The sequence below is a fragment of the Lycorma delicatula genome, chromosome 11 (genome assembly GCF_047948215.1).
Source record: "Lycorma delicatula isolate Av1 chromosome 11, ASM4794821v1, whole genome shotgun sequence".
In the NCBI taxonomy this organism is placed as follows: domain Eukaryota; kingdom Metazoa; phylum Arthropoda; class Insecta; order Hemiptera; family Fulgoridae; genus Lycorma; species Lycorma delicatula.
The window spans coordinates 49,580,981-49,805,308 of NC_134465.1; the positions used below are offsets into that span (position 1 = coordinate 49,580,981).

The 224,328-nt window shown below is 31.5% G+C and overlaps 1 protein-coding gene across 4 annotated transcripts; it reads right to left on the reverse strand.

The window, feature by feature from the left end:
• Positions 1-4,672: 4,672 nt before the first annotated feature.
• LOC142332010 (multidrug resistance protein homolog 49-like) lies at positions 4,673-124,075 on the reverse strand. Of its 4 annotated transcripts, none has more exons than XM_075378069.1 (26): positions 123,858-124,075; positions 89,223-89,325; positions 81,986-82,051; positions 77,357-77,429; positions 71,668-71,855; positions 66,808-66,952; positions 62,801-62,904; positions 59,977-60,145; positions 59,205-59,329; positions 57,732-57,921; positions 56,194-56,418; positions 50,876-51,001; positions 50,350-50,550; positions 48,173-48,521; positions 45,354-45,478; positions 41,693-41,830; positions 38,865-38,969; positions 34,039-34,200; positions 31,391-31,594; positions 28,105-28,346; positions 27,254-27,410; positions 25,091-25,282; positions 18,598-18,804; positions 11,038-11,184; positions 5,902-6,124; positions 4,673-5,569 (listed from the first exon to the last, which is right to left on the reverse strand). In XM_075378069.1, exons 2-25 carry the CDS (start codon positions 89,288-89,290, stop codon positions 5,933-5,935), a joined length of 3,900 nt encoding a protein of 1,299 aa, XP_075234184.1. In that variant the 5' UTR covers positions 89,291-89,325; positions 123,858-124,075; the 3' UTR covers positions 4,673-5,569; positions 5,902-5,932. The 4 variants fall into 4 exon arrangements, with proteins under 4 accessions (XP_075234184.1, XP_075234185.1, XP_075234182.1 ...); XM_075378070.1 differs by adding an exon at positions 83,017-83,057 and having other exon boundaries at positions 4,673-6,124; XM_075378067.1 differs by having other exon boundaries at positions 4,673-6,124.
• Between the last annotated feature and the right edge of the window lie 100,253 nt (positions 124,076-224,328).

The window sequence follows — 224,328 nt, forward strand, 5'->3', positions numbered from 1 at the left end:
AGCATCTTTACATCTGCATAGTTCAAGTGTTCGAAGAATGTTAGTGAAGGACTTCCATAGAATACCATCCATACAAGTTGTCGATCGTCCAGGAACTGAAACCGAACGATGAAGTTGTGCGAGCACAATTCTGTAATGTAATGCTTCAGAAGATAAATGATAACGAAGAGTTTGATCACGAACTGTGGATGTCAGACGAAGCGCATTTCCACCTTAGTGGATTTGTTAACAAGCAAAATTTCAGATACTGGGCACAAGAAAATCCTACGCAGCTACACCAGCGTCTGTTGCACAGCCAGAAAGTGACCGTGTGGTGAGCTATGTCATCTTACGGTGTTATAGGCCCTTTTTTTTTTGAGGATGACAACGGTCTTGCAATTACAGTGACGTCGGCTCGTTACGTAGCCATGCTTGAAACCTTTGTAGTGGAACAATCAAAGAGATTTCCACCGATTCTTAACACAGCCTGGTTTCAACAAGACTGAGCAACGTCACATACTACACGAATATCGATGGCAGCTGTACGCTGATTGTTTGGACAACGTGTTATTTCACGAAATGGTAACATTAGATGGCCTCCCAGATCGCCTGATTTCTCAGCCTGTGATTACTTTTTGTGGGGGTCAACTTAAAAGCAAAGCGTTCCACAGTAGACCTGCTACAACGGAAGAACTGAAGGCAAAGATCCGAGAAGCAATTGCGGAAATTCCTGTTGAGATGTTACGTCAAACCATGAACAATTTAACGAAGAGACTTCGTGAGTTTACGTAGAAGAGGAGGTCACCTGCAAGATGTCATCTTTAAAAAATAAACTAAAATGTATGTATCCTAAAATGGCAACATTTTACAATTACATGAAATAAAATTCATTTTCTAAAAAAAATTTTTCATTAACGTTATTTAATTTTTTAAATTTCCCGTTTCTTTGAATCACAATATATTTAGATTTGTTGAAATGCACATTTAAAAATGTTTATAATTTATCTACATAAAATATTTGAGTCTAAAGAAATAAGTAGTCACAATGGTGGATTCTAGAGCGAGCCTCAGATACAATTTCCGGCAAGGAAATGGCATTTTTTTATAATTTCATCCAAATTATACTCCTCATTAAATTCGAGTATAATACATACAAGTAAGCTATGCTAAAATAAAAGAAATGATAGATTAACCACAAAAATGCTCGTTTGCAGTTATAATTATCAGTCATTTCCATCATCTGAAACGCTCTTTTTTAGCCACCAGATTACAAATCTGAATTTAAGATACGAGGGTCATTCAAATATAAGCCGGAATTTTGCCGCGAGGACCGAGGAAGATCAGTGAATGTGAGGGCGCTGCCGGTAGTTGGATGTGTATCGAAGGTAGCTACTGTCACGTTCTCACAACAGAGCAGACTGACTCAGTATGAGATAACGCCATCCGTTGCTCAACGAATTAAAATACGTTTTCTCACCAACGAAGATCTCAAATCGTCTAAAATTTCAACTCGACTCGAGGCATAGTTCGGAGATATTCCCTAATCAAACTCAAGCGTTTGATTAGGTCAACAAATTTTGAAGTGGCCGTGATCTACCGAAGACCGAAAGTCACAAACGTCGTCCGCACACCAGCATCAATGATGAAAACATTCAGGCCGTTCGTGATGTTGTGGAAGGAGACCGCCGCTGAAATTGCATCAGAGATGGGCAACTCTTGGTTGTAGCACTTTGTAACAAAAAAGTGTAAGCGAGGTGGGTTCCACATCTTCTCACTGAGCTACAAAGAAATGTTTGGACATATGTGAGTGGCTTTTGAATAGCTTTGAGGAAGAAGGAGAGGCAATTTTGAACCATATTATGACCTGCGACGAAATTTGAGCGTTCCACTACATCTCACAAAGCAAGAAAATAAGTATTAAGTGGTGGGAAAGAGTGGGGAGGGAGCTCCGATCAAAGCCAAGAAATTTTGTCAGCTGGAAAAGTTCTGGCAATTGTGTTTTGGGACTCTGGTGATGATTTCCTGCATGAAAAAAGGACGATAAATGTGGCATACAACTGCCAGTTGTTAGATAACGTAAGGGCTGCTTATCGCAACAAAAGATGCCGACAACTGATTCACAATGTCCTCCTCCACAACTTATTGCCATATACAGCAGCTCAGAATTGCAAAAAACTTGCAAAAATTCACTGGATACCTCCTCACTGGAACACATACCGTACATGTCACGTTGCGATTTCCACATGTTTGGTTTGTTGAAAGACACTTTAGTTGGGGAAAGATTCGAAGACAATGCCATAGTCGAACATTATGTGCACAATTGGTTGTTAGGCCAGCAATTTTGTTTTTTTTTAATGAGGGTGTCAGGAAGCTTATCTATCTATTAGAGAAAATGTATTTCTGTTGATGGAAACCATGTAGAAAAATAAAGTAATTTATTTGTAATTTTATGTATTATCAATCAAGCTATGTAAACAAATTCCAGGTTGTATTTCAATAAACCATGTAAATTACACCTACAATAATATTTTCTTGGGATCCCACATCATCAATTTGTATCTTTCAGTGTTGTATTATCAAAGCCTGTAGACTAAAAACTATAAAATATTAGGAAATGCTTTTATACAAATAATATACAGAAAATCATCTATACACACTCTGATGGTTAATTCCACCTTTTTTATATTTATATAGAGACAGCACATGTTTAAATTATGTTTGTTCATATTTAATTATTTTTTATTGTATCCTTTGTTGTTTATAAGTAAGATTTTCTTGTTGTTCACATGCAAGTTGTTTCAATAAAGTAGTTTACAAAAGTAGTTCCTGTAGTGGAGTGTAAAACTTTTATATGTTCTTTGTATTGCTATGAAAAGCAGTACTCTGTTTGTCCTATATAGAGCTTGTTTTTAGCAAGAGCAGGCTAGTTTGTATACCAAAGATGAATAAAATTTACTGAATTATTTGTGTGAATGTTTTACTGTTACATTTTTTTGTGGTTCTGCATGCTATACTGAAACCTGCTGAAGTTTAATTTATTTTTTTTCAATTTTGTTGTTAATGTAACTGAATATTATGAATTTGTATTTATTTCATTTTTTCTTAAATTTGTTCATTGTGTGTTATGTTCTATCTATTTGCTTCAGCTGTTACATTATTGCATCCTTTGTGTAAGGAGAGGATGAGGAGGAGGAGGAGGAGAGTTGCATCCTTTGTTGATCAACATCTAATGAATTTTAATTTGTACGGTATAGTATTTTTTTAAAGAAAATTGTTGTGTAGTCTTTTGGCATGTAATTAAATGCTGAAAGTTCATGTTGCATGAGGTGATTATAAGTCATTGAGGTGATTACATATGAATGTCAGTTGTGGTTGTTATGTAGACCGTTATCAACATGTTTTGCAATTGTGAGATTCAAGATTATGTTTTCAGTTTTTTTTTTTTTTGTACTTCAGACATCATTGCAAATAGTGGAATCCATGAATGATTCATTGTTAAATTGTAATATTTTATTGAACAGTATTGTTTATGTCAATGCGTAAAGCAGTTTTAATTCAACTTGATATTTAACTTATTTTCATCTAAAATTTAACAGCATTTCAATTAAAATGAAAATTTCAACTATAAATAAGAAATTTTTCATACACTGGGATTTATGTATTCCATTCAACATATATATTTATATATGCTCAGCTGATGTTTTCATTTATGCCTTCTGTACTGATTATTTCTTTAAGATATTTATTATTTCATGTGTTTATATCTTAAATGGTAATAAGAAGAAATTTTAATTAAAATAAAAGAAAATCATTTTTTAGATTGTTTTATTGTTTTCTTTTCACATTTTTAAACCATGTTTTTCTCTTGACACTTCAATCTTATGTATAAGACACTACACAGTGTAAAAACTCTCTTGTTACGTTCTCTCTAAAATTAAGTTTTGTAGTTAAAAAATTCTATGTTTCAATTAATTATGAAGTATCTTATGTTATGTTTTAATACTCATGAATCTTTATTGTGTGAACTTTGCTAATATTCTGTCATGTTATAATCCGTATGAATCTTTGTAATATTCTCTGTTATAATACGTGAATCTAAGTTGTATGTCAATATTATGTTTGTGATTTTTCTTCTTTATAATTGTATGCTTAATAAAAATCAAAGGAATTCATGTCAACGTATATAAAATTCACGATTGTGAGATTACATTCTGTGCAAGTTAACAGCAAAATGTTTTTCATCCTACAGTAATTGTATGTTACTGTAATTGTACAAAATTTAAACATATTATACAGAATAGCTGTAAGTTACTCTACATAATCGATAAAATAATGAAAATAAATAATTTAAATTAAAAAAAAATTGCTTTCTAAATATCTGAAATGTGTTTAAAAAAATAAATACTTTTAGTGCTACTATGTAGCTATTTTGTCAGTGGCTTTGGTTAATAGTGCTTCCCTAACAGCATAGACTGCAATACCACTGATGGAGTTGCATAATAATTCCAAAAGAGCTGGAAGCAAATTTTTACTTACAAAAACAAATTTTATATTTTAAATCTGTTTTAAGGTTTAGCCATATTTTGTCACACTAATCAACAAATTAATACTGTAATATCTTATTTTTAAAATGTTTTAAATAAAGGAAAGACTAAAAAATAAACTTTTATTTTTATTATATATATTTATTTTATTGTAATAATTAATCTTTAAGACTTAAATAATAACTACATTTATGTGAACTAGTAATACTATGGTAATAATGTCCATATTAGCTAATACTTAAGAGCTAATTTTAATTTAACGATTGATGTATTAATAAATAACAAGAGTATAATGCTTACTAAATATGAAAAATGAATTAAAATACACAGCCTAAATAAGTCAATTCAAACTCTTCAAATATCAATTGAGAAACTTGAAATAACATTTATATTAGTGTAGTGTACAATTTTGATTTTGCAAGTTACATCATAATTGTACTTTCAAAGGTTCAAATTAAATTTAAATTACATAAATATTCACTAAGTGTTACTCTTATTTTTGGGAGTCATTGAAAAAAAAGTAAGCTTAGTACAAAGCCCTTTATTTTTTAGTTAATACTAATGTAAAATTTTGTTCTGATTTCTGTTGTTTCAAAAGCAAAATTCTTGAAATACAAATTATTAATGAAAAATTTTCATTTTTCATTTGATTTTTTCAAATTTTTCAAATTTGAATTATTTTAGATAAGTCTTAGAACTGTATTTTTCATAATTTATAAAAAAAAATGTAAAGGTAAATATTGTAAACACTGTAAATATCAAAATATAAATTTCTATTAAATTTAATTGTAAAACAATTTTTGTAAGTAAAGTTAATTGGAAGAAATACAAGATTATGATGTTTAAATTTTACCTAAACAAAATAGATCCAAACAAGGTAGAAAATATTATAATTTTAAATCAATCCAAAATTTAACAATGTTTAAAGTACAGCCAAATAAAAATAAAAAAATTGACATAAAGACAGCAATTAAAATATCTCCTTGGAATTTATTAGAGTAGATGTAGAACTGCGCGAATCATGTTTGTACAATTATTACACGTGTCTGTGAAAAACAAAAAAGATTTTTTATTTAGAAAAGAAATTCTAAATGGTGGTATCTATAATGAATAAGGATAAATAATTTACGTTATTAATTCATTATAAGATAACACAATAAGTATATATATATATATATATATTTAAGTTATAAGTACATTTTTAATAAAAAGGATAACTGAAAAATTGCCGGGAAAAGAAAAAACTATAAAACTGATTTTTTAAAGGCACTTCAGCTGGTAAAAAAACCTGATATAAAGAAGGTGCTGGACTGAATCCTCAATATCATATTGTAATTTCTAATTTATCTTTTACATTAAAATAAATATGTACACTTGCCATTAAAGTAAAAAGAAAAAAAAAGGTTAAATTAAGATTGTTGTCTGACTAATTGAGCATAATAATTATTCAGTTTTAATAACTCAGAATGGGTTCCACGTTCAACAACCTCTCCGTTACTCATAACATATATAATATTACATCTTGCAACAGTACTCATCCTATGTGCAATCATAATACAAGTTCTACCATGTATAGCTCCTTCAAGTGCTTCTTGTACGATCTAAAACAAAATAAAAAATAATAATTCCAAATAAAAAATAAGTGTGTGATTTATTAAATCATTTAGAATTAAATTGTAATATTAATAAAAAAGATGTAATTAATGCTATTTACGAGAGATGGCTAAAATAGTGTACAGTTGCTCATAACTCACAAATGAAAAGAGATAATCAAACAAAACTAATATGGCATAAAAGTTCATTTTATTTGCTACAAAACTTTATTTTTCCATATAATCACAATTTACAGTTCCAGTTTTCTCCTTCCATTTATAAAGAATTCTGTTGGTCTTTCCTTGTTTCACAACCACACTCTGTTCTCCATGTTTATCTATAGTGAAATGAACACTCTCTTTAACATCCCTTTATTTGATATCTCTCTTTAATTGTGGTAAGAAGTGAAAAACACAGGGAACCAAATCTGGTGGTTACGGAAAGTGTGGAATAGGTTGAAATTTTTTACTTGGCTGAGAGATCATCATATTGTTGCAGAATTATCAGCTCTGTGGATATATCTCCTAAGGTGTTCTAATGTTTCTATGTCGCACAATATTTACAGTTCACCTGGCTTCGAGGTAGTTATTATCAGTCATGTGTTCATGTTTGAAATCCCACAATACTAACACAATTTTTTTGCAAGGTTTGTTTTGAAATTTTTTGATTGTGGTAAACCGTACTTCCAGTACTGCATTCTCTGCCATTTTTCTTCTGAGTTGTAATAACCTAAGTTTTTTCTCTCATCAATATTGAAAAGGAAGTCATAACATGTCATATTACCTTGTCGTAACATCTCAAAAGCTGTTCACAACATTCCTTTCATTGTTGTTAATACTTTTCAGTGAGTTTGCAAATGTTCCCAATTTGAGATGCCTATTTGATAGCGATGCATTTTTATGTACTGCAACAGTCATTTTGAATCTATTCATTCACCGCCCCTCTGGTGCTTCTCATTAGTTAATGAGAGGACATGGATCAACAAATTTTGCAATGTTTTAAAATGAAACTACACAATGGCAACACATGTCGCTTTGTGCAACATTTTGTTTTCTGTTTTGATTCCAAAATTTCAGTTGCTCTTTGTAAACAAATTAAACCAGATGGACTGATATGGAATAACATTCACTTTTTTAAATTCTGTTAATCTTTTGAATTTATTTACTCTGAATAAGTATTTTTCCTACTGTTTGGAAACATCTTTTGTTAACTTTTTAAAATTGGAGACACAATGTCAAGATTATAACCCTATTCATAAATTTGATAATATTACAACAGATAAATTATTTGAGGTTGTAAAAGAAAACATTTTTACAAAATAAATTCATTGTTAATATTTCCAAATATTGTGACTACTGCTAAATCTTTTGGTAATTTATATCAAATAATTATTGTTTAAAACAATTTTTCAAAGTATTAATCATTCTACACTTTCATGAATGATGATAAAACTAATTAATTATTATTCATGATGATAAATTAATTAGTATTACTCAAGTAACAGATTTCAAATTGTAAAGCTTTATGAATTAGAATCTAAAAAAAATTATTATCTCATACAGTGTTCTACATTATCATAATTATGCCCTATATTATTTGTATCAATGATTTAATTTTTTTTTTTTTTTTAACCTCCGGGTCCATCGTTAGGCATGTTTCAGAGGGCGAGATGAATGATTTGAAGCATGTGTGAATATGCCATGCCTGAACGGGATTCGAATCCGGAACCTCTGGATGAAAGGCCAAGATGCTACCACTTGCGCCACAGAGGCCGGCATCAATGATTTAGTTACAAGGTTTTTTATATTTAAAATGAAGTTTATTAAACCCATATGTGCAGTTTTAATCAAACACCTTTTGTCATTTTTGAGGTAAAATCATAATCCTGTCGCTGTGGAAGTTCTATGTTTCCTGGGCGGAAAACTATGATAATTGATTTTCACAGGCCTCTTTTGAAAGGCAACTTTATGTTATAAGAGAGTTATGTAGAGACCGAAACAAATGGTATTCTGACTGTGTGCGTGTGGTGAGTACTTCAAAACTTTGCAGTTAAACTGTCTTAAGTTTTGATGGGTTACCAAAGATGGATGGGATTTGTTGGAAATCAATACCTTTCTTATCGATAAATTCTGGACGCTTTATCCCAATTACTTGTAATCTTTTCAGTTGTTAACAGTAGAAGTAAGAATAACTGTTTGACTAGAGAGCAGCAGCTCACTGAACAATTCCTTTCCCTTCCTACTATAAACACAGAATCACTTTTCTTGGCGTCAATCCTGGCTTTTCCACCATTTGTAGATCACCACCACCACCTTGCTTCAACTGTGATCTTTTCTGAACATTATTATCATACGTGATCCATTTTTCATCGGTTGTAATGCACTGTTTAAAAAATGAATCGATTTTTTCCATTTTAGGAATGATAGTAGGTGGAAAGTCTATCCATTAAATTTTCCATTGTTAAATCATGTAGCACCCAAATATTGAGATTTTTTTACATCCAGCCTTCTTCTAATTGTTTAAACTGCTTTGTGATTGATGTTTAATATATTACTGATATCACAAATGTCAATCTTAGTTAATTTTTCACCGATTTTATATACTTTTTCAGTCATTAGCCAACCACAGTGAGGTGCTTCATTGAAATCAAAATTTCCAATTTGAAAACACTTAAACCAGTTTTGTGCAACACGTATTGATACTGTATCATTTCCATAAACATCATTTCTTTTAGCAGCCTGAGTTGCAGCATTCTTCCCTTTTTTGTAATAACATTTGTAAAGTTATCAAATTTCTTCTTCCTTTTTCACTCATTTTCAAGACAAAATAACTGAAATAAATACATTAATATAATCATAATCATTCTAAAAATACTCAAGTGATAAAGCCACCTTTCAAAAGTATGCAGTGTTGACAGATTTGATTAATGTTACCAGAGTTATAGCATCTACCAGGAAACCGGAAACAAAATGTTTTCCCTAAAGACAATGCATAATTATTTGTTATACCATTCCCTAGTGACAGCACAGATTATAGAATGAGTCAAAAGTTAAAATGAGATCTAATTCTCTAATTTCTTAAACCTACAAATACGTAATTTACCTCTGATTGTGGGTAATCATTACAGTTATCAGCCCTGAGGCAGGTCTCTTAAACTACATCTATCTCCATTCTCAGTTTAGCTTTTAAGTTTCTATTAGCACTAATTTCCTTCTACACTGTCTATATTTATTCTTTTTTCCTTCCTCTTTTTCGCACCTACAACTGATTCTTCTAGCACTGTTTTATTTTTCCTTTTGTTAAATGTCCTGTCCAGTTACTTTTTATACTTTGAATTGTTTTGATTAAGCTTGCTGGCTACAACATGACGGTGCGACATCGCACTACGCAGGTTCAACTTCTGATTTTGTCGAGGAATTCTTCGGTATCGTGCCTATTTTCCTTTACTCTCCTCATTACTTTCACTTATCATTTTCACTTTATCCATTTAATTTTCTCCAGTCTGCTCTGTTTCCAGTTTTTCAGCCATTTTTCTTTTTTTCTTCTATGTTTCACATCCAAAGAGAAAATACATTCCAAACACAACCCTTCACAAAATATTTCTTCAAGTCTTAACTCCAATTACTACATAATTGTTTTTCTCTTAAATTCTTACTTAGTCATTATGTTTATTTTGTTTTCACTTTTGCAACCTTGTATTAACACTTACACTTGTTCAATTCTTTAGTGCAGATATTCATTGACTTATTGTCTCCTACTTTGATTACTTTTGTTTTCATCCTATACTTTGTTGAAGCCAGCCCTAATGTTAAGGATAGATGCTTCTGTGAAGTACTTCTTAGTATAGCTAGTAACACTCAACTTCTTTGGAGGCTCTAATAGCAGCTAATCTACCACTAACATAGCTCTCAGGATTATTGGAGCACCCTGTCACCGACATCAAGATCCTGTACTCTATATGCAAGGATCTAAAGTATCAACGTGATAAGGTCATAATTTTTCCATGATCTTTGTGACCCTACATATGCAGATTATTTCAAAATTTATGTAATTAATCCTTCTGTCGATGCTGTGAATTTTAACATGATCTTGACTAAATTTCTAAATGGTTTGAGTGTAATTAATTTGCTAATTTAACTAATTATAAAATCACAGCTAAAAAAAAGGGGAAAATGATATTAATTAATATTATGTAAATATTGAATGGAAATCAATCTGCCAAGAAAGGCTTGGATATAATTCTTAATGATAATTTTAATCATTTTTTTCAGCAATGATTTAAAATTATGTTATTATTAATAAAATGTCATTTTTCACATAACTCCTTTAAAAGTAAAATATTTTAAAGATTTGATTATTATGACCTTAGACATGCTTTTTCATGTGTTTTAATTCCATGAATAAAATTCCAATTGAAAAAATATCAGACTTAAAAGATCAGATGACCAAGAAGCTAATCTTCTAATCAGTTGATGTACTGACACCGATAGATATATTAATCTACATTTATTACAAATGTCTTAACTTTTGCATTATCTGAATACTAAATACTACACAAGAAAATCGATTAATACTTGATATAGTATCAATTTTTAACGTTTAGTTCTTACAAGAAAGGCAGACCGATGACAATATTTGATCATACTTACAGCATAATATCTCACAAGATTAATCACTGTACATTGAAATCATATCATCACAATATGTTTGTTTTTTTATTTTTAATATACTTAACTGGACATTTTATTCTCCTGAAATTTAAATTTTAAGAAGCTCAAAGATGAAATATCACATTTAAATTATGTAGACATAAAAATATTTAATAATGATGCTAAGTCTAATGTCTGATTAAACCACCTCAAAGAGAAACAATATGGTTAAACAAAGAATAAAAAACATATTAAAAAGTAAAAAAAATTACCTTTTCATTTTGTGTATCAAGAGCTGATGTAGCTTCATCGAGTATAAGTATAGAAGGGTTACGTATTAATGCTCTTGCAATAGCAATCCTTTGTTTTTGACCTCCTGATAATTGCATACCTCTACTTCCTAATCTAGTATCATATCCCTGTAATGATATAAAATAATCAAACTAATATAATGAGCAAAACTCTTACATATATATATATAATATATCTAATTTTAATCATGGAGCAGATGAATATATTATAAATGTAGTGCTTATAATAGACAACTTAATACATATAGAAGTAAATTATTTCTATACAAACTCTGTATCTGCTAAATGTAAAGTTTAAGCATAAGTGGTCATTATAAAGGAGGGAATCTGAATTTGTTCTTAGAATTCCACACCCTTCCCTTCTATGAACTAAATGTGTTGGCGTTTATCACAACTATAGAATATCATGTTGATGACCACAAATTGGCAATAAACTATAGACTGATTACAGCGCATTCAGTTGTACACATGGTCTTCATTCCACAACACAGAAATAAACAGGGTTATCACTTTGTCATCAACAGCAGGACTTAAAATAAATTTCCAAGGTCGTTTGAAAATGATCTGTCTCCTTATTTCTGTTTTTATGGTTGCAATAATGAATGTTTAGAAAAACCAAAATTAATCGGTAAAAAGTTGGTCATTTTGATTACACCAAATATGAGTCAAAATTATAAATTTATAATTATTACTTAATTTCTTTCTAAAGTCTAGTATTAAGTTAATGCTTTTTTAATCAGAGATATTTATATTTTAAGATTTTATTTATGTTTGATAAATTATTTGTGTTTACTGCTCTTATGGGAGCACATCATAAAATAAAGATCATTTTGCTATAAATTTATATAATTATTTTTAACTATAAAAATATGTATGATTAAAACAATAATTAAACATATTTATCTGGTAATAACAACTCTCTTTATTTTTTACTACGAGATCTGAAAATAACTAAACTTTATTTTTTTAATCTTTATTATTAATTTTAGATTCTTGTTCCCTTCAAAGTACTCCCCTCCCTTAATCACACACTTTTCTTAGCAGTTTCCACTTCTCAAGCAATCCTGGATAGCTTCATTTGAAATGGCCTTTAAGCTCCTTGGCGAATTTGCTTTAATGTCATCAATAGTCTCAAAACGGTGTCCTTTCATCACCGATTTTAATTTCGCAAATAAGAAAAAATCACAAGGAGTCAGGTTTGGTGAGTAGGAGACCATGGGAAGAGGATGCTCATCTGATTTTTGACAAAAAACTGACAAAGCTGACTGAACAAGTGCATTGTTGTGGTGAAGGAACCATGAGGTGTCTCGCCATAACTGCAGTCTCTTTTTTGCGGTTTTTTCATGAAACTGTTGTAAAACGCCTTGGTAATAAGCTTGGTTCACTGTTTCACATTGGGAAAGAATTCAAAATGCATGATTTCATTAAAATTGAAAAAACAGAGAGCATCACTTTGACATTGGATAGAGACTGATGTGCTTTCTTGGGGTGTGGAGATCCTTTGCTGAACTATTATGATGATTGAAATTTTGTTTCGATGTCATAGCCATAAACCTGGCTTTCGTTTTCCATTATGATCCTTTGCATGAATGTTTCATCATTATTGGCTTGTTCAAGAAGTTGCCAACAAATGTCCACTTGAAGTTCTTTTCTGTGTTTGGCCATAGAACGAGGAACAAACTGCGTTGTGACTCGATGGATGTTCAATTTTTCAGTCAAAATGTCATGGCATGATCTAATTTAGATGCTAACTCTTCTGCAAGTTCTCTGACAGCCGATTGGCAATTTGCATGCACCAGACAGTTAATTTTGTGAAAGTGGGTGTCATCAGTTGAAGTAGTAGGCCTTCCTAGTCGAGGGTCATCTTCTATTGACTGACGACTGTTTTTAAATTGTGAAAACCATTTGTAACATTGCATTCGATCCAGAGCATCATCACTGTAAGTTTGTTTCAAAAATTGAAATCTTTTCCCCAGTTTCATGCAAAATTTTACATTGTATCGTTGCTCCTGAAAATCGCACATTACAAAAATCATTATAAACACAAACAAGTTGCACTCAAATAATAACACGAAAACTAAACGAGATATCAACAATCCACGAACATGTGATTACAGAAGAGGTTATATGGAACACAATGCTGACAACCGCATGTCACTAAATATCTCTGATGGCGCATAATTAAAAATGTACAGTTATTTTCTGAACAGACCTCGTACATAGTTAGTTATCAACTCCCAACCCTGTAAGGAGAAGACACCCACCCACCTTGTGAAGTTACTGGTCGCCACACCACCCGCTCCATTCCAAGCCTTGAGAAGCTTTATCGGAGGTCGTCTTTAGACCCTCTAACTGATTGCATCTCACAATCATTACCAGGCCTCAGTCAGGATGCCACCGATGTAAATACCTCGGCAGACATTTGCATCAGTAAAATACCTATCAAATTTCACCTTCACATAGGCCTCAAATGGACATCTTCACATCCACCCTAACATGATTCTATCAAACTAACTGACCGAAAACACGGAAGCGTGAACCCTGTGCGTTAGTTATCAACTGCATATGAACTCTAATTAATTATATGCACAAAAATCTATCATGAATTTTGCTAGCTTTTGTGAGTTTTATTAATACTTCTAAAATACTGCTATCTAAAAATTCTTTTAGCTTCAAAAACAAAAGAAAATCACTCGTGGTCACATCAGAACAATATGGAAGGGCTTAGTGATTGCCCAACAGTCTAGACAAATGTGTAAAAAAAAAATGAGAAAAAAAAATCACTAGTCAGAAAAACAGTCATTGCAATGGCAACATTTATCATCTATGTAAGCAAAGTTTAAATTAACCTTTTTCTGTCTCAAAAATCATGACTGTTCTTTTGGTATAAGAAAGGCAATTTTTTAATTGATTTTTCAGGAATGGAATGACTGATTATCTGTTGATGTATCTATTATATGTATTAACTGTATAAACCTGCTGAAACTTAGATGTGCTATTTAAAATAAACAACACAATATATTATTCTGTAGGGTTGTGGTTTTACAAAAGAGCGCCTGATCTCAAACAGTTCCAAATGGAAAGGTTTGATTGGGAAATTTTTACCACCTTTCTTATAGCTTCAGTCTTACACTGAGCAATAGCCATTTATTCATTCATTAAAAGAAATGGCTCAGTTGCAGCAATTAAAAAATGACAGTGAACCAAATTATGGGATTATTGTCTAACTACAGAGATAAATAAACTTTTATTCTGATCATACATAATAATCTATATGTATAAATAAAAATATTTGGTGTTCGTTTATCTTTGATACAGATCTAGTTTTATTTCATACTAACAGTTTCCAAACAAGAGAAAAATTGTTATCTATAAATATTTCAATTTGAAAAAACACCTCCACCCCTTTGTTCACTCACTCAGTGTATTCTCTAATCAACCTCAAATTCTGCGATTAGTTAACAAAAATGAAGCAACAATGTAGAGTCATCACTATGGAACTATTGGAAATACTTATGATGTTGGAAATAATATGATTATTGAAAAAATTATTTTCAAAGATTAGGACAATTAGAAGTGGGAAAATAAATATGTTGGAAAAAGGAATTTGCAAAATTGACAATTTTAGAAATTTTGCTTTGAAACTTTTAGACAATTACAACTGAAGATCGAATTTTAGAAAATCACAAAAATTACAACTTGCACTGAGAGCTGTGCCTTCCTTTCTTTTCCCTGTTTAGCCTCCGGTAACTACCGTTTAGATAATTCTTCAAAGGATGAATGAGGATGATATGTATGAGTGTAAATGAAGTGTAGTCTTGTACATTCTCAGTTCGACCATTCCTGAGATGTGTGGTTAATTGAAACCCAACCATCAAAGAACACCAGTATCCACGATCTAGTATTCAAATCCATGTAAAAATAACTGGCTTTACTAGGACTTGGAACGCTGTAACTCTTGACTTCCAAATCAGCTGATTTGGGAAGACGCGTTAAACATGCGTTAGACAATAAAAGCGGTGGGTTACTGAGAGCTGTGCGAAAGGAAAATTTTTAACTCCCAAAAATGACAGCGTTAAAATGTTAATGAACTCAAACAGGATATGTTTCCTGGCAACTCTACTATTTATTCATCTATTAATACAATAATGGATATTAAACAAGCTGTTTATTATCGTATTGAATTCTTCAATTCTCTGGAACCCCAGGAATGCTGCCACACAAATTGACTTTAAAAAAAGGATCCATTATCATTCTATTATTTAACATCGACCCACCCAAAACTGTACAATGGAACAAGATTTATTGTAAAGAATCTGTTGTCCAACATAATAGAAATCATAATCATGGGAAATGACACAGAAGATGGATTTATTAATTTCTATTAATATACATACATAATTATACATATTATGCTTTATTATCTATTAATATACATTTCTAATATACATTCTATTGATACTCAGTGACACAGATATGCCTTTTGAGTTCAAATGATTGAATGATTGCAGTTTATCATCTGGCTTACATCTGCTATGAGTATCAATAAGGCACAAAGGCAATCACTTTATGTGACATACGTTAACTAGGTAAATCCATGTTTTTTTCATGGCCAGTTATATATAGCTTGCTGAAGAGTTGGCATGCCTAATAATTTACTTATTTGTGTTCCAGATGGACAAACAAAAAACATAGTGTAGTGTCAAATTTTACAATAAAAGTTTTGAGATAAATAAAACTGTTGTTGGTATGCCAACATCCCTCTTCTCAGATACTCAAATACACACAAAAAATTTGAATAAATCCTCTTTACTGTACTTTGCGCAAAACCCAGGAAATGCCGGGCAACCGAGCTAGTTCATTGTGTAGATCACATCAATATAAGATAAACTATAATTTAAAAAAATTATAAGATAAGAATATATATGTGATTAAAGTCCATATTAATTATTTACACTTGTGTAGTCTGGTTTAGTATAGGTGGATATTAGTATAATTTTTTAAAGAATATATGACTATTCTTTTTAACAAACATTGTATATTCTTAAATATAAACACAATGATAAATTTATAAATATTTAATTTTTTAAATATTGGTCTCTACGATTCATACTTATGGACACCAGATAATGATCTGTCAGCCCATTTTTGTATTACAAAAACTCATTCAGACTTTTTATAAGAGATGACATTATATGTTAGACAAAAATATACTTTAAATATAATAAATATTTAATAATGATGTCAAACTTAGCGTTTTATTAAGGTGTTTCAAAGCAAAATAGTACGGTTTGATTTTATATTTTGCTTTTTTCAAAGCAAAATATAAAATTGATTTCATTTGTTACAAATGAAATCAATTTTAATGCCTTATGAGAACTTAAATTTTATCTGTAGAACAACACAACAAACAGAATATTATTGTTCAGAACCGAACATTATTATAAACCAGATAAATCGATTACAAACCACTTAATTATCTAGTTTACTGATTATAAACCACATAAATAGTGAACTTGATAATACCGTTCAGTGAATTCCCTCAATTCCATCCAATTATGAGAGATTTGTGAATGCGGTTAAAGTTAATGCCAGGAGATGTATTCCATGTGGGTTTTGGAAGGAGTACATCCCTGGATAGTCTCAAGAGTCCGATGATTATATGCTGAATATCAGGAATCTCACAATGACACAACAGCTGATGACCTCTTGAGAGCTCTCAATAAGAACAAGAGAGAAAACTGGCAGGAATCAACTTTTTACGCATTCTATTAGAAAGGCCTGGGACCTTATAAGGAAGCTTGGTACAGATCCAAGGTTGTCAAGTACAGTCACACGTGTGAATGCCATTGATGTTGCATCCAGACTAATGAAGATTTCGAAAACTAAAATAGACAAGGCGCACACACAAACCGTGAAAAATGAATTGTACATAAAGAGGCCCAATCTGAAACCGCATCCATACTACTTACGTGACTTCTGCATTGAGGAGCTTGATATAGCCTTGAATATGCTAAAGGTAAATAAAGCTGTTGGCTTTTGATGGCGTATATCTGGAGTTTCTTAAGGCCATTGGATCTAAAACTAGATTGTGGCACATTGAATTTTTCAATGAGATTCTGAGAACCGGAAGATTACTGAAACTTTTCAAACAGTCTAAGGTAATTGCCATCCTGAAATCAGGCAAAGACGAAACTGATGCTTCTCACTACCGAACAGTACCACTACTCAGCATGACCTTAAGCTAGTATAAAGTCTTATTCTAAATTGCATTCAAAAGACCATTGAGAAAGCATCGAAGCTGCTGTGACCAGGTATTAAAATTGACAACTCTAGTGTAGGCTGGATTTCAGTGAGGTCTCAAATCGGCTGCAGTTTTTGTTGATCTTACGGTAGCTTATGACACTGCATGGAAGGAGGAAATGATGTCAAAGTTTATTGAGGTCATTCCATGTCAAAGACTGGTGTTTCTAGTGAGCAACATGCTCTCTGACAGATGCTTTAAGGTGTCCCTGAATAGATAAGCTAGTAGATGGAGGACTCTGAATAATGGGCTATCTCAGGAATCAGTTCTGGACCCCCTGTTTAACCGGTATATCCATGCCATGCCAGACATGGACTCCATGAAAATCCAGTATGCACATAATCTAGCAGTGGTCTTTCAGAGTATGGATCTTACGTACTGTGGGAGTGTGTGTGCTGACAGGTGATCTGACGAAATTGAATGATTACTTCCATAAATGGAGACTTCAGCCTAACCCAAATAAGGCTGAGGTTACTGCATTTCATTAAATAATAAAGAAGTCTTAAGTAAGCTACATGTGACTTTTGATGGAATCGAAGTGGCCCATAATTACAATCCAATATGTCTGGGAATCATTCTGGATCAGTCCTTGACATTCAAACAACAGTGCAACAGGTTATCTAAGAAACTTGGCTCAAGAGTGAATTTACTTCGCAAGATTGCCAGAAGCAGTTGAGGTGCAGACGCCAATACTCTACGCTCTGCTGCACTTGTTCTTGTGTATTTGGTTGGTGAATATTGCACCCCTGTATGGGAAAACAGCACCCACACAACAAAGATTGATGTGCAGCTCAACAAAGCCATGAGGATTGTCACTGGTACTGTTATATTTCTCCCATCTATTTCTACATCTACTTTGTACAAAGAAGGCTGAGGAATTCCAACTACCATGCTAAACCTGGTCGAGGCTGAACTGCATTAGGATCAAGGGAGGTGTGGTTATACCTTGAAGAGGTGGGGTTTTTGCCCATCTGCTGACTGCGTCTGTGACTACGGAGCGGAGGAGCAGACAATAGAACATATTGTTATGGAGTATCCAGTTTGACCATTTGACGGTGATCTGGGGTTACATCAAGTGACTCTGAATTCTCTGGACTGGTTGTCAAATTTAGACATTTCCATCTGATCATGAATACATTCGTGTGGTTGTAAAACCATACAATATATATATATATAAAACTGTAAACTAAATATATAAACCATAATTTCTTCCTTACTGCTGGCAATGAGGATATAAATTCATGCACATTAGCTTTTTTAGCGGCTTCAATAATATCTGCCAATGGTATATCACGTGAATTGTCACCATAAGCAATATTTTCAGCAATAGTACGATCAAACAATACTGGTTCTTGTGATACTATGCCAAATTCTGCTCTTAAACGATGTAACGGAACTTGTAAAATATCATTATCACCAATACTCTGAAATTTAAATAAAAAGAATTATAATTATTAATCATATAAGTATACTTGATAAAAATATAATTATCAGTTTTAATAAGTAATAATCCACAAAATGTTTTTAGAAGATTTGTCAATGTACTACTATTTTGCTATTTATAATAAAAAATATCTTCTTTCTATTTACTTTATTATAATATCATTGTTTCTTTCCTTCCACTCTCATACATAAGCAAACCAACTACTGATCACTTAAATACATGTATTTTTCTCTATTTCATTTGATGTCTAGCTAATTATTAACGTATTGCATTTATGTATAATACACAACAGTTTGTTTATCTGTATTTTTTTTTTTTTTTTTACTAGGAAGATTCTTAAACAATCAGTCAGCAAAAGTGAAACATCTCCCAGATATGTGGCTGACAACATAATACTGTCAGAAGTATTGGATCTGTTTAATAAATCCATGTTTGTACCAAAATTATGAATAATATGTTTTAATGTTTGTGCATTAATAAGATAAGATTTTCAAAAATTTTAATTACAAAAATAAAATAAATCAATTTAACCATCTGGAGCATAATAAAAAATAAATGTACAATCTGTTCAATTCATTAGGTGAAAGTATTAGACTTATCAGTTTTAAGACAGATTTTCTATATTTTTCATCCTAGTTATCAAAAAAAATTATGATAAATTGCATCACATGAAAAGTAGTGATGTTATTCACAATAAGAGAGAAAAAAAAGTTAAATTACAATAAGTAAAAATGAAATAAAAATCTATTTTTAAAATCACTAGAGATTAAAGTATTCTCTTTCAAATTAATGGATTTCTTTCTTTTAAAGCTGATTATTAATTCCTTCTCAGATGGAATATCAAATAATACTGTTGATAACAGTGGCTGTCCTAGAAGAAAGCTTAAAAAAAACCATAAGTATGTAAACAAATAATGTAGTCTATCTATGTTGTGTTTGTTCGTTTAATATATATTGCTTTGTTAAAATCTGTGTGTAAATATCTTATTTTTCAAATAAGATCTTGGTTATTATACGATTATGTGTGTCATGTTTCTATGGAATGATTTGAAGTTTTGTTTCTCTTGTATGTAACAATTGTCTATCTACTTTCCTTCTGTCTGTGGTTGAATATGTAAACAGTATATCCAACATAGTATTTAGTGCAATCACTACAATTTAATGCATGCAGTTGTGAATTGATGTGTTTATAGGTGTATGTTTTATTGGTTTTTGGTTTTGAAAACAAAACAGCAATATTATTTTCTAAAAACGTTGGCAATTTTATATGGAATTTGATGATTGCTATCATGATACATTTTCAGTCACTAGGTGTATTTATTTTATTTTAATTATATATTTTATGTAGACATATTTATTTTTGTAACCCCAGTTCCACATATTTGTGTTCGTTAATGATTATTCAGTATTCTTAGCCAAACATGGATATTTTCTATCAGGATCAGTAAATTACCACACAGTTATACACGAATGTTTATACACAAATATTTAAAGATAAACTAAAACATTCATTAATTCATGTATGGAGTCAGGTTAATTATAGGTAGATGGCCATTAACTTGCACACTGGATATTTTATTATTAAGAATAACAGAGATTGTCCATTAGGCAATGTAACTTTTACAAAAGATGCTGTGTGATGTGGTTAATCACTTATCCACAACACATTCATAATCCGTATAATATATTAACAAAATGGAAACAACCCTATATCTATAAAACTATATCAGTATGTGGTATAAATGAACATAAAACAGTTCTTGCAGCAATATTAACACTTAGCGGACTTAAGGGCAGTCACACTGGCCACCATAATTCCCTTCTACTCATATTGTTTCATACATACAACACTGTCGTGTCAGGTCTTATTGGACTATCACACTGTCCACTATGTTTTGTTCTCGCCAATCTACAGCCATCTTGTCTTATCGGCCCAGCTATGTCTGAGTTGTTTTCGGGAACAGCTTGTCTTAGTTTTAAGTTAATCCCCTGTTATTTTAAATCCCCTATATCATTTTAAGGAGCTTAAAATAAAAAATACAAAATATCATTATTGAAAAATATTTTATTACAATTTATAGAATTTAAAACCATTGTGATTAATGTGTATTAAATAAAAATATAGTAAAATTGCAGCTACTGTTTTGTTTTATTTATTATCTTCCGCTATATGAAACTTCTTAAACTAAATAAAAAACATCAAATGTGATTATCGTTTAAAATATAGTCCTTCCTTTTACAATTTCATACAACTTAAAACACTGTGATTACTGTATATTTAATAAAATATGCAATAATCTTAAAGCTATTTTTTTGTTACTTTACATGAGAAAATTTCTTTTGTTTCATTTAAAATTTTGTACTATATGAAACTTCTCAAAACAGTATCCAATATGAACTCCAGGATGGCTCTTGCAAGTTTTGTAATAAGTATTTGTCCTTTTCCATTGTCTTTTGTTACCTTTACTGATGCAAACAACACAATCTTTTGTTCTCCCTTTTTCCAGAGGAGAAATGTGATGCAACTTTCCATCCAGATGGTTACTTTCGTCAACATTTCATCTGCTTTGTTTAGGCACATTTCTGATATTTTCTACCAGTTTCCACATTATTAATTCCCTTCTAAATTTTCTTTGGCAAGCTTTTGTTTGTTCTTGAGGGATATTTTGTCTGAACAAGATAAATGCATTGACAATTGCTGTCTTAAGCAATCAGAAAAAACTTTTCTCCACCATTTAATTGATTTCCTAGTAGAACTATAAGATGATGTTTATTGATCGGAAATATATATGCCTCCCATAGTTGTACTTACAAACCACTACAGGTTTGGAAACACCTTCGACACAATCTTTTTTATCATGCTTGACATTTTGTGTCATCATATAGACTACAGAGCATTGTACGAGGTCTGTAAATAAAGTAATGAGACTAGTTCAGAAAAACTTTTTATTTTCAATTGTACATGGACTCTGTCATCTTAGAAATAGTTCCCTTGGGAAGCCATGCGATGCTTCAAATGGTTTTTCCACTCTTCATACCAGTATTGGAACTCAGAAATCGGAATATCCTTCAGATGGTTGGTTACATTTTTTTAATGTTTTCTACTGTTTCAAAATAGTGTCCTCTGAGGTGTTTTTTTAGTCAGGAATAGGAAAAAATCACAGGGACTCAAGTCAGGGGAATAAGGTGGTTGAGGAATTACAGGAATGTTTTTCTTTGTCAAAAACTCATTAATTGAGAGTGCAGTGTGACAAGGTGCATTGTCATGATGCAGCATCCAGTTGTCTTTGATGGCTGGTCTCACGTGGGCAACTGTATTCTGCAGTCTTATAAGAATTTCTCAGTAAGCATATTGATTTACAGTCTGTCCTGTAGGCAAAAGCTCCTTATAGACAATGCCATTGCTACCAAAGAAACAAATTAGCATGATTTTTATTTGCTTATTTTTGCCTTTTTAGGATGTGGTGAGTTTGAAGTGTGACACTCCTTGCTCTGACACTTTGTTTCTGGGTCATGTTCAAATACCCAAGATTCATCACTAGTAATAACATTTTTCAGAAAAACAGGATGAGTTTTAATTGCCCTAGAAGATCGCCGCACACTTCCATCCTATTGTTTTTCTGTTCAACAGTGAAGTATTTTGGAACTAGAAATGTTTCTCATATCCAATTCATTTATCAAAATTTGATGGATTATGGTATGGTTCAAATTCAATTGTTCTGCAATCATTCTGACAGTTAATCGCCAGTCATACTGTATCAAGTCTCTGATTCGCTCAACACTGTCGTCACTTTTTGACGTTAATGGTCTTCCAGAGTGTGGATCATCTGTAACTGATTCCCAACCATCTGGAAATACTTTAAACCACCTAAAAACTTGGGCTCATGACAGAGCATCATCTCCATACACCCTTTTCAATTTTGAAAAAGTTTCAGTAGCATTCTCGCCCAGTTCCATCCCACACAAAACTTGATTGCACAACGTTGGTCATAATTAGTATCACTCATTTTTGTAACACACAACAAAAGCTCATTTCACTAGACTAAAAATATTAATACCTAATAGAAGTCAGCTGTTCATATAATCATATGCTCACTAGGAACTTACAGTGTTGCCACTTTGGCTGCCAAAAAAAATTAGTCGCATTACTTTATTTACAGAACTTTTAGCTTCATTTTTGTTTCTCCACAACAGAAGAGAATCTGCATTTTTCTATAACATTTCATTTCCACTTTTTTCAATCTAATTTGAATAACTTCTTTTTATTTTTACTTTTCCTCACATGCCTTACTTCTTTTGGCAAACCTTTCCAGTTTCTCATTATTGTACCTATGAGATGAAATTTCATGTCTAACAGAGCTGATGCTACATCTAAGTTTGTATAATAGTGGTCGGTAAAAATATGAAAATATGCATACTTTCAATGTTACCATTATCTTGTTTGAGCTTATATACTAAGTGTAAGATAACTCGACTCGTTATTCCAAGATCAAGTGCACTATATTGTTTGCTGTTCCTTTGCCTAAGTATGGCTCCAAAGCACAAATACAACCAGTAGATGATTCTGAAGCAACAAAAATCTTTATTCCCCATTTTGTGGGTTTATCCTTATTATGTACCTTAAAAATTACTTTCATTTTAAGCCCTATTGTGCTTTTGTTAGTGCTTATCTTGTGTGTGGGAATATAATATTTTCTATATTTTTTGTCAAAAAATTGCACTAAGTTTCTAAGTTTAGTAGAGCGAGATAATGATCCTACAATACTTCTAGGTGATGGGGATTTTAAATGCAAGCACCAAAACATTTATTTGAATCGCTCTTTTGAAAAAATAGTTTTAAAAAAAGGCTGGCAATCAATCCAATCACTAGTGAAATAGTCATCAATTTTGAGCTTATCATGAAGGCCCATATTTATTAAAACACCCAAAAATGCTTTAAACTCTTGAAGAGTGATATCTTTTCCAGACCATCAAAATGAACTTTTCAGTAATAACATGTTTTTTTTTAATTCTTTCTACTGTATACCTGCTGGATTCCTTAACTATTTCCTCTAATAATTGATCGGTAAAAAACAGTTGAAAAAATTCAATTTCTTATTGGGGCTTGTACTCTGGTGGAGTTTATAACCACTGTTATTTGACCCATAAATATTAGAAAAACTTACGTCATTTTCATTCCATTCCTTCCAATCATTCTCATTCTTTGCTCATCAGCATTGTCTGCATCATTTTCTAGTAATCCTTCCCCCAAATTTTCTTCATACTGTATATTTTAACTTCCTTCAGATTCATACACATTTTCAATTATTTCATTCAAAATAATATTGTTAATCTTTTCAACTAATTTGTAATGAATATCACTGTCATGATCAGATTCATTAATTACTTCTTGGTCACTGTCATCTAAAATAGCACGCAATTCATCTAAACTTAGCTTAACACTCTTTCATATCTTTTTAATAAGCCTAGCCATATTTAATAATAAATTTTTGGTGGTATATCAAACCAAAATTAAAGGAAAACACATAAACATGAACATCAACAAAATATGACCAGAAAACACACAAAAGATGTTTTTTCATAACCTCATAAAAGCGTAATTATTTGCCAAACTAAGGACATTGTTGAACCTGAACTTACAGAGCACGTAGTTCAAAAATTTATCTATAGACGGCAGCACTTCACAAGCATAAGTAGTGATGAATTCTACTTTTATTGGCTAATGAAGTCTCGTGGTCAGTGTTACTGACCTAAAAGTGTTCAAGCGCATCATTGGTGAGCAGTGAAACTGACCTACCATACCCAAGAGAAAGTATCACAGCAAAACATTGGAAATTCTCAGGTCGATCAATCCTGAGATGTGTGGTTAATTGAAACCCAACCACCAAAGAACACTGGTATCCATGATGTAGTATTCAAATCTGTATAAAGCTAGGTATTAGAAGGATTTGAACTTTAGATAGTGACACTACTCAAGTTTGAAATCAGCTGATTTGTGATGATGAGTTCACCACTAGGCCAATGCGATGGGTTACATGAAGAGGTCACAAACACTATTAAAAAAAAATGAGTTATGCATAACAGCTAAAATGTGTTTTTTCTTGACAAAAAAACACATGGTATACATTATCCTATAACCTTTTATTCCACATTAACCAAACCGATGTTATAACTTCACATCTCATCAACATTACATACTAATAAATGATTTCAACGGGATTCAATATTTTAATATACAACTAAGTAAGAGAAAATTAAAAACTTACAATGGTACCAGAAACAGGATCATAAAACCTTTGTAAAAGTTGTATACACGTTGATTTACCGCTTCCACTTAATCCAACTAATGCAATTGTTTGTCCTTTTAAAATATTTAAATCTAAATTTTTTAATACAATTGTGTCAAGACGTTTAGGGTAAGCAAATGATACTTGTGAAAATGTAACATCACCTGAGTCCTAAAATCAAATAAAAAAATTATTACTTATTAATAATTATAATTCTTAATTAAAATTAAGTAGTATGCAAAATAATCTATTAATTAATCCATTTTTGAGAGAAAAAATTATCTATTAATTATTCCATTCTTTGACTACCGCCCACAGATTTTCGTTTGAGTTTAAGTCTGGGAAGTTGCCTGGTTACAGAAGCCCTTTAATGTTTTGTTCTTCAAAAAATTTTGTCCACTTCTTTGGCAGTATGGCATGGTGCCAAATCTTGTTGGAACACTCTATTACCTTGTGGGAATTTGTGTCACAACCCTTTCCTTCAGAATCTTGATATATCAATCAATTTTCAACGTACCATCTACTGGAAATAATGAAAAAAGGCCTTCAAATGTGAAACAACACCAAAATATTTTTTTCTGGGGATGTTTAACTGATTGTTGGATATGAGCCAGTGATGTAGTTTCATCTGATGTTTCCTAACACATGGGAACCTTTTGCCCATGGACATAAAAATGTGACTTGTCAGAAAACATATCATTTTTTCAGTGTTCTATGATTCAATTAGCATGTGCTTTGGCCCACAAGAGCCTTTTTGCACATTGCTGGTCTTAAAAGCTACTTTTTAGCTGGCTGACAAGCTTTCTGTGTAGCTGTAAAAAGTTGGTGTTGAAAGTTGTCAAATGCAAATTTGTTCCAATGGTTGCTATTTTTTTATTTAAGTCCACAGTAGATAATTTTGGATCAAGTTTTATTTTTCTTACTAATAACTGATCCTATGTTGAAGTAGTTTTCCTTTTACAGCCACACTTGCCTTTTGTTTGAGATGAAAAGGAAGCAGTTTCCTTAAATTGTTTTAAAATACCATTCACTGCCCCTAGTCCAACTACTCAGAAAATATTTCTCTTGTCATAGAGGTATGCTCAGAAATAAAAACAATTTTTAAATGCTTTCTTGGAGTTATGTCCATTATTATATATTCAAGACGCACAAAACACAAATACAAAAATATGATTTTGTAACAAAAAATGAAATAAACTTTCTCAAAACACTATTGATAACATGCAAATTTCTAAATAGTCAAAGAGCAACACCACATGAAACATTTTATTTTAATTTTTTGGCTACATATTTTCATAATATGTAACAATTTTAATGTTTTTGAAAAGTTTCTATTAACTGATGATGAAGGAAACCCTTGAAAGGGCTCTTAAAATGGAAAAACAATAAGAATAAGGTAAGAGGCATTATTGAATATTGTACTGTTGGTGGAAAACTGTGCTATACTTTTGTCTTTGACATAATTGGTATAGAAACAATAACAACTGGTACAACTGTAATAACAATTGTATTGGTACAGATAAAATAGCAAAAAAAGAATTGATTTTGCTAAATCATTACACACACACACCCACACCCACGATTCGTAGTCACCATAAAAAATTACATTTGAGTCCTGCTGTTCATTAAATGAAAAAAAAAAAAGAAAAAGCTATCTAACAAAATTCGAGGTATTTTTTGAAAGTATTCTTTATTACAAATCTAACTGAACTGAAACATAATGTTTTCATGCTAATTTTTTTATTTTTTTCTCATTTTCATTTCACTTTTAGGTTAGGTCATGTTCAGAACTGTAAAGATAGTTCGTTGACTTCATCACCCGTCCAGTTCTGTGAATTCTTACCATCAAAGTTCTAATGAATCGTGATAACTTTATTCATCTGGAGCAATAAGAGGGTAATAAGCATGATAACAACATGCATGAGGGTAAGCATGTGGGTAATAAGCATGAAAACAACTATAATTACTGAAGTAACAGTATGTGGTTGCAAATGACAGTTCATTCACAGCTATAATAACAGTTGACTGTCAATAATGCTAAACCAATCTAATCAATAGATTAAATAACAATTTTAAAAGTCTAATTTAGGTTTTCAAAAACAAAAACCTAACTTTGAATGAAAATACTGTTAATTTACATACCACTTTTCCAGTATCATGTGGTGCATTATACAACTGTGGTTTTCTGTCAATTATACTAAATAAACGACCGGCAGCCTCCCGACCAGCGGAAATGTTCGGTGCAAATGATAAAAGCTGACACACCAACCAACAGCCAAATAGTATAGTTTCTGCAACTCTGAAACATTATAACAATAATAATTTATAAATGATATCAATTAATTGCATTATACATGACATATACCATTCTGGTAGTTTAGATAATACATTACTTCAAACTTTGATACTTTAAGATGCATTTATCTTCATGAATTTCAATTTCAAAATGTGGTAGCTTCTTAAAATTAAATAATATTTTTCAAATCTCTCAAAATCTATGGTAGTATTATAATAATCACAATTGTACTCATTTTATACTCAGAGTACACATTTGTACTCAGAGACCTAAAAGGTTTTCACAAAGGTCAAAAACACAAAAAAAATTTGTTGATACTAGAAACTTATACCTAAGATTTATTTTGTTTAATATTGTATAAAAATAAATGTGAAATTTTATAAAAATATAAGTAGAATAATATTGCATAGAAATATTGATAAATATTTCTATGCAATATCCAAAGAAAGATAAAATACTTGAAATTACTGCTATTGTTATATTATACTTAAAGCATTTAAAGTAAAGGACTATGTATTATGAACGGAAATCTTAATTTTAGAGAAAAGTGTTTTAGCAAAGTTAAGTAACGTGGAAATTATTTATCATTAAGAACAACAATTGGTCAGTAATAATATGCAATAAATAGTTTAGAGATAAAGAATGAACAACATATTTCTACAAATAAAAATAGCAACAGTTTTCAACATATACTAACATGATAGTGTTTTGAAATGGTACACCCTCTTTTGTTATTAAGTGAATACTATATAATATTGCGAATGAGTATGCAGTATTCAAAGCAGAATAACCTAATGCAAGAACAACACCTCTTAATTTGTAAACAAATGATTGTGATTTTTCTGATATGCTTAACGCTTTATTATATCTTTCTAACATGAGCGATTCCTGACCAAGACTTGCAACAGTTCTAATATGTGTTATACTTTCTAATGCAACCTGAAAACAAACAGAAAAAATCTATTAGTTGTAATAAATATTATATATTTGTTTAATTATAATAACCATTTATTGGTGAAAAATCAGTTTTTTATCAATAATAGTCTACTACAGAAAAAAAGGTAAACCTTTAGACCTTACAAACTGAAATTAAAAAAACAAAAGTAGGCAATATATCTTATATTTTCTTGATTTTTCAAAATCATCTTAAATAAAAAAAAAATAAATAAACCATCAGACAGTATTTAAAAAAACTGATGTTGACACCACATGACTTCCTTGAATGTCTATTAAATTACATTACACATTTTGTTAAAATGAAAAGCACATAAAAATGTTATTTCATTAATAACTTCTGATATTTTTTCATTTTTTTTTTATTGTTATTATTGAATATTTATTTTAATTTTTTTTTACAATCAGATGTTAACAATTACTAATAAATCAATATATTTAAATTTAAAAAAAAGTTAAAAAAGGAAATGAAGTCTGATTTGAACCGATGTGCTTTCCCTTGTAAGTCCAAATATTTCATTAATTAAAATTTTATTTGGCTATAACTCTGGAACCAATGAAAATAAGTACCACTTATGATATATCGTTGAAAAGCTCTCAATGAGGGGTTATTACTGAAGTTAAGAAAAAGTTCAAAATCCAAATAGTTTTGGTTTTGGGCTTACGCACGTACAGGCGTCACGCCAAAACTAGTCAAAATGGGTTCAGGGATAGTCAAAATGGATATTTCCGTTGAGATCTAAAAACTGAAATTTTTCGCGATCACAATATTTTCTTTACTTCGTACAAGGAAGTAAAAAGTGTCTGTACATTTGCTAAAAGTTAGAAAAAAAGGTGAATATTATACAGAACTATCTTACTTTAGGCTTTAGTTTTAACATATGAGATAGTATCAGAATGTACTATCATTGTTAATTGTATTAGTATTTGTTTAATTTGTTAATTATTTGTTGTTAATTGTTGGATTGTATTAGTATTGGAAATCACTACTTCTAAATAAAATCATATGTGTGCATATGTTCAGTCAGTAAACATATGATCTCATAATCTCATGACACTTTCAGTTTATGATAGCAGATAAATTAAAACTTTTTGTCTGGATCAAATTTTAGGTGAACATAAATTGGCTACAGAGACTTCTGAAATGCTTTGTCACTTTTAAAAACATTCTTTAAATTGAACATAGGTTGCTGAGAGGCATGCACTTCTAAAGTCTAGTGCAGTCAGTTAATGGCAATTGCTCAAGGTGGCCAACAAGCCTGTAAAAATGTGAAAATATTTGGGTATTCATCCATGAGGCATGAATACTACGATTTCTGGCATTTTATGAATAATAGTATACATTAAACTTATGTATATAGTTGGGCTTGAAAAGCCCAACAACTCGTATATACATAAATAATATTGGAAAGAATGATTAATAATTGCTAATGATTTTAATATTAGCAAGTTTTGTGGTGTGAAATACAACTCAATTTTTTTTTTTAACAAAGAACAAACTTTAATTATATATTACATATTTTCAATCAATTACATATCAATTGATATATCAATATACATCATTTTTTTATCAATTATATATTATCCATTCTGTCCAATCATCTTTTGCCATGTTTTGGCAACTTCATAATTCTGCACTCATACAACTTCTGTTCCTTATGAGCAAAAATCTGAACAAGTGCGATTTCTGGTCATCATCAATAGTGAACATTTTTTTAGCATACAAAGAGATTTGTAAAATTTAAAATAAATGAAAATCTGATGGTGCAATATCAGGGCTATATGTCTGATTGGGGGATGAGACATCACTTCCCAACCAAGCTCCAATAACAGTTTTCTACAAGTTACCAAAAATGCGCGAGGCTTTGCAATTATCTTTGTGGAACACAATTTCTTTGTGATTTGCCAATTTTGGCCATTTTTCTTTGATTGCTTCCTCCAGTTTCATTCGTTATTGACAGAAAACATTTGAATTGATCGTTTGGTTCCTTGAAAGTAGCTCAAAATGCACAACACCTTTGTAATCCACCAAATTGACAGTATGATGTTTTCTTGATGCAATTCAGCTTCCAATGTGGCTAGTCCTGTTTCATCATGCTTTTATCATAATTGTTTTTGATCAATTGATCAATGTTATTGAAGATGATCCACTTTTATCAACACTGAAGGTTCATTTCAAAATAGGGTCGACTTCATTACATTTCAGATGCATTTCGCATGTATCAATTCATTGTGTTAAGCTAATCTCTTTCAATTCATGCAAAACCCAAATCCTGTGCTTCTTAACAAGTCCAACACATTTGATATGAATTTCAATCATTGTGTGTGATACATTTAACCTCTCTCCAAGCTTTGCAGAATCAGTGGGTATATATGGGTACAAATTAGTTATATCAAAGCTAATCATTTTAGTTTTATTATTAATTTATTAATAAATTCATAACTGTTTTTTATATTATATTAAATTTATCTTTGATCTAATTACTTTATGAATAATTTTGGTAATTATATAACTTGGGGCTGTTCTGAAATTGATTAATGGTCTCATAGGGATACCTTCTTTATGTAATTTTGGGAGACCTGTTAGTTTTGGACAAGGATATAATATATATTTATAAAATAAAATGCAACAACTGTGACAATTGTTTTACCAGTAAAGGTAAGAGTGTTCTCTAATTCTGTACTTTGCGGAGGCTGAAAAAATATTATATTATGTATAATTATTTAACGTACAGAGGAAAAAGAAAAAATGGACTATAAAAAATCTAATCTAAATATATATATATATATATAAAATTGTGTATAAAATTACTCAACAATTCTTTACATTTAGATTTTTTACCCTAAAGAATCTTAAACAATAATTTTCATTAACTCACTTCACTTTAGAAGAAAAAGTAAAGGAATAAGTTGATCAAAAACATTGACAATTGAACTATCAAATTAAATTATCATTGAACATTAAAAAAAAAAAAAAAAAAAAAAGAAAAAAAACAGTAATTAGAAAGTAGAAAAAAAGATTAACTTACTTTGGTACTTTGTTCTACATATTGTCTTGTTTTAACATTTGCTTTTCTTGTTAAAACTGACTCAATCACTAATGAACTGGCTACCACTGGTACACCTAAGAAACAAACACACGTCATTTTCCATGAATAGAATAATGACATCACTGCTCCAATGATTAGCGTGCCTACAGCTTGCATCAGTGCACCAAGTTTACTACCTGTTGCCTGCAAAAAGTAAAAACAAATAAAAAATACTGAACATCAATACTACTAATCTGTAATTTAGTCATTATTGAAGACAGAAATGACTATAATCCAAAAGAAATGGTTTACTCAAAACTACTTGTAATTTACTTTACATTCTACTTGAACGTAGAATGGGGGCTAAAATGTTTCAGAGAGTAACAACTAAGGAGAAGAAAGTACAGATAAAATGTTAACAGCTGAAGAAGCCATGTTTAAACAAACCATTTTCTATATTTCACGGATGTTAAATAATAGTGCATATTAAGTAATATATAATGCATTTATTAATGGCTATTGTCCATGGAACTCAATACCGCTTAAGATCTGTATAAAACAATGATCACAATTAAATAATTAATTTATTACTAAAACTTAGAATGATAAAAATTAACCAACTTAAAAAAGTAGGTTCTCAATTTAACCATATGTTTTTTTATTCTTTATTTAAGTATAAAGAAAGTATGATTGGTTTAAGTGTCTTCATCAAAAGAACTGATTTAAATTATCTTGTTATTCTTCAGAGAAGGTTTCAATGATGGTCACATTATAATTATATCAATGCAATGTTTTAAAAATAATTACACTGTCTAAGATGATTTGATTTTTATGTTGATTTTAAGATGTTTGATTTTTATTTTATTTTTATGTTGTAATCATTACTTGAGTTGACTTATTATAGTGTAATTATATTCATATATATATATCTTAAAAGAATCCACTTTTCATGTGTATATGTAAGGGCTAATTTTTAGGTAAGGTGTGATTAGCTGTAGCTATGCAAATTTTATGTAGCTGTCAAAATGCGTATGCGCCCCAGCTCCCAGCATGCTTTGCACAAATGCAGATGCCATTTTCAGTCATAGGGTCACAATGTAAACCATACATTGTGAAGTTGAAACGTTTCAAATAATTGAGCGGCCCACCGATTGTGAAATATGTTCTGTGATTCGATTTTTGACCACAAGCAATGTGTCAACAGAACCTAGCCTCTGCAGATTTTCTTCCCACTACACACAGAGCTACAGAACACTTTACACTCACCATACACTTACACAATGGCAAGAACACTACACAAATTACGATATATACCTTACGCAATTACACAACATTCTACACTATTTTTTCTTGCACTTAGAAGAAAAAATTGTTGGTGTTGTGACACCTTACAAAATGCAGCCATAACCGAAGGTGGAAACTATCATGCTGATCTGTGGATGGCTCTATGTAGTGAGTTTTTAATGATGTCCTCTGGGCACCTGGGCAAACCCAGTTGTATGCAACTCTAGCTCCAGTATGCATGTGCTCTGCTGGAGTGGTCTGTTATATATTGCCAATAAACATGGGAACCATCTGAAAATTCCTAATAAACCCCAAGAAACTATAATGGTTGATGGCCCATCTGAAAAAAACCACCACCTGAAGTCAAGTGAAAAGACCTCATTCAGTGCTGTCTGATAAGGATAGAAGTGCTGTGGATGAGAACAAGTTAGCTGTTGATGTATCCCGTCCACAGTATAAGAACATATGATTTGTTGTTCTTTAACACAATCAGGAAGTAGGTTTCCCTTAAAAAGTCTCACCTTTCCTGACCATTAAAGTTATTACAGGCTCAAGTGGTTGACCTAAAAATGTCAGAAAATTGAGGAGTGGCATGATATTTGTTGAGACAATTTGTGTGTGTGTGTATGTGTTTAGGCTGATGTCATTCTGATATTCAAAATATTTTCATGCAAAAGTTCAAGAAAATTATAATTAAAAACTTAGAGTAATAAAATACATACACACACATATATATATTTAAACTCTACCAATTAAACTACCTAGTCTAGAATACAAAAACTTAAAATTTAAAGAAAAATTGAGAAACATTATGTTTTACTTTTTATGCAGGTTTTTCTAGATTGTTTTGTTATTTTTAAAATTTATTTTATTTTTGAAATGGTAAATATTCAAGTCATTTATATATTTTTACTACAGAAAAATTTCTATCCACTGTTAACTCTTGAAAAGTAAACCTAACAGTTTACATCCGTCAGTAAAAATATTTATTATTTATTTTATTATTATTTATAAAATATTTATTTCCCCCTGGCCAATTCATGTATTTTAATAATAATAAGAAAATGTTAACCATTTAATCTGTTAATAGAAACTGAAACCAGAAAGTTTCTTCTCATAAACTGACTGAAGAAAAATACAGTAATAATGATCGTTTGGTAAACTGACCTTTCTTACAAACATGTATACTTTAAATAATATGCAAGCCAGTCAAACTGTCAAATTACTCTATTATAGATACAAAACTTATGTCAAAATTTTTTAATTAAATATAAAACTGATGAAGGATACACAGTTTCTATTTGTCTATACAATAACAAAATTATAATGTCATAATTAGTTTATGAATAAATAAAATAACTTACATCTTGTACAGTATTTGTGTCGGCTGATAATCTTGTAGTTAATACACTAACACCATTTTGGTCATCATCAAACCATGAAATTTCTTGTTTCAGTATAACACTAAATAACGTTATACGTAATCGGTTTGTTAATCTTGTTCCAGCAATACCCAAGAAGGAAAACTGTAATTTTAAAATAAATCTATTAATTTAAAAGAAAATTTCAATGTTAAATCAAAATTGGTAAGTTTTTATTGATTACTAGCAGACCTGGTAATGCTTTGCTATTGCTAGATTTGAGTATATATATATCCCCTATTTCTCTGTTTCCTTGTTCCCTATTTCTTTTCCAGTTTCCCACTTTCCATATTTCCCTTTCCCCCTTTTCTCTTTTCCCCTTATAGGAATATATTATGGATATAGTATTTGCAAATTTTTTTTTTTCACGTAACTAATATATATTCTGAATATGAGCCAAATTGGTCTATAAATACAATTTTTCTAAATATCTCAACACCAAGGCCACCTAGCCAGTCCAAACTAACTCAGAAACCTTCACGGGTATGCACATAACAACTCGCCAAAGTTTCATCACAATCGGATGAATAGTATAAGAACACATAGGGACAAACAAACATTAATTTATATTTATATAATATATATATATATATATATATATATATATATATATATATATATATATATATATTTATATAATATATATATATATATATAAGATGAAAAAAGTAGTTTCTTACTTTGACCTATAAAACCATTCATTCTTTTATCCTAACTACTTAGTATTACATTATTATGACATAATATTATTGCCTGATGTTATTTTGATCCTTTAAGTATTTTTATATAAAAATTCAAGAAAATTAACTGGAAAACTTGATGTAAAAAATATATACATTCATAGTTAAATTTATTGACCTGTGTTTATGAGCAGTACCTTTATATCATTTCTTTGCATTTCTTTTTTTATTTCTCAAGGTACAAATTTCTTGTATTTTTATTTCTTGCAAACACTTTTTTTATACTGGCAAAAGTTTTTTTTTTGAATTTTGATTTAAAAAATAAGACTAATGTAACTAACTAAAAAATAATATTTATAAAATTTTTCTTAAATTTTCACTTTTTGAAGTCTGTATCAAATAAAGGATTAATAAGTTATTAAGCCATTTTTAATCAGTTTCTAAAAGTCAAATTTGAAGCAACTGAAAAGTATTTTTTGTAGTTTTTTAAACTGGTTTAATTATTTATTAATTTGTACAATATACTGTATTGCATAAGCTAAAGCTGCAAGTGACGTTCTTAACATAATCTAAAAAAAAAAAAAACATTTAAATCTATATCTTTACGATAAAATAATTTAAGATTTTTATCCTATTATAAAGGTTTATAATACAAGGTTTATTATATTACTGGTTTAACCACAGTTTTGTGGTTAATTACTTACACGAGGGAGACTTTATTTAGATTAAATCAGAAAAATAGGACTGAACCTTTGCTTAAAGTTGAACGCAGGATTCTTAGAACCTGCATAAACAAAAAATATAAACACGAAAATCAGTACAGATTATTGCCTAATAAATTTCTGTACGAAAACTTGGAATCCTTAATTGATACCATGAAAAAGAAGTGAATTTCTTTCTGTGCACATTTGTAAAGATTACCACAGGATACTAAGAGAATTATCGATCAATTTTGGTCTTTAAAAAATCCGCCATTATGGATCAAAGAAATTAAAGATCACACGCAAGAATTAAATTTGACTTACGAAGATTTACTTAATAAATCCGGAAAATTAAAATTTGTTATTAAAGATCCGAATACAAACTTTAAAGTAAGAACTTTTAATTATACAAAAAGGGTTTATTCAGAAGAGGATTGTATAGCAAGAGCATTAAGAATGACAAAATATTGGGAGAAAGTAAAAGCTAAGAACTTAAAGGCAAAAAGATCGGAAAAAAAGACTTGAATTATTCTGACTAAAGTGGTCGTTTGCGGCCTTAAAAGTAAAAAAAAGAAAAGTTTATAAAACTTCTTGATATTTTAAAAAACTTGGGAGCTACCTATCAGTCCCACATTAAATTATTTTAGTGACTATTGTTTAACAAAATGTATTTGAACATTAAAAAGTTTGAAATTGCAAAAATTTTTTTTTGCGTTTAGAAGGCTCCTATACTCAAGAGGAAGCTTAATTTTAATGTCTGTAAAACTGAATTAATTTAAAATAAAAGTTTTTAAGAAAATAATCCCTAAGTGGTGATAATAAATTTTTAAAATTGTTTAAAAAATATAAAGATATAGCCATAATTAATAAATAAAGTTGTAATTTTATAGGAAGGGGGTAAACATTTTTGGATAATCTTTTTTCAAGTAATACTAATAGTAAGGACCACAAGGAAATAAAGATTTTGTACATTTTAAATGCAATGAGTAACCTGCAAGATGAATTTAAATCTAAAAGAAATTAAATCTTTTTTTGTAATTGTTGGAGTAGAATGAGCCAAACAAAAATTTACATTTCAAATTATTTATATAGTAGTCTGAAGGCCTATTGATGTAGAAAATATAGATCCTAAAAACTCCTATTAATTCCTATTCTGAAAAAAAGATATAACTAAAAAAAGAAAAATATAAAATAATTTTTTTTGGAGGTGTAAATAAAAATAAATGTTTGGTCATAAAAAAGGCTTCAACTTTTGAGTGCTTAAGTAAAGGTTTGAAATTTTATTTCAGCCAAAACATCTGCACCCTTCTTGCAATTTCTGCAAATTTAATAAATTCTTTCTACTTCAAAGATAGTTCCTCGTTACCATGTTAGAGGAAAATTGATCAACAGGGTTAAGAGTTATAAGACCAAATACAGGTCTCCACTATATACACTACATAAATATACACAAACGTCTGTCTGACAAAAATAGATTTTTTGCACTTAGAATAAAAAACCTTTATTACAAATTATTTACAATTCATTTAAATCTATTATTCTTTTGTTAAAATATCTTATTTTAACATCTCCTTAAGGCACAAAACTTAGAAACAACAAATTTTTTATACTTTTTTTTAATGATCTATATACTTTACTGTTTTGCTACAGCCAGGAAAGTAATAATACAAGAATATTTAGATAATTAGATAATCTATTTTTTTTTTGTTTTTTTTTAAGATGATGTTTAATCATTAATTTACATACCAGCAGAAAAAAGATGAAAGTGGTGTAGACTACACTCTGATATGATAATTTGGAATGTTCTCAACGCAAAGTTTCAGGCTTAAATTGCACAAAAAAATTCTATAAAAAATCTATTTTAGGTGAAGTTGACAAACATTTATTCTAAATTTAAAAAAATAAATTTTGTTATTTTCATAAAAATTAATCATTTCTTTGAAAATGAAGTGATAATACTTCAGTTAGTTTTGATTTTTTCTCAGACTTCTATATTAAACAAAAAACTTAAAATATCTTACGCTCTATTACCTTTTACAGATTAGCAACTTTTTATCTATAATTGTGGGTTGAAAATTAAATTTATTAGAAATATTTACAAATTTAAATCATATTTATGTTAAAAGTAGGTTGATAATTTCACAGTACTTCATTTCAAACAACTTAACCTGCAAAGGTTAAGAAACATAATTTTCTTCTCAAGTATCCATTTGTGATAAATAGATGGAGCAAACTATTTCTCTCTACATATCACTTTTTCTCCGGTTGAATTCTGTAATTATATATTTTATATAAATATATCTGAAAATTTTATTCTACATAGAAGTGTGAAACATGTTTTAACATTTTATTATTAATTCTTAGATTATAAATGTGATGTTTTGTAATAAACAGTAGATACACAACTCAACTGCATGAAATGTAAGTATATCTCGGTAATAGGATGTTGAAAATTTAAAGATGGAAGGCATAAAATGATTTTCCATTAAAAAACCTACAAGAAATGTAAATAGTATATCTTTTGTTTATTTTTCAAATTATCACCATATTTTTTTAGACAGTTTTATATATATTATATATATATATATATATATATATATATATGATAATGTCCCATGAAGAAACTTTCAAGATATGTTTTACTGGTGAAAATAATGAAAAAAGTTCATATAAAAATAGGCCTGGAAACACTTTGTTTTCGAGTTACGGCTAGTGAAAGATTTCACCTGAATTTCAGCTCTTCTAATAAAAAGAATCCCAATTATAATAAAAAACTACAGTAATAAAAAGAAGTGCTTTATTTTTTGTTTTGTTATATTAAGACTAATGTTTATTAGGTACAGAAAAAATATTATGATTCTGCCTATTTTTCATCTGCTTTTCTTCAATAAAAAACTGGTTTTTAACCCTTCTATTTACTTTTTATTGACTGTATTTATATTAATGGCCTCAGAATTAAATTCTCTACAAGTTTTGTTACTGAATCTTCTACATTTATTAGTCATTTAACAAAAGTATGTACTACAAACCTAAAAAAAACTTGTTTTTGACACTGCATTTTGTGTTTTATGTCGGATATCTTAAAAAATACGGGTGTTAGAGTACTGGGACCTGTTTTATACTACTCCATTCAAATTACTTAAGAAACCGCCAACTTTACTCCTTAATTTGGGTCCCAAAAATTACAGTAGGTCTTCTTTTTATGAAACAGCTGAAATCCAGTCGAAATCTTTCATTAGCTGTAACTCAAAAACAAAGTTTTTACATACCTATATTTATATGAATTTTTTTCATTATTTTCACCAATGGAACATATCCTGAAAGTTTCTTTGTTTCTTTGTGGGACCCCCCATGTGTATATATATAAAATAGTAATAATAATACTAACCTGTATGAATATAGCCAAAAAAGTTATAACAGCAACAAACACAAAACAGAATGAATACCAGTTAGCCATCTTTATGACATAGTCTTTATCTTCATTAGCTAATACCTGCCAATAAAAAAATTTGAGATAAATAAATCACATTTTTTCAAATTAACTCAATATAATAAGCATTCCATGTTAGGCTTTTAACTATTTGTAGCTCATTTTCAGAAATCCTAACAGTGGTATGTTTAAAATGAACATTATGTAATTACATTGAAAAAATGTAATATTTGTATTTTATTTGATTATTTAGGGCAAAATTTGAAATACAAATTAAATTCCTTGATTTATAACAAAAAAAATAAATAAAAATAAATTTGTAACCTTTAAAAAATGAACAAAAAGCTTTAGAAAAGTAACTATTGAAGAGGCTGGTTCAGTTATAGAAAAATTTCTTCTGTTACAGAATATTTGTTTGAAATCTAAATCTTTGATTATGAAGTCTGAGAAATGGCTTACGCTGAGAAACCAATAACACTGCCAACTTATTATTAATATCACTCTCATCTCTAGAAAATTAATGTTAATACAATTACATTTTACAAGTTAAAATTACAAATAATACACAGTTATTACTCCAGTACATATAAAATGAACAGCTGTCAATATTGATAACAGTTACCTTTACACAAAAGAGTAAACATTTTTGTTTATTATAGCTAAAATCTATAGATATTATATAATATTTAAATCATAAAGATTATTCTTACAATTTCCATGTATGTTCTTGATTGGTTTGCTTTTTAAACTACATAAAATAACTAAAACGCTGGGAGTTCTAGTTACCAAGGACAACCTTCGACAACTAATAGTTAGAAGAAAAATTAAATAGAATATTAAAGTATGTAAGAATGCAAGTAAAGAATTTTATAAGAAAAATTGCGCTAATGTTTTAACAAAATGTTAAGATACAGGATCATAATGACTGTTACTTCCCTTTTCTTGAACAATTGTAATCAAAACTAAGTAGCATCAATTATTCATATTTAGAAATAACCAAATAAAATTTCATGAAAATCAATTAATCCAATCATATCATATCAAGTAAAATGATAGCCGATGAAAAATATTAGGCTTATTATCTCCCAACTCTGAATGAAATAGTCTAAATGTATAGGCAAAGATAAATAATTAGATGAATAATCTAATTTGAACAAAAATATGATTAAACCAATAATTAGATGAATAATCTAATTTGAACAAAAATATGATTAAACCAAAAATAACAAAACAGAAAACTATGGATTTTTTGCCCTATTCTGTTTTGAGTTTGAGTATGTCATGAACATTATGTAAAAAAATTTACCTATCCTTCAAGTAAAATTCTGAGGTATGGGACCAGTAATTTTCATAATTCTTGATTAAAATTAAACATCATCAATACCCCCATATAAAGAAATCATCATGCTGAATTTCATCCCAACTTCAGGTTTCATTCAAGGTTTAGAGGTATCAAGTAAAAAACAGGTCAACATATGAGGATCGGCTGATAAGTCTCCGGCTTGACATAGAGATTGGGCCAACAGGTCTAATATCTTACTGGCATTCTATAGTACTAACCTTCACTAGCTTATAAATATAATTTCAGGTCAATATCTTGCCTATTATAGATTACAGAATTTGGAGCGAGGTGCCTTAGTTATTCTCACAAAAATGAAAAAATAGGAAAACACGCGGTTATAAATTACTTCCATTTGAAAGGTTTAACGCAGTTTCAAATCAAACAAGAAATGGACTCAATACTAAAAGATTCTTCTCCATCATATTCAAAGCTAAAACGTGGGTTTCTGAATTTAAAACAAGTCATAAGAGCACTGAGCATGAACCACGCTGTAGATGCCCAGCTCAGGTGACAATTCCCAAAATGATAGAAAAGATCCATAAAAGTTTTCATGAAGACCACAGATTAAATAGCTTAAAAAAATGACCGCATCTAGTGAAAAAAAATCTTGTTTCACCATGACAATGCAGCGGCACATTTGTCAGTCATCACAATGGTTAAAATCAACAAACTAAAGTTCAAATTTCTTATTCATCCAACTTATTTGCCAGATTTAGCATCCAGCGACTACCAACTATTTCCTAACCTCAAAATTGGCTTGGTGGACAATGATTTAATATCAACAAGGAAGTTATTGATGCTGTAAATGGGTATTTTGAGGAGCTTGATGAATGGCATTATAAAAAATGGTAACTAAATTAGAGCACGAGTATGAAAAATGTATTGATCTTTGTGGAGATTATACTGAAAAATATCACCAAAAAATCCCCCAAAACTGTTGTTCCATTTATCAGGCTGGAAACTTATCAGCCCATCCTTGTACATACCTGTATGTGTGTACATATATCCTGGAATTTTTCAATGATAAAATTTTGTTTTTTTGTTATAGGGGGTCATGAAACATCAAAATCTGCAAAAAATCTCGACCTGCAAAATGTGATCTGATTAGCATACTTTCCCTTATTCAATATACTGTATAGTATAAAACAAGGCAACTATAATAATAATTTAAAAAACTATTGGACTATAATTATAACTATATATGTGATCAAATTATTACATCTAAATATCAATATTAACACTTCAGAACAAATAAATAAGTTGAAAAAAATCAACAATTACTACTTCAAAAGCAAAAAAAAACATTTAATAATAATCAGTAAGTAATTAAACAGCACTGTCGATTGTTTGTTAACATTCATTAAATAAATAATCTGTAATTATAAACAATGGTAAATAAATTACTGGTTACTGAACAATTTAATAAATTAAAATTCTAACTTACACCATTGTAACCTCCATATAATACAGAAGATACAGGTGATGATATACCAACCAACAGAGCACAGATTGAACCAATTATAACATAACCTAATTCTGGTTTATTCAGTTTCACTAATCTTGTCCAAGAAGGTCTGTGATCCTGACAAAAAAAAAAATTATTTACAAAATATATCAAATTAACTACAAATATATCTCAAATATATGCTTAAAAGACTAAACTTATGTTTTAATGAGTGGAATATACAGAATGATTTAGGGAAACAGGAAAGTTTGAAATTTGTGTTGGTAGTCCTGAAAAAGTGTCAGCACTGAATAAGCCTAATAAAAGCTACTTCATGTCATCTTCCTATTTAGTTAGTATGGATTCTTGAAGTAGTGCGCAATGTTCTTTTGCTATCAAAACTTTTTATAAAAATAAAATAAATGCAATTATTTTATTTTATAAAACAAAATAATTGCGGAGGCTGCGCGTAGATAATTTCATCAGCAAATTAATTTAGGATGCCATAATTGTATATTTTAAGCACATGCAATAAACATATAGATATATAACTTTGAGAAAACAGGTTAAACAATGAAAAAAAACCTTTCTGGTGGTGTTTGTATGTTAGAGAGTATCAAAACTGTTCAAACTGCAGTCATAAGAAACCCCACACTGTTTAGTTTGTTGTCATGCAATTGCATAGTTCAAATGTTCAAAGAATACTGTTGCAGAACCTACTTTACCATCTGTAGAACTTGCAGATTGTCCGAGAACTGGACAAACGAACATATAATGTGCCATCAATTCTGTGAACAAATGGTTGTAAAGACAAACAAGGGCAATGATTGTTAACCAACTATGAATGTTGGATGAAGCCTTTTTTCAACTTAATGGATTTGTTAATAAAAAAATGTTTGTTTCTGGGCACAAGAGAATTCCACATAGCTTCACCAGCAACCGCTACACAGCAACAAAATTACAATGTGTAGTGTTGTGTCATCATATGGTATAATATATAGGCCCTTATTTTTTTTGAAAACAAGAATGGCTTCAATATTGTTCACTGAACAACAGTATAGTTTAATGATTAAAATCTGAATAAAATTAAAACACAAGCCAATCATTTTCAATATATCACAAAAGCATTACCAAATTAGCCTGCAATTTAAGGGGTGATATACAAGTAATCCTGTTAATGTCTACAATTTTAAGTTTAAAAAAAATCCGGCAGAATAACATTTATCCAGTATTCTGATTTTTAAAGATTATGATTTATTACTCTTTATGAAATAACTTTTTTTTTAATATTTGAATACGGCTATTTCTAAAGAAATATTATTTTCGCAAGCTTTAGACAATTTGACTTAGTGTGCTTGTATTTGACTTTATAAATCATCTTCCTAATAACGCAAAATCTAAATTAGATTATAAACAATTTCTTTAAAATAAAGTTGTCAAAATTTATGACGGAGGATCAATTTTCCATTGAGGAACTCTTCACTGTGAAACCTAACTGTTCAACTGTTACTTCATCATACAAGTATTTCTATTAAATATCTTTCTTCTGTTCAAATGTAAAAACATCAGTAAATTATCAAAACAGAAATTAAAAAATTTTATTTAATTATCTAATATTTATCTTAAATGTTTTTTGACAAACGCATCATCAGAGACTTAAATTACTATATTAAATATCAAATTTAATCAAATATCTTAATGTACAAAGTTCATTTGTTAAGAACTGTTTTAATAATGGCAAGGAGAACAGAAGTTTTCGACAAAAGAAGTATATCTCATATCTTGAAGTAGATCTGTATGGCAACTTATAACATTTCAATGGAGTTCTTCAACCTATTCTATTACATCAGCATTTGTTATTTCTAGAATCTAAATTACTTAATAAACTTGTCTTAGAAGTAAAAATTAATAATCTTATCAATTACTATAATAATTCTCTTTGTTTTATAGTTCACAACCCTTTTCGGTAGATTAAAAAGGGAATCTAAATTTATTTATAGAAACTATCAGAAATACTTTTACCGTTGAATTTTATCTTTTACACAGTTGGATTTCAAAATATAAGACTATGAAATCTATTCCTATTGGTTATTGGGAAGGGGATAAGGAAGCCTGGTTTAACTGATAGGCACTTCAGTCAGTCCTTAGAAACCAAGGATGCACTGCCTTTTCAGTCCTATTTTTCTCAGCATGTAGATACTAGAATAATCACACTTGCACCTAAAAAACTGATGAAGAAAAAGAGTAAAAAGGAAGTAGATACTATAAAAGGGCAATCTAATCATTAAATTAGATCAAGTCATTAAATCCACTCTTAATCCAGCTCCACTATTTTTAGGGGTGGTTAAATGGTAACATCTGTGATGTGTTTTTTTTTTTTTGTTTTACCTCCAGGACTAATGTTAGGTATTGTTTCAGAGGATGAGATGAATGATTTGTAGTGTGTGTGAAAATGCCATGTCTCAGCGGGATTCAAACCCAGGACTTCCGGATGAAAGGCCAAGACGCTACCACTCGCGCCATGGAGGCCAGCATGTGTTAAAGAAATTTAGAAGTACCAACTACATAAAATTTTAAACTTCTACCTTGCTATCTTTCTGTATTCTTAGATTAATATGAATCACTTTTCACACTCATATGGATGAATGAGAAACAAAATCGCTTGAGTTTCCAAATCTTTTCATCTTAGAATTCCTTTTTAATTTATTAATTAAGTGGTTAACTGATTATATTTTACGAGATTAATATATATCTATGAGAAACCAAATCCAAAACTTAAATGATACAAATACACAAGATGTAATACACAAGTTGTAAAATTACCTTGAATAAATATTGTAAAAATTAATAAATATGATTAACTAGGAAAAAATATGATTAATGAAATCATATCACTCTAGCAATCTCTGTGTCAGAGTAATATTTTCTCAGCCTTTCATCCAGAGTTCCGGGGTTCGAACCCCATAAGGGATGCCATTTTTCATACACTATAAAATTTCATATTCATATTCCCATGCACAAGCTTCTTTGTAAGTTACTGTGGTGAATTAATTCATTATTAAAAAAAATTAATATATAATATGTATATATAAATTAATATATACAATCAAAAATTAATTTAAATGTCAGGAAAATATTTTTGAAAGTATATGTTTGGAGCTTTATATGGATGTGAAACTTGGATGATCGGAGTACCTGAGAAGAAAAGATTAGAAGCTTTTGAAATGTGGTAGTACAGGAGAATGTTAAAAATCAGATGGGTGGATAAAGTGACAAATGAAGAGGTGTTGCGGCAAATAGATGAAGAAAGAAGCATTTGGAAAAATATAGCTAAAAGAAGAGACAGACTTATAGCCTACATATTAAGGCATCCTGGAATAGTTGCTTTAATATTGGAGGGACAGGTAGAAGGAAAAAATTATGTAGGCAGGCAACGTTTGGAATATGTAAAACAAATTGTTGGGGATGTAGGATGTAGGGGGTATACCGAAATGAAGCAACTAACACTAGATAGGGAATCTTGGAGAGCTGCATAAAACCAGTCAAATGACTGGACAAAAAAAAAATTAAAGAAAAAAAAATCAAATGAGATAAAATTAATAATATGACAACTTAACTTAAAAGTTATAAATGATAATAGTAATAATAAAATTTTGCTTACTGTAGAGTTAAATGTGACCTCTTCATTATTATTTTCATTGGTATTTGGTTCTAGTAGTACATCAGCAGGATCTTTAATATCATTATTATTACAAGTGATACCATTTACTACCTTATTTTTTAAATCTGAAAACAAAATGTAGATTAAAAAATATATCATTAATTTTTTAAATGCCGAATGAGTAGTATAAATTATCATCTCCTCTTTTGGATGCAATTTTTACACACATTCTACTTCTGATCTCTGATGTTTTATTATATACTTATATATATATTTCATCAACATACTAACCACTGTGCTAATTAAATTCAATTAACTGAAACTTAACCACCAAAACAAAGTAAACAAATAAGGGGACTTAATAAATTAACATCAATAATCGATTTTCACGATTTTTTGTTTATTGTGTTTTGGTGGTTAAGTTTCAGTAAAATGAATGTATATTAATTCATTAATATATATTGACAACTGTGTTAATACAATTTAATATTAAATGAAATATAAATTACCAAAACAGAGTAAATAGATAAAATAAACTTACGACATTAATTCCAAGAATCAATTTTCAGGGATCCCACATCTTCAGTTGTTACTAAATTATATAATTTTATTAAAACATTTATTTATGAGTTTTTAATTTGACAAAATTGTTTTTGAAGATTTTGACATTTATTACGGACAAATATACAAATTAACATCCCATGTAATCACATATTGGAATTAATATGGTAAGTTTAACTTAACCATTTACTGTGTTTTGGTGGTTTATATTTAATTTAATATTTTATATACATAATAAAAATCTGAGAAAATACCTGTATAAAATGAAATTCACTATTATTCTGAAAATTAAGTTTTAAATATAATATGAATTCTTGGAATTAGTATTTTTTTAGTAAATATATATATATATATTTTGTTAGTAAATATTTACTTAGGCATTATAATTTAATGAATGTAATATACTATAAGGATAATTAATTTGTATAATAGTAAATGGAGGAACCAAGAAATCTGTACAAAAGTTTTTATTGAAACTGTTCTGTATGGAATTGAATTTCTATTATTCATTTACATTCAGGAGGTATACTATTATTTCAAGAAATGCTTTTAAACATATCATGAAATACTTGTAGGGAAAAATAATGAGTATTTTTCACATGGAAAGCACGTGTACAAGACATTTTCTAACATTCAGGGCATACAGCATTTTGTACAACATTTAGGGTGACACAGCATGTATCAGATGAAGAATTTTTTTGTAGTCAGGTTGTTGACATTTTGTAATTTTTTTACTTTATAATTGAAAAAAAGAATTTATAAAATAATTGAACATTCCTTTTCCTCAGGGAGAAGGAATTTCCTTATCGTTCCTTATCATATATGTTAGGTATAAATTAGAGGATTAAATTTAAGTTTTGGATTGCCCTAAATAAAGTAATCACCAGGTTATGATATTAAAAAAATATTTCAATCCTTTGCACAGGCCTAACAATATATATGCACTTACTTGTGATAGCTAAGGAGAAAGATGAGAGATATGCTACTTGTTAACAATTCAGTATATTTAATAGCTGTGCTGTAGTAAGTTTGATTAATTGTATTTTATTTATAGCTCAGTGAGTAGTTTTAATGTATAAATGCATTAATGTTGCAGTGAGTTAACATCACTTTTGTAAGATGCCAACAAAAAATACTAGTTGAACCACAGTGTACAAATTCATTGTAATTTACTTTATGGAACAAAATGAAAATCTAGTAACTGAATTTTTAGTCAATGACACACAAGGATAAATAAATATTTTATTCTGATTGGTATATAACAATGTATTATATAGATCACATCAGGAATGAGTAGATATGTTACTCCATGGTTAAAAAAAATTGTCTCAGCATTTACCTGGATGGATGAAGGGAAACTGTGATAAAACCTTGATCATAAAAGTATCAAAATAAAAGTTAATTACAAAATAAAAAATTGATTCAATCAAATTCTATATTAATTATTTAAAATAAAAACATATGAAATAATATTAAGGTAGATAATTATTAAGATCCTAAAAATAAAAATATAACTTAAAACAAAAAATAATTCACAATTCAGAAGACATTAATGAAAATTATTTAAGTACATATTTATGTGCTTAAACAAGTTGTTCATGTTGAACAAGATGTAGAAAATTCAGAGATTTAAAAAAAATTATTATTATTATAAAATTCACTGACAGAGTAATAATGTTCAGTAAAAATAAATCTTTTAATACTACATTTTAACCCCTTACCGGTTTTTGACGAGATAAGTTGTCAAAATGTTGATAAAAATTGCCCTTGACAAAGTAACTTGTCATCCACTTTTTTGCTGAAAAGAGGCTCTGACAAAATAATTCGTCATTATGAATTAACTTGTTTTATTCTGTTTTTTGAAGAATTACTGCAATATATGTGAGTCTAGTTCCATTTTTACTCTAATTTAAAATATTAAATTATTATTTAATAATAATAATTTAACAGACAAACAGCTTTCTGAACAGACGTCGTATATATGGATTTGTTGTCTTTTGAACTTATTTTTATAATATAGATATTATCATCATTAAATAGAAATGCTTATCATGAAAAGACTGAGTCAATTAATAAAATTACTCTGAAATTATTATGGTATACATCTTTCTGGATGGATCCAACAACCCAAACTATTTAAAGAAAAAAATTATCATTTTTGTCAAGATAAAATGTTACTAATCAGATTTCAAATTTTGATTAATTATATTAAAAAGTAAGATTACTTAAAAGAGAAAAATTAAAAAACAAATCCTTACTGTGTTGAAGTGTAGCATCAGCAGAGACAAGATTATAATATTTTCCCTCTTTTTCCATTAACTGATCATGCGTACCCTGTTCAATAACATATCCTTTATCAATTACAACAATTCTATCGACATTTTGTATGCTTGACAAACGATGAGCAATAATTAAAGTAGTACGACCTTTACTCGCTATATCTAATGCGTTTTGTACTATAGCTTCACTTGCCACATCTAAAGCTGATGTCGCTTCGTCTAATAACAATATTGATGGGTTTCTTACTAATGCACGGGCAATGGCTATACGTTGTTTCTGTCCGCCAGAAAATCTTGACCCACTTTCGCCAACGACAGTATCATATCCCTATAATAGAAAAAAAATAAAACAAAATAACCGATCCAACATTCATATAATTAATTATTCATTAAAAATTCAAATCTCACAGACTTGATTAAAAATATTCATACCTTTACTATATGCATATTACCAGAATATCACTTCTATACCTCAACATATCTTCATTAAAAACCTTAAGTACATTACGTTTTAATACAAAAGCAAAAACAAAATTCAGCAATCCATGAAGTACAGAATCAAATAAGAGCTCTTAACTTATTTTGTCATTTTTATTATTCTACCTTAAGTATCAATAGCACTTTCGAGGAATTCCTCATCATCAGTTGATTAAAATTTCACATTAAAATACCAAGTTATTATGTGTATAAAATATGTGGTCAAATAATTAAAATTTTTTAACATCTTTGTGCCTAGCCACTACACTATAAATTTAATATTGCCAAAAGTGCTGCTATCTATAGCTTTGATAGTAGCATCATTATCAAACTCTGTCTGCAGATTGATTAGGCAAAATTTTTCTTTATATTTATAAATATGGTATTTTTCAAAGATGCCCAATTTTTCAATTATTACTTTCTTTTTTAATTTCAATTATTTTCAAGTTAGTTTCTAAGACAGTAATAGAGTGTTTATTTATTATTAGATGGTCTGCAACACTAGAAAAACCTAATTTATTAAATAGGTTATGATTGCCATGAACTCGTGTTCATAATCTATAGTAAATTAGTAAATGATATATAGTAAATTATAAAGGAAATAATTATAGAACGATAGTTTCCTTTTTCATAAAACAAACTTTGTTTTAACCATGGTTAAATTCAAAGTAATTAATTCTGGACTAGAAGTACAATTTTTTTATTATTATTGTGTGTGAAAGAAAGGAAATAATTCATTTTTAGATAACAAAACTCGCACAACTTTAAAATGATCACAAATTCAACTTTGAATTAATAATGGGTCTAGTATAATAATAATGGGTCCTGTGTACTGTTTCTAAATAAAATTCAAATTTTTCTAACTTTTCTTTATTTTATCCAAATTAACTTATACAATTTTGTTTGGAATTAGATTTTCTACTTGTTTTATTTAAAAGTTTTATGTGTTTATTATCCATTTAACAAAGTAGCTGTATGTCAAACATAAACACATGGGTTTTTACCCCAATTTATTGGTTTTCATCCCACATTTTTCAAAAGTAGATACAGTTCTGGGACCTATTTTATTTGATTTTTCAGGTCAACATAAGAAATCACTAATTGTGGCCTTACATAACATCCTAAAAATTTCAGTGCGACCTCATTTCACCTGAATGAACAAAAATCTGAAATTAAAGTTGAAATCCAAGTGAAATTTTTCACTAGCTGTTACTCACAAATGAAGCATTTTGTGACGTATGTTATATGAACTTTTTCCATTATTTTTATGAGGTATGAAAGTCCCAAGAGAATTTTGTGATACATTCTCTCTCTCTTTCTCTCTCTCTCTCTCTCTCTCTATATATATATATATATATTGCTTAACGGTTTTTGATATATTAGGGACCACTATTGAATGTGCGTCATTATCAGTGATAATAATATAATAAAGAAGTCTTTTTGGTTAAAATAAATCAGCTTTTTGCAGATTAATAAATTTTACTTTCAACGTAACTCTTGAATAAACATTCTTAATCCTACAAATTATTGTTTAGACCAAACTTGGTCACTCCTTTTTTGAGTTAAAAAAGCTACAGGACTTAAACATAAAAATATTCAGATTAAAACTTAATATCTGTCTACTAAAAAAAAAAAAACAAAAAGAAACACATGTAAAAGATTGATTAGCATAAATTTACCTCTGGAAGTGAACAAATGAAATCGTGAACATTAGCATCTTGCGCTGCTTTAACCATATCTTCATGAGAAATGTTTAAATCACCACAGATATTTTTAGCAATAGTCGTATTAAATAATACTGGTTCTTGACCAACTAAACCTATTTGTTGCCTTAACCAACTTATATGTAAGTCTCTTATATCAACACCTTCAAGTAATACCTACAAAACAGTAAATAAAAAAATTCATTAAAAAGAATTAACATTAATAAATCATGTTGCAAACAATCTGTGCTCTTATTTTTATGACAACACATTCGCCAAAACTACCTGAACCAATACAAATCATGAACAACAATGTTGAAAAGAAAAAAGTAAATAAGAATTACAAACTACATAATTTGTACATAAGTGCATGTAGATGTTAGATGTACATAGTCAAACATCTTATTGAATTATTCTGTCATTGTATTGCATAGGATGGTGTACATGTAATTTTTTATTAAAATCAATTGACAAGAATAAATAAAATATAATTATGTCTTACCGAACCACTATTAGGATCATAAAATCTTTCCAGTAACTGAATAGTTGTTGATTTACCACTTCCTGATGATCCGACCAAAGCAATACATTCACCCTGATTAATTTTCAAATCAAAACCTTGTAATACCTAGAAAAAAATCTAAATATAGATTCACAAAGAAAAATATATAAATATATAATTAATCTACTTTACTTCTTTTCAATATTTTTTATTAGTATGCTCATAGCACTTTTATTACAGTTGCTACAGCATCAGATGAGTTGTATATTAATTAAAAAATATTAACTTTAAAATACAGGAAACTGACATTTGTATTTCACCACTTGATAAAATTGATTACCTATTGTTAATACTGCAGCTGTTTTAGTGATAAACCTTAAAATAATTACTTTACTAAATTTATAATATCTTTGATGCAATTATCAATAAAATATAATTGCTCATTTGTTAAGTTATTTTTCAATAATAAGACATTTAAATTTGTAATCACTAACTTTTAATACTGCTATTCTCCCATTTAAAAAAGTATTTTCATTTTTTTAATATGAACTTCAAACTTAGATTTTTGTTTATTTTACCTAAAACGCTCCCAAAAATATTTTTTGAAGTTCTATTGCTCATACATACACAAATGTTTTTTTCCACATTTCTATTTTACATCGACCTGCTTTAATATAATTATTATTTGTTTGTGTATTATTATTAAAAAAATAATTTCAATATTATTCTACAGATAGGATGCTTGATAATAATTTAATAATAATAAATTAAAAAATTGGAGTAAATGAATTTATGAAAGCAATTGAAAACATTAAATACGAGGGTTGTTATTTTATTCAAGATCCGATGGTCGTGAAATAAAAACCTGCACAAAAATCGGATGAACCTTTGCGCATATGTGTTGCGCAGCATCTCTAGTACGGCCTTCAATCACGCCGTGTCACTTCATTTAGTTCTGAACACACAGCTAGCACGTAAACATGTCTACAACAATAGCATCTCCTGCCAAGTGTGAAGTGCGTGCGGTAATTAGATTTCTTCAGGCTGAGGGGTGTAATACAGCTGAAATTCATCAACAAATAAGTAACGTGTACGGTGAAACATCAATGAGTGACAGCAAAGTGCAACAATGGTGCAAGAACTTTAAAGCAGGACGTACAGATGTTCATGATGCAGGCGGTCAGGGAAGGAAGCAAGTGTCAACCGAACGTGGCACGACCATCACTGCAGCCTCATACTGCATGACTCTTCAACGTCTACGAAGGGCAATTCAGAATAAGCGGAGAGGAATATTGTCATCAGGCATTGTCTTTCTCCATGACAATGCTCGGCCGCACACTGCAGCTGTAACAAAGAAGCTTCTGCAGCGTTTTCGTTGGGAAGTGTTTGATCACCCACCATACAGTCCAGACTTGGCTTCATCCGATTTTCACCTCTGATCACATGAAACGCTGGCTAGGTGGACAACATTTTGGCACAGACATCAAGCTGCAGACCAGCGTAGAAACATGGCTGAAAACACAGGCAGCTCCATTCTATGACGAGGGTATTGGAAAGTTGGTACCACGCTACGACAAATGTCTAAATTGGAGTGGCGACTATGTAGAGAAATATCATAACTATGTAAGTACTTGTTACAAATAAAAAATTTTTTATTTTCACTGCGGTTTGAATTTTGTGACCGATCGTACCTTGAAAAAAAAGTAACCCTTGTAAATTCATTTAAATAGTCAATAAAATACATCTAAAAGTAAATGATTTCCAAATATATATATTTAAATTATCAAAATTTTTACTAAATATTTTTATATTTGTAAGGTAAACACGCAGATGTTCCACTGGTATTTTATTTATCAATTAATCTGAAATTTTTCCATGATGACTTTCCCTCAATTGATTATGCTACATTTTATGAAAATATTTTTATACAAATTAACAAAATTATAGTAAACTTATTATATTTCAATAAATAACAAATATTCAAAAATATGCTCGGTGGATATAACCTAAATCATACAATGTACATCCAGAAAGTAAGTTCAGTTTCTAAATATTGGCATTATAGCACAACTATCAGGAGTTTATACTCCTGATAGTGACACAACATACTGTGTCCCTGATCTCTTAAGAAGCGATTGATAGCATTCATAATCAGTTGTCTAGCCTGTACGCTTCTTAATTTTTTTATTATATTTAAAAAAAAAACAAGACATCCAATGTGTGTGAACTTTGGTTCGTGAATCGTTTCTTGAATGCAAGGACTTTATTCAACATTAAAACGGTTGAAATTCAATGTCAGATCTGCAATGTTTATGTTGAAATGTAATGGGTGATTCCATGGTATGGAGATGAATGTAACTGTTTAATGAAGGGCACGATTTGGTGCATGATGAATGGAACAGGCGACCGTCTTTGATTACCAACAATTTGGTGCATCCAACTAATGACAGGAATAAAGAGAATAAATGATTAAAAATCTCTCATATTTTCATCCATTTTCCAGAAATTTCATTCTGCTTCTACAGGAAATTGGGTCTAAGAAATCAAATTATTAGAAATTTTTCCCACACTAGAAAACTACAACATTAAACAGCAGAGAATGATTTCTTGCACTGTAAAGTCACCGGAAACAACATAAGAATGTCATATGAATTACCAAAAAAGAAACAACAACTATGAAATGGCAACACTCTTCATCGTTCAGAAAGACAAAATGCAAGTCGATGTTTTTCATTATGATAATCATGTGTGCAGTGGAACATAAAAGGAATTTTGATTGTCTACTTTTTGCCTACAGGCTGCTCAATCGATAGTGATATCTGCTGCAAAACGCTGAAAAAATTTGTATAATGTGATTGAGAACAAACAAGGATACCTGTTGATTCATGACAACGCTTGACCACATGCTGCTGCCACAATGCAACATCTTTGCATAACCTTTGACTGGGACTGTTGATCATCCCCTGTATAGCCCAGACCTTGCACCAAGTGAATATCACTGGCCGACAGTTCCACGAAGATGACAAGGTCAAATAAGTTATTGTGTAGCTTGCACTGCAGATGGTATCATTCTAAGACAAAGGGATGAAACTTCTGATGTCCTTCTATAAATGCCTAAACAATGGTGGGAAATATGTAGAAAAATAGAGTACAATTCATTCTTCAAGGAGAAAAAACTTTTAAGACAGTACATTCTAGATCTTTTTTAATAGACCTTTGGAACTTATTTTCTGGATAACCCCATGAAATTGACATCTTAACAAAATCAGATGAGTTCAAGTAATGAAAATATTTGATAACTGAAGTGTCTGAAAACTGACTGGTATTTATGGTATATATCTGAGTTGTTATAACATAAATGAAAGAATTCATCCAAATTGGCTGGTAAATTAAAAAACCATTGCCAATCACACTGTTAACCTCTTCATGGGCAGACTACAAATTTTATTTTTCTTTAAGTTTGTTTATCTAGATAAATAAGTACTAAAAACCAGTGCTTTCAGTAGCATAATTAGTTTCAATTGAAATCTTTACAGATTTTTAGGATATTGATGGACTCAAAATAATTTCTTTACCGTGATTTAAAATATGACTTTTTCACTTATTATTTTGTTTTAATATTTTTTCTGTTAATTTACAACCATAGAGTCTTCAGTCAATCATCATCAGTCACTTTTACTTTTACATCATCAGAGAACTTTTACTTTTATCATACTAACAGAAATATAATGAAGTGAAAGGATCATTTTTTTTTTAATCCCCATTAGGAATAGTGTGATAATTCTAATTGAAAATAATGACCAAAGCCTCTACGAGACAAATCTGCAAATGTTATTAAAATTTGTAAAGTAGTTTTTGCATGATGGACGCTTAGGGATGACTCTAGTTATAACTTTTATTATATGTATAGATGACATTCAATTTTATCATTCACTGAATAATATTTTCAAATTATTTCAAGAATTGGTTATTATACGTAAAAAACAAACAAATGAAACCTTATTTTATGCATTAATGAAAATACAGTGTCCCATTTTATATGCCCTATTTTTATTTAACTTTATCTCCAAAAATATTACATATATTGACATGAAAAAAATTAAATTCAAGCTTGTCTTATCAAGTTATAATAAAAATTACAATACATCATATCACTTACACATGTGTCCCACCAGTCATACGAAGAATATCCAGCTGGTAGGCGATTTCTTGCCATGTTTGTTGAAACATTTCTGGTGTCATGGTTGAAATGGCATTCTGATTGCTCTCACGCAGCTCTTGGATGTTTGCTACTTTTGTCATATACATCCTGCCTTTGACATAACCCCAGAAGTCTAGAAGAATTATGACTGGTGATCTGGATGGCCACGGAATTGGAACACCTCTTCCAATCCACCTACCACGAATATTGACATGGTGGAGCAGTTTGCATTCCCACAAATTGAGCGTAGCATCCTAATATCCTCTTCCAGCAAGATGGAGCTCCCCCTCCACTGGCTCCTTGAGATAAGAGAAAGGCTTGATGAAATTTTTCCTGGTAGATAGATTGGAAGAGTTGGTTCAATTCCCTAGTCCCCAGACATACCCAGATCACCAGACATAACCCCTCTGGACTACTTCTTCTGGGATTATGTCAAAGATAGGGTGTGTATGACAAAAGCAGCAAACATCCAGGAGTTGCATAAGAGCAAAAGGAATGACATTTCAACCGTTACACCAGAAATGCTTCAACAAACATGGCAAGAAAGATGGGGCACATGTGGAAATGATGTGATGTAGTGTGATTTTTTTTGTTATAAGTTGATAAGACAGGCTTTAATTTAATTTTTGTTAATGTCAATATGTTTAATATTTTTGGGGGTATAATTAAATAAAAATAGAGCATTTCAAATGGGATACTCTATATACTACATTCAATCCCCATGTAGATACTACATGATGTAGGTAGCACTTGAGAAAACACAAATACTGGGCTTCAAGCAATAAACAGATCAAACAAATGGGCATAATATCTTCTTTTCTTTGAGAGTTATGTTCAATGAAAATATGTTTAAAAATTTTTTTTTTATTTATTGCAGGGAGAAATTCCTCACTCTTACAACTGCATTATTCGGTGGATAAAATAAGTAAAGAATTCAAAAGCAAACCTACAATTGAATAAATAGATTAACTGAAACAGAATCAAAAAAAGAACTTTTAAAAACAGTATAAAAGAAGACAACTTGATTAAGTTATCTGAATAATTACTAATAATTATAATTATTAGCTGCACTTATATAATAACATAATAAAAAAAAGAAAAGCATAAATTTACTTACTTTGACATCAGGTCTTGTTGGATAATTAAAGTAAACATTTTTAAACTCTATGGTGCCAACTTTACCATTAATAATTTTACCAGAATTAGAAAATGGATTGATTTCAGATCTTCTTTTTAGTATTCTATGAGCATTATTTGCCGCTACTCTTCCTTTGATAATGGATTCTATAAATGGACCAATGATTCCAATATTTAATTCACCCATGGCAATACAGAATAAAATCTGTAAATAGAAACACAAACAAATAAAAATCTTCAAAATAAAAATAAGGTAAAACTTAATGATCAGTCCAATAAATGTTGTTATTTTTTTTTTTTTTTAAAGCAAAATAACAATATGCCCTACTTTTTATGAACATTCCTAGATTTACTAAAAACAAAGTTTACAATTTTCTTGATGCCACTATACACCTACTCAGCATATTAAATAGGTATGGGAATTCTACAAAATATGACAGAACACAACCTGGAATATTACCTTGCACAATATGATGTTACAATATGTTTTGTAAACACCATATTTAATGTTATTGTTTGTGATCAATGTTTACATTTTTTTAACCGATGATTTAATATAATTGATAATATCGTTAATTACTCATTTTACAACCCGATCTAATAATTCTGTGGATTTTACTTCAAAAATTAGTAATTAAAAAATCATCGTAATGTATTGTACATGTATTTTCAGTAATTATGCTATTAAATTTTAAAAAAAATTATATAAAGCAAATAACAAAATCATTCATCTTTAATCTCAATTTCATAAAAGTATAAAAAAATACTGAAATTTATCTTCATGTATGCTTATTAGTGGATTTTTTTAAACTGTATGTCCTGTTTTACTTATGCAAATTCCAACATGTGGAAAAATCTCTGGAATTTAACTATTTCATAAGTGAAGGATCTACAATAGTGTTGTTTTTGGTAATGCTTTATAACCATGACTAAAATCTTTTTTTCGTCAATTTTTGAATTTTTAAAAGTAGGGAGTACCTTACATTCCTGACTCCCTATAATATGAAATACTGGGTTAACTGTTTATTAACTCTGATTTCATACGTAAATGGCAAACATGGAACATACCATCCGCATTTATGATAGGATGATCTGCCATATACATAAGCCTGCTCATACAAAATCAGGTGTTTATTTTTTTAACACCACTGCCTCAGTTAAATCTGCATACCTACTCAACATTAAATTCAACCTAACTGAGAATCAAATTCCAAGATGATTTATAAAAATAAAGATTTTCCCACAAACTGAACCAAGCTGCATAACAAATTAAATCAGATATGTATAAACAAATATCTTAACCATTATTATAAACCATTGTCATAGCCACAGTAAACCACAACACACCAAGATGAGTTGAAATCTACAAATAAAAAAATTTTATTACATAACTTAATCCAGTTTGTCATTACAATGGCAAAGGTTAATATTTTTAAATCAGTATCTGACCAATATTAATAAAAACATACCAAAAATTCCAAGATATTGAAACTATTATTAATTAAGTATTTAACTTACACCTGCAATAACTCCTGGAGAATATTCTTTTACTTCATTTGGTCTATCATCAAGTATAAGAGGTGTTCCATACCAAAAACAGATTGAATAAGAGAAAAACATCATCATCCAAGATATTCCAGTGCCTAAACCATTATATATGGAACTGAGAACTGATAATTTTTGAGCTACAGACAATTGATCTTTAAACCTGCAATATTAATAACAACCAATATTTTTAATCATTAAATATATTTTTATAAAACATATTAATACTTTTTTCAATTTAATTTATTGGTAAATTTTTAAGGCAACTACAAAACAACAGAAGCAACAGTAGGTTTCAGTACTTTTTTTCAAATGTAGGAGTACTGTCATCGCACAGGATTGAAGAGAAATAATTTTATGATGTCGCTGGATCATTTAAGGTTTCAATATACAATAACCCCTGGTTTATGAACCAATGAATTTTCCATGATATAGCCTATACAAGAAATAAACCAATAACTTTCATTTGAAAAAGTTTCTTGTATCATATTCAGCCATTAAGTAAAATTCCACTGCACAGTTTAATTTTAGATCGATACCATAAATTTAAATCCAGTGATGGTGTTGTCAATGAAAATAAAAAAAAAATAAAAAATAAAAAATTAAAGATGGCAAAAAATATTGAGAGTGAAGCAAAAATAACTGAAATCTCTCAATAATCAGCAATTATGTAAAATCATTGAACTACCAGATAAAACTGTGTGTAGAATTTTCAAAATGTTTTTATGAGAATAGATTTTTGCAACTTTTCAACTATTGTTGAAAGAGAATCCTGAATTTGTTAATAATTTGTTTATGTTGGATGAGGTATTTCATTTATCAGACGATGTCAATAAAAAAAATTATTATTTCCAGGCTCAAAAGCAACTCAGAAAAATTCTTACAATATGTCTGGACAGTGATAAAAAAAAAACTTGTGTGGTGTTTCAGCATTTGGCATCACTGGTTGATTATCTTTTGAAGAAAATGCAGTCACTTTCTGTACATGCATCAGTGTGATTTTCATAGATTATGTTGAAATACTCAACAACGTTTTGTCTATTGAATTATTAAAACATTTAGGAGTACCAGTACCAAAAGTTGTGGTCCAAACAAGATGCTGCTACTAGCACAGATTTCTTTTTGTGAAAATGTATTACCGATTAAACTTCACATTTTGTAGGATTTTAGATCAATGCTGAATTTTTAAAAAAAAATGTCAAAATGAACTACTCGAATAAAGTTTATTCTCTTTCTGAAATGCAATCAACAATGACTAGTAATAAAATATTACCCACACCAACAAAAAATAATTTTTTCACAATATAAGCGCAATATTTTATACTTTTCAGAAACACCTCTTACTATGTTTGATCTCGTTAACAGTTGAATGAAGTAGTCTGATTGGTTTTTAGAAAAATTGTTTCTAACTATTTTATTAATATGTTTATATAATAACTTGAATACCTTTTAACTTCTTTTTCTTCTCCATTAAATGCTGCTACAGTACGTATAGATGATATCACCTCTTGAGCTACAGCTGATGCATTCTTGCAACTTTCATTTTCTTTAATAAACATAGTATTCTTTTTCTGTTAAAAAAAAAGAAATAAATATCACACAATATATACATATTAATTTATTGGAGAAGGATTGGTAGGAATACTTGAATATCTAAGATATTAATACAAAGAATTAAATCAAATTAAAAATGAATGTGAAAATTACATCAGAATCTATCACTATCTCTACAAATTAGTTTATAATTCTAACAACTGGTCTATAGATATAGACATAGTTAAATTATATCTTGTGTGTAGGTATGAGTGAAAATATATCACCATTCATGTAATATAACCATTACCATTATGTAGTTACTTTTGTAATATTTAAACGCAATCAAACTTAAGTTGGTAACAACTCTTCTAGCATAGAATCCTGGGCAATCTTAATAATATTTGGAAAGATATATCTAGAAAACTGTAACATATTTTAACTATAAATATCAAATTATACAAAAAAGTTTTCAATCTAATTTCATATAAAACATAGAAAAATTTAGTTTAAATGTTTTAAAGGTAAATTTTGTTCATGAATTTATTTTTTAAATTGAATTTTTATATTTAATCAGATAAGAATACTTATATATTTTAATAAATACAGTTTTCTACTTAAAAGAGGTGAACATTGAGAGTGTTCAATATTAAAAAAAAAAAAAATTAAACATTTAATCACTTACCTTGTTAACAAGGGCAGCGCCACCTACAAATACAGGTGCTACAGAAAGTAATATAAGCGTTAACTTCCAACCAAGACAAAAACCAACAGTAAGATTTGCTATGAATGATGAAATTAAGAATACAGCCATTCCTAAATTTTCATTTAAACTATCCGGTAATTTATCAAGCCTGAAAAAATAATAAAGATGATACTTTTACTAAATATATACATATTTCCTCCTCAACTAAACAGGTGTTTCTCAGAAAAAAATTTACTTGAGAGTTCAGTTAATGAGATAAACAGTGAATGATAAAAAAACAAGCCCAAACCAACAATTGAACCTGAGACTCTCATTTAAACAATAGTTGGCTTTACCAACAAAACCATCAAGATGACTCTAAAAGTCATGATTTAAAAAAAAAATCTTGTACAAAATATTCAAGCCATTTTTTGTTAATTAGAAATTCCTGTGAAAATTTAGTTTTAAAGGTAGAATTACAAATGTACTCATAAAACAATAGAGAATAATTTTATTATTAATCGGTGCTTCATATTTTTGTTTTATATTCTTATACATTAAAAATATTGATTTATGCACTTTTATAACAATTAACATATAAAATTTAATTGAAATGATTCCTGATTTTTTTTTATCATTATTTTAACTTTGTTTTATATTTATCAATTTATAGCTTATAACTGTGTGATTAGAGTAAAGTTAATATTGTATTTCTAGTCCTAAAAATAAACTTGTTTAAGGGATGTAATTGTTTCTAATTTTGGACCTGTATGAGGTTTGCTCAGGAATAACTGAACTTTATTTTTTTAATCTTTATTATTAATTTTACAGATTATTAGTCTTTGTTTCCTTCAGAGTACTCACTTCCTTCCCCTATTCATACACATTAAAGCAGAAATTTTTGCAAATGTGAATGAATGTGTTTAAACTTACAAGGCTGAAGAACATGTGAAAAGTTTTTGTAATCATTGAAAATCATTTAGCCATGCTGGCAAAGAATTTTAAAAAGTATTTTCTTGCTGATAACAACTTGTTAGTAATTTACAAGTGGGTTAGAGATCCATTTCAAAATACTCCAGAAGGGCTGCCAGTTGAGACTGGCAAAGAAGAAATTTTCATTGACTTCACAGCAAGTGGCGAAATTAAAAGACAATTTAATAATAAATCACTCTTTGAATTTTGGGCAGGAGTGGATGATGAGTTTTTGTATTGAAAATAGGAACATTTCATATACTACTATCATTTTCAACATCCTACCTTTGCAAAACCGGATTTTCTGCGGTGCTGTTTTGAGTACAAAATAAAAATCTCGGCTAAATATAGAAAATGAACTCAAGAGTGTCTATTTGTAATATTTAACCTTCCTTTGAAAAACCCATTGTTAGTGTTATCATGCCCCTTTAGGGAAGCGTACCCCGCAGGTTGAGAAAGACTGCTCTAATCAATTTACCCTTAATTAAAAACTGTGAAACATCTACACTAATTACATGCTTTTCTTTAGCTCACTTCTGTTCCACGGTTATCGGTTAATGAATAATAAACATGCGCACAAGATGGAGAGGAGCAGTATACATGTGCAGAATATGGAGAGTAGTACCCAAGCACAATAGGTTTTTGGGATGAACATCAATGTAATATACAACATTATACAATACATCAAACAATGTAATGCTTTGAACACCCTTGTATGAGATATTGAAAACTCCAATAAACATTTAAACATTGTACTTATAAAAAGTATAAAATAAAAAATATTTTTAAAAACATGCTTTTAAACAAATTTAAAAAATGGATTACCCAGTAAATATAAATAGAAAATAATTTTCTTTTTAATAAAATAATATGCATAAATTTATATGTTGTATCTTTTTATATGTTGTTTTTGCAAAACAACAATGAAAAGCATGGGGCGCACTTTCATATTCAATATCTACATAAATTCTTTAAATATGACAAAGATTTTGATTCAAAATGGAAATGATAGCTTCAATAAACAATATCTAGTAAATCTCTTTGGATAAATAGTTAATGTGCAAAATAGAACTGAGGTCGCACCCCAATCTTTTCATTGTGGTTTGTGAAAATAGACAACTTTATACATATTATTTTGTTGAAAACAAAATTATCTTTTATTTATGTTTACTGAGTAATTTTTAAATTACTCAAACAATTTTTTAAAATTTGTTTAAAAGAATGTTTTTAATTTTTTTTTATTTAACTGTACATATATATATATACTATTATCTACACAAGAAATAAGCTAGCGATGTTTATTATGCAGTATGTACACATTTGTCTAATTTTTCTGGTTATCAATGACTATGTAAAATTGTAAATTATATGTAAATTGTTGAATTAACATATTTTATTAGAGCACATTAAATTATACACAAAACATAATAAAATGAACTCAAAGAGAATGTGAAAAGAACAAAAGTATTAATTGAAGGATCACACATAGTGTTAATGAAAGTATAACAGTACATGAAAGATATGCAACATTTTAAGACCAGTAGTAGTTACAGAGCAATTTTATTTTATGAATATAAAATTAAAAATCAGCTAGATATTGCATTACATATACAGACATTATTATTTACAAACTTTCCTTTTTCACTTAAAAATTATACTATAAAAATTAAAAATAAAATAAACATATAAAACAACAATAAAGAAATTTTAAATATTTGAAAATGCATGGAAAACAGGACATATATATGAGGAATACAGAACCTTGCAACATGCTGATTTTAAAATAAAGGTACTTGATTGAGATTTAATCTAAATATAAAAAATCTAATAAATTATATTTAAAAAAACATACTCAGTCATCTTAGCAGATAAACCTGTTCCAGAATTTTGCATGTCATGCCATGTCATATCTTGCTGAAGTAAAGATTTCAAAAAATATCGTCTCATTCTACCCACCTATAATAAAAATAGCTAATATGTTATTATTATTATATAAAATATTACAATTATAAATAGTTTGGCTAAGTATAACAATACATACAGGTAAAACATTGATTGATATTGCCATAAATATGTTTTTATAGTATACTAAAAATCATGATGAATTTCCAGTGATATAAATAATTATTACTTATTCACTAAATCTGGCAGTTGTTTATACAAAGGTTATTTCAAAACTGGCAATTAAAAAAAAGAAAAGAATTTTATATATGTTACATATATAATTACATTACTTCTTTATACATCACTATCAAAATTCACAGATTCATTGTACTTCTTCATCATCTTTTGCAGGGCCTTATTGAAGAGCTCTAAAACCAGATTACCCACAATTTATATTCATGAGCAACCTCTCACGTGTTTCAAAATGCTGGTTAGAAACCAGAGACTTTCATCTTAGTGGAAAAATGGTATATTTTCTCATCACCAATTTTAGATTGTAAGGGAAATGGTTGAAAATCTCCTATTTGTATATGCTACTTGTTTTAGATTGATCTTTGTAGCTTCTTCTTCAGAGTTTCACAATAAACTTCTAAAATGATTGTGATCCCAGATTCCACAAATTATCTGAATAAAATTTTCAAGTTTAGGAAGTATAACAGTGTGGTCATCATTTTCTGGCTTAATAGTCTGTACTTGATTTTTCCCCTCTCATCATACGCATCAAAACTTCCCTTCCATTAAAACTTTTGACATCAGTCATTCACAATGCAGTAACTTGTAATAATATTACCATAAACATGGCACAATCATCGATGATGCTTTACTAGTACTTAAAAGAATGAATCTAATTTAGTATGATAGATTGCTGGTGATTACTACTCAATCTATTTTAAACAGCTAATTGGAAGAGAGCAGTTTTACATAAGCTCTCACAAAACGAACCTGAGTATTTTTTTGTAGTACCATAATAACTTTTTAAATAACATCTAAAACAAAGATATTATTTTATTAACCCAAAACTTATTCTTTTAAAAAATTAATATACATGTAATTTTTACAAACATCATCTTAGTTAGTAAGGTTAAATGGCTTACAGATAAATACTGTGAACCCCTTACTGAAGAATATATCAAAATGATTTATAAAACATAATCAATCTGTGATCCTAATGCAAAGAGGTTTTCATATCCTCTTTATAATCAATCAATATGCTGCTGTTATGAATTCTAGAACCATATTGCTACAGGATGAGGGTATAAAATCGGTGTTAAAAAGAAAAGCATTTGGAATACCTTAGAACAATAATATCTAAAAAAATTTCCAAATTGTGACAATCCATTTTGAAATCTGTCAAACATTCCAACCAAAAACACAGTTCTTCTTTGGAGTTGTCTGATTAAAATTACAGAAAAATTTTTACAAAAACTTGTACAAACTCATGTATAAAAAACTGATATTTTTTCAGGAACTTATGATCATGACTAGGAAAACTGCATTGCATGTTGTGAGTATATCCTTCAAAGTTTTCTTGGAAAAATTATTCACCTTGTGAATGAAAAAGCTCATTTTCATTTATCTTTCTTTTTTTGTTTAGCCTCCGAAACCACCATAAGGTATTAATTACTTCAGAGTATGAATGAGGGTGATATGTTTGAATGTAAGTGAAGTGTAGTCTTGTACAATCTCAGGTCGACCATTACTGAGATGTGTGGTTAATTGAAACCCAACCACCAAAGAACACCGGTATCCACAATCTAGTACCCAAATTCTGTTTAAAAGTAACTGCCTTTATTAGGATTTGAACCTTAGAACTCTCAACTTCAAAATCAACTGATTTGTGATGACGAGTTTACCATTCTACCAACCTGGTGGGTTCATTTGTCTGACACTAAAAAGCAAAGTTTCATTACTAACTAAAGAGGTCTTCAATAGATCCATAAAACATCTATACATGCCAAATATGTCACTGTTTGATGTACCGTTGCAGGTTTTGGTGTTTTTTGTCTCTTTTTTTGAGAATGAAGACCAAATAATCACTTCCAGTCAATTCGTGTACATGCTACAGAACCAAAACTTCCCAGACTTGGAAATCTACTTGTGTAAGTTCTAACTTCACACATGTATAGAGCTAAACTCATCCCACTTTCAATGGGAATTGATTATTTCTCACACAGAAAAAAGTCCAACAGAAGTTCTGTCAGGAATGTTCCCAGGATAATTGATCTCGTAAAGCAGTGAGGTTTGGTGGCCTACATCTAATTTTGCCCCTTGCGATTTTTTGTCTGAGGCTAGTTGAGAAATGAGGTCAACAGATAATTTATTCCAAGAACTCTTAATCTACTTAGAACTATTATATGCCAAGAAACTGCAAATAGTACCAGAAATAACCCGTTTAGTAATGTAAAACTTTAGAAACTGACTAAAATAAATGTGTGTACAAATAAATAAATATCTGTGAACAATATAATTTTTAAAAAAATGTGAAAACGAACTGTACTCTATGTACTTTTAGATAAAAGTTTGAATAAAATTTATTGTGCCTTTTTGTCAACATTTAACAAAGTTGGAATGAACAGAATTCTTTTTGCAATTTCCTAAATACACACACATATGTTAGATATTTACACCCCACAATATAATTCATAAGCTGGTTGAAAGCACCTTGTGAGCGAATGCAAGCATAGTTCAAACTACAACATTAGCCTTGGCCTACTCTGCATCTGTGTACTATGCATCTTATGGTTGAATAGCTGCCATACTGATAAGCGGAATATTGAGTTAAATAAAATCATGAGAACAATTACTGGTATAGTCTCAGTCTACTTTGCCCTAATTATATGGCTTCCAGTATCAGCTAATATACCTCCATCGCATCTCAGGTGCCAGAATGTTCTTGTACATTACTCTGTTAAAATATTATGATTGCAGCAACACCAATCAACATGACCATCAGTGGAATAACTAATCGACATTTGAAAGCCCGAAAACCTGCTTGGGAACTGGTCTAAAAGCTTACATAAGAGGATTTTAATATCAAACAAATTGTTGTTGCATTGGACAGATCTCAAGGGACAAAAACTAAGGGTGCCAGTGGATACAGATGGTGCATGTACAAGTTCCGGGCTTTAGTCAACCAAACGGTTGTGGTGAAGACTTAATTGTAGAAGAACTGGTCATGGTAGATGTAATTACTTCATGAAAATGAGACGTGTTATCTATTATTGGTTGTGAGTGTGGTGACTTAAACTGTTGAACAACTAATCCAGTACTCACCACAGTGTGGATACAAGGGAGACTCACTAGATATTTATATGCTACCTACACTTGAAATTCAACATCTAAAAAACTGGATAATTTGCAGCTGAACTGAAATTTGTAATTACACCTTCTTCTTTCTTTTTCCTGTTTAGCCTCTGGGAAATACCGTTCAGGTATTACTTCAGAGGATGAATGAGGATGATATGTATGAGTGTAAATGAAGTGTAGTCTTGTACAGTCTCAGTTTGACCATTCCTGAGATGGTTAATTGAAACCCAACCACCAAAGAACATCTGTATCCATGATCTGGTATTCAAATCTGTATAAAAGTAATTGCCTTTACAAGTTATAATTACACCTATGAAATATTATATATACATTTGCTATTATAATTGTTTGAGTGCTTATTTTTAATATTTTGGACACAGTACATCTATATACCATACAATAAATAAGATAAATACACGCCATAATGAAATTTAGATGTCTTGATATATAACACCAATCACTCCAAAAATGTTACCAACATTCTCAGGAGTAGCAATCAAGTCATATTTGGCTCAGACTTTTAAATATTAAACAAAAAAAAAAAAAACATTTAACTTAAAATAATTAAAAATATGATATATATCATATTTTCATCATATAAATACTTAACTTCTTTAACGCACAATAACTAAGCAATACAACCATACTGAAGCACACTAGGAACTGAAATATAGCAATGGCAATGGTGATAATAAAATATGCATGAGAATCTTTTATCAAAAACTCCATTTGTTCTTTCTCTGTTGCATTCGGCCTGCACAATAATTAACCAATTAGCTATTAGTAACAGAAATCAAAATTAAATACAGAATTGATTTATTTATAGTATATACATTTTAAAATATTAATATTACATTTTAATATTAAATATTAATATTAATATGGTATATACATTTTTATTTTTGATTAACCTTGTAACTGGTAGCTGAAATATGTTGAACAATTAGTTATTTTGTGTGCAGTCGATTGCCTTTAAAAGGGAGGGTGCACAACTGGATATAACAGTCCTACATCCAAAATTTCAACATTCTACGACATCGTTTTTGAGTTAGGTGAGATACGTATGTACATACATACATACATACATATATATTGGGATGGTCAAAATGGATATTTCCATCGAAATCTGAAAACCAAAATTTTTGCAATTACAATACTTTCTGGTTCCTTCATACACAGAAGTAAAAAGCCCCACTGACACTTGGTCTTCAACATTTTTAAAAATTCTGAAAAATTTTTTATTTTTTTTACGTTTATAAAAATAATTTTGGCAAATATTAGCATTATTAAAAATCTTTTTAATATGAAAAAATTGTGCGAGAACATAATGACTTTTTAAGGTAATTTTATTTTACAACTTTGAAATTTTTAAAAAATTATTTTAGTTTTTTTTTAAATTTGTAAAATTTTTTATTTTACACTTTATTATGATTTTTTACAACTTTGCAATAATACTTTTTTATAAATTTGTAGAATTTTTTATAACATTTCTTTTTAACCAGTTTAGCCGGCAAAGTCATGCAACACTGTCAGCTCTTTTTTTTTTGTTTTCAATATATTAGTTCTTCTGTTGCAGCTAATCTCTTGTGATCTAATAAAACATTTCACGATAAAGTTATGATTCAAATATAGCATTTAAAGAAAATGTTTAATGGGTGTTTATTAAAGTGGCGATAGATTTGTGAAGCAGAGTTTGGTGAAACTGAGACTGCAACAACGGAATTTTAAATAAAAAATGAACAAGCTGTTTAATAGATCAAATTAACTCATTTACTATAATGATTTTTCCATTTAATTCAATCCACTACATTAAATAATTTTTTTCATGATCGAAATACTGAGTTGAAAAAAAAAATTGAAAAAAATTTTTAAATGCTCTTTAGAACAAACTTAAAAAAAAACATTATTAAATTAATTTGATTTATCCTCTTCAATAATCCAGTAGTTTTATCATCCATACAAGCTTGGGACACAAGGGTAGGTATGGTCTTCATGTATTTTACTAATGTGAAAAAAGGAAAAAATATTTTATTGCAACAGTAAAATAAATACCGATTAATTTTAAATAATCTAAGTCAAAAATATCTGTTCAAACAGTTAATGAAACTGATCAGTCTTTATGCAACAATTTTTCTAATTTAAGAGCGTAAGGTTATTTGATTGGACAATATATTTGATCTAAATACATTGTTATAATTCCTAATACAACATAATATAACAATATATTATATGTTTTGTCTGTGTTGTGTCTTTGTTTTGGGTGCAATCTTTATATTATGAGATATGTTTATAAAATTACCAAAATTTAATAATAGCGTACCAACCAGTGCATGGAATATGTTCCATCAAGTGACACTGGTTAGTGGTGAACTTTTTGAAACCAAATGGTATTTGATGTGTCACGCTATCACTGGTAGTGTTTAAGCTACAACAGTTGGAGTAAACACTGTACTAACCTCTTGCTTCTTTTTTTAACAAAATGTCTTTTAAAAATCTTAAAAGACAATGTATTTTTTTAAACTTTTCTTCACAATGTAAAACTTTCACAGAGACACATTCAAAATGCTTCAGCAAGAACTTGGGGAATACAATAGGGCAGATTGCAGTGCTAAAAATAGTTCAATCATTTTAAAATTGGGAAGAGCATCAAATTGACTTCAATGTTCGTCAACCGTCCACATCAATAAAAAATAATAATATTGATGAAGTTCATCAAGATCACTGCTTAACTGTTGAAGAGAATACTGAGGAGGTGAACATCAGTATATATGATCAAGCTACACAATCATAATGGTAAAACTTAACGTGCATCACATCTCTACAACCTTTGTGCAAATTTGCTAACCAATGATCAAAAAGTGAATCGGGCTAAAATCACCTTTATAATTGCACCATGCCGACCAAAATCTTTTGAAAACATAATAAAAGGTAAAGTTTTAGTTTATGGCTACAAAGTGGAAACCAAGATGCAATTATCACTCGGGTGGAAAAGAATCAACCTGGCCCAAAAAAGCCTGCTTAAGTAAATAAAACATGAAAATGATGTTAATGATTTTGTTTTACTTTTCCAACTACAGCGATATATGCTGCTCTGGCAGTTATAGCTTTAACAGGAAAGTACATGGATCAGTAAAAAAAATTCTAAAAATAATTGGTCGTTTTAAAAAAGAAAATTACCTAAAGGAGACATTTAAAAAATAAATAGATTTAAATAAATTGTAAATAATCTGTTAAAAATGTTTTATTCCAATGTTCCAAAAAATCTCTTTTAGTAACATGCTCATACATTTGTATGTATGTTGGTCTCTGTTTGGTCGTATAACTCTGGACCCCATACATTGATTTTCTTCAAACTTGCTAAACAGGTACTATCTTCAGGAGGAAAGAATGTATTAAATTTTTATAAAAATTGGAAAAAGGGGTAGGGGAGTTTTTAGCTGAAATAAAATTTCAAATCCTTCCTTGTATACTTTAACAAAACATTTTTCTTACAAAAACTGCAGTTTTTTCTATCGAGATCACAAATTATAAAAAATGTTAGTTAATTAACCATCTCCCCAAAAAATGACTGTATTTTTATTTTTTCAGCTATATTTTGCTTCAGAAAAGGACTTAATGGGAGTTTTTAGCTTCTACATTTATTACATCAATAGCCCTTCAAACCACTATAAAAAGTTTTTACCCAACCGATTTTAAAGGTCTGTGGTAACCAAAAATATTTTTTTAACTTTTAAAAAATTGTTTAAAATGTATTCTAATTTTAAATGCATCTCGCAAGTTACCCATTCCATTTAAAGAGAAAAGATTTTAATTTTTTGATAGCCCTTATTCTTTAGTTTAGCTTGAAAAAAAAAATTAATAAAAATTTTCACCTCTTCTAAGAAAATTACAAACTTGTTTTTTTTCAGAATAACAGCTATATCTTAGTATTTTTTAAACAAATTTAAAAAGTTATTTTTTTATAAATTTATTATCAGCGTTTAGGGATGTTTTTCTTAAAAATTAATTTTACCCTTCCCTAGAGTATGGGAGCTAACAAAATGGAAATTTTTTTTGGGAATTTCAAATTTTTAATGCTCATAATGGATTTTGTTAAACATTAAAATAACTAAAATAATTTAATACCCCTCTCCTGATGGGAAGCTTCTAAATTTAAAAAATAAAAAATTGAAAAATATTTTTTTAAATTTTGATTTTAATGAATTGTATAACTTGACTGGCATAGCTGGAAAATTTACCCAATGAATTGCATAATTTTTTTTTACTGGACATTATAAATTTATTCCATGTAATCAGATAGTAAACGAAGACTTCTAAAAAGATTGAAGACTATAAAAAAGAAGTTTTACTGTGTTTGAGGAATGCTGTATGGAGAAATTGGCTTAGGCAGCGGGAAAACCAGAGTTGAATATTCCACTATGACAATGGATCAGCTCATGCAGTACCAGTTCATCCAGTAAACGTTCCAAAAATGGAACAAACATTATGAACAATGTTTTGCCAGCATCATGAATTACTCTGAAAGGGAGACAAAGCTATATGGAGTTCTAAATATATTATAAAAAACTGTAATTACACAAATTTTTATGTTTTTTTAATACACCTTGTTCTTGAATGTGGTAATTTCATGACTTTGATGTGCTAAATATATTTTTGCATGTAGTGGGTAATGTATGTAAGTAAATATTGTTTTCATAATATGGTTTGTAAAAAATAATTGTTTTTTTACACACTTGTATATGCTATTTACATCCGTGGCTAAATTTGCATCCTACTTTCCCAACAGACTAAATAGTGCAACCACTGCAATTTAATTTACGAACTGATGAACAAAACTTCTTTGATATTATTCATATCTATGAATAAATTTGCCACTCATCTGTCTAAGTTATATTTGTTTTAGTCATTGCAATTCAATCTAAATAAGCCTGTATTACTGAATCTATTAACGCTAATAAAAAGAAGATGAATGTCTTTGTGATATAATCATGTTTGTTTTGATGTTGATAAATATTGTCAGTTGTTCATATTTGACATTAATCAATCAGTTATTTGTCGATGCTGCTTGATTCTGAGATCCTAAATCATAATTAAATTTGACAAAAAACTATATTTAATGAATAAAAATGATATAAATAAATATAATGTTCAACAAAATACTAAAGAATTTCCTAATGCCTTCAAAACAGACATCAACAACTATTGTGCTATCAACATCACTGCTACAGACATTGTACAAAAGAAAAGATCTGTTAACATACTTTTATAAGTAAAGTATAAAAGTACAACTACTGAGTAGTTTTAGTTAATTTTTATTTATTTATTTAAATAAATATGTATTATTGAATTAATTATTTAAATTTATTCATAGATAACCTTAGATTATATATATATATATTAAGCAACATTTTTCTTTTCTCATGGATAAATAAATAAATAATCATGAAAAAAGTTTTAAAGAGTACTTACTTGTAAAATCCACCTCCAAAATAAGAAAGAAAAAATGGTTTTTCAATTACAGCATTTGGTGTAAATCTTCCAATGAGTAATGACAAGAATTCACCGTATAATTTATTCAAAATAGGCTGTATTGTACCCGCAATTACAGCCAATATTAAACCGAGTACAAACAAAAATTTTTCAAAACAAGTGGAGAACTGAAAAGAAACAAAATGATGCACAATAATATGTCTGAATTTAATTGGATAAAACACCTATAACAGAAACAATAATAAAATAAAGGAAGAGAAATAATCTAAGATTCCCTGAGATGGGCTAAAATTCAGTTAGTTAACTTAACATGATTGCAACTCAATTCACGTGAACAAAGTTCACATTTTAAATACTAATGTTACTAAGTAAAATATTTCTTATTTTTTACAAATTCTCACTATTAGTTATTTTATGGTACAAATATCTTTTACAATTTTATTATTTATGATAATGCTTTCATTAAACATTAATTTTATTTTTAGTCATTTATTTTGTTAATGTTTAATCTTAAATTAAATTTAAGACTTAAATTTATATATATATATCAAAGTTAATTGAGAAATATTTACCCATTTAGTAAATTTTGTTATTTTTTGTTTTATAGATAATAAAATTTAATTCAAATTGTGTACAATAAAATACTGATACATCACCTTGATTGGATTGCTTCAATTCAAGATAAACTGACAATTATTGTTATTAACTTTTCATTTTTCCATGTAGTTGATAAACTATGAGCCCAAAAATAACTTTTTAACCATTAAACATAGACTGTCATAGCCTAAAGTTTTCACATTTTTTTTAGTGTCCTTTTAAATTAAATTTGTTTTCAGTGTGATGCTTCACAGCCCTACCCTTTCCACTAAAAATGTTTGATTTGCTTCCCTATGAAAGCCTGGAAATATGGTACTTTCATACTAAAAAACAAATTGTTTCAAATTAGTAACATTTGCTATTTTTTTTTCCGTGTTAATATTCTGTATCTCCATTCAACATGTATGTAACAAGGACTCAAATAAATTTTATTAATGCCTTCTGAAGTTTGAATCCTTTGTGGTTAAAAAAATTAACTCAGAATTACTTAGTATAAAAAATAACTTCATGTATTTATCTGAACACTATTTTATGTGCATATATTTTTAAATAATTAATATGAAATCTAATCATATCTATTTTACAATTATGTATTTTGTGATGCTGGTCTGATCAAGGTTTTATTAAAATTCCCTTGATCTATCCAGATAAAACCTGGGGCAGTTCCTTTTTTTATCTATAGAGTAGCATATATATCCATTCTTGGTATAATCCATATAATATATTGTAACGAGTAGAAAAGCTTCCAGAAGGAAGAAAGAGAGAGAAAAAAAAAGAATCTAGAAGAAACGACAACGGGATTCTTTCTAGAAACAGACTTATAGAAAAGTGTAGAAGGTGTGAACAATGAAAATTATTTCACTTGAACAATCAAAAGGAGAGATCAGGTACTAGTACTGCAGGTCAGGAAATATAAATAGTTCCAGGGACCAGCAGAATGACAGTTTTCAAGTTCGAGTTCAGTTAGGTGCGCACACGCATGTGTGTGATAAATGAGATTACGATGTGTAGGAGCATTTGGAGTATTTGATAAGAAACAAGTGAAGAGTGCACCACGAATATTCCATATTGGACAGTGGTTGAAAATAAAAAGCTGTTCACTGAGTTATTTGTGAGCAAGACAGTGACATTATTCTTTCTATTTATTTATAAATTGTAGGATGATAGTTCTCTTTTGTAAACAGTAAAAGTGAATAATATTTGCATAGAGTGAATTGTGAATGTTTCGATTGTTATGTATCTTATTGTTAATTCAATATTACAATGGATGTTCACGTCAATTCAGGACCATTGTTAGAATAAAATTTAAATGGAGATTCCTGTAAATTCTATTAGATGTACACATAAGGTGCAAGTGTCAGCTATTATTGCATGGCTCACTGGTGTGAAACAACATTAAACAACAACAACAGTCAGTTGTAAAGAACATGGCATTGAATGTAGAGAATGAATATACGTTGTAATGAAATTTTTTGTGAATGAAGGCGTACAACCCTGTGAGATTTATTCGCGACTCCTCGCACAGTATGGTTATAAGACTCTCAGATGCAATAAAACATTTGAGTGGTGCAAACATTTTAAAGAAGGCTGTACATCAGTGCGTGATGATCCTGGTTGAGGTTGTTCAGAGCAAAGATGAGGTGAAGCAGTCAGTCCTATCTTGGTTTCGATATAACGACAAATCTTTCTACATTGTGTGTATCCGGGTACTAGTGAAACGCTGGGATAAATGTATAAATGAAATAATTAGAAAAAGACCAAATGATACTGAAAACAAAAACAGAAAAAGCAATCTGATTTTTAAATCTGTATATTTTCTTTGAGGAATATTATGAGAATAGAGAATTTACTTTGTTGGGTGATGAAAATGGAAGGACAGAGTATTTAAAAATAAATACCTATTGAGGAAATAGAGATTGAAGGTGGTATTAATAGGAAAATAGTTATCTAAGGATGGAATAATAAATAATAAAATTATAGGTTTATAAGAATTTTAATGCAGCAATGCTCAATGATAAAGAGTTGGGAATAAAGATGATAAATTTACATATGTTGGGGCAACTGGTTCATCGGTAATCTTACAATAAGTTAGAGTTGGAGAACAAATTTTTCTGCTTACATGCCATTACAATTGGAAATTCAAGTTAAGAAGGAAGTAAATGTACAGAAGTTTTTACCACTGCTTCCAAAGTTAAAACAGACTAGAAATAATAAGAAATATTTTTGAACTAGATTGACAGGTGTCCCCGAACAGGAGATCTGTCTGAGGATGTGAATTTAGCACTTCTTGTCAGATGCACAGTTCTGGCCTGTGCCAATGATAAGTTGATTGTAAATAATAATAATAATAATAAAAGCTGTATAAGAAAGTCACTGTGGTTTGATGGTAAGTGTAGAATGGAGAAAGCTAGGTTATGTGTAAAAATAATATTTTTAATATTTTAAGGCAGAATTATACAATTGCAAAGAGAGAGTAGAATCAATTACTTAAAATCATAAAATTATCTAGCAGATTTAATAGTTTTAGAAATATACGAGATACAGGAACGAACTTAACACAAGAATTTAATTGCAATGCAAATATTTAATCAACTGAATAGGTTGAGTACTTCAATGCACTACATAACAGGGAAGAAACTCCACATATAATACTGTACACTGCATTATGTGTGAAAAATAGGGATTTAGATGCAGAAATAACTTCGATGGAATTGTGAGTGCAGCTGTAAATAAAACAAAAAACTGCCAACTATAAACAGAATTCCTTTTTAAGTTTTACAAGGCAGCCCCTGATGAGTTTCTTCAATTAAGTGTTAGGCTATCCAAAATAAAAATGATGTATAGTGTACTCAATGCTTTTAAAAATTCAGTGAGATTTTCTCTGCATAAAAAAGGCTTTGAACTTAGTTATGAATTATTATTGTGGTATATCTTTTCTGGTCTCAGTTACTACTTTTTACAGATTATTATTACAGAGACTCACTATTATAAACCGGAACAATAAGCATAATAATGAATACCAGGTTAGTTTTCACCTTCGGTATTCAGTAATAGATATCTTTAATTTTTACAATATAATTAATTTAAAAGTAAGAAAAGACAGAAAAAAATTTATTGCTTTTTTATTGGCTTCAAAACAACTTTTTTACAGGGTACACAGATAGGCATTATTTTATAAATTATACAGTATACTGTAATTATACAATAATTCATAAAGATTTTAATGAATTTAGTAATTAAACTGAATCATTTGTGTGGTATAACAGAGAGCAAATTCATTCCTTTCCTACTACTTCAGATTTTTTACCATAACTATTTTTTTTGCTCATCAATGATCTTAATGATGAGGTCAAGGAAGGTCTACAAATAGACAATATTAATATCAGAAATCTGCTGTATACAGATTACTTTTAAACAGATGCAACTATTTATAAATTACACTTCTGCTAACATACTCGTACCATTTAAAGGAAAAACTAACATCCACAAAATTTCTAATAAACAGTATCTGGAATGGGTTTATTTTAAGCAATAACAAGTCATACTCTACAAAAATGACAGTCTTTAATGCTCTAATCAAAACTGTAGCTTTATATGAAGCAGATATTTAGGATCATCAGAAATTACAGGAATAGCAGGATCAGAAATATATTAAAAAAACTTGATCTTTCCTAAAATACTTCAAACTGCATTATTTACTAAGAAACAGATTCTACATCTAGCTTATGCATGTTTTCAGACATCGCTCTAATTACACAGGCAAGGTGCTATCTATGAAATATATAGTACAGTAGGCTATTGAGAATCTTCTCTGTGAAAACAGCTGAAAAAGAGGGTTTATACAAGATATGGAGAGAGTGTTGAATATGACTGCCCAGTTGATTTTATGATGCAAAATATAGATAACGGAAGTATTAGTTAGATCAAAAATTGGACATAAACATGGAAGAAACTGGATATGCAAGTAGTTAATAAGGAAAAGTAGATAAAGTTTTCATTTGGTTTACCATAGATTGAATAGGTGTTTATTAGATAAATCTTATATTGGGATTAAGTATTCATGAAACTTTATGACTGTAATATTTAGAACTCATGGTTGTATGTTTAGCTAGTAGTATACATACATGTATATATATAATACAGCTAATAATATGTACAATACTTGAATTGGCTAGATTGGTTAAAACTAGTGGATTATATGAGAAGCACCACACAATATACAACTAATTGTGAATTTAATTATTAGGCATAACCTTCTTGTAGTTTTACTTTATTATACTTTGTTTTATTTCTATTAAAAGATGATGAAATAATGCTTTATTTTTTGGGATATTTAAATAAACAATAAGAGATTTTTTTAATCATTTACTTAGTTAAATTTTTTTCTAGAAGATGGAATAAAGCCTCTGTTTTTTTTGAGGGAATTTGTTTTATAGACTTATTAACCAGAGAACAGGTTTTGTGATGCCATAAATAAAGAAGGTTATTAATTTTATTCAATTATTTTTCTTTTTTATAATACGATATAGTAAAATTAATTTTACATTATATTATTATGAATTTTTGTTAATTTAAATGATTCTATTTTGTTTATCTTTATTCATAGCCACACTTTTATCATTATTTCTGTTATTATATAAATAAATAAAACAATTTAAAAATAGTCAAGTCACCTGGTGATACACACACAAAAATATGTGCATAACACAACTGCAAAAATAGTCTGATTTTTATGTAATCATTCTAGTTAATTTATATTGACTATTTATAACTACTCTCCTATTTTTAATTATAATTTTGTACTTATTTTAATCAAATTTTTTTTAACAGTTTTGCTTGAACTGGAACTGGAATAACAAATCTGCAATTTATCTATGTAGGATACAATTACGTTATAATCAGAATAAAATATTTATTTAGCGATTTATTTTTCTTTAAAGCCAAACACTATGGATTCAATAATGAATTTCTACAAATAAAAACAAATCCATCATAATATTAAAACTAAAACAAAAATTACGGAGGAAGAAAAGAGATAGTTTGAAAAATAACTTTTTTAAGTGTCACTTACATTGCTATGTGATAAACTTTTACATTCATCTGTAATATCTTCATCTACAAATTTATCTCCTTTTGTGGTATTCCTGAAATTATAAAAGTAAAAATAAAACTGTTTTATTACTGCCATAACAGAGAAATAAATTTTATCAATTTATATAAATTATATCTCAATTTATACTACTCAGAAATGATAACGTAGAAAAAAGAAGATAATATCAATAATAATGAATGATACTAACAAAAATTGAACTAGCAATGATAGTTAATTTATAATTACAAATCAAATCAGATTTCATAATTGATTTGAACAAACAAACGTTATGCTTTATATATAATATATAGTATTTTATATATTAATTGTCTTGAAAAATTTATCAGCATTCTAACAAACAGTTGAATTAACGGTTAATCACATATTGATAATTTATGATACGATCAGAATTATTAAACGGATTTAAAATCCTATCCACAAATGTTAGATGTAACTAGGAAATGTTACCTTAAATATTTATAAAAAAAATTTGGAAAATAATAAATGTAGAATAAATAGTTAAATTAACAATAAGCAAATTACTTATGTATACATATGATAACAATAAGAAATGCACATCACAGTTACTTTTTTCTTTTGCATAATTTATGAGAAATAAATTTTATAGCATGTGAATTACACAAAGCTTCACCGGGGTTTTGAATCCACTACTTTGAGGGTGAAAGACAGAGGTGCTACCACTTCACTGTAAAGGTTCAATTAAATTTTGATATAATCAATATAAAAGTGCAACTGATCGACAGGAGTAGACTGAAATAAATAAATATAAGTATTATTAATTATAAACCGCTTTTCAATTAAAAGTACAGAATTTGTCCAAATGAACATATAACTTTGAAAGAGTGAATCTAATAGATTTTTAATACTAATAAAATTAGTACATCAAATAGATTTTCACACTCACAATTTGAAAATCATATACAACAAACGTTCGTTTGCCTTCTCGATACACTCTTACACATAATATACACAAAACTATCTATAACCCTTGAAAATATCAAGCATCTTAACTTCAAGAAAAATTCTCTTCTTCTAGTTCTCCATTAAATCAAACTAGATTATAAAATATATCAACGTGTCTGTAACAATTATCTACAATAGTTATTACTCTTTCATCACTGTCTTCAAGTTGGTATGAACCCACGATATTAAAAAAAATTTTTTTTTTTTAGAAACACCAGGATTCATTTCTTACATTTAACAATTTTTGCAATTCTTTGTAGAACTGCAAAAAATCACTCAATTTTGATGTGGATGCAGTTTTGCAAGATTATAGTTTCAAACTACATAGAATGCACCAAACATAAGACTTAAATAATCAAAAGACTTGTGCACATTTGTCACCAGAAAATAACAAATGATTGATTTCTGTACACAAACGAAATTTTCCATAGGTTCTCACACTTTGTGGTCTTCTGATAGTTTGCCATACAAAACTGATCATGGAAAATGAAATTTTCCAACTCATATGATATTCAAAATATGATTTGGTACACTTCAGGGATTAAAATGCACATTATTTCTGTAATTGATTCATTTTGAAATAAATACTCAAAACACATAATGTGATGTTGCAAACTCCATCAATGCATCTTATTAACCGATGAATATGGCTGGAAATAAGCTATTTTACAGCTTTCGTAAACATGACTTCAGTCACTCGTAACAACCTAAGTAAAATTATACCAGAAAAAATATGTCAGGACTTTATGAGACTACACAAACAGTGTTTAAATTTAGTTTTAAATAAAACACTGAATAAAATATATATTAAAGTCAAAGAAAGTTTGATAAAACATCAAAGAAACAAAAACTTCATAACCAAAAAGACAGGAACATTGGTACTACAAAGTAGACTTATCCACAACAAATCTACGAGTAATTTGCCCTACACAATATACACATGTTGCTTTTTCACACATTGCTTATCTGTAGCAAACACCCATTTCAGCTGACAACTGTATTGAAGAATCCCTATACAAATAAATACCTTACAGTAGTTAACAGCTATGCATATCTACTTACAGATGACATATTCCAAAAATATGAAACAAAAAAATTAATGAAACATCAACTGACAATAAATACATAAAACTAACATACATCAACAAACATTCATACAAAATTACTAGCATGTTTAGAAAAGATTACGGTTAATGTCTACAAAACTATTAACAAATGTGGTTGCATTAAATATTATGTAGAACAAACGAGATATACATTCAGCCACAAACAAAAAGAATATATACAAGCATCACATACATCAAAACCAAACTTTGTATATCACCTCATAGAAACACGTAAGAAATGACTTTATATGTAGCATAAAAAATTAACTGACTTAACATTTATTTAATCAAGACAAAATTGATACTCATTAAATATCTTTTTTGTTAAAATAATGAAAAAAATGGTAAACAGAGCACAGAAAAAGTGTAATATTTGACAAAACCTTTACAACACTTTAAGAACATCACCTGCTGAGAATATCTTAGAACAACTCGTGACAGTTGGTAACATGTGAATTAGTAGTCAATAAGCATTAACTTCATAATTAGCTTTTGTGGTTAAAAAGGCATGAGATGATAATCAGTAAATTCCACTAAAATTTAATTATATACACATGACAAAAATTTTATTACTATTACTTATTATTTTATAACCAATATTTATTTTATAATCATTATTATTATGATATAGTTCTTTGAAAATATATTATAATTATTATGAACCAATTTATCATTAATAAACTTACTACATTTTCATTACAAATTAAAATTAAAGTTATTTACTGGATAGTTTTTGTATAAGTAACTAATAGGTAATTGAAAAATTGATCACCATCCAATTCAGTTGAAAAACAATATGATATGAACAAAAAAATACTTACTTATCTATATCTGTAACCTCATAAAAATTCTAATCAAATGAGTTTTATAAATCTACCATTTACAATTGCTATATAACTACACAAATGTTATGAGTGTGAAAAGGAAAATAAAATCTGTCTTGATAATTGTAAATAATTTTTCTTTGTAAAATTTTCTAGTACGAGGATCATTTAATAATTAAACAGACACATAGCTGTACAGAAAAAATGGTTTATTAAATAAACACAATTTTTTTGTCTACTTTTCTACGTAATCCCCATCAACCTCTCTGCTTTATCCCATCTTTTTAAGAATCTTCTTATCCCCTAAATGAAGAATTTTTTACCTTGATCTCAAAGCCAGTTTTATACTTTTTTTCTTTACCAATTCGTTTTTTTTTAACTTGATGGCACGCAAAGGTTCTTTCATCGAACCAAACAGATAAAAATCCGAAGGGGCAAGGTCAGAGCTGTAAGGAGAATGAGGTAGAAGCTCCCAAACCACTTTGCCAATAGTTTCCAGCCTCAGTTGTGCCATATGAGGTCAAACACTGTCTTGAAGAAGAAGCACGCCTTTCCTCTGCCATCTTGGTTTCTTGATGGTTGTGTTTCTTGAATTTCCTATGGACAGGCAATTCAGGGTGTTTGTTGCATGCTTTGATGCTTCGGCTTCCGGTTCAAAATTATGTATCGAAGTTTCATCACAGGTAAATATCCTGTCCAAAAATGCATCACCTTCGTTACTGAAATGATTTTTTGAGTTCAATGCAAATGCGAAATCTCTCGACTTTGTAATGAACGGTAAACTCTTTGGGAACCCAGTTTTTACAAGTCTTACAGTAGTTTAGTTTGTTTTTAATGATGGAATGAGTTGTGCCAACACTTATTCGACATTTTTCGGCAATTTGTTCATCTGTACATTGTCGGTCTTCTTGGATAAGTGAATCAATACAAGAATCAAATGCCGAATTCGGTTACTGGACGCCTGGAGCGGTGGTCGTTGGTCTCGCTTTTGTGACCACTTTTAAACTTTTCCAAAACTTTTGTTGTCTAAAAACTCATGCAACTACTGCCATATTGTTTGTTCATCCAATAGTCTGACGGTTGTACACTTTCCAAAAGTAAAAATCAGATCACAGAATGCTGATCTTCAAAAGTAGTTTTTTCAGCGGATACGCTAATAACTAAGACTTTACAGGTTATGTTTACATAAATATTAATCAAACAGCTAACACTCTTCGCAAGGTTGCCAACTAACACTTACAAAAGTTTCAATTGCCTGCATTAAGGGTTTCCTTCACGAACAATGTTTGTCTGTTTAATTATTGAATGACCCTCGTATAAACATAAAATAAATATTATGTTAATCTCTTTAAATCTTGAGCAAGACCACACCAATCTACTCTAATCAAAGTCAATTACTCTTGGGGGTTGATCTTCCTCTTATTCTTCCTTTCATGCATGCCATGGATTACTGCCAACTCAGTTCTATCTATGGTGGGTAGCCAGCAAGACAGCCACTTCTTTATTGAAGCACTGTGAAGTAGTGAACTTCTTTATCCCTCTACACCAATCAAAGGATTCATCTATCTGGGGAGGGTACAAAGAGTCTAGTAGCTGAAGTGCATAGTTTGTATAGCCGGGCATCTTACTCTATAAAATCAGTAATTGAATTTAATATATTAAATTTGTATTAGGTTTATCACTTATTAACTTACCTAAATCTTGTGTTATCATCATTTTGGAGTTCAAAATGCAATCCTTTCACCATACCTTTTGTGACACTACAAAAAAAAATTAGTTTTGGTTAATTTCATTACCCTGTTATTATTTAAACATAATACAGTAACAAAACAGGGATTAATGTTAGTTTATTCAAGAAGGAAAACAATTAAAAAATTTTAAATAAAGACATTAAAAATTCTAAAATTTCAACAATTTAATAAAAATGTCTTCTATTTTTTTTTTGGAAAAGAATTCCTAAAACTTGTGTGCTTTTTTCATGATCTTATATTTTATAATAGATCTTTCAATTAAATTCATTGACAGAGTGAGGTCAGATAGAATAAACTTTGACTTTAAATATCCCTTTAGAAAGAAATTCATTGGTCAAAAAATCTGAGGGGTGACTGATCAAGAAAGATTGCTAAAATAAAACAAAAAATGGCAGGTAACATTTTATATAAGATGGTCAAGAGCAGTACACCAGCAATACTGCTCACAGCTTTATCTAATTAGATTTATATCTTCTCAAAACTTTCCTAAAACTGTAGAGAAATAATAACCAACTATAATGGTTACAATTTTTTATCCATTATTGTTTTCAAATATGTTTATAATTTGGGAATCTAAAACTGTACCCACATATTATCTTAAGTGGAAGCATCTTTGACAAGTCAATTTAAGATTGGGCTGCTGAGTACCAAGTATTAATAATTTTGTTTTTTTGCCATCATTAACGTAAAACTTAGCCTCATCACTCTTAAATATTAAAATCACAAAAATTGTTTCTTTTAGTTCAAGAATATCCTGCAAAGCTCTAAGAAGTTTTTGTTTTCTAAAAAAAAAAAGAAATATAGATCTTCCAACATCAACATTTTATATGGGTACAGCTTCTTCAAATATCCAGCATATGGTTAACATTAGATTTTGTTAATCCAAGTGCCTAAACATTTTTTAAAACATGTTTAGGAATCTGAGGAAGAGCAATTAAATCATGCACATTCCTAAAATTTTCATGTGTACTCACAGTTTTGGGTCATCTCATGACTTTTTTATATCCAAAACAGCCTATAAAACAAAATTTTACAAAGATTAATTAATTATGACTAGGCATTGTGTAAAATTTAAAATATATTATTTTAAAGATTAAGAAAAAGTCTACATATTTGGCATGGTGTTACACTTTCCATCATTTTAACTAAAGAACTCTTATGAGGTGCTAAAATACCTCCAACACCTGGCATTCCACCACTATTAATCACTTGCAACAACTTAAAAAAAATCTAATTACAAAAATGGACTAGTTAATAAATATAGAAGTATAAAATGTTGGCAACAATTACTATGAAATAAAGATAAATGTGTTCTAAATATTTTTGTAAGTTGTATATTATACTGGCAAAAGTCTATATGAACCATATATTATTTAAATCAGGATTGCATCATTTTTGAAATACCCATTATATTAGCATTACAGTAAATATTAACATTACTTATTCTTTATCAGTATTAACTACATGGATTACCAACAATTACAAGGAAATGAGTGAACAGCTGACAATTAAACTCATTTAATATAATAATTTTTACAAAAATATAAATATTAAACAAATCAATGAAGTAATTATATAAATAAAGTAATAAGTGTAAACAAAGTAATTGCGTTAAACTATCCATAATTAGAATACAATAATTATATACCTTTTAGCACCTATTATGAAATCCTCCAAAGTATAAAGAAATGCATGTAAATAAATTTAAAAAATCAAACATAACAATATTATTATTATAAAAATTAATTTTATAATCTATTTAATTCTCGCAAAAAAAAATTAAATTGCTAAGAAAATAATGAAAACCTGTTGAGACAAGATTAACTTCAGAATTTCCAAGTATAAGACAAATTTTTCCTGTAATTATTTGTCGGCATTATTATTAAGTTTAAATATTTAAAGAATCATCATTTGAATAAGTTTTTAACTATTTATAATTATATCTAGATACAATAGATAATTTCAAAGAATTTTAAAGCACAGGGAAGTCAAAATTGAACTTTAGAATGAAACAAGACCGCTTTCTTGTATTTTACATAAGCCGATAATACAACAGCAACATTAATTGATGACAAGAGCGCACCAACATTTGAAGATAATTCCTACTTCAATGGAAAGTATGGTAATTATTACAGAAGCTTTAGGATTTTTTATCAGATTACAGTCACAAAATTTATTGATGTGGTAGTTGAATTACATTGGATGTTGGCATGCAATTGTCACTGTGCAATGTTGCTACAGTATGTATCAACATCACTAGTGGTCACTCACAAGAATTTTTTATATAAAGTAAAGTAAAAAATTTTCGATAAGAATTTAATTATACTTTAATACATTTTTAATTATATCCACCCAACAGCAGTAATTTTTCTTTCTGATCTTACATTCAGATTGAATAATGTTAAGTAATATATAAATTTAAAAAATTTTTTTTTAGCATCCAGCCATATTTTATCCAGCTACCAGTTTTGAAGCTTAGTGCCCATCTTGAGGCATCAATTAATTAAAGTTTTGTATTCTATCTAACACACAATTACAAAAAAAATAAAATGTTCAATAATCAGGTTATAACATAGTAATATAATATACAACATAAAATTGTTGTATATAATATCATATTTTAATAAATACAGACTTAAAAAAAAAATCAACATTTGCAATTAACCTTTTCAAGTGGAGCATACATATTTTCAGATCAATAAAAGCATAAAATTTTTAAAATTATTCCCCAAAGTAAAAAACTAGACTTACTAAACAGAGGAAAAATTATAATTAACATTAGGAATAACAAATATTTAATACAGGTTCATTATATAAAATCCACCGAGTTAGTCTATTGGTAATCAGCTGATCTGGAATTCGAGAATTCCAGCGTTCAAGTCCTAGTAAAGGCAGTTACTTTTATCCAGATCTGAATACTAGATCATGGATACTGGTTTTCTTTGGTGGTTGGGTTTCAATTAACCAAACATCTCAGGAATGGTCGAACTGAGACTGTACAAGACTACACTTCATTTACACTCATACATGTCATCCTTTGAAGTATTATCTGAAAGGTTTAACCAGAGGCTAAACAAGAGAAAGAGATTCATTATGTAAACTATAACCATCACTCTACAACAGGAGAACTCATCACGAATGCATAGAAACAGCTTACTGCATCTAAAATTATTTAAAAATCAACGGATGATGCCTTTAATTACTGAAAATCCATAATAAAAAATTGGAAAAAGAAAATAATGTCTGTGTTTTTTCCACTAGTTTTATTTATTTAAAATTATTTAACTTGTCAATTTTATTTTAACTACAAGCAAAGATTTAGATGTAATGAAAAGTTTTAGAATATTCAATGAAAGTCAATACAGACCTGAAAATAGAGTAATACAAATGATAAACTCTGAAATTAATATCAAAATAAAGTAATAATAAAATAATAAATACTTTACTTAGAACATAATGTAATAAGACATAATATAGGTTACACCTGGAATGGTAGATTTCCACTATAAGGATAAGAAAAGATACAGAAAAACTCTTAGGTTAGAGCGCATTAAAAAGTACAAAATCAATGAATAAAAAAGAGAAGTGTATACAGTCCATATTAATACATGAAAATGACTTTTTATCAAATAATAAGGATGTAACAAAATGAACGTACTGAATAAATAAAACAGTACAAAACAGAATTACAATTTAAGGAGATAATTGTTAATTATTTGACCTTGTTTAGTAAAGTAAAAGTATGAAAAAAATGGAGGTATCTAAGTAATAACTACTATTTAAAAACAAATTAAAAATAATATTATTCCCTGTTAAAGGAAATCTTTTAATTTTTTTTTTTCAATAAATTGATTGGTTTTTTGTACCAATAAATAACTTACAAAAAACTGAAACTGAAGCATAATAAGGTACTTTCTCAAAAACCAAAATATTATGTTGTATATCATAAAATCCACTGACAATTATTTTGAATGGAAATTTCAGAATTTTTATTTTATTAAAAATCAGTGAACATGAATCACATTTACCAGAATCAAACAAAATCTGACAGCCTATTTTTGTATTAACATGTTTTGAGTTTTTCTGTAGCTGCAAGATGTAACAATATAAAACAAGCATAAAAATATTTAACAATAATGCCAAGCTTAATGATTGAGGATAAATCGGTTTAAAGCAAAACAATACAGTTTGATCGATTTGTAAGTATTTTTAATTTAGTCATCCCATGAAGATTAATTATAAGACGCAAAAATTTTAAACTAAGAGAAAAAAAAAAATTACTTTATCATTAATGGAATGTTATCTACATGGTTAGTAATATACATGAATTATGTTTACTAGAGATTACAGACTAAAAAATGGTAATAATTTTTATTACTTTAATATAATAATCTTTTTTTTATAATTATTTAATTACCATTTTTACTATCTAATTAACATTTTTCCAATAAAAATTTTTGATTTCTTTTTTACATCTTACCTACTTCCATTATACGTTACACTGATACAGCACTTAATGATTGCATCAATAGTACACCATATGTCATTCCATATGAATTTTAATCTACACAGAACATAGTGCTTCTGATATTATTACCAATAACCCTACTAAAAATTCTAAGACACCTCAGACTACATATAAAATTAATAAACATGATAAAACTGACCCTCACAAACACTAAGTCGAAAGTAAAATTAAGAGAAAGTAAAATTCACTGAATCAATTTTTCTCAGAACCATTTGAGATCAAAACAGGACTGTGCCAAGGCAATAGGCTCTCACCGCTACTATTCAACTACGCTCTAGAAATTATAATAGAATGGATTAAAAAATGCCCTTCAAAAGTAAAAACAGGTCGAAAAATCAAAACAAACTGTCTTGGTTTCACCGAAAACGGTGGCACTGCTAGCAAACAATATTGACAAAGCTATATCACAGATATTAGAACTTCAAAACATTGCAAATAAAACTGGCCTCAAAATATTCAAAAAGATAGAAATTATGCCACAAAAACTAACATTATTAAAAGAAGTAAACATAAACGGTAACAAAATCAAAATTGTAACCTAATTTAAATACCTCGGAGAAATAATAAATAACCTGAACGAAAAAACCTCGATCCAGATAAGAAGAAACAAACTAACTAAAGCTCAAAAATTAACCTGGTACACTTACAATAAAAAATGTCTATCAATAAATGCAAAAATAAGCCACTCTAATACAGTTATAAAACCAGAAACCACTTACACACCAGAAACAATCTTCCATCTGAACGAACAACAATCAAACTCCAGAAAATCGAAAGAAGAATTGGAAGAACCTGCATCAATAAAATTCCAGAAAGAGGGGCAATGCTGGATTGTGTTCGATAAAGTCATGTACAAAGAGTTAAAACCCATCACTGATACCGCGCATAAGAGGAATTCTTTGGACATATCATGAGGATGCAAGATCAAGATTTCTGAAACAGCTAGTACAGTACAACCTTGACTCGAAAAATACCAAGACAGGATGCAGATGGATCATAGAAATAAGAAAGAATCTGAAGGAAATTGGCCTAACACCAGAAGACACCACAGATAAAATAAAAGTAAACAAGAAAATCAAGAACAAAGACACTCACAACACAAATACTTTCAACACTAGAAAGGGCACAAAGATCAGAACGTATGAAGAAATACTGGGAGGACTCCAGGGTCCAAACAGTCCATCGAAGAAACTTGAATAATGGACTGACTAAAGTGATTCTATGCAGTCATAAATGATAATAATAAAAAAATAAATGATAATAATAATAATAATTACCTATCACACACAGACTATAGGAAATGACCATTTACTATTAAAAACTACTATGATACTCTGATTAGTAGAAAATAACAAGACAAATAAAAAAACATAAATATATTTTTAGAAATATTGAACTTGAATATATCAAAAAAGATATATTTACAATCTATACAAGATCAAGGGGGGAGTTATTAAGAATAAAGTTGAAGAAAAAAAGCTTTCATGCAGAAAAGATGAGATAAGATATGGTCTGACCCATTACTTTTCAGCTTGTGCATAGAAAAATTTAATATGTGAATTAAAAATCAATCTGAGAATGAGTAACTATCCGAGAAGAGAAAATAGAGTTTTAAGTTTTGATGATATGTTTTTATTTTTTTTGGCAAGTCAAAATGTTTTAGAAAAAATACTGGGTCATATGGATTTCTTGCTGGAAGAGAAATTCAGTTTTTAAATACTTAAAACAACTTAAAACAAAGGTACAGAAATGCAACTGAAAGGAGGATAACAAAATGTTAATTATTATTAAGAAACTGGAACACAATATACCTAAAATTGCAGAATTTTATTATTTACGTAATAAAATAACAAACAATGGAAAAAGTCAGGTAAATCTTAAAAACAGATTGGTAAAAGCAAGGAGAGCTTTCATGTAAATTAGAACTCTACCAGTTCAAAACATGAATCAATTACGGAAATATTTGTGTTGATTGTAGCACCTTACGGTAATGAAATATAGACATATTCAAAGCTTGGAATATATAAAACATATTATTGCATAACCAAATACATTAAAATTAAACACCATTTTTAATAAAAGAGAACTTTGAATACAAGCCAAATTAAGAATATATAAATCAGTTTATCTTCTTAGAATGGTATTTGAATCTCTAAACCATCTTGGGAGAAATACAAGAATACGTTGAAGGTTTCGAAGATGAAAAACTCAAAAGAAAATTGTGGTGAAAAAAGACGAGTTAGAACACAAAATGTAACACAAGAATTTGGAATGTTAAACAGTTGAAAGGGAAAAGCAATTACAATGGTATGGTCACATAACACAAATGAATGTCTACAGGAAGTGAAAACATTTGTTTGAAGCAAAGCCAAAAAGGAAGAAGACCAAGGGTAGAATGAAAACAATAAATTAGAAAAATAGTAAGGAAGAGAGGAAAAGGAGCAAAAGAATTAAGGATACTGACAAAAGTACAGAATTTACTGGACTAGCTGACAGTGAAAAAACAGAAAAAAAGATAAAAATGAAATAAATAGAATGTGATAGTGTACGTTAAAGTTAGAAGATCTGCACAGAATGAAAAATAATGAGGATCAAATAATTTGTAATTCTAAAAAAAAACTAAGAATGAAGTTAAAAAAAATTACTACATACCAGTCTTGTTTTTCTGTACTTGTTACAGAAAAACTGAAATTACGCTTAAATTTTAAGCCATGAACCATTATTTTTCTTTAAAAGTAACTCTTGTCTGGAATACCTGAAAAAAATTATATATTAGTAATAAAATATAAAAGCAATATAAATAATTATTTAATAATAAGACAATCAATAAAGCTCAATGTTAATCCTAGCATAACGGTTACAGGTTCTTTTAAACCAAACATCTTAACATCTGTGAGAAAATGGTAATAGGTTGTTTCACTTTTACATGTTCTTCTAGTTACAACCAAGTTACTTAATATCTTCTTTTTTTTGTTTAACTTTCAGGTCCACAGTTATTGCTTTAGAGGATGAGATGAACGATTTTTAGCATTTGTGAAAATGCCATGCCTCACTGGGATTTGGACCTGGGACCTCCAGGTAAAAGGCCGAGACACCATTTGCACTACAGAGGCTGGCAAGTTACTTAATCTAAATGACATCTACCTACAATAACAACTACCTACTTAACTGAAACTGTCCTTGTTAGAACATTTAAAGTATATTCAGCGACAGAGTTGTATTCATCTTGTATCTCTACTTTATCAAAAACACCTAATATACAGCAGTGTTTCAGGAGGAAAGGGAAATAATTTTTGAACTGATTTTAGGGCTTTAAATAAAGAAAAAAGTTCATGAACATCTGTCTAAAAACATTTTATTATTGGTTAGTGAAAAATTTCAGCTGGATTTCAGTCCTCCGGTTAAATGAAGTCATACTGAAATTTTTATATAAGGGATAAACTTTTTGGTTTCTTATGTCTTTTGACTTGAAAAATTGGATGAAACAAATCCCACAATTATATATCAAATAGTTTTCATAATACCCAAAGTAAAATAGAAAAACTTGGCGATGAAAAACACTTTTATTAAGTTTGAAGTACAACTTTATTAAATAACTAAAAAATGCATAAATTTTATTATAAAAACTTGTAGAGAATTTAAATCTGAGAAAAGTTATGTAATAAAGTTTGTGAAAAACAAAAAAAAAATTAGTTTTTATAATTAAAAACATAACAGAACAAAACTTAACAAAAAAAATATTATGAATTTATATAAATTAGTGGTTGAAAACAATAACTGTATGCTTTGTAATTAATTTGAAAACTACTTATTGTTATCATAAAGCTGTGGTTATGTGTTAATAATAAACTCAGACGGTTTATTTCTGTTTGGCGTAATTTTATATACAGTTTAATATTTTTGAGAATCAAGTTATGTAGCGTTTTTGTGTTTGTTGTACACTAAATTGTAACTACATTTTTCCAATTGAATCTGAATTCAAAAAAGGGAAATTCTGTTGTGAATTCTTTGTTTTGAAAAATGCCATGTCCTTCATTCATGCAGAATATTCTGATATGATTTTTTATGGGTTTTGCAATGGAAGTGCTCCAGCCGCAGTAGAAGAATACTGACATAGGTATCCTGGACAAGAAGATCCAGACTGTAGAGTATTTTATAGAATTTTTAATAATCTTATTGAGAATAATGGTATACTTCCAACTCATGTTTCATCTGAATGTAGACTGGTAGATGGTGATGAAAGGGAACATATTCTTCAGGTGGTACAGCTTAGTTCTACAACAAGCAAGCACACAAAGAATCTCTAAATGGCTCAACATTCCGCCAGGTACAGTATAGAGGATATTACACGCTCAGGGACTACGTCTTTATCATGTTCAGAAAGTTCAACACCTCCAACTTATTGGCCATGCCAGACTACTGCAGTTTTGTAAATGGGTTAACAATAATTACCACTTAATTCTGTTCATACTGTTTTTAGAGAACCTACTTTTACTCATAATGGCATAAATAACGCATGAAATTCACATCAGCGGTCTGAAGAAAACCCACAAGCTATAGCTAAATCAAATTTCCAGCATTGATTTTCAGTGAACATTTGGTGTACAATGATCGAAGACCAATTAATAGGCCCTTTCATACTAAAATAATATGTCACACCGAGAAATTATTTGCCAATTTTAAACAATAAATCTCTTTTAGTGCTTGAAAATTGTTCATTGACAAAACGAATTGAAATATACTATCAACTTCATGGTGCACCAACACATTTCACAAATGAAGAAAGACAATTCTTAGATGAAAAATTTACTGGTAAATATATTAGACATAGAGGACCAGTAAAACGGCCACCTAGATCACCAAATGAAATACTGTAATTATGTAAAGTCTTTCTATGATTAAAAAAATTTATTACAAAATACTATTACAATTACAGTTGTGTAATTTGTGGTAAAGAAAGAAAAAATTATTAAATTTGTTTATATTGGTTTGTTGCAGGTAGAGACAGAGTAGAGGGCACTGTAATAAATTTTTTATATAATGGCATCAACGCAGGAGAAAGCACAATGTGCTTTCTTACTTCCACTTCGGAAGTATCACGAGTCAAAATCATCAATTACTGTGCAACAAAATTTTAGAAGGGAATATGAACGACCAGCACCAGATAGCAGGAGTATTATTGCGTGGTATGCAAAGTTTAAGGAGAGTGGAAATGTAGTTGACCTTCCACGAACAGGGTGGCCATCCGTTAGTGAAGAAAAGGTTGAGGTTGCAGCAAGCATTTCTACATACCAATCTACCCATCGTGCATCTCATGAACTAGGGATTTCCTGGTCAACAGTGCAAAAACTTTTGCACAAGAGACTAAGGTTGCACTTGTATAATATGTTCAGATATTGCTACATCTACAGCCAGATGACAGTCCTTGTCATGTTGCTTTTGCGACCAAGATTTTGCAATGTATTGATGATGAATACCTGCAGCGTGTGCGTTTTTCAGAAAAGGCTACTTTCCACAGCTCAGGAAAAATAAACAGGCATAATGTGAGAATGTAGGGCTCAGAAAATCTGTATTGTATCAGGGAAAAAATTAGAGATTCCCGTTAAGTGAATGTATGGTTTGATGCACAACAGAATCATTGGTTTCTTCTTTTTCATTGAGCAATCAATAACAGCTAACATTTATCTGGATATGCTGCAACACTTTGCCATACCTAAAGTAAATGATTTGCAATCTAGATGGTTTTCCAGCAGGATGGCACAACACCTCATTGGGGATTACTAGTTTGAGAATTTCTGAATTAATCATTTCATGGCAGACAGATTGAGCATCATGGTCCCACTCCCTGGCCATCATGATCACCAGACATAACTCCCTTAGATATTTCCTCTGGGATTATGTTCCTCTGGAGTCTACGCAACATCCGTACCTGATCTGAACACTTGAGACAGAGGATAACTGAAGCTATTGCTAGTGTTACCGAAGAAATGTAGCCCAACACACGGCATGAAATTGATTATCAGTTGGACATTTTACGAATGACAAAAGGCACACATGTTGAAGTTTATTGGCATGCTAAGAAAAATTTGATAATTTTTTTCTTTCTTTTGCCACAAATTGCACAGCTGTAACTGTAATAGTCTTTTTGTAACAAATTTTAGTTATCATAGAAAGACTTCATGGACATCCTGTCCATCATTTCCCTTTCCTCATAAATCATTCTACATATATTAGTTTTTTATTGACTTTACCTAATACCATTTCTTTAAGCTTATTGATCTGTGCCAATCATCAAAAGCAGTTGTTGATCAGTCCATAGTCAGTTCCCCTACTAGACACCAAAGATGCATTGGCTGTTCACGTTGAGTCATCCATACCCCCAAGAGGATGTAGCAGGTCAAATCTAAACTTGTAGAATTGATAATGGTGAAGAATGTATCAAGGAAAAGGAAGAATGATTAGAAAAGACATATCAATTATGATAGATGGGAGAGGTTACCGTTTTACTCAGAACCCACTGTTGTATTTACTTTTGACATTTCCTTCTGTTTCTTTTATTTTTCATAAGTTCATAGTTTCTAACTTTTTACAAAAGGCTTTTTTTCATATAGACAGTTAATATAATGATATAAACAAACACCACATTTTGAAAATATAATCAACGTTTTTAATTTTTTTTAATTATCTCATTTGATATTTAAGATTTTAATTCAGGAGATAAAACAGTGTACACAAGTAAATTTTAAAACTTCTGATTAAAAAATAATAATAATAATACACTAATATCTGAATGTTTTTCAGTGCTGTACTTTACTGATTCATGGGTAATTTGCTACCAGATATTTCCTGAAATTGAAATATCCTGCTCAAAAGGATGCCGATAGGTGTCTACTTAAATATTACAACTTAAGAAATCAATCTTTCACTTACTGTTTACACATAAACAATCTTTTATTTACATTTTGAATTTTACTGAGTTTATGTTTTCAGTTTTTCACGATAGCTGACATGGACTGATTATAAGCAAAAGGTGGTGTTAATTTTATTTCAAAGACAGCAGTGGAAATAAAATATACGTTAAAAGAAATGTTCTGTAATGGAGCTATAATTCAGTTAAAATCTACAAGTGATTTAAGCATTTCAAAGACAGTGGAATAACCACTGAAGAAGACGAACTAAAAGCCGTTTACTTTTCATCATAAATTCAAATGTAGCCAAATTTCACAATTATCACAAGAAATTGTTTACAATATTTGTAAACCTATAAGGTCATTCTGGACCAGCAAATATTATTGAAAGACCTTGAAATGTCATGCCTTATGATAAAATTGGGCACATTTACTTCAAATAGATCCTATGATTTATTTTTTTGTTCCCAATAAAATCAGGAGGAAAAGATTTGAAATGAAGGTACTTTTTCGTTTTACGCCCCCCACTTTTTTTGCATTTTTTCACATAAAAGTTACTTAACATAGCATGTTTTATAATAATTGATGAATAAAACATTAGAGAAATATCATAGTAACCCTATACTTCAATACAAATAACCCAATTATACATCATAGAAAACAAACTAACATGAACATAGATCTCGGTCACTTTAAATATTCTCCGTATTAACATATTATAAATATAAGCATTATTGCTCATAATTATAAGTATAATTTAAGTTAAGTTTGATTAGATTATATTAGAATACAGAACAATTTAGTTTAACTAGTCATGCATCAAAAATCTTAACTAGAATTCTATACAGAAGAATTGAGAGGAGAGTGGAAGAAGTGTTAGGAGAAGACCAATTTGGTTTCAGGAAACGTATAGGGACAAGGGAAGCAATTTTAGGCTTCAGATTAATAGTAGAAGGAAGATTAAAGAAAAACAAACCAACATACTTGGCTTTTATAGACCTAGAAAAGGCATTCGATAACGTAGACTGGAATAAAATGTTCAGCATTTTAAAAAAATAGGCCACATACTAAGGCATCCTGGAATAGTCGCTTTAATATTGAAAGGACAGGTAGAAGGAAAAAATTGTGTAGGCAGGCCACGTTTGGAATATGTAGAACAAATTGTTAGGGATGTAGGATGTAGAGGGTATACTGAAATGAAACGACTAGCACTAGATAGGGAATCTTGGAGAGCTCCATCAAACCAGTCAAATGACTGAAGACAAAAAAAAAAATTTATAATTTTTGTGCAAATACCCACTGATTTTGAAGAATTCTGTCCTACTTAATTTCTTTTTTGAAAATAGGGGCTCTATTTCTACCGCCATTCCTGGACCACCAATCTTATTTGGGTTTTTTAATAAATGATTAGTACACACACCTCTCTCAGGTATATTTTCCAATCCGTTAACGCTTCACTTGACATTAACCTTGACTAATATGTTTTTTCTGCTTAGCCTACGCAACCAACATAAGGTATTACTTCAGAGGATGAATGAAGATGATATGTATGAATGTAAATGAATTGTTGTAGTCCTGTACAGTCTCGGGTCGACCATTCCTGAGATTTGTAGTTAATTGAAACCCAACCACCAAAGCATACCGGTATCCACGATCTAAAATTCAAACCCGTATAAACGTAATTGTCTTTACTAGGATTTTAACCTTAGAACTCTCGACTTCGAAATCAGCTGATTTGCGATGACGAGTTTAACAGCTAGACCAACCCTACGGGTTTTGACTAATATGTTTAAAATAACCGTATAAAACAGCATGTTAGTGTGTTTTCTCTAAATTTTATTCATGAATTATTATAAAACATGCTACATTAAGTAATTTTTTGTGAAAAAAATGCGTAAAAAGTAGAAGGCGTAAAACGAAAAAGTACAGAAATCATAGAAAGGCATGCAAAAATAGCAGATTAGCAAAACATGCAAAAAAGGATAAAGAGAAATATTTCAAACAATGTTTTCGAACAATAAAGTTGCTCTGTGGCCGATACATGAGTGTAGCAAGCAATTGCTTTAAATATCAGCCAAGCATTTACTACTTTTTTTAATGTGCGTGGCTTTTATAAAAAAAATTAGGAAATCTTTAGTTATTAGGTAGTATATTTATAAAATTCCAAAGTTCCAGATAATCGGGAAGTAGACTTTTTTATATCAGTAGTAGAGGAATTAACAGTTGCGTAATACATAAGATTTTTAGAGGTAAATACCCTTTACAAGTTGCAATTTTTTTATATGTAACTTAGTTGTGAAAAAAAAAACTGTCGAGACGAGACATTAATTATCAAAATAATACCTTATCAGTTACATATAAAATAAATAAATCTGTACACGTGAAAAAAATATTTATTTAAATGGTAGCTCTTTATAGTTTGTAATGGAATTAACACGTATGAGTCTTTCTTTAAAAAGTAATAAAAGCCACACCCTTCTTTGTTATAGGCTACTAAAATCTTTTTTTTGTTTACTCGAAAACAGAAAAAAAAACGCTTATAAAATACATCTATATATAATGGAATGGCTTTAAAAGAATTAATCTTATATAATAACCCACAAACAAATGCATCAGAATAATTAGATGACACACAGGTAGAGAGAAAGTTTTAGGAATTTTCTAAATTTTTCTGATTTATTAACAGTAATAAAAAATCTCTTAAAAATGACAGAAAAATTTCCTTTTACAAGGCGAAATGAAAACTTAACAGGGACATTTTCCAATTAAAAAGAAATACAATTATTTTTACGCATATATTAATAATTATACTTTTATAGATGTCTTTCTCTGTGGCGTAATGATAGCGCCTCTGTCTTTCATCCAGAAAGTTCTGGGTTTGAATCCGGGTCAGGCCTTTGTTTTCTTATAGGCTAAAAATTAATCTTTCATTCAAAAATAGCGACTGTTCACCCTCCAATTGCGAGTATAATTAATAAATATTTTTAATTATCCATGATTAGGGTAATATCCCCTTCATCTTTCAAGGAAGATCCTGGGTTCATATCCAAATCAAAATTGACATTTTTCACTTACGAAAAAAAACTAATGTAAAAAAAAAATTCACATACAAAAATAAAATTCATTTCTTATAACAATTAAAATTTTTGATAACTAATAAAATATCACCCTGTAATTTCCAATGTGATAAAAAAGTTAGTAAAGCACAAAATAATGATCAAACATAGGCCAAACCTTCAGAAAAACAAACATCCCATTTAGGGTTTCAAAGAAGAGTATTCCCATTTCTTTAATAAGCTGAATACATTATTACATATTAACGTACCTAACCCAATGAATGCAGATAATATTTAATCTTAAAAGTGTCATTTTTATATTTGTTCAATACATAGAATTTTTGCTCCTAATAGTATAAGGAACATCATTTCTACCAGAGAAAGCAACTCTATACCTAGAACTGCTTATACCTTATGACGTGATTTTATATATATATAAATAAAAGCTTTTATATTTATATATATAGATTATAAAAGCAGACGTAAATGTATGTTGTATGAAATAAGATACAGCAAAGAAGGTGATAGTAAATCTGGTCCACCTCCCTGTTCATTATTCTCATGATTGTGAGAATAATAATGATAAATAACAATTAAAGTATTCAGGCTTTATAGTAACCTGAAAGAAAAACTAAATTTTAAAAGGTAGAATAATAGTAGCTATGGAAATTAAAATATACACACACCTTGAGTTCAAAAAATTCAAAACTTAGTTTCTTTGCCATGGAGGCAGCAATATAATAATAAAATAAATGGATTAATCTTTTTTTTCCTTAATAGATATCTTTAATTTAGAATTTCACCCTCCTTGAGGGTGAATAAATAATGAATATTTTTAATATTTTAATCTTCAAGGGAGCTAGAGCCTCGGTATGCGGCTTAAAATCTTCCATGGTATAATACAAATGTATCCTGAAAATTTGAAGGCAATCAATCGGTTGGTCTTCGAAATTAAATATATAAAAAAACACGGGTAAAAATTTAGTTGCAATTGATCGAGCAGTGTTTTTATTCATCCCGAACAAACAAAACCCTTCCTCTCTTCTTTATATAATAGTATAGATATAAATATATTTAACGTAAATTTAATTCTATTATTTTTGTAATATTATTCATTCAATTGATTCGAATCATTCAGTTCAAATCTAGCTCACACAGTGTTAGAGACTCACAGTTCATTAATTCAATTCATTAAAGTGTGTGCTTCAATCGGTAAATCTCCACTGCTACATATATATATATATATTTATTTAAAAAATTTTTCGAGATGAAATAAATCCAAAAAACTTCTCAGATATGCCAAGAAACATGGATAAAAATTTGATTACGATTGATCGAAAAGATTTTTTAGTTATCCTGAACACATAAAATCCATCATCGTTTTTATATAATAGTATAAATAAACAAATGGAGTCCAAAAAAAATGTACTCATTGTTTGCTAGTCCATATCTTGCGACAAATTTGACTTGACGTGACAATTTTTGGCACTGAGAGAGGGTTATGGTATGTGTTCGAGATGACCACCAGCAGCTTCTATAAAATGCCCATGGTACTGAACTGCACACCGAACTACGGCTGTTAGTGCATCTGGCGTAATGGCAGCACGTGACTACGATTTTTTCACGTAGCTTGTCGATACACATCATTCTTGACGGTCCTCCGGAGGTAAAGTCCAGAGGTGTCAAATCAGAAGACCGAGGTGGATACTCAGGAACACCCTTCGACCCACCCACCAGGGGGGAAGAGTTTTATCGAGGTACAACCTGACATCTCAATGGTATTGAGGCAGGGCTCCGTCTTGTTGCACGTAAAAAAGTTCATTACCATACAGGTTTTGGATGGCAGGTAAAATCCTCGTCTGAAGCATATCAAGATACGCCTCACCAGTTAAGGTACCCTCGAAGAATTGACCGATCAAACCACGCACTGATAGACCACATCATACAGTAATTCCCAGTAAATTCACTGCCCTGTCCACATGAACGTGAGTATTTTCAAAGACCAGTTCACCCCACTTTCACGTGCTTCCTGGTTCATTGATTTTTGCGGTTATCGGGTGAAATGTTGCAACACCGCAGCGCCAGATTTGTGGCTGTTGGTGGCGGTGTTTCAAACTCTCTCTACCATTGCCGTTGTACCTCGTGAATGTTCTCGTACTTCCAATACCACTTTAGTACAGCCTTGCGTTCAACAAACGATAAGCGAACCTCAACCATTGTTGCTAGTCGACTGTCTTCTGCTGCATTGGTTAATATGACTGGCTCGTTCCACCACCAACCAACCGTGCATGCGCGACATAAATTGCCAGCTCCGCCTACACGACAAATTTAATACATTACACTACACTACACATTCGATTAGTGAGTGTAAAACCTTTTTGTTTAGATATTATTTAATTTCAAACAGTAAGTACATTTTTTGGACCCTCTTATATTATTTGATAAAATGCATATCACAGTATTATGATATGTACAAGATATCTTATTATATTAGATTTCAGAAATAAACCGATAAATAAAATTACATTTTCTCAATAAGAAATTGAAAAATACCACTCTTAAAGGTTCCACAATTTTAATACGGCCAAAGCAGTTGGCAGACTGTCCCATACCCTATGGGCTCTCAAATCAAACGTTTTATATATATTACATTTTAGTACACAGCCACTTGTTAACATGCACATGTCATCTCATCATGTCTCCCGTAAATACATCACGGACATAATCTTAAAAAATCTTCTAATACTCATATATAGCCTCCCCTGACCGCGACGGGAAACGCAAATAACCACAGCGCAGGCAAAGCCACGATGGGGATGCTAGTTTTTTATAAATTCAAAGAGCTGAGTTTCTGATCGGAGAGAGAAAAGACGTCTCTAGAAAGATCCGTCAATTTTTGTTTTTTTTGATTGAATGTGTTTTTCTTAATTGTTTTTTGTTAAACTCTTTGTTTGTGAAAAGTAACCGAGTCAGGTAACTTGTACTTTTATCAAAATTCAAATTTTTTGGTTAATTATTGAGTATTAATATTACGCAATGTATGCAGTTGGTGCTAGCATGAATTAATTGGGGTAGTGTGCATGCGCTAACATAGTACGATAAATGTACTAGTAGTAGAACTGTTGTTTATTTTCGTTATTGTTTGTCTATTTTTACTGACAACTCTGATAAGTGCTTGTACGTGAACTGATTATTTTGATGGTTAATATTCAGTATTATAAAACTCTATTGCTCTGTTTTGAGATTATACTAAAGTGTGTAATATTAATAACCATTGTTATTTATTTCCTCTCTGTACAATTGGTTCATTATCATACTTTAAAATGCCAATGTATTTCGCACAGTTATCATTATTACTAGAAAAATTGAAAGAGGAAAGCAACACGAATACGCTACAAATGATTAAACAGGAGATCGTTTCTTTAAATATTGCTTCTCTCTATTCCAGGAGTAAAACAAAAGGATAAACGATTTAAGGAGAATGAAAGTCTCCGGTTACAATTATCTTAATGATGGATTCAATAAGAAGGGAAAAGGGATTTAATATTTTACGTTGTTTCTGAAAATAGGGATGAAAGCAATGGGAAGCTAAAAGAAACAATTTTGTATTTGTGTACTACGGTTAACTTACGACATTCTGAAATTAATTTTTTAACAAGATTAGGTGCTGTATCCGATAAGAATCGCCCTATTATATTGGCTCTTGTATCCAATTTAAAGTTAACTGCAATTATAGGGTGGTAAAATATGTGTTTCCTAAGATCACGACCAAGAAAGGAGAACCAATCGAAAAGTTTTACTTAAAAAAAAAAAAAAATTCCTTACAGAGATCAGGTCATACTGTATCTATTAGAAACAATAGACTTGTGAGAGACGTTAAATTCTGCTAACAAAATGAACAATGTTTTAATCGCTCCACAAACATGTTGTTCAAGAAATTCGATCGGGAGAGGAAAAAATCCTGGGAAAGTGAAAAAAAAGGGACTCCGGTGGCGAGTATTGGCGATTTTTTTGACCTGAAGTGGATCAGCTTCTCCCGGCAGTTCATTTACTGAATTAATGATATGATCGTAAACCTAATACAAAAAAAAACATCAATAGTTTGGATTATATAAATATTATTTATTTTAATGTTGCGAGTATTTTAGGAAAATTAAAACTTGTTGAATTTATTTACTGTTTACCTAAGCACGATATTATTTTATTGTTTGAAACTTTCGTATCTGATGAAGCAGACATTTTAAAAATAAATTTCCAATTTATTAAATAGGTTGGCATCCCGGCTATTAAGACTTTTTTGTTCAGACAGACAAGTGGAAGCTCTATTTATGGTATAAGAAAAGTAAAAAATAACGATAGAATCGTTAGATCTGGCAAGACTGCCGATGATAGTATTATAAAATTGAACCTACACACTTTGATATCTCTGTCAGTTTGGCCTCTGTCAGGATGATAGTGTTGTGTTATCAAGTTTACAAGATCTAAAAGACGTCCTCCAGTAAAGCCCATTAGGGCTAGGAACGAAGGGGATGGAATGGCAACCGGGATCGTCACAAGGCTATCCCTTCGGGGGTCAGGATGAATCTACACTCTCACAACATTATTTAATTCCAGTATACCTCAACTGCAACAAAATGTCTTAAGATTTTAATCTATTTATAGATCTGGTATTGAGGTAATACATCGAATTTTTATTACTGGGTGACTTTAATGGAAGATTCGGGGATAAACAGGTCATCCCGGAGGAAATTGTCATTAGTATTCATCATTTGAAGTGACTTAATAGGAATTCAAAGGATATGGTTCTAAAAGTTTTGTTGTCCTTTTTTGATTATTTTAACTTTACTTACTATATGGACGGATGGTAAAAGATAATCAAGGCGAGTACACCATCATTGGCTCTCAGAGATCATCTGTAATAAGTTTTACGCTCTATCCTTTGATTTACGGCCAGTGGTTATTTCATTTGAAGTGTGTCCCAAAATAATCTCAGATCATTTACCGATTATTAAATTGAAGTTTAAATTAACGGAAGCGAATAATGAGACTCCTTGTGCTGTACCGGTTCTTTACAAATCGAAGTAGTATTCCAAAAATAAAACCAAATATCAAGAACATGTCAGAGCATCTTGTCAGGCTTTGAATACTGATGAGAACCTAATGAGAAGACGAGAACCTAAATTACCTTCTTAGTATAATTTATGATTATGCATCTTCCGAAAAATACTTTAGTTGTAATACATATACTATTTGCAACAGGCAGGAGTGGTTTGATCGCGAATGTCAAAAGGAAAGATGTACGATTTTTAGACTGTTGAAGATTAATTTAAATATTTAGGATCAATTTTTGGAAACTAAAAGTAAATTCAAACGACTGTGCGGAGATGAAAAATAAATATTTGATTAATTGTATTGATGATTTTAAGGCAGTTGAAGATACTAAAGATTTCTGTTCGTTAGTACGACGTTTGAAAATTTAACCATTTTTATCGGGCTTGATAGTTACGAAAAACTGATTACGTCTTTTTAAACAGTTATTAAATCCTTATTACCTGTGCTTTATTAGACCTGTGGAATGATTTATTAAGATTAAAAGAACGCATGCATCGTTTTTGAAGAAAGACTTGGATAAGATTTTTGCAAAGGCTAAAGTCGGAAAGGCTCCTGAAGACGACAGAGTCTCCTAACAGTATTTTAAATATGCACCAGATAATTTCAAAGAAAATATGGTGGAAATTTATAATCAACTTCAGGGCTCAACTTGGAAAACTTTAAAAGATAATAGATCTCTTTATTATTTTCCCAACTTTTAAAAAGGCGATATCAATGAAGTGTCATCGAATATTATTTTGTAACACTTCAGGGAAGATATCTATTGGTTAGCTATCGGATACACGTGAGCACTAATGCTATCGAAATTAAGTTTTGAAAGAGTTCCAAGATAGGTTCCGTAAAACATAGTCTACAATCGATCACATCTTCAATCTGATGAGTATACCAAGAGGCAGAAAGTATATGCCTTTGTTTGTTGATTTCCCTTCTGCGTTTGACCGAGTAGATTGTCCGTCATTTTTTTACAAATTTATAGAATTAGGTTTATCGTCTATAATGATAAAAATACTCAAAAATATCTAGATGTGTACAACTGTCAGGGTGTGGAGTAAGCAAGGATTGTCTGATGTAATTGATACGTTTTCAGGAGTACAGCAGGGGTGCTTGTTGAGTCCAATTCTACGAGGTGTGTAAGAAAAGTAATGAGACTGACTTTTTACTTACCGAAGTTTTTATTTTTTTCAAACAACAATATTATCCCCTTCATAGTAGTTCCCTTGGGCAGCTATACACCGGCGGAGTCGTTGTTCCCACTCCTGGTAGCAGCGCTGGAAGGCTTCAACTGGTAGGGCTTTTAACGGGTCGGTCACAGTCTTTTGAATATTCTCCAGAGTTCCAAAATGACGTCCTTTTTAGACACGTTTCAATTTCGGGAAAAGGAAAAAGTTACAAGGACTCAAATCAGGTGAATAAGGGGGTTGAGGAACCGTAGGAGTGCGTTTTGAGGTCAAAAATTCCCTGATGGAAATGGCCGTATGTGACACGGGGCACTGTCATGATGAAGCATCCACTTGTCTGCAATATCTGGTCTCACGCGAATCACTCTTTTCCTGAGCCTTTCAAGGACGCCTTTGTATGTAAAACACTTAGTTGACAGTTTGTCCTGAAGGAACAAATTCTTTATACACGATACCCCTACGGTCAAAAAAGCAAATCAGCACGGTTTTGATCTTTGATTTGCTCATTCGAAATTTTTTCGGTCGAGGAGATGACGGAGTGTGCAACTCTTCGCTTTGTTTCAGGATCGTACTAAAATATCCAGCATTCATCACCTGTGATCACACGATTGAAAAATTCTTCTTGGTCGTTGTCAATCTTCTCAAGAATATCAACGCACACGTTTCTTTGATTGTCCTTCTGTTCGGTTGTGAGGTTTTTCGGCACCAATTTCGCATGTCAAAGTCGTCTGTCAAAATTTGATGTACGGTGAAAGTGTTTAAATTTAACTGTCCTTATTGTTAAATGACGGTTTGATCTCACACGCTCAACGTTTTCGTCAGATTTTGAAGTTGAAAGTCTCCCTGAGCGAGGTTGATCTTCAACGTCTTCTCGGCCTTCCAAAAATTATTTGTGCCGGCGGAAAAATTGTGCTCTTGATAAGCAATGTTTCCCATAGGCCTGTTTCAACTTTTCTAAGATCACACTCGCGGATTCCCCAAGTTTAACTTGATTGCACAACGTCGCTCTAAATTCCGATGCTCCATTTTCGTAACGCACAACAAAAACACAACTTCACTGATGGCGCTGTCAAAAATAGTGTGTTGACTGAACGGAGTTGAAACTCGTACTGAGCATGTGGAAGGGATGAACAAACCGGTCTAGCACAGACCGGTAGACACAGCGTTGCCAGATCGCCCGCAGTTACCAATCTCATTACTTTTCTCACACACCTCGTATTTGCATTATTTATTAACGATGTAGATGCTTACTTAGAAAGTGGAATTAATATACGCGGTAAGCTTAAACAATGATTAGCGTATGCAGATGATATTGTTTTGCTGACTCTTAATAGATTTACGTTAAAATGCATAAGTCGAAAAGTGAGAAAAATAAGTGGAAAAGTACTGTCGAATACTGGAATCTACTTGTTGAGTTGAATAAATCGAAGAGTTTATTTGTGTTCAGAAATAGCGGTAGATCGAGTAAATTCGAAAATGGTGGTTTAATAATCAAGGGGTAGCGGTCGTTGATTATTACAAGGTCTTAGGAATAGATTTAACTTCTACATTATCTTTAAAAACAATTTTAATTTTTTAAAAAATTGTCGGCGAAGCCGGCTTCAAATAATTTAGGTTAAATAAAGATACTTCATTTGAATTTAAGCTTCACATCTTTAATGCCGTCTCCCGACCTACATTATGTTATGGGGGCCCAGGTTTGGGGTGCCAAACGGTACGAAAGTTGAACGGAGAAAGTCGTTTGTTTCTTTTTAAAAAGTTTTTTCGTTTGCCCGCTAATACTGAAGATTACGCTTTGTACCTTGAGATTGATTTATCGCCAATTTTATACACATCGTAAAGATCCATTTAAAAACTATTTTCTTCCTGCTGACACCTACTACTTATAATTACTTCCTTGTACGAAGTAAAGTAAGTATTGTGATCGTGAAAAATTTTGGTTATCAGATTTCAACTGAAATATCCATTTTGACTATCCCTGAACCCATTTTGACTAGTTTCGGCATGACGTCTGTTCGTATGTATATATTTCGCATACTTACAAAACGATTAGCCGTAGGATGTTGAAATTTTGAATTTAGGGCTTTAGTAACATCTAGTTGTGCACCTCTCCTTTTGACTGGACCGAAAGTGTCCAACAAAGCCCAAAATAAAAATAAAAATTGGATTTTGGACTTTTTCTTAAGTGCAGTAATAAGCCCTCTTTGAGAGATTTTCAACCACATATCATAAGTAGTACTTATTTTCATTGGTTCCAGAGTTAAAGCAAAATAAAATTTTAATTATGAAATATCTTACAACGGAAGGCACATGGGTTGGAATCAGACTTATCTCCTTTTTTTAAAATTCTTTTCAACCTTTTTTTTTTTTTTAATTTAAATATATTGATTTATTAATAATTATTAACCTGTGATCGTAAAAAAGGTTTTACAATAAATAATTATTCTATAACAATAAAAAAATTTTTTAAATCTGAAGTTATTGGTGAAATAAAATTTTATGTACTTTTAAAAATGTGCATATGTAATTTAATAGGCGTAGAAGAATAGTCATGTGATTTCCAGATCAGATTTGGTGAAACGTCTGATTATTTAATATTAATTGAAAATTATAATTTATACTCGTATTATTTTTGGATTTTCTACTTTAATTTTATTCTGGAATTTCTGTTTAATTTTTTCTACATTAAAGTTAACTACAGAGCGACTGAAAAATAGACCCTCACAAGAATAACGTATACATTGAGGCATACTTGCGCGATCTTTAACAAATTGCAAAAAAATTCTTATCTTTTAGTTCATTATACCTCTGATATTGTCGGACATTATTCTCCGTAAGTCGGAGTTCAATATCATTTCGCTTATTTGTTTTTTGTTGCCGATCATTTAATCGCTCTGATTTGATACAATTCTTCTGATCTTAATTTGTGTACACGTTCTCTAATTTTCTCTCTCTTTATATTCATCATCCTCTCTTAATCTTTTTATTCATTTCTTGATTTTAACGTTTTCTTCCTCTTTATATATATCATCTTCTCTTAATATTTTTATTCTTTCTTTGTTTGCAACATTTTCTTCCTTTTTTACTTTTCCTTTTTTTTAATTTAAATATATTGATTTATTAACCTTTGATTGTAAAAAAGATTCTTCAATAAATAATAATTCAATAATAACAATAAAAAAAAAATTAGAAAAAATCAGAAGTTATTAGTGAAACAACATTTTACGTACTTTTAAAAAATGTGTACATGTAATTTAATAAGTGTACAAGGAAGTCAATGTGGTGTCCACATCAGATTTTTTTTACTTTTGTTAAAGTTACTTCAAAATTTCTCGTTTCCTTATGCCATACTAAACTCAACCTCCCTAGACAGACATTGTCTATGAGTATTTGGCCAACTCAGTTTTCTTTGTACTACTTTTTCTTAACAATCAATAAAGGTGTTATTATTATTCCGGTTATTTTATTTATTTTTTATTAATTCCAGGTATTTTTCACGGAAATTTTAACAGATATCTTTTTTTGATGGGTAAAACTAAATAATCCTGAATGCCCGTACGGTGATGCAAGAGAAGATGACGGCAGAGCACAATTCTTTTTTGTATGCGGCAGATGGAGCACTAGAAACTAATTGCAAGCTGATATTTGTGATATAACGCCGAAAAGTCTGGCGGAGAAGATGCTAACCAGCGAGTGGAATTAGCAGAAGATTACGAGTTTTGTAAAATCGATTCTAAGAAGCAAGAAAAAGGACCTGGGATTGAAAATGAACAGTTCAGCCAGGACAAAATAAGCAAGAAATAGCAGCAGGTACATGAGAAGTCAAATCTAGGGACCCGAAGTAAAGCGATAAGCGGTTCCAAGGTGGATTAATTGTTTGCGAACAGAGGTTAGGTTTTTTTAATGGGTAGGAGTACCGCACACCGGGGAGTACGTCATCAGTTCCCTGATGATGCTACCGGATTTTTCCTCCTCAATTATAAAAAAAAAAATAATTATTATAAATTTAACAAATAACTTGAGTAGGATTGAGACAGCCATCTTATTAAACATTATCTAAAATCATTTGGAAGAGTCATATACACAATAATGGAGTTATATAAAAAAAACCTACAAAGTAAAGAAACCTAAAGAATTGGGGATTCATCTGCAGAAGTAATGAGAGGCAAAAGAAATACATTAAAATATATATATATATATATATATATTTTGTTAGAATAAAAGTAGAATTAAATGGCTAAAATAAAATTCCAGTGCCAAATAACTTGGCAATCGAAGATAATTTGTGACAGAATGACCATAAAAATTTTTCATAATTAAATGATAAGAAAATTAAACAATGTTTTATTACATAATTTTTAAGACGATCTAAAACTTTTATCACTTGCAAAAATAATACAAAAGAGAATAATAAAAAAATTTATGACTTAGAAATACATGAATCAGTTATACATAATAGTTTACCTATGCTTACCTCATCTTACAAACAAAATTACCGTAACTATCCACATAAGAACCGCCACCGCATCAAACCCACAAGCTACTTTTAAAATTAATGAGTAAGAAAAAAACTTTAAAATATATACTCGTTTTCACCTAGATACTTCAATAAAAGTAAGATTTGGTATTAATAAAAAATGAACAACACTCAATTTCACAAATTTATTTATTAACTAGTTTCCCGTCGCAGCTTCGGCCGCACTGTATGGTCACTTGCGTTACCAGTCGCAATCTTCTTTATTTTACGTTTTTTCGCCACCGAGTAACCGGAGGCAGGTGAACATACAGTAATGGTGGCAGTAGCTATGTTGGATGCAAATACGCCGAAAATCGGACGATTGTTTGCAGATATATTATAAAAGCACCCTATTGTACCTCCCAAAACAGCGCCCCAGCGGCACTCTGTTACCAGTGGATGGTGATGATCGGTCTAGCCTCCCATAAGGTGCTCGTTTATCTCACCACTTTGGCCTCTCACGCAGTCCACACGGGAAGCCAATTATTAATGAACAGAGATTCTTTAAATGTATTTAATGTTATTTTAATTAACGTAAATTTAATTGTATTATTTTGTAATATTATTCAATCAATGATTCGAATCATTCAGTTCAAATCCATCTCACACAGTGATATACTCACAGTTCACAGTTCATTAATTCAATTCAATAAGGTTTGTTCTTCAACCGGCAAATCTCCACTACTACAAATATATATTTTTTCAAGATGAAATATATTTAAAAACCTTCTCAGTTATGCCAAGACACATGGGTCAAAATTTGGTTGCGGATGATCAAGTAGTTTTTTTGTTCATCTCGAGCAAACAAAAACCCTCTTCCTCTTTATATATTAGCATAGATGTTATTATAAATGAATAAATAACTATTTAAAATTGTAAACATCCCAGTTAATCACATTCTTCTTCAGTTTCTTATCAATTTTATGATCCAGAATCCAGTCTTTGTCCTCTTCGTTTTCCCATTGGATATCATCTTCTGTCCAACCAAGAAATTCTATATAACCAAGAAATTCTGTTTTCAGTCTAATTATCACACAATTTAATCACTCATCGAGTAATCTGAGCCTTCAAATCTATTCTAAAATACAAAGAATTCTAAACTTCAAATGTGTTTTTGAGAATTATGATTTTTAACTTGTACTTTTTCTCACAACACAGAAAATGTTGCAATATATTTTTAAAATTTATTCTTGCTTTTTAAAAAGAATTTAAAAACAATTAAAATTTTTACAATACAAATATTTATGTTAAATAATACTTTCACAATATATTTTTGAAAAAAGTTTTTTTTTAATTAATTGTAATTTTTTCCATTCAAAAAATACAAATCTTTATTGATAAAATTGAAAAAGCATTAAAAAATTAACAATGATTCCTGAGAAAGTAAATAGAAATATATGAATGCTTTAAAATCTAAAAAAAATTGATAAAAACTAAACATCCAACATGCTTTATCTCTACTATAACTAAGGATTTGGTTAGAGGAGTGCTGTTGCGCCATGATAATAGTTTGCGTAACTGAGTAATATTATTAAATTTCTTTATACATTACTTTATTTTCAACAAAATTTATCTAATATATACTGTCTATTAACATTTAAAGCAAATGTGCTACCTCAGTTAATTTTTTTTTTGTAATTTTAATTTCACAGACTTTTCTATTTCTTGATATTTTAATGATGTTTTATAATACTAAAATCTTGATTAAAAATTTGTATTAGTACGAATAAGCTTGTACATGTAAGTATGTATATTGCTTTTCTATTAAACTTTACCTATTCCCATATCTTTTATCAAGTTAGGAATTTCTTGCAGAAACATATTTAATAATTTAAAACACTATCCAAGACATAACAATAAAAGCTCTATATATTTTTATTAACTTTTGAGATTTCAATCTAAATGACTAAAGATTTTTTTATTTATGTATTAGTTACAGACAAATCATTTCCAAAAATTGAAAAGTCATTCCCAAAGAATAACAAGCAACCAATGCTATTCCTTATAAAGGAAAATGAGGAGTGAAATGATTAACTGCCATCTTGTCACAGAGCCAAACAGTATGTAAATTAGTATCCCAATCTCTAAAATATAGGTGATATTCAGCCCTACTGTAGATGCCATTTTGTTCACCAAAAACACTATGTAATAATCATTTTTCTCAAAGAGATCAATTCGTAACTGATGTTATATGCTCACAAATGTTTTACATGGATTTCAACTATAAAGAGACTAGTACAGATACATAATAAAAAAAAAATTGGTCAGATACATCGGTAATATTGTTTTATTTATTATTATTCGGAAATGTTCAGTAACAATAGATTATTCTTTTTATAAACACTGAATTAGATGATACAATGAACAAGTGAACACCATATATTTGCGATTAAAGCACTCTTATAAAGTGGCACGTTTTATGGCTGAGCAACAATTGTTTCAAAGCTATTTCATTATAAATTGTAATGATGCGATGTCATCAGCCCGTAACAATAAAGTTTCAGTTGAAAAATTTTGAAAAAATTACTTCAGTTTTGAATAAAAAAGAATGTACATACACCTAAAAAAAAAACAGGAGAGGTGCAATGTTACGAAGCCGTGAACAGCCTTGTCATTCAGTTTTATTTGACCTGTTGCTACGATTAAAGGTGATAGGATTTGCTGATGATATAGTGATGCTAGCTGAGAGTAAAAAAGATTTGAAGAAACAATGAATCACACGGATGAAATCCTACGCAAGAACTACTGCATGAAGATGAACAAGAACAAAACGAAAGTGATGAAATGTAGTAGAAATAATGTAGATGAACCACTGAATATAAAAATAGGAAGAGAAAAGATTACGGAGGTGGAAGAATTTTGTTATTTGGGAAGTAGAATTACTAAAGATGGACGAAGCAGGAGTAATATAAAATGCCAAATAACACATGCAAAACGAGCCTTCATTCAGAAATATAATTTGTTTACATCAAAAATTAATTTAAACATCAGGAAAACATTTTTGAAAGTATGTGTTTGGAGCGTAACTTTATATGGAAGTGAAACTTAGATCGGAGTACCTGAGAAGAAAAGATTAGAAGCTTTTGAAATGTGGTCCTATAAAAGAATATTAAAAATCAGATGGGTGGATAAAGTGACAAATGAAGAGGTACTGCGGAAAACTGATGAAGAGAGAAACATTTGGAAAATATAGTTAAAAGAAGAGACAGACCACATATTAAGGCATCCTGGAACAGTCGCTTTAATACTGGAGGGACAGGTACAAGGGAAACATTGTATGACTGATACTAGATAGGGAATCTTGGAGAGCTGCATAAAACCAGTCAAATGACTGAAGACAAAAAAAAACTGGTACTTGTTGATCACTTGTTCAAAAGGATTCTTCATCAGAATTTGCACATACACCCATAAAATTCAATAACTATAGTCATTAAATGTTACTAATCGAGTAAATGAACAAAACTTCCAGCATCAAATAACAAACAACCTGATGAAAAATATTACTGCATTGTACAAAAGTCATCATGTGGTAGGAAATATCACCATCCCCTAAAATAATTGGTAATTTTTTTTTTTTTAGAACAATTATGAGAATATTGTTACTGTTAAGTCAGAACAATATATGTTAATGAAAGAAGATCTCCTCAAATAGCAGAAAAATCTGAAACAACTCAGATATGTGGTTCTGAGAGGATGATGGCAACCAATCATACAACTAGGAAATCAACTAATGCAATTATTCGATTGTTTCCAGATCACATTATCACCAGACATAAAGATGTTCCTTGGGCCGGGAAGATTGTTGGATCTCACAACATACAATTTTTTCTCATGGGATTATTTGAAGAGAAAGGCATTTAATGATTCATTCCCATGAAATGTTATAGATCTCAAAGAAATATATTTGTTAACTTATTACAATTCCAAAGAATATTTACATCGTGTGCAGGAAAATATAAAGACTTGATTTGAAGAATCTGTGAATTGAAATATGAAGGTAATTTCGTAAACCATCAGGAAAAAAAATTTTTTTACTTGCTTTTTTTTAACTCGCAATGCTTTTTTTTCATGTTTGTCCTCAAATCTTGCATCCTTAATTTAACATACTTCCTGATATTGCCTACTGATGAAATTTTGCAAAGTTACTAAGGTCGGGTGACAATACAATATTCTACCATACTTTTGCAAACATCCCCCTGTATGGGGGTAAATTAAAGAAATGTAACAATACATAAATTCATATATTTTATAAATATACTAGAAATTTCAATATATGATGTTATTCTTGAAATCCAAATTAACCTACTAATTAAACTCTTGCAATGTATAATAATTTGATTAAAGTATGACTAAAAAGTAAAAAGCATTTTTTTTTTAAATCCTGAAAAGTTTTTGTAATAATATTTTGGAAAAATTGAACCTTCAGAAGTAGTGCTTAAGATTTAAAATGATTTTCTTAAATGTATTTAAGAAATTCAAATAATTAAATATCATGAAATACATCAATTTTTAGTACAAGTTGTAGTTTAAATATAGAACCAAAAAAAATTATTTAATCTTTAAAATCCCCTGCTTTATTGAAACACAAATTAATAATCAAATTATGACTAATCAATAAATTATCATTCAAAATTAATTGATTACAGCAATATATTGCGTAAATAATGACAGCAAATAACAATATAAACATTTATGTATAGCAATAAAATCATATAATGTCATTATATTTTAGCACTGACGTATATTATATGCTTAAATATGAGAAACTTTATTATTATTTAACATCACCAGTATACAAATTTTAAACAGAACATTATCACACAGTATTTTTCTGAATCTATATTAAGATGTCAGAAGATTACATAATAGATTTCTTGAAATTACAAACTGATTAATTTATAAATATATTTCAAGTAAGCTCAATTCCATTACCTGTTTTTGAATCCCTGAAACAAGCTGTTTCATACTATTGTTAAAATAAATAACAGTATAAACATTTAATTATTGTATGTTTATAAAATTAAGGCAAAGTGGAGGAAAATCTAAGTTATTTCATCCTGAGTAATTTTAAAATCATCAATGAAATTGTTTCATTTCAAAATTTACATCCACAGCTGAACATAATGTTATTTCAGAACAGAAGGAAACACAACAATTTTTTGATTTACATTAGCTATCCCAGTTTTTCTTATAGCTGACAAATGTCAAGCACCACCTAAGATATAAGAGGCACAAGATAAAGTGGCTTTCTATGAAAGTAATGATGTTAATTTAATTGCTACTCTTTATAGTGAATGGAATGGACTTTATTTCTGTCGCCTTAGTTTGCCTACATACAAATATATATCCCAATTAGTGAAGAACAAAAAAATAAAATCATTTCATTCCTCATTTTCATTAAGTCTGACTTAAGATGCTCGTTATTCTGTTATTTATTATGGATATGGAACTTAAAATGTTCATACAAATTCCATTTGGAAGGTCCCAGCAGCTTCAAATTACAGCCAGGCGTGGGATTTTTTATACACTATAAAATTTATACACCATATTCCCATGCAAAACCTTCAAAGTTATATAGATGGTGAATCAATCATCTGCAGACATAATATACGATAATAAAAAAAAAATCATTGATAGAAAATTTTCATAAATAATTTACAAAAGAAAAAGAAATCTAAAACTTTAAAACTGCAAGTGTCTGCAAATGAATTTGAAGCTTAATGAATTAAATTCATAACATTAAAACAACGTTGACGACAGTTGTAGGACTGTCACACGGATAAAGTTGCATTCTGGGAAAGTCCTATAACTGTGGGTTGTTTCTGATGCAAGTTATACAGACACAACTTAATTTAAAACATTATCATTAAATTTAAATATATTTTTTCATTTATTTAATTCAATGATTCTAACTAAAGAGCATGCACATATTGTATTGTAATTTGCGCGGGTTTGGCGGTACTAGCGGTGACAGTCAGTAACTAAACTAACATAAAACAAATTTCGCTTATATGATCAGTAAACTGGTGTAGTCATGAAACTTAACGCACCAGGTACACAGTCGACTGGACGATCGAGTTCTCAAGACCCAGCCAGACCGAGTTACTTTTTTACGCTTTAAATATTATTAATTTATTTAATTCTACCGCGCACCTGTGATGTCACAACATAATAGACGACTACAACCGCATTTTTTGGGGTGGGGATGTAATTTTACAAAACATTTTATTCTAAATTTTGCAGATATTGTTATTTTTTAATAGTTAATAAATGGACTTAAGAAAAGCATGACCTTAGTTAAGCGAAATCTCGAGACACTGAGGGTGACCTTGCTCTACAGCCTCACCCCTTTGAAAATTCAATGGCATCAATGCCCCATATATAGAAGTAATCTGACCAAGTTGGTCACAGTCGGTCCAGTAGTTCTGGAGATATAAGGTGATTTAGACATCAACATTGAACACACACAAGTACAAAAACATTAACATCTGGAAAATTTCCAATCGGTTTTTTGGGTTCCTTAGGTGTCAAAACATCAAGATCCGATGAAAACCACAAATACCCAAATAGGATTGATTACAAAACTTTCCCTTGTAGATCTATAGCTCTGCTCTAACGCTATTTACAGGAAAGTAAAATTGAGAGAAATGATATTTTATTGGGTAATTAAACTACAATTTTGCTCAACAATTTCATTTCATACCTATAATTTATCATTTAAAAGCAGGAAAACTAAACAAAAAACACTGATATATTTTACTATGTTTCACCATGTCTTAACTTTACAACCAGGTAAATTATACAAAAAAAGTTCAAAAAATACATCATATTTATTATTAACTGCTAAATAATTAACAGTATTTCTCTTTCTTCACGCAATTTACATAGTTTTTGATAAACAATTTCCTTATATCATTTCTGCTTTGTTTATACTGATTATTAATCATTATAAGAAATCCCTGCACAGAATAATAAATAAACGTATAACTCACAAAATGTAAGATATACATATAAGGCAAAGAAATTTATACCTTTTGAACAGCTCTCCACATGATATTGTTGTTAGCTTTTAAAAGATTTAAAAGCTTAATTTAACTAAGATGTAAGATTTTAATTTAATTATTAAAAGAATAATTGTACAGTTCATTTCTTAGTTCAAAATAGATAAATTTCAAAAGTAGAATCACCCCTAAATAAAACCGTAATAATGAACTAACGAAGATGTAGTAAGTTTACAAAATCATATCTAACTGAATAACTTGGAAAGTTTTAGAAATCAGAAGCAATTGTAGTATTTAACATTTTAATCAATTAAGCATCAAACAAAGAAACTTTCTATTTTTATGATTTTCTCAAAAAGAAAAGAAGGAAAGGCATAACAAAATACCTTAAATAAAATAAAATGATTTTTGATACACTTACATTAAGCTTATAAGCCATGAAACATTGATAAGCATTTCATTTTTTTTTCTATTAAATGTGAATTCTAACTGCGTTTCAATCATGTTTTAAAGTACTATTTTAAAAAAAACCTTAATCATTTATATCTTATGTTACTTGTAATACCCACATAAACTCTTACATCACAGTTCAAAAGAAAAATCAATAATTAGGTTATCTTCTTTTTTTAAAGCCACATAATGAAAAATAAATAAATAAAAGTATAATTAAATAGCAGTAATTTTATGAAATTCTGTTAGCCTTCTATAATTGCACATCATATCTTATATAAAAAAAGGTAGTTTGTTATCTTCTATTAGCACTTGCATTACTAGCATCTTGTATTAGTTATCTTTATATTAGCGCAAATAAAAATTCTGCAAATGTTTAGTAGTCTCAATTTTCTGAAAAGATAAAACTATTTAACAATTAAAATTATTTTTAAAAATTAAGATCTTTTTCCGTTACAAGAGTCAATAAACAAAGAAATTATACCACTTCAGATATCTTAATAATTTCATAAAAAGTTATGATAAAGAAAATTCAACTTAAATTTTCACATTACCGCTATGCATAGAATAAAAAATAAATAAATGACAATCAATTTTTAAGATAATACAATAAAAAAAACATAAAATAAGGCAATTTTGTAGGAAAAAAAAATGAAAACAGGTCTTAAAATGTTATAAAATAACTAAATTTTTTATATCATAAATACGATAATAAATTGCAACAAACTAAACTGTACTTCTAAAACTTTGCTGTAGAGGTCAGCACTTCCATGGTAGAGTAGTAACATCTCAACACTTCCACCAAGAATGTCCCAGGTTTGAATCCAGGACAAGAATAGTATTTTTCATCCAGTGAAAAATTTTAATTCCATATTCCCTTAAGTTTTGTAATTATTTGATGAATTAAACGAAAAATTAAAAAAAAAAACTGAAACATCTTCCGTGGCAAGCTGGAAATTAAAAGGTATGAATAAGTATAAAATGACAATGGTTGAAAATGTATTTAATAGATCAATTTACATGGATCACACAAAAGGTAAAAAAAAACAAAAAAAAATTTCCCCTTACATGATATTTGTATTAATTAGGGTGCAATAACTGAAAATTACTACAAAGACGTAATAACTACGCGATAAAAGTCTGGACTTAGTGTTAAGGAAGAGATTAGCCAAATGTTATGTATGGAGTGTCTTGTTGAGTGGAAGTGAAGCATGGACGAGAAGAAGAGGGAGAGGGCAGAACTGAGGCATTTAAGATGTGGATATGGAGGACTGAAAAAGTTAGATGGATCGATAAAGTAAGGAACGAGTTAGTAATGACCAGGATTAAAGAAGAAATAGTATTTGCACAGGAAGCACAAAAAAAGAAAAGGAAATTGGTTAGGATATGTGGTTAGAAGGAACGGAATCTTGACAATTGCATTACAAGGGTCAGAAGAAAGAGAAAGCAAGTGAGGAAGAAGACTGAAGTTAATAGATGAGGCAAAGATTAGAAACTATAAGTGGACAAAGGAGAAGGTTTGGACCAGAAATGGATGAAGAAAGTGGTGTCATAAGGAATCTGCTGTTAGGCAGAACACCAGATATTGATGATGATGATGTTGCAATAATAAAATGCACCAAAATTTTAAAAAACTTCAAAATTAATTTCAGTCAGTTAGTGAATTATGAAACTTCACAAATCATTAACTGATATAAAATCGATCATCTACTCATTTCTTATATTGGCAATTATTTAACTGATTTAATTATAATAAACTGCTGACAAATTGTAATTTTAATTATGAATAAGTAACTGTAATATTGTTTGATTTTAAATATTTATTGTAATAAATTAATTGACATATTTATTCTCTATGAATAATTACAAAAGATGCAAAAAAATAAATAAAACCCAACTGAAATACAAGCAACAAACAGTCAAATATGAACCTCTGCTCTCTTCACCACTGGTACTGGTTGTGAAGTGAACATCAGTAACTTCTAAAAAATCAACTCAGACCACCTTTCTAGTAACTCAGATGGTTTATATACATTAAAATGGCAAGAAAAACTGGGATTACTAGCGTAAATAAACACATTAATGTACTCCTTATTTTATATGAAATAATGATTTGCATATAAAATAGGAGTAATGTTATCAGGGTACAGTAGGGTATAATGAATTACTAAGTGTGAAGGGAGGGAACAACATATATATATATTACATATATGTATACTGATATATTGATATTATAAGGAATTCATTAATATATATATATATATATTAAAATTAAAAATACAAAATCTTTAAATTGAAAACTACACTTATTTTTCTCTAATCATTAAAAATAGTATTGACATCTTTCAAATCACTAATTATTTTTTCAATATCGTGCCAACTCTATTTTTACTTTCCTGGCTACAGCAATATATTTTGCTAGTGTATCTACAACTATAGCAGGAAAGTAAATAGAGCGGTCAAGTTTTGTACCTTAAGGAGACAATTAAAAAAAACTTTAACAAAAAAAAAATAGATTTAAATAAATTGTTAATAATCTGAGAAAAAATTTTTATACCAATTCCAATGCTGCCAAGTCCATAAAATCTATTTTTGTCAGACGGACGTTTGTACGTATGTACATATGTTGGCCTGCATTTGATAATACAACTCTGGACCCCAGCTGACTAATTTTTTTCGAACTTGGTAGATAAGTACATTCTTTAAAGGAAAAGAAGATAATAAATTTTTACAAAAACTGGAAAAGAGAGTGGGATGTTTTGGTCAAAATAAAATTTCAAATTTTTATTGGAGGCACTTAGGCAAAAATGTCTTTTTATAAACAGAGTTTTCTTTATCAAGATAATAAATTTCAAAAAAATTTTATTTCATTTTCATACTCCCTTCCCAAAAAATGACTACACATTTTTCTTTTTTTAACTATATCTTGCTTCAGAGAAGGTGTTGTTTATTATCTATATTTAGTACATCAATAGGCCTTAAAATCATTGTAAAAGTTTTTTGCCCTTCTCACTCCAATGATCTGTGGCAACAAAAAATATTTTTTTAATTTTTTAAAAGTTTGTTTTAAATTTAAATCCGTCTCGCAATTTACCCATGCATTTAAAATTTAAAAAGTTTAAATTTTGTAGTCCTTACTCTTTAGTATTTCTTGGAAAAAAAATAGCAAAAAATGTTCACTTCCTTCCTAGAAAATGACAACACTATTTTTAGAATTATAGCTGTATGTTTACAATTTTGAACAATTTTAAAAAGTTATTTTTTTAAATTTATTATCACTGTTGGGAATTATATTTTTTAAAGATTAATTTTACCCAAATGCTTCCTCTTGAGTATGGGAGTCCCCAAAATTAATTTTTTTTTGCAATTTCAAATTTGAATGCTCAAAACAATAAAGTCACAAAAATAACTTAATACTTCCCCTGATGGGGAAGCTTCCAAATTTTTGAAAAATTATTTTTTTTTATTTCGATTTTAATTAATTTAAAATCCATTTTAGTGAATATTTTAATTGTTAAAAAAGCTCCCTAACACATGAACACCAAAATATTCAAAATGCTGGAAATGTATTTTTATTATATACAAACAGAGCTTAAAATGACTGAATTGAGCTCAAAAATGTATTGCACAACTTGATCTCGATAGCCAGGAGAGTTATGCAATTCATTGCCAGCTTTTTTTAAAAGCAACTCGAGTTTTTGAAGTATTATTTAATAAAATAAAATTTTAATTGTACTTTATTAAATGTTTTTTACAAGTTTAATTTTATTACGATTAATACTTATGAAAATGCTTAAATGATTAAAAACCATGAGCAAAAAATCTACTGGTATAAATACATAAAAAAACAGACAACAGAACAAATCAATTAACATCAGACGTTCATTGTAAATTAAATGAAACATTATTTGTCCATACTGAGTTTTTCAAGTAGTATAAAAATGTAAAAAAAAGTTTACATTTTATAGACGATATGTAAAACAATATAATTTTACAAATAACAACTCTACAAAAACAATAATAGAAGAGTAAATTAACAGTTTGAAGTTTAATTTACATGATGACATAATGTTAGTTTAAATAGTAATTTACAAGGTGAAGTTTAAAGTTCAGGGATACAAATTAAATCAAACAAATTTAACTCTTTTAAAGTCAGTTTTTGTAAAGTTCCCAAATTTAAAGTAAATATTTACAATCTTTTTCACCTCTTTAGGTAAGAGTGAAGAAAAATTTCTTCTCGTGTCAAGAGGAACTGCCCATCTATATTTCAAGATTTCATCTCTAGCATTCTTGGTAAACCTTTTTGATTTATACTTTTTCTTATTTTTCTAATGAATTTTATATCAGTAAATATAAGCGGCATCAAATATTATAAACTAGTATAACAAAGTAACACAACATACAATAATATCAAAGGTAAAATTAATCTTCAACTGATGTATTTAAATGAGAAACAATTCACTTATAAATCATAAAGGAACTAAATCAAAATGTAGAATTTTTTTTACTACAATTTAACTTATTTTGAAATATTTCTTAATGCAATAAAAGATTTTTGGTACAAAGTACCCAGATTACTTATGTTGCCTCATCTTAAAACATATATGGTAAATTTATATGATTTAATTCCTGTATAAAATGCTCCATTTTCAAAGAGAGTTAAGATGGTGAAGACGCCATTTTAAGATTTCTTTATAGCATAGTACTGGTAATGAGATTATGAAAATTCTTTCAAAAATGTTATAATTTAACTTGATAAACAACTCTTTAATATATGCAATAATACAAGTGTATGAATACCACTTTTTAAAGATAAACTTGTACGTGGAGTGTTATATTTAACACAAAACTTGTATTAAACATTATTTATAATTAATCTTTTTTGAATTTAAAAAAAATATTTTTATTTTTTCCTCAACTGAAACTGAGCCCAAGTCTGATTTATGGACCCTAGCCATATCTTATTTTTCTCCTGGTCAATCTGGCCCTGGATGATACTTAATATTCCCTTTTCAGTGTCGATATATGGCAAGAAAAGCTGATAAATGTATCAGCTTTAAAGAAATTATTAGTAAACTATTTTTTATGGAGAAAAATTTACAATGGATGAAAATAATTATCTACCGTAATCCATATTATTTTAAAATTGGTGGAAATTTTTTTAAAATTCTTAATCAGTAATATATATATATACTGACAGGCCATATATTACTGAGTATAAATACATTTACTTGTATTAGTCATAGGACTTAACAAACAGTTATCTCATTAATACAATGGTAAAATAGTATCGATTCAAAAAAAAGAAGTAGTAGTTATTTGTGGTTAAACAGCTTGTACAATGATTCATGATTCATTTATTAAGACTAACATGTAAAACAACTTCCTCTAATAAATAGTATGTTCTGTGATATAAATAAATACAAACCCTGGTAAAATCATGTTGAAATGAATACAAGTACATTAAATCTTTTTAAAAAAACAGCCGTTTTTGTTTTTTTCTATCAAACTAGATATTTTGAAATTTAACTATTAAGACAAAAGTTAAGAACAATTTTTTTTTAGTTTTTCCTTACACTATTTTATTCTAAAAAAAAAAACTTATACCAAAACCTGATAAAGGATTGGTTTTTAAGTCCCGAGATTTTTAAATCCTGAGATTTTAAATGAGATGAGATCCCGAGATTTTAAAAAGTTTTTAAATCCTGAGTTATCAAAAATTAAAAATATACCAAGAATTTCTTATTTCATAATAATAACATTTAAGTCCTCCTGAAAATCTGTTTCTATAACAATATCAGAAACTGGTGAAAAAAATTTGTTTAAAAAGAGTAAAGCATGTTATACTTTATCATAAAATGAAATTTTATCAATCTGAAATCACACTAAAAAATCTGATGTGGATACCACAGACTTCCTTATACGCCTATTAAATTACATATACACATTTTTTGCTGCACTTCATTTAAACTTATTTCATTTGAAAGTGAGATACGATCCACCAATTCTTTAATAAAGTGGACAGTTACACAATTGCATTGCCACATAGCATTAAATTTTTGTGGTGTCCACATCAGCATTTTATATTAGTTTATTTATATATTTCATGTCGCTCAAGTGCTTTAAGTGGTGTAAGTGAGAACGTGTCGGATCCATAACCAGGCACACATCAGTTCAAATCTGACTTCATATACATTTATTTTTGTCAAACTTTTTTTGTAATTTAAATATATTGATTTATTGATAATTACAATCCTCTGTAAACATTTTTCAATTAAAATGAAAAATACATAAAATATTATTTCATTAATAACTTTGATTTTTGTTAACCTCCAATTGAAAAAAGAATTAATAAAAAAATAATAAATCAATACATTTAAATTTAAAAAAAGGAGCTAAAAAGAAAGAAATGAAATCGAATTCGAACCGAAGTGCCTTCCCCTTGTAAGATACAAATATTTCATTAATTAAAAATCTACTTGGCTATAACTCTGGAACCGATGAAAATAAATACCACTTATGATATATCGTTGAAAAGCTCTCAATGAGGGCTTTTTATTGCAGTTAAGAAAAAGTTCAAAATCCAAACTTTTGCATTTTGGGCTTTTTTGGACACTTTTAGTCCAGTCGATTTCAATCAAAAGGAGAGGTGCACAATTAGATGTTACAACAGTCCTAAATACAAAATTTCAAGATATACAAGTATACGAGATACATACATACGTCACGTTGAAACTAGTGAAAATGGATACAGGAATGGTCAAAATGGATACTTACGTTGAAATCTGAAAAAGGATATTTTTTCGCGATTACAATGCTTCCTTATTTTCGTAAAAGTAAGCAAAAATGATCAAATGTCATATAATTTTTAATGATACAATATCAATTTTTATAATTATATCTATACTATTACAGGGGTTTTGTTTGTTCGGGATAAACAAACAAAACTACTCGATCAATCGCAACCAAATTTTTACCCATGTTTCTTAGCATAACTGAGAAGGTTTTTCGATATTTTTCATCTCGAAAAATCTTGAAAAAAGATTTATATATTTGTATAGAATAAGAAGATTATAATATTAGAGATTTGCCGGTTGAAGCACACATTTTAATGAATTGAATTAATGAACTGTGAACCTCTATTACGTGGGAGCTGGGTTTGAACAGAACGATTAGAATGAATAATATTACAAAAATAACAGAATTAAATTTATGTTAAATAAGATAATATTAAATAAATTTAAAAAAATGTCTGTTTAACAGTAACGGACTTCCCGTGAGTAATGCGGTATGCGAGCACCTCGTGGGAGGCTGGACCGATCATCAACCAGTAACAGACAGGGTGCCCCTGTTTTGGGCGCTGTTTTGAGAAGTATAACGGGGTTCTCTTATAATATCTCTGCAAACAATCGTCCGATTTTCGAAATTCAAACGGGGTATTTGTCAGTAGGTTGAAGGCTAAGTTTTGAATGCATCAGGTATACTCTAGATATAACAGATCACAGTTATTAGGGAATACTTTCGTAACCAATCTTCCGATTTTTAAAATTCACACGGGGTATTTGCAACAATCACAGGCACTGCCACTGTGCCTGGCTACATTTGCCGTCGTTTATATGACGATAAAACGTAAAATGAAAAAAAAATTGACCGTGACGGGAAACGCAAGTAACCATATACCGCGGACGAAGCTACGAAGGGAGATAGTCGATGTATCTAAAACATGTTGTGAGTGATTCGTAATGAACGCCCATAGATTAAGTTTTGTTAGATTATATTTGCAATTTCTCTCCAAATATCCACTAATTCGGAAGAAAAAATTGAAAAATGTGACTGTCGGATTCCAAAAAAGAATGTACTCATTGAATGGGATGTATTACATGTAATAAAACAAATTTTTAAAGCCAATGTGTAGGTAAGCTACTAAAAATAACAATTATTATTTTCTAACCGAGTTAAATAGTTATTTAAAAAAAAAAAACCATTATGGGGGAAAACACGAAAGACCCAAAATTTGTAAACACATTCTTCTTACGGTATAAGCGCACAAAAAGAAGGGATTTTTGAAATTCCGAGTTTAAAGAGTTAAAATGGAGTAACAATAAAATTTACAATTTTTTAATTTTTCGTTAACAAATGAAGATATCAACTTGATTTTTGGTGTGTGTAATCTTCAAGTGAATGTCTAAAATTTCTAGATTTTCCGATATTTAACACTGAAAGAGCTGAAGAAAGGTAAAAAGATTTGAACAATGATTTCAAATTTTCCCTATTTCGACTACACTAAACGAAATATTCACTATTTTTGGGCCTGAAAACGCACTTCAGATTAATATCTAAAAACCATTTTCCCGTTTTTTTAATTTCGATTTTTTAAGGAATGCGACGGTGTACGGTTTTTACTTGAATTAAAAAATAAAAAAAATTGACCGCGACAAAAAGAAAAGCAACCATACAGCGTGGACGAAGCCGTGTCGGTGATGCTAGTGTAAGTATAAAAATAAAAAAGATGCAGGTAGACCGTAGCAGATGTAGTATTACTCCTGATTTAATTAATCATACTCTGTAAAATTATGATTAATATTTAATCAATAAAAAATATAAATCAATAAAAAAATATGGTAGAATATATTTACAATGCAAGATAAAAATATTTAACAATATCAATAATTAATTTTCAACAGAAGATTAAAATAATAACATATAGACTTAAAAAATCTTTAGATATAAAATCATGCAATAAGTACTGTAATCTTTCATTAGGCAATATTATCAAAAGGAAAAAAAAATAAAAATAATTTAAATATTGAAAAAACTACTCAAAGTAAAAGTGGTACTTGAGAGAGCTTTAAAAATTAGAAACAAAGTAATAATAATAATAATAATAATAATAAAGATATAAAACAATTGTGATGAAATATTGTTTTACATTGCTACATTTAATTTCTCATTATTTTAATAAAATTTCATTTAAAAAGAATGTTAATAAATAAACGATAACACAAAACAACCAAAAAATGTAAAATTAAATAACATTTTTTAAATACGTATAAAAAAAATACTTACTGAAAAATATATATAAAAAAAAAATATTTTCACAAATAAATCACAGAATATTTAATTAAAACACTTGTTTATTCAAATAAATAATTTTTTACGAAAGCTTAATAAAACACTCAGCTGTTTTAAAACAAAGTTTTAATTTAAAAAAAAAAAAAAACAAATTTAAAAAAGTATTCCGGTAACTTCTTACATGTGCAAATTCAATGTAAGTGATCGGTGAATCAATAGGAATACTGAACGAAAAGAACGAAAGAAACGCGCGAATTGCAAATAACTAGTGTGACAAACCTAAGAAATTAAAATTTACCTTACTTTAACTAATTTTCCCTTATAGCACAAGGTTCACAAAAACGAATGATAATTATAAAAAATCGTTATAAATTAAAGGTTATTTATTTTTTAACTGCAAACGTATTAAGATGACATACATACTACACCATTTATATTTTTAAACAAGTATCTTATCGAATATATTTAATTACCTAAAAATATTTTCACATCGATGACGCAGTTTACGGATAGGACATCGCAACAGAATCGCTTTATATTCAAGGTTCTTTTTCAAATAATTTGATCGGCACTTGAATAACTTCAATTTTTCAAAAACCTTCATAAAAAAAACTACCATTATCAATGGCACTCAAATATATATATATTTGTAGAGTGATTAGCCTGCTTGGCTGATTTGATGCTATCCTTTATTTATTTCTGTAATTCGCTAATCTTTTATTTCAACATAACCACATCAATCCACATCCTGAACTATATATGTTAGTAAGAGATCTGTACAGAAAATAACTGAACTTTATTTTTTTGATCTTTATTATTAATCTTACAGGTTATTGACCCTTGCCACATATTTTCCCCTGCGAAGTTCCACTTCGGACAACGAAGAAGTCGTGGATGGCTTCATTTGAAACGGCCTTTAAGATCCGTGACGAATTTGCTTTAATGTCAACAATAATATGAAAACAGCGTCCTTTTATCACTAATTTTGATTTCGGAAATAAGAAAAAATCGCATGGAGCCAGGTCTGGCGAGTAGAAAGGCTGGAGGAGGAAGAGGACAGTCATCTGATTTTTTTTTTTTTTTTCAAAACTGACGAAGCTGATTGTGCGGGCGCATTATCGTGGTGAAGGAATCATGACTTGTCTCGCCACAACTCCGGTTTCTTTTTGCGAATTTTTTCGTGTAACCATTGTAAAACGTCTTGACAGTACACATGGTTCACTGTTTCACCTTAGGCAAGAATTCAAAATACACGATTCCATTAAAATCGAAAAAACACTTCGACATTGGATCGAGACTGACGTGTTCTCTTAGGGCATGGAGATCCTTTGCCGATACATTCTGATGATTGAACTTTTTGTCAGGATGTCGTAGCCGCCCGGTTTTCGTCTAGCGAAAATGCTACGTTAGCGAATGTCGGCTGGTAAAAAATTTCGTCCTAATTTCTACGCCTTTGATAAAATTAAGCCAGACTGTAATTCTTGGGACGTAAAATTAGGGGTAGATTTAGTGGTTTTAAATGAAATCCGACATGAAAATTTTAGATTCCACAGTTGTATTTTTAGTTCTTTTCTAGAAATCTGGGGTAAAAATAAATAAAATATCGGGAACAAAAAAACACTCGAAACACGAAATCATTAATTTTGGGATACGAAACCCATAACGTCCGTATCTCCTTACCCCGTTGACGGATTTTGACCGATATTAAATTTCATCAGTTCCCCATATACAGAAACGATCAAATCAATCTATCCAGTCTGGGAGGGTCATGAAACTAAAAGATCTAAAAAAAAACCACAAAATTTCAGTTGTTTAGTATACATGATCTTACATAGTAAACTGTATAACTACACCGTACAATAAAACCAGAAAAGTAAAAAACTACAAATCAGTTAAATATACGTTATTTACTCGCATAATTCACGCACTTCAATTTTTAAACAATATTCTTAAAATATAAAATATTCAGTCAAATGAATATAATTTTCTCACTGATTATCACATTTTAGTTACATTATAAACCTACGTAAAATTCTTTCCTCACATAAATCACGCAGCTACCTTTAAATAAAAAATGTTGGTTAAAAAGTGAATTACGCGAGTAAATACGGTAAATATGTATAAATAAATATACAGTGATCATAAATTATTCAGCGCATTTTAGGTGTTGTCAAAAATTGCTGCCGATTCAATTAATAAATTAAGTCTTATGCAGTTGCGAGTATAATTTATTTTATTGTGAATTGTAAATATTACTCGTATATATGTGAATCTTTATATAAGTTATTGTAACCATAAATGTAATGATAAGTTATTGTATTAATGATAGAAATAATTGTTAAAGATTGTATCAGACTAGTCGGAGACTGGAATCGGACTGCCAGAATGGAATGGAATGCAAAGTTGGCGGGAGTTTATTACTCCCTACTTTATCGCAGAACCTGGACAGAGTCCCTTGCTGCTGGATGATTCTAATCGGGCGTGTTTTTTAAAAGGTTTATTTTAAATGGCGGGTCTAATTTTTCAAGTTTTGTTTATTATTTAGTATTTTAAGGACGGATTTAATTTAATTGCATTCCAATCCGTTGTTAAACCAGCGTTATCGAACCCATTTTATGGGCCGACCGGGGAAGGCTAGGCTTATGAAACCTGTCCTCCCGACGTAATTCCCCTTCAGACCGTCCACTGAAGTCCTTTCGGTGCCAACGCTTTATAGGCTAGCAGGAATAAGCCACAACGGGGCACCAACTATATGGAGGGAGCAATGCGTCATCTTTTCCGGAGGAGTCGCAATTGCTGATTTGTGTTTTTTTTTATTGTAAGTTTTAGAGGAAGGGTTATGTAGAAGCTCTTCATCCGCTTCTGTTATTGGCTGCCGCATCTCTGCTGGGCTCTGTTCCGGACTCCAGTCCGTGATGTTGAGACGAGTAGTGGGTCTTCCTTCTTCTTCATCTTCTTCTTCTCCCTCTTCTTCTTCCGAAGACCTCTTCATTCTTCTTTGGCCTGCACTTTCCAAGAATTGGTAGTAACCGAAGTTACATACCGTTAACCTTAAAATTCCCGAGGCCCTGAAGGGCTGAACGGGGGAAAGTGCAGGTTTCTTCGTTCTTCCGTGCTGTCAGTGGCTGCTGGGCAGGTGACTGCTGGGCTGATGGCTGCTGGGCTCGTTCCCTCTTTCTTCTTTCTTGAAAGGAAAGGTAATAGGGAACTTACAAAATGGTGATACCTATTCGCGATCGCGGTTTTGGGGCGGCGATTTCCTTATAAGAAGTAAACAGAAATTATTTACTGCACATAATTATTAATCTCCAGACACACGTGTGTCCGGGAAGGGGTTGGGGGGACCGCGTGGCCGCAGTGAAGAAACCATTTGTTTATTGTGGTGGCTGTTGGTATCTGCAACAAAAGGAACAGAACATACACACGAAAAAAAAAAATTTTACTTTTAATTTTAGGATGGCAGGATTAAGGAAGAAAGGCCGTTTCCCAAGACGGCACGACGAGTCGTTCCACACCCACGTCTCTCCCGTTTCTAAAACAAGAGAAACAAAAACACACGCGGAAAAAAAAAGTGAGGACCGCGTTTTTGTTTTGACCACGACTTACCGTATTTTGATGTCTTGAGACCGTATAACTCGCGAAAACCATTCACTCGCGACCCCGGAAACGTTTCTTACGCGTTATTCCGTTTGTGATGCGATATGGAGGCCCCTAAGCCTGGTTTGTCGATTCTCGGCTCCCGCACTGCACCATCACGGTGGTTCGTCCAGGACGGCGTGAGGCCGCTTCCTTACACCTGTCGGGGTTGGGTCCTCTCGGCAGATGTCCCGAAGATGACTGTGTTCGGACACAGCCGCTCTCCCGAACAGTCTGCGCGCCTGCGCCACCACCACTTCGGACACGGATTGCAATCTCGCATCGGATCGGAGAGTGGCGTTCCTGACGAACCACGGAGCTCCAAATATTGTCCGCAACGCAATGTTTTGGACGGCTTCGATCTTCTTTTGAAGCGAGGAACTCAACAATGCCCCCCATGCCGGGTAAGCGTATGTCAAAATCGGCAGCACGTACAGCCGAAACATGAGTAACTTAGTTGCCAGTGGGTACGGGCTGGCACTGTTCAGCACTGGGTATAGCGAGGCTCTGGCGGCCTTAGCCCTTCGGGTCGCATAATTTACATGTTCGCCGAAGGTAAGCCGCCTGTCCAAGACCACCCCCAGGTACTTAACCGTTTTCTCAAAAGGGATTTTCTCCCCTGAGATTTCCAGCTGCCTGGCCGGTTTGCGTGTCTTGTATGTGAACATCACGGCCACCGATTTTTCACCGTTGACCCTGATTCTCCACATATCGAGCCACGGTTCCACTAAGTCCAGTTGCCTTTGGAGCCTCCGGACCGCGTAATCCACATTTGCGGATACGTAGAAATATGCCGTGTCGTCTGCATAAAGGGCCGTTTTGACCCCTTCCAACAGTGGCATATCGTTTACGTACAAAGTGTACAGGAACGGGGAAAGCACTGCTCCTTGGGGAACCCCAGCGGCTATTTCTCTGGTAGAGGAAATCGTTTCCCCTACGCGTACGACAAAACGTCGGTCTAGCAAATATGACCGCATCAGTCTGACATAGCGGTACGGAATCGCCGATCGCGCTAGTTTATAAAGCAGCCCGCTATGCCAAACTTTGTCAAAGGCCTTAGCCACATCCAGAAAAACGGCTGCAGTCACCGCTTTCCTGTTCAGGCCTCCGACAAGGTCATCTATTATTTTTACTAGTTGGAGGGTCGTTGAGTGACCCTTCCTGAACCCAAATTGCTCCGGCCGCACTTCTCCCTCCATGTATCGCCTCAGTTTTTCGAGGAAAATTCTCTCGAACAACTTAGACAATACCGGTAACAGGGAGATTAGCCTATAATTCCGTGGGAAAAGTAAACTTTTCCCCGGTTTGGGTAAACATACGACTTTGGCCGTTTTCCAACAATTCGGGAAATATCCAACGTACAGAATGGACGTGAATATCACCGAAATTGTTGTAATCACGGAGGCCGGTATGTTCCGGAATGCACGGGCGCTGATCCCGTCGACACCCGGGGCCTTGTGGCTTTAATGGCTGCAGAAACTTCCGCTTCAGTGACTTGGTCAATCACTAGAGGGGCGTCCTCCACCTGTGAGAAATAATCTACAAGAAAGGACTCCACCTCGGTTGTGTGCTCGTCGTTCGGGGCGGAAGGGGGGTTTGGAGTAAATTGCTCCTCCAAGGCGTCGGCGAAAACCTCGGCCCTCTCCGCCTCCGTATATGCAAGAAAACCTCGCTGCCCCACAACCGGATGGCGAGGCTTCTTCCCTTCTCGCAGTTTCCTGTTCAACCCGAACACCGAGGACATGTCGTCAGAGATCGAGGCGAGGTATTCTTTCCACGAATCCTTTCGATGGCTTGTCAGCAGTTGTTTCACCCTGTACGTTTGATTATAAAAGGCCCGTTTATCAGCGGGGGACAGGGTGATTCGATATCTCCTCCTCAGTCGTCGTTTCTCCGCTATGGCGTCGGAGATATGAGGAGGGAGGTCGTTTCGAACAACCGCTCGAGTTTTGACCGATGAACTGCCTGCCAGGGCCTCGGTCATTGACGATGTGACACGCCCGACAGTGTCGTCGATTTCCTCCGGGTTGTTCAGGAGCTCAGGATTTACCGGCCTGTATTCCCGTTGGGAGGGTCTCGTAGAACCTTTTCCAGTTAACCGACCTTCGGGGTATAGGTGGGGGATCTCGGCCACCCCTGCCTGTCCTAGTTCCAACAGGACAGGGGAATGGTCCGAGCTGAGGTCTTCTATCGTTTCAATCATGAACGGGAGGGTAACCCCCCTTCATGACTGCGATATCCAGCACGTCAGGCCTCGCTCTGCCTGTTCGATGCACGTACGTGGGCACCTCAGGGCCTATCGGCGACCTCACGACCAATCGGCGGGCTCTCGCCTTTCGTACAGCAATCTGCCATTCGCGCTTATCAGATTGCTGTTCCATGAGACGTGTTTGGCATTGAGGTCGCCCATGAGCCCCACGTGTTGTGGTCATGGGCCCATCCCAATTTTCCAGCACGGCATCCAGATCTGCGCCGGTTACCGCATCCTTCGGCTTGCTATAAGCCGAAACCAGCTGATACACCGTGCCTAGATGCTCCACATGCACACACGTTTGTTCCATCACGTTTGTATGAAGAACAACGCGCGTATGCATGTGGCGTCTATGGACTAATACCGCGGTTCCACCGGCGGAGTTGTGTCCGGGTCGTACTGGCCTATCCGTCCTATATGTGAAATAGTTCCGAAGGGTCTTGTTTAGGTTCAAGCGCGTCTCAGACAACAGTATTACGTCTACCAGTAGATCCTCGGCCAGACGGCATAGTTCCTCCGTCCGGCCTACTACTGAGTTGGCGTTCCACTGCAAGAGTCTGAGGGTGGGCCTAACCATACCTAGACAGTACAGCCATGAGGCACTCTATTAAGGACTGAATACAGTCCTTCAGAGATTTTGCCTGGAGCAGGCGTGGCAAAACCATCATAATATCTGGCAGGACATCCCTCACTGTCATTTGTGACAGGAAATCCATGCCAGTACTCTCCAACGGGGTGGCCGGTTTCGATTTGCCGCTGGAGGCGCCTTTTGATGCGGCCGCCCTTTTGGTGGGGCGCGGGGCCACAGGGGCCGCGGTTGTTTTTAACAGCCTGCTTGGCCTTCCCAGCCGGAGCAGGCTTTGGCGCAACCTTTTGTTTTACCACCTTTTTGGTGGTTGCCGCCGGTTTTGGCTTGGCGGGTGTTGGGGAGGGTACCTCCCCTTTTTTCACCACCGCCTTAGCCACAGGTGCTGGCACCTCCGGTTTAGGGACTGCTTTCCCCCCACCGGCAACGCGGGCCCAGCTGTGGCCGTCAACAGTCGCGGGCTTTTTAATTCCCTTGACCTTGTTAATCTGCTCCTTATAATAGGGGCAGCCCCTGTAATTAGCCGGATGCGGCCCCTTACAGTTGACGCATGAGGCTGGTTCCTCACGCGGCTTGACACAAGTGGTAGTGTCGTGGTCCCCACCACACTTAACACATTGCTGGGCCCTCTGGCAATAATTGGAGGAGTGCCCAAATTTCTGGCATCTGTGGCGGCCCCCCTCGTGACACAAAAGCAGTCACTGTGACCTTACAGTAAAAAATACTGCTAAGGTCGTAAATGGTACGCGCCATAGGGGTCCTCTTAAGGGCCACTAGGCAGGTCGGGGTTTCCCGACCATCCCTTGTGAGGAGCTTCTTAACCGAAGTCACCTCAAAGCCAAGGGAGGTCAGTTCCTCCCTTACTTCCTCCGGGGTAGCCCCATAGGGGATCCCCCGTATAACTACCTTCAGCTCCCTGTCCTTCGGGAGCTGAAAGGAGTGGAAAGCGACTCCCTTCGAATGCAGAAAACTCTGCACCGCCCGGTAGTCTGCCTCGCTGCCCAGCTGCAGCCTTATCGAGAGCCCGGTGCTTTTTGCCACCAGGCGCCCCCCAATCCTCGACTTAATATCCCGCGCTAATGCTGGCCACTCTTTTGGGCAGTCCAGCATTATCGGCGGGATTTTCTCCCGCCTGACGGTAGCAGGCTGCGATGGGCCAGCATCATCAGCCTGCGGGGCGACGGCTGCTGCAGCTTTGCTGCAGCCCGCTACGGGCTCCGTCTCCATAGGAGGAACGGAGTCCCGACGTTTCTGGCGCTTCCTAGCGCCTGCCCCGCTTTCCTCTCCACCGTCAGACAATTCCGGGAAGGGAGAACGGGGTGGGGGAGGCCTTATTAAAATTAGAACTTAAATTAGCACTTCTTATAAACTACACTTCCTGTAATAAAATACACAAAAGATAAAATTGGAAAGTTAGTCTTTCCTTTATATGACTTAACAATAGACCTATACAAAATTTATATACGCTATTAAAAATGCATTACTAACGACTTAGAAAAGTTAAATTTACATAATACAAAAATTAATAAAAATAAAAATCTATTATAGTCTTAGCTGTACGAAGACAAAGGCCTGCTATACAGGCAGGTACGGCCCGGCGGGTGTTCTAACAGCACTCCTCTACATGGTCAGCAGGTAGCCAGTTGATCCACGTATAAAGTACTGCAGAATCCGGTCCTAGTAGCACTGCGCAGAGACACACTATAAATCACAACCTTCCACTACAAAAGCCAAGGTTGGAATCTCCTGCCAGAATGAAGTGAGGAGCTTGCTTATATCCTATCTATGGAGCCGCTGAATCGTCAGGAGGCGAGTGCATCCGAAAGGAGCCGAGTGAACTATATCCCAACCTCGTAGGGGGAAAACACCCACCTTGTGACGCTCCGGTCGCCACATCCCCCCCACATTCCTAGCTCTTTCGTCCTTTAACTTTTTACATCTCGTATTAATAAACCAGGCCTCATTGGGATTCCACCGATGTAAATGCCTCGGTAGACATTAACATTGGGGATTTTTAAACTCAGCTTTTGCCTTCGCTGTAGGCCTCGTCCGGAAGCCGAGTGAACTCTCTATCCCCCCCCCCCGCCCCGAGGGGAGAAGATCCTGCCTCGTAGCATATCTGGTCGCTACACCACCCCCTTCGTTCCTTACCAGTTATGATTTAATCGGAGGTCATCTTCTTGCCCTCAAACTGATTACGATTACATTCCACAGTGCTCAGTCCGGCCTCGTGAGATGCCACCGATGTAGGTGCCCCGAGGAACATCTACATCAGTAATTTCGTCCCAGTAAATTTTGCCTTCAAAGAAGACATCAGACACCTAATATTACCATGTAGCCCTCTCTTTTCCTGTTTAGCCTCCGGTAACTACCGTTTAGATAATACTTCAGAGGATGTATGAGTGTAAATGAAGTGTAGTCTTGTACATTCTCAGTTCGACCATTCCTGAGATGTGTGGTTAATTGAAACCCAACCACCAAAGAACACCGGTATCCACGATCTAGTATTCAAATCCGTGTAAAAATAACTGGCTTTACTAGGACTTGAACGCTGGAACTCTCGACTTTCCAAATCAGCTGATTTGGGAAGACGCGTTAACCATTAGACCAACCCGATGGGTTACCATGTAGCCCTAAGGAAAGCCGAGAGAACTGTCAGAAGCTGTGTTAATTATACGGAGCTGCTGAATTGTCAGCAGCCGAGTGATGCCGACAGAAGCCGAGTGCATCCGAAAGGAGCCGTGTGAACTGTAAAGAGCCGAGTGAATTCGACCGAAGCCGAATATTTTTAAATTTTAGAGTCTAAACTTAAATGAAAATTAATGTAAATAACACGAGTGAAAACGAAATCATTACATAAGTAAATAAAAAATAACAAAGTAATGTATTTACACACATGTTTTATTTTGAACAGGGCATTTCAAACGGTTTTGTTTACAACGCGTATTAAGTTTCACATGAGCACCTTTTGTAGAGCGTAGAACGTCTAAACGTTATTCAATTTCACGCCACACATTACAAGAATATCTGGAGTTATTCCATTAGTTATACCTTCAATTTTTTTTTAATGTTCACAACCTTAGTTGGGCACACCGTCTTTGACAAATCCCTAAAGAAAGAAATCGAGTAGCGTAATATCAGCCGATCGAAGTGGCCAGGGAACTGGTTCATAACGGCCGATCTAACGTTTAGGATATCTCATCATGTTTTTCATTTCCCTAACATATAAACTACAGTAAGATGGTGCACCATCTTATTGGAAATACACGTTGGTTTGCCGATATTCAATTTAGGATACTGCATACTCTGTAACATGTCTAAATAATTAGCACTAATTACCGTTGGCTCGGGGAAAAAGAACAGTCCGATAACTTCATAAGCAGTCAAAGCACACCAAATATTAAATTTTTGGGCAATTACGTTGTGTTTGTCGAACGGTATAAGGGTTCTCGCTACCCCAAGTCCGACAATTTTGACGGTTAACGTGACCAGTAGTAACATGGGAAGGTAGCTTCGTCAGAGAAGATTACTTTTTCTAATCACGCATTATCTTCGTTCACTTTGTCAAGAATGTCCCCGGCAGAATTGTATCGGCGTGATTTGTATTCACCTTCGATTTCATGCATGAATTTTAGGCGCTTATGTTAAAACTTCACAATTGTCGACTGCGATATTCCCAGTTCTAAACTCCACGACGAGTCGATTTACCCGTGCTTCTCAGAAAAGTTTCTCTTACTTGATCCACGACTTCCTCGTTTATAGATATATTTCAAGGAGGAAAAAAGGAGAATGAAGGGAGGAGAAAAGAGAGGTCTACGAGAACCTTTTTTGTGTATTACACTTCCTGTATCCTTAAACTGATATATCAACGTTTAATAGCCTATTAGGAGGGTCACGGCCGTATTCTGAATGAAAATATCTATAAACAGTAATAACAGATTCGCTTTCATTAAACTATAATATACGCAATTTGATTTTCTTCCATGGCAGCCATTGGCCATTGCTACACTGTCGACCCACCTGTCATTATATTGCGCCGGAGTGTTCATTAAGTGTACCGGAGTGTTCATTATATTGCGCCGGAGTGTTAGTAACTCTAATACCTACACTAATGCTGGAAAAAATCAACGCGCTACATTGCTTTGCGTTGAATAATTTAGGTTCGCGTGCGCGCTTTGTGTGTGTGTGTGTGTGTGTGTGTGTGTGTGTGTGTGTGTGTGTGTGTGTGTGTGTGTGTACTACAATCGCAGCAAAATCTTTACCCATCTCGAAAAATCTTTAATATATATATATATATAAATACATATATGTAGTAGTGGAGATTAGCAGATTGAAGCACAAACTTTAATGAGTTGAATTAATGAACTGTTAACTGTGAGTCTATCACTGTGTGAGATGGGTTTGGACTGAATGATTCAAATAAATAATATTACAAAAGTAATAGAATTAAATTTACGTTAAATAAAATAATATTAAATTTTAAAAAAATCTGATGTGGACACTACATCACTTTCTTCTACGCCTATTATTACATATACACTTTTTTGTTTTGAAATGGGAATTACATAACATTTTATTTCATTAATAACTTTTTCACTTTTTCTTTTTTATCGTAAAAATTTTTTTACAGTCGTAAGTTAACAATTATTAATAAATCAATATATTTAAATTAAAAAAAAAAAGAAGGGAGATGAAGTCTGATTCGAACCGTTGTGCCCTTGTAAGATCAAAATATTTCATTAATTAAAATTTCATTCGTCTATAACTCTGGAACCAGTGAAAATAAGTACCATTCATGATATATCGTTGAAAAGCTCTCAATGAGGGATTATTACTGAAGTTAAGTAAAAGTCCAAAATCAAAATTCTTTGGATTTTGGGATTTTTTGGACATTGCGGTTCAGTACATTGCAATCAAAAGGGGAAGTCCACAACTAGATGTTACAACAGTCCAAAATCCAAAATTTCAACATCCTAAGGGTAATCGTTTTTGAGTTATGTGAGATACATACGTACATACGTCACTACGAAATTAGTCAATATAGATTTAAGGATGCTCAAAATATATATTCCTTTGAAATCTGAAAACCGAAATTTTTCGCGATCACAATACTTCCTTTACTTCGTACAAGGAAGTAAAAATTTCTGTTTAACAATAATAAGCTTACCGGGGAGACTGCGTGTGAGGCTAGAGTGGTGAGGTATGCGACCACCTCGTGGGAGGTTTGGCTAGTCATCACCATCAATCAAACTGAATGTCCCTGGTGCGCTGTTTTGGGAAGTGCAATGGGGATGATCTTATAATATATCTGCAAACAATCGTCCGATTTTCAAAATTCAAATGTGGTATTTGTTAGATGGTTGATGGCTAAGTTTTGCATGTAACAAGTGTAGTGTCGATTTAACTGATCATGGTTATTTGGAAATGTATATATATATATATATATATATATATATATGAAGTTTTTTATCGCATCACACGAGAACCAACCTACCGATTACTTTCAAATTTTCAGGATACATTCGTATTATCCCAGGAAAGATTTTAAGCCACTGACCACGGTCCTAGCTCCTTTGAAGTTTAAGATATTAAAAACATTCATTATTACTTTTCCCCCAAGTTTTGTGTGTGTGTGTGTGTGTGTGTGTGTGTGTGTATCACAGTCAGGTCTATTCTAGTCTATCACAAATCACTTTTCTAATGTAGTTTAAAAATATGATTATTTTTAACCCCTGATAATCAACAAACCATAATAAATTTATATTTCAATAGTAATTTAAAAAAAAAAAGTTAGTAATTAATTACAGACTACGTTATACTTATTAACTTAGCGTAACAGAATTCCGTTTTGAATGAATTATCACGCTATTTTAACTTACAACAAAACAATAAAGTTAAATATTTTTTTGTTTATCCCTTTCACTATGACGTTACCCCGTTCATCTAAGTTAATATTGATCAAAGTTGTATAGTTCAAACGGTTTCGTGCATTATATTATCATAAAAGAAACATGCAATATAAACTTACAAAATTCATTACCCGTTTTATAAAAGATGTACAAAGTTATTTTCTTGCATCAATGTAATACGAAGTGGTATATAATAAGAATTACGAATCAAAAAAGCTTATTTTTTTTATTTATTTTTTTTTACTTTTCCGTCTTGATAGCGCTACAACTCTACAATGGAAAGTATTGAAACCGGTCCAATTTGGGCATATGCGGTTTTCACCATATCTGGACGTTTTAACACTTAAGGAACCCAAAACTTAAATTTTCCGGATTTTCATGTTCGTATATACGTTCGCGTTTGGTGTTGGCCTCTAAATCACCTTATACCTCAAGAACTATTAAACCGATTTCGACCAAACTCGATCAGATTATTTCTATATATTGATGCCATTAAATTTTCAACTATAGAGCAAGGTCACCATCAAAATTTCTTCTAATTATTTATACTTTTCTTAGGCGTATTAGTTAACAATAAAAAATAACAATATCTGAAAAAACAAATTTTGCAAAATCGAGAAAATGCTCTAAAATACTATGTTGTGACGTCAAAGGTGAGCAGTAGAATTAAATAAACGAATAACATTTAAAGTGTAAAAAAAGTAACTCGATTTGGCTGTGTTTCGAACTCGATCGCCCGGTCGATTCGGTACCTGATGCGTTAAGCCTCACGGCTACACCAGTTTGTCGAACGTACAAGCGAAATCTGTTCTATATAAATTGTGAAATTACATTAGTGTAGTTATTTCCGAACGTCGCCGCTAGTACCGCCACACCCGCGCGAATTAAATACGGTATGCGCGCGCGCTTTAGTTAGTCATTGAATTAAAAAAACGAAAAAATATTATATTTAAATAAAATGATAAATATTTTTAATTAAGTTGTGTGTCTAAGCATCAGAAACAATTCATAGTTGTAGTACTTTTTTTTAATGACCAACTGAGCCAAACCAAAATGTTACTTTACTTTAAACTATCATGTAGAGCCATTTATTATTTTCATAATGTTATCGCTATAAACAAGTATAGCACAACGCCAAAATTCTAGGTATCGGGTTTTACAAATGTCGATATCTTTTAAGATTTTATTATTCAACAAAAAAATTCAGAAATTTCCGGAAAATTTCTTACAGAAGTACTTGCATTTTCAGGCTGTAAATTAATATTAATTTATATCTCCGAAGTCCCCCAATATAAATTCTTCGAAAATGGAAAATATAAAATAATATATTATGATGGTGATACAATAAAAAATCCAATTTTTATTTTACTATACGTACAAGAGGAGTTTGTTTGAAGTAATGCATTATAGTAGATTGTTTTGTATGTTTTAATATTACAAGAAATGTACTGACGAATTTGGGTCCGAAGAACTACGCGAGCGTTGAGTAACAAGTGTTTATTTTCAGGCCAGCACTATTACCAATTCAGCCGACCTGTACTAAAACAAATAACCAGTTAAAATATCCTAATTTACTGTGAAACACAGTAAAACAAAACAAATCTGGTGTGGACACCACATGACTTCCTCGTATGCCTATTAAATTATATACAGAGTGATTCAGGAGGATACTCTATCCTCCTGAATCCTGATTTCCCAGCTCAAAAACCATAAGAAACAATTGAATTTGCCCCTTAATTGTCCTTCCCAGAATTTCAGAAAGTCTTAATTTACCCGGAGGAACTGAAACTCGGGCGAAATCTGTCACCCTGAATAAGTAGCTAACGAAGCGTTTTCGGACCTATGTTTATATGAAATTTTTTCTTATTTTTAGCCTCTAGAATGAGTTGTCAAAGTATTGCCTTATCCACCTGAATCATCCTGTATACACATTTTTTGCTGCACTTCCAATTAAATTTATTTCATTTTGAAAGTGAGATACGATCTCCAATTCTTTAATAAAGTGGAAAGTTACACAATTTCTTTGTGGTGGATACCATACTGTGCATCACATTTTTTTTACATTTCTGTATCAGCATTTTATATTACAGTTTATGTGTAAATTTTGTATCACATCACTCAAGTAGTTACGTGGTGTAAGTGAGAACGTGTCGGATCCGTAACCATGGACACATCGGTTCGAATCCGACTTCATATACAAATATTTTTTAAACTTTTTTTTTTTGTAATATAAATATATTGATTTAATAATAATTGTTAACCTCTGCAAAAATGTTTAATTAAAATGAAAAGTACATAAAATTTTATTTCACTAACTTCTGACTTTTTTTCAATCGGAGGTTAACAATTATAAATAAATCAATATATTTAAATAGAAAAAATGAAGCTTAAAAAAAAAGGAAATGAAATCGAATTTGAACCGAGGTGTCTTCCCCTTGTAAGATCGAAATATTTCATTAATTAAAATTTCGTTTGTCTATAAGTCTTGAATCAATGAAAATAAGTACCACTATGATATATCGTGTTAAATGTCTCAATGAGGGCTTACTACTGCAGTTAAAAAAAACTCCAAAATCCAAATGTTTTGGATTTTGGGCTTTTTTGGCCATTTTTGGACCAGTGGATTGCAATCGAAAGGGAAGATGCACAACTAGATATTACAAGTCCTAATTCCAAAATTTCAACATTCTACGGCTAATCGTTTTTGAGTTATGCAAGATACGTGCGTACGTACGTACACAGATGTCACGCGAAACTAGTCAAAATGAATCCAGAGATGGTCAAAATAGATATTTCCGTTGAAATCTGAAAACCGAAATTTTTCACGACACAATATTTCCTTTACTTCGTACAAGGAAAAAAAAGAGCCAAAGCCGGCAAAGAATTACATAACTTTTCCAGCTTTGTCCTTGACATATATTTAAATCATTTATGTTTAAGGTTTTTGAATTCTAATGTTTTAATTGTTCAAAATGTTTAGTTAACACATTTGAGAGCAATTTAATCCCCATGCAAAGGACGTTATTATTATGTAAATTATATATTTAGAGTGTAATTGCTTATATATGTTATGAAATATATATATATATATATATATATATATATATATATATATATATATATATATATATATATATATATATATATATATATATATATATAGTATGAGTATGTATATATATATAAATTTTTAATAAAAAAGCGGATATAATTTGACCCTTGCTCTATAGCAACCATTTGAAAATCAAAGTATCAGAAATTACAAAAAAAAATTCATAAGCCGGGTTCACATTTATTTTTATTTATTTATTTTATTATTTATCTATTTTTATTTCCCAATTTATTTATTTATTTCGGGTAGAGATATTTATTTTTTAAATACGTTTCCATGTTGTCTGCATTAATACTAGATAGTCAAATTTCCAACTGATATTTTTCGCAATTATTCTTTAAATAATGTAAACAATTAGGTCATTAAAACCTTAAACGTATTTGAAATAAATATGTGTCAAGGGCATTAAAACGTTATTTAATAAGTCGGCCCGATTACCTACAATGTAATTCAACAAAGCTAAAAAAAAAGATTTAGTCTACTTAAAAAAATACACAAGGGATATATTCCGTGATGCTCCCTTCCCCGGATGGGATAAAATCAGAGCAAAGTTAGGAGTTTTATATATATAGATGATTCATGAAAAATGTAATAAACTTTCAGGACTTGGTGAAAATAAAAAAAACGTTCATAAAAACCATACGTTACCGAGTGTCGGTTGGCGAACGATTTCACCCCGATTTCTACGACTTTGGTAAAATTAAGCCACATTGTAATTCACAGGACCCAAATTAGGTCATTTTACATGAAATCTGACCTGTTAATTTATAAAAAAAATAGATCCCAGCATAGTATTTTTAGTTATTTTCGAGAAATATTGGATAAAAAACAAAAAATCGAGATTGAAAAACACTATTTTATGTTTACCGTAAATAACTTTGTTAAATGATAAACACGTAAAGAAATCTAAACAAAACTTGTAGAAAATTTAATCCTGAGTAAAATGGTATGAATAAAGTTCACAGAACCTACATACAAATATAAGAATCTAGAAATTTATTAAAACCTAACAAATAAAAATTTTAACTAGGTATTAAACAAAATAGAATTTTTCAATATTATCAAATAAATAATTAAATATTTTAGAAATTGAGAGGAGAGTGGAAGAAGTGTTAGGAGAATACCAATTTGATTTCAAAAAAAGTATAGGGACAAGGGAAGCAATTTTAGACCTCAGATTAATAGTAGAAGGAAGATTAAAGAAACAAAAACCAACATACTTGACATTTATAGACCTAGAAAAGGCATTCGATAACGTAGACTGGAATAAAATGTTCAACATTTAAAAAAAAATTAGGTTCAAATACAGAGATAGAAGAACGAATGCTAACAATTATAGGAACCAAACAGCAACAGTAATAATTGAAGAACATAAGAAAGAAGCCGTAGTAATAAGAAAGGGAGTCCGACAAGGATGTTCCCTATCCCCGTTACTTTTTTATCTTTACATAGAACTAGCAGTTGATGATGTTAAAGAACAATTTAGATTCGGAGTAACAGTACAAGGTGAAAAGATAAAGATGCTACGATTTGCTGATGATATAGTAATTCTAGCCGAGAGTAAAAAGGATTTAGAAGAAACAATCAATGGTATGGATGAAGTCTTACGCAAGAACTACCGCATGGAAATAAACAAGAACTAAACGAAAGTAATGAAATGTAGTAGAAATAACAAATATGGACCACTGAATGTGAAAATCAGAGGAGAAATGATTATGGAGGTAGAAGAATTTTGTTATTTGGGAAATAGAATTACTAAAGATGGACGAAGCAGGAGCGATATAAAATGCCGAATAGCACAGGCAAAACGAGCCTTCAGTCAGAAATATAATTTGTTTACATCAAAAATTAATTTAAACGTCTGGAAAATATTTTTGAAAGTATATGTTTGGAGTGTCGCTTTATATGGAAGTGAAACTTGGACGATCGGAGTATCTGAGAAGAAAAGATTAGAAGCTTTTGAAATACGGTGCTACATGAAAATTTTTGAAAATCAGATGGGTGGATAAAGTGACAAATGAAGCGGTGCTGCGGCAATTAGATGAAGAAAGAAGTATTTGGAAAAATATAGCTAAAAAAGAGACAGACTTATAGGCCACATATTAAGGCATCCTGGAATAGTCGCTTTAATATTGGAGGAACAGGTAGAAGGAAAAAATTGTGTAGGCAGGCAACGTTTGGAATATATAAAACAAATTGTTAGGGATCTAGGATGTAGGAGGTATACCGAAATGAAACGACTAGCACTAGATAGGGAATCTTGGAGAGCTGCATCAAACCAATCAAATGACTGACCATAATTTAAAAAAAAATCTGATGTGGAAACCACATGACTTCTTTATACGCCTATTAAATTACATATACACATTTTTAAAAGTACATAAAATTTTATTTCATTAATAACTTCTGATTTTTTTTCTTGTTATTACTGAATTATTATTTATTGTAAAACTTGTTTTAAAATCAGAGGTTAATAATTATTAATAAATCAATATACATAAAATTTAAAAAAGGAAGGAAATTAAATCAGATTCGAATCCATGTACCTTCCCCTTGTAAGATCCAAATATTTCATTAATTAAAATTTAATTTGGCTGTAATTCTGGAACCAATGAAAATAAGTACCACTATGATATATCGTTTTAAACCACTCAATGAGGGCCTATAATTGCAGTTAAGAAAAACCCCAAAATCCAAGTTTTTTTGGATTTTAGGCTTTTTAGGACACGTTTGGTCGAGTCGATTTCAATCAAAAGAGGAGGTGCACAACTACATGTTATAGCAGTCCTATATTCAAAATTTCAACATTCTACGGGTAATCGTTTTCGAGTTATGCGAGATACGAGGTACGTCTGTACATACGTAGAGACGTCACCCCGAAACTAGTCAAAATGGATTCAGAGATGGTCAAAATAGATATTTGCATTGTAATTTGAAAACCGAAATTTTTCGTGATCACAATACTTCCTTCACTTCGTATAAGGAAGTAAAAAAATGAAAAATCAAATAAAACATGACATCACTATAACAAATTTTCTTTAACATATTTATTTATAGTCGCATCAACAATTAAAGTCATTAGCAACTGATCAATGTAACGTAACTGTACCGGTGAATGTATATTACCCACGGGGTTGGTCTAGTGGTGAACTCGTCATCTCAAATCAGTTGATTTCGAAGTCGAGAGTTCTAAGGTTCAAATCCTAGTAAAGTCAGTTACTTTTATACGAATTTCAATACTCGATTGTGAATACCGGTGTTTTTTGGTGGTTGGGTTTTAATTAATCACACATCTCAGGAACGGTCGACCTGCAACTATAACTTCATTTACATTCATGCATATCATCCTCTGAAGTAATACCTTACGGTGGTTCCGGAGGCTAAACAGAAAGAAAGATGGTAAAAATAACTATTTTTCAACAAACTCAGGCCGACCATTCCTGAGACGTCTGGTTATTATTATGCACCTTTAAAGCTAATTAAAAATTAATTTTATCTAAATCTGTTTGAAATACTTTATTTCATAAATTGGCAATATTAACAGCTGATTCCAACAATTAAATTTTTGTATATTGCATTTGAACACATGACCCCGTAGGGGAAGACAGCCGCCTTGTCATGATCAGAGTCGCCACACCATCCCCTCTGTTGATAGCCGTGATGAGCTTTTACAGAGGTCATATTCCAGACCCTCTAAACCTGATTACATACTTCAGTCATCAGTTTGGCCTCTGTCAGGATAGCGCCGATATAAATCACTCGAAAAACATTTCAATCGGTATAAATAAAAACCCTTAAAACTATTTAGCTTTCATATCAGATTACTTCACTCTTCATCGAACTCCTAATGTATTAAAAACGTATACCTTTTTTTTGAGGAAAAAACGTTTTCACGTTATCATCGCCCGGAAAAAACATATAACAAAACAAAAACTAAAACTAGATTAAAGCGCCCATTTATGGTATTTATATAGTACACATATAAATACTTAAAAGAAACAATTTTAAAAAAATAATTAAAAAACTAAAAAGATGGAAAGAGTCCATGACGTATGTTAAAAGCGAAATAAACCCACACTAGCTACAACATTAGAAAAGTAACTAAAAGGACAAAATTACCATTCGGCATACGCAAAATGGTATACACAGACGATAAGGACTGTATGAATAATCAAGCATTTGAATCAAAATGCACGGCCTTTATAAATCACAAGACATTCGATAACACTGTTCCCCAACATACTTCGCGAGTAAGCCTCTAGTTTAAACTTGCGATGCAATGCCGCATAACAAATGCAATCTACAAGGATGTGGTACACTGTCAGTTGGCAGTCGCAGAGGGCACAAACTGATGCATCTCTTTGTGTCATCAGATATCCATGAGAAAGACGTGTCCCCTATTTGCAAACGGCAAATAATAACCTCCTCTCAACGGTTATTCCTTCACGAGGACCTCCAAGGTGAAACAGTGTTCTTAATTGGGCGAAGTTTATTGCCGATGATAGCATTCCAATCGCTTTGTCACTCATCATAAACCACCCCTCTTCAGAAAACAGTCAAGATCTTTCAGAACAACGCGATTGGTGAAAAGAGGCTGAAAACAAGCCTCTTTTGCCACACGCACTATCAGAGTGAAATTCCAATATGGCTGGGGATCCAGCAGAAACTCCCAGTTGCATTACGTTGATTCATTTGCGATGTAACACACTGAATTCAACAGACAATAGGGTGTCTACAGTACACGTCACTAATCGCCTGTAAGGCACTCATGGAATCTGAGCAAAACTGTATATGTAGAAATGTGGGCTAATTTTATGTAAGGCCTTATTAACGACACACAGCTCCTCAACGAAAATACTGGCGATTCTGGGAAGGTCAAACATGTATGTTCTGCTGCCAACCACAAAAGCACAACCAACAGAATTAACGTTTTTAGAGCCGTACGTATAAACAATATCATCAGGATTCAGGCTATTTATAAGATTACAGAATTTTTCTCGTAATTTAACCGGATTTGTGTTCTTCTTATCATAGCGACAAATATTAAAGCAATAATTTACCAGAGAAGGCCGCCAAGTATGGTAATAACATGAACCAACAGTAAGAAAGGAAGGTAATTATATATTTAGAACTAAGAAAAGGCGCTGAGCTCTGATGCTTAGTCGATCAGTAGATGATAGCCGTTCTCATATCGATTAACATGCTGGTTGGAAAAAACCGCATCAAAGGTTGGATGATTTGGTTGTGCTTTAATGCGAGCCAGATAGGAGCACATCATTTGCTTTCTTCTATTCCAAAGAGATGGCTCACCACTGTCCATCAGCAGATTTACTACAGGGTTTCAGCGAAACGGACCTGTAGGAAGCTCGATGGACTGCATCGAGCTTCTTTAGAGCGGTGGCCCGTGCCGACGAATATGCCACGCGGCCGTAGTCTAAACGGGAACGGACCAGAGTCCGGTACAAGCGCAATATGCATACATGATCGGCTCCCGAACTAGTGTTAGATAGAACTCTAAGCATACGCTTCCTACAACTAAAACTTATACCCTTCCTACAACTAACCGCCCCCGGGGATGCATGAATCCCGTGCTTAACTTTCACCGAAGGAATACTCTATTGATTCACCAAAAACTAGTATTAACTAATATACTTATATGAATTTACGAAATGAGCCTTATAAAACCAAACGCTAATCTGATGCCCCTAAAATTTATTTGTTCTTTTCATCGCAATTTAGACCTACTACATGAAATTCTCATTCAGAAAATAACCTCCTGTTCCGACCTCAACCGGTATAAAGCCCACAAGGACCCACCGCGAGCCAAATTATCGCATCCATTAATAACATCCAAATTCGAACTAACTGGGCACGATTGCCAAAAGCGCCTACTATGGCGGAAAATCACCCAAACGGGTCCGTAACCACCCAGACTACTATTCTTTCCTAAAAACCCTCGGCAATTCTTTCAAGAGCAAAAGACCTCATATATTTCGACAAAGCGCCACTTATTGCATTTGAGTAGCAACAAATATTTAAATAAGTTAATGAAATATTTCGTGTAGGTCATTATTTAACGATGCCTTAAGAATTTTCCTATGAAAAATATGCAGATATAATTTTTGTTTATGGATTCTGCAACAGAAACGCAAGAGCTGCACAGTTTTTGTGTTATATAAAATATCACTAAAAGAATTCTGAATAGAAGGATTCCAGGCCAAAGAACGTTTGCTTCGGTATTTCAATACCTACGAATTACTGGATCATTGCCGTTTGTCTTCTTGCCCTATATACAAAAATGTTTGACCATTTTTCGATGGGTCTTCCCCAATCGATATATCACACAGTTTCTCTCCGTGCATGGTGTCTTTCGGGCGAGTTTGGCTAGGTTTCGTTTGGTGGATTCGAGTCAATGTCCGGATTTCGGGACTGATGATACAGTGGACCACGTCCAGTACGTCTGTCCCGATACGAGGTCGAACGTTCACGAGCTGTTAGGGAACTTGAGAGAATACATTCTTTTTGGATCCCCGTATTAACTGGATGATCCGCGAGGAGTGGTCTATAGTGGCTGGTTTTCTTCACGCCCGTGCGGTGTGTAGGCCTGCACAGGGATTTTAATCGGGGTACTCGATCGTGGTAGGATCCCGGGTGGCTAGGATTCCGGCTTAGGCATTGGATTTGTTGGAGGTTAGGCGCATTTACATCGTGCCACGGTTATATCGGTATTGTTTGGGCTCCCACTGGTGGGGGTGGTCGCGCTGTCGGGATATGGTAGCCTGAGCGATCGGAAGCGTGGCTTCTCTCCGCCGGTGGCGGTCCTGATCATGACTTGGTAATGCCACGGAAATCACCATGATGAGACCGGATGGGGTTGCGGGGTTGCCTCCGGCTCCTGCGCGGATCGGAATGAGATTGCTTTCCCCTTGTTAGGTTACCTCAATTGGCCGACTTATTTGGGTGTAGGTCTGAATTTCTGTTGCGTAAAACATAATTTTGATTGGTGTGAGTGTAGCACTGATTTAACTTTAAACTCGTTCCGTTTTCTGAGGCATTCACAGTCACGAACGGTGTTATCAAATCTTTACTAGCCGCGGGGTTCGCGGTTTCGGTCAGTTAGTTTGAGGGTATCACGTTAGGCTGCATCTGAAGATGCCAGTTTGAATCCTACATGAAGGCGAAATTTGATATGGATTTTACTAATGCAAATGTCTACCGAGGCATTTACATCGGTGGCATCCCGACCGAGGCCTGGCTGATGACTGTAAGATGTAATCAGTGAGAGCATCTAAAGACGACCTCCGGTAAAGCCCCTCAGGGCTTGGAACGGAGGGGGTGGTGTGGCAACCGGTAACGTCACAAGGTGGGTGTCTTCCCCCTACGGGGTTGGGATGACCAATTTTCGAAGAAATTTATGTTGAGCCAGTCCAGAGATATTAATCAACCCACTGGGTTGGTCTAGTGGTTCTTCCCAAATCAGCTGATTTGGAAGTCGAGAGTTACAGCGTTCAAGTCCTAGTAAAGCCAGTTGTTTTTACACGGATTTGAATACTAGATCGTGGATACCGGTGTTCTTTGGTGGTTGGGTTTCAATTAACCACACATCACAGGAATGGTCGAACTGAGAATGTAAAAGACTACACTTCATTTACACTTATACATATCATCCTCATTCATCCTCTGAAGAATTATCTAAACGGTAGTTACCGGAGGCTAAACAGGAAACAAGAGAGAGAGAGAGAGAGAGAGAGATATTAATCAAAATACAGGCCAACGTACACACAAATATCTTCTAGAAATTTCGTTGTTTTTTTGTACTAAGGGAATCTTAAAATATCAACATTTACGATAACCTAACACCCAAAATTTTGTCCGATCGTTATATTTTGTCTTTATAACCGTGCTACTGTAGCAACAATAGAGAGAGCTAAACAACCAGTAAAATGAAAATCTTAACCAAACTTTAATTAACAGTAGAATTAAAATTAAAGTCAAAGTTGAAATCAAAAATAGAAGCCCATTCCAAAATTAAATACACATTTTAAAATTTAGTAATAAAAATAATAATAATTGAAGTTACAAAACAATTAAAGTATCGTAAAATACTTTTTTCAATAAAATTAATAGCCCACGGGGCTAGTTTAGTGGTTAACTCGTCAACGTAAATCATTTGTTAAGCACCTAGTTTTCGAAGTCGAAGATTCTGAGGTTCAAATCTTAGTGAAATTTAGCTGATTTTAACACGGATTTGAATACTAGACGGTGGATACCGGTGTACTTTGGTGGTTAGGGTTCAATTAACTTCACGTCTCAGGAATGTCGGCCTGAGTCTGTACAAAACTACTTCTTACTTACATATCACACATATTACCATCCTCATCTCATCGGGTCATAGGAGGGAGTTGCTTATTGTTCATTAGTTGAAACAGAGTGCAAAGTAAACATTAGGAAAATAAAATTAAAAAAAAAAAAATACATAATTAAGAAACAAAATTATTACATAATTATAATATTAAGTAGGCTAGGATCATAATTGACCTAATAAATGGGGTAATATATATATATATATACAAATATTAAACATATAATAATAATTTTTTTGTAAATATTATTATCTTTGAATACGATTAAATGAAAACATAAATACATAAACTATTAATAGACAAGTTGACTCGCATTACATCATACGAACTCCCTCTCAAATTATATAACCTTTGCCATAATACATTTATGTAACATATCGAATTGTTTAATAAAATAAATGTTATTCTCCGTATAACTACTAAATGTGTGATGACATCAATGTTTTTTTTGCATTCTAATCAAAATTTAATAAATAAAAAGTTACATAAACTCGATTTATTTTAATATTAAAATTATACAGGTTTTTTTTTTATTAATTATAATGATTACTAAAATAAGATTTAAGCAGCAAATCCAAATCTCAAATAAAGAAATTTTTAATTTTGGGAGCTCCCTTATTTGTGGGGACAATTTAGTAAAAAATTTGTTTGTAAAGAAGTAATCCTAAACAAATTAATAATAATAATAATAAATTTAAAAAACTGACAACTGCGGGTTGTTTCTGACTCACGACTTACAACCACATACACACAGAACTTGATTAAAAATATTTATAATTTTATTTAAATACAATATTGTTTCGTTTATTTAATTCAACGAATCTAACTAAAGCGCGCGCGCGCATAACGTATTTAATTCGCGCAGGTGTACTGTTATTAGCGGCGATGGTAGGCACTAATTAAACTTAATATAATTTCACAACTAACATTAGACAAATTTCGCTTGTACGGTCGGCAGACTGGTGTAGCCGCGAGGCTTAACGCGTCAGATACTGAATCGACCGGGCGATCGAGTTCGAGACCCAGCCAGGCCCTAAAACATCAAGATTTGCAAAAAAATCAGATATCCCATTTATGAACACAATACTTCTGTTCCCTTTAACCAGCTATATTTAACAAATGTTCCCTTTATATTCCAGCTATATTCGCCGGGAATGTAAAAATAAAAATTTGATGACCTCCATACCTTCTAGACATCTGTTCCGGAAAGTGTTAGCCAAACATAAGAGAATATTTCAGGACATCAAACTAAACAAAAACGTTTATGTGGACAAATATGCCCTCTCTTTTTTCTGTTTAGCCTTCGGAACTACCGTAAGGTATTTCTTCAGAAGATGAATGAAGATATGTATGTTCATGGTATGATGATAAATGAAGTATGTAGTCTTCTACAGTCTCAGGTCGACCGTTCCTGAGATGTGTGGTTAATTGAAACCAACCACCAAAGAATATCGATGTCTACTATCTAGAATTCAAATTCGTATAAAATTAACTGCCTTTACTAGGATTTCAACCTTAGAACTCTTTAATTCGAAATCAGCTGATTTGCGATGACGAGACCAACCCGGTGGACAAGGACAAATACGTCCTACATTCCTTAATTGTCCCTCTGTCCACAATTTGTGATTTTTAAATAAAAATTTATTACTTGAGTGCGGAATGATATATTTGAATTATTTTTTTTTTTTTTGTATATAGGTATGCAACACTGTCTTCTGCAAAATGAATAAATATGAAAATTTTACCTTTAAAAAATTCCTTATTGGCGGCGATTAAAATTTTTTAATCATTAATAGCTCCGTAAATATTAGTTTTATCGAATGATATTTCATTAAAGAAAACGTTAAACCTTTTATTGTGAACGAAATCTGTTAAAATTTGTCAATTTTGTATCTGTCCTATTATTATTAATTATTTTTAATTCAAATTAGTGAGATAAATGAAAACAGGCACAAAATTTATGAACATAATTTTTTCGAACCATTTAATAATTTCGGCTATCACATCAACGAGGTGTCATTTTTATTATAATAAAAAGGTTAGCATTTTATGTAATAAAACAATAAACAGTAAAACTAATTTTTACTTATTGATAAAAAAAAATTGAATCGTCGCCGTTTTGGAATTTTCCAAAGTAAAATTTTAAAACTCATTAATTATATATATACGAGGTGCGACAATAAAGTAATGAGACTGATTTTTCTTTGCAAGATGTGGCAACCATGCAGCTTGCATAGGTACACTATCTTTGACCTTGGTCTATCAGCTACTTCTAGTCCAAGCGGCACATTGATACAACTGCTCAGTCGTGAGTTGTGCTGTAATAAGTGAACACGTGTTTGTGTCTCTCGTCACAGAAATGAAATCGCAAAATATTGCGCAACGGTATGCCATTTCTTTTTGCGTTAAATCGGGTGAAAACGCAACGACAACTTATGGTAAACTTCAGAAGGCTTTTGGAGAGGAGGTTATGTCAAGAGCTAAGTTTTTCGGTGGCATAAAATTTTTAGTGAAGGCGGAACGAATGTTGAAGATGAAGACCGCAGTGGACGACCATCAACCTCACGGACAGATGTCAACTTGACCAGGGTGCGTGAAATCTTACGATCTGATCGAAGATTATCCGTGAAAATGATCGCAGAAGAACTCAACATCGATCGAGAAACGGTTCGTCTAATATTAAATGAAGATCTTGGTATGAAAAAGATTTGTGCAAAAATGGTCCCCAAAAATCTCACACAACAACAGCGAGAAACACGGAAAAATGTGGCAGCCGATCTGTTAGAGCAAACGGAAATCAATCCAGATTTGTTGAGCCGTGTTATCACTGGTGATGAAGGTTGGTTTTTTCAATACGATCCAGAGACAAAACGCCAAAGTTCGCAACGGTGCTCAAAGGGATCACCCAGACCAAAAAAAGGTCGCATGTTAAAGTCAAAAGTGAAATGCACGCTTGTGTGCTTCTTCGATTCCAAGGGAATTGTTCATAAAGAGTGGGTACCTCCTGGACAAACAGTTAACCAATATTTCTACAAAGAAATTTTAGAAAGACTTCGTAAACGAGTTCTTCGTGTCCGTGCCAACATTACCGATAATTGGATTCTGCATCACGATAATGCGCCATCCCATACTGCTCTGTCAGTACACCAATTTTTAACCTCAAAACAAATTTCAGTACTACCACAGCCACCTTATTCACCAGATATCGCTCCGTGCGACTTTTTTCTATTTCCAAGAGTCAAAATGGCGGTCAAGGGACACCATTTTCAAACAACACAAGATGTCCAAAAAGCTGTGACGAGGGTCTTGGAGGATATTACAGAAGATGAGTTCCAGAAATGTTACCGTCAATGGCAGAAGCCCTGGAATAAGTGTGTGCAATCAGAGGGGAACTACTTTGAAGGAGACAACACTAAACATGACTAAAACGGTAAGCAATTTTTTTTTTCACATCAGTCTCATTACTTTATTGTCGCACCTCGTATATGTATATATATATATATATATATATATATATCAAATTTCTTTAAAATATCTCAAACCGTTCTTAAGAAATAAAAATTTTATAGAAAAAAAATCAAAATTGGGGGTATTGACATAAGGATTGCGGATGTCATTTATTCACACGTACAATTTTGTTTATTTTGATGTCCTAAATCTGTCTAATTTTGGCCGTACTGGCCAAAAAAGAGGTACTCTCTTAGAACTCGGTTCCCAGGAGGGGTGGAGGTTTAGTCGGTAGTGCGTAGGAACACATACGCACTTAACATCTTGCGGAAACTGTTACAGAATACAACACTGCTTCGGCCGTAAATGAGGTACGACACTGCCCGTAAATGAGGTTCCTCCATCTGTATAACAAAAAAAAAAAAGGTTTTGTGTATTAAAGTGACATTTAATATCAAAATTTTAACAAAAAAAAATAATAAAAACATTTAAACAAATTGTAAATAATCTGGAGAAAAATGTTTTATTCCATCTCTTAAGTCCAAAGAAACTATTTTTGTCGTCAGACGGATGTTAGTGCATATGTATGTATGTATATTGGCCCGGTATTTGGCGATAACTGTGGACTCTGTTGACTGATTTTCTTCAAACTTTGTAAACAGGTACTACCTTCGTGGGGAAAGAATGTGTTAAATCTTTTGTCAAAAATTGGTTAAAGGGGTGGTGGAAGGTTTTTCGGCCGGAATAAAATTTCAAATCTTTACTGGGGCACTTTAGCAAAAAAAAACATTTCTTACAAAAGCCTAAGTTTTTTTATTTAGATAAAAAATTTACTAAAATGTTTATCTATTAATCTTCCTCCCCAAAAAGATAACTACATATTTTTATTTTTTTTCAGTTATGACTTGTTTCAGAAAAGGATTTAATCGGAGTTTTTTTGCATCTATATCTTTTAGATCAATAGGTCTTAAAACCACTATTAAAATATTTTGCCCAACCTAATTCAATGGTCTGTGGTAGAAAAAAAATTTTTAATTAAAAAAAAAAATTAAATCTAAATCCGTCTCGCAAATTAGCAATTGCATTTAAAATGTAAAAATCCTAATTCTTTGACATCCCAACCCCGTAGGGGGAAGACACCCACCTTGCGACGTTACCGGTTACCACACCACCTTACATTCTTTGGCAGCCCTTACTCTTTAGTATTTCTTTAAAAAAAAAATTAGTCAAAAGTTTTCACCCGTAATTACAAAATTACAACTTTGGAATTATGGCTGCATCTTTTTAAAAAAATGGCTGCATTGTTTTTTTTTTAAACGGTAATTGTGAGCCTGAACGTTCTCAACCTTAATCTTTTTCAAATTGAAGTATGTTGAAAAATATGTCATATAATTAATAAAAATACAAGTTTCAAAATTCGGAAGAATGAAATTACCTCATTATTCTTCCTCAGAATCAGTAATGGCTGTAGCGCTGTTATCAACTGTTTTGGGCAACTCCATCGTATAATCAGGATACAATAAAGCTGTATACTGGCCACCTAAATAGATAATATATATATATATATATATATATATATATATATATATATAATTTGATATTTAATAACGTTAATTAGACGAAGTTAGCGAGCGTAGGTTATATTTGGTTAGGTTATATTGATATAGTGCGCGATACGTAATTACACGGAATCAACATAATCTAATCAAACATAACCTACGCTCGCTAACCTCGTCTGATTAACATTAAAAATAAAAATTATATACAATAAGTTATACGAATAGGTGATTTTATTTTTGCATACGCAAACAATTGGAATTCAGTAGGGGTGAACAACGCTACTGCTATTACAGATTCTGATGAAGAATAATGAAGTAATTTCATTATTCCGATTTTTGAACCTTGTATGAACTTTTGACATAAAAAAGATTAAGTTTGAGGACGTTCAGGTTTACAATTACCAAAAGAAGATTAAAAAGTTCCTTTTTTAAATTTATTATCACGATTAAGGCTTATTTTCTCGAAAAAATTATTTTTCCGGGATGGAACACAAAACAATACTCCTACCGTTCAACTTTCCTCCAAAAGTATAGAAATAATCAATTTTTTGTATTTATTTATTTAATTATGTATTATAATAATAATAATTTGTTCTGTCCAAAGGCAGGTTTTCACATGACTGTCCTCCATTCTGCTCTACTCAAGAACGGAACGGAACGCAAGAATTGCGGGAGTTTCAACATTTCTCCCTACACATCGCAGAGCCTGGACAATGTCCCTTGCTGCTGTATCTTTCTTTTATCGGGCGTGTTTCAAGGGTTTATTAGTGGCGGTTGTATGTTATAAGTTTTATTTATGGACGGATTTGGTGATTTGCGTTCCTATCCGTATGGACCAGCGTTTTGAATTGATTACTGGGTCTGTCCATGGGAGTCTAAGCTTTTTGTGCCTGGTGCTCCCGGCGTGATTCCCCTTCAGTCCGTCCGCTGAAGTCCTTTCACTGGTAGCACCTTGGGGCTAGCAGGAATACGCCAAAACGGGGCCCTACTTTTTTGGAAGCAGCAATGCGCTCCCTTCTCCGGAGGGAATCGCATGTGCTGAGTGAATTAAATTGTAAGTTTTTAGGATGGTGGGTAAAAGGGTTGCAGATCTTCATCTTCTTTCGTAGCTGCCCTTCACGCAGTTATTCTGCTGGGCTCTTCTACTGAACTCCAGTCCATGGCGGCGGGTCGCGTTGTGGGTCTTATTTCTTCTTTCGTTGACCACTTCTTTCTTCATTGGCCTACACTTACCGTGAGTTGGCAGTAATCGAATTACACGCCATGAAAATCCCGTGGTCCTTAAGGGCTGAACGGGGAAAAGTGCAAGTTTCTTCTCTCTTCGGCCCGCTGCTGGTGGCTGCTTGGCTCGTTCCCTCTTCTTCTTTTTTGAAAGGTAAAAGAAAGTCAGGAACTTACAATGAGGTTAAATTTTGCGGTCGCGGTTTGGGTACGGCGTTCGCTTTGATGATTGAAGTTGTAAGGAAGCGGAGTTTTCGCACATCATAACCATATAAATTATCCAGACACACGTGTGTCCGGGAAGGGGTTGGGTTCTTGACTGCGGCGCTTGGCCGCAGTCAAGAAGAATCCTCTGTTGTGTTGGCTGTGGATGCTCGATTCCGTGCCATCCGTTTCATTTTATAGTAACTTTCTTCCCTTTTTATATTGTCTATCAGCTTCATTCGTCTCCGACCTTTTTGCTTTCCTCCCTGTTACAAATCCCTCCAACACCGTTACCAACAGGCAGTCACGTCTAAGCCAATATCCCAGCCAACTGCATTTTCTTCTTTTTATTATTTCGATAATCGCCTCTCTTCTCCTACTCCACGAAACACATCCTCATTCCGAACTCTCTCCATCCAGCTGATAATTGTAAAATTGGAAATAAATATTTTCATATAAGAATGTGAAATAAAAGAATTAACAACTTTGATTATCGTTTTTTAATAAAAAGGAATCACTTTTATCGTATACAAATGGAGTTTAAATTATTGAACATATGCAAGGAAATGTAATTCGTTGCCGGTTTTCTTTCTATTAAAATACTCTTTTGTTGTATCCGACATAAAACACAAGAATTAGAATTAGAACTAAATTCAAAATCCGAAAAAGAAGAACAAATAGAAAAATCTTCTAATTTTCAAACTTAATAAGAATCGAAAAAAGAGGGTTTTTTGGAGGAAAAATTATTTATGGAAAACTCTTTGCCAGCTTTTTTTTATTTACTTACTCGGAATATGCTTTAACTTTTAATATCCTACAAATGAATTTCCATAAATTTGGAATCCAGTGACGTATATTGTATACAGAATATCTTTTATGAATTTGAAGCTTTATAATGAAAAAAGAAAATTGAAAATAGTCTTATCTTTAATCTACAATGATTTTTCTATTAACTTATGAAATCTCATTCACTTAAATTGATCCCAAAAAAAAATCTTTTTAACTACATTTAAACCTTACTCGAATTTACGCTTCTGTGAAATGCACAAAAAAAATATATTTAATAACATGTCTTAATAGCACCCCGTCAAGAATTCACCCGTGTTATATGCCTACAGAAGTTCCAAGATTGGAAATAGTTTTTTAATAATTATATAGCGCGTATTGCTGTCAAAGTTAATTTATTCACAGTTTATGAGAAAAAGTAAAATTTGTAGGTAAATTATGTGTTCTCAAAATCAAAGTTTTAATAAAATCAAAAGAAAACTGAAGTTTTCATAAACTATATCCCTCAAGCACAGCAAAATCTAGGAGTTTCATCATTCCATTTTTTTGTCATTGTAACGGTTACAAATTTTAATCCTGTTACCTATGTGAATATCTTTCAATTTCAGGGTGATAGTAAAACGCCGATTTGAGATCTAACATATATCTCGAAGACTCGTTTTGAGCCCAGCGTGTACGTTGCTCTTCCAAGTCTAAAAAGAACGCTTTGGCGAGATTCACGTTGTTTACAATGTGATATCATAAATTCGATTAGATTTAAAAGTTCTTCTTCTCATCTGCGAAGTCGGCACGACTTAGGCGTTATGAAAATATCAACATCAAGTTGAAAGTCAAATCTATGCCGATTATGTATATGATTTCCAACCACCAAAGAACACCGGTATCTACGATCTAGTATTCAAATCCGTGTAAAAATATCTGGCTTTACTAGGACTTGAACGCTGTAACTCTCGACTTCCAAATCAGCTGATTTGGGAAGACGCGTTAACCACTAGACCAACCCGGTGGGTTTACCGGGAGTGTCTTAGACTACATGTACGAGGTCTGTAAATAAAGTAATGAAACTATTTATTTATTTTTTTTGGTAGTCAAAGTGGCAACACTGTAAAGTTATTAGCTGATTCATATTAGGTATTAATAATATTTTTAGTCTATTGTTACCACGTGAGACGTAAATAAACTTTTCATGAAACGAGTTTCGTAAGTTACAAAAATGAGTGATACTAATTATGAGCAACGTTGTGCAATCAAGTTTTGTGTTGAACTCTGTGAGAATGCTACTGAAACTTTTTCAAAATGGAAAAAGGCGTATAGAGATGACGCTCTGTCACGAGCCCAAGTTTTTAGATGGTTTAAAGCATTTTCAGACGGGCAGGAGTCAGTTGCGGATGATCCACGCTCGCTCTGGAAGACCATGAACGTCAAAAAGTGACAATGATGAACGAATCAGTCTTGATACGGTACGAACTGCGATTAACTATCAGAAAGATTGCAGAACAATTGAATTTGAACCGTACCACAGTCCTTCAAATTTTGACAAACGAATTGGACATGAAACATTTGTCCCAAACAACCTCACTGTTAAACAGAAAAGCAAAAGGATGGTAGTGCGCCGCAATCTTCTAGGACGAATTGAAACTGATCTTGATTTTCTAAAAAATGTTATTATTGATGATGAATCTTTGATATTTGAGTACGACCCAGAAAAAAAACGTCAGAGCAAGAAATGGCACACTTGAAACTCACTACGTCCCAAAAAAGGCAAAAATGAGCAAATCAAAACCATGGTAATTTGTTTCTTCGATAGTAATGGCGTTGTCCATAAGGATTTTTTGCCTACAGGACAAACTGTAAATCAATATGATTACCGAGAAATTCTTGAAAGACTGCGTTAAAGAGTTGAAATCAGCCATCAAAGACAACTGGATGCTGCATCATGACAATGCACCTTGTCACACTGCACTGTGAATTAATGAATTTGGCAAAGAAGAACATTCCTGTAGTTCCTCAACCACCTTATTCACCTGACTTGAGTTCCTGCGAGTTTTTCCTGTTCCCGACTTTAAAAAAAAACACCTCAAATAATACTATTTTAGAACATCTCAATCTCCCCCCTCGACGGGAGAAGGTCCCGCCTCGTAGCGTGTCCGGTCGCTACACCACCCCCTCCGTTCAAGGCCAGTAGTGGCTTTAACGGAGGACATCTTCTCGCCCTCAAACTGATCACATACCACAGCGTTCAGTTCAGGCCCCGTTGAGATGCCACCGATGCAGATGCCCCGAGGGACATCTACATCGGTAAATTCACCCCGAAATAATTTTTTAAGTTTATGCCTTCAGAAGAAGACAACGGACACCTGCAGCTACCACGTCACCCTCAGGAACTAAGCTAAAAGCCTAACCGCGGATTGAAGACCCCGCGCCTAGTTCTAACCATTTAATGAGCCAATTTCATTGAATGTCTCAGATTCTAGGCAAACTAAACCACTACAACAACTTTCCTACTAAAAGTGTTAACCGCAACGAAACCCATTTTAGAACAGTAAAAATCATTTTTTTTAAAATGTAACCGATGATCTGAAGGATATTCCGGTTTCTTAGTTCTATAACTGTTATAAAGAATAGGAAAACCGTTTGAAGCGTTGCGTGGCTTCCCAAGGGAAATATTTCGAAGGTGATTGTCCATGTATAATTGCTGCAAATAAAAGGTTTACTGAACCAGCTTCATTACTTTATTTAAAGACCTCGTTACCTATATTTATATAAAAGTGAAAATAACTAAAACAATTTGAAAAAAAATTATACTATATAAAAAATTGTCACCTGCACGCTCTTTAATTATCCTATATTAAAGAGCAATGTTCTTTTTGGCAGTAGTTTTTTTTTAATTTTTAACATTTATCACTTGTTAACTGTTCCAGTTCAATTTTAACAATTTTCCTTACATTAGCCATTGCCAAAATAATAACTTTTTAATTTGCGGTAATTAACAAAAATTACAAAAAAAATGTTACCTTTTGATTTAAAACATAATAAAACAAAAAAAGTACTTAAAACTGCATAAAACAAAAAAAATCTACTTATAATGTACATTTAAGAGTATTTAAGTATTTTTAATGTTTTAAGAAAATTTAAGTGCTTGTGAACTGTATTTATAGTACATATACAAACAGAATTACAGTTAAAAGTTTTTTAAATTAAAAAAAAACATTTATACACTTAACGTATAATATATAGACATTTAAAACTGAACTATTACGTATATTTAAATATTAATATATTACAACGCGCTACATATATAATTTAATACTCAGGTTTTTTACAAATTCTCAGAAGTCTATCAATATTAAAAAACAATTTGATAATAATCACTCCATAAATTACGTAGATAAGAAAAATTCCACCCGTTCTTCCCAGCAGGAAACTCACTGCAAAAATATATCATGAAATGCTTTCGAAAAAATAATTCAACGGGCGAACGGTTGAAACATAAATCTCGGGAAATACGGGGCAAACTTAAGGAACTGATTCAGGATATCAAATTAAACAAAAACGTTCATCTGGACGCCTATCTTGCTTTATCTTCCCTGTCCGTTGTTTTTTCAAAAAAAAAAAAAATTATTTCTTAAAACTATATAAAGATATTTTAATAAAATCTGGTACATATGTATCCCAGATAACATCGTGGAGTACGTGCTCCAAGGCAGGAAGGAATGGAACGCCGTGGAGAAAATGGTCGACGACAGAATTCTGGGCACAAAAGAAGAGGAGGGCTGACTCGGAGAGGCGGCTCTACGAGGCTAGGAACAAGACTTTATTGATGAAGAATGCTTGTTATAAAGAAGTAACGGTCATGCAATGCTTAACGATGCCGCGATCAAGGGGATTTTTATTTTTTTTATTTTATAGAAGTAGGGTGAGGTGCAACCATGTATGTGCGAGCGACGGGATGTTATATTTTTTTTAAAAATGGTCGAAGCGTGGTGACGTGCAGAGCCAGGAAGGTAGTCTTTTTGCCTTAACCCACCGGGTTGGTCTAGTGGTTAACGCGTCTTCCCAAATCAGCTGATTTGGAAGTCGAGAGTTAAGCTAGTTCTAGTAAAGCCAGTTATTTTTACACGGATTTGAATACTAGATCGTGAATACCGGTGTTCTTTGGTGGTTGGGTTTCAATTAACCACACATCTCAGGAATGGTCGAACTGAGAATGTACAAGACTACACTTAATTTGCACTCATACATATCATTCTCTGAAGAATTATCTAAACGGTAGTTACCGGAGGCTAAGTAGGAAAAAGAAAGAAAAAAGTATTTTTTCCTAGGGTGTTCGGGATCGCCCACATTCAAGAGTGGGGGGGTTCGGGACTCCCCGTAGATGGCTTAAAGAACCCTCAAGGTATGAGTAGGTCGCTAAGTAAAGGATGTGCGAAACGCACATCTGGAACTGTTAGAGTAGGGACGGGATAATTAGCTCCTTAGCAGAAGGGCATATCGGCTCCGGAAGAAAAAGTCGGTGTGCCCTAGTGAAGATGGGGAGACCCCGGTGGAAAAGCCCCAGAAGGGGGCAAGCTAGGGTGGGCAGAGACTGCTGCCACGACACTCTGAAATGACTGAGTTTTATTTAACGGCGAAGACCGGTTGCCTTGGGGGTGTTTAAAGAAAAAAAAATTATACACGTACCCAATAACATCTGCAATATAAATAAATTTGAAAATTTTACCGTTAAAAACTCCAAAATGACAGCCATTACATATATATATATATATATATATATATATATATATATATATATACATATATATATGGGACACAGAGTGTCCCATATAAAACGCAACCCAACTTTATATTGGTAGGTATTGAAATAATAAAAAGGCATGTGTAAATGTAAATGTAATTCTTATTATTACCATCCATTACCATACATTTAGAGAGAATGTTGGAAGTGGCCGCCATCTTCTTGAATACAAGCTTCAATTCTTTTTACAGCGTTTCTTGCAACTTTTTTCAAAGTTTGTGGCTGGATATTTAATACAGCTTGTTCAATATTGACTTTCAATCGTTCAAGTGTTCGTGGTTTGTTGCTGTAGGCTTTTTCTTTCAGGTAACCCCTCAGAAAAAAATCCGCCGCAGTCAAATCTGGAGATCTTGGTGGCCACAAGCCTCAACCGATAACACGATTACCAAAGAATTCCTCGACGAAATCAGAAGTTGAACCTGCGTAGTGTAATGTTGCACCGCCATGTTGTAGCCAGCAGTGTCTGTCTTCCTCTTCCAAGAGTGCGACGAACTGAAATAAAATATCCTGATATCGTTCTGCATTAATGTTGTACTCGAAAAAAATAGGACCGATTATTTTCTTCCGCGATATCGCGCACCACACGCCCAACTTCTGCGGGTGTAATTGTTTTTCGTGATAAATGTGGGGATTTTCAGCGCTCCAAATTCTACTGTTTTGGCTGTTTGCGTAGCCATCCAAATGAAACCATGCTTCATCTGTGAAAAATAACGAATCCATAACATTAATTCCCTCACCCAGAAATCGACGGAACCGTTGACAATATTGTAGCCGTTTTTCTTTGTCGGGCTCAAGAAGTCGATGAACCGTTGCGTTGAATGTGATAAGGTCGTAATTGTAATTGTTTTGTCGCCCGATGAATAGTTGATTTAGACAAATTAATTTCAGCAGACAAACGTCTCATCGATTTATTTGGCGAGGCGAGTAATCAGTCTTTGATTACAGTGACTGTATCTGTATTCAACACTGACGCAGATCTTTTGTGTTCCTTGTTATTAATAGAACCGGTCTCTCTAAATGTTGCGACTAACCTTAATACTGATGTTTTGTTAGGAGCTGGTTTATCCGGGTACTTATGGCGAAACAAATCTTGCACTGCAACCGCTAATTTCGTACTGAAGTACGACTCAACAATGAAAACACGTTCATCTAGCGAAAACACTATCTTGTCTCTAACAGTACACTGAACGTTATGATTGCATTGTTGTTACTATTGGTAGTGTTCTACTGCGTTGCTGCGATGTTCAGATGTTGGACGAGTCCATTTCAGTAACGAGTAGGGGAGTAAGCTTGACTTTTAAAATTTCATGGATGAGTGATTGATGGGTTGCGTTTTATATGGGACACCTGTATATAATATTAAAAACTCCCTAAATATAAATTTTATAGAACTGAGCTTTTATTTGATATATATGTATGTATGTATCTCGCATAATTCAAAACAGATTAGCCGTAGGAAGTTGAAATTATTGATTTAGAACTGTTGTAACAACTAGTAGTGCCCCTTCCCTTTTGATTGCAATCGACTGGACCAAAAGGGTCCAAAATCAAAAAATTTGGATATTTTTACTTTTTCTTAATTGCAGTAATAAGAGCTCATTGAGAATTTTTCAACGATATATATCATATAGGTGGTACTTATTTTCATTGCTTCCAGAGTTATAGCCAAATAAAATTTTAATTAATGAAATATTTGGATCTTACAAGGGGAAGGCACATCGGTTCGAATTCGACTTCATCTCTTTTTTAATTTAATTAATTTATTAATAATTATTAACCTCTAATTGTAAGAAGAATTTACAATAAATAATAATTCAATAATAACAATAAAAAAAAATATCAGAAGTTATTAATGAAATTAAATTTTATGCACTTTTAATTTTTTTTAAATGTGTATATGTAATTCAATAACCGTACAAGGAAGTCATGTGGTGTCCACAACAGATTTTTTTTGAATATCAAACAGTTTTAATTTGTTTATTTGATATACGTATAGTAGTTACATTAATGCAGTTGTATTCGATTTCTTACGGAATAAGGTATATTAGGTCTGCAATTCATTTGGCGATATTTTTTCGAATTATTCAATAGCATCTAGATCTTATTATATAAAAAGGAAACATTTGTTTGTACGTTACCCAAACAGCTAAACTAACAGCTACCAAATTTTTAAAGCAGCTTCATTATGTAATCCGGTGTGTCATAAGCTTTACTAAGATGAAAAACTATTTAAACGTGTAAATAATAGATAATCCGTTACGGTGCTGCACTTCTAATTCAGGCCGCTCCTTTTCTTATGGTAAACCACTCCCAAGATATTTTTCTCTACAAATGTTTTCATTAGAGAACTTATTGAAATTGAAGACAAGGTTATAAGTCTTGGTGAAAATTATTTACGTGATTTCGGTTTACCGTCGCCAATTCATGATGATCAAGATAATGGAAACCCCTACGACACAATGTTCCGAAATTTTTTTAATATTAACTTCAAAAGTACATAAATATTAATTAACCTTTCTAAATTAGAACTGGATCGGCGCCCAGCATGTGACTCCACCATTCGGAATATCCATACTGACAGAAAAAAAGTTTTTTTGTTTAGATACTCCTGGAGGCACTGGGAAAACCTTTTTTGACTTCTCGTATCTGTTTAAGGGTCACGTAGCTTGGCTCTCGATGTAGCATCGTCAGGCATCGCTGCGACGCGCCTCTCTGGTAGCAGGCCTGCTCATTCAAGTTTTAAATTGCAAAGTTGTAAAATGTATCATGTGAACATGAGTCAGTTTGCTCAACGCGTGAAAATAGCCCTCTTGGTAAAATTTTCAAAGATAAAAAACTTACTGTACGGGATGAATGCACAGTGATTCATCAAGCTATTGATCAAAATCTCAGAGACCTTACGTTACGTAATAAGTTAATCGGAGAAATAACTTTCGTCTTTGCTGGAGATTTTCGACAAAATTCGTCAGTGCGTGTAAAGCCGCGACGTGGGATGCTAATAAATAACAATAGATAAATAAGTAAAATTAAAACTTTTTCAAACTTATTTTTTAAATGTTACTGGATAAATGTACACCAAATTTCATTACAATATCTCAATCCGTTCTTAAGATATAAATATAAAAAAAAGAAAAATACAAATTCGGACAGAAGAAAAACGAAACTATATAAAGCATTTATTTATATGAACCATTTTGTTTATTTTGATGCCCTAAATCAGTCTCCTAAGTTTGAGACATTCTGTATACAATGGATGTTATAATTATATTGTCTTACGTATAATTTGTTACTACATATATGCCTAATTTAATATCGGCGGACGAACACGGTATAGCAACTCAGATGTGAGCTGGCGCACAGTATACGGACACGCTGATACAAGCATCACTACCGCCGCGCAGTTCAACCACCACAGCGGCGCTGCGGCCCCACCACTCTCAAGTTCCAATAAAAGAGCGTGCACGAGAATGAATTTTCAATTCATCGTCGACCACCACCCGGAGAAGACCAAGAAGAAGAAGATGAAAGACAGAAATTCCCTGACCGCCTCAACGTGGGACCTCACGACGGATGCCAACATCTCCGCCGAAGCAGCAGGCCTGACCAGCCCGCTGGACGCGGACGCTACCTTCCAGCTCCAGCTCGAGCTCTCCGGGCTTCAATCGCCCTGGCCGGCGAACTCAACAGCAGTAGCCGGCCCAGCGTGGAATCGCTCGGGGAGAACCGCCTCGGCGAAGGACGACCGACACTGCGGGGGTTTGGGGACCCAACTGCCGCTGAGAAAAAGCCCGGTCGGACTTCAATGGACGAGCCGCAACTCCCCGACTTCGCCGGAGACCAGTTTCCGGACCAACAGTTCTTCTCAGAGCTAACGCAAAAAATGGCCCTTTTCACGGACCTTTTCATGGTTATAAATTACGAGCCGTCGAAGCCAATCGACGAAAAAAACGGTCCTTTTCAGGGCTATCATAAGGTTAGTAAGTGCCACGTGCCGTCGAAGCCATTCAGTGACAAATTATATTGTTCTTGTGGTTTCCTACTTCTATATTTATACAACACCTCCATTACATTAAACAAGGTAACGATAATATAGTATTTTTAAAATCTTTCCAAAAAGGTATTAATCAATTTCCAGAATATTTGGTAGGTTATACGCTTCTATATTCGAAAAATACAAAAATACAGATTAAAATCAGCCGAAAACAGTATTCTATAATTCAAAATTGACCCTAAATTAGACGTACACCAAAATAGATGCACACACAAATAATATGTACCCAACTTAGACGTATACGTATTAAATCCTCAAACATTATCACAACATACAGCTTCTTTTTAAGATAAAATGTCATTTCTTAAGCAGAAACGTTTACATAAACTTTCCACGTCAAGGAATCATTAGTTGTTAAACCATGACAATATGATATGTAAATCAGTAAAAATTAAATGTTGTTAAGTTAATTTGCTCGTGTTCATTTTCAAACCGTTTGCGGTGTACCGATCAACTATAATTTTTAAATCGTTTGAACTTTTTTTACAGTTGTTAAATTGTATAAGACTGTTATCACAGCGCAATGCTATGAATCAGTTGATAATTTGCTTGCACGAGTTATATTATAAATCAGTCGCAACAGCGCGAAATAATAATATTTTTATTTATAAATGTCATGTGATAGTAACTTTCATTCGATAATTTGCCAGCTATATAAAGTTTCTTTTTCAATATTTTTTATTAAATATTATTACCAATATTTTTATGTATAAATGTCATGTGATAGGAACGTTCATTCGATAATTTTCCCTCTAGATAAAGTTTCTTTTTCATTTCAATATGATATTTTTATTAATTCTACATAAAACTGTACGGACAACTGTATCTTCAACGCTTCGCAAAAAACGAAATCAAAACACGTTCTGTCAAGCGTAAACTTTCATTCTAACATTTTTCTACTTCATGAAGTTTCTTTTATATTTCAATAAAAGACAATTTTTTCTACAAACAACTGTCTAAACATGTTGGGCTAATATTTTTTGCAAACCATTTACGTAATATATCTCAACGAAAAAGATGTGATGAACAAAATGTATCACAAGTTATTTTTAAATAGTATTCTTTATAGTGTTTCGTATCTTACTGAATTCATCCAATCAAATTCGTTGTAGGATAAAAACAATCTGCCTCTTATTAAAATAGGATCCCTATAGAAAAAAAATTCCTTTCGGTACGCCGGAGATAGATTTCACCGGTGCTGAGAAGGGAATAAAAAATATTTCCACCTTAAAGTTAAGAAAAACTTCATATTCAATACGACAATGGTTGTATGTGAAAAAAGTTTCACATGTTTAGCATACAAGCTTCATCTTCATACAATTCCAGTAAATTTTGGTCATCCCTTGCCGTAAAGGTTGGTCATATCAAAAATTGTTACAGACAAAAATTTTAGAGGATTAACGACCACTTTAACCGATTCGATACTGTGCCTATTAAAGAAGGTATGATAGTTTTTGTCTTCGAAACCCCATTTTTCCACCCCCTAGGCCAATGGTTGGCGACATCAAAAAATTTTACTTAAATAAGTTTTAGGTCCTTATTGAAAAAATAGTAGGAACTTTAAACGAATTCAATATTTTACTTAAGAAAGTTATAGCGATATTTTGTTTTTTCGAAAAAGCTCTATCCCATTTCCACCCCCATGGTCCGATTTTGCCCATTAACGGACTCGACCAAGATTTTTGGTAGTTATATTTTATGCATCTGAAACTGATTAGCGCAATATTACGGCAGTTATCGTGTCCACACGAAACTGATATATGTATAAACTTTTGGACTGACGGTGGTTTTGGGGTCTGAGGAATGTGAAACGCGAAGATATGTCGAAATTTTCCGGAAGTCAAATTATGGTACCCATTAGAATAGATAGTTTTCTTATGAATACCTAAAAATCTCATTTTAATACCACATGAGTTCCTTGTACGCCTATTTAAATTACATATACACATTTTTTTTTGTACTTCATTTAAACTTATACTGGTTAAACTTTATTTAACCAGTATACAGCAGTTCACTAAACGGAATAGTATAATTATAATTAACGTTTATTTATACAACACACAATAAATCTGAAATTTTGTTAATCAGCAACTCACGAAGATACGAATAATATTGAACTAGAATAGTATATTACGCGACAGAGTTGTAAGAAGCATATTACGCACAAGTGAAAAAAGTTACGTATTTTCACGAGTGCGTAATATGCATATGAGTTATAAGTTGACATATGTACTACACTTTTTCTACGACCAGAACCACTTCTCCATTACAAAAAGAAAAAGATGTCATTTGAAAGATACTTACATTTTTATTTAATTAAAATATAAATTTGAAGGTTAGAGTAAGTATTTAGAAATTAATAATTTACAAATCATTCTTATTGTAAATGAAAATAACTTTTCTAGTAAAGTAAATAAAAATGTTTAAAAAAATATATATTATTTTAATTCAAATATGAACGGTAATTAATAAAATAATTTTCAACGTAAAGTAATAATTTTCTCACAATAATAGACCTAATAATAACTAAAATTCTTATATTAATTGTATAACATTAGGTGTACTTTTTTTAAAATGAACAGTTTTTTTTTGTCTTCAGTCCTTTGACTGGTTTGATGCAGCTCTCCAAGATTCCCTATCTTGTGCTAGTCGTTTCATTTTGGTATACCCCCTACGTCCTACATCCCAAACAGTTTGTTCTACATATTCCAAACGTGACCTGCCTACACAATTTTTTTCCTTGTACCTGTCCTTCCAATATTAACGCGACTATTCCAGGATGCCTTAATATGTGGCGTTAGGAGAAACTAATCAGTGTATTTTCAGCAAGTTACGGAAGTTGCGCGCACCGATGTAACCCACTATGAAGATTTGCGCAGGCCTAAGTGGATCACTTTGCACTAACATGCGAGTACTGTCTAATTCATTCAGTCGTTCAATGCAATTTAGTGATTAGCACGTCTTGTAAACATAACAGATATTGAGTCGAAATAAATATATATTTATATAAACGAATTTCTGAAGACGGATATTTTAAACTGTGAATATTGTTCATACTCATAAAACTTTATTTATATTGCGGCGTATATTTATTATTTTTTTTTTTTGTGAAAATTGTATATGAAGATTTGAGATTAAATTTATGTAAATACTATTTTTTATGAGTAAAATTATATTTTTGAATGACACAGAAAATAGCACACATCAGATAAATTCTTGATTTTGCATAAATAATTTTAAATTTACAAAAAAAAACAAAATTTTTAATAAACTACACTATTATAAAATAAAACAATTTGTATCGCATTTTTCATATCATAACCTTCGTGCCTATTCAATCATCATCCAAAGAATTAATGGAACAAAATAATCGAAATATATTCGATGAACTCTGTTTTGTGTGACAACGAATATTTCAATACTTTTTAAAATCTATAAAATAAATATTATTTAATTTTAATTTAACTGTTATTTATTCAAACTTTAATTCATGGTATTTAATGTCGTCGATCGATCGTTGGACTCAGTTCAAATTTGTTTGAATGCGTTAAAAAAATTATTTTTTTATTCACGCTGAAGAAGTATAACTTGTTACGTGCGTACATTACTACACACGAGCTTTTTTTTAAATATATAACACTCATAATAAACTATTGATTTTTGTTATCTTTTTACACATTCTTAGAAATAAATCAAAAAATAATTCCTGATGTTAACTCACGAACTTTACCGTTTCAAAATGGCGAATATTTAGACAGGCGGGTAACAGAGCAGTGTGGTAAAAAAAGAAATTCCTTCGTCAAACCTCAGTTATTAGAACGAATGCTGACGTTATTCAACGGTTATAATCTATTTGTAAACGGCTACGGGTAAGATACTTAATTCTATCACATTTTACTTCAATCTTTAAGCCTACTTTATTTCTTTAAACGGAACTACAGTTCAAGGAATAGCAGTGTTAAAATGTAAATAAAAGGCAAACAAGCGATTTAAAGATGTTTAATAAATATACAGTACATAGAGATTGGACTCGTTAAAAAAATTAGAATCTAAATAATAATAGTAAATCTTTACCTTGACAAATAAAATAAAATTTTAAAATATTTTCTAAATTTTATAGCTGAAATTTCTGAAATAAATAAAACGTGTATTTTCAACATTCCAAATTTTTTACACTAAATTATTTATAATAGAAATATTTTTATGATAATGAATGTAGGAGTTTCATGGTGATTAGGCATGTTTCTTTCAACTCCGTGCTAATGTTCGTTTTTATGTTCTTCGGTTTACTATTCTTGTTTTTGTTTCTTATTGTTTTTTGTTGGATTGGTTTGAGTTCTGTTTTATGTTTTATGTTTATATTCCCCGTTTTTATTGTTTTATTAATTTAATTAAACTTTATTTACATCCGAGTTGTTTACAACAGCAACGTAGGTTAACAGTGACTATTTCTATTTCTATTTTTGCTTCTTTATATTTTGTTGTGTTGGGTGTCGTTTATTATTTATTTATATTTACATTCATTATAAATATTATTATTATACATATTTACATTCATTTTCTAACGTTTTACGTCTACATTAGCCGGTAAAAATCTGTATTTACATAGTTTGTTTGCAACAGTTGTTTGTTGTTTATTTACTGTTGACGTTAGAAGATTATACTCTTCGTTTCTTGATGTCCAATTTCGAAGATCCGAAAAGTGAAGAGGACTGCCGTATGGTCTCGAGGGAGGTGGGGAGGCCGTTGCAGGGTGATAGATCTCGCAAATGTTCGTCTGGTGACTCTGATTCTGGTCTCTCCGTTTGTGGAACTGGTTTACTTTCTAGGAAGGGTCACCGCTCGAGCCCGTTGAAGGTGGTATCGGAGGATACCAGTCGGAAGACTCATTTTAAACGGAAGGAAGATAGGGTTGCTCGGTTGGAAACCCGCCGGATTGCCGAAGCGGAGAATACTGGTTTAGACTCTTCTTCGGGGGATAACAGTCCCGATCACACGGACCGTTGTGTGATTTAAATGGAAGAGTGTTTTGTGGTGGGAGGCAAATCTAGCTTTAAGCGAAAGAAATCGCTGTCTCCTCCGACAACGTCCTCGCCTGCCGTCAAGCGGAGATCGCGTACGGATGATGGTAGTTCTGTTGCTTTGACTGTGGAGTCCGAAGGTGATTCTGGTTCTAATCTCCAGAACTGTGGAGCTCAGGAGACGTGCACGGAGCTGCTGACCACGGGATTTGCAACTTTCTTGGACGATCTATGTTCCCGAACTGAGCCGTTGAATTCTCTTGTCAAACCGTGTTCTGAGATTAAGCAGGATGTTACGTCCACGTCTGCGGCCCTGGTTAGCTTGGTGCAGAGGGTTAGGCTGTTTATTTCAACTGGTTGGCTGGATGAGCTACCTCGGAAGACAGAAGCGACCGCACAGAGAGAGGGGTCTGAGAGTCAGAGGTTACTGAGCGTTTGTAGAGCGGGAATAAGGCCACTCAGACACCCACAAGGGTCGGAGCTGACGATGTAATCAGGAAATTGGACGAGGGCGTTGTTGACGACGAGGTACCTATACTTGTTGCCAAGCACTGGGGTAAATTTTCAAGATGGTGAAAATGTCTGATAAATTCAAACAAGGAAGGAAAAGGCAAGGAAGGAAATATAGTGGGTGAATACGGGCTGGGCAAAAGGAATGAAAGAGGGGACCGACTTATAGAGTTTTGCACGAAGTATAATTTAGTAATTGCCAACACCCACTTTAAAAATCATAATACAAGAATATACACTTGGAAAAAGCCAGGCGATACTGCAAGGTATCAGATAGATTATATCATGGTTAAGCAAAAATTTAGAAATCAACTCGTTGACTGCAAAACTTACCCTGGAGCAGACATTGATAGCGACCATAATTTGGTGATAATGAAATGTAGATTGGGGTTTAAAAACCTGAAGAAAAGGTGTCAGATGAATCGGTGGAATTTAGAGAAGCTTGAGAAAGAGGAGGTAAAGAAGATTTTTGAGGAGGACATCGCAAGAGGTCTGAGTAAAAAAGATAAGGTAGAAAATGTAGAAGAAGACTGGGAGAATGTTAAAAAGGAAATTCTTAAATCAGCAGAAGCAAACTTAGGCGGAATAAAGAGAACTAGTAGAAAACCTTGGGTTTCAGACGATATATTGCAGCTGATGGATGAACGTAGAAAATATAAGAATGCTAGTGATGAAGAAAGTAAAAGGAACTATCGGCAATTAAGAAATGCTATAAACAGGAAGTGCAAACTGGCGAAAGAAGAGTGGATTAAAGAAAAGTGTTCAGAAGTGGAAAGAGAAATGAACATTGGTAAAATAGACGGAGCATACAGGAAAGTTAAGGAAAATTTTGGGGTACATAAATTAAAATCTAATAATGTATTAAACAAAGATGGTACACCAATATATAATACGAAAGGTAAAGTCGATAGATGGGTGGAATATATTGAAGAGTTATACGGAGGAAATGAATTAGAAAATGGTGCTATAGAGGAAGAAGAGGAAGTTGAGGAGGATGACATGGGAGAAACAATACTGAGAACTGAATTTAAGAGAGCATTAAAAGATTTAAATGGCAGTAAGGCTCCTAGAATAGACGGAATACCTGTAGAATTACTGCGCAGTGCAGGTGAGGAAGCGATTGATAGATTATACAAACTGGTGTGTAATATTTATGAAAAAGGAGAATTTCCGTCAGACTTAAAAAAAGTTGTTATAGTCATGATACCAAAGAAAGCAGGTGCAGATAAATGTGAAGAATACAGAACAATTAGTTTAACTAGTCATGCATCAAAAATCTTAACTAGAATTCTATACAGAAAAATTGAGAGGACAGTGGAAGAAGTGTTAGGAGAAGACCAATTTGGTTTCAAGAAAAGTATAGGGACAAGGGAAGCAATTTTAGGCCTCAGATTAATAGTAGAAGGAAGATTAAAGAAAAACAAACCAACATACTTGGCGTTTATAGACCTAGAAAAGGCATTCGATAACGTAGACTGGAATAAAATGTTCAGCATTTTAAAAAAATTAGGGTTCAAATACAGAGATAGAAGAACAATTGCTAACATGTACAGGAACCAAACAGCAACAGTAATAATTGAAGAACATAAGAAAGAAGCCGTAATAAGAAAGGGAGTCCGACAAGGGTGTTCCCTATCACCGTTACTTTTTAATCTTTACATGGATCTAGCAGTTAATGATGTTAAAGAACAATTTAGATTCGGAGTAACAGTACAAGGTGAAAAGATAAAGATGCTACGATTTGCTGATGATATAGTAATTCTAGCCGAGAATAAAAAGGATTTAGAAGAAACAATGAACGGCATAGATGAAGTCCTATGCAAGAACTATCGCATGAAAATAAACAAGAACATAACAAAAGTAATGAAATGTAGTAGAAATAACAAAGATGGACCACTGAATGTGAAAATAGGAGGAGAAAAGATTATGGAGGTAGAAGAATTTTGTTATTTGGGAAATAGAATTACTAAAGACGGACGAAGCAGGAGCGATATAAAATGCCGAATAGCACAAGCGAAACGAGCCTTCAGTAAGAAATATAACTTATTTACATCAAAAATTAATTTAAATGTCAGGAAAAGATTTTTGAAAGTATATGTTTGGAGTGTCGCTTTATATGGAAGTGAAACTTGGACAATCGGAGTATCTGAGAAGAAAAGATTAGAAGCTTTTGAAATGCGGTGCTATAGGAGAATGTTAAAAATCGGATGGGTGGATAAAGTGACAAATGAAGAGGTGTTATGGCAAATAGATGAAGAAAGAAGCATTTGGAAAAATATAGCTAAAAGAAGAGACAGACTTATAGACCACATACTAAGGCATCCTGGAATAGTCGCTTTAATATTGGAAGGACAGGTAGAAGGAATAAATTGTGTAGGCAGGCCACGTTTGGAATATGTAAAACAAATTGTTAGGGATGAAGGATGTAGAGGGTATACTGACATGAAACGACTAGCACTAGATAGGGAATCTTGGAGAGCTGCATCAAACCAGTCAAATGACTGAAGACGAAAAAAAAATTTAATAGGCATAGAAGGAGTCGTGTAGTGCCACATCAGATTTTTTATTTTTTTTACATTTACTTTTTTTTAAAAGAAAAAATCGATATCGCAAACTACAACATAATAAAGGCCGGCCTCCGTGGCGCGAGTGGTAGCGTCTCGGCGTTTCATCCGGAGGTCCCGGGTTCGAATCCCGGTCAGGCCTGGCATTTTCACCCACGAAACAAATCATTCATCTCATTTTCTGAAGCAATACCTAACGGTAAATCCGGAGGTTAAACAAAAAAAAAACGTGAATTATTTATTACATTTACCATATAACTTACGCGATCCTTAAGAGAAAAAATAAAATAACGGGCCCTATATGCAAGGATAATAAAAATTTATTAAGGTTGTACGAAGAATTAGCTATACTATAACTTTTAATAAAATTATAGATTCAATACGAAAAAGGAGATTAGGCTTCTTTGGACGATCAAAAAAAAAATATGCGTAAACAGACGATCAAGAAAATATTCTACTACTTTCAAAAACTTAAGAGAAACCCTAATCGGTTTAAAAAAAATTGAAGAAGAATTAAAAGAACTAAGCGTAAAGGAAGAGGAAGGAAATGTATACAAATAAATATAAAATCTACAGTTTCCAAGAAAAATAAAACAAAAGAACAAAAGAAAGCGAAATAGCAAGTGAAAAGCGGAGGGGGAATTACAAAAATAATATTAAAACCGAAATAAAATTTTAAAAATCACGTTTTCAATATTTTTAAAACTCGGACCTAATTTAAAAACACTAACAAATTATTAACCCATAATTCGACGCCGACTTCAACATTTTAAAGTTAAATGTAAGAATAAAAAATTATTATTTTTTTTTTATATTTTATAATTGGGTAATTAAAGTCGAGGGGATATTCTTATTATTTATTTTACGTTTCTTTTTATTTAAAAAAAAAAAATACAGATAAGTAAAAATAATCCCTTTATAAAAAAAAAAAAAACATTTCAAAAGAAAATTGCGTTTTAATTTAAACAGCAAGCTGAGGTTTTTACAATCATGTTCTGCAATTTAATTTTACTTAAATCTTTTTTTAATTTTTTTTTTGTAATTTAAATGTATTGATTTATTAATAATTATTATTAACCTCTCGTAAAAAACGTTTTATGATTAATAATAATTCAATAATAATAAAAAAAAATAAAAAATAAATGAAAAAATATCATAAGATTTTAATGAAATAAAATTTTATGTACTTTTCATTTCAAAAAAAAATATGTTATTTAATAGGCGTACAAGGAAATCACGTGTTATCCATATCAGATTTTTTAATTTAATTATTCTGGAATTTCTGTTTCATTTTATCTACATTAAAGTTAAGTACAGAGTGACTGAAAAATAGAGTTATATTGCAAGAAGGAAAGTATGGTAAATAAAAAAATGGGGTGTTTTTTTCGTTTCTGGACGTTTCATGACCCAGGGATTCCAAAAAACAAAAAAGGTTATGGATAATTTTCATACGTACCTACGTATGAAACATGTGTTGGCGTGTTCAAAGCTTAATAATATCGTTTAACTTTATTTATTTCTTTTTCCTGATTAGCCTCCGGTAATTACCGTTCAGATAATACTTCAGAGGATGATATGTATGAGTGTAAATGAAGTGCAGTCATGTACAGTCTCAATTCGACCATTCCTGAGATGTGTAGTTAATTGAAACCCAACCACCAAAGAACACCGGTCTAGTATTCACCATCTATAGAACACTGGAACTCTCGACTACCAAATCAGCTGATTTGGGAAGACGCGTTCACCACTAAACCAACCCGGTGGGTTAATATCTATTAACTGGACGAACGGAGTTTGATGAAATTGGACACAAAAACTCGTGTAAATTGGACAATTTGTTGGTAAAATTTTAGGATCTCCAACGGGTGGGAAAGATATTTTCTTTTGGGTTAATTTTTTTTTCAAAATAACCCAATTTTATATTAATTTCAGTACATACGTACATGTTCTCTTAGAATTAAAAAAAAAATTCTCCCCCCCCAATTTTCCTCCTTCCCCAAAAATTGAAAAAAAGCTATATTTTTATTTGTTTCATAAATTTATGTCTTCCAAAGCACGATAGTAGTGCAAGTAGCCCAAAAATAATTCATTGGGGACAACATAGGAGGTAGAGGAGGCGATCAAAGTTTAGAAATATCTTCTTTTTTTTTTGGTTTATTTAGACTTTTAATAATAATATTACAATAAAATTTCAACATACTTCACCTCCACCCCAAAAGAGAAAACTTAAGTCATTTTATTGGCTGCACATTTTTTAGGGGATTTTTGTCATAATTTCTTACATTCAACACAGTGAACGATATAAATAATTATTATAAAAGTATAAAACGTTTTTAATTTTAAAAAGATAGTCCACCCTCGCCCACGATAATGAAATCTTAGGTAACTTTTTATCGCTTGCATATTTTTAAGTGGAATTTGTTTAGTTTCTTACATTTTTTTTTTTTTAGCGTGTGTGAAAATACCATGCATGACGACCGGGATTCGAACCCGTGACCTCCGGATGAAAGGCCGAGACGCTACCACTACTTTCTAACACAGTAAACGTATATATTTAACATAATAAAAGTACACAAATCAAAAAAATATATTGGGAAGTGATAATCTAATTCTATGCTTTATCTGTTCAAGAATATGGTTCACAGTTTTTAAGCACAGTGTGCTTAAAAATAGTATTCGGTTTAACCGAATAAATAATAAAATGTCAATACAGATAATATTTTTTTAGTATTATTAGATAATAACTTAATAAAATGTCCGCTTAAAAACACTATAGTCCAACGGTGTTTAATTAAAATTTCTATGTACGCAGAAACAAATACATAATTAGTTTTTACTAATCACCTTCTCTTTCACCCTTCGAGCATATTTTTTGACAGATTTGGCAATCAAAAAGCCCTTGCTTTCCACAATCTTCTGATCGCTACTGAAAAAACTAAACCGCTTTAATATTCCTTCCACCGGCTAAACTAGAAAAGGGAACGAACAAGCAACCGTACACACGCAGAATAAAATATAAACTACCTTGCACTAGCACGCCAGGGTCGGCACTGCGGGAACGACAGTGCTCTCTCTCCCTCGTGTGCAGCTTCCTATGTGCGCAGGCGCACAACAGCCAACCACGCCGCTGGAACTGTGAAACGCACAGTTCCGTACAAATATGTTTGTCTCTCTTTTTCAAAAACTGGGGAATGGCTACTGACATTAAGCTTAACGATTACATATTGTACAAGTATAAATAAAGAATTAAAGAGAAAAGGACTCATTATATTAGATGTTATCGATAATATCAAGTGGAAATAGAGGGTGCTGCAGTTCCACATTGCCTATACGCGAGCCGCCACTGTTTATGACATTCTTTTATGGTACAGTGAACAGTAAGCGCTATACACAGATGGTGTAACAATTTGTAAACAATACACCTGCAGACCAGTTCACACGGTTTCAGTAGAACAATGCTACGGCTAAATACGGTCAAGAACACTATGATTTTCTTGGTTTAGTGTTTTCACAGACAAGTGATTTCGAAGGGGTTGTGGCCCCCCTCAGTCTCCTGATTTATCCACTCCTGACGTTTTCTTGTGTTCTTAAGGATGCCGCTTACAAAACTCATCTTTATACCATTCCCGAATTGCAGAGCGAAATTGAACGATGTGTCGCTGCAATTCCGCAATAAACATTATAACATATGTTATAATGTAACTTAAATGTTGTAAAAGTTGTAATGTAACTTCCTATTCAATTATGTAAATCGTGTAATGGAGGCCCACTTTCAACAACTATTGTAACTTACTCATTATCCCATAAGGTTTCTTTCTTTTTCCTGTTTAGCCTCCGGTAACTACCGTTTAGATAATTCTTCAGAGGATGAATGAGGATGATATGTATGAGTGTAAATGAAGTGTAGTCTTGTACATTCTCAGTTCGACCATTCCTGAGATGTGTGGTTAATTGAAACCCAACCGCCAAAGAACACCGGTATCCACGATCTAGTATTCAAATCCGTGTAAAAATATCTGGGCTTTACTAGGACTTGAACGCTGTAACTCTCGACTTCCAAATCAGCTGATTTGGGAAGACGCGTTAACCACTAGACCAACCCGGTGGGTTTTTTCCCATAAGGTTGTATTACTTTTTGAACACTTTATAAGAAAATATAGGAGTGTTCGAATAAGTCCGATAATATGATTTAAGATTTTTTTTTTAATGTTTTATTTGAAATTCAGTTCATGGTCATACAAGTTTAGTCACGGCACAGAATGGTACTAATAATATATATGATGAGAGTGGTCGGGGTTATAAGGTACTGGTTTATTGTATACATACAATACAGTATGTTTATCGACTTCAATATAAACTACCCCTCTCCGATTGGTTGCAACTATTGTGTACAAATTTAGTTTTCGGGTAGTTCTAAGCTAAAGGATTTCCTTCTACGTATTACTGAATACATTAGTGTCTAGTTATAATAAAAAGTATTGTATTAGAATGAGAGGGGATGGTTACTGATTTCGTGTTAGCGTGTTATATTTATTCAAGGTCATTACTACTCGCGTAAACTTAAACAGTTTTTCTTTTTACCACTCTTCGTTTCAGTTTTATTTCCTTTGTTCGGCTTATCTTTCTTTTTTCACTCTTAATTCTTTCATATTTATTTATTTGTATCCAAAGTTTTTTTCTCTTTTCTATATTTATATTTTAATTGTTAATTTTATTCTTTATTTATAAATATATTTCATCTCATTACTATCCTTTTACAATTGAAATATATTTAAATATGATTTTTTGTTTATTATATTTTATTAATTTTGTAATGATTTTTTTTTTTAAATATTAATTATTCTCGAGTTACATATACTAACTACATGTTACTTCTATTTAGAAGAACAACCTAAGTAATTAACTACAACTCCTGTATTCTGATATGAAGATCGCCCATGAAACAATTGACAGGGTATGTGCACCAGTAATCCGGATTTACAAAATATTATGCTGTTATTTACGGTCAAATGGCTCAATTTTATTCCATAAATACTCCGAATCCCGTTATATTTGGGCCACAATTGTCCGTTCCAGTCTTAAGTATACAAGCCCTTATTACTTAAGTATACGTTTTACATTGGGTTTAGAGAATATTAAATGACTTTTTACGGTATATACCGCTAAACACCAATATTTGTAGGTATATAAAACGTTGAGCGACTTGATATTTCCGCAGAGAAATACGATACATCTACTCTCCGTGTTCAAGTACTACTAAGTAGTAAAAAGTATTGAGCAGAGTACGTTTGTATTAGTAATGTTTTACCAGTACTGTATTTGTAAAAGTACTCGCACAACAATGAAATCCACTCCTGTATATGATGTTAATGAAAAGTTGATTGTTTAATACACCACACACTTGTTTATCTCCTCCCTGTTACTATACTGTACATTTTCTTTTTCCTGTTTAGCCTCCAGTAATTACCGTTTAGATATTACTTCACAGGATGATATGTATGACCCACCGGGTTGGTCTAGTGGTGAACGCGTCTTCCCAAATCAGCTGATTTGTAAGTCGAGAGTTCCAGCGTTCAAATCCTAGTAAAGCCAGCTATTTTTACACGGACTTGAATACTAGATCGTGGATACCGGTGTTCTTTGGTGGTTGGGTTTTAATTAACCACACATCTCAGGAATGGTCGAACTGAGAATGTACAAGACTACACTTCATTCACACTCATACATATCATCCTCATTCATCCTCTAAAGTAAACGGTAATTACCGGAGGTTAAACAGGAAAAAGAAAAGAAAAGGATGTGATATGTATGAGTGTAAATTAAGTGTAGTATTGTACAATCTCAGTTCGACCATTCCTGAGATGTGTGATTAATTGAAACCCAACCACCAAAGAACACCGGTATCCACGATTAAATATTCAAATCCGTATAAATAGAACTGAATTTACTAGGACTGGAACGTTGAAACTCTCGACTTCCAAATCAGCTGATTTGGAAAGACGCGTTCACCACTAGACCAACCCGGTGAGTTCATTATACTGTACCTGCTAACCACTTTAGACGTACTTCCGACTATCTTGTCTAATCGACGACATTTCGGAATAAAATACTAACATATATTCGTATCTTTCACATGTAACTTTTCCAGTCGGTAATTTTATTTACAAACTTATAAAACTCATTCGCGCAATGTTATATTCCTCCGCCGAACCGAAATTTAATAAAAGTTTTTTTAACGAAATTAATCTATCGAGAATTTTGTTAAACATAGAATATATTAAAAAATATGAAAATAATCACAACTATTTTTTTTCGTTTTTGTTTCATTTAACCACTTTTTTTTAAATTCACATTCAATTACTTTTCGTTGTACTACTAACTTTTTTGGTAATGAATATGTATAATGTTTTAACCGCTGATCTATTCTAGTGGTTAACTTGTCGTCGCGGATCAGTGTAGTGGTTAAATACTACATTGACTTTCAAATCCTAGTAAAGGTTAGTTGCTTTTAAAAAGATTTGAGTACTAGACGTGGCTACCGGTATACTTTGATATAGTTAAGGTTCAACACTTCTCGGCCTGAGTCTGCACAACACTATACCTCATTTACACATCATATATATCATATCCTCTTCTCATTTGGCCATAGGAATATGGATTGCTTATTGTTAACTAGTTGAACAGATTGATATATACACGTTACGAAAATAAATAATATAACGTTTAATATCGATCTTGACAATATCATAGCGATAAATGAATCCTTTTTGTAGTTTATAATGATCGATTCAATTTCCAGTTTTAATCATGACTTTTCCACCATTAAATTAAGGAATTCTAAAATTGACACACAGTCTTTATACAAAGTCTGTAAATAAAGCAATTAGACTGGTTCAGAAAAACTTTTTTATTTTCAATCCAGTTGTACCTGGACTCGCAAATTTCAAACGGTTTTCCCACTCCTCATACCAGTGTTGGAGCTCAAAAACCGGAATATCTTTCAGATGGTCGGTTAAATTTTTTTCTGTTTTCTACTGTTCCAAAATTGTGTCCTTTGAGGTGTTTTTTTAAAGTCAGAAACAGGAAAAAGTCGCAGGAACTCAAGTCAGGTGAATAAGATGGTTGAGGAAATACAGGAATGTTTTTCTTTGTCAAAACTCATTAACTGAGAGAGCAGAATGACAAGTTGCATTGTCATGATGCAGCATCCAATTGTCTTTGATGGCTGGTCTCACGCAGTCGTTACAAAAAGTGACAATGTTAAGCGAATCAGACTTGTTACGATTTGACCGGCGATTAACGATCAGAATGATTGCAGAACAATTGCATTCGAACCGCACCACAGTCCATACAATTTTGACAAACGAACTGGACATGAAAAACGTTTTTGCAAAATTGATCCCAAAAAACCTCACTGTTGAACAGAAAAACAACAGAGTGGAAGTGTGCCGCGATCTTCTAGGGCGAATTGAAACTGATCCTGATTTTCTAAAAAAATGTTATTGCTGGTGATGAGTCTTGGATATCAGAAACAAAACGCCAGGCAAGAAGTGGCACACTTCAAACTCACCACGTCCCAAATAAAGCACAAATGAGCAAATCAAAAATAAAAGCCATGCTAATTTGTTTCTTCGATAGTAATGACATTATCCATAAGGAGTTTTTGCCTACAAGAAAGACTGTAAATCAATATGTTTACCGAGAAATTGTTGAAAGACTGCGGAAATGAGATGCCCGCGTGAGACCAGCCATCAAAGACAGCTGGATGCTGCATCATGACAATGCACCTTGTCACACTTCACTCTCAATTAATGAGCTTTTGACAAATAAAAATATTCCTGTAGTTCCTCAACCATCTTATTCACCTGACGAGTCCCTCCAACGTTTTGCTGTTACCGACTTCAAAAAACCCCTCAAAGGACACCGTTTTGGAACACAATAAAGTATTAAAAAAAATTAACAGACCATCTGAAGGATATTCCGGTTTCTGAGTTCCAACACTGCTGTGAAGAGTGGGAAAACCGTTTGAAACGTTGCGTGGTTTCACAAGGGAACTATTTCGAAAGTGGAAGAGTCCATTTATAATTGGATTGTAAATGAAAGGTTTTTCTGGACAAGTCTCATTACTTCATTTACAGACCTCCTATATATTATTAATTCGATTACTGAGAATTAGTAATAGTAAAACAAGATATCAATTTTTATAAACACATTTCTAATAATATTTTAACTGTTAATATTATTATTATAATTTACATACGGTATTTAAATGCACACTAAAAATATTAGTGACCAAAATTACTTCTGAATTACTTTTGTATCTTCACATACAAAAGTATGTGAAGATAATTTACTAATTAATAAACAAAGGTGCACTGATGTCCCAATACTCCTTTTAACGAGAAATAAAACATTTTCCTTTCACGTAAAATTTGTTTTAACTTAAGGTTTGGACAACGTTAAATATTCTAACATTAAATATTCATTATCATATTTCTTAATAAAACATATCACTTAGTTAGACGGTGTGCGATGTAAGGACACTGCTGTTATCTTAACATTTCCTATAAGTCTGAGCAAGCATTTTTTGAGTCGATGACCCGTTTGTTTATTTCTCGCAGAATAAAGTTAAAGAGATTGGAGACGTATGTAAAAATATGACTCAGAAAGCACGGGATTACATCGATACCCGAACAAACAAGCAAAACCAACCACTTTTGAGGTCGCTAAGTTTTCTTAACACTACGGACACGAAGGCGTATAGAAATTGGATTATTTCAGTAAAAACATTTTGTACTTAAATGTTTCCCACTATTAGATTTTTACTCGTTAAAATTTTCACGTATTAAATGTTTTTGTGAATATTAAAATAACTGGGTTTGATTCCTAATCCTCACTTCACTTTTATTTTTTTTATTTTTATTGATATGTAATTATCAAATTATGAGACGATAAAAAATATAACCTAAATTATAAAGATCAAACCGCACGAAAGTGGTTCCTGCTTTTGGATATCCGTAAGCAAACGGCAACAAAGTAAGTCGCTAAAAATCTAGTTCGTGAAAAAAGGTTAGACGTTTGACATGAAAAAGATAATTATTGCTTCTTATCAATGTAAACATCGAAATGAATGTGCATTTTTCATAACATTACCATGCAGCCAGCCGTCTGTGGTTGAGGACCATATTCTTGCGATTTGCAATACTATAGTCAACCGTTCCAGTAATGGAGATTCACAAGTACATTCAACAATACATTAACAAAAAATGTTACAGCTGATTCGCAGTTACGGTGAAAAAAATCAAAATTCTTTTTACAAAAATCTGATGTGGACACCACCTGACTTCCTTGTACGACCTATTAAATTATATATAAACATTTTGCTGCACTTCATTTAAACTTATTTCACTTGAAAGTGAGATACAATCCTACAATTCTTTAATAAAGTGAGCAGTTACACAATTGTATTGTGGTGGACACCACATTGCATCACATTTTTTTGTGGTGTCCGTATCAGTATTTTATATTAGTTTATATATTAATTTTGTTTCACGGTCGCTGAAGTAGTTATGTAGTGTAAGTGAGAACGTGTCGGATCCGTAACCATGGACACATCGGTTCGAATCCGACTTAATATACATATATTTCTTTTTAATTTTTTGTTTTATTTAAATATATTGATTTATTAATAATTATTATTAACCTCTGTAAAAATGTGTGGATTAAAATGTAAAGGACATAAAATTTTATTTCACTAATAATTTCTGATTTTTTTTATTTTTATTGTTATTATTAAATAATTATTTATTGCAAAAGTTGTTTTTTACAATCAGAGGTTAATAAATTAATAAATCAATATATTTAAGTTAAAAATATATGTGTATATGAAATCGTATTCGAACCGATATGCCTTCCCCTTGTAAGATCGAAATATTTCATTAATTAAAATTTTAACTGACTCTAACTCTGGAACCAATGAAAATAAATACCACATGTGATATATCGTTGAAAAGCTCTCAATGAGGGCTTATGACTGCAGTTAAGAAAAAGTCCAAAACGTTCAGGTAAACTGAAAAATTTGTTGTCTGAAAATACAATAGCTTTGTTAAATGACTAATAAATAAGTAATGTTTATTGACGAAACTCGTAGAGAATTTAGTTCTAAAAATAGTAATGTAAATAAGTCCGATAAAAATCAAATAAACGTTTTCATTTAACGAAGTTATTGTATTGCAAAACTAAAAAACGGTTTTCAGACAACAAATTTTTCAGTTTACTTTGAATATCATGAAAACTACTGGAGACACAGTTCTGGAATCTAATTTATTCAATTTTTCAGCTCAAAAACCATAGGAAACCATTAATTTTGCCTCTCAATTAACGTTCTAAAAATTTCAGTACTACCTCATTTCACCGTGGGAGCTGAATTCCCGGCGAAATCTTACGCTAACCGTAACTCGCTAACGAAACATTTCCAGACGTATGTTTATGTGAATTTTTTTCATTATTTTGATGAAAGAAATACACCGTGAAGAATGTCGGATTCCTCGAGGGACACCCTGAATACTGATCATAAGATATTTATTTATTTACTAAAAAGGAATTGCAATAACCAAATCACGTCTATATTTACTATGTTTTTCTTCTAAATCTAAAAGTAAATGAAATAACTCGCACTTTAAATAATAATTTATTTAATAATTTCAATTATTAATTACAACAGAAAGCATTGTATTTACAATGGTTAATAATTACTGAATGGATAGTAGAATACGATACTATTCAACGCTGTCAGGATTAAATTATTTCCCCCACCCGGACAACAATCCCGTAGCATAGTGTCTGCTGTTAACTGCCATTTCCATGAATAGTAAAAAATTTTATTAGTTCTATAATAGAAGTTTTATTTTGCTCACCTCCAAGACGAGAACACTCGTACGCCCTAGGCAAACAGTAAAATAAGAACTAAGAAAATAATAACATGATTTTTTTTTTATTTAATTGGTTGTAATAAAACAAATGAATTTTGATGAATATTGTCACGAAACAATTAAGAAAGTGATTTAATTGAGAGTTGTCACATCGTTTAATAACTTTATCCTTCATTTATTTTTTTTAATTGACGCTATGAAATAATAGCGATGTATGAAATATAAATAGCTTGTTTAATAAATGGTAACATAAAATACATTAATATAACTTTACTCTTAAACAGTACTTCCACTGATCTTTCCGTTGAAAAAATTTCTACTGTACTTCATTTAGATTAATGAATTTTTTAAATAGAACATTATAAAATAAGCTAAAGACTTAACGATAAAAACAGTTGAGTTACTCAACATTATTCCAATAACTACTCTCAAATAAAATTTAAAATCAATTTTTGAACAACAAATCAATTCAACTTTTTTTTTCATCAACTGGTTTTACGCTACTTTCCATTCTCTTCTATTCTGTACTAGTCTTTTAGCCTCAACATATTTACTACAGCCTCAACTATCTGTTACACCTTTATCTTCCTCTACAATTTTTTTTTTTTTTGCATCCATCACCAAATTACCTAGAACTGTACATCTTAAAACATGACCAGTCAACCTAGCTAATACCTTTACAACATTCTATTACAAATTTCTCCCCTTCCTACTCATCTTATAGTTAGTTGTTACTTTCAAATTTTTCAACATCTTTCTATAACACCCTCTGAATACCTCTATTCTTTCTGCTATTGTCTGTATTTCACTAATATGAACTGCTAAGCACCATACAAATATCTTTAGACACCTTTTTCTAATTCTTAGGTCTATACAGTGTCCCATATAAAACGCAACCCATCAATCACTCATCCATGAAATTTCAAAAGTCAAGCTTACTCTCCTACTCGTTACTGAAATGGACTCGTCCAACATCTGAGCACCGCGGCGACGCAGTAGAACACTACCGATAGTAACAATGCAATCATAACGTTCAGTGTATTGTTAGAGACAAGATGGTGTTTTCGCTAGATGAACGTGTTTTCATTGTTGAGTCCTACTTCAGTACGAAATCAGTAATTGCAGTGCAAGATTTGTTTCGCTATAAGTACCCGGATAAACCAGCTCCTAACAAAACATCAGTATTAAGGTTAGTTGCAAAATTTAGAGAGACCGGTTCTGTTAATAACAAGGAACACAAAAGATCTGCGTCAGTGTTGAATACAGATACAGTCGCTAAAATCAAAGACCGATTACTCGCCTCGCCAAATAAATCGATCACACGTTTGTCTGATGAAATTAATTTGTCTAAATCAACCGCTCATCGGGCGACCAAACGATTACGATTACGACCTTATCGCATTCAAACGGTTCATCGACTTCTTGAGCCCGACAAAGTTAAACGGCTAAAATATTGTCAACGGTTCCGTCGATTTCTGCGTGAGGGAATTAATGTTATGGATTCGTTATTTTTCACAGATGAAACACGGCTTCATTTGGATGGCTACGTAAACAGCCAAAACAGTAGAATCTGGAGCGCTGAAAATCCCCACGTTTATCACGAAAAACAATTACACCCGCAGAAGTTGGGCGTGTGGTGCGCGATATCGCGGAAGAAAATAATCGGTCCTATTTTTTTCGAGTACAACATTAATGCAGAACGATATCAGGATATTTTATTTCAGTTCGTTGCACTCTTGGAAGAGGAAGACAGACACTGCTGGCTACAACATGACGGTGCGACATCGCACTACGCAGGTTCAACTTCTGATTTCGTTGAGGAATTCTTTGTGTAATCGTGTTATCGGTCGAGGCTTGTGGCCACCAAGATCTCCAGATTTGACTGCGGCGGATTTTTTTCTACGGGGTTACCTCAAAGAAAAAGCCTACAGCAACAAAACCACGAGCACTTGAACAATTGAAGTCAATATTGAACAAGCTGTAACAGCCACAAACTTTGGAAAAAGTTGCAAGAAACGCTGTAAAAACAATTGAAGCTTGTATTCAAGAAGATGGCGGCCACTTCCAACATTTACTCTAAATGTAAGGTAATGGATGGTACTAATAAAAATTACATTTACATTTACACATGCCTTTTTATTATTTCAATACCTACCAATATAAGGTTGGGTTGCGTTTTATATGGGATATCCTGTATTTCATACTAGCAGATACCTGCGCTAGTCTAATTTTTACACCTCCATTATTTCTCCTCTCTTTGTAATATTGCTACAAAAAAAACAAAATTGCTTTACTCCTGATATAGTGTTCCCCTACCTTAATACTTAATTCCTCATTATCCTTCTTTTTATCTAAAAAAGCTTTGTTTTCTTTTATTTATTTTCAATCTGAATTTCTACCTCTTAGCAAATAAACTCAACTCTGAAATTAATTTGTTTTTTTCAAAAAAAAATGTCATTAGTGAATTTTATCTTTAAAATTTTTTCTTCTGGTCAATTAGTTTATTCTCAAATTTGTCCTTCAATTGTACATACAAGTTGAGAAGTAACGAGAAAAGACTACAACATTCTTGTTTTATTATTCTCTAAACCAGAGATTACTTCATTTCATCTACCTTACCGCTGTTACCTAATTTTTGCACAGATTTTATCCGTAACATAATACACTAAATGTATCCAGCTCTCATTGTAAAACGACCCTTTGATCCCAGCAATATAACTAATATTATCTACATATAAAACTTGAAGTATGTTCAAACATTCGGTTACATTTCCCTGTCTAATTTTAAAATGTTCTCTAATAATTTTTTCGAATATAAATATTAAAAAAATATTGGCTATAAACTACATCCTTGCGTCACACCGTCATCTCTAACAGCTTGAGGTATTACTTTTCTCATTAAGAACAATAAATTCAGAAGTATTCAGTTAAGTCTTTGGATCGTAGAGATTCACCCTCCTTTATATTATCTCACACAATTTACACTAATATTCACCTTATCAAACATCTTCTTGAAATTTTAATAGGAAGGTGAGGAGATTACTGGTGTAAAGTAAGCACTGCATCCGTAATTTTATTGAACGTACTATCGATTATCTATTTATTTAATAAATTAATCAATACTGTTGAACGATCATAATGGTAAAATCAACTTCTTGCAATACTGATGGCGCTTTCACTCTGTTGTAGTACATCTTCAAGCAAATATCATAAATTACATAAGTAAATAATAGGAGGTTACCGCAGCGCAGAACTGGGCACAGCCTTTAAAGCTGTAAACAAGATATTACACTCTTTCAGTAGTAGATGGTGCTAATTTTCTATTTCCTTCAATCTTTTTCAAGACATAAAAAAATAAAATAAGATATACAAAATAAAAACCACTTTTAAGCCGAGGTTATTGGAGTGGGGTTTGTTCCTTTAGTCTAATCTAACTCAAAGACTGATGATATATAAACAGCTGTCATAAACGTTTGAGAAGAACGAATAATCCTCATTTACCTCTAAAATCATATCATTATAAATAAAAACAATAATATTAGAAATGATAAAGATAAAAAACATCAAACAGACCTATCTTTGAAGGTTATACTTGGATGATAAAGAAAAGTGGTAATTAATTTTATCTATATATTTTACAATATTATGAAATCTAACAGGAATTCTATAGTTCAAGAACAGTTTTCTCAACACAAAAGATACAAATAACAAAATAAATTACAGGAAAAAATTAAGTATAAAAAAACCCATAAATCACAACAAACAATTATTATAAAAGTCAATAATCAACAGTTTAAAACAAAATAGAAATACGCTTGTTACATAAAAAAAAAGAATAATTTCATAGAAGCCGGCAGTATCTGACAGCTGAAGAAAACAAAACAAACAATAACAATAATTTTCTAATGTAGATAATAATAAAGGTCACGTACAAAAAACACATGAAAATTTAAGTTATTTACAATTAAATACATCATTCTTGGCTGAACTGGGTCTAACGATTGGCATTTATTTTTAAAACTTTTACAAGATAAGTGAAGGAGATCTATATCAGCCTTGATAATTGTTCAACGGTATACAATTTTGAAAACCTACCGGCAAAATTATTGTAATCCTTAGTTATAGGCAAGTGATATATCCCTACAAATACGAAGCATATTCATAAAGTAAGGGCCGTTTGGTCATTAAAAAAAATTAACTCGTGAGAAAAGGTTTTTACTTACAGTTTTAGTTTACTACATAATATCTACTTCAGTTTTCCACATAATCGCCATTCAGTTCTAAGCACTTTTTGTAACAGTGCACCAGTTTCTTTAACACCTCTGCTAAAACGTTTGCAGCCTGGGAATTGAACCAGTTGACAACAGCAGTCTTGAGTTCCTAGTCGTTGTTTTCAAACTGTTGTCGACCAAGTCACTTTTCAAATGGAAGAAGAGGAGGTAGTCGCTAGGTGCAAGATCAAGGCTATATAGATGGTGGTAAAAAAAAATTTCCCAATAAAATTCTTGAATCTTCTTCTGAAATCATATCGGTATAAATAAAAACAATAATATTAGAAATGATAAAGATAAAAAATTCACTTTTCCACATAATCGCCATTCAGTTCTAAACACTTTTCATAACGCTGCACCTGTTTCTTTCACCCCTTTGCATAGAAGTTTGCAGCCTGGGAATTCAACCAGTTGACAACAGCTGTCTTGAATTCCTCGTCGTTTTCAAACCGTTGTCCACCAAGCCATTTTTCAAATGCAAGAAGAGGAAGTAGTCGCTAGGTGCAAGATCAGGGCTATATGGAGGATGGTAAAAAAAAGGTCCCAATAAAATTCTTGAATCTTCTTCTGAAACCATATCAGTATAAATAAATAATATTAGAAATTATAAAGATAAAAAACATCAGACACACTTTTCTTTCGGAGAACAGTTTCGCGCATCGTCAATTTTTGGATCGCACGTCTCAGTTTGGTGAGCGTTTCGCAGTACACGTCAGCTGTAATTGTTGATCCACGTTCCATGAAATCAACCGAAATGACGCCTTTTTCGTCCCAAAAAACGGTAGCCAACATTTTTCGACTCGAGTACGGAGATTGCTTAGACTTTTTCGGTTTTAAGGAACCTGAATGGTGCCACTGCATCGACTGTTGTTTCGATTCTTTGTAGGATATCCACATCTCGTCGCCCGTAACGATGTGGGAAAACAAATCATCTACATCTTGTCGATAGCGGTCAAAAAACGCTCGTCCACTGCACATTCTTTGCTCTTTGTGTTGATCGGTGAGCATTTTCGGTACCTACCTTGCAAATAATTTGTGATATCCGGGCTTTTCTGTGACAATCGTGTAGATAGAGTTGCGTCCATGCGAAAATTCATCAGCCAGAGCACTAATCGTCAATCGCCGATTACATCGCAGTTTCGGTTCAATTGTTCAACGATTTCGTCGATCTGAATACTGGGCCTGCCAGTCCGCTCTTCGTCATGCACATTTGTGAGACCATTTTTAAAGTCTCGACACCATCGTCTAATCTTTCCTTCACTCATTACTGTAGATCCATATACTAATTAATCGGGACTAAGTCCCGATGAATTTCAGCAGATCCTTTTTGCACACAGCGCGCACTTCACAACTGGCGGGAGAAACGATTGTCACGGACATTGGGATCTGCATTCACCGGCAGGCAAACGACTACAAAATCAAAACTGCAGTGGCCTCGTAAATAGCCGATAGATGCCCCTGCATGCGTGAAGCTGTGTTCAGATCTACTAATATTTAAATATAACCCGACGGCCCTTATTTTAATGAATATGCCTCGTATTTTGTCAAAACGGTTAATTATTTTGTCGTATTGTTTATAATCAGTTAACAGTGTTTTCAACTTTCTCCCTCGATTTTTTTGCGTGCAAAAGGTGTAACAATAACGATGAAGAGAATATGTTGCTTATTAGCAGTCTTTTAAATACGTTAAACAAAAGAAGAAAAATGAAAATTAATCCTTGAAAGTAAAAAATAAATAACAAAAAAAGAAACCACAAGAGACACAGAATAGATGTATTTGGATCATAAGAATAAACTGATACAAGGAAAAATTCCCCCTGATAAGGTGATACAAGAAGGTTGTAACACATCTTGGTTACAACTTTTTTTTTTTTTTTACTTTTAAGGCCGCAAATGACCACTTTAGTCAGAATAATTCAAGTCTTTTTTGCCGATCTTTTCGCCTTTAAGTTCTTAGCTTTTACTTTCTCCCAATATTTAGTCATTCTTAATGGTCTTTCTTTACGATCCTCTTCTGGATAAACCCTTTTCGTATAATTAAAAGTTCTTACTTTAAAGTTGGTATTCGGATCTTTAATAACAAATTTGAATTTTTCGGATTTATTAAGTAAATCTTCGTAAGTCAAATTTAATTCTTGCATATCTTCTTTAATTTCTTTGATCCATAATTGCGGATTTTTTAAAGACCAAAATTGACCGATAATTCTCTTAGTAATCCTATCCTGCGGTCATCTTAACAAGTGTGAGAAATTCGCTTCTTTTTCATAGTATCAATTAAGGATTCCAGGTTTTCGTACAGAAATTTATTAGGCAATAATCTGTACTGATTTTCGTGCTTATATTTTTTGTTTATGCAGGTTCTAAGAATCCTGAGTTCAACTTTAAGCAAAGGTTCAGTCCTATTTTTCTGATTAAATCTAAATAAAGTCGCTCGCGTAAGTAATTACTGGTTTAACCACAGTTTTGTAATATCTAATTTTAGAGTTAATCGAGAGCGATTTTTTGTTGTAAGTATTTTTGGTTACTTGTAGTACTTTAAATAATTTACTAAGTCTTTCGGTCCAATTTTGTTTTATCGTTACGATTACAAGTAATGATCTCTCCAAGATATATAAAATTTTCTACAAGTTCTACTTTGTTTCCATTAATATTCACAGAATTAATAACTAAAGGATCTATAGCCATCATTTTAGTCTTTTCGTAAGAAATTTTAAGTCCAATTTTATTCGCAAGTTCTTCTATACTTGTTATTTGTATTCTGGCTTCTGGTTACAACTTTTATTATAAGCTTTTTGTAGTTTTATACATTTTCAAGGTATACAAGTAGATTATCATATATACTTTTTTCTTTCCAGACTACAAAGTCATTAAACATAACTTTACAGTAAATTACATAAGAGAAAGTATGCTAATTAGGTCAGTTTTGCTATCAGGGTTTTTTTGCAGATCTTGATATCTCATGACCCGTATCAAAAAAAAAAATTATAGCACTGAAAAATTTGGAAGGATGTATGTGTACATGTGTTGACCATTTTTCTCCTTGATATCTCTAGACTGGACGGTCTTATATACGGGACACTGATCCCAATTTTACTTTCCCAGCTACAGCAATATATGTTGCTATAGCTTATATAACAGCAAAGCATATAAATTGGTAAAAAAAAAAAAAAATTGGTTTTTTTAAGCTATTTTGCCATAAGGAGACATTTACAAAAAAGTTTAACAAAAAAATGAATTAATTAAAATAAATTGCAAACCAAACAATCTACGGAAAAAAATGTTTTATTCCAATGCTCCCAAATCCAAAAATATAATTTTATAAGAAGGAAGTTTATGCATATGTACGTTCTTATATATATTTGCCTATATTTGGTCTTAGAATAGAGGACCCCATTGATCAAATTTCTTCAAACTCAGTAGTCAGGTACTTCCTTCATGAGGGGGGGAAAAGAATGCATTATTTTTTTCAAAAATCGGAAAAAGGAGTAAGGGTGTTTCTGCTGAAATAAAATTTCAAATCTTTGCTGGAGCACTATAGCAAAAAAATGTTGTTACAAAAGTTTTTTTTTATCAAGATTGTAAATTACCAAAAACGTTTATTTAATAATCACCTCCTCCCCAAAAATGACTTTATATACATTTATTTTTTTTAGCTATATATTGCTTTAGAAAAGGAGTTAATGGGAGTTTTTTAATCTACATTTTCTACATCAATAGGTCTCCAAACTTCTATATAATTCTTTGCCCATTCCACTCCAATGGACTGTGACAAAAAAAACTCTTTTAAATTTACTTTAAATTCACATCAACTTCACAAGTAACCCAATGCATTTTCACTCCTTTCCTAGAAAATTAATGTTTATTTAGAATCATAACTATATCTTAGTATTTTTTAAACAATTTTAAAAAGTTTCTCTTTTTAGATTTTATTTGCTTAAAACTTAATTTTACTTGAACGCTTTTCTTTTAATGTAGGAGCTACAAAAATGAAGAAAATGTTTTTTGAATTGCATAACTAGATGCATAGCCGGGAAAGTTATGAAATTCACTGCTGACATTTTTTTTAGATTGTCACTATTTATCTAGGGGGCAGGAAGATATAAAGTAAAAATAACTTTTTTCTGTGCTCAAGTCACATTTTTGTACAAATTAGATGATTCCACAATACTACTATGTCTTTAGTTATGTATGTGTGAAATTTCATCCAGGCGTAACGGCTAATAAGTCTACATTTTTTGTTTTATTTTGTCGGTTACCATTTTCTTGATATTTTCAGATCGGTAAAGAATATACTAATCCTGTAAATTTTCTTAGCAAATAAACATTATTATTTATATTGGTTTGTAGCGGCTGATAAACTTATTAACCTAAGCTTATTAATAATTTTCCTTCTAAGTAATAGTCTGCCAGAGTAGCCCTTGGTTGTCAAAGTTACATAAATTTCCAAATTGCTTGACAGCCAGAATTCCATAATTTTACCTCTAATTTGTATTCAAGTGGATTTTTTTATCAAAACAGACTTATTAATTTAAATGACACATATATAAACCGATACCCTATTATGAGTTTTGTAGTCAAAGAAATAATTATTTAAAATATTTAGAATTTTATAAGCTTCACTGTAAATGTAGTAAAACAAGTATTTACAGTAATTGAAGATTAAACTAAACAGTACACATTATCCACCCGCTGGTCTAGTGATGGACTTGTCATCGCAAAATCAGCTGATTTCTAAGTCGAGAGTTCTAAGGTTCAAATCCTAGTAAAGACAGTTACTTTTATACAGATTAGAATACTAGATCGTGGATGCCGATGTTCTTTGGCGGTTGGGTTTCAATTAACCACACATCTCAGGAATGGTCGACCTGAGACTGTACAAGACTACACTTCATTTACATTCATACATATCGTCATCTCAAGAAATACCTTATGATGGTTCTGGAAGCTAAACAGAAAAAGAAAGTACACTTTAACCCGACCTAACTTTAATGTATACATAATGATATATTACTGTTTGTTTTAATATTTTAACAAATTTGTAAATTATCATGCCCATGTAATTTGTGGCATTAAATATCCACTTTCTATGTATTTTATATTAAAAAATTTTTTTTTTTTATTTTCTTTAAAAAAAAATTCAAAAACAAAATAGATATAGACCCGATGTTGGGTAAAGTTAAAAAACAAAAAACACACAGCTAGTATTTGCCAAAAGAAATTGGACTTTAATGAAAACAAATTAATATAAGTTAATTATTATAACCTTAAAAACTACTTAATACATCATCTGAAATCAGCGTCTTAACAATGATAGTTAAATGAAAAAATACATGAGTACACGCTTCTAAATACAGATTTTGACAATATACGTTTTTGACAAAGCCTGAAGGAGAACATGAAACACCTTAGTTTTAATTATAACTTTAGAAAAATATGACATCAATAAACATAGTATGTCTGAAAAACTATTGCATTGCTGACAAATGTTGTAATATTGAAAAATTAGGAATGAACAAATGTCATTAACTTAGAAACATCAATTACAGTAAATCTTAATTGGCACTAGCCTTTCCTGATTTGTGAACCACAAACTTAACATTAAATAACGTAAAAATGTAATTCTAGTTTAACGTAGAAAAGGACACAATAAAATTACAGTACAAAAGAGTTAATTACAATATAATCACACTGAACTTAATTGAGCACATGAAATAGGTTGCAGCTGAACAAGGACAGCCTTCTGTAAGTGACCTGTCGTGACTGTACTAAAGTGAAATTGAAACTTGAACGGCATAGGTATGATGAACGGAATGTTCCACAAATTTGAATGATACCATAGTGGTTTAACGTAATAAGTAATGAAAAACTGAACTTGCCTGTAGCACACAAATATTATCCAGAGATGAACTCGTAACAGCAAGTACAGAAGAATAGCTATGTAATCCTGGGCGTAGTCCGCACGGTGAATCAGGAATACAGAGGTGTGATGTGGTTTGGTGGTAGCGTGATGTGTAGAATCTCAGATGTGTAGTGATGATTTTGAGATTCTGCTTGAGTGAGGAATGTTACCACAAAGTTTGCAGGAGAGTATTGCCCTAGGCGACTGCAGTGGTGAGATGTTGGATTTACTTTGCCGAAAAGATGGCGAAAAAAAAGCGGGGGTAACCAGCTCCAGGTAGTGGACAGGAGAGTGTGTGTATGTATTAGTAAGGGGACGAAAATATAACGGGTGTATGAAAAGGGTAGTCAGAAATAACTCGATAGAAGAATGGACGCGGTCGCTAAGGATGACGGAGGGAGGGTCGAACACAAGAACAAATAATAAAAACAGATAGTTTTGACAGACACAAAAATTCGAAACAAAGCGAAGTTTAACATTCCAGTAATAATACAACGGGACCCACCCTAGCTTGGAATTCGTAGAAAATAACGGAAAACTTTATGCCAGAATGGCGTAAACACCCGACATTATCTTCAAAGCCAATACTTTAAAGATAGCCTGTACAAGGCTATATTCAAAGCATTTCCTAGGATAATGTAACATGTTTTAAAGACCCCACAATACATCACACTTGTGATCAACACTTATTTTGTTGGTAAGAAAATAGTATATTTTGTACTTAAAGAATCAAACAAGTAATGATCTGAATACATAGTCTTAACTGAAGTTAGATGAGGAAAGAGTTTTTGTGTGAAACTTCAGTGTTAGAGAAAGGTGTGGGGATAGCGCTTCCACAAATCGGTTAATAATTGGTTGAGGTTGTAAGTTATGGTATTTGGTCACTATAAAAAATTGTGTAAATTGGCCGTTGAAAAAAAAAAAAATCATTATAAAGTCATCTAAATTGTGTAAATATACTGATGGAAATGTCTACAGAGTCATTTGCATCGGTGGCATAGAGGTTCTAAAAGACAACCTCTGGTCAAGCCCAGGACTAGGATTGGAGAGAGTAGTGTGGTGACCGGGAATGTCACAAGGCAAATGTCTTCCCCTACGGGGTGAGGATGAGGATAGTCTATTTTCAAATGGAAAGAGAATTGAGAAACACAGTTTTAGTCCAAATTATTGGCTTTTTAGTATTAAAATTTTACGTTTAAAATGGTTTATTTATTTTATCTTGTCTAATTTAGTATTTAAATAAAAACACTGAATTTTAATTTCAGTTATAATAGTGCCTACAAATATCAAAAAATTATATGATGAAATACAATAAAATGGAATTATTTTTTTTAGATTACTTGTTACGTTTATGAATTGGTAATATAATAATGGTTTTATTGGAAAAAAGATACTTGTGTAAACATATTTTCAATCAGTAAGTTAAATATCTTTAATTTATTTATTTAAAATAATTATGTTAGGTTTAAAATAATATTACCTTAATTATGGTAAATATATATAAAAATGATAAATTTTAATATGGTTAATTATATAGATAACCTATATATGCAATAAATTTTAAGTGTATAAATTACTGCACAGATTACGTTTTTTCTTCGTTTAGCATTAATCATTAGTTTAAGAGCTGTCACTTATTATTACAGTAATTATTAAAAAAAAGGGGAAGTCAAAAAACATACTTCCCGCATCCAGTACATTTTTAATAATTTATTTTATCAGAAATATTTATATATTTTTAAAGCATACATAACAGGAACTTTTTCATATGAATAAATAATAAAACACTCATGTTTCATCCTACGTAATTATTCCGTCCAAAAATGCATTCTTCTTTAAAAATTGCGAAAATAAGCGATATAAAAACCCACACGATTTTTTTCTTATGCTTCTCTATTGGATGCTGAGGAACTCCCTTAGGTAAAATTTTTGATTATCTAAACGGTCATGATAAATCCCCCAGAATGCCCCAACTCAAAAGACTTAACTTTCTTCCAAATCTTTAAGATTATGTAATGAAATAATTTCAATAATGTAAACAAATAATGTTAATTTCAACAATGTAAACAAATAATTTCCAAATCAAACTGTCCTGATTCTTAGGACAAAATATGTTGACAATAAAGGATGATCTCTTACAAATCTATGACATCAATTTTATACCTGCTGAAAGCTCATCAGATAGAAGTGCAAACTGTTTCAAGTGGATGATGGATTTTGATTGTAGTCACCGTTTTTATTGATAAAAACCAATCAACAAACCATAACTTTTCTTCTATGCAGACAGATAAAACATTTACCACTGGTGAACCACCCACAACAGATGAAGGGTGTACTAGAATTGATTAGCCATTTTATCTAGTAGACAATCTCTAGGCTAAGCTTTGTCAACGGCACAACTTCAATAGGCAAATCTACTTTCAAAACTTCTCCTCACATAACTGTTTTGAAAAGATATTACTGCTGTACTTGACTAATAATATAATTTATAAAATGAGTAAAAATAAACCACGCTATAATTATTTTTTAAACATATATATACTTTTAACTGGTAGAAGTACCTCGAGTGGAAGTTCTATCTCATTATAATATATCAGCTGCGAATTAAATCCAGGACCTTCACATTACAGAAAAATAATGAACTATTGTTTGTAAATTAAAACAACTTCAGGTTTTAAATGTGACTATTCATGCACAGATAGAAGGGGTACCAACTCAGTAAAAAAATATTAACAAAGGATTTAAACATGTTGACTGTCAAACATATATATATATATATATATACATCATCATAATGTGGTAATAAATGTGTTAAAATTTGGAAACGTTCAGAGAATTAATATGGAGCATACTTGACTGCAAAGATAGAAGAGAGTTACACCCTGAAAAAGCAATTGGAACATTTATCAGATATACAGTCTTCATAAAAGAATGTAGGTTTTTGTAATTCAGATCAAGGCAGTAGGGCAATTTTAAAACATGTTGGTAACCTTGATAGCCTCCAACCCAAAAGACTGTAACCCACCGGGTTGGTCTAGTGGTGAATGCGTCTTCCCAAATCAGCTGATTTGGAAGTCAAGAGTTCCAGCGTTCAAGTCCTAGTAAAGCCAGCTATTTTTACACGGACTTGAATACTAGATCGTGGATACCGGTGTTTTTTGGTGGTTGGGTTTCAATTAACCACACATCTCGGGTACGGTCGAACTGAGAATGTACATGACTACACTTCATTCACACTCATACATATCATCCTCATTCATCCTCTGAAGTATTATCTAAACGGTAGTTACCGGAGGCTAAACAGGAAAAAGAAAGAAAGAAACCCAAAAGACTGTGTGTAACAGCAGTTCAAACCCCCACATCAACTTTTGTATTGTTCCTAAGATGTGTTTAGTTCGCTACTATGTTCACTATTCAAGAAAAAACAAAGTATGTTTTATGGCGCAGACTGAATTAAAGTTCATAATTTTAGTTCAACATGGATATAGGAAAGAGCCACCTAATGAAAATAATATGACATTGGTTCAGTTCGAGAAACTGAATCTGTTCTCAAGGAAAAATCAACTGGCAGATCATAGATTAAACCGAGTATGATATTAAACTGTTGAACGAATCAGACAATCCACAATCACAAGTTCTAACAAATCCACCTCTCATCAAAGCCTTTAATTAGATAATCCAAAAAAAAAGAATTCACCAAGTTTTGCACAAAAGATTGAGATTATACATATATAGAATCTAGCTACTGCAATAATTGAAACCTGATGATGGAGAAAAAGTTTCAATTTTGCTCTAAAAATTTTCCACAAAATTAATGAAAACAAATCATTTTTATATAATACAATTTTTACGAATGAAACTACATTCCACATTAATCGGTGTGTTAACAGACACAATTCACTAATATGGGGATCTGAAAACCCTATGTAGTTTTTTGAGAAATGACACGACATGCCTAAAGTTAATGTTTGGCATGGTGTGATAAAAAGTCATATAATCAAGCCTTTTTTTTTTCTGAAAAGACTATTAATGAAAATGTTTATATCAATATGTTAAACAATTACTGTTTTCCTCAATTGGATGAACTCAAAAACATACATCAAAGCAAGATACATCCAGCAAGATGGTGCACCCCTGCACTTTAATGCACTCGTCAGCCAGGCTTTGAACGGAAAATTTGGACATTGATGGATAGACCTATATCCGGCCTCCAAGGAGTCCAGACCTGACACACAGCAATTTTTTTCTTTTGGGGATATGTAACATTGTTTACTTATAAAAAATACATAACCTACATCACTTAAAGGAAAGGATTAATAAAGCAACTGTAACTGTAACAGGAGATACGTTAATTTGGGTATAGGCAGTAACTGAATATCGATTGGACATTTGCAGGGTGACTAATGGTGCACATATTGAAATTTATTAGTTACGTAAAAATGCTGTTTGATATGACAAATTCGATAAATAAACAACAACTGTAAGTATTCTTGTTTTCATTTAATTCACATTCAAAACCCCACCATTCTTTTATGAATGAAGACCTTGTACATATATATATATATATATATATATATATATATATATATACATATAATCTCAAGTCAATGTAAGAATTTTCTGCATATGCAACTTTAGTTATGCATATACATGACACTGGTTCAGATCTACTTGAATGCAAACAATGAGAAAGTGTAAAATAAATTAATTTCATGTTAATAGGTAGCTTAAGGGAGTGGAGTCAAGATATCTAGACTCTGGAAAAAATGGATGTGATATACATGCGATACAAGAACTGAGTTCATGTGATTACAAGAACTCAACAAAAGAGTTCTCTTAGCCAGTCACCTCAATTCTAAAACTTCCTACTAATTCGCGATGCCCCCCATAAAGCTGAGCAACTCAATGGAAGGTCGGGACCCGACCCCAGCAGGAAACTGAGTCGGTCAGCAGAAAGGATTTGGAGGTCAGTGGAAGGCAACCAGATATCACCACTAATAATATTTCCTTGACAATCCCCATGGCTTTGCTCAGTTCAAAATTGTCCGGAACTTCAAGTTCTGTTTGGATCTCCAGGGGGGAGACAGGATTGAGATAAGGCAATATATCATCACAGAGACAAACCTCCTCACACAGCCTAACTACCTATATTAAATTTCAACATCATACAAATATTTTACTGCAGTCAGATGAGTTTCATAAATACTTTAAAGTCCATTTTACAGTATTAATGGTAAACTTCTTATGAAATTGTTCACCATAAAAAAATTTCATAAAGAACAGCAAGATTCTGCAGGAATGTATTTACAAACTGAGTCAGTTTACTTTCATAAGAGCAAAAACCTTTGTGATTAACTTTCATCGGGTAAAACTAGATTGTTCAATTAAATAAGTACATGGCTTTATCCAACCCAAAAGTTCAATGCTACATTTTTCTATCATATTACAGAACAAAACATATTTTACATTACTTTTTTTTAATATATAAAAGTATTTTACGTTTAAGTATCATTAAAAAAAAAAACTTTTTTTACACATTATTATTACAACTTTTTAAATTATTTTTAAGCCTCCTTTATTAATTTTTCCCTTGCTAGATGAAACAGAATAAATAACATATAGTTCCCACAACAAAAAGGAGTACAAGAATTTGTTACTTCATTCATACTATCTGTCCCAGTCATTCTTGACACTGTGACACAGATAAAGCACCTGAGTTAAATGAGACACTAGTCTAAGAATGATTTTCATAGAACAGCCATTCTTTGCGCTGAAAACAGTCATGGTGTCACTCACAGAAATGAATATTAATTGATTTTTTTTTTAGGGGACTAATAAAATGCAACAATCGTATATTCACTTCTGTGAAGAAAACAGGAAACCACTATATTCAAATTCTTTAGTAAACCTGGGATGTTTTATTACTGAGAATGGCTGTGATTTTCAGGGGTAATTTATAACTCATGTCAAGTTATCTATATAATTGTTGTGATTATGACAATTACCATATACATTATATTATTGCTTGATAATTTTTATTTTATTTATTTTTTTATAAAAACTGCATTCTGAATTTTTTTTTTTTTTTAATTACTTACTTATAGGGATTGTTTATAATAAATAATGCACAACTTAATTAACTGTAATTATTATTATTTATTATGACAATTGTTGTCATCTACTATTAAAATAATTGTCTATTATTAAAATTTCCAATCTGATTTGTACAAGTGAAGTTAGGCTGAAGTATCTTTCAAGGTTTTTTTCATTTTGTTTTCATTTACTGATATAAGTATGGATAAAAGATGATTTAGATATTTATAATAATAAAACAGATAAAAGGTTATTCTGGCTTAAAACACAGAAGGTGGTAGGAGTCAACAATGTAATTGATATGAAAGCTAGTCAAATTATTTAGCATATGTTTCATCATCTATGTTTACCCTAAGCTTATCTGGCATCAAGAGAGAGAGAGAGAGAGAGAGAGAGTGAGAGTGTGTGTGTGTGTGTGTGTGTATTTTCCCCCTCCAAAATTTGTGCATTATATTCATTAATAAAAAGAAACAGAAAGTAAATCTGATTATATTTATAAGACAGAAAAGTTTAAATTTAGAATGTAATGATGGATTCAGACAATAAAATGATTATAAAAGTTTGATGAGAGGTATCTCTAGGGCAGTTTGAGGTCCTTTAGAACACCCCTATGGATAGGAAATCGGGTTTCGATACAAATAGCAATACTACTGAACCCCATAAAGAAACCATCTGCCTGCTAAACTATCAGAACCAATGTAAAACAACAAATAGTAAAGCTAACCAGATACTTGATCCACCTACCTTGAGACCAAAGATAAATAAAAATAATTGGGGATAAAGGGGATAAAAAATTTACAAGGATCTGCTAGTCCCTTGCAAGTTGTAAGTAATTTATAAATGATCTTAAACATATTTAATACAAGGTGATTAACAAACTGATACATATTTGAGAGAAAAGATAAAGTGTAACTCACTTTTTATTTTGAACGTCAAAAGTAAATTGATTTTATAAGAAATAACAAAGAATACCCGCCGCTGCTTTTAATACAAAATTATATAATTAAACGAAGAACTGTTTCAAGTGGTGCTACAATACAATATATGTTAAATGAAATACTTTTTAAAAGAATAAAAATTAGCTTTCAAAAACTGCAATAAAAACATAACTTTATTAATTATTCTTTAAAATTAAATTTCTGAAATTAAAACCAAATTAAAGATAATATTTGTTTGTTTTTAGGTTAGCTCCAACTTACAAACAAATTAAAATATTAAAAAAAAAAAAATTAATAACTTTTAGTTTCTAGTGAAATTATTGAAGTTATTTTTAAGCCAGTCTTTTTTTAATTTAAAAAATTTATTCTATTAAATTGAAAAAAAAAGTTTTTTTGGGCATTTTTACAAATAAATAGTAATTTTTTAAATCTGATCAGCTGAGAGAACATTTGAAAGTTCTCAAAAGCAGATTACTTCAGATTTATATAGAAATCAGCAGTTTATCTATATTTGCAAATCTGAATATGGAGTAAACAAGTACTGCAATGACAAAAAGAAAATGATTAAATTCTATTAATTTCACCTTTAGATTTGAATAACTTTTAAATTCATCATTACCATCTGGTGTTTTACCTGGCGGCAGGTCCCTTACACCAAAGCTATCCCCATCCATTTCTGTCCTAAGCCTTCTCTTTTGTCTTCTTGTAGTTTCCAATTTTCACCTCAACTTCATACTCCTTTCTCACAACCTTTTCCCTTCCCGTGACCCTTCTAATGCAGTTGTCAAGATTCAACTTCCTCTAACCACATATCCTAACCAGTTTCCTTTTCTTTTTTTGTACTTCCTGCATAAGAACTATTTGTCTTTTAATCCTGTTTGTTACTTCTTCGTTTCTCACTTTATCCACCCATCTTACTTTCTCCATATCCACACCTCTAAAGCTTCACTCCAGTCACTCTTTTCTTCCTCACTGTCCAGGCTTCACTTCCATACACACTCCAAGCATAGCAATTCAAACTTTTACTGCATAGTAATTTCCTCTTCTTACTGAAAGCTTCATATGTAGTGCTATCCTTCCTTTTATTTCCATTGAATTCTTGTCCTCACTAAATATCTATAATATTTTACTTTTTCTCTTCTTCCTTCACTTGTCCTTAACTAAATTCTCTTTGTTGTTTACTCCCACTGCTTGTTTTTTTTATTTTCATTCCGTACTCTTCAGTCCTTCCTTCAGAGCTGTTAACAATCTTTGAAGTACATGTGTGAAATCAACTAGAATACCACACTATAATTGCAAACCTTATACAACTTATTTTTCATCTTTCTATACTTACTTTTTTTCTTTCTTCTAATTTCTTCCTTCTAATATCTTCTGTTAAATGTTAAACTTTTAAGTAATTTTTTTTTTCTTTTCAGTGCATATATATAACATTTTGTTTACCATAAAAAAGTACTACACTTTATTCAATTTGTCCAATATTTTTTTATAAATATAACTTTTTAAGGATCCTCCAACTGCACCAATCTTTATACAAGTTGCTCCCCTACCACCCTATCAAGATGTAATAACTCCATCACAAAAAATCTACCAATAATCAATATTCATCTACCAATTTTAACCTATATTATTTTACCAATAACCTATATTATTATTTTAAATATGCAGAAAGATGTAACAGTAAGGGGACATTCATAGTGCAAGCAGGAAGTTAGATTCCAACACCCAGTCCTTATCAGAGGTAAACATTTCCAATAATTTTAGATAAGAGCACGCTCAGCGACACTGATGTTGATGCGCTAATCATCTGATTCAGACAATTTGTCCGATTAAAATGGTTTCAGACATCAAAGCAGTTACTTAATCTTAAAAAGGATGATTTTCTTCATATATATTTTTTTATTTCGTTTGTATTTTTATTTTTTAATAATAAATATAGAAACTTTAGTAATATCAAAATTGTTTTTGAAATTGGTAATATGTAACAAAAATTGAAAATTCATTCAAACAGAATTGTTGTTGACCATTACTAGCAAGAAATAGAAATGAATAACACATCCTAAACCAGAATGTGCTTGATTAAAAAAATCTGGTCTCGTGTATTTCAAAGATAAGTTTTTGTATGTTTTTTGACTGAATCAGGATAACAAAAAAAAAAGAAATAAGCATTAACAATATTTTATTATTTTTTAATTATTATGAAATCTTTCTTTATCTTAAAACTAAAAACACAAAAAAATTCAAAAATTACAAGCAAATTATTTAAAATCACAAAGACATCAAAAGACCAACTTTCTTAAAAACTGATTTTCTAATTTTCTTAAACAGACTCAGACCAAGGTTGTAAAGATCAACTCAAGGAGCTGATTTGGACTCAATCAAATATTCAAAACTAATATTATTGAAACTTATCTTCTTTACATCAATCCTTATGATTTTTTTTCAAAATGAATAAAACAATAACGAGAAGGCAGAGCTACTTTCACATCACACAGCAAAGTACTCCAGCTTATACGTAAGGTCTAATTATGAATTCTATGAGTATAATTATGAATTCTGTCAACATTTTTAATCAACTACAGATGTGTTTAAAAGATCTTTTATATTAATTTAAAATTAAATTAAAAGATTTGTTTTTAGACAATCAAAAGTTTAAAACAAAGATATAAATTTTAAATATGAAGACAACTATTAAAGTTTAGATGCCAGAGCCATACTGTTTCATCAGCAATAATTTATTCAAAGTGAAGAAATGTAACACATCTCCCATTTTCAATGGTTTGTAATGAATTCCATCATAATATTAGAGCTCTGAACGCTTTAGAATATTACTCAACATTAGTTATACGAGGCGGGGTTCAACAGTAAGGGCCAATTCGTTATAAATAGCGACTGAGAATACCGAATGGTTTTATGCACAGTATCTAGCTTTAATTGCCACATGGTTGTTCACTGTTGTTTGCCTTTGCGAGAGAACTTTTTTAAAATGAGTGTGGCAATAACAAATCCCACCTGTTTGATCAATGATTAAATTTCTAAACGCAGGAAGACATAACGCAGTTGCAACTCACCATCAATTGCATGAAACATACAGGCCTACCACAATGAGTAAAGGAAAAGTGAGGCATGATGTTGTGAATTTAAGGAAGGTCTTTCAAATGTTCTAATGTTCAAGTTCATTTTTAAATGTTCAAGGCCTTTCAAGAGAAATGAAGAAAAGGCAGGCCTTGTGTCCAGCATGATGACCTCATTGAATTGCTGAATGCAAAAGTGAGAGAAAATCATCGTTTTACAATCTGCAATCTTTCTCCGGAATATCCAAAAGTTTCAAAAACAACATTGTAGAAAATTGTGACTGACATTAGGCTATCATAAAATGTGCACAATGGGTGCTGACAATTTTAACAAGGGTCCACAAAGATCACATAATGATATCTGCATGTGCTTTCTCGACTACTTTAAACATGAGGGAGATGAATTTTTTCCCATATTGTCATTAGTGACAGAACGTGGTTTTCATACATCAATGCCGAGATGAAACGACAATCCATGCAGTGGTATCATTCTGTCCATCTGAACTGAAAAAATTAAAACAAGTTTAATTTCAAAGGAGAAACATGGCAACTACATTCTGAGACCAAAAGGGTGTACTTTTGATTGATTTCATGTAACTTGGAACATCTAAGTTTATTGTGAAACCTTTTCAAAACTGCTTCATACCATTCAAAATTGACGACAAGGAATGCTGAGATCAGGAATTGTTCTTCTTCACAGTAACACTTGTCCCCGCAAACATGTTTCTGCACAACAGAAACAATTCAAATATTCAGATGGGAGATTTTTATCATCCCCTTACAGTCCTGATCTCGCACCCAGTGACTCACCTCTTCCTACACCTCAATAATTGGCTTGCGTCTCAACGATTTGAGGAAAGTGAAGAGTTGAAAATCTCGATGCAAAAGTGGCTACAATCCCAGGCAGAGGAATTTTATGCAGTGAGTATGAAAAAGGTTGTTTCACAATATCGAAAGTGTTTGGAATGAAATGGTGGTAATGTTAAAAAATAAAGTAAATATGTAAGTATTTGAAAGCATTAATAAATTTTTCATTTTTTCAACTGTTCTCATTTTGTTGCTGATTGGCCCTTACTATTGAACTGCGCCTCGTAGAATATTTAAATGACAAGAGATGATTAAGTTACAAAAACTGAGGGATCAGAAGAAAGATTTTAATCAACCGGTGACAGAAGTATTATTTTTTTATGGCAAATAAGGCTTATGATAATGTGATTTTTAATGAATTACCAAAATAAAGCAATGAGTGATCTGAAATTAATGTAAGTTATAGTAACAAAGTTCTGTAACACGTAGAATGCTAAAATATCATTGGATCATTACAGGATTAATTATCTGACAAAAAGTCTATTTTCATTTCTTACCTATAATATCTCTTACCGATATACTGAGTAATAGATGGATTTAAGACAAAAATGGGTACTTACGTATTGATGCCACCGCAGCTACAGCTTTATTTAAAAATAAGTAGTCAATCGGTTTTCGGTGGAAAATGAACAGTCTCTTTATTAATTTTAATAAACGGTAATTTATATTTATTTATTTTATAAATATAATTTAACCAAACTTAACCTACGCTCGCTTCGCTCACTAACCTTGACTAATTAACACCGTAATTTTTTTAGTATTTATTAATAAATTCAGTAATTATTGCAATTATTTATTATTTAAATAATCAAAACACTCCTGTTAATTAGTCAAGGTTAGCGAGCGAAGCGAGCATAGGTTAAGTTTGGTTAAATTAAATAAATATAAATAACCATTTATTAAAATTAATAAAGAGACTGTTTTGAATCTATGTTAAACTCTATATCGGCCCATTTTCCGCCTAAATCCGAATGACTACTTTTTTTAAAATAAAGCTGTAGCTGCGGTGCCGTTAATAAGCAAGTACCCAAAAATGTTTTAAAATTTAATTCTATTTAAGAACCATTCCTCAAACTACTGCTAGTATATTTCAGAGCTTAACAAAGCTAACAAATGGCTGGCACTCAAATTTAAAATGTAAAAATATATTTTAATTAACATCTTTCAAATTGTTATTTTAGTTATTATTGTATTGATTTTATTTAATTGTATTTTTACATATCCTATTTCCTATTATTTCATACATTTAATATTTTTGTATATTACAGTTTTAACAACTATAACTATTTCTCTTCTTTATTTATTAATTTTGTATTCCGTGATGCTATGAAAAAGTTTTTTCTTGATCCTTTCAAGGAAATGTTGATAAAATCTCTTTTTTTTTTAATCACTCCTGAATATGATCTATATAATAATATTTTTGTACCAATCTGAATAAAATATTTATTTATTATTAATTTTATTTTTTTCATATTTGAGAATACATATTAATACTGGTTATAAAATATAAAATAACAATCCAATAAGAGTACCACTGTATATAATTGCAACTTGTCGATAAAAGTCAAAAGAATAGTTCAATGTACCTCCAGTAACATTAATGCCCACCTCTATTAATAAATTATCATATTTAAAAATAGCAATTTAAATTCATTTTATTCAGAATAAAGTTTCTGAATATGTATGTAGTCAATAAATTATAAAATGTCAAAAAGTAGTTTTGTTGTTAAAGTAGTAAAAATAATCTCATTAAAATAAATCATAAAAGTTTTTTATGTTAAATAAGCAGTAAAATTAAATATAGTCTTTAAGAATTAAATGTAAACTCAAATCGACTAAAAAGCAATAAGTAGGATAATTTTATGAAAAAAAAAAACAAACATTGGTATGGACAATTATCACTTATCAGAACTTAAATTATAATATATAATGGGATAAAAAGAAAAAACAACTTTATGTATAATCTAATTTACACTACATACAGTACTTGTTTTACACATAAAGAAATACAGAATATTTGAAATATATATCTGCGTTTTGCATATCTGCTAATATCAGTAAACAATTCCATATTTGCAAATTAATACACAATTTCTAACATGAAATCAATTTGAAATTAAATTAGCAAATAGAATACACCAATGAATATTTGATATTATTATAAAATTCCAAACATATTAGACTATTACTTTACTTAAGTAACGTTTTTACAGACACATTCTAGCCTTTATCATAATTGTATCACAAAATATAGAGGAACTATGAATGAAATTCATCCTTATCTGTAGCTTCAACTTTTTTGACAGAGTTCTAAGGAAGATGTATTTCATAGAATGTTGGATTTATTAATGCTTGTAAATCTTCCTATCTAACCCATAAACTGGTTTTCTGGTTTTCTCTCCTTTATATCACAAGGGATGAAAAAAGAAAAACACACTTTTACTTTCCTGTCTAGAAAGTGCTCTATAGCACTAGAAGAGAAAGTATTGTAATCGGTCCAATTTTAGCATATGCGGTTTTCACTGAATCTTGACATTTTGTCACCTAAGGAACCCAAAAAACCAGATGGAAATTTTCCGGATGTTAATTTTGCATGTACGTGTGTGTATTCGATGTTGGTCTCTAAATCACCTTATACCTCCAGAACTACAGGACCGACTCTAATCAAACTTGGTCAGATTACTTCTATATATGGGACATTGATGCAATTAAATATTCTACTTAAAAGGTCAAGAGGATGAGGCCGTAGAGCAAGGTCACCCTCAGTATTTCAAGATTTCACATAATTAATTTCATATTTCTTAGACACATTTGTAAACGGTTAAAAACTAACAATATATGCAAAAAGAAAAGAAATGCTTTGCAAAATCACACCCCCACTCCAAAAAATGTTCTAAACTAGTGCTATATTGTGACACCACAGGTAAACAGTAAAATTAAATAAAAGACTGGCTGGGTCTTGAACTAGTGCGTTAAACCTCGCGGCTACACCAGCTGCCGACTGTAACAGCAAAATTTGTTCTATATAAGTTGTGAAATCACATTAGTTTAGTAGTTAGTGTTGGCTGTCACTGCTAGTACCACCACACCCACATGAATTAAATATGATATGCCCACTCGCTTTAGTTAGAATCATTTAACTAAATAAACGAAAAAATATTAAATTTAAATAAAATGATAAATAATTTAAATTAAGTTGTGTGTGTAAGCCATGTAAGTTGTGTGTTGTCAGATTTTTTTAATACAATAAATAAATGTTTATTTTTTCCAAAGGACACGTTTGGATTAAATATATCAATTTTAACTCTATATTTATTCAAGAAATATGAGAATTAGTTAAGAATAATTTAACACTTTTCACATAAATAGACTGGTTTTATCAATTTTCATCCGTTAAGGGTTAAAAAAATAAACCTGAACGAGAACATAGCACGATTATACCTGCCATGTTTCAAACACACCAGCTCTCTGAACTCGGTACACACCATCTTTCAACCCATTAATTTTAACTCCTTAGAAATACTTGATCAAAGTAATATTTCTTTCCTTTACTACAAATCCCTTTGGGAATAACCATGCCAAATGTCAGTTTTCTAACTACCCAGGAAATACACAAATTTCTGATTAGTTAGTCACTGAAGGGGGTTTCCCATTTAAACTGTTTAAGTATTTTAAACAGATATATATATAATTAGTTTGGCAGAGGTACATAGGGATACATTAATGTAATACTATGCCGAGCTGTAAACAACAGTGTACTGCAACCAATTAAAATCCCCCTCTAATAACCAGTACTGGCGATATGCTTTCGAAAACACGTAGAGGCACACATTTTGACCTATTTTTTAGGCTTTAATACTTATTTTTGTATTTTTATAAGTACTTTCAAATATTTTTTTTGTAATCATCGTTATACAATGCTTGAGATATTTTATTTTTATTACCATTACATTTTTCAAAATTAGTAAAAACAATCCACTTTCACGATACTATTTATAAAAATTCTTTAACTAAAATTGCTCATCTGCATAGCAGCAGCTAAAAATGTATAAAATACAACATGATTTTTTTTTATATTATGGAATTTCATGTTTTATGTAAATTTTAGATTCTCTAAACTGATTTTATTACAAACAGCATGCAACCAAGGGGATTGAATTCAAATATTCACATTTTATTACAAAAAAACTAAAAAAAAATTCATAAAAATAGAACACACATCATTGTATCTACGATATAGACAATGATAAACATTGTCAAATAAGTTTCAACATCCTGCACAAGTTTTAACCCCTGTGTTAGTATTCACTGCTGTTCAACATAGCATTTTTTTTTTTTTTTAATTTTTAGTGAAGTAATTATATATAATTGATACAAACAGCATTTCATTTAAAATTTTTAAAAAACAAAACAACTGACACATAGGGATTTATTTCTAACATGTAGGTGGCAACGGAAGTGTTAAGACTGCTGATACCATTAACAATAATGAAGAAAAATCATTAATTATTCTACTGACAAAACTATAACATTTGATTTTAATTTGTGCGACTAAAGAGAAATATAATTTTTTTTTTATATTTTTATTTTTTAACATATATGTGGAAATTACGCTTCTGATGAAGGTGGATCCATCAAAAATGCAAAATATTAATTTTATAAAAATATAAATGTTAGTTTTTTCATTTTATTTTAATGCTGAGAGAAAATTGGAAGATGTATTATAATGATTTTAATATACAGGTTATCACAAAGGATCTTTTTGATTACAAATTTGGATAACTCTTGTTTAATAACATTCAGATATATGAAAGTAGTATCAATGGAAAGGAGAACTCAAAAATTTTCAATGGCTGTCTTGTAGTTATTTAGTTTATCACTAGGACGATAGATGTGAAAGCGGCTGCCAACAAAAAAGGAAGGCTTTTTGTGTGCTGAATCTTCACATCTGCCAGTCCGTTACCACTGTGCAACATAATTTTAGAAGGAAGTTTAGTAAGATACACCCAGTATCCAAAAGAGGTATTCTGACTTTAAAGCAAGGGAATGCATCTGTAAGTGAAAGTAAACTCTCTTTTTTCCTGTTTAGCCTCCAGGAATTACCGTTCAGGTATTACTTCAGAGGATAAATGAGGTTGATATCACATATATCAGTGTAACTGAAGTGTAATCTTGTATAGTCTCAGTTTGACCATTCCTGAGATATGTGGTTAACTGAAACCCAACCACCAAAGAACACCGGTATCCACGATCTAGTATTCAAATCCGTATAAAATAACTGCCTTTACTAGGACTTGAACGCTGGAACTTTCGACTTCCAAATCAGCTGATTTAGGAAAACGCATTCACCACTAGACCAACCTGGTGGGTTAGGTGAAAATCAACTGCTCAACACCCATAAACAAGGCAACTCTGGAATGCAAGAGATTTGCCTTGTCTGAGTTGCCTATGGACTTCGTACAAAGTCCACCACAACAGCCAGCAGAGAATTAAGACATCCAAAAATCAGTGTGAAGGATTTTACACAAACAATTGCAGTTCCATTCTTACAGTCTGCAGTTGTTCAAGGCCCTAAAACCAGATGACAAAGCAAAGTGACTGTCTTTCTGCAAGGACATACAAATGGAAACTGATGGTTTCACAGAATTACTGGTGTTCAGTGATTAAGCTACCTTCCACCTGTCAGCCAACGTGCAGAAATAGAATGTCAGGATCTGGGATTTGGAAAATCATAGAGATTATGTGGAGTCCAGTGTTACAACATGTATGACAGGAATTGGACTACAGTCTTGATATGCATCATGTGAGCTCACATTGAGCATAGTGATGTGATGTAAACAAAATGTAATAAACATTTTTTCAGATCTTTCCATGAATGCTACTTTCATGAACTAAGTATTATTAAACATAAGTACTTCAAGTTTGTAACTGGAAAGATCATTTGTTATAACCCTGCGTTTTATTATATATATATTACTCCTCCGTACTGTCAAATTATATTTAAATTCTATTAAATAAACCACTTAGTACAGAATACTGAGATAAGACATATCTTACCTTAATTTTATATTTAAGTACTTTCACAGAATCCCATATACTGTCATGATTGAAATAATAACATTATTGCATAATAAAAATTTTAAAATAAACGTACTAAAATAATGAAAATTGCATATCAATTTGCATCTGTAGCAGTTTTTATAAAACCGTCTCCCTCAAACATTGTCTGATGGTTTATCAAATTGAAATTTTGTTTGTATTTAAATGTGATATTTTTCAAATATATTTAATCTTATTTCATCTTTATTAATTTCTAATATTTGTAAATTTGTGTAAATATCAGAAATAGAATGTATATTGTTTATCAGATGGTCTGTCATATTAGATTAACCTAATTTATTATTTTTTCAATTTCTATAATGTTCAAGAAATCTAATTTTAAAGGATTTGTTTTTCCTACATAAATAACATCACAGACTAAATAAAACTTATTCTAAAATACCTTTAAAACTAGATTTCTTTCAGGTGTGTGAGATTAAGTAGCATGTGAATGGCTTGATAAAGAAGTATCACAAACATAAACTGTTAATTAATTTGGCTTAAAACATATCAAACATAGTCTCAAGCTCTATATAATCTGGAATCATTACAATTGGGGCAATGTGTCAAAAGAAAAACTCTCATAGACAAGAATTTAAGTTCTGCCGTTATGTTAAAAGTAGTAGAAGTTAGTTATAGTAATCTTAAGGAATTAAATGCCTTCTGTGACAAAATTAAAATACCTTCAACTGTATCAAGAGGCAAGTAAACATCTGTTATGATTAAATCTTTAAAAATGAATTTCTTTTTTAAAATGTTTTAATTACTAAAGTAACAATAATTTAAAATATCCCATGAGAAATAAAATATAAATCTGTTTAAAAAAACTTACCACAATTTTTTTCCATAAAAATGTTGTTGGGAAGAATAATATTATAGATTTCCATATACAAATTTTGAGAACAATCCCTAAAATAAAAAAATTAAAATTAGCTGAATAAATCACTTTTATTCTAATTATTTATTAATCCCCTTAATAACATAACTGTAAGGATTGAATTGCAATAATTCCCTTTACTTTAGTTTTTTATTAAAAGAATGATTTTAAAAATAATTAAATTTTAATTAGCTGCACAGAATTCTGCACACTAATTACACCAGTTGATGTCAAATTATTCAAAAATTTCATCATGAATCTAATCTGGGAATAGGATTTAACACTGATTCAAAGTGAAAACTTGAAATCTCTAACTCCAGACAAAACTAAAAAGAACATTTCTTAAGATTCAAATTAATCTTTGGCATTCACATTAGCCTAAATATAAATAATTTATCCAATCTTCATTGTTCAATACAGTTAACTTCCTAATAGATTACTGATTCAGATCAGTATAAATAAATGGCACATTAAAATTTAATAATGTTTAACTACCAAAATCTGTAAGTTTACTGTAAAATAGATTTTGATATGGTCATTACACAGATCTTTTTTTCTGAAAGAACGTAACATCTTTATAAAACGAAATAAAGAAACTCGGATGATTATTATTACATTTAAAAAACTTAAAGTAAATGAAAACGTTAAAATTCAAGAACCATTCTACAGTAAACTAAAAAACAGATACAATAACACGCTCAGTAATACCTTGTGTAGCATTTCGCGCCAGTATTTGTACATATCGGTAAAGCTTTCGCAAGAAATTTGATGTAATAAAATCTCAGAACAGATAACTGACAAAAACAAAAAAGTTATTTCTTGCTATGGATTTCATAAATACATACTGTTTCTAAATCTTAAAAGTACAAAAGAGCTTACGTTCATATATCTGTAATAACTTCGGCACTGTAGTAAACAAATAGACTAACCCTAATTCAAGTAAAAGATTTTCCTTGTATAAAGTAAGAAAACCATATATTACGAATAAATTTATTAATAATATAATCCGGTTAATTCCTACCTCTACAATTTAAAAGATGAGAAAAAATTGTAGATTATAAAAAAAAATGAAGCCGCGAAAGCAGGAGCCAAACTTTCATCAAAACACGGAATACCAGTACTGTCAACGTAAGTCACCTAATTTCTCACTATTAGATCAAATTCTAAACGTCTATGATAGCAACTTTCTAAGATGTCAAACTAATTTTCACAAAAAAAAAATTATAAGGTAAGTAAAATATATTTTGACTAGTAATAAATATTTAGATAACAGAATTTTATTAAAAAAATTTAATTAACTTTGCAAAATATAGTTACGAAATAAGTGCTTTGAAAAGACAACTATTTATTTGAATGAAATCATTTTCTAGACATCATAGATGTAATCCTCTGAAGTAGTGACTGACACCTTATGGTGGTTCCGGAGGCTAAACAGAAAAAAGAAAGACATCATAGATACCATTCTACAATTTTGTACTTCGCTCTTGTATGACAACTGACTAAACGCTAAAAGTGGTGAAACCACTGTTGAAAAAAATTGTAGTTCAAAGCTATGTTAATGTACTGGAATATGATTTGTTAAAAAAGCTAAGCCAAATTTCGATTAATAGTAACGGTACAGTGGAAGCGTAATTGCGGATTACAACTATGGTTTTATAATCTGCTTATTGGATGAGTCAATTAATAAACAATCTTATAAGTAAGTGTTTTATCAAATTATAATTAAACTTTTTGACATATAAAAAATTATTAAGCCAAAATAGTATGTAGACACTAAATAAAAAAAAAGTTTTGCTATTTGCTTTTTATATTTTAAAAAGCAATTTATCTGAATAAAAATCTGCAAGTTTATGGTTAATTTTTACTTCCTTGTACGAAGTAAAGGAAGTATTGTGATCGCGAAAAATTTCGATTTTCTGATTTCAAATGAAATATCCATTTTGACCATCCCTAAATCGATTTTGACAAGTTTCAGCGTGACATCTGTACGTACGTATCTCGCATAACTCAAAAATAATTAGCCTTAGTATGCTGAAATTTTGGATTCAGGACTGTTGTAACATCTAGTTGAGCAACTCCCCTTTTGATTGAGCCAAAAACCAAAACATTTTGGACTTTTTCTTAACTGCAGTAATAAGCCCTTATTGAGAGCTTTTCATTGAAATATCAAAAGTGGTAATTATTTTCAGTGGTTCGAATTATAATCTAATGAAATATTTGGATCTATAAGGCACATTGGTTCAAATCAAACTTTATCTACATTTTTATTTTGTAACCTTTTTTTTAATTTATTTTTTTTTATTTTAAATTAAATATATTGATTTATTAATAATTATTAACCTGTGATTATAAAAAATGTTTACAATAATAATAAAAAAGAAATTTGAAAAAATCAGACATTATTAGCGACATAAAATTCGATGTACTTTTAAAAATTTGTATATGTAATTTAAGAGGCATTATTACATATTTGTATTATGTAAACATCTGATTATTTAATATTAATTGAAAATTATAATTTACAGTCATATTATTTTTGGATTTTCTAGTTTAATTTTATTTAATTCTGGAATTTCTGTTTAATTTTATTTACATTAAAGTTAACTACAGAGTGACTGAAACTAGTCACTTACAATAACAACATGTACACTGAGGCATACATGCCCGATCTTTAATAAATTGCAAAAAATTCTTATCTTTTAGTTCATTACTCCTGTGATATTGTCGAACAATATTCCCCCGAAGTCAGAGTTGATCATCATTTCGTTTATTTGTTTTTTGTTGCCAATCATTTAATCGCTCTTCGGTTTGATATATCTTCTGATCTTAATTTGTGTACTCAGCTTAATTTGTGCATGTTCTCTAGCTTTCAAATTTTCTCTCTCTTTATATCCATCATCCTCTCTTAATCTTTTTATTCTTTCCTTGGTCTTAACGTTTTCTTCCTCTTTATACATCTCTTAATGTTTTTATTCTTTCTTTGTTTGCAACATTTTCTTCCTTTTATTCTTTCTTTGATTTTAATATTTTCTTCCTCTATATTTATCATCTTCCATTAAGCCAAGTGTGCTTCATATCACTTAATATTTAAAAATCTACCGTATGATGAAATTCAATGCATCTGGATCCTGTACCCCAAGTGTACAGAATAATTATTCAGTACTGAATACTGTTGTACTGCAGCACCTCTTCTTCGATGCGCTTCATCCTCCTATTTAATTCATCATTAAAATATATGCAAAATGATGTTAAAAGTTAATTATTTACAGTTAATGTATACTAATTGTAATAATGTTGATTGTATAAATAAAGTTCATGTTTGATTTATTAATAATTATTAACCTCTGATTGTAAAAAAAAATTTATGATAAATTAGAATTCAATAACAATAAAAAAAAAAATATGAAACAATATCAGAAGTTATTAATAAAATAAAATTTTATGTACTTTTCATTTTTTTTTAAAATGTGTACATTGCAATCTGTTCAACTACTGAACAATAAGCAACTGCCCCCCATAGAACAATGAGATGAGGATGATATATATGTGATGTAAATGAGGTTTAATCTTGTTCAGACTCAGGCTGACCATTCTTGAGATGTGTAATTAATTGAACCCCAGCCACCAAAGAACACTGGTAACCTTCTAGTTTTCTAATCCATATAAAAGCAACCAGCATTTGTTAGGATTTAAATCTCAGAACTTTCAACTTTGAAAATCAACAGTTAAATAATTAATCTGAGATGAGTTAACCACTTTGACCAGCCCGGTGGGCTGCTTATAGTTAATTATGTATATTTTTTTACCCGTTGTATATTTTAGTTAATTATGTATATTTTTTTTACCCAGCAGTGGAACTGCAATATTCCATAATTTCATTATATAAGAAATAATATAAAAATTTAATTCTTAAATAGAGTTAAGAACAAAGTATTTCTAATCCCTTGATACTTTTTCTAATTTCTCTGATTGTAACCATTTAAAAAAAAAAAATTACTATTTTTGTAAACATAAAGAAGTTTCTATATTTATTTAAATGCCTTTCCCATACCATCAACCTATAATATCAAGAAAGATATAATCCCAAAGAGAAATATCATTGTTGATAACAGGCTAGATATGATAGCATAAGTTAAGGTATACCACTCCAAGAAGATAGGAGCTTCTTGATGTAATAGATTACACTTTGTACTAGTAATTTTTTCATAATTTCAATTAACATAAAACAGGTCATGAAGGTAAGAAGAATCTCAATTAAAAGTGTTAGCCATCTTTGTAATCTTTTAAGAGAAGGAATATAATTGGTTCATAGCAGTCAACCATAAAAAAATGTGTAAAAAATTACCAGATCTCTATTAAGTAACACGGTTGTATCATTTGACTTATTTATATCCATTGTAATGGCAGTTCTTAACCTTCAAAATCCTTTTTCTACCAAATTTTTTGTTAAGTGAAATTATGCATGTATCATAATAATATTGTTAAAACACATTTATTTAGTACGGAAAACTAATTAAAAGGTGGAAAACTTTACTTTCCCGGCTGTATAGTTAATACTAGTTAAACAAGAGAAAGTATGCAATTTGGATCAAATTTTGCGTATTATGGTTTTTGTAGATCTTGACATTTCATGGTCTCCTCTAACCAAAAAAATATAATTTTATCAATGAAAAGTTCTGGAAGAATGTATGTATATTTGCCTGTGTTCTGCTTGATATCTCCAGATGGGATAGACCAGTTTAGATGAGACTTGCCGTAATGATTTCAGTATGTAAGGCACTGATACCATTTAATTTTCATCTAAATTGATCAAGGAGGAAGGAAGGTAAGTACATTATTTAATAAAGGACTAGAGACAAAAAATTATTTTTTTATTTTTTATTAAATGGAAATTAAACAGAATTTTGAAATACAATCCCATATCTCAAAATTTTATTCAGGGTTAAATAACTTTTGTACATAAGTTTTTACCTGCATACATTCTGACGGCTCTGGGTGTGTGTGTATATGCAAATGCAATTACTGCTACCGGCTTGCCAGGCATGACATAGCTGTAATGTAAGAGTAAATCCATGGGTAAACATGTAGTCTGGAACAGACTCAGGTCAACCACTCCTGAGACATGTGGTTAATTGAAACCTAACCATGAAAGAACATCACTATCCACAGTCTAAAATGCTTACTGCTTCCTGTAATTCCTTTAGATCGATTCATGAGCACTAACATTTTATTAAATAATGAAGGAGACAGTTGCCTTTTTCTAAATGTTTTTTTTTTTTATTCTTTAATGGTTTCTTAACTTTAAATTACTCACTGCTGAAGGATTGATTACTACTATCAAAGAGGTCCATAGAGAATTTATATTTAAATAATAATTTCAATTTATACATGTATATGATCGATAAATACAACAAAATAGTTCATTAATATGCAACTTACCTCCTTTTTGTTATATGTAAGCAGCAAAAATTAACTTTCTTGGTTTTTAATTCAGTCGAGAAACTTAATTTTTAACTTTCCAGAAGCTCAGTGCTTATTTGTTGATTTTAGGAAGGCATATGAGAGCATATCAAGAAAAGAAATATGGGCTCCAATTTGAGTAGGCATATCTGAGAAACTGATAAATCTTACCAAAGTGTATAAGTGCTTACCAAATGTATAATCTCATAGTGTAAGTGCACTATGAAAGTGCAAGGGAAAACTACAGATAGAAACAAGAGTCTGAAAGATGATGTTAGCTCTATTTAACTTGTTCTAAATAGAGTCATGAAGACCGTATTAGAGAAAAATACTGGGAACTTGATGTAAAAAATTTTATTTTATACTGTATTAAAAATCTATCCTTTTCTGTTTTAATGTTACGACTTGCAATTTATTTCTAGGAAACCTATTGAAATTACGTTAACAACTCTTTTAAATGTAATTAGACTAATTATTCTGTGCTTTGTTAGCTTTCCCAGTAGTTTCGTTTCAATTTTCCATGTTTTTATCAAAAAATTATATAAAATAACAATGTTTAATTATATTTAAAAGTAATGTTCTTTTTATCATAAATCATATTTTAAAATAATTAAAATATATAATTAAGTAGTTTAAAATAATAGCTTTAATAATAATAATTTTTTCAAGACAATGACTTATAAATATTAAATAACTCTGGGTACAGGTACAAAAGATTTCACCATTGTTACACACTACTTAAAAGGAAAATTAAGGGGAATATTAAGTATGCAAGTAAGAAAGTATAACCTGCCAACTTATCAACACAGAATCAGCTGGTTTTTGAAGTTAAGAATTTTTAGGTTTGAGTCCTTGTAAGGCAATAAAGGCTTTTATATAGATTTAAATTCTAGACTGTGGATAGTGATGCTCTTTCCTGGTTGGGTTTCAATTCACCACATGTCTCAGGAGTGGTTGACCTGAGTCTGTTCCAGACTACATGTTTACCAATGCATTTACTCTTACATTACAGCTATGTCACGCCTGGCAAGTCAGTAGCAGTAATTGCATTTGCACATACGCACATATCCAGACCTTTCAGAAGCCAAAAAAAGGTTGGAGAAATGTTAAAAGTATGCAAGTAAAAACTTATGTTCAAAAGTTATTTAACCCTGAATAAAATTTTGAGATATGGGATTGTATTGCAAAATTCTGTTTAATTTCCATTTAATAAAAAATAAAAAAATAATTTTTTGTCCCCGATCCCTTTACGGGGAATTAAATAATGTTCATTCCTCCTTGATCAATTCAGATGAAAATTAAATGGTATCAGTGTCTTACGTACTGAAATTATTACGGCAAGTCACATCTAAACTGGTCTATCCCGTCTGGAGATATCAAGCAGAACACAGGCAAATTACATACATTCTTCCAGAACTTTTCATTGATAAAATTATATTTTTTTGGTTAGAGGAGACCATGAAATGTCAAGATCTACAAAAACCATAATACGCAAAATTTGATCCAAATTGCATACTTTCTCTTGTTTAACTAGTATTAACTATAGAGCCAGGAAAGTAAAGTTTTCCACCTTTTAATTAGTAATTTTTTCCCTACTAAATAAATGTGTTTTAACAATATTATTATGATACATGCATAATTTCACTTAACAAAAAATTTGGTAGAAAAAGGATTTTGAAGGTTAAGAACTGCCATTACAATGGATATAAATAACTCAAATGATACAACCATGGACTTATAGAGATCTTGTAATTTTTTACACAGTTTTTTACGGTTAATTACTATGAACCCATTATATTTTTCTCTTAAAGGTTCTGCATTATTTAGATATTGGATCAGTGAAGTGGACGAGACCATCCGGTATATTTTTGTTGATCCCAAATATTATTTTTCGTTTAAAAGATTTTTTCAGGAACTGCAAGACTATGAGCTTACGTTTACTCCTAATTTATAAATATTTTTTTAACTAGACGAAAAACGGTTTCACCTTATCGCTGGATAGGATGTATTTGTTGTAAATAATTGTTAATAAACGACAATAAAAACTAAAACCCAGATACGTAAAAATACTTGTTAAAACGAAAAACCCTATAACGTATGCTAAAAGCGAAATAAAAACCACAGTGGATACAAACATTAAAGCAGTAACTTAAAAAAATAAAAATTACCATCCGCCAAATGATTTACACAGTTGACAAGGACCGTATAAATAATAAAATTATTATATCAAGATGCACGACCTTTATAAATCGCAAGACAGTCGATAACATCACTGCATTGTTCCCCAACATATTTCGCATTGGTTTGCTTGGTATTTCTCCCGCCACCATCCCATTCGGTCGCCCTAAAGCATAAGACCGAATGTCTGTGCCACAAACGGCTACTGAGTCTCGAAACAGTTTAGCGACCAGTGTCCTAAATAGCTCCTAGAGCTTACCTAACAGCGTGAGCGGAAAGCGCGGTGCCATACACCACCGATTTACGTGTCCCAACAGCTCACTTGTCATATATTTACTAAAATTGGTAGGCGCACCCCGTCAACTACTAAAAATGTATATGACATCCATAAATTAAAATTTACTTTGTCAAGACAGCAAGTCGCTGCCACGCCTAGGTCGCTGAATGCCAGCAAGTACCTTTCCACCATATTAAAGCACTGGAAGCCCTTCTTGGCTGATAGTCAGCCGCATATCTCAAGGTTAGCTTCCCACAGCAGTGCGTTAGGAGTCTTTCTCTTAACTAAACTACTGATATCGGTTTAACATAGCAACCGCATAAAGGAACTCCCACACGGTCCGACAATGCGGCTCTCGCCATATTGACTCGCCGCTTGTGAGTGGCCAATTTTCCCCTTGACCTCTATGTTCTAGGGTGGTCTGGTCTCTGGTCCCCTCCAAGAGCAGGGCAGTCAAACATCAGGTGTTCATTTGACTCTCCACAGACGCACAGCTTATCAGCTGCCAGGCGGAACCGAAACAGATATTGGTTCAAATTAACACGGTTGGTGAGCATCTGGGCACCCGTTACCCTTAAAAACGAACTCGAGGCATACCATTCCCCAGATCCCGTATAAACTTGTACAGGGATCTTCCCTAGTTGTGGTGTCCCATTCCAGCTGCCATGTTTCCATCGCGAGGCTCTGCAGCCTCTTCCACAGGCGGGAGATGGACAACTGAACGAAATTTACATCCGGTGCATTGTGATCACCGTTCTGTTCCGGTACTGGCTTGGCCCGAAACCGCATCCCAAATACCTCGGCCTCGCGACTTCTTCACAATTTCCACATGGCTGCTCAAACTTTCACCACTAAATAGATTGCGAGAGCCTTTCCCAATACGGTGATAGCCTCTTAGAAGGTTGTTTTAAAAACACCAGTGCATAAAATTAAGGCTCTACGCTTGGCATTCCTTAAATTTTGAACAAGTGCTCTATTCATGTCCAACTATGCGCCCAAACGGGCGCCGCGTAAGAGATCATACTTTCGAAGACATCTCGGTGTGGTACACCATGTAAATTTGACGGCCAGACAACCCATAGTCCTTCCGAGCAATCCTCCTAAGTTTGTGCATCACGGAGACGGCGTCCGCCGCTACATGCCTAATGGTGTTTTGTTTTATGAGAAGTTGCTGTTTAGTCCTAAACAGCAACTTCTCATAAAACAAAACACCTACGTAGTTATGAACTCTCACTCGGCTGATTACACAACCTTTATAATTAATGTTAGGGTTTCGACTGTACGATAATTTGTCTGCACCCTTGAGAAGCATAAACTTCGTCTTGGGCACTGAAATCTTTAAATTTTGAATGTTCATCCAGCCCTCTGCAGTCGACAAGGCCGCTTGTGATCCAGCTGCGGTCGTACCACGACCGCATTACTACGAACTAAAAGGAGATAGTCATCGGCGAAAACCTGGGCCGTGACCCCCTTCTGGGAATGTCAATCCCAGAAACCCGTCAAATACCAGGTTCCACAGCAGGGGAAACCTGCGGGTTTCTTCTGGTGACGGAGTTTTCCACAGCTAGGTGCGTATCTTTAAACAGAGCCGTACGGCCTCCAGGGCTACGGGAACATTGTGGCGTTCCAACTCATAGAGGACAGAACTCCAACACAAGGAAGGAAATGGTCCCTCTATTTCTATAAAAATTGCCAAAACATATTTACAGTCGGCGCTTTCCATCTCCACAAGAGCATTTAAGATGCAATCCTCAGTGCCAACCCCTTTCGTGAAGCCATACTGGCCTCGATTTAGAAAACAGTTTACCTCAATACTTTCCCAGAGTGGTTCCTCAACCAGCCTTTCAAGCAACTTGCCGATTAACGCCAAGAGGCTGATGGGCCGATAACTCCAGACCTCAGTAGGATCCTTTCCTCATTTTAAGAGCACCATCACCAAAGCCACTTTCCAACAAGTCAGGAAGCAGCCCCAGCTAAGACACCCCATGAACAATCTGCCAAGCGGCTCTCTTATAACAGGCAGCAGATGATATATCCGGGTCAAGTTGGTCAATCCCCGGTGCCTTTTTCAGTGCCATTCGAGAAACCACTCGGTCTGTGTCAAAAACACCATCACAGGATCCACCACACGGGTCACCCCCCAGAGCATCTGGAACAGTGACTGATTGTGTGTGCGGGCATTTCCCCCTTCCTGAAGTAAAGCTGCAAAGCGATGCCCAGGAGGAGCAGAAACCCAGGCGTGGAGGTTTAGTAAGTAGCATGCAGGAACACATATGAACATCTTGTGAAACCTGTTAGTGAGTCTGACACTGCTTCGGCACTCATAAATGGGATTCCTCCACCTCTATAAAAAAAAAGTTGTATAGTTGTCCAAGGGTATATGTTACAATTTGTATAGTGTTCTTGGTGTGGTATGTGTACAGTGTAAAGTGTTCAGCAGCTCGAGGTGAAGTAGAAGAAAAGCTGTGCAGGCTAGCGCTTTCGTAACGCCAACTCTGTCTTCTGAAATAATATGACTCTCCACCAGGGCACCAATCTCAGGGTAGGTAATCTTACAATAAGAAAAATGAACAAATGATGATGATGATGAAATGACTTATAGCATTATTCCTTGAAGGAATCACCAATCAAAATCACTCCTATGTATTATAAACTAGATTCTATAATACTTCATAAAATATTAAACTCCCTTTCTACTTGTATTTACTTATTCAGACTAAAAATAAACACAAAATAATTCTTTATCATAGAAAATTCTATTTTATTAACGATTTTATTTAGAAATTCGTTCAGTACAGTATTACTAACAAAACCAAAATTATATACAGTATAATAGATGTTGAATACTATACGTAATAAAACAGTAATACAAAATACATGTTATTCTTGATTATGACATGAAATTCATTTATAGATTTATATGATGTTAATTTTATTAGGTAATGTAGATAAATTTAAAAAAAAAAAAAAAATGTATAAATAATTATACGTTTTTTAACCTAATGTTATATGTTTCATACTTAGATGTGGATTAATATATGCATTAATATTGGTACATATAAATGAACACAGAACATTTGGTTACTTAACATATTTAAGTATATCATAATAATAATAAAACAATGTAAAATATTAAAAAAACACTTGATAAATATAAGATGACTAATTAATTAGCTTCCCTTTTAAAATAGATTTAATTCATTTTTAAATAGATTGATATTCTCTTTACTTCCGATATAATTAAGCATTATACAATTAAATAAGCACAAATGTCTTTAATTTTTGTAAAATTGTAGTAATTCTCTTTTGAATTATTTTTTTCCTTCTTTTTATTTTTCAAAATTACACCATTCAATAAAATTTACAGGGTTTTTGACAAAATACAAAATATTTTATAAAAAATTAGAGATAGTAATTTAATAAGCAAAATTAATTTATTTTCAGCAGTCGGTAGATGAAGAATCGCATATTAAATGATGTTTGAATTTACTCTAATGATTGTCTTGAAGAAAAATGGCTATGTATTTGAGAAAATAAACAATTCTTAAAATCTTAATACTAATAAAACATCAACAAATATATTCTTTTAGCTGAATTCCCGGTTAACTTCTTAATTTTAGGGAACTAAAATCTAATTTTTTTTCTGTAAGAAATATCTTTTATGAAAAAAATTCATTTTAAATGTGAACGTGGTCATACATGCGAGTATAAAAATAAAATTAAGTTTAGATTTAACCGCATGTTTATTTAAATTTTTGGTTCTCTTGTAACAACGTTAAGATCGTAGTAAATTTATAACTTCCTGCACACCATCAATTTGTGAATGATTTGTAAAATAAGAAATTATAGCTTCTTTTTTATTAGGTTCAATGTCCTACTATATAACAGCATATTATACTCATTTAACATCTTATAAATATAAGGGTGTAAAATCTGATTCTCATCTACGTAATATAGTTCTTTATGTAACAACAAATTCTGAACGATAGAATATCCTGAAACTGCTTCACAAGATTTTACATAGTTATAATTATCAAAAACTTGTAATAAATGTAGTAAGTTGCTGTTGGATAAAAGTGATAAATTTATCCTCAATTTTTGTTATGAATTCATTTATCTTGCTCATAATATTAAAATCATAACTGTGATTATCATTACGACATATTATATCAAACATATGTGCCTTAATATTTGTATTATCACTTAAAGATTTTATTAAAAACCATAACAACCTAAATCAATATTAGAATTATTTCTTCTAGATACAATAAATTCAAATTCAATAGTTAGAGAATTTAGTGAAACCAATTCTTTAAATGAATTTTTTATGTTGTCTGCAAGAGTAATATTATTGGCTAGTACGCTGTAAGAATACAATTTAGTTGCTTTTCCTATACTATTACCTTGCAAATCAATCCAAGATAAATTGGTATCCTCAATAGCATTAATAATACATTGATATCCTTCATATGTAATCATATGTTGACACAGATTGAGGTGGGTTACTTGGCTGTTCTTTAAACCATTTGCTAGATATTTAGCACCATAATTTCACTTACATTTGTATAAATATATGTTTTAAGATTTCAGCTAAATATTTAGTGCCCACATCTTATATTATTCTTGGAAAGTAATAGTTTCATAATTGTATTATTTTTTAAACCTAATACTAAGTGTTTAATACCTTCATCTCCTATCCAATTCCCGCCTATATCAAGATCAATAATATTGATCTCTTTTAAAAGACCAGCTAGATAATTGCACCTACACTGTATAGTTGTTTTTTACAAATTTTCAATTTAACAATTCTACTACCTCTAAATATTTTAATTAAACAATGAATGTCATTAATGCAACAACTGTGTACATTAAGATTCATAATTTCAATGTTGTTAAAAGCATGAACTAAATAGTGAGAATTAGTATCATCCAGTACAAAAGTATGTACTGTTAAATTACCAATAGGAATATTTTTAAACCTTTGATTTAAATAATTAGCGATATTATATCCTATTCTATCAATAGAACTATCCAAAGAGATACTCGCAAAGTAAAGCATTTGAGAATTGTATGATGAAATTATTCGAATGTAGTCAGTATAAATATTTCCACCATAAAGGACATCAACATGAAGAGAACACCTTTTAGTATAAGCTTGTGCCAGATGTAAGTACCGAGCCCCCAATGATACCTATGTTATTATTTGTAAGATCTACACTAGGAATTTGAGTACCTTTTAAAATTTCAGAAAGATATCTAGCACCTTTATCTCCGATCTTATTACTGCTAAGATTCAGATAAGTAACTTTACGGTCTTTTAGATGATAAGCAAAAAATTTAGCGCCTTTATCTTTGATGTTAGTTTAACTAAAATTCACTTTAGTAACATAACTTTATATAGTGCGAGAAATTGAACACCTTTATTTCCAATATCATTTTTACTAAGATTCACTTCAGAAACACGACTATCTTTTAGATGCAATGCA

Coding starts and splice junctions, on each gene's coding strand:
- LOC142332010 (XM_075378069.1), bottom strand. CDS start 89,290: ATGGTTCATGGCTTAAAATTTAAGCGTAATTTCAGTTTTTCTGTAACA. Junction 31,595..34,038: donor ACACAAATACTGTACAAGAT/GTAAGTTATTTT, acceptor TACTTTTTGCAG/GCAACAGGTAGTAAACTTGG. Junction 11,185..18,597: donor TTATATCCTCATTGCCAGCA/GTAAGGAAGAAA, acceptor ATATCATTACAG/GGATATGATACTAGATTAGG.